This window comes from Manacus vitellinus, unplaced genomic scaffold (assembly GCF_001715985.3).
Source record: "Manacus vitellinus isolate BGI_N305 unplaced genomic scaffold, ASM171598v3 scaffold_4_pilon, whole genome shotgun sequence".
In the NCBI taxonomy this organism is placed as follows: Eukaryota; Metazoa; Chordata; class Aves; order Passeriformes; family Pipridae; genus Manacus; species Manacus vitellinus.
This window is the reverse complement of record NW_021940604.1, coordinates 35,527,159-35,739,217: the sequence shown is the minus strand read 5'-3', so window position 1 is coordinate 35,739,217 and position 212,059 is coordinate 35,527,159. Positions and strand designations below refer to the sequence as shown.

General features: G+C 37.7%; 2 protein-coding genes and 1 pseudogene across 2 annotated transcripts; 2 read left to right on the top strand and 1 right to left on the bottom strand.

The window, feature by feature from the left end:
* The first annotated feature begins 56,429 nt into the window (after positions 1-56,429).
* LOC112841218 lies at positions 56,430-62,610 on the top strand (annotated as a pseudogene).
* Positions 62,611-80,283: 17,673 nt separating this feature from the next.
* Positions 80,284-91,231, top strand: IRAK1BP1 (interleukin 1 receptor associated kinase 1 binding protein 1). The gene is given in 8 exon segments (XM_018077791.3): positions 80,284-80,351; positions 80,353-80,423; positions 80,426-80,470; positions 80,473-80,521; positions 80,523-80,547; positions 85,688-85,753; positions 89,801-89,931; positions 90,915-91,231. Coding segments are annotated over 8 exon segments (726 nt in total). The 3' UTR covers positions 91,186-91,231.
* Positions 91,232-106,008: 14,777 nt separating this feature from the next.
* PHIP (pleckstrin homology domain interacting protein) lies at positions 106,009-202,573 on the bottom strand. Its single transcript, XM_018078175.2, has 36 exons — positions 202,428-202,573; positions 202,219-202,317; positions 192,572-192,732; positions 184,715-184,936; positions 184,011-184,111; positions 177,441-177,511; positions 176,581-176,681; positions 176,424-176,464; positions 175,125-175,223; positions 173,033-173,186; positions 172,084-172,218; positions 156,874-157,002; positions 151,727-151,952; positions 148,607-148,744; positions 147,413-147,596; positions 146,616-146,739; positions 139,564-139,704; positions 138,619-138,695; positions 137,692-137,923; positions 134,467-134,586; positions 132,386-132,493; positions 131,863-131,987; positions 131,554-131,636; positions 127,893-128,004; positions 127,618-127,679; positions 125,817-125,972; positions 124,088-124,208; positions 121,974-122,099; positions 119,899-119,971; positions 119,450-119,500; positions 119,005-119,154; positions 117,412-117,564; positions 115,191-115,354; positions 114,436-114,716; positions 113,971-114,132; positions 106,009-112,192 (listed from the first exon to the last, which is right to left on the bottom strand). The coding sequence occupies exons 3-36, from the start codon at positions 192,653-192,655 to the stop codon at positions 111,546-111,548; spliced, it is 4,953 nt and encodes a 1,650-aa protein (XP_017933664.1). The 5' UTR covers positions 192,656-192,732; positions 202,219-202,317; positions 202,428-202,573; the 3' UTR covers positions 106,009-111,545.
* Positions 202,574-212,059: the final 9,486 nt, after the last annotated feature.

Below are 212,059 nucleotides of genomic sequence, written 5' to 3'. Positions count from 1 at the left end.
TGGGCACACTGCTGGCTCATGTTCAGCCTCCTGTCAATCCAAACTCCCAGGTCCCTTTCTGCCTGACTGCTCTCCAGCCACTCTGTGCCCAGTCTGTAGCACTGCAGGGTGTTGTTGTGGCCAAAGTGGAGGACCTGGCACTTGGCCTTGTTGAACCTCATCCCACTGGAATCAGCCCAGCTCTCCAGCTTGTCCAGATCCCTCTGCAGAGCCCTCCTGTCTTCCAGCTGATTGACACTCCCCCCCAACTTAGAGTCATCTGCAAGTTTGCTGATGGTGGACTCAATCCCCTCATCTAAATCCTCAATAAAGATATGAAATAGAACTGGGCCCAACACTGATCCCTTGTGGACACCACTAGTGACCAGCCGCCAACTGGATACAGCACCGTTCACCACCACTACATAAAAATATTCAGTTGTTTATTAACAGCTCATATGGACTTCATTGATTTGCATTTAGATTATAAAGCCTCAGGGAGTAGGCATTGCTCTGAAATCCCAGCCCTTTGTGCTTCCAATGCAGAGTGCCCTGGCAAGCACAGTGAGCTGGGATTAGTTTTCCAGTGTCCTCAACTGGGAATAAACCCAGTATCCTGCATCACGTCTTGCCCACAGGCAGTTTACTGACTCTCCACAGACATTGTGTAAGATGTGTCATTGTCTTATGTAACAATTTAACAAAAACTTGGAGATATTTGCTCTCTTATCAATAAAATCATAATCAAGACATGGCCTTAGTGTCATCTAAATTTTTCTAGATTGAAAATTGAAAAGTTTTTCTTACCATTCTTTTTCCCTTTTTTCTTTTTGCCTTTTTTCTTTTTGCCTTTTTTCTCTTTTCCTTTCCCTTTTTCTTTCCCTTTTCCTTTCCCTTTTCCTTTCCTTTTTCTTTTTTCTGTTTTATTGTGGTGCAAATAATACACAGTGTTTCATTTCTACAGAGAAGATACTTAACAGATGGAGTCTGCTATCACCCTTCCTATGGTTAAAACCAAAGCAGAAAATTTACTGGTGCCAAAGGAGATGAGAGGCAATAATAATGATGAAGAGAAGGGCAAGTATTTACTAACATAACATTTAACACTGTCTCATGAGAAGATAATTGAAATATTCACTTTTCACTTTAAAAAATATGAAAGGGTAGGATTTTGAAGGCAATTTCAACTTCTTCTCTAGTCTCAAACTACAAACAGAATAGACATTCACTAAGAGTTGTCAGTCATTTCTAAAATGTATTTCTAAAGGCCAAACAATATTACAATAGTACTTTTTACTACTTAGTATGCTTAAGACTTAGAAGATCTAGTAATTTTTGCATCCCCTAAATACAGTGAGTTTGGAGCCAACAGAGAGATGCAGTGAAGGGAAGCTCTACCTCCAGCATTTGTTCTTAGCCTCCTGTCAGTCTGGCCTGGCAGGACTTGGGTTTTTTTCATTCAAAATTCTCTACTTAGTCATGGTTTCAGATTTTAGGTGTTATTGTTCATTCCCTGGCCAGCTTCCCGGCTACAGTGCCATTATAGCTAGGTACAAAGCAAAGTGGTGCCATGACAAGAGCCAAATTGTAAATTATTAAACAAAATTAATAACTGGACTGGACACAAAAAAAACCCCAAAACTGTAAATGCTATTTGGCACCAGTGGAACTAGTATAACTACCTCTGTAATAATTTCAGAGACCTTGAAGCTCACTTCTGCTTTGCTTGTTTGGGAAAATTGTTATTACTAATGAAACAGTCCAGAAGCATTTTGAGAAACATTTTTTATTGAATAACAGTATTTAACAACCATGTAGAGATGGAAAATAATTACAGAACAATCCTGGCTGTCAACAACCTGGAGGTACTAATGACCTGAGAAGATGTGACATGCCAGTTCACTCAGATTCAGCAGATCTGCTATATTTTCACGGTCTCAGTGGATAAAGCTGGAAAAACCTGCCCAAGCCAACAACTGCCAACAACAAACCCACCCTTCTGGAGCTGACAGTTTTGCTGCCTGTTTAGCACTCTGCAAGACAAAGATGCAAAGTACTAATGACAAATATTTACATTTATTCTCTGTAATCTGGTGGTTTTCTCTCTTCCCCAAACATTCCTGAAACAAATCCCAACTCCCACCCCTACCCCCAATAAAAGAAAAAATATACAAAACCCAAAACTGTGAATAGAATTCAGTGAAACCCCTTTTGTTCTCCTGTGTTCCCTACAGCTGTCACAGACACCAGTGGTCACCAGCTTCTTTCCAGTCCCAGTGTGGACTTGCCCACAAGCCCAGTAACCTGCACTTCTCTCTGGGTTCAAGCATTCCCAGCATGGAGTGTGAACAGAGCAAATTCATCCTGCTCTCTTTCCATTTACCTGCCCTCAGTGGCCATTTGCTGTTAATTTTAACCCCTCAGCTCCTGCCCAAAGCCAGGGGACGTGCTGTGGGTGCACAAGCAGTACCAAAACCCAAATGGGGTATCTTCTACCAATGCACGTCTCTCCATGACTGAGCATTTGCCAGTTCCCAATAATTCAGCTAATAGATAAAGTTCTGGGCAGAACATGAGCTCCACCTTCACTGTGGGAGAGCTGGTATAAATGGCTAATTTTGGAAGAGTAGCTGTGGATGCAAACTCCAAGCCAGAGGAGCATCGCCTTGCAGTCCCCAGTGACAATCACAAGAACATGGAGTTAAAACACAGCCTGTCCTATTTCTCACATGACCTGGGTCTTCAAGTGTCTGCTCCATTAAAGCATCAACAACAAAGAATAGTGAAAAATATTAACCCTCTGTTATTAATGTCTAAAAAGAAGGTACTAATGGTGGTATAATGAGTACCTCATAGCAGCATCTGTGTCTCAGAGTGGCAAAGGATAAGCTTGTGAAGGGAGGTTGTGAGCCTGGAGAAACAGCTGCCATGCCTGTAGGTTACTGGAACAGCAGAGCTTGCAGAGGATGGGCTGCTCCCTGGTGAGGCAGTAGGTAAAATACACTGTTCATCTGCTGACCTTGTTTAAATCTGGTGAAAAAATTGAGACATGCATTGGCAATGCACATACCCAACCACAGCATTATCCCTGCAGGGAAGTACCATTTTCTTCGCAGAAAGTGCAACAGAAGAGGCACTGGAAATGCAAGACCAAAGTCCTCTGAGTGGGAAACAGCTCTGCAAGGCAAAACTTCACCTCTGCTCACCTCCAAGAGCAAACAAGCTCTTTTCCCTGGAATTTTTCACACCTTTCCTTGGAGCTTTGAGGATCCATCATTTGGAAGAACCAACATCCCCTGCAAGTAACAGTTCTTTTCCTGAGCTGAGGCCAGACAAAGTGTTTTATAAAGATATCCCACAACACAAAGAGTGGTGTCCAGAGGGAGAGTTGTGCTCCCAGCAGAGTATGAACTGTACAGTGGTGAGGGAGAGAACACTGAAATTAGTGACTGAAGCAGCTATGGTTACAGTTTTCCCAGCTTAGATCAAACTCTTTAATATTTCAATGTGATTTTTTAATGTATGAATAAATACTCCTTTAATAAAAGGAGTAGTGTGTGTGTAACCATAGTATGATTTTTTTGTTTGTTTGTACAGCTCCTCTCATGCAATATTCATAAAAGTATTCCTATTTCTTTTCTGATAATTTCACTAGCACATTGAAAGAGTGCCTGGCAAGTCATAAAATGCAATTGCTGTTTTCACGGCATATTGTGCACTTGCTAAAGAAACTTTTAGCCTCAAATGGATGCTGCTCATTGTTTTGTAGCAAATTACAACATGCTGTGAGCACACTAGGAAACCAAGTGTCAACCTCCAAAGTATCACTCTTCCATTTAAAGGTCACATATCATCTTAATGGGATAACCAGAATGTCTACTATGATTTCATATCCCTAAAACTACTCTTCTTTGCTCCTGCAAATGTCCCCTTCCGATAGCTCCTTTCCAGTAATACACACATAGACATAAATGCACATGGTGGTGCTGGGCAAGTAGATGAGACAGCTTCATTGATTTGAGGAAATCAACTGCTTCTTTCTTTTTCTTTTCATTTTAAGGAGAAAATGATACTATACTATAAGGAAGAATACCTTATCTGTGACAATTTGCAGCACAATATTGTATTAGTGTAGCTGAGCACACTGTAGTGCAGGGTAGTGTATTGTAATGTATTGTGTGATGGCTACAATATAGGTATAAAATCTGTATTGGCATCATGTAAATTCCAGTGACCTCCTCAAGCCTTTTTACAAGCTTCAGTATTTTAAAAATACAGCAGAAACAGTTCAGATTAAAGTATAGCTGGGCCTTTGCAGGGTACACAGTGAAAATTGTCATAATTTGGTTTTCTTCTATTTGAAGACCTGGAGTTTCTCCCATCCTGTCCAGTTGATATAGTCAATATGTTTTGAAATATGATCATCTAGTATTTGGCTACCTTCTTACTGTTTGGGTTTTTTTTAATTCATAGTTGTGGTAGCATGCCATTTAATCTGGCTTTTCAACAGAATTTATTATGTTGTAATAAAAACATCCCTTATTTTTATATAATATTTAAAGCAGGTAGAGCAGAGGTCTCACTCCTGTACAAGTAATCACCAGCAGTTTTACTCCTAACTTAAATGGCAAGTTCCAGATAATCTATGCATACTACAGAGTTCATACATTGCCTCTGTACGTGGGATCTCTAAAAGCACTGTGAAGTTGGCCATAGAATAGGTCTGCAACAGAGCCTCAGATTTTGCTTCACAGCAGCACTGTCAATAGTATGTAAAATCACAAGGGAAGGAATGTATTTGGCTGCACTGGAGCCCTGCTAGCTGATACAGTGCTTTAGTTTTATATGTCAAAAGTCACCACTGGTTACTGTTATGGTAGATTATGGTTTCACTTCAGTATTTCATCTATGGCCTTGGGCAAAGATCTGGGTGCTGGCTCCATTGTTCTCTGACAACTCTGAAAAAAAAACACTTTTCAGTGGATAATTGCATATTGACAGCAGAAGTCAGGCCAAGGTAAGGGAGGATGTATTGAAGGTAGATGGCTCAACAGATGGAAAAATTCAGAGCACTGTTAAAAACTGTGACATATCTTCATTCCATTATGGAATCAAAAGAGGTGTGCCTCTGTGTGTGTGTGTGTGTATGTGTTTGTGCACCGCACAGCAGTTATGTGCCAATGTTCAATATAAAAGTTCTTGCTGAAGAAAGAATAACCAGTCCAGTCTGGTAGATAATCAATCCCAAAAAATCCCCCAGGTCATCTTCAGACAGCCAAGCTCTAATTCTTACGTAGTGCTAAGTGCTGAATTGCTCTTTCCCAAATCAATATTTCCTGAGCCCGGATTTTAATTTCCATTTTCAGAATTAATGCAATTTAATTGCTGATTACCTATTCTAAAGTCACCAGAATACATAGGAAGCCTCTCATCTCCAAGGAACATTCACAGAAAGTCCAGAGTTCCAGTACTTTCTTGACTGTACACATCCTTATGCTCAGCACCAGCAGTAAATAATACTTTTGATAGCTCTCTCTCAAGTGCCATACCAAACAGAGGGAGTCCAGTTCCAGTGCTGGAGTCACTATAACTCACAGAAACTGAAACTAACATTTTCTGAAGGTGGACAGCTAATTTTTTAAAGCCCTGCTTCTCTTCCTGACTTTTTCAAACATAGCTCTAAACTAATTACTGGCAGCACTAGTCCATCCCTGCACTGAGTGGGATGAAGAAGCTTATCCATTAATGCAAGGCAGAAACACTTCCAAACTTTTTGGTTTGTTACTGATGCTGTAAGCTGGAAAAATCAATCTTTGAGCTAACTTACAGATGAGCACAGCAAGCAATTTATTTCTCTGTAGTGCTTTTGTAATAAGAGAGACAAGATTTGTAGGATCAAAATAGTTTTAAACTGGAGAAGAGATTAAATAGATCCAGGAGATCTATTCATCAAGGATACCTCGGTGAAAAGAATAAGTACCCTACCTCTGACCTAGCCATAAACATGTAAACCACATTGCCTAAGAAGGTCTTAATATTTTTTGTCTTTCAGCTTTACAAGGAGGTGCTTCTGGGGGAAGACCATGATCAAACAATATCACTGGATTTTGCCTTTCAGCTCCTCAGTTGGAGAAATTGCTCTTTTTCTTGTTGTAAAGGCAGTCCAAGAAACCACTACTGGAAAGTGACTTCATCATGAAAGACAACACTGAACAGTCCATAAGGTTTGCTTGATTTCATCAGCTGAGAATATTGATTTGTGTTCACTCTTTGAACTGGCTGCAATATGAATGGTATTGAGGAAAGGGAGATAAATTCTGTCACATTACCTTGAAGGATCTCCAGCAACTGACTTATCTGGGTGGGTGACCTGACTAACCCAGGAAAAGCAAGGCAGGAGGTGGGGAAAAACATTGTTCAGAGACAGCATCAGTTACACAGATGGGACTCAGCCTAGGGAGATTAATGAAGTATGAATGATAAATGCTTCTTTTTTAGGATTTTCTTAAAGATTCATTTCTTCTTTGCAAGTGATTCATTGTTTTCCTCCTTGATTCTCAGGTTATCTTAATAAGCATTTGAAAAACTTTTATTCGGTAATAAAAGGAAATAAGGTTTGAAGTCTCATTTCGTAAATCATATCTGACATTCAAAATATGCTGACTACCAGGCCCGGTTTAATATCAGCTTTTGGAAGAAAGTGTGTCCACACTTGGTCCCCTTCATTCTCTTCTGCTGCTCTTTCCACATCCATGCCTTGTGGCAGGCAGAGGAAGTGAATTCATTCTTCAACATTACTTATTTGGCCACAAGTGTCAGTATCACAGACCACAGATGGATTAAGCATATTTGATCTACCCTCTATCAAAATTAACTTCTGAAGAATTTAAATTTAATTACAAAAATAATTTAAGTTATGTAGAATTTAAACTCCTTTTTACTTAAACATAGGCCAGAACTACAAGAAGATTATGCATAGGCAAATGGAAATGGAGCTACTCTAATCTATGCATGTTCCAGCCCAGTCCAGCATATCCTCTCTTTTTGTAGGACAATCTTTCCATATTTCTGATAAATCCAATTACCCAGATGGAACTGTTATACTTATAACCAAGGTCAGGAATTCTTATAGTATTTTCTGCCAGTGGTTTTGGTGTTTCGTTGGGTTTTTTTTGATGTGTTAGCAGATATTTAGAAAGGGAAGAAGTTGCTAATGAAATGAGAAGTTATAAATGCTGTCTTCCTTTACATGAAAGCTCAGTTACCTGTAGAAGAAAAAATTTTGCTTTTTCCCCTTCCAGAGCAGAGTTTGATTGGTAATGTTTGATTGATAATTTGTCCCATCAAGGTCAAAATAAACAATTAACATTAGCATTTCAGTTATATGAAAAGGTCCAAATGCAGTGAGCTGTGCAGTCTCAAAAAAATTTGTGGATTCCATTTCCGCTGTGATAACCCAATAGTGATGCTAAGCCCAGGGACCAACAGAGGAAAGTCTTGAGCTTGTAAGCACTGAACTGGCACTGCCTGAGGCTGACAATGCTAATAACAACACAATGACAGTCTAGCACCCACACTTGGTTCACTCAGGGACAATGAGAGAGTTGGAAATGCCAATTCAGATTTCACACTGTGGATGAGGACTCTGAAGAACCAGAGAGAAAGCCTACCAGCACTGGGCTGCAACATTGAAAGAAGTCATGGAAGAGGAATGGATTTGAAATAATGGACTTTTTTAACTGTTGAATGGAGAAAAATCACAAGTTTATGGCTGTTTTAATGTTTTTTTAATAATGGTTTGCCCTATTTCTATGTTGTAATGGTTCGTTCCCACAAGAGTTCCACTCTCTTCTCATGTATATTCTATTGTTATCCCTCCCCTTTATACTCTGTACCCAATCGTTGTTCCTCCTTCCCAAAACTCCTCCCCTTATTCACCATACTCTGGAAAGTTCCCCCAGCTCCCCTATAAAAGGGGGAGCCATTTTAATAAAGTGGTTCACTCCTTTCTTACAACTTGTGTCGAACTCTGAGTGAACTTCCCTGTGTTCCTATCCGGGCTGCTTTATCACACGGCAAAACACTGCTTATTCATAGCATCTCCAGGCAAGTACCCATCTTCTGCAGAGAGGCTGGTGTGCACACAGACTTGTTCACCTCCCATTTCCTCTTCTATACTACAGGCCAGTCCAGTCCCTTTGTACAGTTTAAGGTCTGCCAACTCCAGCTTTGTACCAAGTGAAATTAATCTGAACTGGAATTTGTTACCAATGTTCTTTGAAAGTGGAGCTATGCATTAAGCAATAAAAAGTGTTTTCTAGATCAATTTCCTTGAGAGTAGGCCCTGCTAAGCCCATAAAAATGTAGCAATTGTAATGCTACTTCAACAGTGCCTTCATGTTCTCTCATTCCAGAGATGCTTCTTCCAATGGGTAAAATTCAGGAAATTTTTCCATGTTAGTAGTCAGAGATGCAAAAATAACCCACAGAAACTGTAGTTTCAGATCTCTTAAACTATCCGAAGTGTACAGCTGTACATATTTCTTCTGAGATTCCAACTGGCTATGTTTTTCTCAGATAAACATGGATGCCTCCATCCCTTTTTAGTAACTTTCTGAGAACATCCAGAGCCACAAAAGTCTTTGTAAATTTATCATTTGAGATGAAGTTCCAGGTAAAACACTCAGGTGGAACAAACTCTACAAACTCTTGTGGAAACTGTCTTATCGCTATAAAAAGCTCTCAAAATCAAACTGATTTATCACAGCAAAAGCTGAGCAGCCTTAAAAATATGCATTGGTGTTTGGTTGTGCAGTGACATTTTTTTAAATGTTAGATGATTTCAGAGTACTATGAACATAGAATATTAAACACCAAAATTCCCTGTGATGCTGCTTAGTCTTTAAAAAGTAGAGGGTTGAAATTTACTTATTTTAGAAGAAGAATTGCCCAGGGTTTTGTTTTTTAATAAATATCTGAAATTATTACCTTCCACAGGCGCTATAAATATTTTTCTTCATAGATTTGTGGTAGGGATTTAAAATGCATCCTGTACTGCAGGAGCCAGAAAAACGACTATGAAGCCATAGATAGGAGTAACTCTTCACCAACAAAGCCAGTGTCCACAGTGACTTTGCGAATCCTTACAATTTGATATTATTTCCATGAGGTCATACTTGCATCACATTAATGCTACTGATGAAAGTCAAGGAAAATATAGTCTTTAATAGCTTGTTAATACATTGTGGTGTAAGTTGCATTTTCTTTCCCCTGTTCTTAATAGACATGTTCTCAGACACCTGAAGTACAGACCATGTCCCAAAAGCAATGTCAGGCTCCTCTCACCACAGACTCAGGATGAACAGGACTGAACTCTTAATGGTGTGGTATTTTTAAGTTAAAAAAACTTATCAAGGAATAAGTAGTTGAATGATCTTGTTACTTCTCAAAGCTGGCCCACAACTTCTCATGACAAAATTAATTGGGACAGAGCAACAGAGCAACAGAATAGGGCTGGGTTAGAGGAAGGGACTCAGTGTATTTTGGGGATAAGACAGGTAGAGGGCAGGGAATTTTCTCCTCTTACCAGCTGGAAGATCTCATCTGGAGTACTGATTCCTTTTTTCTAGCAGTAGCTTTTGCCTCCTTAGCTGTCATGTCTCCTCCAAGAGCAAGCCTGATTTTTCAAGGCACCAACCCTGGTAAAGTCAGAGGCAGGATCCTGGCTCTCCTTTGCCACAGTTTTAGCAGTCCTTACAGACTGTTGCTGTAGATGGCTGCCTCTCTGCCTGTACTTAAATTGGTCCCACTATTTTCATTTACTGTGTATATTGGGACTAGCAAACATCAGAGTGGTAATGGGTGGCCAGGGAATAAGAGAGAAAATAACAATAATATATTGTTAGCACGAATAACAGGTAAAAATAGTTCAACATGTGTTTGTAAAAAGAAAATCCAGCCCCAAAGGTATGCACCTGTGTGTGAATATAAGCCAGGTTTGGCAGCTAGTCAGTTTTCTAATTAGGAATTAATTTCTCTGAAGTAATCACAGTGTACTAAAAAAGAGTTCATCTATGCAGGTTGCCAGGTAGCACAGAGACCATAGAACAAGATTTAGACATGAACCAGCCTGATTTCTGCAACGTGGAGCTCTGTGGGAGTTGATTCACCTTTGCAAGATAAAAGTGATCATGGTGGCATGTGCCCTGTCCCCACTTACCTGATTTAGGTATTCAGGTCCCTCAGGGAAAGCTATGCAGGATAACTCCACACCAGACTGCAAATGGCCACAGCAGCAATACATGGGGACTGCTCACAGTGAAACAGCAGTGAGCATTTGTCTCCCTATCAACATCAGTAATTAGAGAGTAAAAGTACTCAAGTTGTCATAAATTTAGCTTCTGCCCTCTGCTCCACCCAGTTCATAGCAGATATTGGGGCACAGCTCTGCCATTTTCCAGAGAGAGTATTATCAAGCAATGGACTCATTTTCCCATCTCTGTACTACCTTATACTACTGTATAAAGGGATACATAAAGTGTGTATAAGTATTAATTTGAGCAGGCATGTGGACCCCTGTGTAGTCTCAGCCGTAATAAAATTGGCATTTTGTTTCTTCATCCTAGCAGTAACAGGAAGGAAACTTGCACTGAACCAGAGCAGAAGGTCTGCAATGACACAAGCCATTACTGGTCTCTAGGACTTATGTTTTAATTACCCCTTGCTCTCCTTATTCCTTTCAAGCAGAGAGAAGGAGAACCAAGAGAGTTCTTTTTGTCCTTCTGCTTGCAATCAGGCTTTTGTATTTATCCCTTGGCAGTTATCTTTTATCACATCTTGGATTGAGAAAAACCATTTCATGGATTGAGAGCAGCCTGAAGAGAAGGACTTGGGGGTGTTAGTGGATGACAAGCTCAGTGTGACTCAGCAACGTCCACTTGCAGCCCAGAAAGTCAGCTGTATCCTCAGCTGCATCAAAAGTGGCATGGCCAGCAGGTCAAGGAAGGTGATTCTGCCCCTTCACTCTGCTCTGGTGAGATCCCACCTGCAGTACTGCATCCAGGTCTGGGGACTCCAACATAAGAAGAGAAGAGAAGGCTCTGGGCAGACCTTATAGCACCTTCCAGTACCTAAAGGAGACCTACCAGAAAGATGCTCTTCAGCTTTTTACAAAGACATGTAGTGATAGGACAAGGGTGAATGGCTTTAAACTGAAAGAGGGTAGGTTTAGATTGGATGTAAGGAAGAAATTCTTTATACAAAGGGTAGTGAGGCACTGGCACAGATTTTCCAAAGGAGTTCTGGATGCCCCATTCCTGGAAGTGTTCAAGACCACTTTGAATGCTGCTCTGAGCAACCCACTCTAGTAGAAGGTATCTCTGCCCATGGCAGGACTTAAAGGTCCCTTCCAACCCAAATCATTTTATGATTCTATGATCTTGAGTCAGCTGGACAAAACCAATCAGGCAACTTCCACCAGAAAACTTGAGACACAGACGAGCAATGTGAATGGGTCTCCACACTGGTGGTGCTCAAGTAAGAGCTGGCAGATCTTATTACCTTTCTGGTGAAAGAAAATTCACAAACATGAAACAGCCAATGCTTGAAAAGTTGCAGAAAAAGCTTAATTCCTCTGTGGGCCTGCATCCAAAATCCCAAAGTGGATCTGGGACACAAAATGGCAGTGTTAGCACATAAAAACTGCAAAGCACAACAATGAGCTCTGTCCACCTCCAAATGAAACAAGCTCTGTGTGAAGCCAGTCAAGCCAAAATGTTTTCTGGCACTTTCAAATAGGTCAAATATCTTGGCTGCTGCTTCTGTGATCAGTCTTAGGTGCATCTAAACTCTAAACACCAGGTGGGCTGTCACTGCTAGCTTGGCCATTTGCTGTTCAGACAGTAGTGCCAAGTCAGTTGGTTGTATGGTTTGGAGTTCAGTGAGTTCTCAGTCACATAAAAACTCTCTGTGTTGCTGTTGTTTACCTCAGTTTTCAGACTGAAAGCCTTTCACATGGGTGATATTCAGTCTCCTCCCATTCTGTTATGCCATGAGAGTTACCAGTAAGCTCTGTTTGTTAAACAAAGCTGACTGACATTTCTGGAAACCTTTCTTAATGGACCAACCTCATCATAACCTCAGAAGCTGGATGTACAAAGCTCAGAGGGATTTGTGAGCAGCCACTCATTCTTTTCTGCAGAAATCCCTGCGGCTTTATCATTCTCAGAATGTCAACATCCCTTCTGCTACTGCATTAAGCAACACACTGTTTGGTGTTTGTTCACCCTCACTCCAGACAAAAGGCAAAACTGTGTGGCTAATGCAATAATTAGCTGTGCACGTAGGGCACATAATGGACCTTACATGAGGACATGGAAGAAGACAGCAAAGGAGATGCCACCTCCACAGACAGTGTAGTGCTAAAGGAACTGTGTTCCCAACCATGTTTCATCTTTTATGTTCCCACAGTCTTTCAGATTGGCTTAATTTCAAGCTTCTAAGGAGCATTTTAAAGATAAGGGCCAAGATTCTGACCAAGATTCAGTGTACAGAAGAAGTCATTGTGAAGCTACTGGACCTACCCACTATTTTTGTGTTAAGCCAGTGTGTTTGTTAAATCACTACAGCAAGATGTCTTGAGTCTGCAGTTTGCAGGAATGAAAAAAAAAAAAGGCTTATTTGGGTCAATAGGAATGTTTTTCTGCTGTCAGGTCATGGTTCAAATTTGGTTCCTGAAATGGGACAGATGCCAGTATAATTTAGACTGAGATTATACACTAAGGATATATTTCAGACACTATCTAGCCTTACTGTAACTCTTCCAGTTCCACTCCAGAAGATAAATAATGCACGTTTTTCTTGTTGTGAAACAAGAAATATAGCCATTTATGCTTCTCCAGGGCCTGAATCTGTAGCCATAAGATGTGCATCAGCACCAGGAACTTGAGCCTATTTTCACCAAATTGACAGTTACCCCAAAGCCCTGAGTGCTGAAATACCTGGGAATTTCAGCATTGCATTTAATTGGAAAAGTGTCAGATAAGTTTCAGAACACAAAAAATTCTGAGCAGAACCAATATAAGTGGGTCATTTTCAAACCTCAGTAAATGAAAAACAAGTGAGATCAATAAACAATCGTTAGAAGAAGGAAAAAATACAGATCAGCCATTAAGAAAAAATACATTAATTATGGGATTTTTTTTATTATGTATGTTTTTAAATTAATTATTCATTATATGAAAGCTCAAGAAGTAAATTGCATGCTTGCTGAATTACTTCACCATTGATTTTTAAACAGTCTCAGATCATGGCCTTCTCCATCTTTCAATTACCTATTGAAAAAACTGTTCTGCTGAGTATGGGGACTTACCAGTCCTAACTCAGAATTATGTATGTCTTAGCATTTAAACAATTTATTTATCTTGTTTTGAAGTGCCTGATTTTACTCTGTGCTTCTCTTTGGACAGATGATACTGAATTTGCCCAGAGTGGCTGTATTCAAAGAAGTGAAAGATGGCATCACACAGATATATCTCTTTATTACCATGCTTCTGAAATATATCAAAATACTAAGCATGTGATTGAGTAGAATACCATGGGAAATGAACTATAGAGCCATGCTGACTTATTTTTGATTGCACTTAATACTTCAGGGCTGACTCTGCCAGAGACAACTGTCTGCATATAGCTGTGTCAGCTTCAGTCTCTACAGAACTAAACCAGACTCAGATAGGGGCTGAGAGACCCCTTTTCCCAGTGTCTCTCCTCAGGGCATTCAGTCTTTAATTGTCCATCAGCCTGAAAGCCAACTGATGGCTTTTCAGGAGCACTGAAACATTCTGGTGCCAAATGCTTACTTCGTAGTGTAGGAGAAAAGTAATTACATGAGCAGAGTGCCAATGTGGAGGGAAGGAAGAGGGTTTAAGAGTTAAGAGTGAATTTTCTCTTCTTCTTCAAAAAAAGCTCCCAGTAAGCTCCCAGGTAATTTGAAAGTTTTAAACACTCCTCAGGAGTAAAGAGAAGATGAGCTGAAGTTATGGGTGATTTTTACAAGGGAGTTTTGATGCGCATATGTCACAGGTGTGGAAAAAACAGTGGGATGATCACACTTATTAAATGTGGAGTGAAAGGCTGCAGGAGCTCATTCTGCAGCTACCTTGCGAGTTTCAAAGGATGGGAGAATCAGCCAGAAAATTTTCTGTTAATTTTCTCTGATTCTCAAATCTTTTATCCTTCCATCTTTAACAAGATGGGTGCGAGGCTGTGAGTGCTAGATTATTTGTGATATCCAACCTAATGATTCAAACTGAAGCCTGTGAGAAAGAGTTTGCTCATCCCATACACAGATAGTTGTCACCAGTTACCAGCTGACTCAGTAGGTGATAGCACCTTGTTTCTAGCTCAGTCAGCTACTGATTTTACGTAATGTTTGGAGTTAGAAGAATTAACACCACAGAAGGTTTGCTTGCCACTACTCAGTAAGTGAGCAATTCACCTGGTCTGGAATATTCACCACATTTTACTAAAGCTATGAAAAAGTTTCTGTTTTGTTAAGAAAATACAGGTCATAATTGGGGTAAAATTACTCATTTCAGGACACAGCATAACAAGGCAGGCAGCTGCCATCTAAAAGAACCTGAAAGTACTTCTGAAAGATATGTACCAAATACGATTTCTGTACATTTACTGCAACTACGTGCATACAAAAGAATTCAGCTATGTTTCCAACCAGTATCTTGTGCTCCACCTTTTGGACAACAAGCCTTCCTTTCTATCTATTGGTAGCTCTTTATTCCAAGGGGAGAAAAAATCTAAGTGAGGTTGTTTTGAATGATTCATTGTGAATAAATCTGACACATTTAGTCATTAACCTCTTTGCAAACAATCCTGTCTTCTATGAAAGTGCCAGTTATTCTTGAGAACAAGAGGAGAAATTTAATACATAAGGAATATCCATTTCAGGTAATCCATAAATAGGTAGTTAATCTCTATTTGGCATGTGACTGGCTACATTTCATGTGATACTCTTTCTGCTCCCCAAACAAATATTTTTAGAGATTCAAGCACAATGACACTGGATAAATAGCAACCACCTAAAACCAGAGAGCATTCTTGTTTCTCTGCAGCTATGACTGTTTTGACATGAATATAAGTATTTAGACATAGAAAAGACATTGTCAAGCACCCTTTCATGGAAATGCTTAATAAAGAAATGCTTTGTATGAGCAAGCACTCGAAACTCTAAGGGATGTTCACAATTTTTTTCCCCTATACTTCTAGTATGGAGTATTTTAAATTGTTATCATATTAGTCTGTGCATTTTCATTTCTGCTGTTGTGTAATAACATAGGAAAGGATGTTAGGTATATTTTCAGTCTGGCCTATTACAGGTTAATAGACTGCTAGTGTTGTTGAGTGACAAGGATGCAAGTATGTACAATGTCTGAAGAGAATGCTGTACTCCCTAAATCCCCACACTCTTATCCTGATGAAGGAAACTAATGCCTATAGAAACAAATACTTAAGATGCACAAAACACTACAGAAAACACACCTTGACCTCAGGAATTTAAGAGATGATTTAGTTTTTCCAGTGTACTTTTTCTAGGTTCACATGCAACCTCCTAAAATTTTTGGATGTTTAATTTATGGTGCTATAAGAAACATGCTGAACTGAATACTATCATCCACTTACCAGATTGAGTAATGTCAAATGGTCTTCATTGTGTTCTACTGCCCTCTATGTTCAAGCATCATGTTCTTTTATAGCCCTTATATTACTCTATAAAGTAGGGGAAAACCATGTTTGCAGAACTTTTTTCAGAACACAAGAGTCAGGTGCCTCTAATACAGTTCTATTTTTTAAAAAACCTACTGATTTTAGAAAGTATTAGCAATTCCTCATTTTCTTTCTAGGGTGATTGACATGTTCATTTTCACTCACATGCACATGAACTTTGATAAGCATTATGATTTAAGAATATTTTCCCATATTACAGCAGCATTTTTACAAGGGAATAAATGCCATACTTTGCCTAAAATACCAATAATTACTCTGCAGCTTAAAGGTAGAAAGCATTAGTACCTGATATAGTATTGCTGCTGCATGTTATTGAACAGCCACTGTTCTGTTTGACAACTGTAAAGTGTAACTATATGTTACCAGCAAATTTTTCTTTTGCAAACTGCCACTACAAAAGTCTTTGTTTTAAATTTTAAAAATACTCAAACAGCTCAAAACCAAGCAAACAACAACAAAACAGACAAACAATCAAAAACCAAAACAGCAAAAAATCCCTAATGAGATGAATACTGCATTACAGTCAAAAGAAAATCTGTCAGTTAGCTGAATGAATACAGATGGATTGAACCTGGAGAGTAGACCTAATATCTTCACCATTCTCCAAGTGGATGTGGTGGGACAAGGAAAATGGGAAATGAAGAGGAAAGCAGCATGCTCTGCAAGTCTGAGCTCAGGCCTGGAGGCAGAAGAGGCAGGTTGTAATTCAAACCCTCTCACTAAATCCTCATGGACTTTTGGAGAAAATGTAATCTCACTGCTGCAACTTCACCAGTTCTGGAATGAAAATAAGAGTTTCTTCATCACGAGGCTTTTACGAGGAAGAGCTGGCTAATCCTGTGCCTGTGTGAACATCCACTTTCCCAGTTTCACTCCCAAATGGCGATTTGTGAATCATTTGAGGCAGGACTGCCTGCAGACTGTACTTGTAGCTTTGAGAACCAGCTTATTTGCATGAGCTTTTGCCCAGGGCCAAGCTTTCTGCGCCTCCCTTCCCCATGACAGATATGGAGGCCAGCTGTGCCCAAAAGCACTGTGCTGTCCTTCCTTTTAGCCTGAACACAGCACCCCAGAGACCAAGTTCCTCTGCATTCAGCATTTGATACTGCGGAACATGAACAGAAACAGAGCAGACTTTTCAGATGCAATGTAAACCGACTGATGAACGTCTGAAAAAAAGGTCTGAACATGGTTATTGTGAATTTCCTTGATCTCTCGTTCCAGATCCCTTGCTGCAGGGCTATTTGCAGCTTTTTTCTTCACAACCAACCATTGTGTCCACTGGTTTCCAGAGTCTCAAGCTCTCACTGAATCTTAGCCTAGATGATGCCTGTGACAGAATGTCGGAATAAGTGCTCTGGTCTGATCCAGAAAGAGAATTCTCATGATCCCACCTAGAAGCAAAATGATGGCAATATCTAAATTCTAAAGTGAAAGCACTGAATTACCAACTTGCTTACAGATACATTTAGACTAGAGATCATGAACTACACTACCTTTGAACAAAGATTGCCAGTCTCATGTTTATTTGATTGGAAAGCCCTCTCCAAGAATTCAAGACAATAAACTTCAGGTCTTAGAAATCAGATTACTGCGTGACAGCACTTCCTCTTATTGTATATCCTAGTTGAATTTAACATCACACTACATCTCTATAGAGAAAGACAATGATAAATTTTATTTTGCTACAGAATACTCAGAAACATATCTGCAAGATCGCAACTAGATTACTCTCTTGACAGCAGTAACAAACAGTTGTCATTTTCATGTTTTAAAGAACTTTTAAAATAATAAGCTAGTGATCCTAGTGCTCCAGTAAATAAATGCACATTTTGTTAGTCCTCTGTTAAAGCTAACAAAATGACCACAATGTGGTTGCCTTTACCAGAGGAGCAGCCAAGTGGGAAACACATCTGCATTGGTTGTCCCTTAGACTCCTTGACAGAACACATCTATCCTAGGAAATTTAATTACTTATATGTTTTCTGGATGCTCTGACACTGAAGAGAACTAGTACAGAATGGCTTTTTAGCATGCTATAAAATTCTCTTTCCCTTATAAACAAGATGGCACCATGTAAACTGCATTGGCAATGGCTTAGGCTAATTCCCAAATAATTCCTGGGGATGGCTCAGGACACTGATATTACTCTCAGGCCAAACCCACTCAAAGGACAATCCTAACAATTTAAGAACGTGGACAATCACAAAACCATAGAAATGTTGTTTGAGGATGGCTTAATTAAATTTCCTCCTTGAAACTGGACCATTACCATCACTTGTTCAGGTCTGCTATGCCTTCATCCAGCCACATCTTGAAAAGATTCAAGGTTGAGATCTGACAGCCCCTATGAGCTGCTTCACTATGCTTCTGTTGAAGTAATTTTTCTTACAGTTTAACCAGAACTTCTTAATCACAGTCTACAACTATTAACCCATGTTGCACTGTCTGGAACTACTGAGAACCATTTTTAGGCAACTGGACACAATTTCATTGACCAATCTATTTATTGTATAAGCTGAGCAGAAGCTCTGTGCCTGGTCTCCAGAAGATAATGGAGAAGAGATGAAGCCACAGCAGAAATAGACTGCCTAAACTGGAGAGCCAGGTGCATTGAAAAGAAACTCAAAAATACCTCACCTTCAAAAATGTCTGTCTGAAAACACTACCTATAGTGATTTCAGCTACTAGAGATATGAACAGAGATGTGTCTCTGTTATAGTCTTTTCATAGTAGACCATAGCAGACTTTTCATGGTTTTTTCATAGTAGACTTCCCAGCACAGGGACACACACTCCTTGCCTTCTCCCCTCTTCGGTGGAAGCGGTCTTGTTGTCAAAAGAGAAAATTTGGGGAAAAGCTTGACAGCCAGCAACTGTAACAACTCCAAAACAAATTGTAAGCCACTTTCAGAATCTCAAAAGTGTGCAGTTGAAGTTGTCCAGTGGGTTTGATTGACAGATTATGGACCATTGATAGAGCACGACTGAGACTGCCGTGCAAGTCGCTGGTGACTAAACTATCGCAAAACAGGGTGTAGTTTCATGGCAGTTGGGCATGATGCCAGGAGAAAACCAAGCCCTATCAAGAACAATACCACAAGTCAGACACAAGTCAGGATGTGCAGGATGGCCCAGTTCAGGGCATAGACAATGTTCATAGTTCTTCCATCAGTCACAGGCTTTGGCATTAACCATCTTAGCTCAGGGATTTTTTCATGCACATGAGCTATTGCATCAGACTGATGCGATGAAGAGAGGTCAGACAGAGCAAGCAGCATCCAGCTGCAGGTACACACCACTGTACAGCGTTCCAGCACTGCTGAGAGAAAGGAATAAATCCTAGTGCTGTCTGGTATAAGGCCTGCGGTGGCAGAAGGGCTCCTTCCCTATTGTGCTGAGTGGGGAGCACAAGGAGCTATGAGACATATGGTCAGTTCCTGGTCTTCACATTCAGCATTTTGGCTTAAAGCCATTGCAGACTCTGCATCTTCAGCCCCAGGAGTCTCATATGTGCTTGCATACCTACTCCCTTCACGGGCCAGGGAGTCCTCAGAGCCTGCAGGCACCAGGTGTGCCACCACCTCTCCTTTCTGCAGTTATGCCAAGCAAACCCAATACACCTCAAACTGTGCCAGTCCCCTCTGAGTCAAGAACAAGGCATCATCTCAAAGAAGATTTTGACACCTTAGAACAGAAAGCAGGGCGGGGGGGAAATCTTGTAGAAAATAAGGGGTCAGCAAATCAATTTTTTCAAGAACACTGGTGAAATATGCTGTTGCTGGTCTTTTCTGTGGGATATTTACTCTTCAAAATACCCCTCACTACTGCCAGGCCTTAGGTAAACATATTAGATTTCCCCATATGTATACACTCACTTACTATATGAATGTACTTTATTTTTTGCAAATCTCTCTAAATTTACACAAACCTGCATAATTTGGGGGAAAAAAAAATCAATGTTTAAGCTCATATCAGAGCTTTTATCTGCACTTTGACATCATTGCTTTCGCCAACAAGTTCTATACATCAGTGAGTTGGGCATCAGAAATAATGCCATGTGATCTGCAGAATTAAACACAATAGTACATTTTATTTTGACAATGCCTTTTAAGCACTCATCAAATATTTCAAGCCCAGTGGAGACACAAAAATAATCTTTGACAAATACAGTGGAAAGGTTAAAAGGGTTTTTTTTCCAGCCCTTTGGGAACACGAGGAAGAGACAGCCATTAACTGTTAACCTGAAATCATTTATCCTATTCTGCCTGGCCCCTCAGTGAGTTTTTTGATTTCAACTCACTGCTAGTATGAATGATACAAGGCTCAAATCTTGGAATAGTCATAATCACCCATAGAAAGCTGAGCTCACATGAAAAAATACAGCCGTGCCTTCATCCAATATAAGTTAAAAAAAAAAAATAGAAGCTATTAGTTTGGGTTCCTATCCTCTTATTTCTGGGAAATCTGTCCATCAAATTTCAGCTGCTGCTCAGTTCTGTCTTCACCATGAGACGAGCAGCACAACATGGGAGCTGTCATTTGTCTTTCACTTCTAGACTGTATTACAGGTGTGTGATTACAGGAGATCAAGTGGGTGAACTGTTGTTTCATTTCCTTGGAGGCTTCAGATTGTCCTTACATAAGCTGTCATAACTTCTAAGTGCTTCTTCTGACACTAGCTTTCATCCAGTGCTGTAAATGAACCTTCCTTGTCCCCAGGATGAAGTTGCCCGGGGGAACCCTGTGCAAGCGTGCTGTGCTGGCACATGTTCCCCCACAGCCAGAAAGCCCAGGGGGAAGAATTCGTGGTTTGTTCTCCAGATTCAGATTTTAGGCATCTTGCACAGTGCTTCCAGCATTGCACAAGTTCAGTGAGATTCTGGCACTCTGCAGGTGAACTGCAAGCCTTTATTAAGCCTATTCAAAAAAACACCTGTGAGTATAACAAATCTGAGCCAAGGGAAGACAACAGCCAAACAGAAAAACTGTTTCTCCATGCATAAACTGCTGTGGGGAGGAACAGTTTCAGGTTCATAAAGTTCTCCCACCAGGAAGAAAGAGAAAAACGAGCTTTGGAGACTGGTCCAGCTCATCACCTGGAATCCAGATATGGCCAGTGTCTCTGGCCACTTATCCAGCTCCTGGCCCTGCTCCTCAGCTCACTTTCTTCTTCCAGCTTCATGGTGCAAGCCAATGATCAACTTAAATCAGGGTAGATGCAGATAACAGACAATGTCTCACCACAACACACTCATATATGAGTGCCACCTTATAAAACCAACCTGTCCAACAGCAAGTAGCAGGGCTCTGACCCTAATTTTGGGACAGTTCTGTCATGAATGGGTGGTTTGGGCTGCTTAGAGAATCACCATCAAAGGTATTGGCAAAAAGCAGGTTCTAAAATAAATTTATGGGAGTTCAACTTAACAGAGTTCAATGGCAAGGTTCACATGGATGAAGAACATAAAAGGAAATCAATTCAGAATGATTTACAGAGGACACCAGGGAAGGTTGAAAAGAATATGGATGCAAAAAGATAAAGGTACAAAAGGGTTTAGTAGCATTTAATCATTGACTAATTTGACATTTATAAAGTTATTCAATACAATTTACTGCAATTATAACAGTGACTTAATTATAGATTCAAAATAACATTCGCATCATAATCAATTCACACACATGCACACAGGCAGAGATGTATACATCTATATCTGTGTGCAAAGGTAGCTGCTGCTGTACCTGCCCTGAGCCAAATCAGCCCTGGGAGCAGGTGACCAGGACCCTTTGGGTCACTCTGTCTAAGTCACAGCCACTTAAAGACATCTGCCCATCTTGAGCTAACCAAACACAATTACCTGTGCAAAAACAGAACCAAGAAAAGAAACAGCAGCCTTTCCACAAAACAGTAACTTTGAATTTGATCGAAGAGCTATTAGTATGAAATAATTTCCACAGGAATTACCTGAATTTGGGTCTGAAAAGACAGCAGGACCAACCTGCCAGACACACACATTTATGAAGAATGACTCTTTCATTTTTATATATGCATATAAATATGTATATTTGATAATTAGTGTAGCACTGCAGAGGCAGTGTCAAGTAGAGAGTCATCATTGCTTAACTAATTCCTTGAAAAATTTCTTTCTGAGGAATGTGAAGAAAACTAGGACTATGAGAAAACTAGGAAAATGAGCTGTCCATATTCCTTCACTGACATCAATTACAGGATAATACTGCTCATTCCTTTTAGTATCAGTTCACGGAACTGTAACTGCATTCCTTTTTGTCTAGTCCCTTTTTGAACCTGCTATCTTCCGCCTTCATCAATTCCCACTGAGATGAGTTCCAGGTCACTGCCCACCCACTTGAAGACATAATTTCTTTTGTGCTTTTAAATAGTTTCTCAACAGTTTCAATTACTTCCTCAAATTCTTGTATTGAACAAGAATAACAGTTCTGCATTCACCATCACCATTACCTCTACAACTTTGTAAACCTCAACCATATACCCCAAAGCCTTCCCAAACTGAAGTCCAAAGCTTTTCTGCAGCTCCTTCATTGCTTTACTCATTTCAGTCATCTTGCCTGTATTTTTTCTTAAGTCCACTCTGTCCTTTTTGAGGTGCAAACATGAAAACTCCCCACAGCGTTCAAGTTATGAATGCTCTAAAGTTTTGTATGGTTTTTCCTTTCGTAGTCAATACCTGATGATATCAAATGCTTCAGGCTAAGGTGATAAGGATCCTTATCTTGTCTTCAGACCTACAAGAGAAAGCTTGAAAATAGCTATGTAAGTCTTAATTGCTCATTATAGAATATTTTCTCTGTGTGTGTAAGCACATAGGGCACATTGTTTTTTTAGCAGTACCTGTTTGTTGCCACTTTACAGGAATCTATCCTACTTACAAGTTTACATGGAGTTTCTGAGCCCCCACGGTCCTGAATTGAACAGCAAGCTGAAATTTGAAATGAAGACTGTCTTCTTGTCCTGTGCTTTCACCATGTTTGTGGTCATTTAGGCTAATATGCTTGACTTTGCAAATTAGATGAGCTAAGAGACGTGACTTAGCAGACAGGTGGTAGCTCAGCATGACTCTGTAATAAGCCAGTCCCTCTGGCTCCAAACCTGTCCAAGTTTGGAGAGCTAGTCAGTGACAGAGAAAAGAATTAGCCTCTTGCTATGCTCTACACACAGTCCATTTTTCCCAGAAGCAATCAACTTCTGTGTTTTTGGCCTTAAAATGTTCAGATTCCTTTGAGCTAAACCTAAGACCTACTGAATAAGTATTCATAGCTGATGCCTTTAGAATGTTTGTTGCATAGGAAGAAAAATTCAAGAAGAAAATCAAAAGTGTGTCAAAAAGGATTTAGGGTTTGCGTGTATGCATATATGCATACCTATGCAAATTTAAGAGGGTCCAAAACTTTGAAAAATGGGATTTTAAAGACAGAGTTTATCTTGGCAGCACAAATATTTGTGTTTACCCATCTTAAAGGACACGCATCACTGAAAGTCACTGGGGTAATAAAAAGCTTAGGACCAACAGAGGATCAGCCTTGAAGGAAAATAAAATTATTCTCAAGCAAAGGAAACAGTTAAGCTAACATTTGATGCACAAATCTTTGAAGGTGTTTTTTTTTATTCTTAATTATTCACCATAATTGGAGAACTAGGCACTAAAATTCACAGCACACATTTCTATTCCTATCTAATTTTTTGAGAAATTAGTTAGGACATGGCGGCTTTTCACTAGAGATGGCTTCTGTAGTGCTACACTAATTATTAACTATACATAGGCATTGAGCATTCCTCCTCATCCTAATCAATACTGATATTGAATTTAGGTTTAAAAAAATTGTCAGTTTGTGCCTTGCGTTTCATAAGCAAATGCACTGACACCTGCTTCAGGATTCATGTTTTGCACTCTGTGGCTGAAGGCCAGGTATAAGTAAATTAATCAGGTTATTAACTTGGCCTGCACTACGAATTACAACTCCGCACGTGGGGAGCAGAACATCTGAAATTTGCCCTTCTGACCTGCAGAACAGCAAGAGAGTTGGCACAGGAACTCAGAGGCACGGGCACACTTTCAAGAGCTTTGAAAGTCAGCCAGCACAACAGCACAGAGCACATGACTGAATCCAGTTAAGTTGAAATGTTTCATCAGAAACCCATCAGCAAAGGTCTTTTGACATTTATCCCTTAGACAAGAACTGTCTCCAATCACTGATCACTCCAACCTATACGAAAAAGCACAACTGACTGTGAATATCTTCATATATACAATGAAAGTATCACCCAGAGTATCAGATGCTTTCAATGACAGTGAAGTTAAGGGGGGACATTTGGGGCAATTATGCATTGTCAAAACATAATGAACATGTTTGAAAAGCAGAGTTGAAAATAAGTCACTTGAAATCAACCTGCCAAAAGAGTCAAAGGGTTCACATGAATTAATAACATTCGGCATTCCAGCAGCAAGACCAGTACATGGCCTCATACAACCTGCTGCTCTGGTCTTGGTAGTAGTTCCTGATGAAAGGCTGGAAGAGGATGGAGTCTGGTGCTGGGAGTGACTTCTCTGTCATGGGTAGAGAAAATGCAACAAGAGGGCTGAATAATACAGCAAAATAGTAATGATAAATCACCACCTATTCATCAGAGCATTTCTTCTTGGCACTTGGTCAATGGCCAACACTCAAGGGGTCTTAGCTGTAGAGTCTTCTGCATCCTCTCTCCTCTTTCCTTGCTGCAGGGTGAGTGCTTGGAAGCAGGCAGAGCACAGCAAGTGCTCAGAGCACAACTCACCACTTCCTTTGGAAATGAAAGTTCAGTTCAGTCCACACTGTGGAAATACTTATTTGCAAAGAGGGGCAAAAGCTAAAACTGGAGTCTAGAAGAACCTCATGGACTCCAGAGAGCATTGAAATGTGAGGGAAGACAAAAAAAGCTGTGATGGATAATGGAACATTACTACAGAAAATTTCTGCTTATTTTTGCCTTTCTTTCTGTGTGCAAGTTCTGAAAGACTTCACACTCCTAAATCAAAATCACAGGACCTTGAAACTCTAATTTGCTGTGAGGCCGAAACAGAAGCTCAGTAGCTTTAAATGATAACTTTTAATTAGTTTGAAATTGAAGTAGGTTAAACTCCAGCTTTAAATAGGTTGTCATATACAAGCAAATATATGTGATTTACTGTGTATTGCTTTTATGATATAGTGCAATAGTTGTGCATAGCATTTTGATATATTAAGTGAATGGTTCCTGCCTTATAATTTCATGCTGTAAAATGAAATATGTTTGTATATAAATAAGTATATGTATGCATATACTTTTAAACACATAGACCCTGGTGCTGACAGCGCAGGAATAATAAGTTTGTTTCCCACCTGCTTAGACAGCTGTCAGCTTTGGCTGGTTTAAAAACATCAAGAAGAATGCTGAAAAAATGAGAAGTAAATTGATGAAAAATCGAAACCTACATTGGGGGAAGCAAATATGCCATCTGAAAAAAACCAGTTTCTGAATTCCTTTGAATGAGTTGTTAAATACAACTGTAGTCAATTAGCAAGCCATTCTTCACTTGCACAACAGATAGCTCAGCATCACAGCTTGCCTGGGCCTCACACTATGGCGCGGTCTGTTTCCCAAGACAGTGCATGTGCAAACACACATGCATTTTACCAGCTGCCTTCACTAAATGAATACAAATAGACAAAAACACTGAAACACTGAAAAGACCAGGGGAATCTGTTGAGAAATAATTAGCTTAAGTCAGGTTGCCTTCTAGATTTCCTTTCAGCATGCAATATAGTAAATTTCTGTATTCCATCTCAGAAGAAGACTGCATTTCACAGATATTTCACATATTTTCTGATTCAGCATCAATTACTGCGTGTTTCAGGTTTTGCTGATTACCTCCTAGTCGGTAATCAGCTACTGAGAAGAACACCCCAGTCCTGGCTCCTCCTACATGACCCTTTGCTCCAGAAGTGTGTGGTGGGTTGTTTGCTCCATCTTCAAAAGAGGACTTCATTTCTCATCTGGCTTACCATTAATTGTACTTCTCTAATGAGATCATAGTACACAGACACATCAGGAAGGAGTTCCGCATTGCACAATGGAAAATAAATACAAGTTCTGTGAGATTCCCTTAATGTAAGTAAAAAGTAAATATCCTTTTAAAGACCAGAGGACTTCTCTGTCCTTTGGATACCTAACTACATAAGACTTTGGTTAATCAGTAATCTTACCCTTTTCTACTCAGCTGCATAGTGATTCCTACGAGCAGCAGTACGAATGGAGTATTCATACTGTCTGTGACAGCAGGAGCACACAGGACTGTTCCTGACTTCTACATCCCTATCATTATACTAGAAAAAGATGCTGAAGCGACCCTGCACACTGATATTATTGCTTTGTCATCGTTCCTTATTCAGCAGCTATTGTGAGGTACATTAAATTAGTTCCAGTAACTCACTGCCCTCTGATTCCTGAGTTTTTCAAACCAGCCTTTTCAACAGGTTTTTCTCTGCAGAAAATCTGGGTTTAGGCTTAGAAAATTAATTTAGTACCTGAATTATGAATGTCAAGGCCAAGAATCACTGCATTAGCAGCAGGTCTAGAGGACAGTCTACATATGGACGACCTATGTTGGGATAAAGGGGAGAAGGGAAATAGGCACGGTTCCTGACCTGCAGCTTCCCACTCAGGTTGAGGTTAGCCAAGGTAAGGTTTGGGCTAACTCTCTTCTACAGGTAATTCTGGGTGGTGATTCAGGAATGCTGTTCATCATCTCTCTTGTCACCCAGAAAAAAAGTGGAATTCCAAAGAATTCCATTAATTAAGCCAGAATTTTTTTTTCAGAACTATTAGTGGAGTGCATGTAATAGGAATTGCAAGTTATCTGTTACGTGTCAGGAGATCTTGCCAAAGTATTTTCAAAAATAATAATTTCATGGTGCCTGATTAAGTAACACAGTTTGAACATCGCTTTCCAAACATATGCTGTGCCTTTTAAATATATTTTTTCAGCCAAACAACTACTTCTCTGTCACAAGCTCCTCAGTTCCACTAAGAAACTTCTCTTCATAAAATTATCCAACCTGTCTTTAGCACATGTGCTTATTAGGCATATATTAACTTAACCAATATGTCTGCATGACAAAATGTAGTGCTGCACAGAGAAACCCAAACCAGTTCCAAAGAAATCAGAGAGATACCTGGAGCTGCATCTGCTTACTCTTTACATAACACTAGAGTATCCAGCCTTGCAAGTTCCTCACCACTCTGCACTAGGGCTGCCACTCTGGCTCTGGTTCCTAAAGTAGATGATTCATTAAACCATGCTACATACATACATTCTCCCACTTGATTTCAAAACTAAGTTTTTTTCTTGTATGGAAACAGAATAGGTGGGAGCTACCATAATTCTGAAAAAAAAAATTAATCTGATGATCATTCAGAGAATGTGGTGAGTGTGAGACAACAAGTCCCATGGGAACAGCCTCCAGACAAAATGTGGCATCTGTTTTTTCTGTACCTAAAGGTGGTGAAGGCTTCTTCCTCTTTCATGTTTAGAGGTAGCAGAAGTGATTAGATTGAGTTTAAATTGTGCCTTTGCCTCTCTAATTTTCTTTCTACATGACCTAACTATATTCCTAAACTCTTCATGAGTAGCCAGCCCTTTTTTCCATAGTCAGTAAGTTCTCTTTTTTTCCCTAATTTCCTTCAAAAATTTTAAGTTTGTCCAAAATTGGACATGAATGGAAAAGTATACTCCATGTGAGTCTCAGTTAACTATATGAATATTTTCCTCAGACTGCCTATGAAAGCACATCCCAGCTGTGTTGACAAACCATGTTTTAGGTGCTCGGATGAGGCAGCCAGGCAGTGACATGATACTTGGAGCTGTACTGCAAGAGAAAAGTGACAGCGAGGAATAAATTAACACTAGAGTGAATAACATTAAATTTAAACATCAACTTTAGCAGGCTGAAAGTTTAAGGCTGACATTTAGCCTGTTAGGAAGCTTCTTCTTCCATGGGGACAGTTGGGTTCCTTAGAGCCTAATACTCTTCCTAAAGTAAGTTTCAAAAGTAAATGGAATGAATCACTATCCCTTTATTCTTCCCTGCTAAGGAGTGCCCACATCTTTCAGGTCCTTATCACATGGGTTTTCCTCTAAGACCCAAAAGAGAAAAAGGTCTGACTACAGGTTCCCTTCCATGCTAGGAGGCATCACAACCAAACAAAGTCTCTTATTCAAAAGCCTCTCACTGAAGCCCCTTTCAGTCTTCTCTCAAGATGTGAACTGAACAAAGATTACTTTTTTTATTTCCATTTGCTTCCACCTGATTTCCATTACTCTCTGGTAAAATTTTACAACAAAGTCATTAATCAAAACTAAATTTAAATAAAAATCCTATTGCATTATCTTTTATTGTTGGTACTATTGCTCTCATAATGCTGAAAATTGTTAATTATGTGTTTGTGTGCTTCCAAAGGATAAATTAAAAACATCTTGCAAGAGGAACTTCTTGTTTCACATTGAGCCTAGGACATATTTTGCTGAATTAAGTATGGTATGGTCTATTTTATTGCAAATTACTTCAAATTTTCATTTTTATCTGCTGGAAAGGCTACTGACAAACAATTATTTTATGCAGAATACCAAACAGCTGTAGCCATATACATATAGATAGAACCCAGTTATTAATATATTCATGAAGCAGGTAAAACACTTATGCATATCAATCCTTTTGCAAGTAATTTGTACATTCTGAACAGCAGTGTTGCATTTTTCAATGCAAGGTCTTATTCTAAGGACTGCCATGCTTTTGTATCAGTGCAGGCACCATTTTACCAGTCTGGTTCTTTTACCTTTTGCTTTTATCCAATTCTACATGCCTTTAATATTTCTGTTGGATTCTATTGGCACTGAGATCAATCACAAAATTCCTGCTGGGAGCAGAAAGGGATGCTATCTTTGTGATGTCTAAATCCAATATTTCGCACCTTTCTTCTCTACACACCAGCTGCAAACAGGTGTCTGTTCCTCTAACTCTTCATTTAAGTCTTTCACTGTTAGGTCTTTTTACCATTTAAAACAAATAACAAAATAATTTAAACATGTAAACCATTTTGAATAATGCTACCTTTTCTTAATATCCTAGAATTTTTGTACAGTTTCTCCACTAATGCCAGTTTATACATACACAATCACACTGGACAGAAGATCAATTTCTCAATGGTTTTCACAAAAGCTGAGCAAGTTACACTCATGTTTGCTGGATGTCTGTGGGTTTTCAGACTGCATAGAATACATCCACTTAGAAAAATGTATCAATATGAATATAAAAAGATATCCAAAGTCAGCCCCTCAGAAGAAGAAAAATTACTTGAAGATTTGTAGATTGTAAATAGGTCTATCTTGAAAATTCCTTCTTGACAAACAGCTCCTTTGTTACAATATTAATAATCTTGTGATTATTCATCGTGAGAAATGGACTTGCAGTCTTCACACAGGGCAGAAAAAGAAATTACATTTTTTTCCCTTTAATACCAGCTTACTAGTAAAAGCAAAGTAATTAACTATTATGAGTATTCTCATATCATTTTTACTGTCAAAGAAGGCACGGTGCACGTGCAATTGTTCATCTCACTAAACATGCTAGGAAAATAATTTTAATAATGAATACTTTCCACTGGATATTGTTTTTAATCCAGTTAAGATTGACAGTGGCTGAAAGAACAGCAAGGTAAATGCCATTTTAATAAAAACAACTGTTATAACTGATTTCTGCTATTTCTTTACTGTGATCCCCTTCAGCAATATGGAAAATGAAAACTATTTCTCTTGTATTGTCACACCTAGGTTTCAAGACCACCACTATTATAAAATAAAAAAGAAATATTTTCATTTGCTGTTTTATGAATCAGCATAAACCTTCATTGTAAAACAATGTAAACCAGGAAATTTTAAGCTGCCTTTTCTGTTGGTAAATTAGCACAAAATTCATTGAAGTTTTAAGCTTCTATGTTACCACAGAATTTCAGATACTTCTGACCATGACAGTCCATTTGTGTGCATACAAACAGCCCCATCTTCTAGGCATTCCATCTCACTGTTCCAGAGTTAAATCCAGGATTTCTACAGATTTCATTAGGTTAGCTTAGAGCAGGACTGTCACATCCAAACAACATGGTTTTATGACATCTGTAATGGCATACATGATTAGTAGATGAAAATAATTACACAGACATAATATGTAAAAAACTTATTGTTTGTGATTTAATATTATCTTCAGAGGGGAAAAAAAACCAGATTCACAGGATCACTCACAACCCATTCACATAGTCAAAGAGTAGAAAATAAAGAGAGAACTGAAAAAGACATTAAGATATCATTTAGTCCATCCCTGTTCAAATGCTTCACTGTCCCAATGTCAGCAAGGGGTTTATCAAACTTATTTTTAAAGTCTTTCATGATGTAAGTTCCTTCAGATCTTCCATGTCATTTCTATCCAAGTTTTCTGAATCTTTTCTGCACCACACTTTGCCCTAGGAATCTTTTCAGTCTATAAATTTCTCTTTCTTGAATCCCAAGCTTCAGCACTACTAAATGAAACCACAGGGTTACCTCAGACACAGTGTGCTTTCCTAGGAGGGACAGACAGATGAGGGGGTTAAAATGGAGACCACAGTCCACAAGAAGTATCTGGCCCTCTGTAGCACTATCCTATCAATATCAGCTTTATCAATTACAAATGTTCAAAGACAGTGAGGCAGAAAAAAAGATCTCTTTTTAAAAGTTTTAATGGAATTTGGGCTTTAAAAAAATAAATGCTAGATGATTTTTACTTACATTCTATTTTGCCAATGGACTAATCTGAGTCATGACTGAGCTTTTTACCGCAACCACTAAAACTAATAACTCTTTGTGGGTTTTTTTTTCTTTCTAAAATAAGGGAATCATATTCTGTAATGACTTGTGTCCATATCCTGTAATGACTGCTGCATAATTTGAAAACTATTGCTCCTCATAAAAGAGCTAGCAATTTCTAAATGCAGTGCAGCTTTCCAGAATTTGGTAACAAAAACCTGTGTAGAGAGATTCAGCAACTAAGAAACAAGAGCATATATAAAGCTATTAACTCTACGCCTAGGGATCATAGAAAGGGTTGGACTAAAAACAAATGGGAAGATATAAGGAGCTCTATAGCACGGTGTTTAATGCAAAGTCACCACCTGGGATGACTCAGAAGAGGGCAGTCACTGAGCCATCACATTGTGTCTGTGCATGGTTTAAATCAGTTTGACTACAGCACCAAAAATGCAGCTCGTGTGAGATGCTGACAAACTTCTGCAATGTGAAGCTCTCAACAACAATTTATTAGATGGGATAGAATCTGGAAGGGAATAAGGCATTATATTCATCAGAATAATTGAAATAAAGGGTAAATACTGTCAAAATGCAACCATGCTGTTCTCATGACAAATCTGTGGGGGCTTCCACCTATTTAAAATTTTAATACTTTTTTAGAGCTCTCAGCAGTGCTAGTGACTACAATGTTGGAAAATGGCTCCTGGCAGACAAGGTGGACTGGTTTATGTATTATTTCAGTGCTGTGGACATTTAGCAGCCTCCTGAAGTAATCAATTATGATGGGGAACTACATCAGTGCTTCTGTGCTGTAAGAATTCAGTAGAAAATCTTAAAGATATAAATGATTAGACAGGTCTCATCAGATCTCCTTGGAGTGCCAGGCTTCTCCCAGGTTTTTCTATGGAGCTCTGCTCTCCCAGTGTGCACATACACAGACACAGTTAGCATTACATGGTTGTCACAGAATTTATTTTAAAAAGCAACATGCAACACAGCCCATTAGAAAATACTAGGAGATGGTGGGTGAAAAAATCAACCCTCGTTCAATTCCACTAATGTTAGTGAGTTTTTGATGCAACACATTTGCTGAAACCACCCACAATCAATTACTGAGACAGAAATAGGAGCACATAAAGCAACTGCCTTTAAATAACAGACTGTTTATGCACTTAAAACTGTTCCTTACTTTTCTCTCCATAGGACAGAGCCTCTTCCACTATTTTATACACCTTTTTCCTATGGGGTCCTGGGAACTTCTTTAAGAACCAGCATTGAACTCTTTCACATTATGGCAGAATCCTGGTTAAATAAAAGGCCTTTAAGGTGTAAGAAGGTTGTTATTAAATATGCCTAACAACTCTCCCCTTTGCAAGGAGAGTTTTTTTAACTGAAAACTGCTGGTGGGAGCAATGAGATGTTCTCAGATAATGCCAGGTTGCTCAGGCACTAACTCATATTTGCTGCAGTTCAAGCCTCAGGAAAAAAAGTCCTTAAGATTTAGGAGTGTTACTTAGATTTTTTGGAAATGCCTTGTTAGCATTTCCTTTCAGTTTATTTCCCCAAATCTCACTTTCTGTAGATAAAACAGAAGAGGTTGTGGAAGAGCAGATCTAGCCCAGCCATTCATGATGCTACCTGCTTCCCAGTTCTGCCTCCACGTAGGGGTGGCACCTGCACCAGCCCCACATTTCAGCCACTCACTAGAGCATTGCCTTGGGACTACCTGAACACTGCACAAACTAGACAAACACAGCTCATTTTTCTTCCCATCATACAACTTCTGTCATGCATCAGTTGAAACCAACATGCGAAAAAAAGACCAACTATTATGCAAATGGAAGAAAAAAACTTACAGCTTAAATTTAAATTGGTGAACACCAAGAAATCAGGCTGACTATACAGGAGGGATAACCTTCAAAATAATGATGCCTGTGTTCACTGCTTCGAGTTACATTTTGCTGTTTTAAACTGGTAAACAAAAATATGAAATAGATACTGGCAAATTAACAGATTATTTAATATTACATTAACTGAATATTAATATGATTACTGCTTGTTTTCAGGCCCTACTTCTTTTTCTAAGTGAGGGTTTTGAATTTTCAGAGTGTATGATATTTCCAATCCTAAACAGTTCTCTTTCATCATTTAACAGAAAGACAAAGTGCCTTGGAGCACAAGAGCAGGAAACCAGCACTACAGAATTCTCTCTCAGAAGGCATTTAAATTTTATGTAATAAGCAAGGCCTATGACAAAAATACATGTAATGTAATGTAATTGTATCATCTCTCAAATTTTTACATAATGACTTTCTGTTTCTAAATAATACTTCATTATTGGGAGCAGGAGGGTGTAATTGTTCTCTGGGTGCTGCTGTTAGCTCCTAAGGGCACGATCAATCCTGCCAAGACATATAATTCATGCACTGTTTGCTTCTGATACAGCTACATTTACGAAAGCAATGCAGTGATTAAATTCCTCCAGAATAAATGTGTCTATAAATCTCTGTGTTGTAAATATCATTAACAGCTACATCCAGTAAAGGACTTGAGCCACTGACATGAGGCTGATGCAGAACTAACAGACCACCAACCAAACCATAATTTAAAAAAAAAAAAATCCCCTTTCAGTCACTGCTTAAACTTGGACACGTTTACAATCACAAGGCACTCTCCTATCTAACTGTAGCCTATTCAGTGCCTCAGGTGCTACTCCAGCTCCTGCTCAGCAGGAGCTTCTCAAATCCTTTTCCCAAGAGGGAAGCCTGAGTCATGACATTGATCATCCTTCTGCCACATTTTTTGAAAGATTGAATATGAGAGATGTTTAACACAGCATGAGCAGAATTAGACGCCTTCACAAAAACAACCAAGGACACCCAGAAAAAACAGTGGCTGTTTTGTCAGCCAGTGGGTGCTCATGAAGGGAGCTCACTCTCTGCAGTACCTCATGCCAAGGAGAATAGAGCCTTCAGCCCCAGGCTAAACATGGTCATAAGTGATGATCCAGGTACACACAGAAATTACACAAACTGAACAAAGGGTAAGATTCCTGTCTCCAAATTAAGACATCTACAACTGACCTACCTGGAGGAAAATGAGTGTTTTAGGGCATCATTCATCTCATTTAAGGAATGTACCCAAAACTCAGGATGTGCATCACTCCTTGGGATCGTTTTTCCCACACTGACTATTAAGGGAACCCTAAAAAGCTAAATCAGATATAAATGTATGCACTGCAGACTGCTAAATTTAGCTGAAATCAGTTTTGCACCAACTGTTTATTAATAATTCAACTAAACAGAAACACGGATGAAAGTGAGTCAGTGCATTGTTTTAATATTATTTATGTTACCATTGGACTGTGCAGAGAGCAAAAAGATGAAACAGAGACTGAGAAGACATAAATCTTTCCTAATCATGGAGAAAGTCATATTTATGTATGTCTCTGTACCCAGTAATATCATATTGATTTTCCATCATTTCCACACATGCCATTAATATACAGAAATTGAACTCTGAAGGCAGTAATGTGGGAAAAAAAATAAAGAAGAAGGGAGAGAGAGAGAGAGAGAGAAAGTAGGACTTTGATAAGCCTATAGGACTCCCGCAGTAGTCCAAAGAGATTTTCATATACATCTCTGTAACAACTGTACTTTTTATTGGTTTCCATGGACACTGTCAGGGAATCTTCCCAGGACATGAATATAATCTGTTTTTTTCAGTACGTTTCCAGATCAGTCTTGAAGAAGGGTGGTATTATTTACAGCAGAGAAAGGCTGATTCTTAGGTCTTTGTTCCCATTTGCATTTAAGGGGTACAGTGCTTACAACTGTACCGAGTTGTTCATTCCACAATGGTCTGTTTCTGATGTATGTAATTTCAGAAAAGGCTACCTATATGAGGGCATATTTCCAGTGTTCATGTAGCATCTAATAGCATGGAACCTCAATCCCATATTTGCAGAATTGAAAACTAAATTTTCTGCCAGATGGTATAGGAATTATTATACTTAAAAAGTAAATGAGAACTACATATCTACTTTGAAAAAAAATATACACTTGAACCATACATCACCTCTTGTTGACACGAGTATCTAATCTGAAATATATCCTCACCCACACCATGAATCTCACTAGTACGTTTTTGCTTTCTTTGACACAGTCTGCCTTTCAGGAGAGCATCACTGACTGTCTTCTGAGTGTTCAATTCACTGGTACCTCAGACAGACACATATTGCAAAGTTCCTGCAAATGACCCATTTAAGGAGAGGCAAAGATTATGATTATCACAATGTCATAGAGAAAAAAAGACAAGAGAAACAACAAAAATCGAGGGAAACGGTTGGTAAATCCCCAACTGGGGTTTTTGGTCCTCATTAGAAAAAATCAAGATAAGAAGTAATCTTTAATTGAAAGGAAGCAGAACTCAGAGACCTGCACTCATAGTTCATCTGTTTCACCTCTGCTTCCTCCCTGAGCAAAACCAGCTGCAGCATAACTAATGTTCACCATGTTGCCTGTGGACTTTTTTAATTATACATATTTTAACTCTCCTCTTTTTGTTACCTATTTTCCCACATTAATCACAGTTTACTATCTTTTTTAACTTTCATTTGCTATCTCCTCTTAAATTTCATTTTGTTAGTGTTTTCTTTTTTCTGCTTCAGCTAAGCACCACCTCATTTCAGCGTGAGCTCTAATGCAAGCCCTCAGTCCAAGTGGTCTGTCCAGTATGAGCAGAATTCAGTTACACAGCAGAGGCACACCAGATGTGGGTGATTGAGGCAAGAACTTGACTCTCCTTAAAAAGCAGGAGTGGATGACTGTCCAAGCAGGAAATGGGAAAAAGCCGTAGATGGAGCAGGCATCTTAGCTATCTACCATCAGGTAAGACCTCTCTCTGCTTGATCTACCTTTGCCTTTCCAGCTCCTTGAGAGTGCACCTCATGTTGAATGTCTCCAGAAGGGTTACCAAGGACATCACTCGCTCCCTCATCACAGCTGTCCCGTGCCACACTGAGCTTTGCTCTCCGTTTTCCACACTTGTGGCCATGCAGGGGAGGACCTTGGGCCCCAAACCAGCCCACCCTTGGGTAGGTGGGATATAGGAAGAAGTATATGGGCACCTGAGGAGGTAGCACCACTGGCTAGGCTGGCCATTATTTCACAGGATACTGGGATGCTCCTGTGCCGCCTTCAATACGGCACTGAGACTCACTATGGCCTTCAGGCACATCAAGACTTTTCCCCCTTCTCTTTTTGATGTCTCACAGCTGCTTTAGCTCTAAATCAAACTCCTCCACACCCAGCCATAACCTTGTTCCAGCTCCAAACTTTGTCAGTGACAGATTCTCAAAAAATTACCAAGTGGGAGGAGGAGGGCTTAATATATTTGATTCTCAGTTTGACAGATTGGGCCCACTCGAAGCTATGAGCAGTTTGCAGTAGTTGTGTAGACAGTAAACCACACATTAGCATAAGTATAAACAAACACACTTGCATGGTACCCATTAATCAAACGGAGATAATTATTATTATTATAAGTAGACAATCAACATTAAAAACCTCGAGAGAAGACATGTGTTCCCCCAAGTCATATTCAACACTGCACCCTCAACCTCTCACAAACCCAGCCACAGGAAGGCTAATTGTGCTGTGCTTGTCCAGATTAACATGTTGCAACTCCAGATACCACTCTGAAGATTTAGCCTCTGAGCTCTCAGACAGTAATTTCCCTGAAGGATAGTGAACAGTCACGCCAGTTTCTGCACTCCTTCCACTGTCAGCAATACACAGCAGCTCCAGTAGCACACCATAATCAGTCAGGGTCTTTAATATAAATAGGAAACACAAGAGGACATAAAACTTTTGTCAGCCTTCCTTATCCCTCTGTGTTGTGGGATGGCAGCCTGAAGGAAGCTGAGGGGTGACATGATTTAACTAGAGCTAGCCTGGCCTTTAAGGAAATAGAATGGGAGTCCTCCCAAGGGCCCTTCCATCCCTGTTCCCTATGACTGCTGACTGGCCACAGTAGAGCAATTCCTAAATACATGTCTCACTTCAGACTCTAACGTCTAACCCATTTAAAATGTATAAGAAAACAGGCTTAGCCTTCCTTCTAACTGAAGGATGTCTCCCACTTAAAAAAGATTATTCACTTCGCACTTAGATGACACTCCTAAGCCAAGTTCAGACACTGCATGGATTGTACTGTTTCCTTCAAAAAGTCTTCACTTTTCACTAAAAATTGGTACTACTTTTAATTATCACAGGTATTTCTTATTTCTGGATCTTAAGGCCCTGGGAAAAGGTAAATAACTGCAAAACCTACCTTTGAAGGAATGCAGTTCTAGCATCTATGTATTGTATGAGAAACTGGTTATGCATGTATAATTCAGGGCTTTGAGGAAAATTTTAAAGCCAAGTATAAATTAAGGATTTAATACTGTACTCGCAGAAGTCTGTTAGAACATGACTGGACTCCAAATGACCACTGGAGGTTACTCTTTCCCCACAGAAATTCAATGAGTCAAGCATTATGCTAATTCTCTTCAATTGTTAAAGATAGGCATCCTTAATATCAATGGCTACCAATTGCTCACATATATGGCATATACTTTGTTAAGTATGTTTCAGGGTGACAAAATCAGGAGGCAGGGGAAGAGTATTTGAGCATACAAGCATAGAGATGCAGCTGGAGAAAGATTTCTTGATGATGATGATTATTATTATTCGTTATTAATGTATGTATTACCCCAGGATGTAGAAACCAATATTTATTATGTTTCTGCTGCGTAAAGTGCTCTACAGGTTGGAAATGCTGCCCTAGCCACCCACAGCCTCAGGGAAGAGACAACAGGCCATTACAGGCAGATACGAACCCATCAGACAGTAGACTGGTGTGATAGACAAGAGCATCCACACCCTGTGGCCTCATTGCTGCCATGTCCTGGCAGATATTACAGACCCAGAGGGCTATTTTAAGAGAGGATTCAAGGCAGGACAATAAAGCTGTTTTTCACACATTTACAGAAGTAGTTTCGCAGTGCATTAAGCAGAATGAGCTTTATTGGTACCTCTCAAAACAGGTGAGCAAGTAATCTTGCTTTTCCAAGATGACCAGGGACTGTGACCAACATCTTAAGTATGCATGAGAGATGCCAGACTGGGTCATATGACTGACTAACTGTTTTCAGGTGTTAGCCGCTCTGGGTACCTTGTATTAGTGCTTTAACACATCACTTCGCCTTAGAGGTTGTAAGAAGGTGGTTATTTTTGGATAGGTGTAGTATCATTCTCCTTTGCCCATATTAATTCTATTCAGAGCTTGTAGTACATTTTTTTTTCTGTGCAGCAGTGGAAAACTTTCGGTACCTGCTGCAAATTGTGGATAATAATTGCCTTTTTTATGTCTCACTTGTTCGAAGGCAAGCTCTGTGAGACAGGGGCTGCCTTTTAATTTCCATTTGTGCAACACCTATATGATAGACCTGGACAATGGTCCCTAGAAACTCCTTCAGTACAAGTAGTAAAAACAATAATAAAGTAATTCTACTTCTCGAAAGATCTTCAAAGAGTCAACCCTGACTAGAATGCTATAAGTCACGTCAGGAAGAGCCTAATGGCAGTTTACCCACAAGAACCTGATCTTCCTCACTATTGGCAGCCAGAGGCTCATAATGGCATGTTAGAGGCAGCACAACAAGGGAAGATCAATGTGACACAAGAAAAAAAAAATAGCCCAGTGGTGTGTGGAGAAAGCATTGTCAGGCTTGCGGGAAGCAGCTGCTTTGTCATCTGTAAGGCTCTGTAAAATACCATAGTCTGAAAAGAATAAAAGATTTTTTAAAATAGCACTACATTTTCCCATCTTAAAAGATTTGTCACCCACATCATTTTCTCTTCTGCAAAGTTCTCCTCACCATCAAAGCCTTTTAACTTTAATATTAAAGTGACATATCACTTTTTTCCTCTTTCCTTTTATTTGGGGGATGTGGGGGGAGGATTTGAATATTTTCCTTCATTGTTGGATTTATTTTTTTCAGCCTAAAACTGGTGTTGAAATTCTAAGGAGGTTTAGAAGCTTTGGTAGAAATTCAACAACCCTCTGTTTAATTTAAAAAAAATAAAAACTGTGATTTAAATCTCTGTCACACTGTGCGAGGGAATTAACCTACTCTTTTCAGGGGTTTCATTGGAAGTCTTTCTGCAGGTAAAGCAGGATTAGGCACAAAGCTCACTTTGAAAGCTCTCTTTCAAAGGTGTTGGGTCTGATTGTCTCCCAAACACCTTCCTCCAGCATGGACTGCCATCCTTTGGTTGGTAGAAGGATACAGTCTTTCTCCTTCCATTTGTCACTTTGAGTCTGGATGAGTCTGGCAGTTGATGTATTGGAAAAACACCAAAGGCCTGACTGTGGTTGATATGAGCCATTTCATAACCCTCCTACTAGGACCTGAGAGGAAATGGTGATTGGTGGGTTTACATTTAAGGGTAAATCACTGTTAGAGCAGCATTCAGGTCCTCACCCAGATACCAGGGAAAATTATCCTGATGCAATAAGCAGTGTAAATGACTCAGTGAGCAAACTGTCCCCACTGGCAAACAGGAAACAAATGGCTTACCAAGGAATATTTTTATTAAATGCAGAAAAATAAAATGCCTCTAGCAGGCAGATAAACAGGGCAACAATAAGTCATTCTCAAAGCACAACTGTAATTTATAGTCTTTTCTTCCAGAGAGACACCAGCCATGACAGTTGGATGCCTTTCCCCTTCTCTGCCAGCATTTACCAATGGTGTGGCATTTTACAGCTTTTTAAGGCCAGCCTCGGCTGAGCAGGCTGGGTGTGGGTGGTCCTCAGCTCTGCTCCCACTGCTCCATCATTCACCACCTCCCATCAGTCCTTTCTTATCCATGGCCATGCATGTGTGTTACCTACACAGCACAGGGACACCTCTCTGCTGACCCTTCTGTGGGGTGCAGAGGACTCAGCTGAAGATGCCAGTTCTGCTCGCTGCTTTCTGACAAGCCCACGAAAGAAAGCAGATGTTACCCACCTCTGAGAGCAAAGGCTGATTGCAAATGGTCTTGGGAGCATCAGGACGTGCTGATGGCTTTCCGATTTCGCAAGAATAGTGACTTCTGGGTGAGGGATGAAAAGGAAGCAGGCAGGGGCAAGGGGAGGCAGAGCACATGGGAGTTGGTCCCCTGGCAGAAGTGAGAACAGTCATGTCCAGATGCTCAAGTGGAGTCAGGATGGTGAAACTTGAAAGAAAACAAGAAAACTCAATTAGTGCTATATTTATTCTTTTTTTGCCGGTCTGGGTCTGCCCAGGGAATGGAAATGTAGCCTACACAAAGCCTAAACAACATTGTGTTTTATCAAGGGCAGAATGAAAAAATAATTTAAGGCTTCCTTATTTCCAATGGGAAAATCATCCCTGTCTTGTACTGCAAGTACATCTTGGCAAAAAATGCTGCTACTGACAAGAACTCATGCAAAATTTTGAAGGAATGGTTCTCATGATCCTTAAATATTAACTTTATGGGACTCAGTTAATGTCTTTGCTGCAGAGAAATGTAAGGTTGATGGAGACAGGACTGGCAAGTTCAGAATCAGCTCTCAAAACAGCAAAGAGTTCTCTAAAGCAAATAGCATCATTATCAATAAAAATGACATTTCATTTACTGCAGGTTTTGTAAGAATGCCTACTCTGTTCACAGAAATTTGCTGTTGATTGGAAAAGCCAGCAGTTTTCAAAGCAGTGACAAAAATTACCTGCCATTCTCTGTGTCTAGCACTTACTTTTCCCCCTTCGTTTAGCTGGCTTGATAGCAACACTAATTTAATTAAATTACTGCAATCTGCCCAGGCAGAGACAAGTTATATCAATAAAAAGTTGGTTATATATATAGTTGGTATGAAGTATACCCACATCAACATGGTGGTTATATAGATTTAATATATTTATATTTCTCCCACAATCACTGAGTAGAGGGAAGCCTTCTGAATAAACAATAGCTATAGTAAGCATGTACAATAGTTGGTAAACTTTTATATCTGCTCAATATGATTGCTAAAATTGAGGTGAAAGATGTCTTCTGGGCTACTAACAGTCAGAAAAGTCTTTAAGGTAAAAAATCATATTTTACTGGTGGATTTATTTTAACTTCAAAGCTAGACAGATTTCAGACAGTGCACACTGACAAAATGACACATTCAGTAGTTCCACTTTGACTGCGGCCATTACAATACTGCTTGATCCTGTCACTCTTATTCCAGAGATAATTCCTTTTTCTTTTTCCAAGCAGAACCAAAAAAAACCTGTGTGTCTGCCTTTTTGTTCCACTTTTCGGCAGCACTAGGGCAGGGGAAATTGGCTCATGATGATGTGAAATAACAAATAAATAGATGTATATATTACAGAGAAGATAATTATCAGTTGATAATCAGATGAGCTGTCAAGGGATATGTAAGAAGGGAACGTCTGGCCCTGCAGAATCCCAGGTAATCCATAACTTCTTATTACCTTGTCTCTAAATAGTTTAACTTGTATTAAATATCATTTAAAACTTAATTCATAATAGAGAGGCCACGAGTCAAAGCATTCTTCAAAAACTTGGTCTTGAAATTTTTATAACATCTTGATAAATTATGTAGTTAATTTGGTTGTATTTTCTTTTAGAGTGACAGCAGTGGCTGTTTGAAGCTCTGAACATGCAGTAGCCATTCTCGTGAAGATGAAAGGAGGAGCAGAGAGTACAACTCACCCATTTCAGAGAATGCTCTTCATAGATGCAATCAAAGCCATCCAAGACTTCTTTGTAGAGCAAGTGAGAAATTTTTCAGTTAATGATTCCTGTCTACCCAGTGGCTAATATTGACTTGCTAAAAATTGCTATATGCTTTTCTTTGAGGAAAAATATGTTAAAATTTGTATATTCAAAGTATTTTGTTTTGAAATTTAAGCAAAACCACCATATATTTTTACCAGAGCTGTGTGCTCTAAAGATTTTTAATCACAATATTTTTGAGATTTTATTTTTGCATCATAACCAAAAGAAACATTTTTAAAACTTGGATATACTCCCACTTATCTCTTTTTTTTTTCTCCTTAGACAACAGAGTTTTGAATAGTTCGGTTCAATGGACATAAAAGTCACAGATGGAGAAAACTGGCAATGTGATGCTTTGACGTGGTCCCGTCTTTCTTCTACAGAAGTTTTCTGTAAAATAAATAAAATTCCAAAACACAGGGAAACTATTCCATCTATTTTGATCTCTTGAAGTGTGCTTAAAAAGCTTGACTACAAGAACACCACATGAGAGAAGCCAAACATCTGAGGAAGAGATAAACTCTGCTCATTAATAAGTTGCTGTGCAGGAGGAGCCATTGTGCTCCTCTTGCAGAATCATTTCCATGTGCAATGTATTGCAAACTTACCATTAATATCTTGAGACAGAAGAAAGTAATTACTGTAGCATTTTAAAGCCTCAAAACTTTATGATAATTGTAGTTATTAGATGTTATTGGTCCTAAGTCTGAGACCATGAAAGCTGAAAGTTTGCCCAGTGAGAACCAAAGAGATATGTCCCCATAACTCTGATATAGTACAGCTTTACTGCTACCTTTTTCCAAAGCACAAGTTAGGGACCTTATTAAAGGAAGCATGTAAATTCACAGCTAGGTTCACTTACTTATAAAGGAATAAAACAAGCCTTACTCTTTAACATATTCTGCTATTTGGAAGGCATTGGCAGCCAGTAGATTTTAATCTGAGTTTTCCAGAAAGATGATATCTACTTGATCTCTTTTGATACAGCTCTCAATGGAAATAGATGTTATGCCAACAAAATCACTTATTTTTATCTTCAAATGATGTCCTGAAAAAGACATGATGTTAAAGGTTTATTTCTTAACTGAGAGAGAGGAAAAAGTAAAAAAATAATAGGACTATTATTCCATAGTCAACCTGAGTCTATCTAACTTCCTCCCTGGTTTAAGACTTTCATTTCTACTGCCAGTAAATTTCAGAAGGTTTATTGTGGTTAGTGTTGGGTACCTCAGCCCTGTTATGGCTGGTTATCTCATTCTCTCAATCTGTTTGATACAACCTAATCAATTAGTAGTTATTTTCCCACTTAGGACCACAGCCATAATTTCCCCTCTTATACATACATGAACAGACATAAAAATAGACAGCGAACAAAACTCAGGTGACAGACTCCACATTACAGAGATCATAGTCAGAAGTCTTTATGCAATAATCAGCAACAAAAAAACCTAAAATAATCATAACTGACAGTGCAATAAATAAATAAACAAATAAAAGATTCCAACACAACAATGACACTCAGGGAGTAAAGAACAGTTCAGTGTTTCTCTCAGGAGAGAAAAATTAAATGCCTAGCTCTGTGAGCAGCAGAGATGATAAAACTTCATTTCCTGCAGATCTGTATCTCAAGTCTGTGCTCTCCTCTGGACACTCTGATGTCTAAGCAGCATGACTCTACATCAGCTTCCCCCCTGATGGGGCATCAACCTTCTGCCTCCTCTACCTGACCGACTATTTTCACAAAGCTCACAGGGGTTTATTATTTTTCTTATCTTTACATTTCTGACAAGCTTGGATTAAATCAGCTCACGTGTCAAAATATTTGGGGCCAGTGTTGGCAGGACAACTGATCACCAAACGGACCAATGCAGCATGTTTTCATAATTCCTCTCTGCTCAGAAAAAAAACAAGCTAAAATAAAACCTGTTTGAACCAAAAGTTGGACACACCTATTATTTTTGGGGATAAATAGGGTAGAGGGGAAAGAGACATGAAATGTGGAATGACACATGAAATTATCAAGAAAGGATTCAAAGAGAGAGACAGAGGTTTGATAGAGATTTGAAAAAAAAAAAAAAAAAAAAGAGGAAAAAGCCCTACATCTAATGAGAAAAAAAAAAAAAACAAAACCTGCTGCCATGAGAAAATCAGTTCTTTGGAAATGACAGCAGGACTCTGCTTTCCAGCAGCCTAAAAGAAAAACCCTGCAGCCTCCACCCCACAAATGGTCTGAATCACATTTGCTGAGAGTGAGAAAAGGAATCACAGGCACAATAGGTGCTGCTTATGCCCATGCTATTCTGTCACTCATCTGTTGGCACAATTTCATCTAAATGATTCTCAGAAAACTTCTGAAACTCACTAGGAAGAAAAAAAAATGGAGAAGAGGCAATGGCACATGCCATTTAAATAGCATCTCTCTTTCTTTGAGCTATTCCATGAAAGAAGAGACCAAGAGAGCTGTCTGCTTTTACTCACCAATAAACTAATACTAGTAAAGAAAGTAACAAACAACTTCTATGAACAGACATTCCTTTGGCGTAATGGATTTTCTCTACAGGATATGCCCCATCCCTGGAAGTGTTCAAAGCCAGGTTGAATTGGGCTTTGAGCAACCTGGTCTATGGAAGATGTCCTTGCCCATAGCAGGGGGATTGGAACTGGATGACCTTTAAGGTTCCTTCCAACCCAAAGTATTCTATGATTCTATAATACAACTGTGGTTGAATGCTACCACTGCTCACAGTGTAGGTAGAAGTGTTTCCTCCCTGGGCCTCTGTGGTCCAGAGTTTCTCTCTGGCTATTCCACTGTGCTTAACTGCATTTGTTGCACTTGAATCAGAACAAAGGGGAAGACTGTGGAGAACTGGGAAGTGACTGACTCAAATCTAGCCTGTGTTAGTGCCCAACTCTTGGCCTGTATTAAATTAATCTATCTACATAACAGTGAATAATTAAGATCAATCTCATCTAGTTGGGTGTTTAAATAACATGTAAATCAGAGCACTACCCTAGTTAGAAGAGGGCCAAACTAGTCCCAAAATCTGTATCATGTTAAGCTTTCAGCAGGTTGAGTTTTAAGGCACAGATCTAGACTGGTCTCACTGATATTTTGGAGCAGATGACTAATTCTCTTCCATGGTGAGTCTTGGTACGCCATGCCCAAATGTAGGAGCCCTATTTCCACTTGGACAGAAATGTTGAATTCGGTCTCTCCTCCCATGGAGGGAGAGTGTAAGAAAAGGTCCGCAGTTTCACTGTGATTGCTGTGGTGACAAAAAAGGTGTCCATAAATCCTTCCTTCAGCAGCATGAGCAGACATAGGCAAAGATATAACAGGCTAGACATGAGCCCAAGTGGATCTCCTGCCTTTGCCCACTGAAAGGAAAGAATGTGGTACTTATAAGCTGTGTCCTCAATGATAGGTAGGCACCTGCCTTGTACCAGCCTCAGCAAGCTACACAGATATTTACCTATATGACTCTCTCTAAAGCTGTAGAGACAAGATCCTGTAAATGAGATAAAACCACAAACCCTATTTAAAACAAACAAACAAACCAACTCCTACCTATTCCATCCATCTCTAACTAAAATTTACTACCTTGACACTAAAGCCAAAATTTTACCAGGGATTTGAGGACTGAACTACATCAACCTCTCTTCTGAAGATACCTAGTAAGAATGGTGACATCTAGTTCCTGCAGCATTTATCTACTCTTGAAAGAGTTTTTTACAGACCAAAGAAATCAGGCTTAACTTGATCTCCCTCCTAAAATACTTCAAAAGCTTTGCCCTGGATCAAGGCTTGGTGACCTGCTGCAGGACTTACACCACCTCAGTCCTCTGCTTGCCAGGACTGGCAGCACCAGCCTCCTCAGGTCATTCCTGTGACTGCAGCCTGCCTCACGTAATCCTGAAAAACACTCCCAGGACATGCTGAGCAGGGAAATCATACTGCACAGCCCTGACTCATTTACACACAACAGCTTCCCAGAAAACATGAGGCAACTATTGGAAGAGTGAGCCCTTGTGAGGTTGAGTATATGGCATATCTCTCAAGCTTTACTTTCATCCTACTCTTGATGCTGTGGGGCTCTGCACTTCATCAGAAAAAAATGCTTATTAATGATTCCGCTCTAGGAACTCCAACTGATTTAAAGGAGAAAATGTACCCTTTGAAAAAGATCTGATGGGAATCTTCTCTTTCAAATCTCTCCTCAAGACCTGCCTCTGCTGCAACATCTATCAGTCAAATAATGATCCTTACATGTTAACAGCAGTCAGGGACAATTCACACCTCTTATTAAAGGTGTTTTGCAATGATTCATAAACACCATGCTAGGCCCACAGATAATTTATATCATCTTGTGGTATCATTCTCACCTTCTTTCCTTCCTTACTGCCTCCTTCATCTTAAAACTTATTTGTTGTATTTTTTACAGAAACCTGTCCTCCTCTGGCATTGGGGCACCACAAGATGCCAGTCAGATGGCACTCAGCCTGAAGTTCTGCACTGATATCTGTGGGGGTGTCTACTTACAGGCATGTATAAAAGCTCACAGGTAAGTCTGTATGTATATATTCATGTGCATATATACATGTAGGAATACATGAATATATGTATATTCACTTGCCTGTGCTTCCATGCACAAAATTATTCACACTTTGTTTATATTTTTAAGTCTTAGAAATCAAAAGTAAACAAGCCAAAATTCTTTTAAGTAAATTTTTAGTATCTGATGAGGAGAATATTTTGCTTTTAAGTGCTATTAATTAGATCCCTTAAATATAAGTAATTACATTATTTAAGAAATTAAAAAGCAGGATCAAGTAAGAGTTTACAACTGTCAAACTCTCTTTAATCAAAATGTTCAAACACAAAACTTTTAATACTTTTCTTTCCCTTGATAGTCATATAAAATAAAAAACTGTGTCATCATTCTAAGTGAAATTTTAAGAGTTACAGAATCACTGCTTCTTTTACTACCTCTATATACACTGTAGAATTGCTTACTATATGAAAGATGTTTGCAACAAAGTGATAGGTAAAGCATTACAAGATAAGCTAAAAATGGTTTTAGTCTATTAGTGCTAGGGACAGGGGTTGTTTATTGCTATGGATGACAGCCAGCTTTCTTTGAAATCAGTTAGAGCTTTACCACCATGACTTCATCCAGGCCACTGTGCTGGGACACAGACTAGGTCTCAGTTTGATTATCTGGCTTGATTACCTCAACCAGTAACACTGGTGCATGAAAAACATAAACAATAATGAAATATCAGCTCATTATCACATTTGGGCCAGAAATCTTTCAGTATTCTGTCCAGTTCACATGAGCGGGTACCGATGGATTCTGGCCCCTTTTATACAGGTGACTCCAGTAAAGTCACTGGTGTCTTTGAGAGCAGCTTTATTGATTACACAGCAAGCTCCTAGTTCACTCACCAGTGCAATGCACAGTTCCACAGGCTGTTCTCTACACAGAGCCTATTGCAGTCTAGACTACAAACTTCTCCATTTGGACGTCCAACTTCCCATGCTTCCTTAAGGACCTGTCACTGACTTTTTTCCAGTGTGTGAACGTAAAGGACAGGGCAGCACTGTGCAGTCCCATTAAGATTAGGCAGCTGCTTGATAGATTCCCGGTCACAGTTTTGAACACAGCACTGCTTTCCCTCCCCATCTGAACGCTATTTAAAGGTTTCACATCCAGCTGAATGCTACATCGGTGGCAGATTATTTAACAAGAGCAGCCAAGTAGAGCTGAAGAGTATGGTCTGGGGGTTACAATAGAGGTTTAGAAAGTCTTTGGAACTGCCCATTCCCAACCCCATACCTGACAGAGCAGCCTTACTGCTCACCCCTTCCAAAGCCACCCTGGCACCCAGGGACTTCACCCACCCATAGGACTTCAGGCCACAAACTGTAACCAGGAGGGAGGTCAAAGTCTGATGTAGTGCTTTGATCCTATATGGAATTCTCCTCAACAAAACTGAATTCCATAATGCCTGAAAAAAACCACAACTGAGCTCACGCTGTCCACACAGCATGAAGCTGCCACCTGCAGGAGAGGCCTCTCTTCACTGCTGTCCTTCAGATTCCCAAATAGCATTTCCCTTTACAGGTAACAAGGAGCACTCTCAAAATTCACCATTATCGCAGTCCAGATAAGAAAATATCAAGGTCAGAGACAGCCAGTTTGTAAAGCTGTTATGCTAAACAAAACACTATACTATAAGTTAGAATATTATACTAAAAACTTTTCTGCTGGAAAGCCTTTCAACATCTTACTGTGTTTCAGAGCCAATTTGAAGGTGAGGATTACTCATCACCTTGGGTAAATCAGGCAAACAAATCAGATGTACACAGTAAAACGGCTTTTTTATTAGAAGATTTCAATTGTCACTTAGACTGAGCAGCTGCTCAGAGGATGGTAGTAGCTACTGTGGCTGAGACATTGTCATCCTCAGCTCCTGTTTCAAGCCATTTGTGGGATTCTGGAAACCAGTATCAAAAGTACGGGGCAGAAATCATTGCAATGTGGTCAAAGATAAATAAAAAATGGAACAGCTGCATCAAGTCGATTGCTTAAAATATATAAAAGCTATAGAAATCAGGTGTTAGGGAGAAGGTGTTAGGTGTTCTGGGAAGAAAATTGCAAAAGCTGCACAGAGAAAGGTCAAGGCTTACTTCTTTTTACTGTCTTCATTCTAGTTGTCTACTTGCTTCTTGGACCATACAGTTTGCAGCCGAATCTCCTGGCTAAATTGTGGATTTTCTTTAAAGAGTGTCTTATCTCCCTGAGTAAATTCTGAGCTGGCACCTTGGACACCTGAATCATAAGCCACTCAAATGCCCCTTTCTGTCTCTAGTGACCCAGGAACGAAATTTAAACCCGTAAACAACTTACTACCTTTGTTGAACTGCAGACCAAGTTTTCACACACACACTAAACATTTTGCATAATAAGAGAGTTCAAATACTCTGTTACAATATAGTAGAAAAGCTCCTGAACATAATTTAAACAAGCTTATTAAGTCAGACTTGACATGCGTCCAGAACAACATAAATCAAGTGACATTCCAAAATATGTCCTGAAAAATCACTACAATCAACAGAAATTACTTCAAAATAACATTATCTGTACATTTAGGTTGTAACTCTATCCAGATTGAATTAGGTTCTATTGAATATAATGGCATAGACTCACTTTCTTTGCTGTCTACTGGAGTTTGGTTTTTTAATAATCTACAGAAAGGGACAGATGTTAATGTCTTTGTAACTAGCAGGCTTTCCATATATCCGTATGCCCATAATTCATCATCAACCCAGCCTAAATATTGCTTTTACTGTCAAAAAAATCCCTAAACAAATAAACTGCCCTTGTTCTATGAACTAAAATCATCTGACTGTGTCAGCTTCCATTTCTTCACACCATCAGAAGAAAGAAGAACCACCTCATGGTCACTCAAAAGGAAAACAAACCCCATGGATTCTCCTTCCTTAGAGAGGAATTCAAGAGGGCATTGGCATTCATGAGTCATACAAACTCCTACCTAGGTCTCTCTCTACTATCTTGCAGTTAAGTCCATGTTCACAGACTGCATCTGCCTGTCAAAGGAGTAAGGCATAGGAAAAGGATATATCATATCCCCAATTAAATACTCATGTATAATTTAAAAAAATATGTGCAATGCTCTGCTGCAACCAAGGACATGGGAAGAGCATTGCAGTGCTCCCAGGCACATCTTGCCACAGAGGTGGTGAATGGCAAGCCAGGGCTGAGTTCCCCAAAGCCCCTGAAACTGGGACAGGGATGAACACAAAGTGTCCTGAACAAGACCTTGGGGTTTGCCACTCACCATCCTGGCTATCCTTTGTGTAGGTTATTGCACAAGGTATTCATTTGAGGGGGAAAAACAAATCTATCAACTTGCAAAAACTGATTAAAGAAATCTAAAGGAAATTGAAGCTTACATCTAGAGACTCTGTGAAAAAAAAAGCAATAAATTCCTACCATTTGGTGCAATGCAGTGTATTCCAAGGGCAAGAACTTTTGTTCTTCAGAATTATTTTTATAATGCCACCTCTGCCAGGAATGATTTAAGAGCTTTCAGATAAGGGAACGAATTTCATCAGAGAGATCACCTGAAGTCTCCCTTTAGCTTCTTGATGAATAAAATACCCTCCTCAGCCCTCCTCAGCATCTCTTTGTTACATTCAGATGTGGGACTTTAAAGCAAAGGAAATTGTGTCTCAGTGTAAAAGACATCTTTAAAAAATCAAGGTAGTAAACATAAGTGTACTGAGTAGAGATGAGCTTATTGACTACGCTTTAAGCAGCTTTAAAACTATCTTAAACCAAGTATATTCAATCTAGTCCTCTGAATAGCTGTTACTACATAGCACCACTGCCTGCTGCAAGTGAAAACAAATAGTACCTTACACTTTCAGAAAGTGAAGGCTGTTGTAACATTTCGGGTGTCTTACATGTAGGATTGCTACTTGCCATTGTCAAAGGCTAATTGCCATTCCTACTTGCATGTAGGAATCCTCTCTCTTAAACTAATTTATATTTCTTCCAATGCTAGATACAACAGAGTATCATTTAAAAACATAAATAAAGCTTCAGTGCAAATCTCCCTCTCTGTATAGGGGAGTATCTGCTGAGTCTCACCCACCAGGCACCTCCGTCTCCAGCATCTATCAGTTCTTAGTAAATGTAAATGAAAAAGCAAAGGACTACTGCAGCTGGGAAATCATTTGCAATTCACTCCTTCATCCAACAAAAGCAGCTGGTAAAAAAGAATGTCAGTGGGATCTTCCCCCGTTGTAATCCTTCTGCATATCTACAATAAGGAAAAGGAATCCTAAATATTGCACACTCCCAGTCATTAGCCACCCAAAACAGCACTGTGCTGGGTGGCCAGGATCTGGGCTTGCATAAGTCCCTTGGATGAAGGGGATGAACCTGAAGCATCCTGCATAAGTTCCTTCAGTTCATCTCTAGATATTCTGCATGTAGCTTGTTTTGAATATTCTTTTCTATTCTACCAGGATTTTTTCACTCGGAGATGCTCGATTTGGAAAGATATTTTGTACAAATTTCCATAACCTCCATAGTATTCATAGTCATCCTACTTCTTATATACAAACAGCGGAGGAGCAACATTGTTGCATTAACCTCTGATAAGGAAGGCCCCAGCTCACACAGCATATACATTTCCTAATAGCTTATGTTGAAGAAAGGAACTCAGATTGTCCCAAGTTCGGGGAATACTGGTTTGAACACGGGAGGAATGGAGATTCATCTTATAAGGGGATAAAATTACTTATTCAGCTTAAAAAAAGCAAAGATGTCACATCCAGACAGAGGGTACAACTGTGCTACAAACACTTTAAGGAGAAAACACATGAGAAGAACTTTCCAAATTCACAGACAGTGTTGGCATATGAAGAAAATGGTTACTAAGAAATGAGATTTCCAGCCATCTGCAGACCAAAGTTCTGGAACAGTTTTCCAGAAAAAAAATGTACTAGGAACAAAACAAAAAACCCCAATCAGTTTTCAAAATAGGGCTGGATGTGTTTGCAAAAGAGGATTATTTGGCATTGTTTCTTACAAGAATATCCACCTCAGTACTCTACCTGCTGTTCCCAAGCTAAGGATAACCTACAGACATTTCTAGGGAATCAGAGCACCCAAAGGCTGTTCAAATAAACCACTGGTCACTTCAGCTTTCTATGAGGTACAATAAAACATTATATGCAAACAGTGCAACGTACTCAGGAAAATATGTATCTGGAATATTTAAGCATGAAGAAGCAGACAAAATGAAAGCTTTAAATGCTCATTTAGGGAAAAGAGCTATCTACAGCACACAGCATATCGAAGGGCAAGGAATGCAATTAGTGCTCGCTGCTGTATTTCAGGAGTGCATGATCATTTCTTCCTAGCACGTAATTTACATATTAATACTGGAAATGCCATTTGTTTGTTCCTTGCATTGTAACTCTTTGATAAGCACATGTCATTAATGCATACAAATAAGGAGCTTCCACCTGTCTGACAGAAAGTGCAGCCAGAAGTTATTTACAGAGGAGTCCATGTCAGTCTGTTTCATACCATAATGAATCACCTGCCTCATTAGTGGACACCTTTCCTTCCTCCACACCAAGCAGACAGAGAAAGATCCTGGTAGCAGAACTTGTTCTGCTCACTGCATGCCAGATAGTAATTCAAATCCTTTTGCTATGAGACCAACATACAGATGTGCTGGAATCATGCCCGTGTGCCTCCTCAAGGCACCACCTTGTACTTATGTTCCCTACAAAGAGCATAAGTTAAAACCCATTTTCTAAGAAAATCAAGCCTTGGGAGGGAAAAAGAAAGTCCAAGAGAGGGACAGAGCACAGGTGCTGGAGAAGCCTGAAAGCAGGGCTGTTCAACAGCTCAGCAGAGCCACAACCTCCTGCTGGCAGAAGGTCTGAGTCACGACAGCCACCACCTGAGTGCTCTGATACAGACCAACCTTTGGTCACACAGTCAGCAGTGGAGAACAGCATTAACTTCATGTATCCGACAGAATGGATATAAGCATAAATATCTTAATATACTAAAGGTCCACTCATTCCTGTGACCAGTCTCTGGCCATGGCTATCAGCAGATGCTCTTGCCAGGAAACATGGCACACAGAGAGCCCTGCTGACCACTGTCTATCTTCCTAGCAAGCAGGTGTTTGAGCCTGCTCTCTGCCAGAGCTTGTTCTCGATGGCCTTGCTTCTCCAAATTTATCCAATTTGCATTTCTACTTTTACATCTGACACATCATACAGTAATGAGTTCCTGAGCTGTATTATAGGCTGTGTGGAAAAGTAATTCCTCTTGTTTGTTTTAAGCCAGATGTCTAATAGCACCATTGCACTGTCCATACTGCACAGGCTGTGAGAGACAGGGAATGATCATCCCCAACCAAACTGCACCACATACATCTCAGTAGTCTCTTTCTCAGGCTAAAAGCCATAACTCATCTAATCTATCCATGTACAGAAGCCATTTCAAATTCCTGGTTAACTTTATTGTCCTTCTCTGTATCTTTTCTAGTTCTACCATATAATTTTTAGACAAAAGGATAAAAAATGAATTCCCTGTTCAACACCCCATATATGTAACAGTGACAAAGGTATTTTTATGCTCTATACCTTTCCTTATAACTTCTAACATTCCATTTGCCTTTCAGTTATCAATAATCATTATAACATTTTGTTTTCAGGAAACTATGTATAATAACTTCAAATTGTTATAGCTAACAGAGCAATTATAATTTCATACATATATTTTGGGACTGGTTTTCCCATTACTTAAAATATCTGGGCCCCAGACTTCATCTACCATTTCTATTTTACAGTCAATTAATATCAAGAAATCCTTCTCATGCTCTTTGCAGTTGGTCTGAGTTTTGTTTATTCTCAAAAATCTTGTCTGATCAAGTAGCACTTGTCACCACATTACTCACACCTTCCTCAGATCATTTATGAATACACTAAACATCACAGAGGCTGGAGATGTGCCCACTCCTCTCTATTGTGAAATAGAAATCATTTACTCTTACCTTGTCACTTCTTTTATGTAACCAATTATTAATCCATGACATCTTAATCTCATCAAGAGTCTTTGGTTAAAAGTATTGTTGAAAGTTTTTTTTTAATTTGTTATTAACTGCATCACCCCTTCTCATAATCTTCAAAGAACTAGAATAGATCTGTGAGGAATTACTTCAGCCTATGAAATCTCCTTTGACTCTTCTCCCTTGTGTTATGTTTCAACCTATCTACTCTTTTCTGTCATTTTTTTTTACATCTTCTATGGATTTGTCCAACACAAAAGTCAGAGGTACCATTCTGTGGTTCTCTGAATTCTCTCTGCAACCCTTTGATAAAAAAGTGTTATATTTGTCACTTCCTAACCATCCAAAAAAAAAAAACATTTTAAACAGTAGGTTGGAAGGTACAACTAATTGTTCAGCAAATTCAGCCCTGGGTTCAACAGGTACATACTTGTCTCATACTGCCTAATGTCATCAGTTTGATTCTTCTCTTTCCACTGACTTTTCTAAAACTCTTCTGGTTTCATTTCGTACAGAGACAGTTCCTCAGACTTGCCTCTTATGGTAGGGCATCTTGCTCAATGAATGTCAAATGAAAAGAATTAATTTTAAGCTTAGTTCCTTGGGCTCTCTGTAATTCTCTCCTGCTGAACTTGAGTTGTCAATATCTTCATTCAAAATCACTTGCTCTAGTTCATATCTCTCATTTTTAGACTTTTATTACTGGTTAAAAAGTACTCATATATATATATGAGGTTTTTTTCAGTACCTATGAACTTGAGTTTTCTGTGTCTCATGCTTTAATGGATTTTGATTTTTTAATACTGAGCAGTGAAAAAAGAGACCTTATTTGCCCACACATAATTAGCTATACAGCCTCATGTTTTATAGCATCTTATGCCTAAGTATAAGAAATACTCCATCCCAGAAGATCTAACCATCTCAATGATGAAAGATAATAGCACAAAGAAAAAATTCAAAACAGCTAGTACTTTTATTCTTCTGTAAATTAGATGTTCCCTCCCCCTAAAAACCCACTGTATTTAAATTAGAAGACTAGACTATATTATTTAGGCATAGTCTTAAATGAAGAAGGAAGATTTATGTTTCTGCTCTGGGTTTATCATAGGTCTCTGTACAAACAGCAAATGTTCAATGTCATATTTATAGTGCCACATGCTGTGATTTTTCCTGCCTGAGAAACTCTGGGGAATATGCCCTCTGCTCATCTGCAGTTGTAAAAGTATTTAAGCTGCCATTTGTACAGTGAGCCAATAGAAGGGAATGAAAGCACTAAACCATCCTTTTAAAACCACCAGCATTTCAGTGCTCACTTACAAAAAAGAAACACAGCATTATCTCTCTCCAGTGACACTTCTTGTTTTACAAGATATCAACATTAGCTATTGCTTTGATGATGAAGCTGACAAATGTTTCTGTTCACAGTTCAGCATTCCCAAATATTTGTCACCAGCATTTGCTTCTATTTACTTGTAATAGTTTCTAGCAGCATTATGACTAGACCTATTAACTCTAATGGCAGTTTTATCCAGGCCTTTTAAAAAATAAGATGGTGATCTTTTCAGACATATTTATGATCATCTATTGAGAAACTTCTGACTTTAAACAGGCCTACTTGGATATTTTTATTTGATATAGTGTTGTATAATACAAAGCATTTTTAATTGGGCTCCCTCAGGAAATCCACATGGGGTTGTGTTCATCCTCAGCTGCCTGGCTGCTCCTTGCCTCTGATGCCCCAGGCAGTTAACCACCAAGCTGATTAACCACCTGACTCACCACCCAGGCATCAACAACTCAGAATTACTGTTCTGCTCATCTCTTACCCTGTACACCACCAAGTATCTGACAATAAAGAGTGGGAGGGAAAGTGTATATAAATGCACAAATACATACACATATATGTGGGGATACCGAAAAAGAAAGTTCATCAAGGAGTGCATTGGTTATAGCTCACCAAGAACAAACTGTCTGCACACCTTAGGAGCAGGAACACTGAGGAAGCTTGGTGTATTGCTCTAAGGGAGACCTAAAAGAAAGGATGGAGTGGCACAAAGGTGCTGCAGTCATGCTATGTCTAAATCAATGCACATATGAAACAAAGGATGGAACAACACAGCATTGTTGTGGTTATGCTCCATTGAAAACAATGCAGCTAATGGGAACTATGCCAAAGAATGATCCAGATGGGAATCAAAAGGTGAACTTTACTTCATTAACTCAAAAATACATAATAATCTTTATACCCTACCCTACACATGCTAATGATTAAAGACACTCAAACTCCACCTAAACATGAAATAACATCAACCGTAACTTTACCTTTTCCCCTCCCTCAAAGAAAATAATACAAATATAGCTTAAGTGGGGAGGGAGATCAGAGAAGGCTCCATCATAATTACTGAGATCAGTTGATGGGCTGAACCTGTCTTCTCCCCCACAGGGATGCCAGTTGGGTAAGAGCTTTTCTGTATATCACTTCAATACTGAGACGGTACTGAGAGGGTACTTCTGCTACCCAGCTGCTGATATTTGGGAAGAGGAACCTCATTTTCTTTGTGAAGAACATTTGATGAAATAAACTTACAGGAGAAGGCTGTTCTCAGTATCTCATCCCTCTGCAGTATGGGCAAACAACCGAACCTAGAAAATTCTGAGAGTTCATAGAGCTACCACATTGACCAGCACAGGGGAAGCAACACCATGTACTGGGATGTCTCACCTAAGTAAATGTTCCTCCAGATGTGAGTACTTGTTTGTGACTCATGTCAGCACAAAAGCCCCAGCTGCCAAAATCTGTGATCCTATCTCACTGCTAACCTAAATGGGACTACTCAAACAGCTAAGGACTAATTGCACAAGAAAGGATTGATGAGGTTCTTAGATTTGCATGTGTCTGATCAAATATCAATTAATGCAAACTAGCACAGCTTCAATGAAATTAGGTAAGTTATGTGTAAGGTCTGGCTTCTACTATTTGTGTATTTCAGAGGGAAGGTAATAGAGACAAAGAGATTTTGCATGAGACAATTATGTCTCCACTAACATACCACCAATAGATAAAGTAGGTTGGTAAGGCATAATTTATTTGGACTTTCATTACATTCTTCTTAAGGCTGTTAGGCAAACTAATTAATGATGGGTTAAATGTCAATCCCATGTGCTGGGATTTGAAACTGATTTTAAAATGACAAAGGTAGAGATTTTAGGCATGCAAATGGTAAGAATTTACAGGGAGCTGTAGAGGGGCAATAATATTTAGTATATTTAAGTTGTTAGTAAACAATCACAAGATGATTGTCTGGAAGTCTTCAGATGACAGAAAAATGTTGAGATACATCAAGTCTGAAGCAGGTTTGAGGAATTTAAAAGGATGTAAGTACCTAAGTGGGTAGTTATCATCTCTGTCTAAGACAAAGTGACACTGGAATACCCTCCTCTTAGTAAGAGCAAGCATTGTCTGTCACCAGCAGTCCTGTCCTTAAGAGCAGCTCAAGCAATTTAAAACAAACCTCAGCTGATAAGTGGGAGAATCCCATCTCCTTTCACAGAAAGCATCAGTTTTTGTGGTCATTACTGAAACATAAGTCAACAATGGAGCACCTCTCCTATGAGGAAAAGCTAACAGAGTTGAGATTGTTCAGCCTGGAGGAGAAAAGGCTCCAGAGAAATCTTATTATGGCTTTTCAGTACTTAAATGGGACTTATAAGAAAGACAGAGAAAGACTTCAGTAAGGTTTCAGTGGGGTAGTAATAGGACAAGGGATGATGGTTTTAAACTGAAAGAGAGTAGTTTAGATTAGATGTTAGGAAGAAATTCTTTACTGTGAGGGTGGTGAGGCACTGCCAGAGGTTGCACAAAGAATCTGTGGATGCCCCATCCTTGGAAGTGTTCAAGGCCAGGTTGAGTGGGGCTCTGAGCAACCTGGTCTAGTGGAAAGTGCTTCTGCCCATGGCAGGAGGGTTGGAACAAGATGATCTTGAAGGTCCATTCCAACTAAGCCATTCTATGATTCCATTCCCTTACCCTCTTCTCTCTACTTTCCCCTACTATAAAAGCTCTCTGGGCTGGACCACAACTGTTGCACATCTGTTCACAGAAACCCTTTGCAACTGTAAGTGTTGATCTAGGAGAAGCAGCTGAATGTACAGCTGAGTCACGACAGTTCTTTTATCAAATTTTCTCATGGCTACTTCACACTTCAGGCACAACAGCTTCAGAAGATGAAGGAGTCTTGCATACCAGCATTCATACAAAAAACTTTTCTTCCTCACTGCCCTTGAGTCTTGTATATCTGTGGGAGATGTATGGTATATAATAACAGCAGTGCTGGGGGAAGTTCAGTCAGTCACAGCTGACACACACAGGTAAATGCATTTTATTAACTGTAAGCTTTTATTTTCTGTTTTGGGTTCACAGGAACCTCATATGACATTTTTCTAAAGAGAAAATGGAATTGAATGATCTTCCAAGAAAAAAAAACAAACATAAAACTCACTATTAATTCAGCTCTATAAAATGCAGAACACAGGTCCAAAAGCCAATTTAAAATCTTCAACATAAGATCAAAAAATACTACAAAGGGGTGTAAGTATTTTTAAACAGGAAGATTCTCTTCAGGGGTCAAACTACTTCACAAGTTGACAACTTTCTATGTTCATAACCAGCAGCTTCCCTTTGAAGCAACTTTTCACATTGAGATCTTATGGAATAACTCAACGCTACAAAACAGAAAAGCACTATAAATTATGCTTATTATTTTGAGAGCTACAAAAATACAGTCACAGATAAAGATCTCAAGATGTGCATAGCCTAAAAAAAATTACTAGTCTCTGCCTTACAGAATTCTAGCTGATACATAAGTGGACAAAAACGTAAGGAAAGCAACGTGATAATAAGGAAAGAGAAACCCATTAATTAGTATACTGTTTTGTGGGGTCATACATAAAGAAATAGCAGGTCAACCAGGTACTTGTAAAAGGTCCCCTTAAACCAAAGTGCGGTTAAATTTGAACAGGGATATTTGAAAAAGAATACATGCACTGTCAGCACATGCCAAATGCAGCCTCATTATCTAAGAACAACCAAGTAGAGAAGGAAGGAAAATTCCAAATTTAATCAATGATAGAGGGGTTTTTTTAAAAAAAAGTACTGGTAAGTAAATCAGTCAAATGGCTGAACCATATGAATATAAACATACATTCAGACACTGAGAGATATCAGCAGAAGAAAATTCCTAGCATTTTAACATTCCTGTGATATAGCACGCAGTAGGTGTATTAACTTAACTAAACTTAAAATTCCAAACACATAGCAAATGCAAAGCTCAGGTTCTCCATAAAATCAGACAAGAAGTGGTGTTTAGACTTCTCATTAGGCTTCTACACAGAAGTGAATTTCACACAAAATTTATATCATGTGCATAAATCCATTTCTCTTGCATGTTTGTACCCACTGCAGAGAACTTTGTGGATGACAGAGCTTCCCAAAGACATAGGTGCTTTGCAGTTAACTTGCAAAACACATTCCTAAGTTTGTGCAGAACGTGTGGTGAAATCATGGTGTTATTTCTTTGGCATCAGTTAACAGCTCTCTGGAGCAAAACACACAGTTATGGTTGCTCATGATACCCATCATACCAGTAAGTTATACTATGGATAAGTCAAAGGCATGAAGTTATCAAAAGACAAATAGCAGCTATTTAGACATTAAATAAGAAAAATTTCATACTAGTTAGTTAAAAATAGAAAGACAAAAGTGTAAAGCAATAAAAACATTTCAAACAATTGTTGTGAACTCTACTATTGTCTTTAGTACCTTTTCCTTTATTTTCCCATTGGACTTTAAAAATTTATTTTTTTTATAAAAGGGTGCTGGCACTTCAGAAAAAAATAAATGATCTGGGGCTATTTCCATGACTCCTGGAACTTACCTTATGGGATTAGCTGCCCAGACATGACACTGGAAATATGGGTCCTTCAAAAGAGAGTATATCTTTATTCAGGTCAAACAGCATGATATATTTGCTGCTTGGAAGGAAGGATTTGTTCAGTGACACTATTGCAACCTGATTATGTGACACTGCGTGGTACCAGGAATAAACAGACATCAAAGACAGCACCATGAATGGAAGAACAGCTAAAAGCTTCAGCAGAGACACTGAAAAAAAGGGGAAGAAAATTTATGGAAGAGACCTAATCAGCATGTGTTTCCAAGTAACGTGTGCCACAAAAGTGGAAGGATTGTCAAAGAAGAAGTTTAAGTCTGACAATCTTTAAATGTGAAGAACTGGATGCATTTCACAAGTTTTCCATTAACTTGGGCAGATAAAACTACAGCGTGAAGGAACTTCACCTTTCATGCAAAACTGTCACTTGTGGCTGGCTGGCCCAAAGCTGGACACTCCAGGGCTGGGCAAGCTCTTTTGCTCTTTTCCAGCACCCCTGTCCTACAGAAATGTCTTAACAATTAAGTCAGTTCCATTCAATTTTAGCTAACCTTTAAAAAATATGTAAATAGCAGCCCTTTTCCTTCTGTCCCTCTTCCTTCTCCTCCCATTAACATTTGCCAGAGCATACCTTCTGGCTAGGACACTCACCTAGGTGGTGGGAGGTGTTTAGAATTCTTTCAGGTGGAGAAGGGAATTGAATTGCATCCCGTGTGGAGTATTCTGCCCACTCAGAATTACACTACAAAGATTATACGTAAGGAAGTCACTTCTACTTTCTCTAGCTATGTCTTATAAGAGATGACTATTGTTCCACCTCTGAAGAAAAACAACTTACTCCAGTGTGTCTAGAAAGAAGCACTTTCCTGGAGGCACAGGTTGGATAACTATGAGTCCAGGCAAGGATGAGGATGTGAGATGGAAGGTTATTTCCCATTGCCCCTCATAGGGATTTTGAGACAAATTTCCCTTCCAAGTGCTGACTGTGAATTCCTTGTGAGGCATCCTTGAGGGGCAGAGGACAGGCAATGTAAGGTTCTCTGCTGTGGATTCCTGTGTGGCAGTAGGAACTTTAAAGCTGGACTATACACAGAGACACTCAGTTCTCCAGCACCCAAATCTGTTGGTGGACCTGGACCAGTGCTCAAGTCACTGTATTGTGTCTCCTGGAGAACCCCTGAGGTTGGCACTGACACACTATGAGTAGAGTGTACAGAAACCTACATTACTGCTGCTGGTGCCACATGGGAATTGAAAAGGATTTCTGTCACTGCTGGGACCAGGCAGTCTAACATTCTTTGTGAGCTCTGTGTTTTCTTTCTTAAAAAATATTAGGATAATGATGTTTAATGCTTCCTCATTTGCATATAACTAACCTACGTTGTGTTGTAATTTTTGCCTTATTTTCTTACATTTTATTTCTATTGTTGCCATAGTCTTTTGAGACTTGCCATCCATGCCCTGAGCATTAAAGAACTCAATAAGATGCCACTTATCTTAATTTTCTTTTGACATATTTCATATACAAAGTTCCCTGCATAGTGACAGGCTCAGTATTGTTAAAAAACAGCAGGAGGAAAACCCAATTAAACTTCCAGTTTTCCACCAAGCGAGGCACATATGCAATATGCTTGCCAGTTGACCTGCTCTGTCCTTGCCTATACAGGGCATATCTACAAGAAGATTCTCCCCTGGGGGCACAGCCTGTCCCAGCCTAAAACTCTGCTACCTTTCTGCAGAAGAGAAATATAAATAAAATATATCCATAAGGGCTTTCTTCACCTCAAATTTATATATTGAATTTACATTAAAGGGTAACATTTCAGAAGGCTCTCTAGATCTCTGAAAGCTGCCTGGGCTTTAGGTTGCAGCTACTTTAAACACACCGAAAGAGTTACAGTTTACCACATTGTTCAGACTATTTTGGTATGTAACTCCTTCATATATAGGTATTAATTTAATATTCACACATGCAGAAGGAAGACTGGACAGATTTATGTTCATAGAACTGGACTGCTCCTTTGACATCCCATCTGCTCTTCAAAATCAATCACATTATGGAACTCCCAGTGTGATTCATAGGGAACCCAAACTCTGATTTATAGCAGACCTGGGGTGCCATTTGTCTCCTACCACTTCAGCTGTCCAGAAGCTCAACACTTTTAGTAAGCAAGTCTTCTCCATTTCCTCCATACTCAAAGGAATATTTTTTGATATAGGTATCTTTCTGCTCAGTCATTCATCAGCACCTCCTGTTTCAGAATGGGCTGAGTCATTTTCTGTCTTTTTCTCAGTCGATCAATTAAGAGCCTAGATCACTTTCTTACTCAACAGGTAATTTCAAAGCAATTTACATTAGGACAGATGAATCTTATCCTCAGTTAAGTCACTGTTCATCAATTCAGGTACTATTTTTGTGTCAGGAATGACACTGTGACATAAATCCCAGAGAACTGGGGTAAAGTAATACTCCTCTGAGATCTGGCTTCAGCTGGGATAGTGTTAATTTTCTTCTTGGTAGCTGGTACAGTGCTGTGGTTTTAGATTTAATATGAGAATAATGTTGATAACACACTGATATTTTGGTTGTTGCTTAGTGTTTACCCTAAGTCAAGGACTTCTCGTAGAACAGATTCTCTGCATTAACGAACAGTCGAAATATTGCTGATGGCTATAAAGATGAAGAGGAGAGACTTCTTGAATGTGTATGACAGACATGGAAATTTGAGAATCTTCAGGACAATGGACAGTTTCATCTTATTCAACAGTGAAAGAAAAGCTGAATGTCTCAAGCTTTTCAGATTTCTCTCCAGAACAGTTCCATCTGGAGTGTTTTAACTGCAGAGCAAACAATAACATTCAGAACTATATAAATTCTGTCCAACCAAATGGACAATGGACAAATCAGTTGCCTCAGTTGGAAGCTTTAAATGCATTAACAAAAGTGGCTTTGCTATCTGAATTAAAGAACACAGTCACTCAACCCTTGCCTTCCTTTGGATTGGAGGACAGCAAACACCAAACTTTGGGCTGCCAAGCTTTCCTGTGAACAGCCACAGTAACAGTGCCACCAGTTTCTCCTTTGCAGTGAGTTCCAGTCTTGCCAGTGCATCACAGTTTGGAATTGCTCCCGTTTTTGAGAGCATTTCTGCTGGTTGTAATCCTTCTGCATTTGGAGTGATGCCCTTGCCTGGCAATTCTTCCGTGGTGAACTCTTCAAGCAACACTGTGCTTATAGCCTTTGGAACTTTTAATGCAGCAATAGCAACTTCTGCCTCATGTTCAAGCAGTACTTTATCTGGACAGACTGACAGTGCCTCAGGACATAATATCACATCAGTGTCTTCTGCAGTCACAACCATTACTACATCAGAAAAGTTATTTACACTGAAGAGTATGTGAAGAATTGAAACAATTTGAAGCAAAAAAGTTTACAATGAGAAAGATTCCTCTTAAGCCACCACCACTATAACTTTTAAATGTTTCAGACTTTTTAAGTTTATTTTGAAATAATGTGGTTTTGTAACATCTCTGATAGCTCAACTACACAATTTTGTGGTTAAGTAATGAAATAAAATGTTTCAGTTTCAGTTCATTTTTGTTTCATCTCTAAGTCTTCTGCAATAGTAAACTCTCAGGCAAAAAAAAAATAAATTAGCAAGACCTGGTTGGATGATGCTTTGAGCAACCTGGTCTCATGGAATGTGTACCTGCCATGGGGGGTGGAACTAGATGATCTTTAAGGTCCCTTCCAACCCAAACCATTCTATGGCTCTAGGACTTTTTTCAGTTCCCCATGCTCTGCCAGTGAACAGGTGCACAAGAAGTCTTAAGGCAACGAGGCCAGGACAGCAGACCCAAACTGGCCACAGGGATATTCCATACTACAGAATGTCATGCCCAGTATATAAACTGGGGAGAGTTAGTCAGGAGGGGGAGGTCGCTGTTTGGGGATGGGATGGGCAGCAGTCAGTGGGTGGTAAGCAATTCTGTTGTGCCTCAGTTTCTCTTGGGTTTTATTTATCTCTCTCTCCTTTTCAATAAAATTTGTATTCTTATGATTGTTATCGTTATCATGTTTATTATTATTATTAATGGTTTTGTTGTTGTTATATTTAAATTTATTTGAATTCTTAAACTGTTCTTATCTCAACCCATGGGGTTTACCTTTTTTCTGATTCTCCTACCCATCACACAAAGAGGGCATGAGGGAGCGAGAGAGAAGTCGTGTGATTGATGGCTGAGGTTAAACCACAACAGAGCCAAGAATCCAAGAGTCCTAGGTATTAATCTCCATTCCAAGAATATTCATGCACATATAACTAGAAAGCAATCAGATAAAATGCATGAACAGTGATAGGAGCGACACCTTTCTTCCAAACTGTGGCTCTTACCACTACCCAGTAGTGTCAGGTCCCTTTTCCTTTTGTCCCTGGCAGCTTACACTCCTGGATAGCAGCAGTCTATCTGCAATGGAACAACTGCAGACAGCATTTTCTTAGAGTGGTTACTGGCCTGGCATAAGGACACTTTCCATTTTGCCTGGCTGAAAGCTGAATTATGACTAAAAGGAAAAGCATCTCTATTACTTCCCAATAAGCACACATTTCCTATCCAACAGCTCATCACCTGAGCTCATGAAACAGTTTTAGGATGCAAATCCCACTCTCACCTCAGCATCAAGAGGATGGGTAGGTAGTGAGACAGTTCTGTTTCCAAAGGCTGTTTCAACGTATCTTCATGGGCTGTCTATTAATAACACCAATCCTAGATACCCAAAGGTCCCTATTAAATTCAGAAGGAAATTAAGTACATAGCATGAACTTACAAATTGTATTTCCAGAGCAGGTACTTGACACTGGGTCCAGTATGAAACATGCTACAGGATTCAGGTGTCTAGCCTGTTCATGCATTGCTGAACATCACTTCCCTAAGAGTTGGGAGACATCTTGTGTGGAGATCATAGATAGGTAATGTGTTTTACAGACAGTAAGTGCAAACTCCATGAAAGAAGCAATAGCAACCATGCTTGCAATGGATTGACTTTTGTAATTAAGATAGAACATTTCTTTAGATGCATTATTGTGCGGGCAACTTACTGCTCTTTGGATTTTTAAATAGGAATTTCCTTCAGCCATTCTAAAAAAAAAAAAAAAAGCATAAGCACACAAATTTTGGATTTACACACCACCCTGCAATAGACTCACACCATGTATGTGAATTTATTTGCTTTTTAACTTAGCATCATTATATGAATAGGAATTTGAAGGGTCTGTGGACTGGAGGTCTATTTGCAGACGGAGGGAAAATAATTTTGATCATTCTTCCAGACAGCCTACAGCCAAATATTGATGAGAGAGACCTACAAAGCACTGGTAATAAACCCTTCCAACAACAGAATGTTAGACAGCTCACTGCAGTACAGTCTAAGGAAGATTAAGGCAAAAAATAGCCTTTAACACTTTTCAAGATCCTGCTGCACCAGACACAAGCTTTTCCTCCATCCTGCCCGGTGGCTATGCCTACAGCACTGTGAACCCCAAGTTCTCAACCTAGCTGATTTGCTGGGAACAGTGAGATCATATTGGCATTACCACAGCCTAGATACTCTGCTCCTCAGTAAGAATGGCTCCTGCATCATCCCAGCTGTCCTGCTCAGGAAACTGCAGCCCTTCAACTGGGCTATCTGGCAGAAGATTCCTTTGTGCCCTGTGCACAGACTCTGTGTTGCGGGAAGTATAGTCAGTCACATGGAAAAGGAAAATTATGTCATGTCAGACCAAGCTGCCAGCCCACCACAAACTCTCTTACTCAATATCAGAGAACAAGAGGTCCTAAAAAAATGTATACACTGGGGAAATCTTCCTGGAGATATCTCCTGGATGGGAAAGGACAGAATCAGCCAGGATTGCTTAACGGAAATGACACAGTCCCTTACTAAGTTCTCCTCATTTGAACTTTCTCTTGCTCCTGGAAACTTGATATAACATGAGTTTTATTAACCCAGGGCATAACAAAGGAATAGCTGAAACTGGAAACCAACATTGGCATCAAGGAACGCCCACAGAGAAGCATTTCTCAACCTACAGTCTAAATGTAAAATATATATTACCAAAGAAAAAGGGACACTTTTCCTATTATGCATTCAGAATATGAGAATTGCACTTCAAAAGCCTGAACATGTTCCTAGCAGAAGGGAACACAGTTCTTTCACCTTCAGGAAGTAAAGCAGTCATTTGTGCTGAAACCTTTCAGCTGGGAAGCAACTGTTGGAGTTATATGAAGCATTTGACTAAGGATACAAAAGCACATGAACACCCATTCAATATTTAGGTGACAATGTCTGCTCATGCAAATTGTATCCATCAAACTCACTCCCAGATTTTGTAAAGACATCAAGAAAAATGTCGTGTTTTGTGGAGTTTATAACTTAAATATTTACATACCTTGTTTTGTACTTTTACTCCAAAACCTTATGAACCAGGGTTGTTTGTATCAGTGTGAAATCCAAAACCAAGACAGCAGAATCAGCCTAATACCCCTCTCACCAGAACATCACACCTGCATTAAAGTAATGGCTCAGCATAAAAGAGGGCCCAAAATTCTGAACAGATCAAAATTACAAGTATAATGGGGGGGGGGGGGGTTTACGTATATATTCCTGTTTAATAACTTTGTTTATCTATTGACACTGACAAACAGTACACTTTATCTAACACATTTGCTGAGTTACCAGAGTTGGAAAAACCATCTGGAATCAGTTTTACTTTGTATGTGCACATTAATAATAAACTATTCAACTGCAATTTTCTCTGTGCAGGGGATATGTGCCAGTTTTATGTTTGAATCACATGTTTGTATTTGTGATCCAAATGCATCAAGAGACAGACACAAAAACAAGCAAACACAGTCATTCTCTTGCAAACTCTTTAAATCCTTTCATTGGGCACAACATGGACTACAGGCTCTAGCTGTACCAGAGGTAAAGTGTGGCAAATCTACGTGGGAACGGATATAACTGTTTTACATAAAAGTATTTCTAGCTTCCAGTTTAAACCTAAGGAGGAAAATGTACATGGAATTTTCAGAGTTAAATCTGTGAAATGTGCTCTTCTTTCCTTTGTACATCTCAGTCTCAGAAACTGCATGGATTACAGGGAAGAGCATGCTCACGGGGGAGAATTGTTAGCACTTTTTCAAGCCTCAAAACTGACTACAGAGGGAAGGCAAAATATTATTTCTTCTTGATAAAACATGAAACAGGATTTTAATTTTCCTCTGGTTTTCTTGCTTTTGGTTGATCAATTTGTACACAGATATATTTATAAGCAATGAAGAACAATGTTAAGTTTATTCAGAACCTAGTTTATTACTCAGGCTAATCCTAAAGCTTTGGAGGAATTAGTGCAGGGACTCAGAAAGGATATTAAAAGACTGTTTTGATGAGTACTAGTCAAAATATTTCTGAAGACCAGAAATCTAGGCATTTTCTTAAGACAATGGAAGAGATAAAGAAAAATTTACCTTCAAATGTTTTAACACTGAAGCATTCCAACAAGTGCTTAAAATTCTGGCTAACTCAATTGAGAATTGCACTGAGAAAAAAGCAACTTATTTTTATGCTTAGTAAATGTTTTTATGAACAAGTATTTTAATTAACTATAATAAATTTGTAAAATATTTTACAATACAGTGGACTATTTTATTATTTTATATATTTTTCTTTCACATTTTGCTGAGAGCTCATACTAGCTTCAGTATTGCACATGTCTGCACAATCATACTAAACATCTTGCTATATTTTTTGGATGCATCCATAACTTCAGAATCAAACATTAAACATGTAACTAAAATAAAAGTAATATTTCTATTTGTTCCAGAGCCAAACTTTTTTTAAGAGATCCAACTCCACTTGCTACAACAACAGTGACTTTAAGCTACATGTCTGCTCCTGGAGAAGAATCTGGCTCCATATATGTTTAAACACTTGTCAAATTCAAACTACATTGTGTCCCACCAGAATACTCACAGCACTGTATGAGCTGCTCTATTTTATTTGCAGTTATTTCTTCTCTGCTCTTGCCTTATTGTAACAAATACTGTTCTGTCTCAGTGATTAAAAAAAAAAAATGAGAAAAAAGTAGAGAAACCAAAGTCTGTATCTCAAGTGATGGTTATTTCCAAAACAGCTCATGTGTGTCTTATCAGAGATGCCTCCATTTGCTCTACTAATCTCCTGAGGATTTTTGTTTGCAGTGAATCAAAATATAACACTTGAATTAAGAGTTATGGTCCACTAAAAATAGTAGTATTTCTAATCAAATAACTTTATTTCAAAATTGAGTAAAAAATGGATTCAATATGCAAGTCTAAATTTTCAAAAGCATCCAAAGATTAACTACCTTAATGGCCAAAATATATTTTTAATTAATTTAGAAAATCAAATGTCATTGGCTATCAATGACCAAATATTTTGGTCCTTAAAAAGGCAGTATGATGGAAAACTCCACTATGGAAAAACATATATTTTTAGAAACCAAATATCTTTAAAAATCAAGCTGGTAGTAAAAAAATCTTTGAAAATGTGAGAAAAATTAACTCAAACCAACCCAGTAACCAAAGAAATTAGGTGCCAGAAATTAGGTCTAAAGAAATGAGGTTCCAGTTTTTCTCCTCTACGGCATTAAACAGAGGGTATCTTTTGTTTTGAAGTGCTTTTCTTCTCCATGAAGGACATAACCATACTCTATTCTATATAATAATACGAGGAAAGAGATGGAATTATTTCTATATGTATTGTCCTGAATAAATGTCCGATATTAAGGACAGCACCTGGGATATAGAACAATCTTATTTGAATTCCTGCTAACTTATGGTTAGAAGAGGTGGAAGGAATACCAGGGGATATTTATCCTATTCAGAAGGAAAATAGAGGTGCAGTTGAACCTTGAGCTGTATTCTCACTGTAAGTAATCTAAGTTTATTAAACTGAAATTATTACACTTGAATCAGAAAAATCATGGTTTTTCAGAGAAAAGAGAACTTATTTCAGGTAAAAGAATTAGATGTCTGCTTCCTAGCTTAGATTTTCTAAAGGAAAGTATAGTGTCTAGACATACCAGAGGATCAGAAGGGTGCATTTTCAAGCCAGCAGACCTACCTGCGGTACTGTCTTAATGGCTAGGAGGAGGAAAGGGGAGAGAGGAAAGAGAGCTACTCCCACAGATTCCTTTGACAGGGATTTTCTAACTTTATAATCTAAAAGCCAGCTCCCTAAATGTCAGCTAGTCCCCTGGGCTCCTTTATAGTCAAAGGAGAGAAAAAGGCCCCTCCAGAAGGCAGTTCATCTCAACCTGTAGTAGATATCTAAGACAGGTTCAATGAATCACTATCTCATCTCTTTCTTATCCTATGGCTATGAAGGAAATATGACAAGTAACTTTTAGATGTCTGACTTTGTCAAGATGAATTCTGCCTTAGTGTTATTTTTCACTCCCCTCTGAAATGTCACTTGTGGATTTTCTTTACCATTGTGGTCTTTGTGACCTGATTCCCTTTCTTGCCAAGCTTTGTGATGCCTGACCTGACCTCACTCACTGACCCAAGCCAAAGCCCACTGCAAGATCCTCTTTTCTGTGAATGATCTTTGGGTCAGACCTTAACAGAAAAGCAGTATGAGGGCAAAGGCACTCATGAAGGCTATTATAGAAGAGTAAGTTGGTTTAGTCCACCCTCTGCAGGAAAAGTTCTCCCTTGAATCTTTAAGACAGGACCAATGTATTGATTATCTCACTCCAGTCCAGAAGGTTAGCAGGTTTTTGACCTCATATCTTGTGCTGTCATATAAAACTTAATAAACTGGATCAAAATTGTTCCATATGATTGTCATTCACTTCTGGTCAGTAAAAAAGCCAAAGAGATGTGCAAGACTCTCTCTGAAACCTGTATTGCAAGAGTCTTTTTGCAACAGTTGAAATAAAAAATGTACTTTCAGCCTGAATTCTCAAATTCCTCCTATTCTGGAATTCATCAGAAGTTTATTAGATTTTGGCAATATATAAAAATGTTGATGTTAAAGTGTGTTCATGTTTGTCATTGAGGTGAAATCACCTGACTAATTTAAGTGATTTTTTTTACCCTCTCCTGACAAGAGAACCAGTTCAGCACATAATTAATCAACTATTTCCAGTATCATAAAGCAGTACATAAGAAAGCAATTATAGTGAGGTTGCCTTCAGTGACAATGTATGAAAATTTTCTCAAATTTTCCACTGTAAGATTAACAGCAATGTTCTTCACAAAATTGTATCAAAATCAAGGGATCTTTATCACTTTCTCCTTAGAATTAACAGGTTAAAGACACAGCAAAATGTGCCATTATTGTAATTTCATTATTATGCATTTACTATTATAATGAAAAATACCATAAATATTCAATTATCTGAGTCCAACGAGGAATTTAACACCAAACAAAAACAGTAGCAAAACAAAAGAAAGACCTAAGTTATTTTTAAGGCTACTCTGTCTTTCTCAGAAATGTGGAGTAAATGGATGATTTCAATCTCAAAATGGAGTTCATTTTTCCTACTAGTTCTCCTTTAATGAACATTTATGTTTTAAATCTAATCAAATAGCTGTGATACCCACTCTATGATGTATGGGTTTGGGGTTTTTTCTGCTCTCTTTCTCCTATTCACTATATTTCATTTTAAAACAAATACTTCATTTTCAAAAAAAAACCCTGTCTTCTTTAGTTTAAAAGCCCTTTTGGCCTTCAGGGAAGCTCACTATACAGAAAATCCTCAGAAGATCCATTCCAGAGCTCTGGTCAGCTTCAGATTCCATTAGAACAAATTTTAAAGGGACTTTTGAATAATGGATCATACAGCCTAATAATGGTAATATTTATGTCTGTAATCCTAAACAGGGATTACAGGGAAGCTGAAGCCCTCATTTTTATCAGTGCAATGCTAGTATAAATCATGCTTACATTTTGTCTGTGGGTTGTTGCTAGGCTTTCCACAGGGTACCAGGATGACAATTGCTATGGCTATAGCATGAGTGGCCTTACTGATACAGATCCCACAAATGGTGCATCATATTCTACAGTGCAGAGAAGCTGTCTATGCCACATGTGATCAGGTGCTCTTCTGAAAAAATATATGATAAAATGCCCACTTGACCTTTCCAGAAACATCATTATTTAAAAAAATGTTGAGGAAAATCAATTTTTTGCTTTTTATTTCTTAAAATGTTAAAATCTTGATTGGAATCAATCAGGTACGTGCAAACCACAATGAAACAAAGGTGGAAATTTTTGCATCTGTGATCCATCTCCTGGTTTACGGACCAAGGCCTTCAGGGAGCACAACAAATCCACATCATCTTTCTAAATGTCAGTTTTGCTTTGACCTCTGGCTTAGATATCAGAAAAAAATCACACATAACCACATAAGTCCCTAGTGATTACATTAACAAAAATGTTGAAAAGAATAATTTTGCTGAGTGAAAGTCATTGTGATTTTAGAAAAATATAAAACTTTTTTCCACAGGTACTTTTCCCTGCCAAAACAGAGCTCAGGCAATACATTGCCACCCACTTTAGAAAGCGTTTATTGCTCATTGTTGCTTTATGTTAATTTTACTTTGTTTGATCACATAAAGCCCTTTCTGGTAAATGAAATGTGCATTTATAAGTAATTTTCAGATCTAAGGATGAAAAACACTAACTAAAAATGTTATCATCATTTCCACTGCAAAGGATTCAGAAAATGTGAACCTTTTTGTTTGAGAGGAATTTAAATTATACACTGGGGTTACAGAATACAGCTTTATATACTAATGTAAAGTCATTACTGAAAATTCCAACACAGATCTAATGAAATTATTAGCACTGAGAAATTACACACCTATATTTTGCAAATAACCCATTAAATCTCTTTTTTAGCAATTCATAAATTGAAGAAATCTTACAGGAATTAGTCTCCAGAAATACAGTCCTCTCTTTTTCCCTGTCTCTTTTTCATACATTTATCATAAGCAGTAATTACTTACGTATTCAAAACTCATTTCTCTGGCCAAGAGAAGGCAGCTGTGTGTCTGCAGGTCATAACCCTGGACTGGAAGGTTATGAGAAGACCCCAGAGCCTTGGTGTCATGAGAGCACCTAACAAAACTTTCCACAGGGCTCACCATCTCTACCCTCCTAGGGTTTGACTAGAGCTGCCAGCACAGGTCCAGGCCCACAGTAACCTGTTCTCCACACTGGAGTTCAGCAGAGGATAAACTTAATAGCCTCTTGCTCACATTGCTTCACAAGAAAGGCTGTAAAGCTGCATGTGCATTACAGATGTGGTTGTTTCAACCTACTTTGTTCTCATCAGCACGTGATACCATATTTAATATGACACTAAGTTTGGAGTGTTTTTCATACAGCACCGATAAAGATGTACGAGCGGTGAATTTCAAGTGCTTCCACACAGATGGCAGTGCAGTATAGAAAACTACTACATTTTCCCACACTGAGATAAGAAAGTATAAATGTCAAATGTGCTGGAGATTTTCCTCTGAGGAAAAGAAAAATGCAAAAGAAAAAGTTAGAAACCAACATCTTAATGGAGCTCAGCAGCCCCTATTTGTCACTTGTTATACAATCATCCTTATTGCAAGCCAGTGGGTTAATTCACTGGAACGTGCCACTCCAAACCACTATATTTTGCAATCTCCTACTGCCATCTTATGCCATTTTTTGTCACTGCACAATCCATGACATACCAAAAATTGACCAAGAAATGCTTTCATAGCATTGCCTTTCACAGGTGTTTGTCATCCTATCAGCTCATTATCATCTGGCCCTCATTTCTGCACCCCCAATTCTGCAAGAAAATACTAAACACTGAATTCTCTTTGAAGTTGATGAGAACCAAGAACCCCCAGTACCTTTGAGGATGGTGTTAGAGAGGTTAATTACAAACTTTCCCCTTCAGAACTATTTCTTCAGTTGCTCATTGCTTTTCAGACATGTGGCTTGATTCTCATTTGCACTGATTGACTCCACATTTCCCATTGCAGTACTGCACAGGGACTACAAAGTAAACAAAGAAAGGACTGTAGTTTTCCTTCCACAAAAAAAAAAGATGCCTTATAAATGTTGAAAACAGATTCATAGTGTAATTATTCAAGCAAAAATAAATTACAAAAATTGCTGATTTAAATGGTATTAAATGATAGAACACCAAAATAAGTGAGTTACAAGAAAAAATAGTGGTATTAATGAATCACCGAATCAGAATGAATCAGAATATGCTGAGTTGGAAGGAACCCACAAGGATCATTGAGTCTAACCCTTAGCCCTGCACAGGACCATTCCCAAGAGTCAGTCACACCATGTGCCCAAGACTATCATCCAAATGTTTCCTGAACTCTGACAGACTTGGTGTTGTGACCACTTCCCTGAGGAACCTGTTCCAGTACCCAACCATCCTCTGCGTGAAGAACTTTTGTCTAATATCCAAACTAAACCTCCCCTGACACAGCTTCAGTCCATTCTCTCAGGTCCTGTCACTGGTAACCACAGAGAAGAGATCAGTGTCTGCCCCTCCTCTTCCCCTCACAAGGAAGTTCTATACTGCAATGAGGTCTCCCCTCAGTCTCCTCCAGGCTGAACAGACCAAGTGACCTCAGCCACTCCTCATACAGCTTCCCCTCAAGGCCGTTCACCATCTCTGTTGCCGTCCTTTGGATGCTCTCTAAGAGTTCAATATTCTTCTTATATTGTGGTGCCCAAAACTGCCACAACATTTAAGGTTAGGCTGCACCAGTGCAGAGGAGAGTGGGACAATCCCCTCCCTCAACCAGCTGGCAATGTTTTGCCTGATGCCCCCCAGGACACAGTTGGCCCTCCTGGATGCCAGGGCACTGTTGACTCATATTCAACTTGTCATTGACCAGGACCCCCAGATCCCTTTCTGTGGCACTGCTTTCCAGCATCTCACTCCGCAGTCTGTATGTACATCTGGGGTTGCCCCATCCCAGGTGCAGAATTCGGCACTTCCCCTTGTTGAACAGGTTGGTGATTGCCCAGTCCTCTAATTTGTTGAGGTCTCTCTGCAGGGCCTCCCTGCCTTCAAGGGAGTCAACAGCTCCTCCCAGTTTTGTGTAAACTTGCTTAGTACCCCTTCCAGTCCTGCGTCCAGGTCATTTATGAAGATGTTGAAGAGCACAGAGCCTAAGATGGAGCCCTGTGGAACCCCACTAGTGACAAGTCACCACTCTGATTTTACCCCACACACTATTACCCTCTGTTATCGGAATTAACCAGACAAATCGCTCCACCAACTAAGAACGGCCATGCACCACCACCCACGGAATCGAGACCCCTGGTGGTCTAGTGGTTAGGATGTGGCACTCTCACTGTCACGGCCCAGGTTCGATTCCCGGTCAGGGAACTCCCCCAGGCAGATGGAGCTCGTCAGCCCTGTAAGGCCATCCAGCTAAGAGAAGGTCACTCTAAACAAACCTACGTCCTGAGGACCTCGCTGCCACTGTCCAAGCTCGCTCGGCCCCGGTAGATGAACTTCAGGATTAAAGGGTGGGCTCAGTTCAGCGCACACTGTGTCTCACCTAAAAAATCCACTGCGCAGGCTCGAAGGGTAAAGACCTTTCCCAAATCTTCGCTCGCGAAGATTGGCCATGATGATGATGATTACCCTCTGTGCTCGACGCATGAGCCAATTGCTCACCCACCACATGATGTGTTTATCCAGTTGTGTGCTGGACATTTTGTCCAGAAGGATCCTGTGAGGGACAGTTTGGAAAGCTTTACTGAAATCCAAAAAGATTACATCAACTGGCTTCCCTTGATCAACTAGGTGGGTTACCTTGTCACAGAAGGAAATCAGGTTCAATAAGCAGGACTTTCCTCTCATGAAGCCGTGCTGGCTGTGACCAATGACTGCATTGTCTTTCAGGTGTTTCTCAATACCTCCCAAAATAATCTTTTCCATAACTTTACCAGACACTGAAGTGAGACTGACAGGCCTGTAGTTTCCCAGGTCCTGTTTCTTACTTTACTTTTAAAAAAGTTTCACTTTTTTTCCTCTCACAAACCACTCTCAATTACATTTTTGGACTTCTGTGGGTGTTCTCTTTCTTCCATTCCTCATCAAATTTCCAGTTTATGGATAAAGATACACTGATGGTCACCTTATTAGCAAAATATGAAAGTTCAACCTAAACTCTAAAAGTTAAAGCAGGTTTTCTCCTTTTCTGGCCCCATCAACTCTAACAAATTTTCTACTAGCTGAGATATTTCCCCAGCAATCCCTAAAAATGACTCAATTTTATTTCTGGTCTTGACACTGATGATTAGACTTTAGTAAAGAAAGTATTGTGTGGCTGAGGTATTAGAGCAAACAGATTCATTCCTCTCCCATTCCCTTCTCCCACTCAATTGCAATTTTGCTCTTGTTGCTGCACTGATGAAAATTAAAATAGAGCTCATCTTCTCAATACAGTTAATGTAAACAAACCTTCCAATTCATAGCAATTTCTGCAATTACATTTTATGCCACATACTTCATTTTCGTAACATGCATTGACTTCAGCCGTTCCCACCTACTGTAATCCCATAGCACAATGTTGCAAGATGACTAACATTTGTACGTATTTTTTATATGTGCTACAACAATTCCTTTTTAACACACTTCAGTGATCACTTTCAAGGACAGTACAATCAAATGAGAGATGTAAGTATTTAATTGTTTGGCTTTCCCTAGCACTGCAGCAATTACTATATTTCACTTCATAATACATCCACAGCAGAGTCATTTAATGCAGTAGGACCCTCCCATCTAAAAGCAAAATTATCTTCTTCAGTGCTCAGTTTCCTGAGAGACAAATATTACCCCAAAAAAGTATAAATTGATGTCATGTTCTCCAGTTTGGAGTACTGCATCCAACTCTGGGGTCCCAGCACAGGAAGGACATAGACCTGTTGGAGAGAGTCCAGAGAAGGACCACAAAGACTATCAGAGGGATAGAACACCTCTCCTATAAGGAAAGACTAAGAAAATTGGCATTGTTCAGCCTGGAAAAGACAAGGCTCTAGTGAGACCTTTTAGCAGCCTTCCAGTACCTAAAAGGGGCATACTGGAAAGCTGGAGAAGAATTTTTTACAAGGACCTGTAGTGATGGGAAAAGGGGGAAATGGTTTTAAACTGAGAATAGGTTTAGATTAGATATTAGGAAGAAATGTTTTACTGTGAGGGTCTTGAGGTACTGAAACAGATTGCCCAGAGAAGTTGGGGATGTCCCATCCCCAGAAGTGTTCAAGGACAGGTTGGATGGGACCCTGAGCAAATCCATCTAGTGGAAGGTGTCCCTGTTCATGGCAGTGGGATGGGATTACATGATCTTTAAAGTCCCTTCAAACCCAGGCCATTCTATGATTCTATGATTTGGCGTCTGTTGCAACCCTCTGCTCTGTTCTGTGGCACACTACAGTGTGGTGAAATCTGAACAGTTAAAACTTTAGATACATACTTGCAGAAGAAAGAGTGGAGAATCTAACCTTGAAATCTCCCCAAACATGCCAGATTGGTATAAACAGAACCATATGGTTGATCTTGCAATTCTCTATTTTCCTTAGTATTTGTATAACTCCCTGTAGCCTGTATTTTTAAACATAAAAATTCTAATATCCCTATTTCAGGTGCAAAACAGGGTCCCTAGTGTAAAATAGGGATATTAGTCATACTCAAAGTCACTGCAAATATTGACACTTTTCATTTCTCCACAGATCTAAACTTAGTTAAATAAAGATATTATTCATACAAAAAGTGGAAGAGTAAATACAGAGAAAAGTGTCATGGATTAAGGCCAACCTATTTCTCACTGACAACACTGCTCTCCTGAAAACTGCAGGAAGTACAGTTAGAAGATATGAAGTCTGCTATTACCAAAATATAATAAAAAATACTCAACTTTTTAAACAAAATGTAGTATCATAGAATCATATAATAGTTTGTGTTGGAAGGGACCTTTAAAGGCCATTTAGTCCAACCCTCCTGCAGGGACACCTTTCACTAGACCAGGTTGCTCAAAACCCAATCGACCTTAAATGCTTCCAGGAACTGGGACATCAACCACCTCTCTGGGAAACCTGTTCCATTGTTTCACCACCCTCATCACAAAAAATGTTTTCCTTATATCTAGTCTGAGTCTACTCTCCTTTAGTTTAAAGCCATCACCCCTTATCCTATCACTACAGGCCCTGCTAAAACATCTGTCCCCATCTTTCCAGTAGGCCCCCTTTAAGTACCATAGGGCTGCTACTGGACCCTTCTCTTCTCCAGGCTGAACAATCCCAACTGGCTCAGCCTAATAAGATATCTATAATACATTTTTATGTATCATAGGGGACAGAGACTATTAAGAGGGGAATTCAACTTCAAACTTGGTCCATAGACATCATAGTACAGAGATCTACAATAAAATAACTTGACAGCTTAACTTCGATAGAAAGCAAACACATACTCTAATGGAAAGCTGATGGATTTCTAAGGCTCAAGAGTATTCTACATGTCCCTAAGTACACCTAAAGTGTCCATGGGAATTTTAGGTTAAAAAAAAAGTTTCATAGCACAGAGAAAATATTTTTTTTTAATAAAATTGATCGTTTGGGGTAAAAAAAAAAAGGAAATAACACCCAAGTCTTTTTCTATGTATCTTGCAAGGCTTTGGAACTGATCCTGATTATTCATTATTTTACATAATTTCCTAAAAATGTTAGTCCCTCGGGGTTACTAATGACAATGCCAGTCTGCTCCATTTCATACCTACTTTACAACTGCTCGAAAGTTTCTTTAGAAATCAGTCACCTTTACATCTGAATTATTGTTACACTTAATAACAGTATTGCAGATCTCCAGATTCATAGTCCAAGCATGCTCACAAATGTTCTCTTGAGGTGCAGCTTTCAGATCACAGACCTCTCTACCTTGTTAGAACTATCAACCTGATATTATCTGTTCTGACAGCTCTTCTTCTGCAATCCCTTTCTCTGGCATTGCCATGCATTGTCCTCCTGTCTCTACAAGTCTCATGTGTTCCATTTTCTCTTTCTGGCACTTTGCCGTTTTTTACTAATAAAAAGCCTCCAGAGCCCTTCAAAAGCATTTTTATAGGCAACTTTTCCTGTGAACATTTTCTCTTGGCTGATCTTTGTACTGTTATTTGGCTTTTCTCCTGCTGTATAACTTAGATTTTCACTAACCCAGTTGCTGTTGCAATCATGGTGGCCATTCTAAAACTAGACATTCCTGCAAAATTATTGATATATCCTTTCTTTAAATCTCAGTTACTAAGGGATCTACTTTGTGTGTTTAGTTATTCGCTCCGAAGTCACATGGCACTACTTCTACTTAAAACCCTTGGGAAAAAATCTTCTCCACTAACCAAAAATGATATCAGGAGTCATAGTTCCAGCTCTTCCACCCACTGGCAGATGCAGATAGAGGACTGGTCAGTAGGCTGCCTGACCAAGGTGCCCCAGTGGCAGGTAGCTGCTGTAACAAGCATTTGTACTAGGGAGCAACCACGCTGCTGTGCCAAGAGTCTGCCAGAGAAACTGCCTCTAAAAACATATAGAAAAAACATACAGGAAAATTATTATTGGGCACTTAACACTGGTATTATCACTCTACAGGTTTTCACTCCAAACTGCACCACTGAGTATAGTCTGAGCACTATTCCAAGTCTTTAATACTAGGCTTAACTTTTCATAGGGAACAGAGTTAGGTTTTCTACCTAAAACCTTTTCTGAGGAGGGATATGAAGGAGAAATTGGTAACATATACAGTGAATTTAGTCCTCCAAGGAATTCCAGAAATCTGGACCTAACCTTCTCAATTTTGAGTCTCATATGGTTCTGAAAAGGTAACAAATCTGGCTTACAGGGAATACTTATTCACCCCTACAGAGTGATTGTCAATGTCATGTAAAAAGTGAGTGACCAATTTTTTTTGCGTAAAAACCTTGTAAGGAATAACCAGGTAGTACACAGGTATGGCATAGGGCCTTCCTTCACCAGATGTTTTGCAGCACACTGAGTCAGCATCCAAGACACATGACAGCAGAAAGACATCAGTCAACATCGATTCTGCAAATTGTCCTTTCACAAAGAAAGCACTTGGTAGCAGCTTTTAAAAGAGATTTCCTCATCACACACATTCTAAACCTCAAAAATCTTACCTCAATAAACAAATACAGTTCTATTTCTAAAAGTCATAAGCAATGTACCACTTCACTGCTAACACACAGAAAGTTAAAGATCAAACAGCATTGAATTACGAAGTGCAAAACACCTATGAGATTTCATTGCATATTTACATATGAGTGTAAACACTCCAACAGATTTTGTTTGATACAGTCTGTCTTTCATAAAAAGGCAAATCACTTTTAGTCAACGGTTAAATCAGAATAGTCTTGAACATTAAAAAAAATGGAGAGTGAACAATTTGGTTACATTATATTATCCAACAATTCTTTAAAAGCTTTATTGATGATTTCTTGATAAGAACCATTCAATAGTTAGAGGTTGTCTATTGATACTGTTACATATTTAAGTAAATCCTCTACAAACATCTGGGCTAAACAAAGAATCAAAAAAAAATTAAGTGCCCCTGTGACAGACTACTTTCAAAAGCATTTTGAAAACTCCCTGTTTATTTCTGAGGAATATACAATTATCATTTCCTCTGTACTCATTTTCCATTTTGTACTTCATTTCTGAAAGTCAGCAGTGCCCAGAATTCATTCATGTAAGCTCTAGATTTATGTTAAATGACTAGGTACCAATATTACTGGATTCTGTTACAAGCTTCTTCCTTGTCTTGTCAAATAACTTTGATCAAAGTCAGTTACACTCAAAATTTTCTCTACTTCTCGTTGCTCCTGCTGAGAAACATGGAGTGTCATCTCAAGAGGTAATGAATACCTAACAGGTTCAATCCATTTCATCTGAAGCTTTAAGTGTTCAGCAAATCTGGAGACCAAATTCAAAGGCAAAAGACTCCAAAAGTCATGAAGCGTGAAGAAGTCACTGATACCTCTTAAGGCAGATATGATATTAATGATGGGAAAGGAAGTTTGTACAGAAGCTCCCTAATGATGGTACATGAAGCACACACTGCACCAAGTGGATTAATGAGGGCGAAGAAAGACACAGCTTCAATTCCCTCAGTATTTCCCTTCCCTGATATCTCCAAGGAATCTTTATCCGATTTGTAAAATCAGGTCATGATGTCTTTACATGTCATGTTTTTATCTACGAGAGTATAGCAGTATTTATCTGTATCATGTAACACAGACTTTCCAACATTTTGCAATGGGAATTCTGAAGGTTTTAAGACCTTGTATAAACATTCAGTATCATTCCAGCCTCTGTGCTAGACTGCAGGTTTCAGGTAACCAAAACACGATGTAACACAAATGTAAACAGTAATGACATATTCACAGTCCTTCCCAAAAATCCTCATACAAATGAGACCAGACATACAGAGCTGGTCACTGAGTTACTCATTTCATTGTCTCTCAGACTGGCTGGGGAACTGAGCTGAGAGACATCTCATGAAATTCAGCAAGGAGAAATGCCAAAACTTGCATCTGGGCGGGAATAACACTGACTGTCAGTTGGGGCCTGACTGTCTGGAGAGCAGAAAAGGAATTGGAGAGCAGAAAAGGAATTGGGAGGACAAGCGGATCACGCACCCCCTCGGCGAGCATCAGAGGGACCTCTCAGGCAACCAACGACAAGAAGAGGACATGATCTTAAGCTGCACCAGGGGATGTTTATGTTGGACATTTGGAAGAATTTCTTCACAGAAAGGGCAATTAGACATTGGAATGGCCTACCCATGGAGGCGGTGGAGACACCGTCCTTGGAAGTGTTTAAGGAAAGACTGGAGGTGGCACTCAGTGCCATGGAATAGCTAACACGGTGGTGTTCGGTCATAGGCTAGACTCGACAGTCTCAGAGGTCTTTTCCAGCCTAATCGGTTCCGTGATTCCGTGCCCCGGCCCAGCGCCGATCCCGGCGGGAGCCGCCGGCTCGGGGGCCGCGCGGGGCGGCGGTGGGCGGGCGGTGGACGTGGCGCCCCAGGGTTGCCATGGTGCCGCAGGGGCCGCCGCCGCCATGGCCATGGCGCTGCGGCACCGCCCCCGCCGCGTCTTCGCCGAGCTCGACGCGGTCCGGCCTCGGTCCCGGCCCTGTTGGGCGCGCTGGGCCTCCGGTGCCGCCCGGGCGGGAGGTGCATGTGAGCGGCAGCGCGGAGCTGAGCGCCCGCCGGACCGGGCGCGAGTGTCGCTGCGGCTCATCAGCCGCAAGGAGGGGCCGGGGAGGCGCGGAGCAGCGTGTCCCGCCGGCTGGACTACATCGCCCAACCGCCGCCTGCGCGGCGTCCCGGTGAGCAGCGCCGCCGCCACCCGGGGCCGCTGGGGGGCGGGGGTGCCCCCGGCGGGAAGGCGAAAGGGGACAGCGGAGGGGCAGTTCCGACCCTCGGGGCCTCCCCTACCTCGCTCGGCAGCCGGCGGGATGCGGTGCCTTCCCGCCAGGACGGCCCCGAGGGAAAGGCGCCCGCTAAGGGCTCCGGTGCCGGCGGAAAGCAGGGGAGGGACCGTGTTTGGAGCTCTCGGCCCTCCGCCTCGGGAGCCGCGGGAGCACTTCTGGGAAAGGCTGCCTGTCTTTGGGAGGTCGCAGCTTTGCCAGCCACAGCGGAAAAAACGGATTGTCGCTGCCCGGGCTCTCCAGCGGGCTGCATGTTTTGCACGCGAAAACCGTCCTTCTTCGGCTGTTCCGTGGTGGTGGAGGCATCATCCCTGGAGGTGTTTAAGGAAAGACTGGACGTGGCACTCAGTGCCAGGGTCTAGTTGACATGGTGGTGGTCGGTCATAAGTTGGACTCGGCGATCTCAGAGGTGTTTTCCAATCTAATTGATTCTGTGATCTGTTCATGTAATGCTGCATCCTCTCGTGTTTGTGGATGAAACTACTAAAGGGGTCCACGGCAACATAACTTTAACTGTACCTTTGTGTGTCTGGGTAATTATGTGATTCCTGTAGCTTAGCGACAAATACCCAGAGAGCTCTTTCCTCTCTCTTTCTCCTTTTTCACTTGAGTGGTTTTGAAAAAAACATGGGATGTGATCAAGATAGCTGAATTGACAGAAGCCCCTTGTGAACTCAAAAGATTCCTTTACCATAATAATTTTTTGGCTTCAGAAAGTAATTTTACAACAATGGAAAATACATAGTCTTGCCTTTAAAGCTTTGTCCATACGGTAAATGCTCCATAAGGGTAATATTTGTCCCAACAATTGTGCTGATGATGTTTTTGGATTTCATAAAACAACCTAGGGCTCTTAAAAACAGAACAAAGCTGATCTTTGATGGAATAAGTGGTTGCTTCTGAAAGTTATTTACTGTTGAAGTTTCCCAGGAAGTCTGTGCCTTTTTAGTGTATTCGCAAATGAGCTGGGGAAGAAAGGAGATGACAGAGTTTGCTATCAACACCAGATTAGTCAATGGAGTAAAAAAAATTGCATAAGGTTTCCTGATCCGGCATGATGTTACCGTGCAATTCAGTGTTGGTAAATGCAAAGTAAGAGAGTGAGTTACTTGGCCTAAACAATATGCCCACCGTGAAGTTGCATGCCCACATTTCAGATGCTGCATGTGCTTGAAGGTGGGTGTTTACTCCGACTTTTATTTTCCTCAACAAAATAGGATTTACTGTTTTCTTTTAAAACTGTGATGCTGGCACAGTACCTAAATAAAGTGTCTGTTCAGGAATAAAGAAGGCAATAAAGAAGACCCTTGACTCCTGATTTAGGAAAAGCTCATATTACAGCTCTGGGACTAGATGGCAGGAAGACATGAAGGCTGCTCTGGGATAGATACGTGATCCTCCTCCCTGTGTTTTTCCCAAATGCACAGTTGGGTGTGTGTCTGTCCCAGGGAGAATTACAGGTGAAATGCCTTCTGTTTCTATTAAGTGAGTTAAAAGGAGTGTAAAGTCTGGTGGATTCTGAAAGGAACAAGAGAAGACAAAACAAGTCAACATGCATTCTTTTTTATTAGTACAGATTACAATAAGCTTTGGACACACTCCCATGGTGAGCTATTAGATCATGGGATATTTTCATCCTGGCTGTGATTAAATAGCTCTTCCAAGTGTGACTAGATTAGAAAAGATAGTGGCAAGTATTTACTCTACAGTGAACCTGAAAACTGACTTCCAGTTCTGATATGAGCCTGACTGAATTGGCATCATGTGGAGCATTCAAGACGTGGTGACTGGTACATGAGAGGAGTAGACAGGATGTTAAATGGGTGAATGTGCCTTAGAGGGGCTGCGCGCACCACTGCAGGCTAGGAAGAATAATTGCAAACTGAAGTATGACCTGGACAAACAAATGGTTTTGTTTGGGTATATAGTGTCAGGTTCAGAAATGTAATGTGAGCAGGCAAGCAGTGGTGGTATAACCTGGGTGGAGAGTGGGCCGTTTTTACAACGTGAAAGCATTCTGTGTCTTATTATAGTTATAATAATTTCACACTAATCTTTTTCTGTTTCTGAGATGTCGTGCATTGCAGAAAGGAAATGTTCTTTTCACTTACTTGAGAGACTGTGAAATGCTGCTTAAGTTGTGGGTTTGTCGGTGTTAGCAAAGTGTTAACTCTAGGGAACTCTGAGAAAAACAACATGAAGTTGTTTTTTTTTCAGAGTAGTTCCCCACGGTATAATTTTTAGTGCTTTGTTCCATCCAATTTTAAATCACTCCACTGCTGGAGCTTTTATTTGCCTTGCAGCTTTTCTGCTAACAACTCTCACTGCTGGCAATTTGTTCTTAACTGCATTTACTAACTTCACTTGAAGCTAATACCATTCTAGACAACTGTAAAATTAATCTCTCTTCACAATCTCCATATGGTTCTAGTTGTTGCAAGCTTATCTAAGGCCTCTTTAGAAATCAGCTGGCTATCCTATATATTTATTTTTAATTAATCCACACAACAATTTCCTTAACCCTTGTTGTTGCTATCATAGGAGGTCTGTGAGATCAGAAGTGCTTAACCTTTGCAGCAGCAGGAGCTTGCATTCACAGCTTGTCAGGATGCCTGGGGGCAGCACCTGATTTCCATATACATTTACACAGGATTTTAATCAGAAATAGATTCACATAGTGGCATTTATTTATAGTGTGCTGTAAGTATATGCAGCACTTCAGAGCGTAGCTTCAAAGGCTGCAGGGAAAGTAAAATCAATGGGGAGACCAATCTCCCTTACTCAGCCCAGCTGCTCAAACATAACATTTTTTTCTCTTTCTCTAGAACCAAACTGATTTTATATTTGCCACCTATGATTTATTTGGGGAGTGGTGTGGAGATGAGACTTGTTTTCTTTAATCACTGTATCTAAAAATTGTCATTGGCCATCTTGTTTAAAAATAATGGTGATAATATTTGTTGTACTTGTCACAGTGTTATTTAACAAAACAAACAAACCAGCTCACAAACTATATCCAGTGGGCTCTGGGTTAGAGTTTGTCTGTACTGGGATATATCCTTGGATATATGTGCAATATTCTTCATGTTTCAAAACTGTTACTCAGGAGTCACAGTTATGGATGCATATTCATACTGTCAGTTAAACAAAGATTTTGAAGTTTTGCTCACTCCATTCCAAAACATTTAGATGTCAAAATATCCTGAATGAAAAACCTTTAGCTTTTGATGTAGTCTAAATTTTTATTCCAGTTTAAAATTCTGCCATCCCCTACCTGTCTGTTTCATATCTTTGTCTGAGCACAGTACCAAATGGGAACAATGTATCACAGAAGGCCAACTTCATATGACTTGGGCAATTATTTCGTCCATTTATCTTCAGTAACACATACTGCTACAGTCAAAACTGATGGGATAAAATTTAGGCGTGAGGGAAATTTTGTAGTAGATGTTACAAAATGATCTTTGAGTCCATGGCACTGATCTTGCAATAGCGCCTGGAGCCACATGATGGCACTGTCCTTGAATACACAGGAACCTTAGGAGGGCAAATTCCAAGACTTGAATCCGCTCAGCAGGAAAAAGATCTTCTTTAAAAAAAAGGATTAAGGAATGGGGACGGGGGAAAACAAACGCATTGTTTTCTTTGTTTACTATAAGTTGTATTACAGCGTAGTTACTTCTGTAAAATATAAGTTGTAGAAGTGTGTGTTTTCTGAGTGGTTATTTCTATATGTGAGAGCTCTAGAAAAAAGTCTTGTGTGTCAATTGTAATGGGATTCTATCATAAATAGTAAGATTTGCCCTATTTTGTAAATTAAATGAGCTGTCGGTGCTGGACTGTCTTGATCACTCTTTAGAAAACCGCAGCCAGCCATGTAAAAGGAGAAAAGCACTTTTTAGTGTCTAACTGTCCATGATCCTTGCCCTTACTAGAAGAGACTATCCAAAAATAGGAGTGTTGTGCTTGAATTTGAGCACTGCCAATCAATCATAAAATTGACATTTCAAAATTTGTTTCTTGTAGGGTGCTGTGCAATGGTAATTATGGGTGTAATTTCCATTTAATATTTTTAAAGGAAAATGCTTTTCATGGTTAATGTCATTTACATAAACATATGCTTGCATACAACATGATAAACTTGAAGATTTGAGCCTCTGTAGGAAATACTCTGACTCAAAGCATCTTTTGAAACATGTCAAAGCTGAAGGCAAATATTTCCTATGTGAATAAATTTAGTAAGTAAAACTTTTCAGTAATTGGAAGGCTTAGTATCTGCTTCCCTGGTTCCTGGATATTAAATGCAAAGTTGCATTTACAATTACACTGTAAGCTGTGCTTTTTGTTGTTTTATAGTAGTTTTAAATAAATTGTTCATCCAAACTGTTTACTGAAGAGCGAATTGAGTGCAAGAAGTGTGATTGTTAGACCACTAGCAAGTCGGTCAAATATTCAGATGTAAATGGAGTTATTCTGTATCTCAGTGAGTTCAGTATCTTGTTTATAAGTCTTACAGGATTTGCTAGTGCTCTCGGCAGACATTATGTTGACTAATGTAGCTGCTGTTGATGCAGAATTATCACTGGTGGAACAGCCTTTTATAAAGGTTACCATCGTGTTCAGTCATTACCTTGCTACAAGCTGCTACTGTTAAAATATCTTAAAATAGGGGCCTGAAAAGCACTTCTCACATACTTCCTAAAAACAATTGAAGCTTCCAGGTTTTGCACCAGGTGAATTTACAGTCACACACTAATATACACAGCTTCTACCTAGCAACCACTTTTAAGTTCTCTTCAAGTCAATAGCAGCAAAATTACATTATAGAGCTACTGTATAATTTACTTTAAATAATGTCAAGAAGTCTTTAACATCCAGCTAGTTTTTAACTGAACACGTTTGCATGGAAAATTCCAAATTCCTGTTGCAAAGTCATAAGTAATATGCCAAAACAACTTTTACAGGACACCATGTACATACAGTTCCAACAGATGCTTAATTTCTGTCTTTAAGATTATATCTCTCTACTTTGTTTTAGGAAGAAGATATGACTGTAACAGAAGACTTTAGTAGAGTAGAAAATACTTACCAAATGGAAGCAGAGGTATGTATTCAACCTAACCAAAAATCAAAATAAAATAAAAGAATAAGAAGAGCAGCAAGGACTGATGAAAATTTGCAGATTGTCTTTCCTCAGACCAAGGAACATAAGGGCAGTGTAGTCCAAAAAAAACTATTGAAGGACTGCAGTTTATAGCAGAGTTCATCTGCAGTCTCATGATGTGTGCAGAACTTGTTTTCTGCTACTGTAATATAGAAAGAATGGTTTTCTTCTCAGATGAATGTGTGCTTTTTAAATGTTACATGATGCTGCAGATGGGCATGGTTGGTTCTGGGGCTCTCTAGTTGTTGTTCTGTGGCAGTGTAAGCAGACCAGCAGTTCTGCACTCTCCTTCACCCATCGCCCTTCCTGCCCTCTGCTTCTTGCAAGGTGTTGGTCAGTTCAGAAACCTGCCCCTGTTAATAACCCTTTTTTTTCACCCCAGATTAGCTTTTATTTTTTTCATTATTTTAGCTCTTTGAACGGAGGGCAATGCAAAGGAGAAGACTGGATAGGAGTAGCAGTGGCGTGGCAGCCCTAATCTAGATCTGCTTAAGCCACAGTTGAACAGCACCTGGATTTTGGTCTATTCTATACAGTTCTGCCATCAGCTTGCTCCAAGTAAAACAAAGCTAATTGGCTTGGAATTCTGTAGGTAAAAAGTGATTTGTGAAAGGCAGATATGGGAATAATGCCGTTTACTTCAGTATCTGCTAAAGGGAGTACATTTTTGCACATTCTTGCCATACAAGAAATAAATGTTGTGCTTGAAACCTTCACTGAGGGAAATTATGTGTTCAGGCAATGTATTTTTTTAGAGCATAAAACTTTAATCACTACCTAGCAAATTTACAGATTCTTACTAAGTAAACCTGGAAGCCTGCAATAAAATGATAGCTGTTTTATAGAGCTGTGGTTTACAGTCCTCTTAAACAGGTTCAGCTTCCTTAGTTTGCTTGCTTAAAGGCATATTCTCATCTAAATAACAGCAATAAATACAGAAATAATTGAGAGCTTGGAGAACAAAATTTTGATTTTAAAATGAGTCTTAAAATACTTAAATGGTGTGAATCAATGTCATGTTTAACTTCATCATATAGACACCTACTATCTTGAGAGCTTAAATCATCATGTTTTTTAGATGACCTGTACTTAAAAAATAATAGAACTATATTGAATTACTATGTAAACTACAGACCAGCTTAGGCTTACAACTTCAGTCTTAAGTGGTAACTTAACCAATTGTCTGTCTTCTGCTATTAGTTTTTATAAAAAAACAAAGATTCTATATGGAAAGCTAATGACTTGGATTTAGTGTTCATTTGTAAGCAGCTTGGACCAGCTGTAATTGCTGTTCAAAAGTTGTGTGGTTGCCTAGGACCCAGGTGTCAGAACTTGAAGAATCCAGCCACAGTGTTGTTGTTTTGGCTGTCCTCTATGCTTAGGTAGCAGTGTGGTCACTCTTTATGCGGAGATTAGTTTCTCCTTGCTTCTCCCTTTATGTATATACTTGTTTCATTAGTGCAGCTTCATAAACCAGTGCAGTTCCATTGACCAGCATGTTTGCATACTTTAGCAATATAAATGGATTTAAAACTCACTTCCACTCACTTCTCTGTTAAGAGTTTGCCGTTATATCTGTGTTATATGTAAAGTCTTGAAAGTCATCTGTTAGTTCATTCTATAAACTCTTTTTACCATTTGTCTGCTCTAAGAGTTATTAGAAGACTGAAGAAATTCTCAGGCAAATAACCATTTTAAAGTATAATGAAGAACTCAAGATGGGCTTTCAACTGTAATGAGATAAATTTTAATTCATGCTATAACAAAGGAAAATATGCAGAAGAATGAAGCTGTGTATGAGATCACAAAGCTCTATAATATCGTAATCATAATAGTTCGTTTATTGCATGACGTTCTCATGGGATGAAGATTATGTTGGTTTTGTACATTTCTTGATACACTTGTCTCCTTATAAACCATAACTTCTTGTCCTTTTCAGCCTTCTCTAAGCCTTGAAATGTCTGTAATAGTTTTGCATACCCTCATATTACTTTCTCCCAGTAATAACCGATGAAGTTGAAACACTTCTTTGCATTTTAATGTTTAAGTATTCTCTGTAAATGGAACTTATCAGATCTACCTCTAAATGAAAAAATCATGATTTTTTAGGGGCACAGGAACAGTAAAATTCAGCTATTGCTCAGTTGTTTTCTGCCCCTGAGAGTATCTGATAAATGCTTCTTTTTTAGGTTGCTGGCTACCCAGAACTGCCCCAAACTGAGCAATTTATCCTCTACTTAAGACCCGTAGTTCTTTTGTTTGATCATTCTTTTGTTTCATCCCCTTGAGTGAACTAATCTTGGAAATGCTGATAGCAATCTGGAAAACACTATGACAACCCCTCATAGTGAGACTTTCAAATTTCCACAAAATACAGCTATGACGTGTTTCTGGCAAAACATCATAAGGGGATATATGCTTTTTATATGTACGGCAAGAACTCCTACTGAAGAAAGAAATCTAGGTGTAGCCTCGTCTTCAGTCTCTGTTCAAATTGATACTGCACCTTCCAGAAAGTTGCAGATAAAGGATGTGCAGCCGAGGTGAAGATGCAGATTTGGTGCAATTTTGAACAATAGGCGTGACCCTTTGTCAACACAGAAGATGGATGTGCCCTGCCATTTCATCCCAGTCAGCTTCTAAGGCCCTAAGCTCAGCTTTGGCTCAGCTGTGTGAAGAACCACTGAGCCAGTGCAAGGATCCAAGGCAGGGTGAGGTGCAAGTACTACACCGAGAGGCTATCAAGGGTAACAAGATGTGAACATTATTTACGTTGTGATAATTGTCAATAACTGCTTTTTATCTTACCCTGTATATGAAGTAACTCCCTTCTCTCTCACTGAGAGACTCAGCGTCTTTGATTTGTCTCATTTTCCACGAGGTGAATCTATGGTACGCACACAGAAAGCTGCTGCGGTGCAGCTGACATGCCATAACTTGGATTTTTGTGCCATATCCCTTCACAGGACTGCAGCAATCACAAGGGCAATTGTATGTCACAGGGTTTGGCAGTAGAATTTTCTTTACTACAGTTTTTTGCTCCTCCACCTACTGAAGCTGTATTACTATGCAAAAGGAAAGGAGTTGGGGATAAGAGAGAAGTTGAGCCTGACTTGGGGTGAGAGCACTATACTGGGAAGTGAAGATGAGGCTTTAGTTCTTCTAAAAAAAGTTTGGGACCCTGAATTTCTGGTTCCTGAGTGCTGTTTCACTCCTGGCAACTGTGGTCTGCCACAGAGAAGGGCTGGCTCCTGCCTGGAAAGCTGCTGCCTGGCCAGCACTTCCCACAAGGAAGGTTGTAGGGCTCTGGATCCAGGGCTGATAGTGATGTCTGCTTTGTAGCATTTGGGAAATCACCTGAATTCCTGATGGATCTGCATTTAATGCTTCTTATTGCCAAAGCCAGCAACAGCTAGGTGTTTAATTTGTTTTTAATCCAGGTATCTGAAGTGCCCAGTTCTCTGTAGGCACTGCAGTGAGTCTGTTCAGACAACACAGGATTTGGAGCCCCCTCCACTGAACTGGGCTAGGCTTAATCTCATATCTTGGGTTTCTTGAACCTAATGCTTGGAATTAAAATGTGATTTTTCTTCCTGTGCATTGTCTTCCACATAATTTTGCTTGCACTTCTTCATAATTAACATCTAGTAATCTAAAAAGGGAAGAACCAGGATGCATTTAGTCATGTGCCCCAAAGAGCACATTCATTCTTCAGATTGTCTACATACCAAGAATGCCATACTTCCTCACGAAAAGGGATTTCTTAATCCTCAGTTTTAAACCATTTAATGAACTTCTTTTGTTGCAAACCTAATAATAGTCTCTGGAGCTATGTAAAAGTCTTTTAAGTAAATAAATGTTGGAGTGATATACAGGACTAGTATGTTTAGTTACCTTGTACATGTCTGGCTTTATACTGATTTAAATACAAGTATTGATAGTGGAAAATGAAAAAGTTACTGATGTGATGTCTGTGTTCACTCCCAGGTCAGTATTATATTCAGTGATTTTGGAAAAATGCAGACTGTTTGCAATCTACTCATTGAAAAGTTAGGAACCGCTGTTACCATCAGTCCACCTCATTTCTACCATACACCAGAAGCCATAGACACCCTTCGGTAAGTTCTCTCACACACCACAAATTTTACAGCCTCAGTTAACATAAGTACATAACTTATGCTGTTTAAAATGGGAGTAAATAGTTTCCTTCACACTTATTAAAATTTATGTTCAAAGATTTCAGCATTTAAGTATAACTTATAAATTAATGCTGTTCAGCCCAGAAGATAGAGCTAGGTGAAAAAGCACAGTGTAATAAAAAATATTCTCCTACTGATTTCCACTGGAAGTATAATCTTCTGTGAATGCTAGGTCAACAGAATTTGGCTTTGGTTCCATCAGCACAGGTAGATTTAATTTTTATTTATTCATGAAGGTGGAAGAGTTTACCAGAGGTTGATAATTCTAAGTACCCTTGCCAATTCCCATTACTCTTAGCTGCTGACATGTTCTGGAAAGAACCAGGTCTGGCATTTCCTCAGCACTGAAATATGCTGCCCTGAAGCTCATGATCTTGACATGTTTTAAGCATTGACCATTCAAAGTCTAGTTTCTCCCACTGAGTTGAGGAGGCAGAAGGAAGTTTAATCTTGGTTGGGGTTTCTTCTTTAAAAAAAAATAATTATGCTTGGTCCAAGAAGCAAGCTCAGTTAGCTGCTCTTAATGGTTGTGAAGGTGTCAAAGGTGTATGTCAGAGGTATGTACACAGGAGATCAGGGAATCAGGCCAGTGAGGTTAAACAGGTGCTAGTATGCCTGGCTGCTGGGCCACTGCAATGCTTGGAGCAAGGGATGAACTTTTCCTTTGCATGACACAGCAGGGATGCCTGCAGCATACAGGTGTTAGAAATGCTTGATTGGAACTCATGAGGATGCTGACATTTTCTCCACACTCTCCTCTCAAATGCCCAAGCTGTGGCCCAGAAGCTGGGGGAAGGTGCTGTGCCTTAACATCTATGCAGTTGCACAAAAAGGCTTGCACAAGGAACACTTGTACATCAATTGGCCCTGCTTGTTATTGTGCTGCTGCTTCTATCTCTCAGCCGTCAAGTATGTGTTGCTGCTGTTGGAAACACACGGCGGAAAGCTCAGGAAGTCTGTCGATTGTTTGGCCAGTCACTGGGAAAACCTTTACTGATAAAAGAAGAAGGAACAAAAGAATGGGGAGGCCACATAGACAATTACCTGCCACGCTCTGCTGATTCACTGACTCTGCAGGAAAGAATCCAGAGTGCTACTGCTTATGCATCTTCTAGAGTGTTTGCTGTGTTTGAGATAAGGGGAAAAGAACACAGAAGAAACAAGTTGCTCTAGAAACTTTCAAATCCTATCATTTTCTTAATAAAATTTTTATGCTTTCTTGAGTTTTTTGTTGTTTTTTACTTTATTCTTATAGTAGTTCTATCCCCTAAAATTAAGGTTACAATTAATTCTGTAAGTGCAGTTCACAACTCCTTATCTTATTCCTCTGGCCCCTGTAAAACAGCAAGATATTTGATGCACAAAACCTTTGGTACTCCTGGCTGAAACTGGGCTGCATTTACGCCTTTACTCCCAAGTCTCTAAAGAAATTAATCCCCACCCTGAGTCATGGTAAACTGGACATGCAATGTGTTCACTTCTAACAAAATTGAGTGTTCAACATAAAAAGTGTTTAGGAATGTTTTATTTTGTCGTAGGAAAAATCATACATTTTATCCTGGTGTCTGTTTGCTCAAGTTTAAAAAGGACATCTGTTGTCTGGACGTACATTACATGTACAGACACTGAAGTGCTCAGTCATGAGGACAGAGTTTTTTCAACCATGGCTGCATAATATATTTTGATCTGTCATATCCTCTGAAGTAGGTTTCCATATCAGGGTGATACACCTGAGAAACAAAGAAGCACCAGAATTGGAAATAAATAAAATCTGATACTTAAATAAATCATCAAAGTTGCTACAGTTAACTTTTTGAAAACTCCTAATGAATTTTTCATGTACATAGAGATGCTTTCAGTGGGATTTTTCGTGCACCTTAACCTAATTTCTGTCATCAGAACAGCAGCTTTCTTCAAGTACTCTACTAGTGTTGAACATACCGCATGGGATGTTACACGCTGGATTTACAGTGTTTAAAATCAGCACTGTTTCTTATTGAAGTAGTTCCCACTCATGTTGCTGTTAGAACTATTTGTTATTTCTTTTAGCTGGATCAGTTACCTAATCCAATGAGGCAGCAAGAACACAAAAAAGCAGTGGGGGAAATGGTGAAGACACCCCAGTGTGATGGCCTTAGGTACTGCAATGTCCTGCATGAAGACGCAAACCCACAAAGGGCAGTCCAAGTTACAAGCCTTGTCGTGATGCAGGAAGCCCATGGTGAGCTGCTGAGAACTGTCAACTGGGAGTTATGACAAGTCTAAGCATTTTCTGGTCACTCTTCAGGAAATTACTGTGCCTATTAGGCTGTGGGAAAGGCTGAATGAGGGCAATCCACAGATCTTTTGAACTTGAAGTATAGGCGTGATTCACAATCTGTAATTAATCTCAGCTAGACAACTTTAAAATACCTGGTTTTGTGAGCTTTGTACCATCAGTTCCCCTAATAATCTGCGTGGAGAATTGACCTGCCATGCAGGTGAATAAAGCAATCTGATATCTTAAAGGCTAGTTTCCACAAGATGAATATTTAAGATGAGGTATCTGTTTCTCCCCATGGAATATAAAGGAAACTGAAGGTAGCCAGCTGACTGACATAATGAAAGGTTATTTTTCTAGACACAGAGTGGACAGAAGCCAATTTTAAATACTTAGGACACTCATGTAGGATGGTGGTGTTTCTGCTTCTAAGTTCAGGCATGTTAACACATTTTGTATATCAATGCTGGCTAAAACAGAAGGACTAACTAAGGCTTCTCCCAAATAAAAGAGGTAATTGTGTCACACTGTGATTGAGGGGGAATCCTTCATGGGCAGCAGTTCCAAGAGAGAGCATGGAGAGTCTTTAGGCCAGCCTGACTTACGTGATTCCTTCTGCATCTCCCAAAATGCAGAAGATGTCAGTTCAAATATCATCTGACTAGACCGAGCATCTCCTGTTGGACGAATGATTCACCTACTTGCTGTCATTTTAAACACAGAGACTAACTACAATTTAAAAGAGGTCACCGCAGCAGCCAGGGCTTCCTGGCAAAAAGCCACTGGTATGTGGCATGCATACCTGAAGGTTGTTTTCTGAATAAAAATCTCAAAACTAGTTTAAAAATCAGGTATGCCTTGCATAAGATGGAAATCAAAAGCTACTCCAACCCTGATACACAAAGCAGATATTTTGGCTCCCAAAGAGTTTTGCAGTTAAGAAAGGAGACATTCTTCAGGCTGGGCAGCAGCTGAGCAGGAGCTGTTTGAAATGCAGATTTTTCAGAGTAGCATTGAGAAACCAACATACTTTGCTAGATCTAGCAGAAATCCTAAAACAAAAGTCTGTGTCTGCAACACCCTGTACATAACAGAAATCAAATTGTTAAAACACTTTAAAAACTCAGCAGTTGGATACTTCATAGTGGGTAGTATTTGAGTTTGGTCATTTTTCAGTTTCCAAAAACCCATGCTTAAAAGTACAGCAGTAATTTATTCATCTGCTTTCTCTATTAGTTTTCACTAACTTTGCAACCTAGGTAGTATCTATTAAGCCAAAGGTCATGCAACTTTTTAAATATACAGGATAACAATCAAGTTGCAACTGAATAAAAAATAAATACTACCTTTAATCCCATAATAATTGTTATCTCTTCCTCAGGAACATAAGCTGTAGATTTGCCAAATCCATTTGCTTTGTTAATTAGAATTCGATAGTGAGGAGTATTTTTTAGATCCTGTAAAAATAGAAAGAAAATAAATAGCCTCAGAGAGATGCTGACTAAAGATTACATATTATAATCAGTTAACTCTCAATAGGCTTACAGAACCTAAATCCACTTGATATATACATACAGCCAGTTCATTTTTATTATTTTACCAGGGTCAGTTGGGAAAATTAAATATAAAGCAATCAGAACTGCAATACACAAAATTCTTGCCACATCTGAAACATTTTTTAAGAGTCAAGACTTTAATTAACCTTTTCTCCTGCAGACCTTGTAATATCCCTGCTTTTTGTATGTAGGTCCCATGACGATCTGTTATGACCCTTCTTCCTTCACAAGTGGCAGCAGAACTCCAGAGAGGAAGAGGCAAATTCAGAACATAATGCCACCTCCAACAGTCGTAGTGCTGATCCTGGAGAGAGCTAAGGCAACTTCTATGTGTGTATATATAGAAATCTTCCATCAAAGAAGTACCTATGAAAACAAATCCTGGGCCAAGGTCCCACCATGTTCATTGCTATCCATAAACATTCCTGCCCAAAGTAACCCAGAATCTAAACACAAAAAAGTGATGGATGAATACAGACAGCCAGAGTTTATGAAGCAGTCAGTATCGATCAGTGTGACAGGCACTGGCCTCTGCTCAGCAATTTAGTAAAGATGTGGAAGTCAGAGGAAGGCAAGGAAAAGCTGGGCTGAAAGCCTGGCTGATCTTTCAAGGGGATTTGCAAGGACCAAGCTTAGTAGTTGCTGCCTAGAGGTCAGAAGGCATTTTGCATAGCTGATGCATGTAACATGATAGGTAAAGGCAATTAAAAAATACCAAAGCCAGTAAAAGACACATTTAAACCATGTGCCATTGCTATTGAAATTGAAACAACAAAGATGAACACAAGGCCACTGGGAGAGTAGAACAATATAAGGTACATAAAAAGAATAGGAGTGTCTGCTGAGAAATTCTTGGGAGTTCAGCTGGTGACAATGCCACTGAGAGCAGAAAAGAAAGCAAGGACGCAGGTGTTTTAGGAGCCAAAGATGAGCAGTAGTTGGATAAAATAACAGCAGTGATGGAACCAAATGCACAAAACAGGACTGAATATCTGTTCCCAGCTGAACATGAATTCTCTGCTACAGGCAAAGTTTTTCATTTTTTCCTCATTTTCAGGAAATTTCCTCGTGATTAGTGTCTTCCTGCCACTTAAGCAGCATGTCAGTGGCATACAGAGTAGGCAGCACTGTATTACCAGATCAGCACTGTCAACAAAGATTTAGCATTTGATTGTTCAAGGACAACAAGTACTTAGGCTGGAGAAATTCAAAAACTTCAAGAATTCTAACAAAAATGTGGTTTTAAATAGATTTGCACTCCAAGTATCCAACTAACTGAAACTGGTTAAACACAGACAATTACTTGCATTTCTTAGGTGCAATGAAGATGTCACCAGTTATGGATGATCATATAAAAGATTTAACATCCTCTCAACTTTAGTAGCACAGCACAAGAAATCCATTCAGACATAATAGGTTGACACTGCTACTTTAAATACAGCCTGTGTATTAAAAGTGAGTAATTTTAATTTGAGATATGTCCAGTAAAATCCTGACCAGTGAAGCTTAACCAACCAGTGGTGCAAAAGCCAAGCTCTACTGGGACCACAGCACAGAAGCAGTGGAGGTACCGCTCAGCTGCACAAGTGATATGGGACTCTGGAGTATTTCTCAGTAGGATAGCAGGAAGGAGGGCTGAAACAGTATTTCCGAGTGGTTTTTTAGCCTGAGTTATTCTATTTATGTATTAATAAAGCAAGAGTTTAGTACATGCAAAAGTGTTTCCTTGGAGGATATTTGGGTTGAAGCCATTCTTCTGCAGTGTCAGCTGTTACATCCCATCCGACAATGACTCCGGAATAGCCAAATCTCTTGTGACTTATTACCTGTCCCACATGGAACTGAACATATTCAGGCTTTGGACTATGAACTGGAGTTGATTCTAATTTAACAAAGAAAGAGACTTAACAAGGATAAGAGTTAGACCAACATTTAAACAGAAATTCTTCTGACTTCTACCGGAAGAGAACTGACAAGATGAACTAAAGAAAAACAAGTGCTTTTTTTTCTCCCCCAGAATATTACTATGATATTTGAGAAAGCAGCATGCACTAAGGAAGGTGGTTTTCTGTTTGTATGCCTTTGATATTACATAGGGGACTTAACAGGGTTTTGGAAATCATTAAAGGTGTGTGCATTTGACAATTAGTTAAGCCTTATATACAGTATTTTACAGTGCTTACACACAGTAACTGCTTGTGACATTAGTTTTTTCCAGGTTAGGTCACAGAATTCTTCTGTTCAGTCTGATTGCAGGGAACTTTTTTCCAGGAACAGACCAGTCAATTGTTTCTTTTTCCTTTTATGAAGTTGATCTAAATCAGTTCATTTGAATCAAGTGAAAGCAGTACCACTGTTCATATGTCACTACAAAATAGGCACACTGAGATGTATTCAATAACATAGATACATGTAATATATCATATTGATACTGATACACAACACGGGGGAAAGGCCTTGGATTTTACATCTTCTGTTTTGCTTACTCATGTTTAGAGAGAAGAGAAGAGAAGAGAAAAGAAAAGAAAAAAAAGACTACTATTTACAAACTAAATACAGAAATCTACTATAGAAGACCTTATAGACAATAATAACACAAGCAAGATCCAAGAGGATTGCGAAGACTCCAATACCTGCAAAATAAGAATGGGGCTTTGCTTCATTGTCACCACTTTTAGTTTTCTCCGTAGTACCAATTCCTAAAATGTAAAATTAATAACCCAACTTTCAAACAAGGTCTTTAGAGACTGAGTTTCAGTAATAATCAGAAGGCCACTTATCCTATCTTAGCTGTTTGTCTGAAGAGAGGAATACTGCAAAGCCTTGACACAAACTTCTTCACAATTTGAAGCCTGCATAAGTGTTTTACGTTGAAACTACATTTAAGGAATACACAAGAAAAACAACTTTGTTCCAACAGGAAAAAACAGTATGAATCTAATTTCCTTGAATATGTAACTCTACAGTTGCATTAGAATTTCTGTATTAGAGGAAAGAAACCCATTTATTTTATAGAGGTGAGCAAATACTATTCTGAATTCTAACAGTGATTCTTCAGTATCTTTTGTAAAATCTTTAAAAATTGATTAACACTGGTATGGACGAGGTGTCTGGCTATAAGTCCCAGCTTAAGGCTGCAGTAAGCAGAGCTTTTCCTTCTGCACTAGACTGAATTTCATCTGAATTTAAAGGGCGGGGGCTAGGGAGGGATCTCCTTAGAAAGGAGAAATGGCATGTTTTCCATTGCTATTGTGAAAAAGAGAAAGGGTAAAGAAACAATGGGCAAACTGAACATTTACAGGGTGGGAAGCTTTCAAATACTCCTTCTGCAGACAATGTAACAGCAACAGTCCATGAACAGAGGTATTTGGGTTAACATTCTCCACCTATACTAGCCAGCAATCTGTTGGTGCCAGAGAACTAGGGGTTATCCTGGTCTCCTTCCTCTTTGATGGTGTCCACCACTGTCCCTCTTTCAGTCTTACTCCCTTTACCTGCCTGGAAGGAAGTGAATGCGTGTTCCATAACTGTGCAAACAATGCTCTTTTAAAAAGTTTTCGTTTAGCTGAGATGTGTAGGAAGACTTAAGGTTGACAAATACCTTTTAACAGAAAGAGGAATGGGCAAATAGCTTCACTTGCTCAACTGCATTATTAAAAACAGCAGCTCATATAGTTGGTTTGGAAGGTCTCAAATGCCATTATTTTTAGGATAACCAATTATTTATAATATATTCAGAAGAAAAGCAGCTCCAACTATATACAAATAATCAAAGGATCATTTGGTCTTTTTCTTTAGATATGCATGGAGCTTTCCACAAAGTTTCAAAGCAATATATGGTGAACCTAAGAATAGCACAGTTTCTGTTTCCAGGCATAGACCATTCCCCTGGGTTTTGGTGGGAGCAAAACTAAGTCTGGATCCTCCACAGTTCAGAGGACTTGGCACCCTTGATTATTGTACATAGATCAGTAAAAAAGGATCTTTGAAGGTCCAGACAGGGTAAAATCTGTGGAGTATTACTATTGTACAAGAATTCAGTTTCACAAATATGCTGTTCAAACTCACAAAAGAAGCCTATGGACAGTCTTCTTAAATTAAAATGGTGTGTATATATAAATGGATGTAATTTTATTTTTTCTAGACCAACTCACTGTCACATGACCAATAATCAAGATTCTCCTTCCTCTTAAACCCACAAATCTTTCACCTGTGTTTCCTAATTCAATTTCAAGTTTTCTTGAACTACCGTATAGTGCATAAGACATCCATCCACTGTGGTAGGATCTCATCCCACAAACATGTAGCTGCTTACAAACATTAATGTGGTTAGTCATCCTGACTTCACAGTTAGATAAATTTAGAGGAAAAAATGTATAAAATTACTGCCATGATTTACGTTTAGCTTCGCATGGAGTTCAAATTTTGATGTTTGTGTAGAAAATAGGCACAAGGTTTTCAAGTTCTAAATCAGGCTCAACAAGCAAATGAGAGATGCTTCCTCTTTGTCATTTTTTTTCCCCACAGCATGTCTTCCTGTTAAGAAGAAACCATGTATGTAACACCCTACCTTGTCTTCGATAGCCACAGCTTTAAATGATTTGACCATGCATCCAGACTCAAGTAAGGTCTTGTAGGCGGCTCCAAGAGGCAGTTATCCTTTAGTAGTAAAAATTGTCATCATACTGGTTTTAAAACCTTCTCTAATATTTTTGTATAGCTTTTTAATATTTAACTTTAAGGATTCTGTAGCAAACAGGAAAAAAAGATCAGTGACTAGGAACAGGTTCTCCTCAAGATTAATATCAAGGTTGCAAATGAATATTCTCTCAATCATTACTTGTACCAGTAAACCATATGTAAATTTTAGAAAATACTGTTTTTCATTACAAGGTTTCTTGCTTCCTCTACTCAGACCATAGGAATTGCTAAATTGCATCAGATTCTGCAGTTTCGACTGTTACTCGAGAAGACTGAGCATCAAACATTCAAAAAATGGTGCACGTAATCAAAAGACTATTAAAAAGAGCTTAAATGTTTTTGCATAAATTGAAATAGTAAGTAGTTGACTCATGCCATGAGGCCTGAAAATTATTTAACTCTGGGTCTTTACACAAAGTCAGACTTAGTTCTTTTTTTAAACAGGCCAATCTTTTGCTCTTATTACTTCATGTATTTGAGTTCCACAGATGAACTACACAGCCAGTGCACTGCACAGGCCGCACTGTTGAAACTAAGTCTCTCTTTGAATGGTTCATTTTCAAGATACTAACATTTGCCAATGGTTACCGCTATCAAAAATTTAGATCTGATGTAATATTCTCCACTTTACATTTGAAGATGGATGTGTGAGACTCTGTCAGTACATAACTTCTCTAATTCATATACAGAATGGCGCTCCTTACTTAATTCTGTCATTGTGACTGCCTTAACTAATTCACTATGATTTTGTTGGGAAAGAGTCTGTACTGAGTCATTCTGTGCAAGAAAATCTGTAAGTGTCAAAACATGATGGAAAATTAGAAATAGTGTTACTCATCAAATGCTTCATTTTCCCCTTTTGAAAGGGCCATAATAACCCACAGTAATGCATATTGGAATATCCAAAGCAGGATGAAATTCTGAGGCATATTCATGCACTCAGACTGTACCGATTTTTGTGGGAAAAAATAATGGTTGCTATTCAAATTTGAAGGGCATCGTTAAACAACTAAATACAGTCCCATTAAGCCACAAAAATGTCTGAGGTATGATTTGAATGTTGTTTTGGTATAGGAATAGCCAATGTGTCCCACCCACACTCCAGCTTTCCAGGACAAAGGGTCATTGGGGATGAGAAAGAGAACTGTCTTATAAATAAATGCAGTAAGGAAGGAGACTTTTACAACCTCTCTGTTATTTGGATGCATTCAACAGAGTCTGTTCCATACCACTGGGATATGAAATATTGTGCAGGAAGAGCAAACAGTAGCATGTAAACCTGCAGAGCTGCAGCTGCATTGATGTGAGGCATTCCAACAGGAAGTTTCTTCTAAGACACTTCCCTGCTCCCTACTCTGAAAAGAGAAAAAAAAAAAAAAGAAAATACGTAGCTGTGAGCTTTGCTAGCTGTGTAGTAGTTAAAAGTTTCCTTCAGATTGTTTTGTTGATTCATAACATCTGTACTCAATCATTTCAGTTACAGCCAGAACACACCTGAATTAGGCCCCTTTAACTGCATTAAATCTGAGGATACTTACAAAAATTAATAGAAGACCAAAGTAGACAGCTTCACAAGACCAAGAAAGTGAAAATCCGCTTTTAAGAGTTACACAGACATTTTTCATTGTTAAACAAAAACCCAAAACAAACAAACAAACAAAAAAAAAAAAAAAAGGAAAAGGAACTGGGAACTTGCATAGTTTCCTAATTTGCAGTAAAAAGCTGTTCTCTGTGAACAAAATTTATCGTGCTGCTTTGTCATCTAATTAGGTGTATTAAACACGTCTGACATACCAGATTGATGGCCTCAAGAATAATCTATTTAGATTCAGTGATTATTGCACATCTGATAGAACTACGGGATATTTCTTTCAAACTGAAGGCACACATAGCATACCAAGTTGATAACAACATGTGCCACAGTCCCATCACTAGATTAGAAAAGGATTTGACATTGACATTCATTCCACAGGCACATGCCACACCATAGCTGTGTATTAAGATATTCATGACTCTTTCCTTCTTCCCCATCAAATTAAGATATTCACCTTCACCTGAGGAGTGCATTTACTGTCTTTTTAAGTCTGTGGGGCTTTTTCAAATCAGAACTAAGACTTTCTGAAATTTGAGACTTCTATCTTTTACACTGGTGTTCTCATAGTGTGCAGGTTTGCTGCAGCATTCAGAGTCATCTACACGTACTCTGTTCTCTAGGAGTGGCTGTTACAGCTCCTACTCTCTACTTTAGTGCAGTACTCAGCCTGCAAGCACCATCAATTCATTTCAGTTGTGTCTGAGTTGCTTCTAGTTCCTGCTATCCTAATTTATGTAATTTACAAAATAATTTGGGTTACTGTAATATACACACATGAAAACTTAGATTTATGAAAACTGCCTGGAAAAAGTAGCCCAGATCACAAAACAATGCCAAAGGAGGCCCAAAGAATATTGTAAGGAATATGAAAACGTCTTTGTGTGTGATGAAGCATTACCACAAACTGTAACTTTCACTTCTGCATCACCTGCTTTAGAGCCAGCAGCAAAGAAAAAACAACTAATTTTAGACATCATCAGTAGTTGTACATGTAGAGTAGTCGTTTACCCTTGTACATTGAGGGGGGCGGGGAGGAAGAGGCACAAATTAGTTCAACCAAATACCCCTGCTAGGCCAGAGGGCTGGACAGGATTGCCCAGGGCACTTACACAGCACGACCGTGCAACTTCTGCCGCTGCAGGTCTTCCGCCTGTTTCTAAAATCAGCTTTTTGAGCGGCCTGATCCACCAGACAGAACGAACGCGGTAGCAGATGTAGTGTTATCCCGGCCTGAGAATCCCAAAGAAATAAAATACTTCCGTGCACATTCCGAGCACCCGGAGACCCGTCGGACGCGCGCTGTGCCTGTGCCCCCCCAGCCAGGGCCGGGCCGCGGCCCCCTTGTGCCGGCGCTGCAGGGCAGCAGGGGACCCCCCTTCCCGGACCCTCATCCAGCGGCTCCGGCAGCGCATTCCGGCCCGGCCGTGGCGCAGCTCCGGGCGGCGGGGCCGGGAACCCCCCAGGTGTGACGGGCGGGGCTGCCGGGCAGGTGGGGCCGCTGGGGAGCGGCGGGACGGGCTTCGTGCCCTCCTCTGCATAAAGGTGTGATCACCTGAAATGAGCCGGGTTCTCAGCCTGGGGGTTTGTCCCCTTCTCTCGTCTTCCCATCGCATGAAAAAGCTCCCAGGGCAGATGGGATCAGAATTTCGTATTCTCAAAATGCAACAAACACCTGGGTGGACTTTACACCCTGACAGCTTTAAAGAGATTATAAAGAAAGAAATAAAAAGTTCTAATTTATTTCTGCAGGCTCACCTGAAGTAAATGATATTTTCAACTTCCTTGTATTTTTCCTGTTAAGGTGGACAAGCATCTTTAACCTTCCCTGAACAGAAGTCCAGAGGAAGTTCTCTCGTGTGAAGTTTATGCAAAATGTGTCCTAACGCAAAGCTGTAACCCAGCTTCATGGTGTGCCTCTCACCACCCTGCTGGTACTTCAGAGAGGACTTGGTGGTGGTCTCTGGGCCTGGCTTTGTCACAGATAGAAGGCGGCACATCTGAAACAGAAGTCTCTGTGTGGTTTTGACAGTGCTCATGTCAGTGCCCAACAGAAACTCTGGGCCTGCCACTGCTGGGCTGCTGCAGCGGGAGTCAAAGCCCATCAATGAGTCTCCTCCGTATGACAGATTTCTTTGGTGTAAATTCAACAGCAATCAGATTTGCTATGACACCCAGTCAGAGTGGGAGCAAACAGAAGAGGCAGACTCAAACTGCAAATGATCCAGAGAGATGAGAGCAAAGGGAACGTTACAGACAAGAAGGGAAATTCAGCAGTAGCAAATATCAAGCCTTATCGAGAGAGGAAATGTTCCAGCTATCACTTCTCACATACTGAGCACAGCTCTGTGAAGGGCAATACTGTGAAAAAACCCCCAAAATGTTATCAAGCTGTACCTAGTGATCATGTGGGAACTAAGTGGCTGGGCTTAAGGTTTTGTTTGTTGATGGATTTAAACCTGTGCAACATGTCAGGAATGCCCACTTGAAAACATGACTACTGGCTTAAACTAGAAATACAAATTTTACCTAAGAAAACTAGTTTTTTAATCATGGAACCACAGAATAGTTCGAGTTGGAAGGGACCTTTTCAAGGTCATCAAGTCCTGCAATGAGCAGGGCCATCTTCAGCTAGATCAAGTTGCTCAGAGAAACTTATTTGCCCTGCACAGCCCACCCCAAGGAAAACAGACTCTTTGGGCCATGGTGGCTGTTTGCATCACACCAGCCCAGGCTGCAGTAAATAGAGGGACTTAACTGCTCCCTTGGGCAAAATGCCAGGAGCCACATAAACACCTGGTCCTACCTCAGGGAGGCTGAAGGTTTTAAAGTATGTCTCAAGCAACTTATTACTACCCAAACATTAAGATGCCTTTCAAAAATACAAAGTAAATCAGATTGCAAGACCAAGATGCTTCTGTTACAAAACAGGTTATTCCCCATGTGCTTGAGCAGAGGTTTTCGGTGCAAGAGCCAGAAAGAAAACTGTGTGCTCTGTCATGACTCAGAGGTGGGCAGAGAAGAGGCCAAAGCCAGAGGAAAATTACAACATCATAAATTAGCATGCAAGAATAAAAAAACCAACCCTGACCATGAGACAATTTCAGATGATCTGCCTTTTCACAAGACAAAGGTTATGTGAATTTTCTGACAATTTTCCTAAATAATTTAACCTCTCATTTCCCTTGTAACTTTATCCAACAGAAGAGCTTAGTATTAACACACATTTTACAACCTCAAACCCTTTAAAAGCATTAAACAGCATAAAAGTTTTGAGTTCTAGATATTTAATCTTTCCCCACATACTTGTTCTTTCAGAGTAACTGATGTCAGTGAAGGACAATGGTACAAACTGCACGTACACTCAACTCCATGTTGAGATTCTAGTTGGGTAAAAATAGGCAGTGTATTGAGAGGCAATCACTAATTAATGACTTGTAAGTAACTCTTTTTTAAGTTTTTGACAACTGTATTCCATTTCTTAGCAGTTTATGGAAGCTTACACCACTTTCCTTAATAATAAAGAGAACTCAAATTTTGAATGAGGTGCTTGAATTTCAGAAAAATAACCCTACTAGATTTCTCTGCTATAGAATACAAATACAGTCATTCCTTCTAGTATTTTAATCGTATTCTAACTAGGTTTGCATTTTAAGTTACAGTCTTTATTATTTTGAATATCCTTGTTCAAAGTCAAATTCAGAGATCTGAGACAAAACACAAATTAACAGATGAGGCTGCCTGGCCCTTGAATGCTAACATTATTTGAAGTCAGTACCTTCAGGAATATGCCTCTGCAGAAATCTGATGCTGAATGAATTGATTACCTGCCTCTGCTCTTGTTCCCTCTTTCTCTTTTTTTTTTTCTTTTTTTTTCCCCACTGATGTATCTGCAAGCTAAAGTAAAATGAAAGGCTGACAGGACCATAAACCTCCCTGTTTCAGAGACAAGAAAAGGAATCACAAAGGAAATTTGTATGGTTGTTACTAGACTAGAACCAAGATTCCCGAATCCTCTACCCTGTCTCCCCCTTCAGTGCTCATACAGATTTTAAAGTACAGGACAGAATTCATAAATTCTCACTACACTCCCGTAAAAGATTCAATTAAGCCTGTTCCAAAGATTTCTTAACACAGTATTTCTCTAAGCTAGAAAAACAACTTGACATTTTGGGCTTTGAGCTTCCTGTTAACATTAGTAAAACCCACAAAAACCCTATATTATGCATGCTAATTTTGTGTACAATAACTCAATTTTATGCTACTTAAATTCCAGTCACATTGTATGTTGCTCGCTGGCATTTCCTTTATTTTCACATTTGCTTCAAATAGAAACATTGATTAATTTTTAAAACCATTACACTTTGCTCATTTGTCTTTGGGAAAAATGACAAGAACTGTTTTGCAAAGCTAGAGCAGGAAATAACACAGGTTTTGGCATAAAAACTTTCCACTTTGAAAAGAAAATGGTCAATGATTACACAATTTCCTTCATTTAATGAGTGTTATGATCCAACAGGAGTAAATGGTATTAACAAGGTAATGAAATATTAGTACTAGCACAGTCAGTATCTCGCTGTCAGATACTAACATTTCACAGCATCTGTTAATCCTAAGCAAAGTCTCGATTTCTACTCAAAGAAAAATAACCACAGCAGGTTTCATAAAGATACTTGTCACAGGAATGAGAAGTGGGATACAATAGTATTTTAAGGATTTTGTACAGAGTTATGCAGAAAAATATTTTCAAAATAGAGAAAAAATTATTAACTGCTTAAGACTATTCTCAGTAACAAAACTGAGTAAAAAACCCCGTGGACCTGGGGTGGCTTGTGCTTGGATGAGCACACCACTATTATAATAATGCTGCCATACTGAAAATGCACATACAATAGAACTACCAGCTCCAGTACGTACCAGAAGCACAGAAGAAAATGTGTTACATTTTCAGTATTCTAAATTTATTTTCTCCAAGTAGAACAGGCCAATTACTAAAACTCACATGGATGATTGAGACAACGGGTTTCTCATCTGCTAAAACACGTTTTGCTTTTGCTAGACTCAACGTGGAGTCTGGAAAGCAATAGGGAGTTCATTCTGCTGTGACCATTCCCCATTCCCATCACCCAGCAGCACACATACCCCCATCTGTGAGGTAAAGATCTCTTCCGTCACTTCCTTGTGTTTTGACGTAAGGTACATAAGGAGGAAGTAAGTAACACATGAAATTAAACAGAATCCATGTAGTGGCAGTATTTGAAATGCTAAACATTTCTTTTGTCTTGCATCTATCGGGCAGAAACACGTAGATATCAACAAACCAACCCTGCAGCTTTGTGCAAATACATCCTGTATTGCCTCTTCCTTGCACCACCCACTCAGAGCAACTAGACTGAAGACCAGTACTCTACGGACAGGGAGGAGGGAACTTCTCTCTGCTTAGGTGTTTTTAGCTTCTTCTAGAGTTGTTGGGAAGCACAGATATCCATAGACTGGACATAGCTCTGGCACAAACCTTTGTTATTTGAACAAGGAAGGCTTTCTGGAGGATTAGGGGTGGGTACCCTGCTGCACATCTGAAAGTGAGCTAAGAGGAGTGGCAACATGGTGTCTTCAGTGCCAGATGCTACTGCTTTTATATGGCCTCCAGAACTGCAGGGTTTAGTGAAACCCCCTACAAAATAGCAAACTTTGATCTCTATCAGAGCACGCTCCAGTTGTAATTTTGTCTGTTCCCACACATACGCTATACCATATTGCCATATATCACTATATCATATTCCATAAGGAATCAAAACAAGCTGAGTTTAGGCAGTTTTGAGAAACACATAAGCAACTGTCCCATAATACAGTAAATTACTAGATAGAAACAAACACTGTTGGACAGCTTAGAAAAACATGTTTTCTATTTATTTAAAAATAAGTTTGTAGTTACTACATTGCAGTGACAGTAATTCTTACACATACATTCTAGTTTGTATAAAAGGATTCAAAGTATTATGCATCAAAACTAACATAGAAAGTGTCCACATAACAGTAAAGAAATTTCCAATCCATATGTACAAAAAGAAAGGGCACTGTTATCCTGGTGAGATACTTCAGGTTATAACATGATAATCTAGATTTCTGGAAGGAAAAAAGCCTTGATAAAGCTAAAGAATTATAGTTTTCAAAACTGTTACTCATTACATACAACAGATTTTTGTTTTACATAATTCTGTACAAAATAAGCGTAATTTTTAATCTGAAAATGTGTCAGTTTTAAAATTAACCTTTCTAGGTAATTTACTTGAAGTTGAGCTCCATTCTATACATATTGAAACATTATGACAGAATTTAGTTCACGCAAGATCATTATCCAGTTGTCCACCACACTTCTGCAGTTTTAGTATGGTCCAAAAATGTAACTTCTGTATGGTCTCAATGCATTAGCAAACCAACACGTGCAGTTGTAAGCACAAAACAGCACATGTACATCACACAGTACATGACAGGTACTTCTATTTCTTTCTACCCCTATTTTGAATGACTTCATTCTTTGTTTTTTCAGTGTAGGAATTCATAGTATAGTACTACTTTCCCTCCCTAAAATGTATTATTTGAATTATTTGAAGTGAATTTCCTGATGTATTTATCTGCATTAAAAAGGATCCAAATGACTACTTGTTTGACTACGTACCTCCTAAAAGCTAAATTTCTTCACCCTTATTTTATTGCAGCATATAAGGTGGAGTGCCTTGAGGCCCTTATAACCTTGGGAAAAGGGGCAGGGAGGGGGGGGAAGCAGCCAATCGCCTTTTTTTCTGCAATTTAAGATGTCTTTTAATCTAGCTTCCTGGCATGTTTCCTCATCCAACGCACTGTAAAAATGACATGGTGAATTCCTGCATTAAAATTAGCAGAAACACAAGAGCACCTAGAGGTTAGCTCTGGTTTAAAAGCTACCTGCTATTTTCCCCAGACAGCAGAAAGTGAACAAGCTGTACTCATGATTCAAAAACAGGAAGCTACGTAAGCTGTCAATGCCAGACTTGTTATTGGAAACACATTGTTAAGCCTTGGCCAATTTTATGAAATGTAATACGCTTTCCTCTGCATACAAACAAACAGGTATATACAATAATTTACAGCAGAAAACTAACAGCCCTTTTATCAGTTGAATATCTAGGTCCCCTTGGAAACCAGTCTGTTACAAGAGCTTCAGGGATAAAAGAAAATATATACTAATTTTACACAGTTAATTTGTCTTCATTTAGGTAGTAAACAGAAAATGAGCTTTTGCTGTTTCTAGGTGAGGTTTTAAGACCCTCGACCTTCTGTATCACAGCACTGTAGGAGAATTAAATTATTTTTAAACACTCTGTTAAAAAAAGGCAAAAAGTAAAACCTTTGAAAAACTAGTGTGGGCAAAATATACTACTTCAGAATAAGGTAAGGACTCAGGACACAACTGTGGTATGGCTGCATCTTGATTGACCAGCAATGTTAAAATTACCTCAGCAAGATTCACATGCTACAAAATTGAATGTGAATGTTGATGAAAGTGAGATTAAAAATCTCTAACCTCTTATCTACTATGTAAGTACAGGGTGAAACAGTCCCATCCAGTTACACCTATTGCTTTTATAGAACCAGTCAACCATTTAACATGTGCCTAAATTCAAATGACACGCTAAAGCATTTACTTATAGTCCGCAATCCAACAAATGTGAGCAAAATATTTAACAATGTGATGTAAAAATTGTAACAAGCTTGAGATTACTGAATGGACAGAGTATTTTTTGTGTTGCATGTAGTCCTTCTTTGGTAAGACAAAAGCCTCTGGCACAGAACTGATGCTTAAAAATATTTGTACAGCAATACAGTGAATAAGCTGTCTCTACACTACAATTTATTTTTTAATAGATATTAATATATCCTACGTGCTGCATCAGGGTCCTTTATCAATTAATAGTTTCACAAATATTAAGCCATAGTAATATTTAACTCAACCAACTCAATCTTACAAGTCTATCAACAAACCAATCACAGGTACAAACCAGACACTGTACAAATAAACATCTGTAAATCTTTATCACAGCAGTCTAATCACTGGAGGAAGACATTTCTCTGTAAAGTTGTATCACTGGTCATTGCCGAGTGACGAAGAGCTCTAGTTCAATATTGAGAATAATGAACACTACAGTGGTAAAATTTCAGTTCAGTTCCCAGAGAACACACTAACAACAGAAACAAAGTGGATAAAGAGTTGTTAGGTATGTAGGCACAGGTACAATGATTCCTGTTAAACATTTAGAGCCCACTGTTATGACAGAAGCAGAAGTTATTTCCTCATTGGTAGTTAGAGAACACACTGTTGTTATGATACCACTCAGCAGTAAATACCAATTTTAACGTCTCCCAGTATAGCACAGAAATACCAGAACAGTATCCTCATATCCATGTCAAATATAAACAAATTTAATGAATAAAACTGAGTTAATTGCTGCCAGATCATTTATGTGTATGTGACTATGAAGCTGTATGTTACTTACAATGCAAATGTGAAACAAGCACATGAGATTTTGATAGTCCATTTTCTGAACCAGTTGTTAGGTACTTGAGATGGCATTATAAAACATGCATATAATTATAGTTCTTAAATTATTTCAACACTGACCAATAAGTTTATTGCTCACATTTAAAAACTTAAGACTATGTAATCAAAAGCTCTTTTTCTGTGTTGATACAGTATCTCACAACACTTCAAATAATAAATTTTTCCCCAACCAAAATACAGTCTGATGGTGACTAAAGTCTCATAAATAAAGTTTGCAACCTAGTGAATTAAATTATAAAAATATAACTTTTAAATAAATCTGGTATTAATTTCTAATAAACTTCTAGTGTTGCTTCTATAAAAAAATTTGACCCAAATTATCCACAATTTATTTTAAAAGGAAAAACATTAATGTGTCTAATACAAATTAAAAACTTACTGGCTAAAGTCACCGATATTACTGGGTGGGAAGCAGTACCCATGTTCTGCAGGTAAGGCTTTCTATCCTCGCAAAATTAAGATGTTTAATCTTCTACCTACTATTAAGGGAACGTATATTATCTCAATCTCCAAAACTTACTTACAAGGTATTTTTGATATATAAATATATACATAGACATGCCATATAAAACATCATTACAAACAGAGTAAATACAGAAGATGAATTTTAGATATAATCTGTTTTATATATTACAATGCAGATAACATCAGGAAATTACACATTTTCAAATGATTGCCTTCATCAGTGAGATCTGACAAAATTAACAAGTAGAATCAATCAGTTTTGAATTGTGAAGCTGTATTGCAATTGTACAACTGTAGCTTGTTATCTTACCACATGTTTAGCAACTCCATTTTAATTGAATGATAAAGAAATACTGGTTAGAAAAAATAAATATGCCAACAAATGAAATAAAAACTAATCCCTGCTCCCCAAGTTCAAATCCATAACAATTCAAAGAAGATCTGGAAAATATCTTACTTAGCCACTTTTTGTAGTAAAATGAACTACCTTAAACTAGGTATGGTGGATACTAATTTGCTATCCACAGTAACATATTTCTATTTCTCTTGGTGGCAAATACCAATATTCTTTGTTCAAACTTAGAACCTTTTTTCAGTAAGAAAATAAAGAGTGAAGAATCAGGCCTCAAATACAAATACAGAAGCTGTGCAAATTTAAGGTCTTAATTCTGCATGCCCTCCCTTCTAGACATTGCAGATGATGTTTGTGTAAAAAAAAAAAAAAGTATAACCAGAAAATTTTGGTTACATTTTTGTACCATACCAGATCTCAGTAAATATGACTACTTATGTATTTTTAACTTTGAACTGGACAATACTTTTTTTAAGTGATACAAAATGGTATTATTTGTTTGTAAAGGTATAAAATAACTAAATGTACCATAAACAAATAAATAACTGCTTTTCTTTTCCAGAGCAGTACATATAACAATACATTCCCCTAAGTCATATAGTTATCATTTACAATAGACAACTTAATTTTAGTAAGGATGCAAGAAATAATAGAATACAAGGCACAATCATTAAATGGAATTTTTCTTTAGGGTGTATATTGACTTATGTCAGCGTGATATACCATAAAAAGTGCAGAAAAACACAATGTGCAATGAGACCACTGTATAAAACATGATTGCATAAAAAGTGATTTGGCCTTTTAACCCTAATAATTGAAAATAACCAATCTTCCCCTTAAAATTAAACTATAAAGTATGACATTTTAAAATTTTCAATTCTAGTGCTATCTAAAAAATCCTGAAAAAAATTTATACCTGGGTAATATTTTAGATGTATGTGTTTATGTATATATTAATATATACACATACACTCTTCTTTGTAGGTCATTTCAGCCTCTTAAGCATGTCTTAAGTTGTAGAAACAACTATCAATCTGGATCAGAAAGTAAACATCATAATTCCATACTTGTCCTGTAATTTCCTTGAATCCTTTAACCAATTATACATTTAGACTAAAACATCTCTGTCAAAGGACCCCACCAGTGCATTATTTTCTACCAGAAGTACCAAAAAGGATACATTTCAGAACAATGTTAACAATTTACTATTTAAAACAAGACACAGCTTTTATCACTGCAAATGGTATGCTGTACTGACACTCAAAGAAAAAAAGGCTTTCCACTGCACTGATTCTCAGTCTTTGGCACAATAAACAGAGATTTAGTGACTGATACAAGAATCAAGGTCTGAAAAATTAGACATTAGTCAAACTTTTTCCAATGTGGATATATATATACTTGTGATTACATTTTTGCTATGTTTGGCAGAACTTGGATAAACCAATGGCCTGTGCTAGGCTTCTTTTGCAGCTGAACGTTCCATCACAACTGAAATTAAACATTTTCAGATTAGCAAAGTTTGGTATTTTGTATTTAATAGAAATGCAAGTGAATTTACTGCCACTTTTTGTCAAAGTCTACCTTTCTAGGCGACTTGACTTTACAATCAAAGCGTACCTTGCTTGGTCAAAAATAGACTTCTGTTTTCAGTTTGTGGCAATTAAAAGTACCATCACCTTTTTTCAATTGTGTAGAGATATTATGTACTACTCCAGCAGAGTAGTTATCAACTCTGTACGTCAGTCAGAAATTGCTTCAATTATTCTCAATTGTGAACAAAATGACTGTTGAAATGTATAACCTATTTGGAGGGCAATAAATAGCAAAAGTTTAAAATATATATTTCTTTCAAAGAATGTTCTTTCAGTTTATCTTTTTGCTAGATCTTTCTCCCCACATCAGAACATACTCTTCTAACCCATAATAGCAGCAGGGAAGAAGAAGTCTGTTCTGCTGTTCCTTAACTGTACCTGCTTCATAGCATTCTGAAGTAGAACCCTTGGTAAAAATTACCAACCAATTAAATTAGCTTTTGCTTTTTCAGTCAGCTTTCGGACTCTGCCTCTGCTTGATGTTCCGAAAGTTAAGGAGGTGTCTTCAAACAATAGCTGCCTTTGCTCTTCCTCAGAGTCATCTTCATTGTAAAAGGCTGTCCTCCTACCCTGGTTTCTAGTTCTCATGTGAGGTTCAGAATCTTTAAGCTCTTCAGACCCCTCCTCCATGGGCTCATGTGTCTTTTTCCTCCTGCTTCTTGTTTGCATTTTAACATTCGCAGGAACTAAGAGGTCCGAGCCTGGCTGACGGGACTTTATCTTCCTTTTTGGCTTTCTACCCCCACGGCCTTTTTTTTGTAACAAGTCTTCCTTCACATTATTTTCAGAAAGAGAGTTGCATGCAGTAGAAACAGAGGCTTCTTCTGGTATATCCCTTGTGGTCTGGATTGTATTCTGCTCTGCAACCTTTTGCTGTTCAACGATTTGTAGCTTTTTTGGTTTCCTGCCTCTTTTCTTGTGCACCACCACCTCACAGCTACTGTTATTAGTCTCCACCTTCGGTTTCCGTCCGGGACCTCTTTTAACTGGAGGTTTCAAAGGCTGTCCTCCATGTCCATTCACCTGAATGCTTCCTGATGCCAAAGCATTATTTTTGCAATCCGCTGTAAAGAAATGCAAGTACATGTCACATAACAGATTTGCGTTTACATTCATTTTCACACTGCCTTAATAAGGCCCTACTAAAATATCTGAAAGGATTCACAGTGATTGCCAATCTGTCAAAATCTGAGAAACCCAAAGTAGAGCTCAAAGAGTTTCATTCTCATATGCAAGGAGAACTAATTTCTAGTTGAGTTTAGCACACAGTAGCTGGGGGGTGGGGGGAAACAACAAACAAAAAAACCAGGAAAAACCCAGGGGGGAAAAAGAGGGAAAAAGGGGAACGCCTAAGGTGTTTTTCTTGGCTGATACAACACCAGTGGACAAAACTCCTATTTTGTATCCACAACAGCAAAAAGTTGCTCAGGAAGCATTACTGTAAGGATCAGGAATGCTTCACAGCAGGTAATCTCTGGAGAAATAAAACAGTTTCTTTCAGCCTGATGTAGCATCTTTTATGTGCAACTTGCACAGACTTCTCACATTAACAGACTGACAGCAGATGTACTTGCTTTGACATTTTATAGGGTGTGTTTTCATTAAGTGAGGGGTACTCGCCTTAGCAGGGCATGTCACAGGACCTCTTAGGGAGATGTTCTGATACCACAGCCCTTGCCTAAAACATGGCCAAGAACAGGCTCATAGTCAGCATGATAGTTCCTCAGTCCTTCAATGGAACACCCATGCACAGCTCCTGCTGTGTTCAAATGTGCACCATCATGCACTGAATGCATAGGCCTCCTCTGTCATATGAGTGGATGTGCAGGAGGGACATTGTCAACAACATTCAGATACCTCTGATCCAACCAAACACCCAGTCCTATAAAAGGTGCATACTTAGCCATGCAACATGGTAACAAGCTGGGGCCTTTGTGAGAAAGCTTACAAGGAATAGACACATGATTTAACTTATCAGACCACAAGCTACTTTTTCAGAAGCATGGAAGACTAAGAAAGAACAGATAATCCTTGGGGAAAGAAGGACTACAAGGAGTAAGCAGATTAATTAGGGGGCGCCCAATTTGCAGACTAAGACTACTAAGTCTCCCATCTTCAGAGAAAAGATGCTTCATGGATCTAGATGCTTCAAGCATCTTCATAACAGTTCAAAGCTCCTCCATAAACAGGAAAGCTTTTTGACTAGATGATCTTATTTCAGTCTCCACAGAAGTTTTGAGTTTTAAGGTATTCAGACATCAAAAGACCGATCAAGTTCACTTGAGAGATTTCATGAAACGTAGGTCTGAGCAGTCCATTCAAATGTACTAAACAGAAGCAGTAAATACTGCATAGTTCAATTTTCTGTGGAAAAAAGTGAAAGAACTAATTTGCAGCTGGGATGCTCTGACCTTTACGCTCGTGGCTGCACAGCATGTCACCACACTCAGCGTAACTGAATCAAATGTAACCCACATAAATGTTATGAGGTTAAACACACAGGGTTTAAAGCATGACCCTGCAGAAGTCTGCTTTGGAATTTCAGAACTCCTAACATGATCTTTGTAATATTTTAAATGAAGGCAGAGATATGTTAACATATCAAAATAAGCTAAACAACAGTGATCACATCATGGAAATGGTGTTAAGAATAGTCAAAACTGTGCTAATTCATCAAGAAGGAAACTGTGTCGGAGTTGTTCCATTAGACTTCCCCAATCTGCTAAATCATAATGCATCCTAATTTCCCCACCTCCAAATTACCACAACTAAAGAACAACACTACAGTCAGTACATCAATAACTGGGATGGGGCAGGGAGAAGTTCCAGAGAAATTTGGTACCTTGTTGATTAAGGGTGGAAGATTTTACTTTGCGCTTGATTTGCTTCTCTTTCTCGGGATTTTCTCTAGTGGAGTTATTCCTAGTGTTATGACTGTAATCTGATGGGGTAGGGTTTGATACAATATTCTGGTTCTTGGAATGTTTGGCTGAATTCTCCAGTACTAGAAGGACAAAAAGAAAAAAAAACTATGTAAGTCCAGCAGTTTATACCACATTCAATCTTGTTGGACTAAAATGGAACTCATGTTCTACTACAAACAAACAATTTGAGTCAGTGATCCAGAAGGAAGAAAGCTTCCTAGATAACACAGCCTAACTTGTTCAGTTTTCCTCTGAAGAGCCTCAAAGGCCCATCAGCTTGAATACAGAACTAGTCTTAATTGAGAGAAATATAACAGATTACCAAAAAGCCAGTTTTATCTTTGAAAACATTCCCTGCTTAATTAAAAAAAAATCCAACTTGCCTGACTTTCCTGACCCTGCAGTAGTATTAGGCTTTGTAATTAAAGGCTTTATAGTTAAAGGCTTTGCTCCTGAAGAAGTAGATGGTTGCTCTGTAACAGCCACATCTGTTATCCCCCTATTGCTTCTAGTCCGCACAAGGGAAGAGGCTTCAGCCGCTTTTCCATTCATCTGAGGCGGAGCATGTCGCAGTGCTGTCGACCGTGCAGGTGCAGAAGATGACGAAGTGGTGGAAGTTTCTGCCTTCAGCTGAGGTTTTATTAATCTCCTCTTCCTTTCAGGACTGCAAAAGGAGGAACAATTTGTATCCTGGATGACCCCTTTTTCATTTTACAGGAATAAAGAAAATTAAATGCTAGTGTCTGAGATCGTGGGAGTAAAACAATCACCTCTGTATGAAGTATGTTAAAATCATGACATTTACTGTGGAAATTCATGTAAGTTGTGAGCTTCTGAAAAGTGAATCTTTACAATAAATACTATAGTTATATGACAAAGCATGATGCCACCGCTATCCTAACAATGCTGTTTTACTGTATGTTTAGCAGGTATTTGAATTTTAAGCACTTACACTAGGATAGCTCTAAGTAAAGTTTAAAACTCTTCCACATCATAGGGACTTGCATGTCAAAGCTATCATTCTGCAATATAGGGAATAGTAAAGGAAGGATTAAGAAAAAAACCACACTAGGTTCTATTGTTTAGGTATGTCAAACTTGCATAACATTTCATGAATGCTGTAAAAGAATTAATGTACCTGGATGCAACACTACTGGAAACTGAGCTGCTTCTACTTCTTTTTTTCCTTCGTTTCTTTATTGTATTTCTTTTATGAAAGCGTAGGGCAGATTTATAATCCGATAAAATCGAACTTATGTGTTCTTCAAAGAAAGCAGAAAGGCGCAAGCTCATGCTGTAGATCTAAAAAAGAAAAGCCAGTAAACAAGTTTTATACTTTTCCAAAGCACCATTTTACTTATTTATCATTGAACAATAGCTAGAAAAGTAAAGTAATCAATATGGAAATGTTTTAGGGAAATTTACAGTCTGTCTCAACAAATTTACATTAACCCATGTGTAGGTTTGCTTTAAATTGTTTTCATGGTTTTGAAAAGTATATTACAACTGAAGATGACACACAAAAGAAAAAATTAGAAAAGTCATTTTTTCAACTGCCTTTCCAGAACGTACTACCCCTTTCTAGCTTCAACAGAAATTACAAAAAGATCCTTAATGTAATTTTACTGTATCATACCTAGGGTCAAGAAATCTTATTTTCTGCTGCATTAAGTTTCATCCTTATATCCTATATTTGAACATCAATCTATTCCTTTTATGGATGAATTGATTCTACCAATAAGTTGGTTTCAACAGGTACAATAAATGTATTGAAATTATGTAGGTGCACATTTTTTTTACCCATCTCTAGCTTTGAATGATTTATAGTGACTCCCAAACTCAGTTAAGATCACAACTAATTATTTGAGCACAGTTGCTATTAATTCTGGAAATGAAAAAAAAAAAAACAAAAAAATCCCACCAAAGTGACCTGCCTAGGTACTTTGAGACACAGCACCTTTTTAGAATATGAAACACCATATCAGAATATTGAACAGTTGCCTACCTAATGACACACCAAACTATAAGAGTACCAGACTCAACAATAGGTTTGACAGATTATTATGCATGTGTTACTGGAGATAGCATGCAAAGAAATATGTGTCTAATGTGCCAAGAGAAAAAGAAAAAGCTGATGAGTTTAGGTTTACCGTTCAAGTAAGCATAAGTGATGTAAAGTAAGTGGTATTTTTAGCATGTGCATGACAAATTAAAAGTAAAGACATCACCATTCAAAAACTATGTGTTGCATGCACTTGAAAGCACATAGGTTCCAGAATATTAAAATTCTTAACATCAGAGCCTTCCACTTCTAGTTCTAAGTAAAATAAAAAAAAGATGTAGACATTTACTACTATACCAGTCTGTTTGGAAGAAACACAAAAAAGTATGAAAGTGTCAGAAGGACCTGTGAAATCACACAGAGCTAAGACGACAGGTGTGATGAGATCGAGGAGAGAGAGAAAAACCACAAAAGAATCCGGACTTTCCCCCAAATCCATCCCATTTAATGCAACCAAGAGACTGATTTTTAGGCAGCCTCAATAGTGAGTGGGTTTGTCTGCTACTGACTGAAGAGAGAGTAATCGCTGATCAGTCCGTCTTTCTAGTCATCTGCCAAGAAATTTGTCCCCAAGTTTTAAAACAGTGAAGTCCTAATAATTAATTTGCTATTTAGAACAGCCAAACATAAAAGCTGTTAATAATTCTAGTCTGAACATCTAACACATATTAGTAGAAGAAAAGCTACACAAAAGCCTTGAACACGTGTAAGTATGCATTTATAAATTAACTGCTCAGATACTGCACCTACTAAAAGCAGGGCATCCAAGAGTAGGCTGATACTATGTAAAGACAGTCCTGTTTCCCAGAAATCCTAAGGGCTTCATTACAATTGCACTGCATATTGGTGAACAACACTGAATTTCAACATCCTCTACTGTCTCTACCTGGATATTTTAGTTTGGGGCAACCTCCAAGGTGGAGGGGCTCTGTGTTTTTTTGTTTTGAAAATCAAGTTTCTTCCCAAAATAACAGTTAAATTCCACTATTCTACCCATAGTCATGTTTCTACAGATCTTTCCTTCAATGTGGCTCTCCCTTTAGATCCACTTTCTAATATACACTTTTGAAACACACATGCAGAACATCAGAACTTATGGCATTTAAACAGCACATATTCCTTTCCTTTAAAATACAAAGCTGTAATAGTGTCTCAGAAATATTCAAGTTTGAATATCAGAAATAATTAAACTTGTTTTTAAAAGTAATCAAATTACAGTTGCTTTTTCTGTTCTATATTTTTTCAGATATAAGTGGTCTTTTTTAAACAACAACAATAGAAAATAATAAAGCCTTACCCTTGATCTTTTACTTGGTGTATAGGCCTTGGAATTGCTGAAAATAAGTCTCACATCTTTACATAACTCCATCGGTGATTCATAGTTGCCAGCTTCCAGTGTTTCTCTAACAGTAGCAAAGTCCATAGGAGTATCAATAATATCCCTATAATCCTGTTAAGAAATACCAAAGCAGTTTATTACAATTTTTTTCCAAGCCCTAATATATCATTTTCTTTCAGATGCATTTGATAAACCTGTTTAACACAAATGTCCTATTTAAATAGCTGTGGAAGACTGCTAAAGACGTTTTGCCCCTTTCCACTCATACACAACATAAGTCCTCACAGATATAATCAACAGGACCAACATTAGAAGTTAACCAATAGATGATTTAATTCATTTTCTAAACAGATATACTGAAATGCAGAGCTCAGAATTTCATGTCCTAAGGATTACATTACTAACACACTGACATGAAGGTACCAGTGATACGAAAAGTGTCACTACAAGCTTTCTGGATGGCTTAAAAGCTCAAACTTGGGACTAAGACTAATGATGTTCTTACATATTAGCTTTAAAATATGAAGTTTGAATACTTGAATCTGATCAGAGGCTTATCACATCCTTCTGAAACCTGAGTAGCTTCCCAAATGGAGACCTGACAATTTAGGAAAGTAATATTAAAATACTGAAAACTCCGTAGGCTTAAATAGGAGCCAGATCAAGCCAATGACAGGATCATTTTTCTAGGCTATGGAAAAAACAGAGCAATATCCATACAACAAAAACCTTAAATACCAAAATTAACCAAAAAGTTAACTTAATCCATCAGGGCAAATAGAACCTGCAGGAGTGCCTATGAATGTTAAACAGGTTTGTGACACCAGGGAGCAGTGTGTTTCATGTCTAAGCCTACTATAGTGCTCTCCATCAGTTCATTTGAGGATCTCAAACACAGCAGCCCATCTGTAGTTGGCCATGGCATAAAGTTCAGGGTACTTCAAAAATAATGGCTGCAGAAGCATCAAAACAGACCTACTAGTGACTTCCAAAACAGAAACATATCTTTTCTCTGAGAAAATTAATTTCCCTGAAGTCAATCACCTTCGAGTGATATTAAAGAAAAACTTATGCTAGAAAGTAAGCAAAACCTTTGCTTTGTTACTGAAAGTTGTCACATAAAATTACCTTTAGTTTTTATACTTCTGAATAAAAAACAATGATCCCTGACACGTCACATTCAACAACCAAACATATGCGTTTCATATATGACTATTTTTCACTCAGAAAATGAAAGACATCTTAATTGCAAAAACTGTAATTTACTTTAGAAGTTGTAATTTACTTAACAACATAGGTATCTCTGAATATAAAATATTTTGCAAGTTAAGTATCTGAGAGAGCAGAGAAGTATAACTTATTTTGAAATTACTTTAAAAAGATGATATAAATTATTATCAAGTGACAGTGAAGCACTGAAAAAAAATTCTGTTACTGCAGCTGCCTGAAGATCCAATTGAAAGAGATGGAAATATGGTCAAAGCCAGAAAAAACACAACCTACCACCTAAGAACTGGATTGTAGCCAGCTTTCTTGCTCTAAAATACTCACTGGATACTCAAGAAGATCCACTGGTTGTCGAAATGGTTCAGAGTCTTCACACTGAAAAATGAGATTCAGCAGCTCCTGGCATTGCTTCTTCCATGACTGAATGTCATATGACTGAGCTCTATTACGTAGCCGCCGCTTTGGCTGATGATCCTGAAATGACAATATTGTCTGGTGTACATTAAATAAACTAGCTGCATTTACAAAATCTAACAAAAAAGGTTTCCAAGGATATAAATAAATTCACAACATGCAGCAGCACAGACAGAAATGCTTTTACATTGAACAGCTCAGTAGAGCAACACATCACTAAGTTTAAAACTTTCAAAATGCTGATATTACACAATAATAAAAACATTTTCAGTTTTACATTTCATGGTTTACAAATACATTTATAGTTATTTATAGGACTACAAAATACAAATAAAAAAGTCTTAAGAATATTTACCTTTCTTTTTCTAGTGGAAGTGCCAGGCACATTTGTATCTTTCTCTTCTTCCTTTGAGCAAGATAATGAGTCGCACAAAAAGGTTAAAAAATATAAGCATATATGAGTAGATGAATTCTTTTATACTTAATTTATAATTTGAGTCTTTATAGTCCTACTCCTGTCCCTTTGAGAAGCATTTCATGTGACTGTCAGTTTTGAGAACCTCTCAGAAATCTAAGCAGCATCTAAATTCTTCAGCAATCCATTAAAGTTCTCTGCACTAAAGGAGGACAGGAGGCTGGATTTTCACCCAGTTTCCCAGCTGACAAAAAGAAACATTTTGACAGACAAGTACACCCCACTCCCTTACAGTGACTGAAACCAGTACTTTGGTCTTCCATAGGACAGAGACAGTGATCCCATTTCTCCAGCGTATCAATGCCAATGTCTAAGACACAACCACTTACCTCATCAGAGTCAGACAACACTTTCTTCTTCATTGCATTGTATAATGGAATTATGTCATAGCAACTCTGGTCTCTGTGTAAAAAGAAATATAAGCTAATATTTATCTTCCATCTTCACCTAAGGAATCAGTTGTAATTTTCCCAGGATATGGAAAATATATATGCAATCATTCCCAAATAAGAATGTGTTTACTGCTATACAAATACTAAGACAACTGCAGTAATAAGTCAAGCTAGTCATCTGCTCAAAAGTTGTAAAATATTATCTGCACTCTGTCAAATATAGATCACTTAACAGTGTCAACGTTTTAAAATTAAAAATTATAACCCTTTACCATAAACTTATCGGCATTAGAAAAATCTAATACTATGCCACATAAAGGGCTTTGGGGACCATCTAGCTTTTTAAGAAGCGTTACAGTGAATTTATTGTACAAAAGTGCAATTTAATACATTAGCACCCACAATGTAAGACATTTGAAATGCAATGTTCATTTGTGTAAGGACTAACACTGTTATTGCATAAACCTGCATAATTAATTCATTAAAACACACAGTAATTTTCAATTCCTGTTTAATATAAAAAGCTCCTATACAAAGGAAAGCCTCAAGGTGTTCTACTATGTAGCAATCTAAACCACTGGGAAAAAAGTGGTTTGTGACACTTCTACCACTTTTAACTGTAAACACTCAGTAACTCTTAACACCATAATACAGGCTATTGCAATTACCTATAAAAGCTGGGAGAGAAGGTGAAAAAAGATAAAGCAACATCAACACCCTCTCCTCCCCCTTTTCGGTTTTTCAAGAGACTTAAGTAACTTAAGAGACTAAGCCTTAGGTTCTCAGATGCACTCTCATTAGAACCATGGGCTTTGCTTTCCATGGTCTAGGCCTTCTACCTCACAGTTAGAACCATAGAAACAAAGAAAAGTCTGGGCTTTATATCAATTGCTAGTTCACTTAAATTAGTATATTAATAGACTCAAGCTATAGGCCATTATTAAATAAGAATATCTATGTGTTGCATTAATTTAGCTAAACCAATTAAAAACATACACTTTGAAAAACCCTGAGCTGCTTAATTAATCAGAAAAAAATCATGTAGAATGATCACATGTTAAAGAACAAAATCAGTAATAGACAAACTCTTTAGATACATATCTTTTCCTAATGGCGTATATTTCACCAAAACTTTTAACATCTGAAGTATTTCACTCTTTTTCATTCTCCAGACAATATCAGAAATCACAGGCACTGAATATATCAAAAATTTTTGTATGGAGTCACAGTCCTAGATTTCCAAATACATAACGCAGTTCTGATGTTTTTTAAGAACACGTGAAATAGAAAAGAACACGATTCAATTTAACAATTTCAATGTAACTAAGAAAGTAAATCACTGAAAATGTCATGATTTTTTGTTAAACTAATGAAGTATTTTGCTGTTTCTATAAGGTGGGAATAACAGTCCTCACTGTGTACAAGCAAATCAAGGCAGTGGACACAGTAAGTTCTTCTTACAAACTTTAGATCTGTAGATGTGTCAACTGACTGAAAAATCTTAAACATTTCTCATTAAGTTTTTCTATAGACAATAATAAAAAAAGAACATTTGAAAGACAACTACTGCTTCTGTCAACTACAAAGCCTCCAATTTTTACCTTGCATACATATTAAACACCATCTTCAATCACATTATCAATTGTAATCTAGACTTTGGAATTAAATGCCCATAATTATGTTCATGTAGACAAAATCAGAACTCATAACTTACCAATGAGAATATGTATAACTCCATGAAGATATTCAGACCCATTCTTATCATTTAGGAGAAAGTCTCTTGAAATAAAATGCTATGCCAATCTATGCCAATCAGTGTATTATAGAACTTTATCTTGCTTTGCAAACTTATGAATTGTGTGTCAAGACAAGCTTTATTCTTTTCTGCCCCAACAGCAGACAACAGGCTTATTCAAGCTGCAGAACCACCTTACTTTAAGATACAGATCTGAAAAGGCTAAATATCTCAGGGTAAGAGATAGGAATAACAACCAACCTACTAAGCAACTCACTTTATGAAGTGTAGCAGAAGATCTGTAACAAATTTGGCAGATTTGACAATAGGACTTCCAGGTTCATTAAATGTGCGAGTGTTATGTTCAATGTACCGGACTTCCCACATTAATGAAGAAAGGCGCCTGGACGTGAACAGTCGGGGGAAAAGACAAGGAAAAAAAAAGACTTCATTTCTAGCAATGTATATGAACAGGGGGAGAAAACATTACATCCTTCTTCCCATCCACCACTGTTTTCCATTACATCAGTGTGCACATTGCCATATGCTGCCCTATGTGACCAGCAGAAGCAGAAGGCAGCTTCCTCAGGCTTCCAGTTCTCATGCTATAGTTCTGTGCAATCTATACAAATGGCTTTAAGAATATACAGCTGACAGCCCTTAGGAAAATTCAGCTGTGACATCTCACCTTTTATTATTCCTTTAAGATACACAAAACCCATCCTGTATCAGCTCTGAACTCACAGCTAAGGATTAAAAAACAGTAATAAAAATGTTTTTAAACTATACATTTTTCTGACGAATAGACAACAATCAGATCCTCACACCACTCTTATTTGATGACCTAACTATAGAATAGCCACATTATAAAAAATGACGCACAAAATAACTGGAAAAAATAGATCCAAATCTAAAAAAAAAAAAAACCTCTGACAGCATAAAAGTTACAAACACATACAATCTTGTATTTTCATACTAAAAAAGCCCATAATGAAAAGAAATGCTGCGCAAAGGTTTTGTAGAGTTAGGTGGGGGATCGTTTAACATGTTTAGCGTAGCATGAGCATTTAGATGCAATTTAATAATGATCTTGGGTCCAGCATTTAGTTTTATACAATGCCAGCAGTCACTAGGAAAGATAATTTTTTTCTGTTTTGTTTTGCATCATTTAGAAACACACAGGCATGCTAGGACTCCTGGTTCAGGAAAGACAAATAAGTTTTAAGGTAAGCCTCATGAAAAGCTACCAAAACCACAAGTGATCTGAAAAGCCCACACAAAGTAAAAGAAAAAAAATTAACGTGAAACCACAACACAGGGTGACTGCTTATTATTTAACCAGGTCATGGCAATACTACAAACTAATAAAACTTAATTTATTGATGGTGTGTTGATTATGAAAAATAACTGCTTACTCTTTTGAAAATGGAAACAAAATCCAGCAAAAAGTCCTCTCCACCTGATGGCAAAGCAGTGCATTATAGAGGCAAAAAGCTGGATTGACTCACATCACATAATAAACATGGAACAACCTAAGTTCAATATTCATTATAGTGATAAAAAACGGGTGCTTTTTTGAAAATGAAAAAGCAAATTTAATTTAGAATTCAATCTTCATTTAGCATATATAAATCACTACAAATGGACTTTGAAATTTGTGCCAAAACAAAATGCTAGCCATATTTATTCAAAAGAACTATTAGAGGAACACTGATTTTCAAATTAGAAATAGCCCAAGAACTCAAAGAAACAGAAGTAATTTAAAGGACTATACTGCTACATAGATAATACTTACTGAAAAAAACCCAACCCAAATAAAAACCAAACTATTTCCAAAAAAAAAATAAACAAAAACCCCAACAGCAATTGCAATCACAGTTTAGGAAAACATCAAAACAGTGTCAAAAAGACTAGACTTATTTTCAGTGCTGTGCAACAATTCCAGTAATTCAACACCAATAATTTAAGAAGCCAGATTCTGTGTAGCTGCTTAAGTGATAATGCAAGATTTATTTTTTTTTAAAGCACATTAGGACAAAAAAACCCACCTGTGATATCTTTAAGATTTCTTTTTTTTAACTATGAAGTGGAAACTTAATCCTTTGGACTAAAAGTCATTTTACTAACCTTGCAATTTGAATCTCACATGGAACAAGTCTTTTGGATAAGGAGGAATTTAAATGCCATTTAATTTTAAAATACATTTTGGGAAAAGACGTTCAATCCTTTTTAGAGTTTCAGAAAATGGAAACATAGATCAAGGATAGAAGATGGAAAAAATTAAAAGCGCACACCTGCACCCATCTCCTAGAGTTTGGTGTTACAAGACAAAGAGCTACCAAAAATACAGCTGGCAGTATACCACAGAAGGAACTGAGACTTGGATCTAACCTGTAAAATCTGCTTTCCAGTCTCTGCTTAATGGTACTGAGGTCTGTGGGATATGCCACAACAGTGCAATACATTGGGTAAGCTTGAAGATCCACAGGTGCCACAAATGCAGAAGCAATATCTAGATGCAATGAAAAAAAAAACCACAACAAAACCCCAGTTATATACCACAAAAGTCCCATGGCAGTTTCAAGATTCACCCCCAGGCAACATATGCTATTTCCTCACGTTTGAAATGTGTAGCAGTTTCCCAAAAGTAACAGTAACTACCCTAGATATTCCAAATATATTCTGACATTCTACTTAAAAGAGTGCTTGCTGAGGTGTGTGCTGTAAGTACAGTCACTGCAGTGACTACCCATTCTGTTGGGCATGAAGCACCACACTCCCCAGAGATAGGTCAAGCTCTTGTATAATATACAAATTTGAAAAGTAGGTTTGAATATACAAATTATACACATTGGAAGGCTTGCAATTCAGTATCGCTATTTAAAACACAGGCTTGTTGCATTTTATTTTATATTGCCACTCTAGCATCTTTAAACAAAGCAACACATTAAATTCTTACCATAAAAATTACAGAGCTATTTCAACCTCCATAAGAGGTGGGTAAAATCCATGCTCAAAATAAAACAGAAGGACAATATCCTGTCCCTACCTAACAGAAAGGAAGCCTAAAAATCAATCTACCATAATGCTATTGGACCGCTGAGCAATTTAAGTCTGTGCACCTAAACAGAGTTGTTTTTTTCCCTCCTATGCTTAGAACCATCACGAGCATTTAGACACACATCATTCTAATATTTTATACTCAAGGAAAAATACTGTAATACAAACCCATAAAACCACCTTTAAAGTCTCTTTCGAAAGTCTTTAAAAACAGAAAATATGTTGTTGCTAAACAGACTGCTCTTCTACTAGGAGCTGTTTAGTTTTTTGAATGTTCTAGAAACTGCTGCTTCGTACCAATATGCACCACACATACTATAACTAAATCTCAAACTAAGCAGTACATCATACAACATAATGCAAAATGTAAAACCAGTACTCTCAGAAGGCACAGTGAAAATAACTCAAATTTCATTTCCTCATAATTTCTTTGAACGTAAATCTCTAATTTGTTTTACTACGCTGTACAGGTAATTCCTTTCTTTTGGAAGGAAAGGGAAGCTTCTTATGCAGTATGTCATCAGAGAAGCCATGTGGGATATACAGATAATCTGAATTATTTCAAGAATTGAGTTTTCTGGTTTGCATCAAGTATTTCAAAAAAATCATTTAAAAAAAAAAGTATCTGTGACTATTCATATGTTTAATTTATGACCATTGTTAGCACAAAAGCTATGACTGCTGACTTAACACCAATTGTTCACCACAAAGACATACAGAAGACTTATGATTCAGCCTGTATTTCACTGATGGATCTCCACTGAGACACCCATCTTTGATTAAGGTAAACGTTGCAGTGATGTGTTAAACATTTTAACAATTACCTTTTCAGAAACTGCCTGTAACCAGCAATTGCTCTACAACCAAAAGCAAGTGGTTTTTCCCAAGTTAATCAGTTATGTTTTCCTCAGCATTTTGCATAACTAAGGAAATGAGAAAGTTTTGTTCCAGTTAATCAAGAGGTTAAAGGTGTATTTTATCACATTCGTTTGGTAATTTCAGAAGTGCGCATGAGCAAAAATATAAACCAAAAACGCTTCCCATATTATTCAGAATTTACCTAGAGTCATCAGTTGGTTTATCCCTGCAATAATTCGGTCACACTCCTCATCTCGGGTCCTGGAACCCCACTCTCCATCCAGAGGTTTGTAGAGCAGTGTTCTACGTTCATCATCTGTTAAAGGAACACTAGTTCCCAGTTCTTCTGGAAATACAGCTGGAATGTAATATGAAAACTAAATAAGACGTAAATATTTGTACCTTGTGTAATACATATACCTGTAAATCAAAGATATCATATAATAATTTTTACTAACTAAAACAAATGCATAATTCTTGATTTGCTCAAAAACATTCTGGATGCATCCAGAATCCTTCCTGTATATTACTGTGTGATAAATTTAAATCCTTACAACACAGTTTGGTGCACAAGTCCTCCTTCAAACAAGATTTATCCTCTTCTGAATAGCTAAATGTAAAATTCATTTTGGAACTAAGACACTCCTTTAACACAGTTAAAACTTGTCTTTGGTTTTGGAGTTATTTTGTGTTAAACCCCAATATTCTTGGTAATAAGTTATTTTAGTAAGGAATGGCACATGGTTTTCAGATGAAGTTTAAGATAACAACTTTGACATTGATGCTAAAAAATTCTCCAGGTAATGGTTCCACCTTGTCAGAGTTTTGTGAGTTAAAATGCTAAAAACCAGAGCACGCAAATTAACAGTGTTATCACCCTGACACCCTTGAGGACTTACCAACTTTGACAATTTATAAAGTAAGAGAAGATTTTTAAAGTATGATGTAAAGTGCTCCTCTTACACTTTTTATATTTTTATAGAAGGTGTAACAATTGGTAATATTTGTACATATAGCCAAAAATCAGGTGCACGTTTAGCTATCTTAATAAGTATCCATCCTTTATCTGAAAACATTTTCTCCTTCCTTAAGACAACATGAATTAGCTTCTAATAGAAAGTAAACAGGGGCTAATTGCCTATTTTGATTATTTATTTTAGTCATGTTATTACTCTAACGCCTGTATTTTATTTATGACAAAGAGGTACCCACTAAAAGAAGAGCTGAACTAAAGTGAAAAGTTGAAATTAACACATTTACAACTTAAAATAATTAAGAATTATTTATGATTACTTATGAGTGACAATGTTATCAAATGTATCATGGAAAGCACAAGTAAAAAATGCAGATTCTACTTTGGTTTTTAATCAGTTCTATGAAGTCTTAAAAAAAACCCCCATCAATAACAATATCCTATGTGAGAAAAGAAGAAATACTACATTTTTGTCTGTGAACAGTGCCCATGCTATGCTGTCCACTCTGCAGCATGTGTATGTGCCACACGTGCTGGACCAGACAGGAAGCAAATCTTACTATTACTAAAGTGTCTCACAGGTACATGTTGCATCTGCACTGCACTGGATGTCTGCAGGCACAGTGACATGTCTTAGAGAAGGCAGCTTCCTCAAGCTGACATTGGGCATTGGTTTATCTCCAATCCTCCCTCACTGTACACACAGTTAACTTCAACTGTTTGTTACATTAACAGTTAACTTTACATTACAGTTAACTTTAACTGTTTGTTACACTATCTATTATAATTTTTGTAATATTTTTATTTTTAATATACAGTTAGTTTGTCTAAGTATGGCTGTGTATTTTCCCAGTTCTTTTATCTTAATCCACTTTCAGTTTAATAGTTGATTTAAAGATTTTCTTTAAATGCAATTGGTTTGTGGCACTTCATCACACTCCAAGAGAAACAGGATTGTTTATGCAAAACCATATAACATTTTTTTTACTTTAAATGCACTTGTAAAGCAAATTATATTAAGGTACCATACCATTACTTGGTATCAGCTCCATGTCCCAGGGGCTCATCTTCTCAGTGTCACCATTGTCCCAGCTTGAAAATAACCACACTTAAATTACCTACTAATATTGCTTCAACATTGAAATTATTTAATGTTTGTAACATAATTTATCTATACACCACAGAATACTATAATAAACTGGTACAGTGAGATGCATGACTGAGTTTAATGAAAGCAAGCTACTCAGTCAGTACTTCAAATGAAGTAACTAATTAAAATAAAAGACTGAAGATAAATTTGCTAACCAGACATTGTAGCACTGAAATAAGCTATCAGGATAATCAGGCTGAAGAGGTTCCTGGCTTTCAATTGTTCCAAACCACCAAGCATCATCTATCACTGACCTGAAACGATCACCTAGGTAAAAACATAAAATAATTTCATCAATACAAGGCACCTTACCCTCCAAGAAAAGCAATATTTAGGTATCTCTGGTTTGATCTTGAATACAGAAATCCATTTGAACACTTACATGATCAACAGGCAAACATGAGTCATAGTTCAGTTTAAAAAAATTATTAAATTCTTTCTGAAGATTGTTTTTTAACCAAAAGTTAATACAAAATTTTAGAAAAATAACAATTTGCAAATTTATCTACATACTCTTTACATATGAATTTATTTCCTAATTTCACACACAGTTTACATGCTATACCTTTAAGACTCAAATCTACTTTCATTAAACATTACATGCTATCTTGAAATAACTGAGCACTATGACACTTCTGTACAGGGAATATTTTACATGCTGCTGAGCTCCTCCTCCTTAGTTTCTGCGACCCAAATGTAATCCAAGAAGTTCGTTCCTTTACTATGCAGGCAATCTGACTGATAATAGAATAAAATTCATTAAAGCTTGCTCAAAAGGTTAGCAAAGTAATTTACTATGACTTTAAATGGTTTTACTACTGCAAAGCATTCACCTAGCTGAGAAAAAATGTCAGAAGCATTGTTAAAAAAATTACACATGAGAATGCATGTATTACACACCATCATAAATGCTAACATTTTCTATAACACATGCCACAAAATTTAGAAACAATTTTTAATGTAGTGTTCAGTCCGCTCAATACAAGAACAAATGTAATTTAAGTCTGTGATCCCAAGAACTGCACATTTTGTCTTAATGAGATTTGAATATATACACACTTTCTTAACTGCTGCAGTATTTATTCCATTTCAATACATCCACCCTGTGCCCAAATGCTTGCTGCAGTTGTCTGAATTAATAGGAAATAAATATTGTTTCAAAAATGGTTTGCTTTCTTTACTGCACTTTTTTTAAAATTTTAAATTGAATTGCAAGTAATTCCAGGACAATTATAAAGCTTCCATTGATAGTCCTAACTGTGCTGAACTGTACCAAGTATACCAGAAATATGTGAAATGAAAGATCAAAAATGTAAATAAGGGTTGATTCTTTATTTTAAATGAATAAATTTTATATCCAGTGACTCTCCAAGTAGTACCTATAAAAATACTGATTTTTAGGCTAAGTGCTAGAAATCATAGATGAATAAGAAAAGATAGTAACAGCAGTCTTTTCGTGAAGACAGACCAAACACTGCATAAACATGAAAACAAAACAAACAAACAAAACCCCCAAATCAAAACAAAATAAAAAACCAGTTTGTTGATAAAAAGCTGTGGTAAAAGTTCAAGAAACCTGAGTATGTCAGATCAGTCTTGGGGATTTCAGATTTCTGTGGTTAAACATTTAGGAACAGAGTTTCATACATACTTCTAAGGCATTTCTCCTTATCCTGGAAGAAAATATGATCTACTTTCAAGAAACATTTATTATACTGTGTTCCACAGTGCAACAAAGCAGTGCATGATTTTTGTCAAGTACACAAGCAGACACTTGGTAAAATACATATACAGAGAGCAGGGTAATGCTCTGGAAGGCTCCTGGAAGAGCAGTAACAGCTTTAACTGCAGTGTCTTTGCAAGCTCTGCTTTACCATTTCATACGTTACAAAGGAGATGATTTTACCACTATTTTTACCACCCAAAAGACAAATTGAAGAATGAACTCTAACATGCACTTGTCAGAGTTACAAGCTGGTATGAGACATTACTGGCCTGAAACTCATATTATTTACGTTGAATAAAGGTTTATAGAAGGTTCTGACACTTTCAATACTTTTTGTGTAGCTCTGATTTTTCCCACAGTGCAAGTTTCTCAAAACACAGTTGCCAGCCAAGGAAGGAGATGCTACCCCTCCTCTACTCCTGGATTTCTATCACAACAGCTGACAGATGACTGCTGGCTAGACTGTTCAAGTATAGCCATAATTCTTCTTATGCTGCTGTGATCATGTGGGAAAACATGTATTGCATGACAGAGAACAAGACCATGGATCAGGAAACAGCAAAGCATGGTGACAGTCAATGTTGATCAACCTTGTCTCTTAAGAGATCATTAAACTGAAATGATCTTTAAAGAAGAAATCAAGGTTTACAGTTCCTACTGGATCAGAAGCCTATGGTCTTCACCAAATTCCTTATAGAACTGAAGACTAGCTGTCTTTTTGGACAACATACTGTAAATATGAGATAATGAGATGAACTTATTCCTATGGTATCATGTAATTTATACATCTACTGCTAAGGCAAACAACCTAAGCAAGGATATCAAAGGACGGGAGATCACTTCCTGTTTCCTGGCAGAAAAGTCAGGTAAGAAACAAACAAACAAACACCCACAAAAAAACCAAACAAAACCCACAACAAACAAAAAAATAGCTTTTAACATCCATCTATGTAATTTCTTCAGGTTACTTAGCTACAATGAACCAATGAACTTTGGAGAGGACAGCACTTCAAAAACAGCACTGAGATCTACTTCAAATAAAAAACAAAAAGGAAGGCTATCACTGTTTTACTTTTGGGAGAATATCACACCATAGAATATACTGAAATACTGGAAAGGACTTAACAGTGCCAATAATTCTGAACATATTGTTTCATATACAGATTTCTCTTAGGCGAATAGATTTAATCCTGTACTCTGGAGAATCAGTAATACTTGCTTAACCTTTTATGTTTCAGGGACAATCTAAGGCTGTTTTAATGAATCAGAATTTACATATTACCTGATCTCCTGAAAAAAAAAAAACCATCACTTCAAAGGATCATTTTGTCATAATGCAGCTTTCTCTACCTCTAGTTAGACTTCATTACTGAAAGGTAATCTTTGTCATCATATGGAAAAGATGACTAGGAAATAGAGCTGATTGGAGGACCTAATCATGGACATTCTTCCAGTATCCAAGACTTCAAAATAACTATGCACAGGCAAAGTAAAAAGAATCAAAGCAATTCCCATATCACATGGCAGTGAATTACAACTATATATGCTTCAATGACACTAAACTACAAGGTTTAAAATGGAATTAAAGAAGTATAAAGAGATGGAAAGAGCATTCTCTTTGTACAATCTAGAGATCAATTTCAAATTTTGGAGAAGGTGTTCCATATTTCCAGTAGAAACTTCAGGAATTGAAAAAAAAAATAATTCTAGCAGCAATGCAGTTTTAAGAGGGCTTTCAATTAAAAAAAAAAAGACAAAAACAATATATAGGCTACAATAAATTATCAGTTAGCAATAAACACCGTATTCGTGAAAAGTACCCTTAATTCCTCTCTACAAACACACAAATGACATTTTCTTTGCACTTGCTTTTACAATGACCTTCAGTATTTTGTTGGCTTGCTGCCCCTTCAGTAGGAAGGACAAAGTAGGACTCCCGATCTAAATACAAGCAGAGCTTATTCTCTGACTTCAGCACAGTATTAGGACTTATTTACCATAACCTACTTTTAAAAAAGTTATCATGAAAATAGCTAGACACTTAAAAAAACCCAACAAAACCACAAAACAAACCTCCCCACACAACTCACCTATATTCCATCGCCTATGCTTTGCATCATCAAACTGTTGCCTCAAAACTAGGAAATCTATGACATCTGGCATATCATGGTACCTAATTACAACAGAACACACAACTATTAAGCGATAAAAAAGCAAAAGCAGAACATAAACCACTTACATAACCACTTACATAAAAAAATTAACACTTAAAATTCAACACTTCAAAAGCATAAGGTTAACATTAATGTTATCTTTTAACTTTCAAACTCACACATGCTTCCTCCTCCCCCTCTACCACAAGAAAACTCCCAATTTGAATATAATATTGCTTTCCTTACTTCATGGTGAATGCTCCTCCAGTCAATTTACCCGTATCAGGGTCAAGAAAAGCTAGTTTAAGACAGCAGAGAGTAGGCAATCCCACTTCATACTTAATCCCAACTATTTTCATCAGCTCTTGCTCCTGGAATAAACAAAATAGTATGTACTACCACTGAAGTTAAGATAACTATAATAGCTTTCTGAAACATGAAAATATGGGTATACTGATTATACTATATTTCTGCCAGATCATGTAAAAATCAAGAATGTAAATTCAGTCTTCCACAACAAGCTATTATTTTACAATGGAATATGTTTGAGAAATATTTTGCTAAGCAGTGTAACTACCTTATCTGCTCAAGCAGATGAAAAAGTAGTACAGTTTAAGGCCTGATTTCATTTGACTATTAAGTTAATTTTTTCCCCCTTATCTTGCAACATTAAGTGCACAATAGAATTATCTGTATCAAGAACTTACTTCTGGTTAGTTAGATTTTTCAATATTAAGATACAAACAAAAAAAAGAAAAAGAAGTCATACTCGCAATTCCATTTTATGCCATGGTTGTTTCTTGGGATTAATGTTATATATTTTGTTCTTCTTGGCCATTACAACATATGCTTCATGACCTTGTCGGAAATAGTAGACCTAGAAGTGAAATGTGACAGTTACCCTAAAAAGACTTTGAGGAGTTGAAATGCTAACATATTACTGCCATACAACGTGTGTACTTTCTAATTCTATCAACTTCTTTTCAGTCTGTTTTCCTGCAAAAGTTGCAGGTTCCCAAAAAATTAAGTGGAGGAAAATTAAAAAAAACCAAACAGTAGCACTACTGTTTTTTCTTACTTTTTTGTACAGCTTAAGAGAACAAATTTGAAATATCTCTCCTCCTCCCAAATCTTAAAAACATACCAACCATCCACTAAAATGTTGGAAGGACACACGAGACCTCTTCTCACCACATTACTCTAATTAAACCAACCTTTTATTTTCTGTGAATCTCAAAAGTAACTTTCTAAATTAATAATTTCTTTTCTGAAGTAAAATCTGAAGTAAGTCTGGGGAAGACAAGTATCAGAGATGGGATTTCACACAGAGCAGCTTGATTACAAACATATTCTCTGTTGGAGCAACTATTCCTACTTTCTAGGCACAGGACAGGAAATTTCCTGTTTGCCAATATAAAGCATTTTCAGCAAAAGGATGCACCCTACTTAGATATTCCTAGTACACACTCACTGTACATGCTATTCAGCAGGTTCCAACCCAAACACACCAGTTCATGTTACTAAATCAATGCGATGCTAAAAGGTAAAGGTAAGGTCAGATCAATCTTTGTAAGGTAAGGTAAAGATAAATCTTTGGCTGCTTCACTGTATCCAGATAGTATCAGGCACAAAATACATTTATTTGGACTTGATCTTTTGAACAGCACTGTCTCCAAAACATGCTTGTTGGAGGGTATAAATCCATAAGAATTTTCTCCATTTACAACTCTCAACTTGAAATGCTCCTTCCCTCCCTCACTAGCAATGCCGATATAGCTGTCAACTGCATCAGGGAAGTGATCCAGTAAAAACAAAACTGCTTGCACATGCAGCCTCTGCTCCTGACTCAGTTTAAGGTGGCGCCTACAAAAAGCTTTAGCTCAAGATTAAAGTTAAGTAACTTTGCCACCATGTCAAGTATTTCTCCAACAGCATTCTGAAGGTGTGAGCTATACAACAACTCTGTTTACTACCTCAGAAAATGTGGTGCTCCCCAAAGAGACAAAGTACCCATTACAGTATAAGCCAGCTATTTCCTCATATTTTAACCTGAGGAGATTTTAAGAAACATGCACAGACTCTGGCTTTCAAGACTGCATTCCATCTGATACTACTTATTCATACAATTCTCTGTAAATGTTCACTTGCTACATATTCCAAAGTAGAAATTGGTGGGTGTCCTTTTGCTACTGTATTTTGAGATATCTGGGTCATGTTTACAAAGTGTTTACAGTCTGGTTTGTATAAAATACATATATACCAAACTTCTCCTGTGGTTTTCTGCTGTAAGATACCAGCAGTTTTCTGATATCAGAAACACAAGTCGAAAAGGACAGAGTTTTTCTTCAGAATAAATGAATTTTAAAAATCCAAATAACACCCCACACCCAAAACCAAGCAAAAACCCCACAACCTCCCTACAGAGGTTTAATTCCTCTTTTACTTGAAGTCCCAAACTGAAGTAAGCGTTCCAAACTTAATTTCATATTATTTCTTACCTATTCTTCAGTATACAAGATGCTCCACAATTAAGGAATATTTTCACTACATAAAGCATCTCACACAACTTGTATATAGGTGTCATAAGGAAATTAACACACTGAAGACTGTATAAGAAGGAATGCTACTGCAACAGCATGGAATAATAATTTTTAAAACAAGTCAAAGCAATACATGCAGAATATTTTTAAGTATAGGAAGAAAAAGCAAATTTTAGCCAGATTGAAGGACATTTTTAAGAAAATCCAAAATATTTTGATTGTATGTCTCTGGGAAAAAATTCGCAGATAAAAAAAAAAGGACAAAAACAAGCTGAAAGAAGCAAGGATACAGAGTGAAAAAGTACAATACCTCATCCCCCATCTGTGGCACAAATGGGCACCGCCGAGGAACAGTGTCTGTAATCCACGCTGAAGGCAGCCATTCTTCCAGTGTCAAGCCATTTTCTGCTAGAACTCCCACAGCCAGCCTCTGAAGAAAATGTTAGTTCATTCATATTAATTTTCTGTGTACATTTGGGGAAGCCTTGTATTTTGAGAAGTGCCTATTAAAATCTGTATTTCTTAAAGTATATTTAACGTAAAAAGGAAATTATTGCAGTGTGAGGATAAATTTTAACTGCCTTTTGGAGGTTTTTTTGGGGGGGTGGCAGTGGGATGAGCTCATCTAATAAAAACTGAATTTAGTAACAGTCCAGTAACTATGTCTCATGCCCAAAAAGATAAAACTGAAACATGTAATTCTCTTTAAACAAATTCACACATTTGCCTTGGCCAAACTATACAGCTGCCTTTAATTAAGTAACCTTGCATAAAAGGAGAGAGTGATTAATGCACATAAACAGAAGTAAATCATGTGAAAATGACCTGGATTGGGTACAGTCACATTACCCACTTGTATATTTACTATGAAGTGCTGTGGAACTGCATTTTCAGAATATATTTCCATGTCACATACTTGTATGCAATGAAGCTCACTGCAGTCACTGGTTCTCTGTGAACACTGCACATCTGTATCTAATAGGCCAGATAAAACAGGAGGTTGTGCAACCATTCATGCAAAGCTGCTTTGAAATTACTGACAGAATCTTGTGTGTGTACAGAAAGCAATCTAGGACAGTGGTATAGAAAACCACTCCATATAGCCACTGATGGAAGACTCTGCATTCCCAGACTGCAAATAGGATGCTCCAAGTGTAATTCCATTGCATAAATTCAAATGTGGTTTCAAATGATGATAAGTACTTTGAGTGCACCATTGTGTGTCACAGGAAAAAAACATATATATAGGTAAAACAAAACAAAACAAAAACCCACAATAAAAACCCAAACCAGAACCTCTCCATTGTAATAAATCAATAACACAGAAGCACCTTGTGAATTCTGAGGTTTAAGCAGGTCTATCTTGGGAAAACCTGATTACACTGTGTCAGAGAAAAGTGTCTAGCTCGTAGGTAGATTATGGGAAGTTAATAAGAAATAGCATTTACCCAGTAAAATCTTTCCTTGTTATAACTTTACACATTAATCATCAGTTTAGGACCTTCTGGAAGCCAAGCCTGATCTCAATTAATCATCAGGAAGAGACTATTCCCAGTAACTTTATCTAATAGCTTCTGAAACTCTACTAAGTCCTTTGGTAATTATTTCCACAGCCTGACTACATGCCCAGGTGGGTTAGGGGTTTTTGTCTACTTGTAGAGGGTAGGGGTGAAATGGGATAACTCTTTTTTTGAGCTTCATGTCTGTGTCATTGGGTGCTACCTCTCAGTGTAACAAAAGAAGGAAGGAAATAATTCTGAATTTATTAATTTCTAAACCATGACAGTTTTATACAAGCTTTTTAATCATATCTCATCCAAACTCTTGCCCTTTTAAGAGTTGGTCTCTTTGCATCTGCACATAAGGAAAAAATATTCTGTACCCTTTGGTCTTCCTCGGTGCTCCTTTCTTGCCCTTCTTCACTGCTGTATCATTTTTTAGATTGATTTTTGGTGAAGGGGGATTAGAAATGTAAGCACCATTCAAGATCATGAAGCCTATGCATTAATACAGATGAATGTCAATCTTTCTCTACTCTTTTCTTAATTCCTAAGATTTTGTGTCTGGCTACAAAGATAGTTAAAACTTCTTTCCTCAATGAAAAGCCCAAATTTTGGATCAGGAAAACTTTCTATCAGAAACAACTGTGAGCTCTCTGCCCAGGAAGGAGGTCAAATGTACCACAGGAAGCTTCAAAGACGAACATCTGCTAGGAATTACAGGTATAATTAATCCAGCCTAGCGGCAGAGGAAAGAGATGATTTTCTGCAATTCTTTCCAGCCTAATACTTTCTTGTGACTCAAGAAAGAAGCAGCTCATCTTTAAAAATCTAAAATATCTAAGCCTGATACTTTTTGAGTTAGAGATCTGCATCTCAATAACTGGGACAAAAATGGATGCAAGGTTCCCAAAACACTCAGTTCAGCTTTAATCTAAGTGGAAATACTAGGCTGTCAACCAGTCTTTCATAATAAAGAGCTAAACTGGAGGCTTCAATCACTAAAAAAGCGCCCCATCATCTATTTTTCTGATCTTCCCTGGGTTTCTTCTTTCGATACCTTCTTTTGGTTTCAGGCTGTGTAAATACTAATATACCACTAGTATTGACAGTACAACCAATGACTGTACAATAAACAAAAAGTAGCCTAAACAAAGACTAAAGACTACCACCTAACATCCTGCATGCCTTAACACAGATTCACAGTCAATCTGACACTATGCCAACCTGCATGTTAGAACAGCTGGTTTTGTCAGTCTACCTTCCAATGAGGGCCAACACATTGAAATAATGATCTTAAGGAATGCCCAGGACTCCTAATCTTACAAATAAACCAAAAACCAGTTAGTTTCCTTTGACACTGCAAAAATAGAAGCTATGAGTTTACAAAAGCAAATAGGATCTACCAGATAGATCACTTCTGGTCTCTGTAAAGAAAGAACGAAGAATGAAGTTTTCAGAACTAACAAAAACAAAACAATCCCTAAAAAACCACACTGAAAATAGCCAAAGTCACTGAAAATTTCCATCTGAACTGAAATGACGTGATTATATTAGAAAGCAAACAAAACACAGACAACAACAAACCCCTGATCAAGTGATATTCCACTTGATGGGGGTACAGTATCAAGCATAATGCAAATATCATAGATCAAGAAACTGAAAAAAAAATTACATGGTAGCACAGATCTAAAAGGAATTGCAATTATAGAGGGAGACAAGTCAGCACAGCTGAAAAAATACCAGCATGTTATACCAAGACTCAATATACCCACAGGAAGGAAGTTTCTGGTGTGACAAAGGATGGTGATAAGGATATTGGAAGTGTTCCTGAAGTGAAATGTATTTAGAAAGCATATCATTACAGCCATCTATCATTTGACCTACAAGAGTTGGTAATTATCATGTTACAAGTAAAAGTCATGATGTATTTTAAAATAAGACAATATTAAGTTGTATATGTAACTGAATTATTCACCCAATTATTTCTAAATCAGCAGGAATGAGCAACCTGTAATACACAAAGAACATCTAACCTTTTGTTTTCTCTCTTTGGGTTTCCTCTTCTTTGGTGATGTTGATGGTCCATCTTTCTCCTCAATACCTTTCTTCCTTTCCTTTTTAATTTGCTTCCTCTGCTTTTCAGGTCCTTCTTCATCCTCTGAACTACTTTCTGCTTTCTTTGTTTTAATTTTAGGAATTTTCTTTGGTGGTTGCAAATTGATTCCCGCATCTGCTGTCCAGTCAGAATAATCACTAGAATAGTCACTATGTATGGCATGCCAAAGAAAAAAAAGAAATTAAAAACCAAAAGTTAAAAAGCAATTCAGAGTGCATTGGATTACACAATATAACCCAATACAAGCTTACAGGTAACAGTCTAGGTAACTACAATATTTCAATAGTTAAAACCTTAATGCTTAAAACCCCTATATTCCATCTACAATTTAAATGGTAGTAAACCAAAAGCCTTGACATCATTTGGTCTTGCCAGAAGCTTAACTTATAGCATCCTCAGGTCACTGTTTACTTGGTCAATTCAAGATGATACACACTGAAGTCTGAATATCGCTTTAAGGACTTCTGGTTCTGAACAGCTCTGAACAACAACAATAAAAAAGATGGGTGAAGCTACCTCAATCTCTGCTCTCTAATTTCCAACCAAGTATCACACAGCTCAGCCTGACAGTCATAGGAAACTGCTACCACATGCATGAAGTGTGTGTGTCCCTGAAAAGAATTAACCTCCTGCAAACCCAATTGAAAACAATTTTTGTTCCAGCAAACAAGGACAAAACCTTCTCTAAATTTTAGTTAGTAATATGACTGACAATTAAACCTTGAAACCTTTAAGTTCTTGTTCATCTTTTCTTCTATATCTGCAAAAGTTTTAGTTATTACTCATTAACTGTTTACAGAGAAAATTATTTAAGATTTATTGGCAGGAATTTTCTCTCACTTACCTAGAACTGCCATCACTGTGCCATGCTCTTTCATCATCTTCGGATGTTCCACCACTGGCAACAACTACTTCCCCTTCCTAATAAGGGGGGCAGAGGGTGTTGGGGAGGGGTAGAGGGAGAGGCAGAGAAAAAGAAAGCATTTTCTTTGGAACTCAAGTAAATTATAATAAGTGACAATATGACAAAAAACTTTTCTAGGCTTTATACGTGTTCTAAACATACAGCATTATAGAAGCTTTACATTGCTAAAGGGATTTAGTTTGCAGATAGTTCCTTTACTTTAGTGGACTTACTTAAATGGAAAGGAGTATGAAAATATCTATGCCTGGACAGACACAATGTAGAGCAACATTTCTTTAACAGAGATCTGAGTGCTTCTCAGCCTCCATTTAAAAAGGCAAGCTTACCTTTTCGAAAATAATTTCAAGTCTTTTAATGTAGCATTTCCACACTTTATCAATATCAAACAAAAACTCAACCCAACTCAAACAAGAACTTCTTGTATTCTTAACTCATTCTCTACCATAGCTACGGAAGCACAGAATGGTTGAGGCTGGAAGGGACTTCTGGAAGTCTTATTATCCAACCTCTGCTCAAGCAGTGTCACCTAGAGTTGGTGACCACACTGCCAGTCCATATGGGCCACACTGACTAGGCTTACAAACATAAGGAAGGTTTAACATTGCACACACAGACTTTGCAAAATGCCCTTAAAAATGAGCATTTCTCCCCTTTGTCAACTATCTATCTTTTAGTCAAAACTTAACATACATACAACAGCATGTGAAAATCTAATTCAACATCATTTTTTAAACAGGTGAAGGGAAATGCACAATGGAAAATGTAACTTGAGTTTCCACTAGAAATAATGTTTAATTAGATGAAGCAGGAGCTTAATGAGTAGAAATGGAATATGTAAGATTGCCTCATGAATACAGATCTTACATCTGAAGAACTGTGTCCATTTTCCAACTCTTCAGCAGGCCTTGCAGTTTCTTCTACTGCATATCTTGTACGGTAGTTATGCTGATTAGCTGCTTGTTTTCTTGAGTCACTGGTGTCTAGTAAATTATCATGAGAATGGTTCTGTGAAGACACAAAAGTCAAAATACATAATTTTTGAATATACATTTTATTAATACACAGTATTTTCTATAATAATAGTATTCCAAGAAGCAATTTTTGCAGTAGCAAAAAGATAAAAGTCCAAAAATAAAGAGCTGCTGAAGAAAACACTTCACATGCATCGCTGAATATAAGCACCAAGCAGTTCAGTGTATTCTGGAAATAATTAACATTTCCCAGACACAACACAATTTTTAAATCTTTAATTATTAAAAAAAATCTTCATTCCCTTCAAGGTACATATAACATATACATAACTACTGCTGAGAGCTTGTAACAGCTCAGAATTACACTAAAAATGGCCCAGGAAAGGAGACTCTTACTGAGAAGTAAACAAAAGATCAGATCTGTCAGAAGAGAGACCCATACAGTAATACATCCCTTAGCATACAGAGAAGACTGTTAGCAAGTGAAGGCTTTTAAGTGGTATGATGATGCATGGAAGAGTTCAAATGAATGAGTCAGTTGGAAAGAATACAAGCTCTTTTGAAGCTTAAAAGAATGAAATAGGGCTGTAATTCAGAAACACTTCATGCTCCAACATTAAGAGACTTTGTCCTTCTGTAGGATATTTATAATGCGAACACTTGCTCTCAATGCCAAGTGTGCAATCTTGTGTTAGTCCCCAACCACTGGAAAAAAAGCAAGAGCTATGATCTCAATTTCAAGAGTTTTGTGCTAATTTTTTTTTGGCATGCATATTTGAACTTCATCCTAGCTCAGATCCAATGAAATAGCTTCTGGGCAAATTCCTAGATGCACAAAAGGAGATACACTTCCCCACTGCTCCTTCTGCCACAAGGGAAACCTCAAATATCTATTAGGTGCTGATATGGTTAAAAATATGGTCACAGAGATGAAGAAAGCAGAACCAGAGCAAGACACAGAAAGACCCAATATTACCCATTCTAAGCAGGGTGGACTGCTTGTACCTAGTCCTCTTGGATTTTTTTTTTAATTTGTAGGAAAGAGAAGATCTTTTTTGTCATGTATGACGAAAGCTGGTTCATGAAGTTAAATTTCTTGTTGACAAAAATAACCCCCACTTTTTACAGTGTACTAAAACTTGACTAATCAACAGTAGCTAGGATTTGGTTTTCCTTAGCCACAACAATTCTCATTAAAATGCAGAACTCTACTACTTAATTTTTCTCCTACCTCCTTGTTAGATGATAAACACTTTTTGCAAGCATGATTGTAGCAGTTCAGTAGGGTAGGCCAGCATGCCATTCTGTACAAGTGTATTCCAGTTTTCATCAAAGCACAGAGGACCAACACAACTTGCTCTATGCTGTTTCAGTGAGCACTGTGCTTCTGTTTTTCTGTCTAGTTGGGGAAGCTATCACTAACAGCACAGCTATCAGACTTATCTATGGGACTGCTCAGCATTTTAACATTGCCCAGGAGTTTTGAGACCTGGGGCACTCCTCCTTCTGGATTCAAACTGCCAGTACATATCAGATCTCCTCAAGCTGCTCTGACCTGACCCAGAATGGCTCCCATGCAGCCCTAAGCCCAGTGGCTGAGCCCATCACACAGTCTTCTGTCTCTCAGCCTTCTGGGGCTGCCCACTTCTCATCAAGCTCTCAAGATGCATTCTGAAGCACAGAGGGGTCACGAAAGCCAACGTTATAACTGAATTGTGACTTTTTGATTAAGTCCATCTGCCTCTTAGCATTGTGAAACATAGTCGAGGAAGCATGTACAACAGCATGGAGTCACTTAACCCCCAATGAAACAAACTAGTCAGGTATCCTTTATAATAATGAGGACACATTTTGCAGAAGCTACATTACAGCTTGACTGCAGTGCTCCTGTCTTCTGTCTAGAAAGCAAAGTCCTAAAACTTTATCTCCCTATTTTTTCTTTCGAGAATGAAAGAAACCATTTCTTTCTCAAATGGTTATTACAAATATAGCTTTTCCCTAATTAAATACAACTGTGGATCCTGAAGCACTTTGCACTACTCTTCGCCTTTGAAAAGTCCTTTTCTTTTGGTAGTTCAAAGCTTGAGGAAAGAAAAAAAAAACAACACTCCAGTCCCAGTCGTGTCCCCCCCCCCAATAATTATTTTCTTCCTTCCTGGAAGAAAATAATATCACTGTATAAATATTGGGTCTTAGTGATACTAAAGGGTAACAAACCACTTTGGAAGAGATGCAGAAAATAAGAACAGAAAAACAACAGGAAAGCCAAAGTACAAGTACTTATCCATAAGTAACAGAATGATAGAATGACTGACGATGGAAAGGATCTCTAGATCTCACCCTGTCTAATTCTACTGCTCAAGCAGGGATGATAAAAGGAGCCATAAGGTATAAAACTGCATCATCTTGCCAAAAAAATGTATTTTAACATCACTCCTATTCAACACAGCTTTGCAAATATGATGAGAAGCTGCAGGTCAGGCAGAACTTTATTTAGGGGAGGGGTGGGGTCCAATGTGAAGCTTTGACTATAAAGTGTTCCAATGTTGGTTTTTTTCTGACAAAATGGAATCTATCACCAGCATGTTCAACAACGACTAAGGAAACACAGCTAATGCCTCCCCTTCCCTGATATATAAACTAAAGAAAGAGCTTGAAATTGGACTCTCAACTCTAAGGGTAGGCTGGGAAATAACGCCAAGATTACCTATGATTTGAGATTCAATCATCACTTTCTATCTCTCTCAACACACTTTGATGAACAGTCACATATGCTGACAAGTACCTTGTATCTTGTCCAAGGCTTCCAGTCAATATCAGAGCACGTATATTGATACATAAGAAATTACAGCTGCTGTCAGAACAGTTTGTCTCAAAATACAAGTGATGGCATTTCCTATATTTGAAAGGGATACTGGACACTGCTGGGGGTTTTGGTAACATCAGACCATTGAATTCTATTGTCCTTATGACACTGACAGCACCAGGAAGCACAGCTCTGCTGCACTTCCATACAGGGCTGGAGTAATTCTGGGCATCTTTGGTTGTAGTAATTTCATAGTATATTTTAACCAGCAGTATCTATTTTTTATCTGAAAATGGTTCCTCCTTCTTTAAGACAACAGGAATTAACCTCTACTAGAAAGGTGCAAGGCAAAGCATATGTCCAATATCAGAACCCCAACAGCCTCTTGTCCTGATATTTTCACTTTGGCTAAAGAGCATCCTTTCATATTCTCCTCACATTTGTATCAGTGGTTGTAATTAGCTTTTACTCTTACCACATCACATGTATGTAAGAAATTGGTAAGAGTTGCTCTGCAAGCAGTGAAGATAACGAACACTAAGCACTAAGCGCTTGTCTCTGGAGTTTTAGATTATTTTCCTCCTTTCCTTACCTTTCTAGGTAAGTAGAAAAACTACTATTTCTGACAAACACAACTAAGCCACTTTCAGCAAAACAAAGCACACATTTGTCGTCCCCATGTTCTGTTAGTTTACAATAGTCACTTGCTCCCATCACAATAGAGGCCTACTTTTGTCCATCCATAATCATCTCCCACCTTAATTTCTAGAAATTTCAGCATAAAATTTCCACTTAATGAGAAATATATCCATTTTTGTCACATTCTACTAGGACAAACATCACATCAACCCTCTAGCACACAGAAATTTCATGCTCTTAAATATTTATTAAAATGCTCTAATCCTAGTAGTTTAACTAAACTAATACTCTTAATTACTTGGACTGGGAACATTTACCTAAGCATTTTATCTCACTTCCCCTCTGCTCCTAAAAACAAATAATTTGAAATATAGTTCCATTTTGAAAATGCAAAAATTCCATTCTATCCTTTTTCATTAAAGTTTTGGGGTTCAAGTTTTTTCTGTTTCTTAAGTGTTTTTGTCTAGCAATAATCAGAGAAAACCCTATTCCTCACCAATGACTTTTAAAGTCAAACTGAGTTCTTTATTCAGCCAGCAGGTCAGTGATATTAAATACTATTTACTAAATACTACTCAGGTCAAAACACCCAAGCTGTTAAGTTCTCCCCCACAATTCCATTAGTCCCTTAAGCAATGACGTATAAACACTTCTCAGTGCGACCTGTGTCAAAGAAATGTGGGCTTTCAATACCAGAATGTTTATGTGACTTCCATCTAAACTGCAGATACTGTTAAAGAAAAAGGATTGAAGTATAATTTTGTACTACTTTCATCACACCCTACAATGACCCTGGACTAAAAGTTAGCAATAGGACTTTGGAATCTCCTCAAAATGTAATTACAGCTGCTCTGTGCTCTTCCTTATTGACCTACAATTTAGCATGTAATCCAAAATGCTGACATTCATTCCTGCCCTCCTTTTCATTTTACTTCTGTATTTTTTACTTATTTCAGTTAGAAGGGAAGAGAAGAAAATATTATTTTATCATTATTATATGAATAGACCTGATAAATTTCAAAAATTGATATAAACCCCAGTATTTCCTACCAGTATGAATACAATTGAATTTCAATATGAGAACAACGTTTTAGTACGAGCTTTGTTTACTCTGTTCCCAGAGCAGCTGACAGTACTGTAGAATGAGACACTATACAGAATTCTTGCTGTAATTCGTAGGTCTAGAGATTACTAGAAGATAATGTTTTGCCCTGTATTTTGTTGCAGGTTTTCCCCATCTCCTTTAGATCATAAATCCTCTCATTAAACCCTTAAGAATTCATTATGCAATAAAAAGGTCTGTAGTTCACAACAGTACTGTAATATAAGTTATAAGGTGTATATATATATAAGGTATCAGTATCCAAACCTACTGGGTGTTCTCAAGCAAAAGGAAGATTACACCATACTTTCCAGTTCTATCTTCAACCTAACATAGTTTGTATTTAAAGACACACAGTCACAGCAGCAGAAGAGTAGCTATAATTAAGTTATTAATTTCTATTTAAAACAACCCTAAAAATATCACAGAACAGTTTTTTGCTAGTGCTAACCACAAGCAACAATAAAAATCACTAAAATCTGAGCAGTTTAACTGGGAGACTCAATCACTTGAGATCAGACACCCTTTTTCTTCTTGCAAACTTGCTTATTTAAAGCCCATGTGATATCTACTCATTGCTGAATTCCTCTCAAATTTTTTTCAAGGGATTTGAACTAGTGTATTTCTTAACAGTCAGAGTCCTCCAAAAAGAGACATATTTAACGAAGAATCAATTACGAAAGAAAAATCAACCTTTTTATCCTGAGATGCCATAAAAAAGTATCCAGTAGGGTCTAAGAAGGATTTATTTAAATGTTCTGAAAGTGTTACTGAATTAAGCAGTAATTCCTATATAGAAAATTTACTGACATAAATGGAAAGATCATGACTGCCTGGGGATTTTTTGTATTTCCTCAGAACAAAGATGGGAAGTGACCAAAGGATTTACTAAGTTATCTCTCCCTCACCTTCTGAGCATCTAGAATCCAGATCACAGACCCTCCAGGGGTAAATACATGAAACTGAAGTATTCTTAAGTAACAATTGCTATGAAGGATTTTAAGGGCATAAATATCTGCAATGAAAATATGGGGCTCAAAAGACCCAATGATACTTTTATAGTTTGGAGACTAAAAAGTTTCTCTGAAAGAAGATTTAAAAAAACATTTGTATTGTTTCTTTGCTTCAAAGATGCAACAAAAATAATTGCTGAAACCAAAATGCTGGACCAATTAGCCTACTCTGTTAACTTCTATGCCCTAGTGATATTTTAGTAAAACTGTAACCCAATTAGAAACTTAAGGATAAGTTGGTAGGAACTTACGTTATCAGGAAGGATCTTTTGACCAGGCTGTAGCTGAAGACAAGTAAAAAAAATAGAAGCCCTAGAGAAGTGCAACTGTTTCATTAAACTAAAAGAAAGTCTGTAATTCAGCACCAAAATACATCCCCTTAAGACAAGAAACAACTTCGTTAAAATCTGAATTTGTGAGGCCCGTTTTCTATTACTCCCAAGAGAAAAATAAGAGTTACAAAGATTTCTGATGTCCTGGTATTTCATTATTGAATCCTGCCATGTAGCATAGAGCGTCTTCCTTCATATACAAAAACTGAAGATAGAAGTGAACAAATATTTTTCTCAGTGTATCTCGGGCACACAATGTTGGTGACCGCAGCATTGAAGACAGCACATCAGTACCATGTTTTAAGATAGCACAAGTATGCAAAAGGCTGTGCAGCTCTTAACTTTATCAGAGTCGTGACTTGATTTTTTTAATATAACTTGCAAAAAAAATTTAATCTTATGTCTTTTTGCTGATAAAAAAAATTAAAGGATATGTTTACAGAAAGACTTCTGTCTTGTTTGTTTGAAATTAGTTTTATCTGTGCATTGCACATGGCTATCTGTGCTTTTCTAGCTAAATAACCAACTATATTTTTGTAATAAAGGAAGTAAATTTTAAGTAACAGTAGAGGAGAACCCATGCTTTGTGTTTTGTAATACATTTACTATACAGGAGACTGTTTTCACTCTTAATCAAAAGCTTAGTAAAATACGGGCCTTCAAGGATGCCTGCAAATTATCCATTGAAAAGTAAAAATGGCTTACAGAATGTGAGATGGAAAATGAAGAGAGTATATCAAACAGTAGACAACAGCAGCAGGATGTATTGATTAATACTGACAGACTCCCTACAGCAAATCATGTCCCTAACAGCAGATTTGCAGGGATTCTCCCCCTTCTCAGAGGGTTCTAAAAGCAATCCCTGTTGTTTGTTATTCAGAACATAGTGAAACATCAGTACAGGCACGCTTCCTCATTCTGGGGAGGTAAACAAACCCCTGTACCCTGTTTTTTAAATTTAAAACTGAGAAGAGGAATGTAGATTTATGCGACCTAATGCATTGAGTTAAATTCTATGATTCTTTCTGTGATAAGGTACAGGTGACTACTTACTTTAGAGAAAGTAGGTATTTTGTTTTCTCTTTGAATGTGACTCATTATGTGTTTTCTTTTCTCTTCTGACCGATACACCCTTATTTCTTCTTCTCCCTTTGCTGTTCTCCATTCTTCTTGCCTACTGAAAAAAGAAAACTGAGATGTTAACTCTAAGGGCAATTACTACAACTGAGAGGACCTATTCCAAACCAAGGAATAAACATTCAACATTTATAAGATTCTTTGAACCGTAGCTCTTCTCTTTACAGTTAGCATATGGCTTCAAAATTAGCTTTTATGAACAAAGTAAGATCTCCATCTCATTTCACTGAACTAGAGCAGTTTATATTTGACTGTGGCAAGTAGGTTTTTGACTTGATCATTAAAGTATTCATCATAAGAGTTAATTACTGAACAAATAAAGTTCCAGTTTGGAAATCAAAATTTATTTCAGGCACCTGATGGATTACGTCAGTATTCCAGGCATAAAATGCCATATAATGACAATAAAAGAAGTTGAAACATGTAATCTTATGCTACAAGTCAGAAAATATTGAGGCAAGTAGATTCCATTGCCTCTGTAATTCAATAAGTGGTCAATTTTTATTCCCAATCCTTCTAGAATTCCAAGATTTTTCAAGTGTTATACAAACAAGTAATTTCAAACCGAAACTGATTTTATAAGAAATTTGAGACAACAAAATAAAAAATAAAACCCCCTCACAAATGGTTCTATGATGATGTGAATTCCAAAACTGTTCAATTTAATTAGGTTCACCAGACTAAAATTCTTTGCAACCTTGGCCTGTGTTTACCTGGCCACACCAGAAGACAGTTCAGGCACTACAACCCTGCGACTCCAAGCCACAAGGTCCCGCTCAGTGGCTATTTCACTTCTTGGTGCATTGCTGTGCATCTGACGCACACCTTCAATCTGTCCGCTACGTCTTAATCCTATATTTGGTGGTGAATGTACTTCTGAGGTAGAACTTACAGACCCTAAAAAAATCAAAAAGCAATAGTTGTACTTGATCTGAAATTCTTAGGGTAGCATTTAAAAGAAAATCTCAAAATGAAAGGGAAAAAATAATTTTTTTTATCTATTACTTTAAAAGAAATTATATTAACTCAATATAACTATTTCAGCAGATTCTATAGTCACGACTACACACACACAAACAGCTTCTGGGCTCCAGCATTCTGTTTAAAAATTTACATTGAAAAGGAGCAGACGTATCACCAATCTGAAGTGAAGCAAATGTTTGCTTTTCTTTAAAAATGCTTTTGAAAACATTTATGCAAAGCTGACTATCACTGCTGCTGCCTAGATCTGTATTATAAAACAGTGAGCTATCTCACTGAATCGGTGTGTTCCTTAAACAGTCTTCTACCTTTAAAAAAATGAAGCCACAACACTGGAAATTAGGAATCAAGCCGTAAAATTTACAGACAAAAAACTGAAATGGTCAAGAGGTTAAAAATAACCGCACCAATAAAACCCAAACCAAAACCATACACATGGAAGAGGTTTCAAACACCTACACAGTAGCAAAATTTAAACATTTTTCCATATTCTTCCCCACACAAGCTATTCTTGCCTACTCTACTGGACTGCTAACCGTGACTTTTTAAGTGTTGAAAACTATTGTGTACTCTAGTTTTACAGAAAAACAAGCAGCTCCTTCCACTTTTCTCCCTCCTGTGTCCTTATTTGAGAGAAGTCAGGTTTCAAACAAGTAGATGGCCAATTCCAGATTAAACAGACTAGTTACTTCTAAGGGAACACAGCTGCTGCAATCCTCTGAGTGAGCAGACAATAACAAAGATAAATTTATAATGTTAAGAATCCCAGGATTTTGCAGAAAGGTAAAAAACACGGGAAAGCTGTATTATTTACTATGGCTCCATACCTCCTGTCCAGTAGTTCACCAAAATGCACAAATCATGCATAATAATGGCATTTATGTTTTCCAACACCCAGTCTCAACACCCGTCCCCCAGTGATCTACCTCTGTTTATCCGGCTGCTACTGCTGGTTCCTGCCTCCCCAGAACGTCTCTGGTCCTGCTCTTGCTGAAGTCTTTGAATCATGCTATCCAACGGACTAACTTCTTGATTTGCTTGCTGGCTAAGAACTTGATTCAATCCTGCGAAGTAAAATATACAGGAGAACAATACATAAATGTTAATTTGAAATGTTACAGATAGCTCATCTGAGTTCTAGTTTTGAAAGTTAAAAGTAGAATAAATTATCACATGTATAAGTATAGGCTAATGCTTATTTTTCTAAAAGTCATTTTTTAAAACAGGACAACTTTTTTCTTAATATAATATTTGAGAGCATTATATTTCCTGGAGTAGGGTAAAGATGACCACTCATGATTCCTAATAAAAGTTTAAATTTGATCAAGTGCCAGCAAGCCACAGAAGCTTAATACAATTGTTGTTTGCCAGCTCAGTCAATGTAAATTGTTCAAATCCAAGATTAGACTGCCTCAAATGCATTATAAAACACCTTATAAGCTTCAATGAAAGAACTATATCAAGGAGGTCCAACTGAATTAGAAAACAATTATCTATACTGTATAACACCAAGCAGTAAAAATGCTTGATTGAGCTCCACATAGGCACAGTGACCACACAGAATAAGTAATGTTAATTTTCTTTGGTATGTAAAACAGCCAAGAAACCTCCTTTTGGGTAAATCTCTTGAATAGAACAGGGAAACAGTTCTCACAGAAGTGATTACAAGGCGATAATACTGTTTCTGTGCAGCAAGCAAAATACACACCCTAAACAACACAACACCTGTTTTCATACTCATAATGGTCACAAAAAACAGAGAGAAATGAAGAAAAAGACAAGGGTTACAGTACTCATTCAAAAAGGAAGTCAAGACACCTTCACACAGAATAATGAGATGGTGGAACAGAGTGGTGGGAAGCTCTAGTCAAGAGAAAGCAGAATTTGCAAAACTTTGTAACGAGGGATAACACTGTTAAAGAAACAAGCTAAAGAAATTATTTTTTCAGCACAATTCTAAAGAAATATCACAGCATAAACTGCACTTTGCAAGATCAAAGACTAGATACAGTAACTGCTATGAAATGAAGAGCTTTGATTATGTGGCTGCACAGAAGTAGCTATCTCATAACTGTATGCAGAAAAAAATATTTAAGATAGTGCTCTCAGGCTTTCAAGGTTATTGAAGTCAACTTCTGTAAAGCAGCAGAACCTTGGAATCATGGAATGAGCTCTGGTATAACCACAGCTGGATGTTTTCTGACTCATGTAGTGAAACAGATTAATTTGTTGATCTTGTGACCAGACATAATGTCTACTGAGAACAGTGGGAAATACTACTAATAACCCAAGAATGATCTGAAATAAGGAAACTGCTACCTAAACAAAAGGAACGTTTTTATGTATCTAGCTATGAGACTATGCCTTAGCAAGAAACAGTAAGTGGTTTCTTTTTAAATGAAATAATCAAGATACTGGTATGCACTTCATATTTTCAAAACATTTGGTTTAAAGGAGCTTCAGGTACATCTAAGCAGTAAACAGAGCATGACTATCTGAATTTGCCCTACTCTTAAAAGCCCCAACAGAAAACTTGACAAGAAATAAATGGTCAGTGCTCTGAGTGAGATTCAACAAATCCCACACTAAGTCTTCAGAAAGAAAAGGAGCTTCCTTAGTGAAAGGGAACATATACACTATATAAACAGTTTACCTCTGCATAAGGGTGAATGTGTTGTCACTGAACTATAAAGAGGCAGAAAAAAGTCTTGTGTCTCCCAATAATCTCTTTGTCAAAAGTTGATGACTTCCCACTATTAAACAAAATGCTATGGACATCACCTTCCTATAGGCATTCATGTATCATGCAGACACACCATTAAATTTAATTTTGTTGGGTCTATGTGCAGAGTCATGAGATTATATCAGAGAATATGCCCGAGACATTTTCAAATTTGGAGAATTTCACAATGCAGTGGATCCACGCTGTAGCTGTAACAATGAAGTTGCACCCTTCCCTAGAAATCAAATTTAGTTTCAACGCCACTAGCTTAAAAGTTAGAGGTAAATTATGGCATACATTCACCAGAAAGGATTTTTTTCTTTCTTACAGTTGCTTCTCAGGTAGCATTTCTTCCTGTAATTTTGGAGGAAATATGAAAATCCTCCTTAAAATTATTCAAGTATTCAGTGGCTTATAATCCCAAGGTCTACAAATAAGGATAAAGAGATACTTTGGTAAAAACACTGTCAGTTACCCTTCCTGGAATCTCTGACACACCACAGGCTTAAGTGTCATATACATGGAAACTACTATTTAGCGGCACACATTAGTCAGTTTTCACATATTTTCAAGAATATCCAAATACTTAACTGCTTATCTTGAAAACATTTAAAGCTACTTTCACCAGTCACTGTTTCCTCATTCACACTAATATTAAACTAGTGACACGTAGTGAGTAGGCATTGTTTTTCCATCCCCACCCACGTGAAACACATTTAGGTAGTTTTGAACAGCCAGCCACTGGCCCTGTATATAGGCATGTTCCTCCCAACATCTCCCTTGTTGGAGAACAAAACTATTAAGGAACTCCCTAGATTTTGTATCCTTCTCAAGGCTTCAGAGTTCTCTAACCAGACCACCAAAGCTTAAGATGAATGACTGTCTCCATCTAAAGAGGAAGAGCGTTTTGTTTGTTTCAGGTGTCTTCTCATTTTCTTCTTCTTGTAGGAAGAGGAAAATGTGTAGTGTAGTTACTGTAGTTTCTTTTCCAACTGATCCGTGGAAGATCAGTCTACTTCCTAGGTTTTCTAAAGTAGGAAATCTCATCCCAAAGAGATAACTGAAAGCTCACTCAGCATCCTACATTGTTCCAGTAATGAAATGAGCCCCAAGCTAACTGGTGTTCTAGCATCAACTAGCACCAACTTGATCGATGGCAATACTGTAAGTAAAACTGTCACAAGCAATCAGTGCCACAGACATTGCAATTCTTCCACACTACATGAACTACTATGCCCAGAAATTAAGAAAAAGAACACAGTGAAAGCATAGAGTACCTGGAGGTGGACTATTGTTTAGTGAAGCAAAGTGAAATTTTCCGTACCTGAAGATGTCACTCCCATCTGAGGAATAAGCTGTTCCTCCCTGCAGTTTTCACGACCAGGAACTAGTCTTTGATACCTTGCAGGATGAGGGTTGCCATCCACATCAACCAAAAATGGGGGAGGCATAAGGTGTGGAGCCTGCTGTGTCTGTTCATCCAGGACAAAGTTGTTGGCATCACGGATAAGGGGCCGATAATCACTATGAAAGAACATCTGATCTGCTATCTGCAAACAAAGTCATTTTGTAATTTTTTTAAAGAACCTATTAAAAAAACATATAGAAGATAACTGCCAAAAGTATTTTTAACAATGACACTTGTGGTTACTTTTGCAAAAACAGGCTTATAAGCCGATCTGTTTATTTCAGTTTAAAGGGAAAAATTTAATTACTCCATTACTATTTTGTTGCCCAGTATGCCTTTTCTATTTTATACTGCAAAGAGAACAATCCACATGTTTGATGTTGGGAAGCATTTAAAGAATTGGGGAATGGGGCAATATTTAACTACTTGAAGACATCTCTACTGAACACAGCATGGATGTATTAGTTTATAAATTTTCTTCTATAGTCTGAATATATATTCTGATAATAAAAAATTGTGTCACAGACTTATGAGCTATGGTGCAGGAAGAAGAAAAATAGGAAAAATATTTATTACATCAGGGCACTGACAAATATTTTAATACCAGCAAAACATATATATCCTATTATAATGCTAGATATCTGAAAAAGTTTCAATAGATAAAATAAAAAAGCTGAGATAAAATTGAATTTTTCAGGCTCAAAGTCTTATTTTTTATTTCAGTCTGCCTGGCTCATAATTTATTATAGATGACTTTTCACAGACCCTCAAGACTGAGGAATTCTTTTGTCCAAATAGTATGTAAAAAAGGTTTATGTTCCATCCCTTGTTGGCACATGTATCTCAGTATTGTATTATCAGAAAGATACTGAATCACAAGAAAAAGTGAACAGAAGAGAAGCTGATGTGTTTACTACATATCCCAACACTACCCACTGGCAAGCGAACCCCATGGCAGCTGATGTATTCAGTTTAACGACGGACTCAATGCATAGAGAACTAAAAAAAAAAAAAAAATCTTGTCTTTTGAGCATGGACAGAGGAATGCCTCAGTTGTCATAGAACATAACTCTAATTTCTGAAGAGCATGCTCTATCGTAACCAATCCATAATATAGTTTCCAGTAACTTGTTATGTAAAAATCAGTAAGGCAGAGGTTATAGCAGACACTCAGAGATCTGGTCTCTCAGTGACAAGAGTCTCCTGTCCTGGATGTGAGAAGATGACAGACATTTGTCAATTCAGAAAGTACCTACATGCATCCACATGAGGTGGATGAAAAAAACCAAACAAAAACCAAACAAAAATCCATAAGAATCATGGGATCTAGACTTCAGAAAAATAACAATAGGAAGAAATTGGAAAGCTATGTAGAAACATGCAATGGAAAAGAATTTACTTCAGGGATTCAAAAGGTTATCCTTTCAAAATACTTATGGACAAAGTGATATTCCACGGCAGTAAGAAGCCCTGACTGGATGAACTCTTGTTGCCAGATTTTTTGTTAGCAGAGGCTGAATGAGAAAGATACAAGTGCTTTTATGTGTCTGATTGATAGAATCGAGGCCCGTGATTCTACCCCCCCCAAGGTTGAAGGAACCTTTGTTCCTTCAACTCACAATAGCTCAATATGATAGAGACATGGATCCTCTAGGAGGACTTAAAATTTCTCCTAAAAACATAGTAATAGAGTACCCAATACTTACACCTAGTGTAAGTTTTCCTACGAAGTACATCCCACACTGAAGAGATTCCAATGGCAAGGTCATACAAACTGAGTTTTAATATGTTATGATTTGGTTGTACAATGTTGTCTGCATCCCAAGTTTTTCAAGCAAAGGGAAGATCTGGTACAAGATCATGAAAGACTTCTTTGCAATTACTCTTCTGTGTACTCTGTACTGTGATCAGGTATAGTAGAGAGAGTAAACAACTATTTTCTACTACAAGAGATAACAATGACATTTCTTTCAGAACATGGGCTCAGGCCTACTCTCAAGTGGAATGTCCCTACTGGAATCCAGGACAATAATCTCATCCTGAGAAAAATCAGCAGACAAACAGTTAAAAGCACTAACAATCAGACATTTCTTTATTGATTATTAGAGATCAAATTCATGACAATAAGATGATAGCACATCACCATTTGCACATGAGTTCTCTGTACATATGATTTCATAAACCCAGCTTGGGTATGAGCACAAAAGCTTTCCATAAGGTCTGAGTTCTACAGATAGACTCTCCTCCAGTAACTACACTACACATTCAGAATGCTCAGTTTCTCCAAATGGGCACAGCTACACAAAGAGGTTTTCCCCACTACTACACCAATCCAGCACACACAAACTGTCAACTTGCAACAAAGTACTGTGGTTTGGACAGTCTACAGGAGCAAAAGCCTTAGAAAGCTCAGAGATCAGGCTCCCAGGAAAAGTGAACACAGCACCAAGCCTGTCAGAGTTCAAGAAGCGTGTAGACAACACTCAGAAGCACATGATGCGATTCTTGGGGCTGTCCTGTGCAGAGTCAGGAGTTAGACTCAATGATCATCATGGGTCCCTTCCAACTCAGAATAGTCTATGATTTAAAATCAACTAAATGACACCTTACACTTTAGGACCTTTAGGCATTCCTGGACAAATTTCCACCTAAGCAAGAACTTCTGAAGTGCACATGCCCTGTTGATAGTGAACTCTGGTGATCTTCACACACTCAGAAATTTCAGCTCAGATTGGCTCAAGGGACCCCAAACAAGCAGCGAAGGTATTCCTTTTCTTTTCCCCACACCAGAATTACTCCACCAAGACATGTGTCATAAAAAAAAACCAAACAAAAAACAAGCAAACAAAACCCACCCCATTCACCTTCATCATGGCCAAGATCACACTGTAGGGGGAAAGAGCCTGGATATCGGTTTCAGTCAACCAGGAAACACAGATACTATCTGAATATAACATGAAAAAAACATACATGTAGAAAACCAAGAGCTTGTTCTCTCAGCAGAGCTAACACTATCTCGGCTATAATCACTGTCCTGAGCAAATGCAGGAACACAGGACAGGTTATCACACTCTTTTCTTCTGTAAAATTAATTTTCCAAGGCAGGTGGAAAACACTTTAAGGTCAAAAAACCACAGATCCTACCAGATCATATTCTGACAAGATGTCTGAAAACTCCCCAAGTATCTGAGGGGAGGAAGACACAAAAAAGAACATTATCTCCAGCACATACCTACCTGTAGTTACACTTTCCCATAAATCACGTCAGACAAAACCAAAGGCAGCGATGGAACCACACAAGGAAGAGATCAGAAACTTAGAAGCTGAGTTTTCTATGAGTGGAAGACTAAGATTAAAAAGGTAACAAATGTAAGTCCTATTTCCTCCAATTTTTTTTATGATCAAGAATGCCAAGATTACCACTGGCACAGCAAGAGCTGTGGAGGATCACTTTAAACCATCCACTAAGTGAAAAATTTTAAATGTAATCTTTTCTCAGAGGCTGCAGCAAAAACTCCAAGAGAACAAAGGATCTGTAGAATTCAAGCAGGAAAAAGCAATTGTATTTATTCTTCAAACAGATTTAATCTCTCACAGGTAAATTCTCCTATGGCAGTGTAAAGAAAAATCTTGTCTTTGCTATCACAGCAAAAAGACTCTCAGCTTCATTTCATTTCCAGCATTTCTGAGTAGCAGAGGACTACATACTTCGAAAACAATTGGAGAGCAAAAGAAACCTGGAACGATCCATGGACATGGTAAGAAAGATGTTTCTATTACAACAGGTTTTAAAGTTTGGAACAGTAAGAACTCTAAAAGACGAAGAAAATTATCTGATAATCCTGAGTTTCCTTGCTTGTGGTGCATCTACTCATTTGTTTTACTTGGAATAGAAGGGGAAACGCACAGCTAATAATAACTGAGGGATAGCAATAGCAGCCTAGTACTGAGGTCTGCATATCAGAGTAAAGAGACAAGGAGAAAAAATAAATCCCCAATATGCAAATGGTTCCGTAGGAGTACAGAAAGAAATGCAGCTTACATGACAAAGACTAAAATTCCTTTTGCTCTCCTTCCTTCAGGCCCCCATTTGCAAAAATGCTTTCAAGGCCAGACTGAGTCTGAAGACCCAAAGCAGGAGACAAGATCCAGAAAACAGCACTTCAACAACAACATTCAACTATCAGCCCAGAAGCAGACATGAAAATCCTGGAGCACATAGGTCTGTTTAGGTCTTAGAAAGAGGGAGAAAGGACACACCTCATTTCTTTCCTGGGTGGTAAAAGAAGAACCAGGACCTCGTGGGTGCTCCAAACTAGGTAACCTGTATGGTTCATAGGGCATGTTCATTTTTTTACAGAAGAAAAAAAAACCAAACCACTACATATCTTTTACAGTCATGAGGGTCTGTGGCAAGACACCCACATTTCGAATACACAGTGCAGACTACGACATTAGAGTAAAGACACAATATTTTAATCACACTAATGATGGAAAGTTGCTGTGTAAGCACAAAGGCATCCATGACAGTACTTCAATAACAAACATAAAACTGCATCACTAGAACATACAGTACGTTTTTTGTCAATAATTCTCTCCCAGGCTATGCAATGCTTAAATAGAGATAGCAGGAATTAGTTCTATTACACACCCACATCCTTTTTTTTGTCTTAGTTAGAAACCAGAAAAGTATTTAAAGCAAAATGTTTAACTATTATCGGTTCCACTGCAGTTTATTCACATTATCCATGTGGACCCATTAGTAGACACTTGTAACCTTGTCACTTAGGAGAACACAGAATGACTGGTTAATTTTAAATTCTCTTTTTAAGTTAATATTATTTTGAACTTCCCACATAAACAGTAGTTTAACAGCATGTCTCCATAATTTAAAAAAAGACAGTGAAAGAAAGCTCAATGTCAACAACAGAAATTCAAAACATCCCATATTAATGTCTCAAAATTGTCTTAAGATACACCCTCTTGAAATGAAGCTCTAAAGAAAAGTTTGCATCAACGCATTCAACAGAGACAAACATTTGATTTTTCATTTTGCACTGTACCTTGTCATATTTGCTACTGGAACCAAAGCCAAAAATCAGAAGGTGACCGTGAGAATCAGTACATGCAAAATGCTGTCCATCAGGAGAGCACTTGCAGTCAAAAACTGCACCATGTCCTTGTCCTTCAATCTGAAATACATCAACATACAAAATAATTAACATAAGTAAATAATTTTACAATTACGATTTACAAAACTGTGGTGCTGATGCTGAAATTTATTATAAAATCTGTACAACAGTATACTGCTACTTTAAAACAAAGCTTACTTTTTTTAGCTATTCACTTTTCAGTGAATTTTGTAATGCTCATGAAAGATGCCAAATTGATAGCAGTAGAAACTGACAGACTTTATCCACAAAGCAGGCACAGTATAGGAAGTGAAAATAAAATCTTCCCCTTGAATGTCCTGCTAATTGAGCCTAACCAGAGAGCTGGGTCCAGTTCAGGGCTTAGTCACTACACCCTTTCCATCCTCTGCCTTTTTGCTAAGCTAGCCCAGTAGCATTGGCTGCTGAGGTGTTTCAGAACACCTGACCCCTAAAAAATGCACTGACATAGACAACCCGCATTACACAACTTAGCAACTGCCTGTTTCTGTAATTCCTACTCCTAATTTACTGGAGTGGGGAAGGAGTAGATTTGTGTAAAAACTCCACTTTTTAAAGGAGAACTGCAAAGATTTTAAAAAAGGAATTTTTACCTGATACTCATTTTCTGTTTTCCAGTTCCATTAAGCCAGAACAAATGGGTTTTTGTTTTTCCCTGCAACCTGTCAATCAAGCAGAGGTGACCAATCACCACTCTGAATTTTCATGTCTTCAGCACCTCTTCAGAAAGCCCCTTTCTATTCTCCCCAGCAAGGTACTTTTGCAGTTTCTTTAAAGAGATACCAAACAAAATTCTTCCCCTAACTGTGGCAGGCCTATATACTGCCAGAAAAAAAAAAAAAAGAAAAGAGAAGAAAAAAAAAAAAGAAAAAAACCCCAATATCCAGCCTGCAGACAGTAACACTATGCACTTCTGCAGCACCTTCTAGAGGCCACCAGTATTATTTTTAAAAGTTAACAAATTAAGCCTTGAAAAACCTGTGAGGTCAGTACTGTTCTCTCTTACAGACTGAGACAAAGGCAAGAATTCTAAATCCTTTCCCCATGGTCTTACAACACACCCACACCCCTGCACATCCCCCAGTGACAGAGGCTGCTACACCTATTACCAGTGCTTTCAGGTGTTTGATAAAGGTCTTCCTTACTACAAATAATTTCCCTAAAAGTCAAATGAGTTTCTGAATTAGCAAAAGAGAACATAAACCAATGCAAGTTTTATGTTCCCTTTTACCCAGAATTCCAGAACAAATGAACAGAAGTATCTTATAGAAAGAGATGGAAAATAAAAACAGAGCTCCAAGCAAGCAACAATAACATTGCAACAGTCAGGTATGTAGAATTAATTTAGCCTAAGCAAGATCCCACTACCATGACAAAATTACAACTTTGTGCTGTTTTTTGTATATAGAAAGCTCACTGTATTAAAGGGAGACAGTTGGGGAAGGCAGGTGGAAAGCAGAAGGAATTTCAGCACAAGAATAAGCTTTGCAGAAATATAGTAAAAAATTGGAAAAGAAGTATTTTATATAGGGAGATTTCTGTTTCCTTTCCCTTCCTCCAACAAAGGAAACATCGAAGTGTCAAGCTTCCTAACGTTCAAGTCCTACCTAAATAAAATTTCAGGGTTCTTCCGGAGTCTAAGTTTCGAAGATTTTTTTCTTTTCCAAGGAAAACAAGACATGTTGTGGGAAGAACTATTTGCTAACCATGGTGAAGGGAAAAATGAGAAATAGAAGGAAAAAAAAAATCAACTATTAAGATGATGCAGTTTTTTAATCCTTTCCATCAAGAAATAGTTTGGATGGACCATTTTCAAGAACCCCCTGGGGATTAGAGTGTTAGTTGGAAAACATTCCCTTCTTATGTAAAGGAAAAGAATAGCATTCTACTATTTAGGGACAGGTACAGTGCAAATAGTTTTATTCTAAACATGTCCAGAATCTGGTTTTAAAAAGTGCTTTTAGAAAGGGTGACTATAAGACCTTTAAGTACAATCCTTCAGGTCTGAAGAACAAATATTTGGAAATAAAGATCCTTATAAGAACAAAAATTATTGTTGAGGATAACTGTCCAAGATGTAATTTTTATTATTATAAATTAAAAACCAAAGCCTACTAGAGTGTGCTACCCAGTAGAATTTTTTTTTTAAACAAAACTATTTTGGGATTAATAAATGACACCTTACAATGGAATTTCTTCAATAATAAAGCTAAAACAGATGAGCTAGTCATTTGGAATAGAAACTAAATGTTAAATTGCAGAAAGTGAAGCTGTAGTAAATCAGTGAAGTTGTTACTTCAGCAAGTTAGATAAAGAACTTCATCAAGAAGGAAGTTGCCTTCCCCACTCCACTCCTTTTAAATCAAAGATGCAAGAACTACATGAAGAAGGTGAAGGGAAGAGATTGCTCACAAGAACAGAAAAAGCAATCATTAATTGAGAGCTGTCACAGAATCATAAAATGGTTTGGGTTGGAAGAGACCTTAAAGATCACCTAGCTCCAAACCCCTGCCATGAACAGAGGCACCTTCCAGTAGATCAAGTTGCTCAGAGCCCCATCCAGCCCAGCCTTGAACACTTCCATGGACAGGGAGTCTATAAGTTCACTGGACAACCTATTCCAGTGCTTCAGGAAAGGCTGTGTTCCAACAAAGGGCTGTGAAGAGTGAAGGTGATAAGACACTGCTGGTAGCAAAGTAATAGCATGGATTCTTCAGCCACAAACAGGGAAGAACCAGTAATGTTACACAAAGGACTAAGAAAAGATTATTATTAATTTGTAGTCTTGGCTCCAAGAATTAAGAGTCCAATCTGCCCATATTTTCACTAGCAAGGAAACAAGTGAACATTGGTACATCCTGAAGGGAGGAATTATGACAACATAAGATAATGAAAAAGGGATGACTCTCTTCCTCTCAGTTTTGAGGAGAGCTATTGTTTGCCCCAAACCAGGCAGAATAGAGCTGTCAAACTTATAATGAAATGCCTTAGATGTATAAAAATATTTGTTGTAGGAAGGGAGAATAGTACCACCTACAGTGCACTGTACAGAGTAAACTCAATAATAAGCCTTTCTGAACTGTTATCAATAGATAGTATGAAACACCTAAAACTCAGTTTTCAAGAAAAGTAAAAGACATGGAGGGAAAAAAAGAAAAAATCAAGTAAAAAGAAAATTAATCAAGAGTAGAGAGTACTAGAGAAACTTAACACTTTCTTCAATAAAATAACTAACTATTTAATGCCAAGAAAATATAATTCATTCAACCTAGTTAGATTTCAAAGCCATAATAAGATACTGAAAACTTGGCTTAAATGGAGCAGACTGTAATTAGTAGGAGAAATGCAGAGTAGGTAAACTTTCTAAGGTAAGAATAACAGTTATTGATTTTGAAAGACACACAGAGCTAAAAGGATGTTATCACTGAAGTTTCTCAAGCCAGGTCTCTCTGTTATTGATTCTAGAAAATATAAGAGCCCTTTGATGAAATGAACATTAGGAAATAATCCACTGAGAACAGATTTGGGACAGCACAGATCACATCAATGGAAACAATTAAAAGCCAACAGGACAAAATGCAAAAGGTCATGAACTTAGTAAGATTATTAGAAATAACTTACTATCACACTTTAATGAAACTCAGTCTACATACAGTCACACTACACATTTCTATCATGTCTTCCAACACAAGTCACCAGCATTGTTTAAAAAAAAAAAAAAAAAAAAAAATCAGTGAACTAAGCCTCTACTACCCTGAGGTAGAATCCATCCTTCATGTTAAGGAACTGGGGCAATTAGTTGGAAACACAGTGAAAAAGATCACTGTGTATTCATTGCAATCCATCACATATAATGCAGCAACAAAAAGAAAACTGTAGTTCTAAGCTAGACCAGAAGAGAAGGTGCATATATGCTAGACAAACAGACAATGATAAGAACAAAATCTTCCAAAGCAACACACATATTTTTTGCTTCCCATGTTCAAGGTAAGTAAATTCTAAGACAAACAGCTACAGAGAAATATTTCCACTCATCATGATGATGGAAAACCTACAAGTTCAGCTTTATATGGACACTAAGGAGAGGACTGTTTTGTATGACTACTAAAACACCCTTAACAGGAAGAGAACTACTCTACTTAAATGCATAGGAACAAACGAATATTAGTTACAAGCAACATTCAAACTGGAAAACTGAAATTTAGATTCTAACGATCACAACAATGGTATGCTAGAAAATTTTTCTAAAACTAGCAAAAAACCAATGCTAATTGTTATTAAAACATATAGCCTCTTTCATACGTGATGAAACTACATCACAGCTGCTCAAGTCAAATCAGTCTCCAAGTATTTGGAAGTTCTTTTGGAGGTTTGTGCTCTCCTTTGCTTTAAGGAACAATCTGCAATCACAGCATGCTTCCATGGTAAGGCAAAAAATATCTACAGACTTCCTGCAAAGTTAGAAGAGGTTGCTACACATTTGTAGGAGTGGAAAGAAGACTTGCTTTTTAAAACAGTTTAAAAAAATAAAAAATAAAAAATAAAAAATCAGCAGGTCTTCCAGAGCAGCAACAAGGGATCAAATCGTAGGAAGAGGACTGAAAGTAATTAAATTAAGAATAAAATGTTTACCAAAAATGTTTCTTTCTTCCTACCAGTCAACTCAGTCATCCATTCAGAAATGCTGCATTTGTCTTGAAAGATGAAATCTTTCAATGGAAGGTCTTACAGATCACCCACCCTATGGATGCCTGAAGTTTCATAAAGGCTACATACAAATTATTTACAGCTTTATTTTTTAAAGAAGATTTTTCTTAATATACATCCTGCATACTCAGTACTAGCTTCTATTTGAACTATTAGATCATTATGCTGGTTTTGCTCTTCAGCATCCTCAAGATGTGCTTTTATATACTATCTAAAAGGTGGAACCTCTCAAAAAATTTCAAAACTATTTCAGTAGGACTACATGCAAACTGATTCAAAATAATGCATCCATAACCTCACTTAAGCCATTCTATATTTCTCATAGGACTACAAAACCTGACCTAAAAATACATCTAAAAATCCCACATTATTCCACTGGAAGTGGAAGACTTCATGCAGGCCACAACATAAGAAATAACTGCTTATACATCTCTAGTTCACACTGGAAATTACAAGACGTCCATATGAGCAAGCCATGTACCTTTTGGACGTTAGCCCAAAAATCACCTTGTGTGGCAGAAAATCCATGCACAGAGCATTTTGCTGAGCTGTCCTAGATGGTACCTCATCTTTCAAGTTCTTCTGACTGGGACTCCCATTTTTTTCCTATGTCTTTTAGCCTAAATCTAATCAGTAGTTGCTAACAAAGACCTAGTTAGGCCAGGCAGGTTAACTGTTTAAAGGAAAGGAAACAATGATGATGTAAGCAATATGATAATGCTGTTATGGCTTTAGAGTTTGCCACATTGCATTGAAAGTAGAAGCAGAATTAGAAAGTAAGAAACCACATCACACAGATCAGTGGAAGGTTAGACTTCAGAAGATGGGGTAGGAAGTCACATTAAGATACACAGACATAAGTTGGTATAGCATAGGAATTGCCTGTAATGAAGTGTCCACTTAAAGCTAAAAATAAAGGACAGTCAACAACCAGCTCTCTGAAGGAGCAGGAGCACACAGAAAAACCCGACTGCAACTTAAGTAGTCTCTGCTTGATTGACAATTTGCAGGAAGAAACCCTTTTGACCTGAATTAGTTAATGCCATAACACTGACAGTAAATTCTAAACAAAACAAGGATTAAACTGTACTAAAACATTCAAACAGTCATTAACAGGGAACGTGTGTTTAAATTCACAAAAACTAGACATCATTGCCATTATGAAATACATTCCTACTATGACCTCCATGAGGGTCTCCAATATTTCTGACTGATTTATATAAACACATAAAACATGTGAAGAGGGCAGAGAGATTGGGTAGGGAGACAACCAACACATCAGTGCATCCAGATAGTCTGATTCTTCAACCATACTGTAGACTCTCCATTAACTTCAAGTAGGGTCAAAATTACACTCTACAATTTCCATTGCAGAAATCCAGAAAATTCTTACAGGCTTCAACTTGACCTTTTTATGATCAAGTTCTGTACATGACAATTTCAGTCACTGCTTATGCTAACAGCGTTAAATAAAAATACAACATAGCCAAAGCTCTCAAAGCTAAGAAAGTGTTTCTATTAAAAATTTTCAAAAGACACATTGTTAAAAAGTTGGGGAAAATGTATAAGCTTAAAAAAGGCTCATGCAATGCAACTACCATACATCCTACAAAAGAAATTAAGGACCCACTTGGAAAGAAATGCATGGAACCAGGAACAGCACCAGACAACTTTACATTAATTAGACAATCAGCCAGCTACAGACTTGGGGACAAAACACTCAGACATTGTCTTCTGCAATCTCATTCTTATTTCTTAATGTCTGTGTGGCTGTAACTTTCAACCTTAACATCAACATGTGCATTGGTTTTAGTTTGTTTGGTTTTTAATATATAATATATATTTAATATAAAAAAATTATCTGCAATTACACAGATTAACTAGTATGTGGCTATGAAAAGGCATATATTCCCCATCGTAACTTCACATAGTAAATGTAAAACAAAATTAGCATGAATGTATCCACTTGCTCCAAGCTTTCTCACTGGATGCATGGCAGTACACATTTTCAGTTTCGAAAACAAGTTTAATGTTTTAAATACAATTATTGCCTGATTATGATTAAATTATAATTATTCCTGATTTTGTGCCAGCATTTCTAAGTATAACCTGTTTCACTAGGACACCATTTGAAATAAAAGCAGCACTTAAGAGATATACAATTATAACCATCACATAACCAGAAGAGGATGATCTTACAAGGGAGGTTAGTATCTGCTTGCTGATTCTATTGCTCCAATTGTTTTCAAAGGTGATCAAATGAAATAAAGGAATTTCCGAGATCACCTTCAAAACAACCTTATCAAATCCACTGCTTCTTCAGCCCAAGGATTCTCAAAGAAAGAAACAACATGAAAAAGAAAACTAAGGACCAATAAGAGCCACTTTTTTTTTCTTTACTATAGCACAGTCATAAGAGCTTGGGTCTAAACTTTAAGATGGGTCAGGAAATCAAGGGACCTAAAAATAAGTTTGTGAGTATTCACAAACAAGTTATATTCTCTTGATTGTATGAAAGCATTACATACTTTACTCCATAAAAAGTTAAAACATAGTCTAATGAAAGCTATTACAGCAGACTAATAAGTAAATAAGGTTTTCATGAGCAGTCCTGCACCATTCCAAGATCCTTCCAACACACCTGTTCTACCTAACTTTTGTAGTGGTAAGTATTAGAAATAGGGTCATGTTGTAATCCTTTAAGGAAGGAAAGCAGATGCTGGAAAGCACTTGCTCTTCTCAAGTGCAGACGCAGAGATCTCCCAGTGAAATAAAACCTTTGTTCTTCACAAACAGTACTTTAGAAATACCCAGACATAAGCACTACATCTTTTCAAAAATGTCTATCAAGCTTTATTTACATAACTGTCTCACTTCATGTACCTGACATTCACATAGAGAGATTAAAAATTAAATTCAAAATTAACTGAATTTTAAAGTAACACTATATAATCCTTTCTCTAAAAATTAAATAGTGCCGAGAGAGAAATTATTCATATTTGCTTGAAAACTACATAAACAAGCTGTGGCAACTTTTCCCCTTTGAGGTACTTTCTCTGTAATTTGTGGTAAAATAAATACATTAAGTCAGTCATGCTAATCTTGCTAAGAAATCCTGACCAGGTTTCTCAACCACAGCTCTGTATTTTCATATTTCTGATAACAAGAACTGTCCCATCAAATTTGAGACATTATTAGAGAAGCCAACTCAAGCTACTAATCAACTTGGTAAGACAGGATAAGACATTCAATTTTTACAATTCTATAGTTGAAAGTAGAAGACATTCAAACTTTTGCAATTCCATAGCTAAAAAGTTTGCAGACTCATTAACATTTTTATCCTGCTGCAAGGCTACAAGTTTTTTTGGATTTGGTTTGGGGTTTTTTTGTTGGGTTGGGGTTTTTTTCCCCCTCAAGGATTATTGACTTCTGCAGTACTTTCCTAACTACAACCAAGAACATAAACAAAAAAAACCCTCCAAGTCTGTTAATGCCACTGATAAGTGGCTTATGCCTGTTGTACTCTATATTCAACAACAGTTTATTTTTAAGTACTTAAAAAAGTTTTTCAGGACCAAGAACTTTAGAGCTGCTGTTTCCTATGAATATACCTGTTAAGGAGAATGACTACATTTAGGTTTTGATGTGGCAATATAATGCCAAGTCATGTAACTTAATCTTGCTGAAAGGATCCATAACTACTTATATGAGATTCCAGTAAGATGTCCTTTCATACTTTCAGAAAAAAAAGTTTTGTCCCCATTTATCTTTTAGTTGTCACAATATTTCCTTAGAAGAAAAAAGAACAACAACAAAAAAACCACCACCAAACTTTTTTTATGCAGTTAAATCCAAATTTCATCCTAAAATTCTAACTAATTTGCTTCTGGGCTGACAATTTAAAATGAAGTTGGACCAAATAATGTTACTAAATTAATATGAAAATTGCAACTGCAGAACTTGAACTTATTAGAAAAGCAACACTTTTTAATTCAGCTGTTTACATAGTACCTGTTTTAAAGCATGTTTTTTAATACAGATGGAAGAAACTATGTTTATCACACTCGCCAAATCTTTGAATAAGCTATCAAACACTTTGTGAAACAAACACAAAAGTGCATAAGTCCTTACTTCATTTAAAAAATGTTCATATTTAAGGTCTAAGTTTCATAATCTATTGATAATTAATAAATATATTAGAAAGAATATACTCAAATGACAACAAGTCACAGGCTTTCTAGTTCTGGATACAATGCCTGTTTACATAAAATTTAACTAATGCATTTTACATGAAAGTGTGGGACCATTCATCATAAGCTTCCAACAGGAGAGTATCTAGAATCAAAGCAAATAGCTGGGATTCTAGTACAGAGATCTAGATGAAAATATGCCCCAGTTAAAAAAAAAACCAAAAACAAATCTCTTCCCCCGGACACATGAAAACCTGTAAAAAGCCTCATTTTACCTTACAGGAACTACAGCTATCAATGACACCGTCCTTCTAGGTCTCAATGAAACAGCATGTCTTAGCTCCAGGATCAGAGTTTTTCAAAAATAGCCAAGAAATGCAACTTTGGCCTGTACTTTCTCCAATAGTGATGCAACAGGCAGGTCAGCCTTCCCCTCACACTTTGCAATTTTAAAGGTTTGTTTTGGTTTATTTCTTTTTTCTGACCATTTCCATAAAAGTGGGACGGAGGGCATCAGAAAAACAAACACCAATTCAAGTACTAAGAGTTACACAATCATCCACTATTCCTGAACTACCAATATGGTTTCCAGGGCAAGCAACATTTATACAGCAACACAGAGGATAACAGACAGTGGTGTTTCTGGGAGAGATTAAAGCTTTTCTTTCACAAATATAACTGAGTGATTTGTCATTTCAAAGGAAACTGAGAAAGGGGGAGAGCAGGTTCAGTAAGAATTTCTTTTTCTTCCTCCTCTTCCAAAAGAATCAGAAAGTTGCTTCAAATCACTAGTTAACATATTTAAAATTCTCCTGCATTTCTGAAACATACTCCTGGTATTTCTACATGCTCTGATGAAATGCTTTGGCATTTAGAAAAAGACTCATCATCAAATTCACAACAGTTAGAAATATATAGTGTGACCTTTAAGTGTCAAAGGCTAAGGTGGCTTAGCTTTCCAGCAAGTCAGATAGTCACAAAGGTAGGAGGATTTTGAAGTATTCAGATCTGTGAATTTAACACAACATCGTAAAAAACATTCTTTTTGTATCAGTATTTCAAAGCATTCTTCAGAACACGATGAAAGGACTAAGGCCACCTTTGCTGGCTCCAGAACTACCACACAGAGCATGTTGCAAAGGACACCACAATACATGACCATGCTCAGAAAGATTGTCTTAAAGCTACAGTAATGCAATAAGAATCAGTCCAAATTAACACTTTGCAATCAGGAACACATTAAGATTACAAATAAGTAAAAGGCTTTCAGGCACACAGGAAGCCCCTGAGGCACACGAATCATGTCAGACGTAAGAAGGCACACTGCTGGCTACAGCAAAGCCTGACTTCTCAAAGATGCAACTCACAATGAGAGTCAATCCAGTAAGACAAAAGAGCAACATCTAGCCATTAAAGGTCTTTTGTTGTCAGTTTTGTTTGAGATTTTTTGGAAATCTGTTGACCAGAAGAATAATTTTTTTCTTGAAAGGCTTCAATACTCCTACTTGACTATTTTCTACATTACACAACGATTTCTTAAACATCGTAAGGCTAAGGCTTTATCAACTAAAACACAAGCTTTCTGATTCAGTAATTGCAATGCCTACCTACAGAATCCGCCAAGTCATACATCAGATTTAGGCAAAGCAATGACATTCAAAAATGCTGCAAAAATTTCAATATTTTACAGTGAGAAAGACTGCAAAAATGCCTGCTCTCCCCCAATCTTTCTTGCTACTGTAATATAGTCTTCATACTTTCAACAGCATAATTTTAAGTAACAGGAGTCACCATATGTTCCTGCAACTGTTCATAAAGATATGCTGTAAACCAAGTTATTAAAAAAAAATTTAAAGAAAAAAAAACTAACAAAAAAAAAAAAAAAAAAAAAAAAAAAACCAAAAAAAAAACTACCACACAAACCCAAAGGAAAAGAACAGAACTACAGGGCTGTATAGAACCTAAAAGCTTTTAGGAAACTTCTTTTAATATTCTTCTACAGGGTAGCTCACTCATGGGACAAGAACTATCAGCTTTATCACAGGAGAAACCTACACTCAAAGGCCCCAGACAGAACGCTTTTTGCAAGCAGTCTGAATCAGCAGAGCTCAGCCTCAAAAGATACTGCTTAAAGGAAACAACAGAAGTCCAAAAAATAACAATCAAGGGCAGCACTGTAACACCACAAACCTAATTAGGGTCAGACTCAAGGAACTCCAGTACTCAATGTCCAAATTGCAACACCAACCAAAATTAAATCACCAAACCAAACAAAAATTGTGCATCTGCCTAAGATTACTAGATATCTTTTTGATGTGGAAGATTCTGAAGTCCTAGTAGTTTTCTTTTTTCCCCTCGTACATTCTCAGAATTGAGAAACTTCTGCCTAAGGCCTAAGGGAACTAAAAATGTTAAGGCTAAGCTGAAGCATATACCATCCAAGTGACAACCCTGGCATTCCTAAGAAACCAACAGTGTCAGATCTATTAAGAAGCAACTTAGTGAGAACATCTGAAAGGAAACAGACGCTATGACAAGAACTGAATGGTGTGCAGCTTCTACTTACGACCTAACAGAACACTCATCCTACAAATTCAAGTCTGCCTGAAGCCAAAGATAATTTCTACCACTTTCTAATTTACCTAGAACATGATCTCTCCACAGCAGCACAAGTTCAGGGGAAAATTGGGAAGAAGTCCTGTCTAGACATCTATAGCCGAGATGTCCTCCTAGGTAAGTGGCAGGTGTTGAACTGAGCACCTTACCACCAAGGAGAGAACAGAATCTAGGTCTTCCATTTTCCAGTTCTACGGCTAAGACAATCCCAAAAGGTGAGTGCCACCTGCTCCTGTGCCCTCCTTAAGGAAAGCAGGGACCTCCCTCAGTTGTTGGAAAGGTGCCTAACCACACAAGGGAAACACGCCTCGTTGCAGCTTTAGTAAGGAGCTGTATTTCAAGTGTATCTCTATGTACATTATCAAGCAGTTGCTTTCACTAGACAGCCCACCATTCAGCGTATTTTTTCCCCTGGATCATCCACTAGGACACCTATATCTCATACACTGTTCAGCAAAATGAGCGACAATTTAAACATTTACAAGGGTCTGTGCAATAACACTATTTTTGTGAAATATATAAGGTCTGGAACAGTTAGCTGCAGCAACCACTTAAGGTTTATTGCTCTTTCTTTTTGGAATGCTCAGTTGTACCTGGGAAATACAGCATGTGAAACTGCCTAATATTACAACACTAAAGCCACAACCTCATTGGTTCCTTGGAAAAATGAATGACAAATACACCAAGAACACATTCTTCATTAGCAACTGTTTAATTCAGGACTGGCACAAATATTACATAGGCCAAAAAACAAATACCTGCATTCGCACATGCAATTTAAAACCATCTCAGGACTTATTTGTTGCATCTCAAAATTGCCTAAAAAGCTTAACCATCTCACACTCTTGATATTTCTATAGCAAATTTCACTCTCTGGCATAGTAAATACATTCCATGAGTTTAGGTGACTCAGGTCACTGAATTAAACCAGTTTTGAATGCTTACACAACTAGACCAAATGAAATAAAGACTACAGGTCAAAACATGAACTAGATAAAATATATATACTTACTGAAAGTAAACCCATGTGACATTCATGGGACTAAGATTATTATTAATCATAAAGACCAAAATCTGGCAAACAGACCAAACATTCTTCACATTAACCATGACTGTAACAATTGATTTAATAGCAAATCTTAAGTTTAAAAACCTGGGAGAGAACGTTCTGTAGCATAACCAGAGTCACCTAGTGGGACTGATTTGTAACCAGTAAGGCACAAATAAATGGAGGAATCAAAGTTCAAGTTAAATGCAAAACAAAAAGTATACTTGGTTACTACGGCTTTCTCTGCAATTTCACATTCATTGACTAGATAAAAGAATTAAGTTTCAAACTGATTGACACTGCTTGCATCCCTCAAATTTAATTTATTTTTTTTTATGCTGACAATGAAGGCATTTGAAATAGGATAGAAAGCAACTTAAAAATAACCATCTCTGCTTTAGAGATTTGCCACAAGGCTTTCAATGTAAAAGCAATGCATCTAAGATAGGAATACCTGACTGGACTAACATTAAGCCAACAGTCATTTATGAATCTGCTAATCCAGCCAACATTCCCAAGGTGTCAACTTTTTTTTTAAGGAGCTGTTGCTATGATAAAGTCACCCAGCGGTAGTTCTGGTACCACAGACCAGGCAATGATAATGAGAGGTTCTCGAATGGTAAAGCAGATATCTCACGTCATTCAACTCTTAGGTTTGGTTGCTCCAGATGATGTTCCCTGTTCGATCCAAAAGAACCCAATCTGTAAAAATTCCCCATCCTCTTAACAGAAATATAAATACTGTTTATCAGAAGTATGAGATGACATATTGAGCAAGTCAGTGAAGGTAACAGTGCTTTTCAGAATAATTTAATAGTGGCTAATCTACTGATGCTCCCAGCTAGTATGTCATTTAAGAAATGGAGAAGACTGGCAGCTCTGTATGTATTTGTGCCCTCCTGTAGTAAACCAGAATACTTAACATTTGCAGCTCTGCAAGGTAATTGTGCAACGTCCTCTCCCTAACCCTGTCATCTAAGAAAACCTCTCATTTTCATCCATGTCCTTTGAAGCATCGAACACAGAAGACTGGCTGGAGAAATATTCAGACCACAGAGAGATGCCTCTCTGGCATACCTGGCTCATACAACTTAATCAACGAGTTGGAGACAAACTGATTGCCAGATTTACAATTCCCCTCAATTCTCACACAGCAGGCAGACTTTCTCATATTAATTTCTAGCATGAAGCACAGTTTACTAGCTGGCGAGATCTTCTGATTGTCTACAAATTTCTCTGACTCTGAAGATCTTAAAACATATGTGACTTCTATGCTTTTTAGGTGTTTGTGTTGCACTGCACTCTCAAAATAAGTATTTCAGTCTTTCAGGGGTTGCCTGACATCACAGGCACCCGTAATTTAGATCCTGATAGCTCTTAAATGGCCTTGCCTTATAAAGAACAGATGAGCTCAGCCTCTTCTAACCTTAAACTTCATGAAAACCACCATAGATCCATTTTAAGTAGTACTGGAAAGGCAAGCTAACAATTCAGTGAGAACATAGACCTCAACTGGTAACAGGGATCAGCACCCAGTAATGAAGATCTGTGCTCATAGCTCCAAGATGATTGTCTTGGATCCTTCATAAGTTCAGTTACAGAAATCAATGCAGAGGGAACACTACTGAACCTAGGCCAGTGCTGAAGCAGCTTCAGTTGCTCTCTCTCTGATTCAGCTTGGCTGAATTTCCTCAGACTTTATGAACTGTACTGTAGTGTACATGTCAAAATTTTTCTTCCTGGCTTGACTGCATTCTAAACACCCCTTTTTTGAGAGTATGTCTATGGTAGGTCTCTTCTTCAGATGATCTTCTTTACGCTGGTCTGCAAGACTGCCATTCCACTATGGCTGAAGCCCATTTGCCTACTCTCAGCATTCCAAATGATTCAGCATATTCTACAAAGACTTCTGTAATTTTCTCCAGGAGATAAAGTCTTAATTGCATAACACATCATTACCTCTTTGAGGAACAAGATATGTACAATGGAACAGATGAAAATACCTATTGCATCCACCTTGCAGAAGAATTAGTTTAGTGCAGAACAGACCAAATCTGAAACCTGTATGTGGAGGAGCTCTACACAGAAAGGCTGAAAGTACTCAGTCCAGTGGGTCAATGCAGCACACAACATTGTATGAGATCAGGTAACTCCTGAAGAGCTTCAGCCAGATTAAGAATTAGTAATGCAAAAATAAACCAAGTTCTACCTTGGCTCCCCAGGCAGGAAACAGAGCACTAAAGGAGGGTCTCCGTGACCCTGTCTCTTAGGCATGATCTCTGACAATGTAGCTAACACTCCAATTTTATGTGGATCAAGCATATAGAAAGACAACACTACAAAATACAGCCAAAGGAACAACTTCTTACATTACAGATTTACTCTTTGCCCCACTAAACTGAACAGCAATTTCTCTTGACTTCACCAGATGCAGGACCTTGCCCTATACACATGCTTCAAGATGGTCTATATAAGAATGTACTAAAAACAAAAACTTCAAAAGGGTTGCTTTGGCATATCTGCATAAAACACAGTAATTACCATGTTGAAGTAAGATCGGATTTTGACCCCTCTTGCCAAATCCCAAACTATGACATTTCCATCATGTCCAGCAGAGAAGAGAACTCTTGGATCAAACGGATGAGGTTCAAGCACAAACACTTCATCTTCATGCCCCTGAAAATAAAGACACACCAAGAAGAACAAGAGTATTGTCTCAAATACTTACCTAAGAATTCGATATGGTAACACTAGCAACTGCCACATCAAACTATGAAAATGTCCAAAGAACTATTTTGATGACACTTTAGCATTTGGTAATTTGGGATCTTAACATTCCACAGATTTCCATTTTTTAGGCAGAGTATTAGTTAGGAATTTAATTTAAACCAATAAAGAATCAAATATACAAACAAAAATTAGAGAACAACATTTCCAAAATTAATACTTTATTTTAAACCTTTGCATTAAGTATTTTCATCTCTAAGCAGAGCATCTAGTTACCTAGAGTTATCCATTTTCTCAGTTACAAAAAAAAAATCATATTAGTAAAATTGTTGATTTATTTTAGCTAGAAGACTAATTTTTTGTGGAATGATGTGACTCATGGAATGACTAGGTTGCACAAGTGTCTGCTTAAACAGGGCAAATTTATCCATTAACAGTATTTCAAAACATTTATCACATTAAATAAAGGAAAAAAAAATCCAACAACTGTTTCCTTCTCTCCTTCAAGATAGCACTTCAGTAAAAAAAACAAAACGAAAGAGTCCAAAGTCAGTTTCAGATATCTTGAACAGCAGTGCTTATTTGCAACTTTAAAGCTTTATTTTCTAATAAGCAGCTCACAGACATCTCTATTGCACTTCAATTATCTGTAAACATTTGTCAAGGCAGTTTTCAGATAGGAAAAAACATATAAGGAAGAATGTTGATGATGTACACATAAATTTTGCATTCAGGATTGATAAATCAAGATGGTACACTTTACCATGAGAATGTGGATGAGTTGGCCAGTAAAAGAATTCCAAACTTTCAGAGTCATGTTATTTACTGCAGTTATAACAGAGTTGTCATGGCGGTCCCATGCCACCATGGTCACTTTCAGCTTTGTGATCTTATCTTCAACTCCTTGCAAACTTTGTCTAAAACCAAAGAGCAGAAAAATTCAAAGCAATCCCAGTATGCCAAAATAGTTTAATGTTACTAACAAGTAAAAGTATTTCTGTATTTTGCTGTATTATTAAGAACAGATGCATTACTTCTTTAAGAAACTGGAGAAATGAAAGATATTTTCCATTATGTAGCACATACAATTACAAAGACTTATAGATACTTAAACAATTATAGGGTCTTCTTAGTATCTTACATAATATGTTGATCTTTTTTTTTCCAGAAAATGCCCTCTGACACATGACCTAACTCAATTAAATTTGATAGCTACAGTATTTGTTGTGACATCTAAAGAATGAAAATCCAAACTAATCAACTTATGAACATTAATTTGTCCTGGAGAATATTTGTAGTAAGTAGTTTGAGACATGGAGAAAAGTATTCTATACCTTTAAATTAGTTAAATTCTCAGACTACATTTAGTAGTACACCACTACCCCTGTATCACTTTACTATTGGTAATAATGGCGCTTAATCTTGCATGAAATCCAAACAATAGTCATCTGTAATATAATCTACCAGAATACTCCAAAATTACATTTTTGTCAGTGTGGTTTAAAGGCTAATCACCCTTGAATTCTCAAGCACATTTATTTCTGGGAAATTATCAGCCAAATGCAACAAGAGCATGTTAACACCAAGTAGACAGACAAATACAGAATCTTCCATATAGAAAGCACTACAACACATTACAAAATAGTATTTATTGTACAACTCAATAATAGAAAATGCAGTTATGGCCAGATTCCTTTCTAGATTTGATGCAGAACCCAGGAGGCTTTATAAGCTGACTTCACTCTTCCCCTTTCAGTGCAGCAACTTCATTTTCTTTGATAAAACTGTGCTTGTGTAGAAAAGATCAAATTTGGAATTGCACATATCCCTCTAGTCACAAGAACAAAACAGAATTCTGCTAAAGGTGCTTTACAGAAATGAGCAGTTCAGGTTCTCGGACAAGTTCAGCATTTATGACCACAATGAAGAAGAATCTGTACTTATTTTCCCCAGAATCAGTTAAAATTAAGAATTTTTACTGAGAGTAACTCGGTCTATTATCAAAGTACCAGCATTTTATATACTCCTGCCCAACAGTTTGATAGTCGTGTTTTGTTGCATCTGTCCATAACTAACAAGATACTGTTCCATTTAAACATCTAACTAAATTACAGCTTATTTAGCCTTCTCTTCCATCCCTCTCTTGGTCTTACATATATATTTCCACAGGATTACTCCTGAAAATATTTTAATTTTTTTTTCTACTAAACAGTAGTTCTTCAAACCACTCCATATGAACAGTAAGGGGAAGAAGGTTTATCCTTTAAATCCATTGTACATCTTTTTAATATGTCAATTGGAAAACATCTTCATGCCAAAATAAAAAGGTACAAGTCACAAATCCTACTAAGTAATTCTACATCTTCAAGCCTCTTTTGTTGCTTGTTCTAGTGTACAGAAGTTTTTCATACCTCTTGTAAATTCTCAGATTTGTTTTAACAAATGAGAACCCATTAAAGAGCAAGTGATTTATTTGCTCTGGCATGCTCTATGAAAAGAACCCTGTTCTGTTCAGTCTCAAGAACAGATCTGACCTGGTTTTCTTGCTCAAGAAATAAATGTCTAAGCCATATAAATAAGACCTTTAATGGGTTTTGAATAATTTTTATTCTTTTCATCAAATCAAAATACTAGTGGAGCTTGTATTAGGACAAGCTAGCTTCCACAGCTGAATATGTAGTCAAATATTTATTTTCACTGGATTTCAAGAGCTATACACATTTAACCAATAATAATTTATGCCCCACTTCTTTTCTCTTGCAGTCTTTTTTATTTTATTTTTTTTAATAAGTCAATAAATTATATCAATGGCCCTCCAGAATCTATCTGATAGCAGAACATTTTACATCACTTACCCCACTGGGCGAGTAGCCATATCTAACAAAATGCTTTTCCATTCCTTTCGCTTAAATTGCCAGATTCGTGCTGTTCCATCACGGCTTCCACTCACAAATCTAACAAAAGGGGAAAAAAGTTACTCAGAGATCAAAGCCAGATCTGTACAGAAAAGACACTTGAAAATTAAGTTCCAGAATTTAAAAGGAAGCTATGAGTAAAAAGTTCAAAGAGTGTCAGAATGCTGTACAGATGGTTTGAGGTGAAAACCCCTTCCCATACCAGCAAAAAAATCAAAGGCCTGCAAAAAGTCAAACCTGCTTCCCTGTTCTGAACCCCTTCCAAAGTAACTGTTCTTTGACCTTTGGTGTGCTTTGCTGAGTTATGACATGGCTCTGGCACAGGGACACCATAACCCAATGAGCATCCTAAGACTGATGCTACTACATTAGGTAAAGCTAAGGAAGAAACTGAAGGGGTAAAAACAGCTGAGGGGCCAGGAGAGCCCTGCCAGCAAAAGTACAGACATGATTTAAACCAAAACCTACTCCTGTAATGTATTTACAGTATGAAACTCCAACTCTGATATCTTCTCTGGCTGACCTGATCCAAAAAATAAACCCTAATGATGTGATCTCTACTCCCAGTGGCCAAGAATAAGCTAGCACTGTATAAGCATTATGATATTTATCTGAAGACATTTATTATTTCCTAGCTTGAGTTTCTCCCCCACTCTTTTTTTCCTGAGGTTCAAGGGTAGGAGGAGGAAAAAGAGGTGGGTGGAGCAAAATATATCATGATAAAAGTGTACATTAGAACATCAAATAAATGTGTCAGATACTTCATAAGAAACTGAACTTTTTTTCTTTAGCATCCTTCATATCCAACATCCAGAACTTAGTTAAACATTGAAAAAACATTAGCCTAGCTAAACAAAATATTGTTAGATCTAGTTTGATGTTTTTTCTGTATCCAGAAGTCTTTTAACTGAAAAAAATGTTTACATATTAAAATATATCTAAAAATGCATGTATTTTATATGTGAATATATATATATGTACATACATTTCTTAGGAAGAAATTTCAACTATTTTTATAGTCCTTAATTTTGGCTAATTCAAAATACTTTAATCATTACAATGAAAACAACTGCAAAACTGAAGAAGTACTATTAAAATGAAACAGTGAGAGTCCAATAGCTATACATGATTTTACTGGATGAAAATCAAAACAGAAAGTTTTTTTTTTTTAATAACTACTTCCAGAAACTAGTATTCACAAATGTCAAAAGACTAGATCAGGATAAATATTGTGCTTACCTGCTACTACTATTAGAAAACTGAATGCTGTCAACTTTGTCCTGTACAAAAAAAAAAAGAGTAGAAAAAGAAAAAAATCAAATTTCTCTGATTTATCCCATTTTATCCAAATTATTATTTTAATCAAATACATATGTAATTTTTAAAAAGTATTTACAGTATGAAACTCCAACTCTGATATCTTCTCTGGCTGACCTGATCCAAAGAAATAAACCCTAATGATGTGATCTGTACTCCCAGTGGCCAAAAACATTCCACCTGAGAAAAACAAACAGATAAGACTTAAGAAAAGAGGGAAATCTACTGTTATTACAGCATCTTCAAAGGGATGTAACATCAAGTATTTCAACTTATTCTCTGAAATTTATAGATGTATCTCATTTCAGCTACGCCTGTAACTGACCTTTAAGCAAAAAGAAGATTTAGAAACTCAAAAGTTTAACTGGAATTAAATTACCTCACATTTACTGTCAGACAAATATGCATTAGCAGATGTATATGAAAGATTAGCTAACTAGAGTAATTTGCTTGCAACTAAGCCCTTAGAAGCCTAAAATTAAATGGAACTAGAACTTCAGTACATTTTAACATTTTATCCAATTATTTATGTTGCCTTTTTCTGTTGCCAGCTCTGGAATCAATGAAATTCAGACCGTGAGAACTCAGTAATCAACACCTTCTTGTACAAATCCCTATAAATTACACCTCAGATAAAGCTGACTCTCAGAATCATTCTGAGAAAAAGGTTTTATATCATGTTTTAAAAAGATTTGCAGTCACAAGAGACTTGCTTTCAACATTTCATATTTAATCGTTTTCAAGAATTTTCATAGACCAAGCATTAATGCATAAATTCTAAATTTCTATTTTAAATATTTGGGGGTTTCTAACAGCCACTTTAACTCAAATCCATCTTATTAACAAAAAATATGCTACAGTAACTGTACTGTACTTTATTTTACTCTTCAAATGACTTCTTATATTGATAAAAAGGGGGGGGGAAATAAAGTCTTTTACCAGCACTAAAAGAAGAACAGATCATTTGGACTCCAGGCCGAGGACGTTCTGTAAACTTCGTTGGCCTTGGACTACAAATAAAGAAACAGTTGAATAATTTCCTAATAGGGTTTCAAAGAATAAGTCAGTATCATAGAAATAAAGCACAGAAGGATAAAATTAAATATGAAAGAACAGATGGTTGCCCATCTATAAACAATTTCGTCTGACTATGCTTCATGATCCGATCTTTAGGGAACTGACATCCAGATGGACTAAGTAATCAATGTATCAAGGAGAGTTGTATCACAACTTAAATCCCATTCCTCTCTTTCCTCTGATAATTCTATACAAAACACTCTCCTAAAGTCATCAGCAAAGCAGAACAGAGCCAGTTGCCCATGAAGTTCAGTTTTAAAACCACCAGCTGCAGTGGATCTCTGGTTTTCTCCTGCAGCACATGGCTGCTTTTACAAAAGAGAAACAGAGCTTGGTGCTCTTTATAAACAAAGATAACAGAAAAATTTAAATAAATTTGGAGTTTTTCACAGTATTAGAATATAAGAGTTTCTTCAAAGGACATATATTCTTTGGGGGCTAGTTTCAAATGCTGCTCAAAATACTCTCAGGACAATGGTTAGAAATTTGTAAGGGTTTTACTTTACGGCCCTCGCTTTCCACTAGGCATTTCAGAGCCTGATGTGGAAGCAGAACTAAAGCTTCAGTGGATCTGGCACTTTAGGAGTGTGTAAAACCAAACCAAATCAGATCAGGTTCTTCAATCATTACTTCAATTCTGTTCATGCACTGCAGCAACCTCAAACCAGTAGGTGGTCTTGCATAGTATGCCATCTGCAATCTTCCCTCAAAGAATTAACTTACTAGAGAACAGCAGCACTACACCCACATTTGTCATCACTAAAGACTTCTTCTAACATAAAACAATGCATATTCATAATTTATCCAAAATGTTCTCTTTTAAAAGCAAAATGGCCTATATAATTCATTTCAGCTGAAGGCAGATGCAAAAGAGATCTTTCTCCACTGATCAGTTATAGCTATCTCAAAGCAATAAGCATTAAACCTTAGTGATTCTAATGCATAAAATAAAGTAATAAACATCAGCAATCTTTCTCCAAATTGTCCATTCAGCATAGGTTGTTTCTTTGACCTTTCCTTTAGGAGTTTTAAGGTAACTCCCGGCAGATTTGTGAAAGCAAACTTCACAGCAAGATAAACTAAACAAGACAATGATCTATTTTACAAAACAGCTGAAATCCTCCTTAACTGAGATACTAATATAAAAAGAACTATCAGACAATTCAATATGCATCTTACATAATTTGGAACTGTAAGTTCCAAACTGTACAGTTCCAACTGTAAGTGTAAATAGATAAATAGGTTGCTGTTTTATTCCACTGTTGTTTGCGAACTCTGCCTTTGGAGTTAGGGCAGTTGCAAAATAGAGCAAGTATGCACTTACATTCTAGTTTGGAGAACCAATTTAAATTCTTCAACTTATGTCTCTCTCATGTTTAGGCATTAGAAGACAAAGGATTATGTCATTCTTCTACAACAGAGCAGTACTGTGGTCTTTCAAAATGAGTTGGGCAACCAGTATTTTTGGAAAGCAAGGAAAGAGGACAAAAGTAAAATTTCTTGCAACACAGGGAAACCAAGCTAATTGTTTGTCCTCGTTGCAGCCCAGTAATGTATCACTTTACAAATATTCTCAATGCACTTATTAAGTGTTTTATTAGTTCATTCATCTAAGCCCTGCAGACTAACCTAATTGTGGTCATGTAGTAGCTTAAGAAAGACTTCTTCACAGAAAACAGATGTGCATATAACATCCCCAAATTAAGACTTCGTTCATAGATTAATGAAAAAGGTTCAGCATATCTGAATTCTGATGTATGACCAGCCCCTTTAACATCAAGTATCTTCTGCATAAGAAAGCAGATAGAAAGTATCACATCACACTGAGGACAATTGAGAAATCAATGTGTTGTCCAAAAACAGGAATGTCAAAAATCATCAGTACACATTTTTCATGTGGTTTTTTCCCTCTTTTTAAAATGAGGGGAGAAAAAAATATAGAAGAGAATAAAAGCAGTACAGTAAGCTCTTCTATCCAAATCTGTGAGACAGTTATACTGCCTTGTTCATATGGTCTGTCAGTAACAGGCTAACACTGGAAACTTGTGATCCAAACAGGTGGCAGAAGCAGAACAATAACTCTCTTGTCTCAAAGAAGATACATATGCAAATATTTTGCACTGCAACTAATTTAATTTTGATGCACTGACCAGTTGTAATAATTCTCCCTTCAATTTGAAGCACGTTATTTTTCAATTTCTGATGACCCAAGGCAGATTTTTCTCTTTCCTCCCTACTGTCAACTGACACAGGATCTAACTCCTGTGTTTTCTATCCACCCAGAATAGTAACAGAAGATTGAATCCAGGAAAAGTCTCCATTGCCTAAATTTTCAACTGTTTTCCCATCTTGTTTGGGCCACATCCTTTGAATTCTTTGCCTGAAGCAACAACCAATCTTATCATCCTTCTTTTTGGAAACTGAATTGATCTACTTGGAATGTTACTGCTTTTAGGCATACATGGTAACTGCCTGGTCAGAAATCTTTTCAATGTAAGAAAAGCAGCACACAGAAGGTTCTATAACACTGAAGAACATGCATTCACACTGGTCACAGAAGCATGTGAACAAAGTTGCTCACTCTCCTTTGAACAATGTGAGAATTTTGTGGTCAACTGTGCCAATGTCTGTGTTTCATCCTATGACACCAAATCTACTGTAATGTGTCCTTTTGCAGTTCATTAAAACAGAGCTCTGTCACCAAACATCCCCTGACTGGGCTATAAGCCTGACCCAAATACTGAACATGCCTCAATTAATAAGGTTATAAAAAAAATTGAGAGACCAAGATGGGAAGACTCTAATTTCAGAGATAGTGTTAATTAATTAACTGCAGCAGAGTTGCTGGCAAAGCTGAATTACAAGAATTTTTGCAATCTAAGAATGAAACAAACATTTGCAGAGATTAAAAAAAAAAAAGGAAAACACAACTGGAGTAAGGCACTAGGCATCAGAAGGCTTAAGCAATGTCAAAGTCTATTTTAATGGCAAATACTACAGTTTTCAAGGTAGTGAGCTTTCCAATTTTTCATCATCTCTAGAGAGAAATAATTGCTCCATAATATTTGATCTTATAAAATAAGTGGGGAAATAGGAACAATTTTGAATTTCCTCATCTCCTGAAGAAGCTACAAAGATTCCCTTCAGAGAGTTCTTCCCAGGAGAAACTAAGTGCAATTTCCAGTTAAAGACAGGGAATTGATACAGTAGACCAAAACATCCAAGCCAGGTTCCACTGAAACACTTCTCAGTGCAGTTAAAAACAAAACTGATTATTTTTAATTCAAGAGCACACTGAACACAATAGCGTACCTCAACTCTGCCTTTCCAGTATTTCACAAAAAAATTCAGCAAAGTACTGTTGGCACTGTCAATCATCTTGAAACTTCAATCAACTACATGATCATCATGAGGCTCCCCAACATCTCATACTCTTACCCCACTGCCATATGATTCAAGCAGTGCTCAGCACAAAAAGTAAGGGGTGGGATATCTGCACTTTTTTTTTAAAGTAGCTAAAATTTCAGCTTCACCATCAGTCACCATTTGAAGTATTGGATAATTTAGTAACACACATCACTGATAGCAATTGCATTCTTGAAGGACAGACTGCAGTCAAGCTCAGAAGGAGCATGAAATCAAGTTCTGACTTAAGACTGTTACAGCACCCTTCACCTGTACTACTCAAACTCTTGGTCTTGCTTGAAAGCTCCAGTTTCTCCTTCCTGTGGTGGGAGTGGTGTTGGAACCAAGATACGGGGCAGCAAGCTCAGAGCCTGAATAACTGTGGTAACAGATCTTGTTTGCCAGCTTTCCTCCTCTTTAGAGATACTCAACAGAAGCATGTCTGTATTTTTTACAGGACAAACTTCCCACTTCACCAGTGATTCTCTCTTCCAGATGGCCTACACATCATGTTTTTAAAAAGTAACCTCCCTAAGGGCCTTATGAGAAAATTAACAGGCCTCTTTCTTTCCTTTGATGCTCTTATATTGCTAGTACTTTTTTTTCCCCCAGCATATTACTGAATGGATGTGGAGGGAACCAGCCATGTTTCCACAGTTCTGGAAGCCGAACCAGATCTAAACATGTAAGGAAGGGCAATCACCTCACTGAAAACTGTTACAACAACAAACTTATTACTGAGATGTGCTGGCCATGCAATGCAGTCTCGGGGGGGAATCACACTGGACTCCTAGTTTTCCAGTATCCTTTATTTTGGTTTACTGGAATAAGCATAATGATCACAGTTAGAAAAACCTTCCTGTAACTAACGAGTTTCCCTGAACTAGTTCAGTTCAGGAAATTAAGATTTTTGAGGTGCCCAATTATTTGATATTATAAGGGACATACAGTTATGTTCCAGTCCCAAAAGACATATATGTGTCTTATTTAGACTTTACCACATTTTTATCAAGTTTTACCTTGGATCAAAAAGCATCAATTATTTCAAATACATAACAGCTCTACTAAGTTCAAACAAAGACCTATAAAAAGAAAAAGCACAGAGTTATGCCTTTTAATATCCTCATATAATGCATAATACCCTGCGGCAAGGAGTTTCGTAACGTAGTTTCATGTTTTGTAAAGAACCACCTCCTTGCAATTTGGAACTTGCTACCTTCACTTGATATCCTCTAGAATCACAAGGGCCAACAAGCAATTATTCATTACATGCCCTCCTCAACACACTCATGACTGTACATGACTCATCTTCATCCATTTGCTTTTTTTCAGACTGAAGAAATACAGCCTAATGGCTTCCTCTCTCTTCTCAAACACCACATATAAAAATACTTGCAGAACAGAAGGTAAAAAGGGAAGAAAAAATCCGGTCACAGAATTTAATCTGCACTCTGTTGTTAAGAAACATGAATCATTGGTGTGACATGGGTTACTAGACCACTTCCTTGTTGTGCCGCATGAGACAGCTGAACTAATCTGTTTTCTCTATGTCACTGTCTAATCAAATCTGCTGACTACTTACACATGAAAGCATTACTCAAATATCTTCTTTTAATATTTGCTGAGCACATCTCACTGAAAATTTTCATTCTACAATTACATATCCCCATGGAAAGGAATCCCTTGAGAATCTCCTATCATAACTAGTGCCAGTTTTCTCCCTCCCTAAGTTTTACCTCAAGATAAATCCCATCCAACTCCATGATTCAACCAACCATTGATAATTTCTAAGCATTCATCTGCCAGTTCATATAGTATAACCTACTTAACTCTCAAGGATTCCACTACTCTCTAAAGACAGAATTTGTTTCAAAATTTATTTCCATAGACTCAAACTTTACTTAGGAAAAGGAGGAAAACAAGAACAAAAGAAAAAAGGTAAAAGAAAGAAATGTGGGCTCAAAAGGTTTGCAATTATTTGTAAATGATCAAGATATCTTGTCAACAAGAGCTCAGACTTAGGAAACCTTAAGAAAAATAAAATGGTGGCAAGGTAGCAACTCCTCCTTCACACTCCTCAGTAAGGGAGTGAGTCTTACTTTGATTACAGTCTGCACTAGGCAGTAGCGGATTAAATGAAGTCACGTCTCAGGTTGTTATAGTACCAAAAAAAGAGACAAAACATCCAGAGAACATGAAAATAGTTAGGGTCTAGGCAACTAGAAAAGGACCTAAGCAAATGTGCCTGCAAGCTCTGCATAACCTCATCACACAATGCAAGAAAAAGATTGTACAGCGATTACCAAAACTACAAGAAAATGGAACCTACCTGCCAGGAGTATACATCCAGAAGAACACATGCCATCCTCAAAGCTAAATCACTAATGATTACTAAAAAAACATTTCCAATTTTAAGCTACAGGTGTTTTATGATAAAGGAAAAGAAAGAGCAAAAAGCATTTGAAAGCTACTGAACAAACTGATTTTAAAAAACTATTTGAAAGTCCTGACAATATTTTTACTATTTTTGAAGGCAGAAACTTAAGGCTCAACTTCAGCCACCAATACACAGCTGCCCAAGAATTCTGCCTTCTGCTATGCTACAGTAAAGCAAACTGTGAAAAAGTAATATAGACAAGGAAAGAATAAACATCAAAAGTATCCCATCCTAATTTATACTAGGACATTATTGTCTCCTTAGAAAATAGATTTTGAAGTCTAAATTGCAGTCATATTATGAATCTAATTTTCATTTCACTTGAGATTAAGAGATGACAACAGAGCAAAAAAGCGTCAACTTTGACATTATATTACACAAAAAAACCCCAACAGTAGACATTTTTTTCTAAATTATCAGATATACTGCATCACCCCACACTATAGCTACATCAGAAGTATATCATACCCAACAATCACACACTGAACCAGCCAATGACAAGTTTTGTTTTAGTCAAATTTTTCTCCAGCATTTCTACATCATTTTTAATTACATAAAAAGAAATAGTAACAAATAAAATAGCAACTAACTTTATTTTAAGGGTACCAGCATCCCACAGCCAAAAGCATATTGTTCCATCAGCCCCGGTTGAAGATAAGTATCTCTTTGAGCCACTGCACAGTGGAGAGAACTGGGGGAAGGGAGAAGAAAAAAAGAAAAGTTCTCCTGTTAATCTGTTCCAGATGTGCTAAGAAGTTCTGTAAGTCATTGACTTCTCACCAAAAAAAAAAATTTAAACAAAATCAAATACCAAACCATATTTAAGGAAAACAAATTGCAATGAACACCAGAATAACACAGTGCTGTCCAGAGTCGCTCTTCCTTCAGAACAACCTTCTGGGTTACTTGCCAAAGCACTCTGGGTTCTCCCTCCCTCCCCACCATCCAAGTTGCACAACAGCATGCAACTCTAAACAAAAGCAAACCAAAGTACTGCAGTGACTGCAGTTCTTACTCAATGCACCTGTGCCCAGAATCACAAGCCTGCAAAGGAATGATACTTCAAAACAGAACTGCCCACATGCGTCATGCATTTTTTTTGAACAAGGATTATGTCTGGTGTTCTTCAAGGTCAGGTATTTTGACAGTAAATGTGTTATTTCACAATGCATACCATGAAAATTCCTTCTTACTTCAGGGCTTAGTTACCAGGCACGCAATTTTATTACACTGCACATTCTCAGGTGGTTCTTTTCTCAATCAAATGACGCATTTTTGCACAGCAAAAACCTACCTGCAATGATGTTATAGATGCACTGTGGCCCTGCAGAACTGCTAGGGGTGCACAAGTTCGAAGGCACCAAACTCTGATCATTTTATCACAGCTTCCAGCAGCTATCATGGTGTTTTCATAGTTTACTGCCATATCAGATATTTCAGCTGCATGCCCTCTCAGGGTAGCCAACAACCTTCCATCATCAGTTGCCCAGATTTTTACAAGGCAATCATCTGATCCCTAAAAGTAAGGTAGAAATAATTTCAACCATACCATTGGCTGTTTTGATGTTAGAGTTAACTAACACAATGAAGTGAAAGACAAAACTAATGACATACAGATATTCCCCACAGTTTTCCATACCGCATTCAAAACACAAGTTTACATTGATTCTCAAGAGTATATGCAAAGCATGATGCATATATAATATAGATCACAAATCCCACAGCAAATTGGTTTATGCTTCAGTAAGACACTTTTTCCAAAAATCCAGCACAAACTGAAGAAGTTGTTGCAATACATTAAAATAAAAATTTACATTAAACGTGACAGTGAATTAGGAATTGGTTCAGCGTTTGTCATTCAGTATTACACCCACTTATGTTCCTTATCTTCCTAGTTTGATCATGATGCCCTACCAGCATTAGTAGTATACTTACCACAGTAACAGAGGTAAAGAGCGTGTGTGAACAGCTATTCCATTATTAAGTCTAAATAATATAAATCTCCTTTGATATTCACATAAACAAACACTGAAATGACCACTTTCTCAACAAACTTCAGAGGCTTCATCTACATATTCATATTTGAAACTCAAGTTTTGCTGGTCTTCCCACAATTCTAACAGCTGCTTGCCTGTATACAATGAATTCAGAGCCCAGGAAAAAAAATTAAGAATTCATTCCTCCATTTATCTTCGCATTTTCATGCCTTCCTGAAAGTCTAAGTATCTTTGCACCTTAATACAATGATATTTGAACACTGCACAGACACACTGACAGACGAAATTTACTGTAAACATTTAATACATTTAGTCAAATTCAGAAGCAATACAAACCTGGGTTTTAACATCTGGAGCACTGATCTGCAACTGGACACATGCAGGTGCTAGAGCAAGCTACAATGTGACACCATCATTATAAAATTTCACCCAAGTTTTTCCTATTGCATCTACTTACAGTGCCTCTGAAAAAGTTTATCTAGCATTTATACTTTACAGAAGCCAGAAGGCAGGGCAATACTATCATTCACCTTTTATAAAAAAGGGCCAGGTCTCCTAGACAAAGGAGATAGTAAGGGAAGCTTGTTTATAATTAAATTTTCTGCCTTTTGGGTAAGGAGAGCAATGGTACAGCCTATACTAGCTCCATCTATGCATAAAACTTCCATACGCAGACTCTGCAGAACACATTTCCCTCATCTGACTGCTATGGTGCCAGCCCAGGAAACAAAACTACAGTCTGTAGAGTTAACAGTAATGGACAAGTAGAACCATAATATCACTGAGGTGGGAAGATACTTTGGTCTAGTCCAAAATCCCTGTTCAAGTAGGGTCAGTTAGAGCAGTTGCCCAGGATGATGTATCCACCACTCATGTGTATCTTCTGCAAATTTACTGTAGGCACCCTCTTGTTCCATCACCCAGGTCTTTAAGGGAAATATTAAAAGAGTACTGGTCTCAGTACCAAACCCTGTGGTACACCCATATTGACTGCCCTCCAGCTGGACCTCGTACCACTAATCACAACCCTTTGAACCTGGCAGTTCAGGGAATTTTCAGTCTCACTGTCAAGTGTACATCAAGCCTGTACCTCATTAGTTTGTTGGTAAGGATGTTATGGGAGACAGCATTGAAAGCCTTGCTTCAGTCAGGAAAAACAAGATCCACTCTGTTCCCCTTCCAACTTAGTTCTTTCATCATATAAGGTTATCAAGTTGGACAGGAATAATTTCTGCTTCATAGATCTACACTGATCACCTTGTTATTGTTGATATGTTTGGAAGTGGCTTTCAGAAGGATTTGCTTCATTACTTTCTCAGGTGATAAAGACGAATATCAATGGTCTGTAGTTGCCTGGAACAACCTTCTTGCCCTTCCTGAAAACAGGAGTAACATTTGCAGCTTCATCTACTTCTTCCTGATCAAGCAGCCTGTAGCAGATACATACCCCAATGTCACCCACGCTGGTCTGTCTTTAACCCTCATCCACGACCTCTCAGCTGACTCATCACCTGTCCCCAGGCAAAGCTCCATGAAAACTCCCACTTGTTGTCATCCTGGCCTGCCCCTTCTGAAGAGCCTGTATCCATCCACAGCAGCAACCCAGTTCTGTGAGCTACCCAACCCCACTCCAGCTCTTTGGTCCTGAAGAGATCGTAGCCCAGCAACTACATATGTAATTCCAAATCCTCCTACGTTTCTCCATAGTGCATGCACTAATGTACAGGCAATTCAGGTAAGTGCGTAGTCAGGATGATTTCTCCAAGCATGAAAGCTTTCTCCATAATTTGTTTCTTGATCTGTGTACATACTTGGGGCGGGCCCTCTTCAGTTTTGTTGTTTTCCAGGTTTCTCCTGTCTACATCACCTCACATTCTTTGCTTACCCACCTGGTCTATCACATCCTCATGTGACTGTGGTTTGTTGCCTCCCTCCCACATCTTTCGTATTCTAACAGTTTCCTCTCATCAACAGATTGGCCACTCTGCTGAAAACAATGTTTTTGCCCCATATTTGCCTCTTATGCACCATTTCACATCCTTCAGTATCCAAACAAAAAGCTTTCTCTCCCCTGCACATCTGCAGCACTTCCACAAACTAGAAATCACCAAAGCCCTTGATTTTTGTTCTAATGATAAGTTACTCTGTTAATGCAGTTATAATAGGATCCAAAGAAAAAAATATCCCATAGACAAAACTGCACAATAATCAAACCACCCCATTGCTTTTACATTTGAGTTCTACACCTCAAGCATGCTAGAGCACCTTACTAATAGGCATAGTTTTCCAAAGTTTTGGACAGTGCCAAAGACCTAATCTTCAATTTTTCCAATATACTTAGGACATTATCTAAAAAAAAAAAAATAAAAAAAAAAATAGAGCCGCCTAGAAGTAAGAACAACATAAATTCTGTAATTTCTCTTAGAATCATAGAATCATCTGGGTTGGAAAAGACCTCTGAGACCAAATCCAACCCTAGGTCCGACACTGCCATGGTCACTAGACCGTGGCACTAAGTGCCACATCCAGTCTCATCCTAAAAACTTTCAGGGACAGTAAATCCACCACCTCCCTGGGCAGCCCATTCCAGTGTCTGATTACTCTGTCTGTAAAAACTTTTTTCCTAATATCCAAACTAAACCTCCCCTGGCAGAGCTTAAGACCTACTTAAGTCCTACTGCTAGTTGCCTGGGAGAAGAGACTGACACCCATCTCCTTTCAGGTAGTTGCTGCTGTGGATGGATACAGGGGCAGGCCAGGATGACAAGGAGTGGGTTCACTGAGTGAGTCTTTTGGCTTTACCTGCTTTAGCAGTGTGGGATTGGACTAGGTGATCTCTAGAGGTCCCTTCCAAACCCAATCATTCTGTAATCTGTGACTTTTGAGGTTCACGTCAAATAATTGTATTATGATATACTTTCATTTCTGTGGTAAAATGACTACCAAAGTACCATCTTAGATAGGATTTATAACAGAACTAGCAAACGTGCTGCACAGAGCTTTAAAAGCAGTTTACAGGAAAAAGGGCCCCTTTTTTCTCTAAATTCTCCTTATAAAGCTCTAAGCAGATTCAGTTTTCACCCCTTTGCTCCCTTAAAACAAAAATACAAGCACCTATAAAGCACTTAGATTTGGTTTCCCCCCCCATGCTCCTCAACTAATAAGTTTCCATAAATGTTCCTGTTTCTATTCAAATTAGCACTTCTATATCTAAAGCTTCAAACTGTCCACCTACTTGATGAAATAATTATCTGAATGATAGTATCAGCTCCTGTTGTTCTGTTATCATGATGTAAGACTTTAGAGTATGAAGAAGGTTGTATATTCTTCTCGAAAATGCAGTCAACATCAAGAAACCCAACAAGCAGAGACAAAAGCCTACACATGCTTGCATGTGTGTAACACTGCAAATAACAGTCTCACTGCTCAAAAGAGAGACCTGAAAGTAGTAGGGAATGGTGAAACCAAAACTGCCAAAATACTTTAAAAGGTGGAAATCACTCACTGATAATGTAAAGATGTAAAATGATCAGCAAGAAAAAATAAATTTCTGGGATCTAATGACACCTGGAGGGTCCCCAGAGGTCTATTTAATAACAGCAAACCAAGAAAAGAAGATCAGCATAAAACAAGCCTGCTCCCTTCCAGCTGGCTATAGAGGCATGTGTTATACATCTCTATTGCAGAGAAAAATGACTGTCAGCCAAATCTCAACAAGAAAAAAAGGGGAGGGGGAGAGGAGGAGGAAGAGAGAGAAGGAAAAGTGAAAAAAAAAATTAAAAAAACAAGGCAAAATTGTAAATTCTGCAGCATCTTGGCAAGATAACAATATTAGAGTTCAAATAAATTCATGTGATTACATCTGAACTGAGCGGAACAATCCACAACTCTTAAAATACTGTTGCAGTTCTACTAGTAAGAGCACTGGCTTACACCATAGCTCACGTTTCCAAGGTTATATCTACAACTGCTAGGAATTATGTGCCTATTAAAAAGCATCTGTCAAAAGTGAATCCTAGAACAAGTTCAACACCAAGAGAGAATTGGTGACCGCATTGCCAAGGTATGGAGTAAAGTCGGTTCATTTTCCTACCATTACACACACTTGTGGGCTGAAGTGAAACTGCCAAGAAACACACAAATTAATCTTGAGTTGGAAATCTTACACGGACTATTACACAACCTTTATTATTCCCTAGAAAGAGTAATCTCAGAGGAGACAGGAAGATAAAGGTAGGGAAAAAAGGAGACAGCCATCCCTCTTTGGAGTCAGAAAGTTAAGTAGTGCAGGAACTAGAGAAGACAATGCTTGTTTCTATTACCCTGCAGGGGTTCTGCAAGTCATACTTTTCAAGACACCTGAAATATAAAGTGTCTACCTCCATGGGCTGCAGGGGCACAGCCTGCCTCACCAAGGTCTTCCCCACAGTCTGCAGGGGAATCTCTGCTCCAGAGACTGAAGCACCTCCTCCTCCTCCACTCACATTCGAGTCTGCAGGGCTGTTTCTCTCACATAATTTCACTCCTCTCTCCAGAATGCAGTTGCCCTGGGATTTTTTTCCTCCTTCTTAAATACATTATCCCAGAGGCACTACCACCATCACTGATGGGCTTGGCCCTGGCCAGCAGTGGGTCCATCTTGGAGCTGGCTGGCATTTACTCTGTTGAACATGGGGGAAGTTTCTGGTAACTTCTCACAGAAGCCACCACTGCAGCTCCTCTGCTACCAAATCCTTACTAAGCGAACACAATAAAGATCTACTAAGCTAGTAGGAAAAATGCATAATGTCCTTTTTCCACTGTCTTTAGGCAAAATAAAAGCATCATTTTTCTAGCAAAGAAAACATCTCCCAGATGAGCATGACTCAAAAATGTGCTGAGATCACTTTCTTTCCTTTTAATTTGAAACAGAACATGAACAAAGCTTGAATTTAGAGGCTTTCAATCCCTCAGAGGTCAGGTAGAACAGGAAACAATTATGATGCATCTTCTAGAAACAATTATAAATCTAAAACAACTTATCTAGCTAACATCACACTGAAGGTTGCAGGAAGGCAGGAAGAATTCCCTACTGATGCCTGCAAATTTACACGCTACACTAGAGACTTTAGAAGTCATAGTGGTATAAATTGAAAAGAATTGGCACCATTTCATTATATAGATGCAATTACAACACAACAGTTTCATGACTGTTTATCCATCTACCAACTACAACAGGCCAGATACAGCAACTCGGATGTTACCGAAATGTGGAATACAATCCATTGGTTTTCCATTTGCCAACAACCACTTAAACATCTATACAAAAAAGATTTACCTAAAAATGCAGAGGTTCTGTCCCAAGCCCTCCAAAATGAAAAATTCAGCAGCCAAAATTCATTTCTATAGTGACTTTGTTTAACACCAGATTGAAGTAATCATGATCTAAACTGGGAACTTTTTTTCAAGGACACCAGTCAGCAAAGGACTGCCAGCAAAGCTCTGAGGTTGAGCCCTGCCCCCTGCACTACCCCCCCCCTTTTTCATTTCAGGTTCTTCTACTTCTCTCTTGGAAACAAACTGCTATTACAGTCAAGAGAATTCTCTCTCTTTAACCACTTTTAAATCAGACTGCAAAAAGCAAGGGAATGTGCAACAAGGAATGATCACCATAGACACACACAAGTTTTGTATATCTCTGGAAATAATGATTTTAGGAACATGGGAAAGTTGCAGAAAAATTAAGAATTAGAAGACCTTAAGAAGGAGTTTTATTCACTTCATCTGGGAAGCACAAAGAGAAGGTTTTATTTTAAGGTGAATAGTGTCAGCATGTGCGTTTTTTATACCTGGTACACATAAAATCTTCAATGCATTCTACCATGTCACATAAAAAATAAACCCACAACAGAGAGTCCTTTTCCTGACAGGTTAACCATGCATAAACTACAGGACATAAGATTTTAATGCCTATGACTTAGCTTGCCAATGAAAGCTAAAGAAATATGAAAAAGAGTCTCTGCTATGCCTCGAGTAACAAATGAACAAATAAACAGGCCTGTTCAAAACGCTTCAAGTGTCCGTCCCTGCAACCACACAACCCTCCATGCAATAAAGCAAAATGTATGTGGGTAAAAGGGCAAATTATATTTACAACCACCTTGAAAGAATTGTAGAAGTTAGGACTGCAATACATGACACAGGAAACCTGAACTGTAGTTTTACCTGCATTGTTCGGTTATCTGCCATGTCGTTAAAAGGGACACAATTAAGCTCCTGAATCCACACAGGTATTAATTACATCCAATGTTTGTGGAAAGGTAAAAAATGCAGCCAAAGCATCATCAACTGGCATGAAGTGTGTGTTTATGATATCTTTGTCTCTAGTGAAATTGACTACTTACCAAGAAATCCAAATTATACTAACACCTGTCTGGTTTTATAAACCCCATTCCTTGGGAAACCCACAATTCAGTACTGATTTCAGACATCTGTCTAATATTTAAGTCTTAAGAACAACAACAAAAAAAGGTAAATAGTTAAAAATACTAAAAATACTAGTATTTTTAAAAAAATCCTAGGATCTCATAAAGACAATTTGTTTGTGAACCAACGTTTTTACAATATACCAGTGAATTTTCAGCTGAATTTTCAGCTTTCTAGTTTTCTTCAACATGCTGTACCAAATGCAAGTGTATCACCAGACTGTAAACATAATAGCCATGCTTTAAATTTAACAAAGTTATAGAAAGGAGTCAAAATAATCGGTATTTACAGACTGATTGTTCTGACTTCCTAATCAAATTGTGATGGTGATCCATTGTTTTGTTTATGTTTTTGATAGAGAAAATGAGTCCAGAAAAAAGAAGTTACATAGGATAAATTCTTTCCACTGAAAAAGAACAGTTTTCCCACTGAACTACACAGATCAGCAATCACAATCACATCTAGTCTTAAGAAACCTATGTCAAAACTATTTTAACCAATAAAATGGTTAAAATGCATGCAAACCAGTATGTTTACTAAAAAGCAAGAATGAGAGCAATAGTAGTAAAGCATTTATCTGCTCTTCATACATAATCAGTATCTATACTATATTCATTTTCTGGAAACAATTAGGTGACATACTATGTGCACTTAAAAAAAATCTACAAAAATAAAGATTTTGTACTCACAGTAAATATTCGCCTGCCAGTCCGATCAAAAGTTACACAGTATACAGAAGATAAGTGTCCTAAGATTCGTTTGTGCATCTTCATATGTTGATAGACTGCAGTTGGCACAAGGCGTTCAAGTCTGTATTTTCCATTTAGTTTTCTTGAAAACAGGGTATCCACTACCAAATGGGTAAAGAAAAAAGAGACAGCATTTATATTGCGCTCATAAACTAAAATATTTGAACAGGATGGAAAGTTTATTTCAACATTGGACCACTTGCCATATGAACAGTTTACTATAGTAATTCTCTCCTTTTGCCCTAGTTAGAGAAAAATACATACCAAAGTAGCCTATGACACAGACATGACAAAAGTACCAAACTGCAAGGCAGAGTGTAAAGATGCAGTACAACTTTCAAGTGCCCAAAACATATGCTTCTCACTCTATACCTCATGTTAAGAAATTTAGAAGGACTGAGGCAGCTTCCATGAAGGAGTAACCTACCTCAAATGTAACAAACGTAAAAGCTTACATGTAGCTATTAACTGAAGGTCAGCACAAATTCAAATCTTCTCCAAGGTAACCTTCTTATTGAGATCTACTCAATCATTTATCCAACACTTTTAAGACAATCAGTAGATTTTTTTAAGAATCCTGCTACCCACTACAGCTAAACAAACACACATACACAAAACAATATCCAAACAAAAGTTTACATATGAATATATCAAATCTTACAGAAATTTCTGATTTTGAGTAACAAAACCTTGTTCAAAGAGCTTGGGATTTTTTTCAAGTTTAAAAGTTAACAAGGTCCAGGAACAAGAACTCACTTTAAATAAATGAAAATCTTCCATCAAGAAATTCAGCGAAAAAAATAAAGTTCAGTGTAAATAATTTTAAACTGTTACTCATGCAATGATAAAGGAACAAAGTATAATACTTCTGTGCACGGATACCTAGACATTAGTCACACCCCATATCGTCATTTGATCAAAGAATGGCAATGGTAATACCTGTTATATTCTACAGAACTACGACAAGGCAGGTAATACAACATTCAAACACAGGAATGGTGTTGGAAGGTTGGAAGCAAGAGTGGAAGAGATCACAGTGGGTCATCCAGTCCAACCTCCCTGCTCAAGCATGGTCATCCTAGAGCACATAGCACAGGATTGCATCATGACGGTTCTTCAATAGCTCCAGTGAGGGAGACACTACAACCTCTCTGGGCAAGCTGTTCCAGTGTGCAGTCACTCACACAGTAAAGAAGTCCTTCCTCGTGTTCAGGTGGAACTTTCTGCACATCAGCTTCTGCCCATTGCTTCATATCTTATTCCTTGGCATCACCAAGAAGAGCCTGGCTCCATCCTCTTTACACGCTCCCTTCAGATACTCATATACATTGATAAGGTCCCCCTCTCAGTTGTCTCTTCTTAAGGATGAACAGGCCCAACTCTCTCAGCCTTTCCTTATAAGAGAGATGCTCTAGATCCTTAAAAACCATCTTCATAGCCCTCTGCTGGACCAGCTCCAGGAGCTCCACGTCTCTCTTGTACTGAGGAGCCCAGAAACAGACACAGCACTCAAGACGAGACCTCACTCTGGCTGAGTAGAGGGGCAGGATCATCTCCCTCAACCTGCTGGTAATGCTCTTCCTAATGTACCCTAGGATACCACTGGCCTTCTTGGCCACAAGGGCACACTGCTGGCTCATGGACAACTTGCTCCCTAGTATCGACTGCGAAACAGCTACAAACCTCCTGCATCACCTAGGTTTGGCGCAGATCAACACAGCAGTGGTTCATGAACCAGCACAGATGAAACTACATGAAATATGCAAATTTTTACAGCTGGATTGTAGCTACTCTATAAGAACCAAAAGCTTCTTGTGGTATGGCCAAGTGTCAAGCCCATTAGCCTCAGGCCAAAAGAACATCCCTGAAGCATTTCAGTTAACTGCCAGCGTAGCCCAAGGATTCAAGGAAGTTTTCCTAGTTCAAGAAGCTATGTGAAGGAGTGGAATCATTAGTTGTAGAGCAAAGCACTTTTAGTCAATGACACACTACATCTTAAGGCTCTATTACATCTTCACCTTCCCCTCATACTAGGAAAAGACGCAATTGCATTTGGTTTATGACAGTTTTTCCTTGACAACAGTCTACTTCAGAACAGCAGGAAACCAAAATTAGTTCAGGCACAAGATAAATTCAGTTTTGGAATCTGACAAATCACTCAACAGTTTAAAAAAAAAAACAAAAACCAAAAAACACAAAACCAAATAAGAAACACCCCCCTCAAAAAAAAAAAAACAAACCAACAACAAACCAAACACCAACCAACCAAAACCAACAAACAAAATCCAAAACACATCCCTCCAAAAAAACCCAAATACACATAAACAAACAGAATAAGCTTTTTTTTCCTCCAGAGTACAGGTAAAAATTAAAAATAGCTGTGTCAAAATTTCCTGCAGCCAAACAATAAAATTGATTTTTCTGGTGCAAGCTAAGATGAGAAAGGTTACCAACTGTTAATAACGCCTTTGTACAAATTACAGGCCTTGGTTGTATAACAATTGTTACACATATCTAGCATCAATGTTTATCAGGTCTTACACAGTCTCCAATCTATTTAGCTTGATTTTAACTGCATTTGGACAATAAGTAAAATCAGAAGCCTCTGTGACAGGAAATCTAATATATCTCTCTTGTTTTAGCCATATTAACACTTTTCTGTCTTTACTTGGCCTCGCACAAATGAGTATGAACACAGTGTTAATCACAGGAAGAGTGAAAAGGTATAAGCAGTTAAATAGTTGCCACAAACTATACATCAGGGAGGGAAGGAAAATGATACTTGATCCCAGGAGGGGTTAGAGAATGCTGGTTGGGCCTTACAGTGAGTCAACCAACATAAAGGGAAGTGCTGGAGAATGAAGAAAATAACAGAATAGAGATTGCTTGCTCCTTGTTGGAAAGGTATTGAGGAGTGGACACTGCATTGAAAAAATTCCTATCCAAGGCCTGGCTGACCAAGGAAATTAATATTAACCTAGTTTTACATGCCCACCTACTGCTTACCCATGACTCTGCTTTAAAAATAAATACATAAAATTGAAAACAAACAAAAAAGCTGATGTTATTAAGTGGTTGTTGCAAAACACAGTACAATAAACCACCACTTACTTCCAAATGATATTTTGGTTTCAAAATCAGGATTCTTCATATTTAATAATGAAGGTAACTTATCAGTAAAAACCAATGTCTGAGAAAGATGCAAATTTGTTGACATTTTGAACATATAAAGAAAACTTTGCCACAAGTTATATTATTTTAAGATGCTATCAATTTTTTACCAACTGTTTCCAAATAAAACGTAGTGGCTTCTCGTTTTGGGCTCATCTTCATACAACATGACCAGTCTCAAAGACTGAAATTGTCTACTATCACCAAAGCACTGAATGGCTGAGGAGGGAAGGAGGCTATAGAGATCATCTTTTCTAAGATTAGGGTCAGTGAGAGCAGTGCTGTGTCCAGTCCAGTTTTGAATACCTCCAAGGATGGACACTTCTCTCTGGGAAGCCTGTATCAGAGCTCTGATCACCCCCAAAACCTGTTTTCTTATGTTTAAATTGAAGTTCCTCTATTTCAGCTTTGGTTCATGACCTCTGTCCTGTCAGGATGCACCAATGAGAAGAGTCTGGCTCCACCTTCATCACATGCTCCCTTTCAAGTATTTATAACCATTGATAAGACCTACCACCACCCTGCCCCCAACACGCTTTCTCTTCTCAAGGCTAAACAATCCCAGGTCTTTGGCTTCTCCCTGTATGACAGATACCTCAATCCTCCTTCATCATCTTCCTGGTCCTTTGCTAGACTAGCTACAGTCTGCCCACATCTGTCTTTTCCTGAGGAGCTGGACCCCACAGTCCAGGTGTGATCAAATGAGTAGAGGGGAAGGAACATCCCAGACCTAATGGCAATGTACTGCCTCCAGCAGCCCAGGATGCTGCTTGAGTTTTGTGCAAAGGCACATGGTGTCTGACATGTTCAACACCAGGACAGCCAGACAGTTCTCTACAAAGCTGCTTTCCAGTCGGTCAACCCCCAGTGTTCACTGGTGCATGAGGTTATTCCTCTATAAGGGCAGAACCTTTGCTCTTCCCTTTGTAAAACTTCATCAGATTCCTGTTGACCCATTTCTCCACCCTGTCAAGGTCCTCCTCAATCAGTCACTTCTCCTAGTTTTGCATTGTTAGCAAAACTCAGTGTTTCATCATCCAATGAAGCTGTTGAACAATACTGGCTCTAGTACCAACCTCTGGAGTGACTGGCTCTCATGTCGGTTGCTGGAATTCATCCTGCTGATCACAGCCCTTTGATCCTAGCACTTCTGCCCGGATCTTTTCAGTTTGTCAGTGAGAATGTTATGGGAGTCGGTTCAGAAAGCCTTGTTGAAGTCAGGATAAATAACATTCATTAATGTCCCCTCATCCTCCAAGCCACTGATCTCATTTAAAAGGATATTGGGCTAGTCAAGCATGACTTCTTCACAGATCAATGCCAACAACTCTTAAATGTGTACTGGTTTTCTTTTTTTTTTCTTTTTTTTTTTTTTTTTGTACTTTGGCTTCCAGGAATATTTGCTTCATCACTTGCCCAAGGACTGAGATGAGGAGGATCTACCTTTAGTTCCACAGAGATTCCTTCTTGTCCCACTTCAGGTGTCCTGCCCCATTCTGCAGCAGGACCTACTGCTCCTTCTGCTGCTGAAAGACCTGTAAAAACCCTCTTCACATCCACTCACCAGATTTAATGCCAGAAGAACTCCAACTTCTGTTACTGTAGAAACACAGAATGCTTGAAGTTGGAAGGGACCTCTGAAAATCTAGTCTAACCCTTCTTTGAAAGACAGGTCAAATAAAAATTGCTCAGGATATTTTACTAGAGTTAAAAAAAAAAAAAAGTAAGTGGGGTAGAGTAAGAAACATGTCATTCTTGACCCAAAGGCTCTAACCTTAAGCTCTAAAGCTAAGAGCATAGATTCTTTTTTTTATAAAGGCAACTCAGGGACCCAAACTGTGAATGAAGAGCTTGGCTCTTAAAACTTAATAAAACAGTACTCTGTTTTTTAAAATCTTTCTTCTACTGTCACAATTCACTGCTGCCAACTTTAATCTGAAAACCACATGTCAAAGAGTTAAAAGCAGCTTATTTGTTTGGCTTCTCTAGGAAGAATGTAAAACTCACCTCTAGGAAGAATGTAAAACTCAAAAGTGAAGCAGTGGGAGTTTTCAGTGGAACTTACAAAAGACTGTAGATTTTCTCCCACTCAAAAGGCATGCAACAGGCACCAACTGAATGCCTTCAAAGTTTCTTCAAAACAGTCTCTAACTCACTCCCCACCCAAAATAGAACAAGCAGCTCAAAGAAAAACAGCAATTTGTTAAAAGGAAAATGAATTTGGGGGTCTGAAAGATATGGCAGTATTATCCATGCTTATTTTTCCCCTTGGCTTTCTTATTTTAATTTTACTAAAGTGACTGATTCTATCACTTTATTTACATGGTCTTATCCTTGAATGTGAAATGCCTTAAAGATGGAGGATAGTAATCTTCCTTATCCACTAGTCAGTTTGTGCCAAGTATAAGTTACATTTTTAAAAAGCATACACAGTCTTTCATTTTCTTCCTTTCTTGAGTTGTATTAAATAATGGAGGTTCTGTTCTGAAGACCAGAGTCCACTTCCATTCTCCTTTCATTCACACTAAAATAGAACAAGACTCAGAAGAATCCTGGAAGGACACCCAAAAAATATACCTCACTTACAACTCTTACCCTTATTGAATCAAGTTTCATTAACTTAAGAGGCTAGACAGTCCTCTAATGAATACTGAGGGATTTAGAGCTGTTAAAAATAATAGTAAAGAAGAGACTGCTAGACAACTCCTTTCACTCTCCAAGATAGTAAGACTGAATATATCAAGCATTCAGTTCTGGGCTGTTGAGAAGTTTTTTTTTCCTCCCCTTCTTCAAAGATGTCCAAGACCCAAAAAAAATCAGTTTGAATTGACTTTACCTTCCTCCCATTCCTCTGTTTAGCTTCTGAACTCTATGCAGCACTCTAAGCCTCTCGGCTTATAGATGACTGTCAACCAAGTAATGTAGTTAAGCTAGTTATTCCATCAAGCCAGAACTTGTCCCTGGGCATATCATGAAGGTAAAAGTATACAGACTCGAAAATAGAGTATTTCTGAAAATACAAAAAATCCTATATACATCTCAAACTTCATATATAATATTAATTTGCTTGATGAAAGTAACTGGCAACCCTTACTAATTCAGAATGGTAAGAGCTAAGATATTTCAAAAGGCAGAAGGCAAAAACAAATTAAAGCAATACAGTCTCAAGCATTTCCAAACTTCCCAGACTTCAATGAAATTCCACTTGCTTTTACTATATATTTATTCCATTGGTATTTTACTCAAAGTTCCATAAGCCTTCTACAGCTCATTTTTTCTTGCATAACAACATGTCATCTATTTAAGTATAATTGACTTTAGACTTGAATAAACATATATAACAAGATGTTACTCTTACACAGATCTTTTAACATAAAGGCAGTCTTTTCCTTAATTTTTTTTACCGTAGTTAACAGAATAATACAGTTACACAAAGTACTCTTAGATTAGCTTTTAGGTCTAAAGTATTTACTATTTTTGTAAAAATAGACATCCACACTGCTTTCAGAACCTTGCATTCTCTTTACAGTCAAAACAGTAGCGTCATTTAAAAAAAACAGAAAAAAGTGTAAAATGCCTCAGAACCTTTCTTGAGGTGGATTACTCTGCAAAACCATGAAATACTGTTTTTGAAAGGCAGATATTTTCACTGGTCAGGAAAAATATTCTTCACTGTCTGTGGCAAAAAGCCAGTCTCATTCAGGTCCTCGCACTTGACAACTGAGTTCTGAGCTCAAAGCTCTTCAGGGTTTATGCTTAGGTTCTTTTCTTTTTCAGCAGTTCCTGAAGATTACTGGGAAAATTAAAGGGAAAAAGAGTTCTTTTTCCCTTTCTGCATCCAAGAAGACAAAACTAAATGAATATTTCTGTATGTTGACTGAAATGTGCATTAAGTTTTCCTGCACAACGTAAAAGGATTTCAGTGTCTTTTCTGCTCCTCAAACATTAGTAGGTTATCCACCTGAAATACATACAGCCTGAAAAATAATATGTTCCAATTATTTTTTTTCTTTCTGTTGAGCAAATACATAAAGAACAGACTTCCCATCATACTGCCCACACTGTGGGAACACTGGAAGTTATTTAAAGAAACAGAAAAAATGTCTAATTTAATTTATAGAAGAAGTGCCATTCTAGTTCCTCATTTCATTGACAGATCAGAGTAGAATACGACAAATCAAACTCAAATGCTTTAACACGCAGCTCTGAACCAAATATCCCAAAAATCCAAATACACTTCAGTTGAAAACATTCAGTTACCAGCACTTATCTCAATGTTTGGAAAAGGAAATTACTGGTCATGAAAAAAGTGGTATGTTGAAATAACTGTAATTTTGCAAATATTCAGTGCTCTGCAAAGGATTCAATAAAAATAACACTTATTTTTAAAAAGCCTGACTTGTTCTTCTCAAAAAACAGTCTGAAAGTTATTTTTCTTAACATTTAATTTCACTACCACAGCAACTCTACCTTTTTTTGAACTCCAGCTACCATGGACCTCATACACTGGTCTTTTTCCCTTTAAAAAGTACACACCAGCTGCTACATACTGCAAGTTACAGTAAAATGCAAAACAGTCCTTATCAATTCTGATTCCTACAACATATTTTAAAATGTATTTGCAAGTAAAAGAAAAGCTAAACAACCACTAAAGGAATCTTAGCTATGAGAAAGCTCAGTCCTACAGTCATCTTGCAGAAATAGCTGCTATTTCAGTCCAAGATTTTTCAAGTTTACAATCATCATGCCATTGCACAACCACTCAAGAGGGGGATTATTCAATTCGGCAACAAGCATTTTCTCCCACACATCTAGAGCACAACGCAGAAAAAGCTCTCTACATGAATACCAAAATAGCAGCTCTAAACAAAACCACATTGAATGGATGCAGGCGCTACATTAGAGGGAACCACTTCTGACCAATGTATGTACCAGGTGAGGAGCTTCTGAAAACTCAGCTCTAAAAACCAAGCAAAACCATGTTTCTCTTCCTATATTCCAAGCATCTACAAAATATCATGGAAAGCATGCAACTTGTGCTTTAAAATGGCAATACTACTAGGACACTAAATACTCTGCCATCTGACCAAAGCAAAATTGGTTGTGCTCAACTTAAGAGCGTAGCTGTAGCACGGTTCTGCTTCAGCTGTTAGGACAGAACTATAATTCTCTGAATAAAGTGTAATGGTGAGTATTTTGAGATTTCATTTTGAGTTCCTTCAACATTAGAAAAAAATATAAATAGCACAAAGTAAGCTCCCTCAATTATATATTTTATGTTTTATATATCTATCTAAATTCATTAAAAACTTATACCAACAGCCTCCAAAAGGAGTTTAGAGATTGAAAAATTGTAATGGCAAGTTACCACATTAAAAATGTCTCTGCTCCTCATAGCACTTGGCTATCTATTTATACCTTGTTACTATATAGTATATATACACCTTCTATGCATTGTTACATAGTTATATAGTAGTTCCCCATTATAACCAGAGTCTTATCTTTTTTGCCAAGACAGAAACCTTTGTCTTTGCAGAAGCTGCTGCACCTCATCCAAAGCGAATCAATTGGATATTCTCTGTCCACTTTCATCCACCACTGCACATCTATCTGCAACTGCCATTTTGGTAAAAAACACTCCCGTTTTGGTGTAATCCACACTAACAATTTGGTCTTAATCAGATTTTCTCCCTTCCCTGGACATCAACAGAGAAAGATGAAAAGACAAGTGATTTTGCACACTTTTCTATTCTTGATTAAGAGAAATGGGGTGGTCTTTAAATCTCCTAAAATATCACAAGTCTTGATCCTTCTAGCAACTAAACAAACATGTATCTTGGTTCTTAAAAGGTTAAAAGCTAACAAACATGTTTTAGGGACCATATGAGAGCTTAAAAATAACCATAATACCACTGACCTTCAGCTTTCAGTTTTTCAACAGTACAGACAGCACACGCACACTTCACCATACAGCACAGCAAAGCAAACTGAAGCACAGCTACAAAATTACTGAATGGACCAGAGAGCAAAAAGAATAACTTCTGCAAGACTCAAAGGAAACCAGTTGACATGACTTTCTCTTCCTAACAATGGGAGGCCTTGCTGTCCTACAGTACTAATTATTTATCTACTGGCAGCTTTATTACATCTTTAAGAAAGAGAGTTTTATTTTTATGTATTCACTGTTTGAATGTATTTTATTCAATTTTATACTTCAAAGAAAAAGTTAGCTTTAGAGCAGAACTAGTATATGAATTTACAATAAATATGGCAATACAATCTTAATAAAAACACAAAAAGTAAAGTACGTGACACAAATAAGGACAGAACTATTACTTGGCTCTCATCATCACAATCATCAATCACCCTGGGAGTTAGGTATTATAATGGCAATGCCAGAATAAAAGTGAACTTACCTATACTAGGTGGACTGCCATAATTTACAGGGGACTCTGGAGGCCTTCCACAATGTAGAGCAGCAAGAGCAGATCCCTTCCATACAACATGTTTGCAACCTGTTTGCAACAAAAAAGATTTAGGTAAATGCCTTTTTTTTTTTTAAAGAAAACCACAGGAAACCCATGAAGTACCAAGAACTCTCAAAGTTCCCATAAAAATTTCATACTTTTGTTTGTACGAAGCAAAGACTGTCTGCCAGCTCCTAATAACGTCTGCACTCCAGGGACACTTTGTGGAATTTCTTGCTCTAGAAGTGGTCCAAGTCGATGGCATATTTGAAGCAAGTGATCAGGTGCCAAGTGTCTGTAATATTTCACCTATTGTATCAAAGAGCAAACAAAACATTTGATAAACAACACAATATTTTTGATGCATTACTAGTTTAATCTTTTTTCCCCAAACTGTTACACAAATTTGTAAGAAAATTATAGGATATTAGGGATAAAAACAAATTATGACCTTTAAGTATAATAATTCATTCCAGCTGGTCCTAATTAATACTTCTATTCAGCACATGTCACTTTGTACAGAGAACTGTTGGTATTTACTACTTTCTGACTTTAAATCACAGTTGCTCATACACGAATAAGCTCCCATATAATCACAAAAAGAGTATATATGCAATATTATATTTAAGCAGTGGCCTGTTCAATTTAAATTACTGTAAGATAAAGATGGGACAAAGACTGTAAAAACAGCAACATTTACAGAATTCTTGCAAGATTCACAAATACCAAATAAATAACAGAGCTTTGTAGAAGAAAATGCAAAACCACTCTGCCTCAATTCACCTAAGTTACAACATCTTGTTGAAGCTCCACAACTGGATTTAATTATTTATTTTATTTATTTTACATCTAAAACTTTTTAACAAAAATGTTGGCTTAAGTAATTCAACTCTAAAATTCTTTATGTGGTCCCTACTATACTACAAAAATTACGAACTTTTGTAACAGGTTATAATTTTAAACTGCAAAGTACCAAAACAAGTTCCTATTATCAGCAACAGAACTTCTCAGTACTTGATTATAACCAGTATTGATGACCTTCCAGACAAAACCAGTCCATTCTTTTGAACTACTAGAATTCTAAAGCAGAAAACTGTCTTATTTAACAAGGGGAAAAAAGTTTTGAATTTTATGTGACAACAATAAAATTCTACTAACATAAGGCTTTTGCTGAAGAAATAGCATTTTTTAAATGCATAGCTATTGTCAGTTCAGACTATAACAAAAAAAATTTAAAATAATAAATTAAGATGGAGAATACAGTTTTCTTCAGTTCTTGTGCAAGATCTGGCATGCAATAGTTTTGTCCTTCACACAGCCTGAAATACATCTTCACAGCTTTACTTCACAGAAAAAAAAAAACAACAAGCACTGCAGTAAAAGCTTACGATGTTTCGTTATCCTGCAACTAGAAGAGGGCGTGACAGACATTTGGGAACAACGATGCTTCTGTATTACACTGAATTCCCAGGTATATACCTCATTCTTCCTCAAATGTGCTCCTATCTTCCTGACATACCATAACGGTCTCGAGTATTCTAGCAGTTTGTTAATATAAAGAGTGCTGATCTCTGAAACTGAGGCTCTGGAAAAGCCTTGCTTACACTAGTAATTCCCACCACCAGCACCACCACAACCTTATGGTGAAGGAGGGAAAGTTTTCTCTCTCCTGTTGTGGTCTAACCCACAGCTCAGCCCCACGAAGCCACTTGCTCATTCCCACCACAGTGAAATGGGGGAGAAAATCAGGTGGGTAAAAGAGTAAAAACTTGTGGTTTGAGATAAATAGTTTAATAGATACAGCAAAAGCTGCATGGCAAAGCAAAATAAAAATTCATTCACTCCTTCCCATCAGTGGGTAAACGTTTAGCTGCTACCTGTAAAGCAGGGTTTTCCTTCTGTGGATTATATCACATTTGTAGTAGGCCTTGCAAGATGTCTAAATTTGACTGCCTAAAAGTTAAATGACTTACAAAATTTACAAAAGTTAAAAAAAAAAAAAAGGTTTTTCTTTAAAAAACATTAAAAATTATATTTTACTTCAATAAAGTTGCAGTTGATCGTACAGATCAGTTAATTTAAAATCGCTAAATTCAATGTCAGACAGGCACCCTGTTAGAAGAGTGGCAAAAAGTAAGCCAGAATTCAGAATTTGCATATTACTGATAAGAAAAATGAACCAGACTAGCAAATCAAACATGCTTTTTTTTCTGCGTAAAGGAGAATCACAGTCAAAACACATGCTTGAGAGCTCTAAAATACCCAAATAGCCACCCACAACAAGTAAAGAAGCTAAGTACAGCTTTTGCCAGCAACAGCCCCGATACATTTCCTCAGCTTTTGTTCTCCTCTGTTCCTATCAAAAGGAGCACAAAAACTTAAGAAACACTGCTCTTCATATAATTCCATCTGAAAGCAGAATTTACGTCTGCAAAATCCGAACTTGCCTCTCAAAGAGTAATTTTTTTTGTTTATCCACAAATAATACAGCTAAATATGCAATACGCTCAAAACTCCAGTTTTACACATCCTCACAAATGCACAAAATCTAAAGTAAATAAAGCAAATCGGCTTTGACACATTCCGAAACTACAGCAAGCTGACATCTTGAGTCATACTTCTCAGGGTTTGTCATAAGCCATGTGTTCACTTTTTATTTTAGCAGAAACTGGATACAGTCAATTCCTCTTGCACTTTTTAAAGCAAATGTTTTGAAAAGAGGGATCTATTTGTATTATTCTTGTTCATCTGTATTAAAGATCTTAATATATACCTTACACCCACACTACAGCCTCTTCTCATTTAAGTCCATTTATGTGAAAAGAGCTATTTATGCCAAGTTCCACAGTAGTTTTGTGATGTTTCTCCACAGTATTTTTCTGAATAATCATAGTTCACTACTTAGCAGCATTCGCAACCAGTTCATTTACAAACTGATTCAACAATGCTAAGTGAGCTGTATGCTTTACAAAAAAAAAGTGGCACTGCCCATTTAAACACTTTTGAGTTCCAGAAAGTTTATAGAGCTATTTCATGAACCATTCCTATATAAGACTAAAATGCACACAAGAAAATTAAATAAAAACGTAGGTTTCATTTCCCCGTAAAATCTCATAGGGAAAGAAAACTCTTAATTCATTACAGGTTTTATTTCAACAGCTTTCTTTCCCTTTTTCTACTTCTATAAACAAGTAAAAGATGAAACTTAAATAGCCTATTAAAAACAAGCTATTAAGTTTTCTCCAGATGAAATAATTTCTTTTCATAAAAATTGTTTTAACAGTACTAATACAATAGTTTCAATTAAAAGAAACCTACAATCATCATTTAGTCCAACTGCCTGACCACTGCAGGGCTGACCAAAACTTAAAGCACAGTGTTAAGGGCATTATCCAAATATCTCAAACACCAACAGGCTTGGGGCTGCAACCGCCTCTCTAGGGAAGCCTGTTCCAGTGCGGATTTGTATGTGTGACTATTGGCACTACAGCAGAAGCCACAAATGTTAAAAAGTGTATAACAGAAATTCACCTTAGTCCCAATTCCTTCTTTCTGAAAAAGGAAAAAAAAAAATGCAGAAAAGATAACCACAACATGGTAGCAACAACTCAAGACAGGACAAGGTAAGTTTATTTAATACATTAAATGACAAAGAAAACTACAATCAGATTGTTCTGCAGTGCAGACTACCAGGAGACAATTCTTGCATTGACAAATTGTAAAAAGGAGGTAGAACCAACAAAAATATACCTATAACCTATGTCCTCCTCCTAAAATAAATAATAAAAAACCCACCAAAAAACAGATAACACCAAAAAAACCCAAAACTACTGTCAGAGTACTTTCAAGTCAGATTTCTGTGACCAAAAAGAGATAAATAAATTTTTGTTTTAATAGTAACTTTACAAGCTTTGTCAGAAATTGAAAAGCTCATGACAACTCAATAGAATTACAGAAATTTGTTTTGATATCATTCTCTGATTCCAAGAGAAGAAAGTAAAGCTAAAGGAAAAAAATAACAGATGTACACTCATTTAAAATTCATACAGCCTTAAATGAAAGTGAAAACTGGACTCTACAAACAGGAATTTCAAAATTTTATGCCAAAACTGTGATGTCAAACAGCATATAAAAAGCACAGCGTTTTTTTTTCTCCTCTGCCATCCCACCTAGCTGAAATTCTAGCTGTTTTCCTTCCTCACCCTATTAGGCTTTCTGCAATGTCTCATTCTGCTCTGTTTTTCCAAAAGAAATGCACAGAAAACGTGCTTTTAAAATAAAATAATAAACTCTTTTTGTTCTCATAGTCTTTTTACTAAAGTTAATAACACTTCCTAAACATTACCGTAACAAAAATTAAAACTCTGTTAGCAAGTACAAATTTTTCAGATCTTCGGTACAAACAATATTTTCTAGAAAATAAGAAGCAGCATTGCCCTCAACCTCACCCTTTACCTACTACTGCCAACTTCACTTATTCCAAACAAGCAGCATGGGAATACACAAAACGCAGCTTCACAGCTATCTGGACTAACATTCAAATCTTTATTACCTTTGAAATAGACCTAAGTGCTTATATTTTCATTCTGCACGACTGCAGAATAATTCAGCATCAGAATCACAACGAATGCATCAAAAGAATCATGATTTGACCTAGACTCTTCACTTAGATTTGCAGTACATGATGCAGTTACTCACTATGCGTGTTTTAGACATCAAGCAAAATACGACCTTATTCTATTGTTCCAAACGCTCTGCACACCGAAACGTTCCCTGCAGAATTGTTGGTTCCCCCCACCACCATGCTAACAGTTGACAGGCTTAACCACAAGGTTGACTGTAAATATCTTTAAGAAAAACACATTTCCACACAAGGACATTTAACAAAAAAAATCTAGTCAGTCAGCTAGCTATATTTCAAGATGAGAGAGCTCAATCTTACTAACACCAGCAGCTGTCCCAGCTTTAACTATTCTGCTATGTAAGATATTGCCCAAAACAAGCTCCAAATTGAATTACAGTAATTGCTACACTATATCAGATCATCAATCTAACAGAGCACTGGGTACCACCAGCCACTGCCTTATCACTGTAAAATTAGGAATTACGATGAAATGCAAGTACTTGTCTCTGAAGAATTCTCATTCCCCTTTTTCTTTTTGGGGCGGATGGGGCAGGGGCAAAAAAGTACAGGGAGGGGAGAATTGGAGAACTAAACATTTTCCCCAAAACATATTTATTTCTCATGTACTTTTTAATTATGCTTGGGCTAAAACTATATAGATAGTTAGCCACTATGTCTTATCAGAATGCCTGCTATTTTACTGTGAGATTACTTTTTCTCTAAATAAATAGATCCACATGAAACCAACCACCTCAAGAACATACTATTTTTTCAACTTTTTAATGCTTTTAATAGGTGTGAGGTCAGAGCAGATAAACTCAAACCTTAGTATAAACAGACTGCTGTAAGCTTACCACATGAGAAGGTACAAACAGAAAGCAGCATTTTCAGCTTTATGGGCTAAGAGGTTCAACTATACCTGTTACTGTTAGATTATCTGCATCTGTTTGCCTTTCTTAAATTCACTCAATGTTTTCTGGGTTTCATTGGTCTGGTGTTTGTTTTTTTTTTTTTCATAAAAGGTACATCTTAGAAACTTGATATTCCCCTTTAGCCCATCTCTCATCTGTATTTCTCAGTCTCAGTTTGAAAGAACTACACAGAACAGTTGATTTGGCCAAACCTCCTGATTATCTGTGGAAGAAACAAATGTGTGGAACTTCTCACAATGAACAAGAGTTCCTCTCATCAAAATATAATCGTTTAAACAGAGAGCTTTAAACATCACCTAAATTCTCAATTATGGGAACAGTCTGTAAAACAGAAATGCTTGTCTTTTAGAACTAAGAGAAAAGCATTTAAGTTGATACACGTCCAACAAAAGCACTGATAATGAGACCAAAAATCTGGCTAGGGATCACAATCATTTCACAGGTTTTCTTAGCCCCAGTGCCAAGTCTTTCAGAACACCTTCCAAAAACCATAAAGACTTTCCCCTAAAAACTGTTAATAAAAACTAGGTGATGATGCTGCTCTCTGATTCAATATAAGCTTTAATTTTGCTCCTTATTTCTTCGAATACCTTTAGAGCACAACATTTCCTGAAGAAACAAACCACTTATTATCTGGTTACTTATTAAGAAACAGAATTTCTAAACAGTAACCACAATGCTGACTAGAAGCCTTGGGTATTACATGAACAAAGAAACACAGTATCAATGTACTTAGTGTCCCAGTCCCACAGATACTATTTGTAACTTCGTGTAGGTTTGCACAACTTGAAAGGAAAGTAGAATGGCATGAAAAGAACATTTTGTAATTTTCACTTGAAATCACATTTAATAACTGTGGGCCGGGGAAGCAAAAGGGACAAATGTTAGCAAAATAGTCACCCAACAGGCATACTGCCTACTGAACCCATTGCACCATCCTCCTATTTGACATGAAGTCCCTGCCTTCTCCCTCTTCAACCACCACCATCGTGAATATAATTCTAATTCAACAGAGAAAATGACAATTACAAGAATATTCTGGACAAGAAAGTTTACACAATAGTTCTGATCATATACACCACAATGCTTGTACCATAGAAGACCTCTCTCTCAGAAAAAAAAAAAAAAAAAGACCAACAAAACCCCAACCACTCCCTATGGTAGCTCTAAGTTGTTGCAGTGAATTTTAACAGTTGGCTTCATCCAGCAGAAGTCTACTCTGATCCCAAAGGAAGCCACCCCAACACATTGTCCAAGCCCTGCACACCCACTCCTATCATCTCATGATGGTGGTAAGCCCCGTGTTGCTGCACACCAAAAGAGAGCTGAACCATCTGAAAGTTATTCTTGTACTGTTCATTTTTCCGATAGTTCAGCTCCCTTATCTGACTAACCACACATCTGGATGAGCACTCGTGCCTACACAAAGGATGCAACAGAAATGCACAGCTTTCATCCACAGCACACAATTAGAGCAGCTACACCCGCAGGGAAACTACAACGTGAAAAAAAACAATTACCCTGGAGTGAAATGATGCACCAAAGCTTGCTCATGTGTCCTAACAAAGGCCCTAAAAAGGTGTTTTGAAGCCTAAAAGTGCAATACAACACTTAGACAAAACTCCTCAAAGTCTGCCCCCCAAAATGAGAAATCCTCACTCCTTTTTTTAGAAAAAAAAAGGAGGGAAAAATAGCTGGCTTATAATTAATAAGTTTTCACAACAAATGCGAGAGAACACAAAGCATCCTGAGATCTGTTACTGAGGAGTCCCATCATCCTCAATACACCTACACTGAAAGTGGCCTGCCAGGGACTCAATTCTCAAAAGGTTTTAAGTTATAGCACAAACAGAAATCTTAATACTGGCAATATTAGAACAAGATTGACACTCTGAAATAAGAGCCTATACTATCAAAACCAGATCAAGTAATTTATACCACGCAGTGTGACTGCAGGAAAATATAATATACAAATATTTAAACTGAAGAAAAATCACTTAAGAATATAAAATAAGTAAAATAGTATTTCTGAACTCATGTATTTTCCTGTAGCATTACAAGGATGCACAGCATGGTATTAGCTTATAGAAGAAAATGAAACATTTACTTTCACTGGCCAAACAGAAAAATGTACAAGTAACATACAAGATGGAAATTGGATCAAATTTAACACAAATTAGGTTAAAGAAATGAAACATCTAAGGCTGTGAATTTCAGTCTAAGAACGGAAGATTAACTCTAATAAGAATTCTTAAATAAATGTTTTTAAAATAAGGACAAAATCAGGAACATCATAGTCTCTTGAAAAGATATCCACACATATATTAAAGGAATGATTTATTGTATATATACGTATAATAAAAGGCATGATTTCATGCACAACAAAAGAGCCCGGGATTAAATCCACCTGTGTTACACAGAGCCCTTATTCCCTCCTAGAGTAAAAGTGAGACATCTAACACTACATTTACTGGTAATTTTATTTCCTAGCTTTTCTCCCCTCAGACCTTTCTACGAAGTTTAGTGAAAGCTCATGACATTCATTTCTGAGAAGTGGTACCCAAACATGACTAAATATGCTGTCTTCAGAAAGAGTCACCATCTTAAAGCTGGAAAAATTTTAAATGAAAAAAAAATATGAAGAAACAGAACGCTAGCTCATCATCAGCCTCTATCTTAAAGCTAAAATCCTTTGGTTTGAGATAAATAAGTTTTTGTTTAATGAACAAGACAGTGAAAAACAAATGCTTTTGTACAAAATGTAACTGTCACACTGCAAACACACTTCTGGGCCAGCTTTCACAAGCCTAAAGTGTCAAGTCACACAAAGTTCACATATTTTTGACAATTGAAGCAAGAACAAATACAAAGAATGGAGAGAAGCATCAAAACCAAAGTAATCTATTTCACACACACACATCCCAACATCTAGGTAGGGACAAGGTAGAAAAGGCCATACAAACATTTATTAGGAAGTCTAAGAAAACTTTGTTATGAACAGAAGACTAGGAAAAGAAAAATGACCTGGTCAGCATCATCTCTTCAAATATAAGTATCCAGCATCAAGTCCAAGTTTTGAGGAAGTACATCTTATGTCACTAGATACGTATTCTAAATAAGTTGGTATTTACCTGCATTCCGCAAACAAAAGAAGTTTCTCAGAAAGGGCGTGAATGAACTTGTCTCTCACCAAGTGTTCTTACTTCAACCCTTAAAATATCTTTTTCCTCACTATCTCCTTCTTCACATCCCTTTATATCCTGAATATATACAAAAACCCCAAATCCATACTACACTAAGACTGCACTTCCAATTCTTTATAATCTATAGGATAAAAGAGGAAGATTCATGATAAGTTTTACCAATCAACTTCTGACCATCATTCGAAATGAGTAACATGGCCTCCCAGTCTTACAAATAAATAAGTAAATAAGAATGGCATAATATGCACTTTGAAATTCCCAGTTGAATTTCTTGATGATACTTGATTTCAGGAAAATTCAAATGTATTGGTCTGTATCTATATGTATTCAACAAGTTAATCACTATCAATTCTTCGACACCACATGCATGAAAATGCCTGTGCCAATACACCTCTTGCTACTGAAAAAATCCAACGCTGTAAGTAAACCTGTTCCAGCTACAGTAAATATCTACGATTCATACTGTAACATTTGTTATATAACTAAAATAACGTATATGCCAACAGTCTTTATCAGATGCATTACAGATGGAAACTGTTCTGCCTCCTTTTATGTCAGCTCAAAAGTTCTCCACATGTCTGTGTCTCAGAAGTACTGGAGTTCAGAACTACTATAAGCAACCAGCAAGCCCGAAGGGAAATCTGTCTTTGATGAACATCACAAGCAGGGCTCAGTCTTCCTCTTAAACTGTATTCAGAAATTCAGAGACTAAATTATACAACAGTGCATCTGCAATGAAAACAATACTAGCAACAAGTAGCTAACAGCCACAATTCAGACACCTTAATTGCTGTTTTCCTAACTAGTGTAGTTCACAACATATTACAGGGGAAAAAAAATATTCAGGCCCCTCTTTGCTAGCAGGAGCTGCATCACTACAACTAACACTTAGTTTTATCTACACCCGAGATGAAAAGCACGCATCAGGGAATTTAAAAAAAAAAAAAAAAAAAACAACAACAAATCGAAACTCCACCAGTCAAATTCGCGATGTGACCATGACGAGCCCGGTTATTCCCACGCACTAGCTC

What these genes read in the sequence shown, in the direction of transcription:
- PHIP (XM_018078175.2), bottom strand. Translation starts at nt 192,655, where the DNA reads ATGAAGATGCACAAACGAATCTTAGGACACTTATCTTCTGTATACTGT. An exon ending in CTTCCACTAGAAAAAGAAAG is followed by an intron (nt 119,155 to 119,449) that starts GTAAATATTCTT and finishes TTGTCATTTCAG; the next exon opens with GATCATCAGCCAAAGCGGCG. An exon ending in TTCCACCCTTAATCAACAAG is followed by an intron (nt 112,193 to 113,970) that starts GTACCAAATTTC and finishes ATTTCTTTACAG; the next exon opens with CGGATTGCAAAAATAATGCT.